Source organism: Grus americana, chromosome 6, assembly GCF_028858705.1.
Source record: "Grus americana isolate bGruAme1 chromosome 6, bGruAme1.mat, whole genome shotgun sequence".
NCBI lineage: Eukaryota > Metazoa > Chordata > Aves > Gruiformes > Gruidae > Grus > Grus americana.
This window is the reverse complement of record NC_072857.1, coordinates 39,435,638-39,723,995: the sequence shown is the minus strand read 5'-3', so window position 1 is coordinate 39,723,995 and position 288,358 is coordinate 39,435,638. Positions and strand designations below refer to the sequence as shown.

The 288,358-nt window shown below is 43.5% G+C and overlaps 4 protein-coding genes across 14 annotated transcripts; 3 read left to right on the top strand and 1 right to left on the bottom strand.

Moving 5' to 3' along the window:
• The first annotated feature begins 29,716 nt into the window (after positions 1-29,716).
• Positions 29,717-84,636, top strand: FN1 (fibronectin 1). 10 transcript variants are annotated; one of them, XM_054829237.1, is made up of 46 exons: positions 29,717-29,969; positions 30,343-30,471; positions 31,946-32,083; positions 33,896-34,027; positions 34,152-34,289; positions 36,786-36,944; positions 38,381-38,581; positions 39,067-39,246; positions 40,839-41,015; positions 41,920-42,072; positions 43,957-44,085; positions 45,719-45,862; positions 47,916-48,037; positions 49,234-49,411; positions 49,532-49,708; positions 51,323-51,451; positions 51,569-51,658; positions 52,209-52,403; positions 53,789-54,061; positions 57,333-57,599; positions 59,156-59,250; positions 59,623-59,791; positions 60,096-60,182; positions 60,477-60,668; positions 62,987-63,259; positions 64,309-64,491; positions 65,470-65,559; positions 66,111-66,380; positions 66,774-66,890; positions 67,326-67,490; positions 68,182-68,337; positions 69,236-69,349; positions 71,040-71,309; positions 73,203-73,390; positions 74,485-74,572; positions 74,748-74,924; positions 75,166-75,255; positions 75,387-75,566; positions 76,077-76,166; positions 77,013-77,479; positions 78,062-78,200; positions 79,672-79,836; positions 81,086-81,211; positions 81,777-81,883; positions 82,190-82,300; positions 83,635-84,636. In XM_054829237.1, exons 1-46 carry the CDS (start codon positions 29,810-29,812, stop codon positions 83,659-83,661), a joined length of 7,407 nt encoding a protein of 2,468 aa, XP_054685212.1. In that variant the 5' UTR covers positions 29,717-29,809; the 3' UTR covers positions 83,662-84,636. The 10 variants fall into 10 exon arrangements, with proteins under 10 accessions (XP_054685212.1, XP_054685213.1, XP_054685211.1 ...); XM_054829238.1 differs by lacking the exon at positions 83,635-84,636 and adding an exon at positions 82,743-83,593 and having other exon boundaries at positions 77,145-77,479; XM_054829236.1 differs by lacking the exon at positions 83,635-84,636 and adding an exon at positions 82,743-83,593.
• Positions 84,637-87,931: 3,295 nt separating this feature from the next.
• ATIC (5-aminoimidazole-4-carboxamide ribonucleotide formyltransferase/IMP cyclohydrolase) lies at positions 87,932-111,489 on the bottom strand. Its single transcript, XM_054830050.1, has 16 exons — positions 111,334-111,489; positions 110,571-110,697; positions 109,161-109,237; positions 108,034-108,100; positions 105,660-105,748; positions 104,160-104,311; positions 103,871-104,027; positions 100,930-101,055; positions 100,648-100,755; positions 99,529-99,614; positions 98,219-98,308; positions 96,407-96,535; positions 95,378-95,470; positions 89,847-90,029; positions 88,749-88,904; positions 87,932-88,277 (listed from the first exon to the last, which is right to left on the bottom strand). The coding sequence occupies exons 1-16, from the start codon at positions 111,353-111,355 to the stop codon at positions 88,158-88,160; spliced, it is 1,782 nt and encodes a 593-aa protein (XP_054686025.1). The 5' UTR covers positions 111,356-111,489; the 3' UTR covers positions 87,932-88,157.
• Positions 111,490-137,889: 26,400 nt separating this feature from the next.
• On the top strand, positions 137,890-224,393 carry ABCA12 (ATP binding cassette subfamily A member 12). Its single transcript, XM_054830124.1, has 54 exons — positions 137,890-137,958; positions 142,129-142,222; positions 157,136-157,283; positions 159,875-159,963; positions 161,395-161,504; positions 162,241-162,426; positions 163,233-163,411; positions 166,291-166,403; positions 167,459-167,555; positions 167,678-171,820; positions 172,434-172,549; positions 173,256-173,362; positions 174,843-175,096; positions 175,215-175,327; positions 175,790-175,914; positions 176,739-176,912; positions 177,843-178,007; positions 178,932-179,133; positions 179,721-179,860; positions 180,419-180,538; positions 181,703-181,793; positions 183,152-183,331; positions 184,768-185,083; positions 187,697-187,811; positions 189,155-189,484; positions 190,374-190,443; positions 190,541-190,675; positions 191,361-191,516; positions 192,291-192,468; positions 193,991-194,209; positions 194,868-195,064; positions 195,461-195,621; positions 197,221-197,445; positions 198,628-198,766; positions 200,112-200,364; positions 201,608-201,694; positions 202,893-202,986; positions 204,570-204,697; positions 205,589-205,676; positions 207,070-207,175; positions 210,686-210,740; positions 211,234-211,411; positions 213,245-213,360; positions 213,981-214,140; positions 215,511-215,779; positions 216,430-216,640; positions 218,241-218,350; positions 218,958-219,102; positions 219,248-219,382; positions 220,738-220,841; positions 221,075-221,167; positions 221,630-221,735; positions 222,421-222,558; positions 223,779-224,393. The coding sequence occupies exons 1-54, from the start codon at positions 137,890-137,892 to the stop codon at positions 223,896-223,898; spliced, it is 11,952 nt and encodes a 3,983-aa protein (XP_054686099.1). The 3' UTR covers positions 223,899-224,393.
• A 15,951-nt stretch (positions 224,394-240,344) lies between these two features.
• On the top strand, positions 240,345-286,122 carry BARD1 (BRCA1 associated RING domain 1). Of its 2 annotated transcripts, XM_054830096.1 has the most exons (11): positions 240,345-240,539; positions 240,692-240,748; positions 244,362-244,507; positions 251,224-252,224; positions 262,122-262,202; positions 262,904-263,076; positions 270,931-271,039; positions 272,544-272,679; positions 273,708-273,800; positions 283,855-283,952; positions 284,658-286,122. In XM_054830096.1, the coding sequence occupies exons 1-11, from the start codon at positions 240,388-240,390 to the stop codon at positions 284,985-284,987; spliced, it is 2,376 nt and encodes a 791-aa protein (XP_054686071.1). In that variant the 5' UTR covers positions 240,345-240,387; the 3' UTR covers positions 284,988-286,122. The 2 variants fall into 2 exon arrangements, with proteins under 2 accessions (XP_054686071.1, XP_054686072.1); XM_054830097.1 differs by lacking the exons at positions 240,345-240,539; positions 240,692-240,748 and adding an exon at positions 243,775-243,874.
• The last annotated feature ends 2,236 nt before the right edge of the window (positions 286,123-288,358 follow it).

The window sequence follows — 288,358 nt, the reverse complement described above, 5'->3', positions numbered from 1 at the left end:
CCCCACCTCAATGATTTTTAGATCAACAAATGAAGGAAAAGACTTAAGACTGTAAATGCATCACTTTGGAAGCTTCCAATCTCAGTTTCTACTAGCCATATTTCAGGGTGGTAGTTATCTGGGCAACACCTCCACTGAAGCCACCAATTTGCTCTCCCAGTGGTTTCAGCCAGGTGAGGAATACTCTCTCTATACATTCATGAATCATATTTCCACCCAGCCTGTTGAGAGGGATAGTTAGCATTTAATAAATGGATGACTTTCTGTAACTTAGGACTAGAACCAGCAAGAGGTTCACTCATAAGCGGTTCCCACTTAGTAACCACTGGCACTATGCACATGAATAAAACATCTCCTATAACCAATGCTCTTCTACATGGAACCAGGGAATCAGTGGTAAAGTGTATTTGCATGAGAACAGGCACAAAACCCACACCCTGGGACAAGTCCTTAAAAGAACTATGTTCAAAGTAGTTCTGGCAGATACCACTGTTCTACTGTCTTGTATTTATAGGGAATGAAATGCTTCCAAGAGGTAGATTTCAGACACATGCAAGTAAATTAATTGCACTGGTAACTTTCCATGGAGTGGAATTTGTTATGTTTGCTCAAAAGTAGCAATCCAGTGGAGAAAATGTAGCTTTTACTTGCATAATCAGCAAATGAGACAGAAAGAATGTCAAAGCAAAAAACAAAGGGCTGGCCAGGAAAAAAGAAATACACAGATTTAGTAACAGTAATGTTAAGATATGGATAACCAAAAATGTGGAAGGAAATACAGGCATATCAGGCCAGAGTCTCCAGCCTCTTCAGCCTGTGCTGCTGATGTGGTACAAGAATGATGGGTTTCAGCCATTTTTTGGCAAATGAGCTATCCACTGGATGTGTGGTAAAGCCAGAGGCAGCAGCAGGGAGAAGGGATAATATGGTGGATCACAATGGCCCAATCTCCCACTTTCCGGCTGCTAGGATGACTTTACAGTTTGCCATCACTGCAGAAATAGTGCAAGTTCTAATTCTGTCTGTTATTCTAGCCAACTACTGTCTGCACTCAAGATACTCTAAACCGACTCTCAGCACAGACTGGGCTCTCAACTAGTTAAAAAAGATAGTACTCAGTTATACCAAGCTTGTAACCTCCCCAAGCTGTGAGCTGAATGCTACTTTAGATAGCATAAAGCTGATAAGCCAGCACCACCATCCTAGCAGCAGGTCAAAGAATTCATTTTACTGCAGAGAACTGCAGGGTAAAGCCCCAAGGCACCAATGGTTGCATTTAAGTGCAAGAATTTGGATTTGTGCATACTGTAATAAAAGCATCAATTTGATATTTCAGTTTAAATAGATGAAACCCAACACAACAATGGTTCACACTTCACTTCGAGCCCTCAACAGCCAGCCTTGCCAGAGTTGTACAAGCCAGGAGCAAGGCAGGGGGGAGCCAGAAGTCTCCAGGAGGGATCCTACATCTGCACTGTAGACAGGAGGTATCCAAGTTGGTGTTTTAGATTGGACTATAGCACTTCCCCAAAACCTATTAATTCTGGGGTAAACTTCCCATTAGCTTATATGGCCACAGCCATACACAAATATAGCACCAGAAAACAGTCCTTAACTTGGGCAAGACTTTGCACTACAGCTCCTTGTTCACAGGTACTCCAGATGGAGATTATCTATCACCCCAGACTCAAGACATGCCTTTAGGCTGACAGTATACCTTAGAGGAGCAATGCTGCTCTTTCACTGGGAAAAGTGGGATGCACAAGGGGTGGGAGCACTAGATGCATGGGGAAAAGGATACATTGCCTTTGCACACATCTCACACTTAAAGGAGAATGGCTGTTTCTGACAACCAGGCAGCCACCATTTATGTCAAAGTTATCAGCAAAAGGCTAAAGAACAGGCTTGCCTCAAATCAACATCTGTTTCTAACAAGCTGAAAGAAGTCAGCTGACAGAAATCCAAGCACCCTCAACACCAAAGTAGTACCTGGCTTTTAGAAACTACCACACAGAAGAAAATACATTTTGTGAGGAAGACCAAAAGCACCAGAAAACCTTCCTATTTTCCCTGGTTGTAAAACTAGCCAAACAAGGAGAAGAACTTTTAAGAGCTTTGGGGAAGTTAGTAGCATCAGCATTATGCCCATTTTTAAGAGTATTCACAAGTATTGACTTCCCAGACCACTATCTGTTTAACATACAATGTTCCTAAAAAAAGACTGTTGCTAACAACAGGAATAAGAAAGTGTTTCATATTAATACCTCACTCTGCTTGTTCCCTAGGGACTAGGGGTGTAAGAAATGGGTGGGTCTGTGTGGGGAAGACAGCAGCTATGAAAGGATTCCTCTAACCCTTAACTGCTTGCAGCTGCTATCTGTGCCATACTCCATAAACAAGTCAGGCATTGTCTCAGCTGTGTTTCTGTGCATTGCTCAGCAAAGAAGGAAATATCACTGTCTAGACCTCCTTACAAAAGGACTTTCAACGTTTTCTGCAGAAATACCACCACTTCCCCAAATAAGAAAACAAGACTTACCATTTTCATGAGAGCAAAAAAGTGGTTTTAAAATGAAAAAACCCACTAGGATTGGGATAATTGACAAAATATAGTTAACTCTTATTTATACCCCCAAATTTTCTTCTTTAAAAAAATTTGTTTCCTTGTCATAAAGGCCACAAAACTGAAGCAAAAATTTACTTTTTGGGACAAAAAGTAGACTTTAGTTTTCCTTCTGTTTGCTAATAGGAAGCTTTCAAACACTATCTGAAGTATGCAGAGAAAACTACTCCATTACCTTGGCCAGGGAAAAGGCAAGTAAAAACCCAGTGTCTGTGATGCTATTTCTCAAGAACATCATGGGCAATGTCTCAGGTGAATCAGTATCTCCTCATCATGGTCAGACATTCACTGTCCATTTGCTCATTTCCCACATACCTGAAGAGATGCTGTCTTCAAGATTCTGTGCTATCGATGGCCTCAATTTCCCCATGCAACAATATGGACAGCTATTTCAGAATGCCTGTATTTCTACTGCTACATCTTCTTTTTCACTTATTTGCACATCAGCACTAAGAAAAGTTGTCTTACCTGTAAAACTCAGTGAGCCAAATTGAAAAAACCCACAAAGAATACCCACAACTTGGTAAATGAAAGGCATTACCTGGTATATGCATTGAGGCTGCTCTCTCCACTCAGTCGTAGCTGCAGCAGACTACTTGCTAGCATTAAAGGTAAGTTCATACACAGGAAAGCACAATGCTGAAAGAAAGCACACAAACCCCCCCACATTTTAAGTCCTCTGACTGTTCCTCATTTTAAACATCTTCCTGGGCAAAGCAGAGATGGAAGATAGCTCAATCATCCATCAATACTTTTAACTTTTAAGAATAATGGCACATAATTAGAGCAGAACAAAGTTATCAGCATCTAGAAATCCTCCCTTCCCACACAAACTCAGCACTCTTAACAGAAGATTTCATCTTCAGAAGACACTCCAATATAACAAATTTTCACCCTTTTAAGCTTGGATAAAGCTTCATGCAAAGTTGGGTCAAACAAAAAAAACCAAAACACAAGTATAAGGAACAACATAGCATAACCCAGGAATACCTCTTCCAAGCAGCAGAAAGAAGCCAATACCTACTACAAGCCTTACCCCTCCAGAGATACCTGCTAGATATTCTCCCTTATAAAGCACCACCCAAAGAGCTGCTGCTCCAGTTAAAGGGATACAAGCATCAATCACTCAGTACATACCATGAAACCCCCCTGCAATCCTCTCCCTCCCCTCCAGTTACTATCCCAGTAATAAGCTTGTTCTGCTAACGAGCATCAGCTTTCTGTTGCAGCTGGTCACAAATGCTGGGCTCCTGGCTGACGGGATGGTTCTGAGGTTACCTTGGTTTTCCCCTTCCTTCTCAAACAACTAAAAGGACCCTGTAAATTCCAAGCTTAATTTGATTCAAATTTTGCTCAGTACATGCTAAAATTATGTATTCCCGAGGAAAGGATTCTTGCACTCCTCTTGCACTGCCCTCCCTTTGGCTCTGCTCCTCAAGCCCCCTGCCATGCACTGAGGCCTGCCTCACTGCTGCATAAGGATTTGTCCATCTAAATTGTACAATGTGAGAAAAATTGGCATTTTCCATCAAAACTTTGCTTTGATCGGAAATTTCCAGCCAGTTTTCCTTTACCCTGAATATATTAGAGGTGAACAATCATAACAGGAAGGAGCTTTCCATTTCAAATCACGCTCCTCACCCAATTCAACAACTATGTTTACCAAACCACCCTATTTATTTTTAATCCAATTTAATGATTTGTTTCTAATCCAACCCTTTAGAAACATCAGTGTTTCTCTTATTTCTATTACGACCCATTTTTAATTGTTTTTAATTATTTCTCAGTTACAGGAAGGGTGTGGCCAAATTAAATTGTAATTTGTGAACTGACATTCCTCGTTTAGATAGCTTTTCACTATCCCTCCACTAAGAAAAGCTGGCAAAGAGAAACCCACCACGAAAATGTACAACAAACAGCTTTATTAGTTCTCCTGCATACTTCTAACCATCACTCTTTACGCAGCATGTCCTGCTCCCAGGGAGGTGAATGGCAAAACTCGCCCTGGCTCAGTGGAGCGGAGGGTGATTACATGGCCGGAAGGGAACTGCGGATGATATTTCCAGGTTACCGGTCCAGGAGCATCCCACATCATCTGCTACACAGATGTATCCAGATGGGGGGTGGTAGCCTCCTGTTTGAGGACAGTCACATCTTACACAAAGACAGCTCCCGGGCAGGGCAGGGTATGGCAGCAGACCCTAACTCCTGTGCTTGGGAACACCAAATGAGGACCACTCTCTCCTCCTTTAGCAGCTATATCATGATCTTTTTTTGCACAGCCTCAGAGGGAAGCATTAGCATTTTTACCAAAGCAGCTACCTTTGAGGAGCAATAGCTCAAGAGAACCCACACAATCCATGACTGTGGCCTCAGTGGCAGTGAAGGTATCGACACCTCGGCTCTTTCTTGTGTAACCCCCAAAGTATCCCATTGCCATAAGGAATGGGCCAGATGGTGAGGGAGAGAGGAGGTAAAGTCTAAGTATCTGTAGATTTTCCAGGGTCAATGGATCATGGAAGCTGTAGAGGGATTTTTTTGTTTGTTTGTTTTTAATCTACAGACAAAACCAATACTCTACCAGAATGTGCTATAAGAATGGCCAAATGAAGGTTGCACACAGCGCCCATCCCATGCCTGCACGTACGAAAGGGCTTTGAAAGAAGAAAGTATCCGCAGATCTGCAGTAATGATTTCTTCTAGAACTTAGGAAATCTTCACCAGAGGGAGGACTAAGGCCAGTGACTCATTTGGTGCAAGGCAAAATGGCTACTTCAGCATCAATTAAATTGTGCTGATTTACAGAAGCTGATGCTTTGTGTCTAATGAAGTTGCACAGACAAGTTTTCTCAAGTCAGCATTTTTCCTCACAGTCACCAAGAGCTTGGATGTGTCCTCTCCACCCTGTCTCCTTCCGTTTTGGTTTTAGTAACACCCCACCACCATCCCATGGAAAAGAGTTGAAGTTTATCTTGGAAATAGGCATTTACTCTCAGTTCTAATTAAAACATCAGAGGCCCTGGTCAGACAAAGAGACACTCTGGAGCTCCATTTGTCACTTTTCTCACAGACAGTGCTCGCCAGTAAAACAGAGAATCAAATGCCAGCAAAACAGAGAATCAAATGTATACAAAAAAACCCCATGTTACCATTTCTTGCCATTTTTAATGGGTCTTTCAATATTTGATTATTTTTCTTAACGCCCCAGCTTCCGCATAACCTTTCCATACTCACTCGCAATACTTGGAAAGTTCCTACCCCTGTTGGTAAAATACTGGTCCTGCTGTTAAATTCCTGTTCCTGTTGTTAAGATACACATTAAAACTTGAGTCTACTGTAACATCTTTAAAGACATCACCTAAAAACACCTGGGGGAAGAACAGGAGTTATTGTGTTCAAAAATCTCATGACAGCTAAGCCAGCTTCATGGTTTGATGGTGCCTGATTCATGAGTCAGTTGGCTGAGAAACAGAGCTCTTCAAAATCTCTGACTTCTTATAGGGCCTATCTTGTTTCTAATTTTCTAATTTTCTCTTTATGGGCCTTGTTTAAATTTTCAGGATAAAAAAGAGAGATTTGGGTAGGAACCACTTGCGGGAAGCTTCCAGGTCTCTTTTTTCCCTCTGAAACTTGAAAAGTTTGGTTTCATATCTACGTGGAACAAGGGAACAAATCATGGACAGAGAGGAAAAGGCCTGCTGTTACACAGACTCTTGCCTCCTGCAGAAGCCAAACCCTGTGCATCCCCATGCCCTCTTCAGCAGAAATAACAGACTCAGCTATTCATTTTTCAGGACTCTGGCATAAGGAAGTGGGTAGCAGGGCCACGATCTTTTTTTGGCACCTCCAGCAGGCTTCTGCCCTCAGAAAGTTTGCCTGCACCCAGATCTACATCTGGAAGAACTTGTTGGCCTCAATTTCCCTCAAGCTATCCAAGTCTTCTAGTTACAGGGCACCAGGTGCCTGCAAGTCAGATTGCATACGTCAGCTCAATTCTTGGGCCTTATTTCTGCCTGTCTTTCAACTGATTGACACAGAGCGGAAAAAAAGAGAATCCTCAATACTGGACTGCTTTGCCAGTAAGACTTGACTTTCCCTTTGATGACTGGATAGCTTGCAAACATCTTCACAGGGTGTTCCACAACGAGCCAGCAATGTCACAAGTCGTAGCATCAGACTCACGGGCCAATATGGGTTGGAAGGGACTTCTGGAGGTCATCTGGTGCAACCTGCCTCCTTTTTGGAAGAGGGACAGCCTAGATCAGGCTGTTCAAGGCCTTGTCTAGGCAAGTTTTTAGTATCTCTAAAGCCACTTGAGCTATTTCAGGAAGCACAAAGAGACCTCAGAGTTAATCCAGGGAGGCAGCTGAATAAGTCAGTTGATGGGAAGGTATAGGGAAATGAAGGGTATATACGGAAGCATATTTTTTTCTATCAGTCCTACCCAGCATAATGGCCATGAAATTGTTTCCTGAGAGTTCATAGATTCATGGAGCTCCTGTGGCACACCACCTCTGGGCCTCCATACTGTTATAATCCAAGATTCTCCAAAGACCTCTGCTGTGCCGTCAACACCTTTAATTTTACCATTAATCTCAATTTATTTGGCATTTTTCTTAACAGCTCAGCTTCTAAAGACATAGAGCTGTAGAACAATGTTGACTTTCATGGTAAAAAAAAAAAAACCCTGCTAGATTGTAGAGGAAAGCAGAACAGAGAACCTTACAAATTCAAAGGCCACAAGTCAAAAGCACCCCCGATTAATTTTACTAGTTCAACACGCAGTGAAAGCTGGTTTGCTACCGAGCCACATCGGATGTGTGGATTCTCAATCATTCCCCCATTAGTGGAGCTTTCATAACATCTCTCCTGGGCACATTCAGACCTACTCATGTCTGAACTCACACTTCAATTTTTCCTTTCAGTCACAAGATCTCTCTCTCTCTCCTACTCAACAATTTATTGCTGACACTTACAGAAACAAAATTATCTTTGACGTTTCTGCCCTTCTGATGAAGTCAGTTGACATTAGTCAGTGGGTTCAGAAGTTGAGAGGAGAGGAGTATGATCATTTAAGGAAACAAAGTGTAGGCAACACAGCTAAAACTATCTCACAATTCGTAAACCAACCTCATCTTTCTCAGGGATATGACTCCCTCTTTAAAAGCCTGTCAAAGCAAGGCTAAAGCAGAGAGCAGAATTTATTACAAGGAGGCTGAAACGTGAAATGTGTTATATTTCAGTATTACGGTATGAGTATATAGACAGATAATATCATGTTTTATGCTAAGAAGTAGGAGGCATGGAAAACAGCTGCTGAGAGCATGACCACTTATTTAATACAATAAGTACAGTACAGACATACTATAAAAGCAGATTGCCCCATGTATTATTGAATTAAAAAATAAATATTGCAATGATTTATTTACTGGTTTCCTGTTGCTGAAGAGACACTTGGAAATGCTCTCCAAGGAAGAAGCATTTCACAAGCAGCTATCTAATTCTAGCTGGTATGTCATGTTTTAAGACAATACTTTTTTCAGAGCACTGGGCATTAGTAGGGAAAGATTGGAAAGATTAGTAGGGAATTCTAGCTGGTGTGTCTTTCCTCCTTTGTTCTCCCTGCTACCAATATTGCCCTTTGTGTCTGAATGATGTTTCTCTACAAAGAATGATAAACCCAGTCTTTTCTCTGATCACCTTACTCTTTTTCTAATAAAACCCTACTTGCTTCTATTAATCACCAGCTACCTAATTAAGCACTCTATTTAATGTCCTCTGGTTGGAAAGCAAGATATTATTGCCTAGGGTTTTTTCCCCTTCCAGCAATTTTGCCCATCTTCACCTATGGAAAGTGTTTAGCATTCGTCCTTATCTTGACCCTACCTTTTGAAATTATTTCTGCCTTGTAAAAGACAAATTCCCAAATCCTTGCTCTCAGAAACTTGTAAGGATCCCAAGTCCATGAACAGAACAATCTCTTGCTGCAAGAAATAGCAGTAAATCTCCCCCATTTTCAGACACATTGACTGGTTTTATACTTCTAACCGTTCATCCAGCATTTAATCCAATTACAAGTCACTCCCTGGATTTTAAAGATCTCCAACATACTCATCTCATCCTACCGCTCTGATCTCATGTTAACTTGGTCCCCCAGAGACTCATCTTATTACTTTCATTTGTACTACTGCTTTGCCTAATTCACCCCAGCGGAGGATTGTTATTTCATTCGTGTGGGTCCATCTCTTCGGGACTCTTTCCCTGTTATTGAATCACTTCCTCTACAACAAACACTTTTAAAAAATTAGGCTATGTAAGAACCACAGGGGAAAAAATGTTGTATGATAGTATTTCTGCACGTAAGTTGCTTATGAGCTATTCAGCAAGGGCTCCATTTAGAAATCATGTTAATGAAACCACACAACTTCATAAAGCTGGTTTTTTGAGGAATTAAGTAGATCTTTGGTGGTCAAGACTAGCTGAATGGATTCCAGCCTTAGAATAGTGAGTAGGCTGTGTTAATGGCCTCTGAACTGCTAAATTACATGGCATTGTTTTTACTGAATGATTAAAACACTCCAACACCCACAACAAACTTCCAAATCAGCTGAGCAAATGCTTTCGGAGGGCGTCACACTTTTTCCTTTCCATATTTGAGACATGCTCTTTTCCATGAATACATTGTTGTAAATAAAAATGGTTGGACAGATGTTTGCAGAAAACAAAGAAAAGGGATCACAAAACCTGTCAAAGCAAAATCAGCGCTGTTTTGAGCTGGAGAAATGGCTCATGGCTTTTCTTAAAAAATAAACACAGATTCATCCATCTTTATCAGTGAGTTACAACCTGTGTTTGTTGTACACCGTCTTCTGAGCAGAGTGAAGACCGACATAATAACCATGCAACACTGAGCCATCACCCAGAGAAAGAAGAGTACAGAGAAAAGAATAACACTAGAATAGAAAGGCCAGAAATCAGAAATCCTTCTAAAAATAAAGAACATCATTCAAGGAGAAGAAATGTTCCATACATTGTCTAATATCTGAGACAGAATGTTTGCTTTTATCTTATGCTAGCACCATGAGGCCTAAAATGATGATCAAGAATGCTAACGCATGTTTTGTAAAACAAACTATAAGAGAGTCCTTGCCTTGAAGTATTTACTGCTTCAGTACAGAAGGCAAGAGGCAGAGAAAAGAAAATCAAGGCACCAAAGATTTGTAGCAGAGGGAACAGGAACAGCACACTCTTTAGCCTGACACCAGTTAAATGCTCAGTGCAACAGTTCCCTAGTCTATTATTTTCCTCGGGGAAGAATAGATCTCTGTCATTTATAACTGTTCCTAATTTAAAACTATTTTTACTACAAAGTCCGAAGTGCTATTTTGTAAACCCATCAGCCCAGTCTCTCACCAGTCATGTCTTCTTATCAATAAGGACAGTAAGAAAGGTATCAGGAAAGAAGTAAGGAGAGGCTGTCCCAGTGCACAGGAGTGGCCTGATACAGCTGCATTCCTGTGGTCACAGGGACTAAGGCATTCCAAAATGATTACGTCCAAGGATCAGGACAAGATTGTCAGCTGAGCTATCCTGAGATGAGGATCAGTGCCACGATGAAATGGCCCTGGTCATGCCACAACACAGTTGCAGTTCTCAGCTATCTTTCTTCACCATTTACAACCTGACATCAGGGCAGGGCTTTCCATACCTGCATGTTACTGGAAATATTTTGCATTCATGCAGCATTCAAAGCAGGATTACAGAGGAGAGTGAGGATATTTCAGAAAAAATAAATCAAGTTTTAAGTCACTCCTGGACACAGTATATGCCTCAACATAGGATACACAAACAGCCCTCTTCTGTATCCCAACCAGAGGATATAAATAATCAGCTGTCAGAGCACTGCATCATGTTGTTGTGCTACATGTTGGGCAATAAGACACCCATGTAAAAGGAGCCTTTCAAAGTTATGACAACAGCTTTCCCCAGGGTCAGTCTAGGGGGTGAGCAAAGATCACTTCAGAGAAGGCAGATCCCGGCTGAAAACAGGAAAAATGAATTCATACAGTTTCAGTCGTCTCCATCAATTCCAACTGGTGCTCACCAGAATAGCTCTGTGAAAGCAAACTTGCACCAGTTGAGTATCTTGACGCTAAATACCTGACTTCGAAGAAATAGAAGTGAATTTTGGTATTCATATACCAAGCATGAAAATAATCCCTCTTTGTACCTATATGCAGCAACAATGCCCCACTCTAACAACCAGGGCCAACACTGAGTTGTGTCAACATATGACTCAGAAGAGGAGGAGGAGAAGATGGAAAAACAGGGCAAAGAAAGGCAAGACTGCTGGAAGAAAAGCAAACAAAAAACAGCAGTCAAAGCAGCTGTGTTCAGGGTGGAGAGTGCGCAGCTCGGAAACATGTTAAATTAAGGGGAAATTCACCTTTCATACTTCCTAATACTTCTAACAAGCCCATCTCACATTCTCAGAGGGGGCAGGGGAATGAAAGACATACTTTGGGATAATTAAGCAAACACGGGATGATTAAGAAGGTAAAGTTGCTCTCCCTTCGATCCAAACCACCATTACCACCACCTCAGCTCAGAGCACATTCCATCCTTATTTTTCAAATCAGCCCACTCCTGAACTGCCAGCTGCTTCCCTAAGCGGGGAATATAGCAGGTTTTGCAAGCGAGTAGGACAGAAGTCCTACCATGCACAAAATATATCAGGAGCTGATAAACCCCATACAACTTTATTTATTTACAATAAAAAGTTTTGAGGGAAGCAGCCCTATCCCACACGTTACAACTCCTATTTAATAAAGCAGGGCATGAAATCCCAGAGGAGCTCATGTTTGTGCCGCTCCAAAGATCCTGAAAAAATAGAGGCAAGAGGCCTTTGCTTTGATCTGGTGGCCTCCCCAAGACTGTAATGCAGAAACAGCAATTAACAGACATCAGGGACATACCTGTGCAGAAAGGTGAACTTAGCCCTAACTCAGGGGAATTTCTTGCATATCAGTGAGGCTTAGGACAGACCTGAGCTTGAGCTAATAAACCAGCAATCTGACTTTCTGATCAGAGCAGACTTGCATCCAAGGCATTTCAAAAGTCCTGTAATTTCAGCATTTATTTTCCTTCCAAATTAAACAGGAATATTACTTTTCAAGATTCTGAGTAAAACAGAAGTAATCTGACCCATGTTTCGCTTTTATACCAGCTTTTAAAAGAAAATTTTCTTTAAAATTTTGGAATTAGCATAAATTTTTTAAAATAAAATTTTCTGCATTTTTGGGGGTATTTGATATTATCATAAATGCTGGATATGATTGTTTATCAACTTTGTGGACATTTTGCTTGTATTTCCAAAGTTTTGACTTTGAGGATACAGTACCTTCCAACAGAAAAATGTTCCATCAGGGCATTTGAGTCGCACAGATTCTCACCCAGGAGCACACTCAACACCTAAGTGCACTTGGATCATGAGAGAATTAAAAGTAATAGCTATTAAGTTAAAGAAAAACAAAAATACAGCTTCTTAAGAGACATACAAGACATTGCACAGCACTTTTAATGATAAGGACATAGGAGAAAGTCCACTGAAGAGGTAGAAAATGTCAGTGGAAGGGGATGCTCCTGCTTCTCACAGGAGGCATCATACTACATCATTGACTGTCTCTCATCATTAAACCCCCATTGCACTTGCCACAAGAGCGGGAGTGATAGCCCACAGCCTTGGCTCAGTTTCAAATGGGATTTTGCCTGCTTAGAATTTCACTTGTGGTGAAACCAGGAAAGTTGCTGTTTCATAATTTGTTGTGTTCTCATAAATGCTGTTGTACACAGATACACGGATGATGCATGGATATGCTGCTTCATTCCTCCTGCTCATGACTACTTTCTCCTGAGTAATTATTTCCCTTAAATAAGTATTTCCACTGAATAATGAATAATTCTAGTGAATAATTAAAAGCACTTCAGGATCTCGTAGGAGGTAGCTGTCTCTGATCAAAATACATTGCGGAGCACATCTCCCATCCCAACTGTGGAACAGCTGCAATCGCTGCACCCTTGGCCTCTCTCCTGAACCCTTCACTTCGAGCCTGTTTCAGAGCTGCCTACGGTAAAAATAAAGCTCCGTAACAGACATCTTATGAATAGCTTGGTCCTCGGCGCAAGCCTTTCTGAGGATTTCAACCCACACTGTGTCAAGGAGAGTGGCTCCTCTGGAATCAATTAAATTACACCAAACTGCACCAGCTCAAGATCTACTCGGGTTATTCTTGTTCCTCCATCTCACCCCAGCTCTGCAGCAAGAGGAGTTCATGCTTCCACAAACGCCCTTCATCACACTCTCTGCAAAGTACGTCTCTCTGACTGTTTTGCCCTGGTCTGTCTACATAACATGCTCGCTGTTGTAATATCGAGCTATTTGTATTACCAGGAAAAGTCTTGAGTGTGAAAGGAAATTTTAATTTCCTCTTTAGCTGAGCACTTTACAATATGTGTTTTAATAAAACAGAGAGAGTCAAATTATTTGCTTGTAAATGCCAATGCGCAAGAGAATTAATTAGGGCAACCGCAACCTGGATGTAGAGCCTCTCTTGAGGGTTTTTACATGCTCAGGACAGCTAAAGCACAGATTCCCTGAATAAATGTCTTCTAAAATTGCAAGTTTATACATTTAATCTCTATGCAAAAAATGCTGCTTTTGAAATCAGACTCATGATATACCAAGGGCCAAGTTTATCTCTGTTCCTACAGACCATCCATCAGCCCTGAAGTCAGTGAAGATCCTGATATCAGGGAGGTGTGACTGCCAATATGTCCAACGTATTCTGTAACCTGGAGGAGATTACACAATATTTTTTTAATAGCTCCCAGCAGGAATAAATCTTGAGGGGTATTAGGCAAAATGGCATAATAGTCCTGCTAATCTGCTCCTCCAGAGATTGGGTTTAGGCCAGTAAGTAATGGTTGAGTAAAAAAAATGTAGAGAACAATCAGCTGCTATAAGCTTAGACCCAATAAATACCCTGGGTGTTTAATTGTGCATCGTTTTACATGCTGTAATTCCTCCACCGACACCTCTGTGCAGCTCAAAATGCTGTCAGTCACCTTAAGCTTTCACAAATCCTTCAGCTGACTGTGGGAGTGAGACATACTTTCTTTGTCTCTCAGAGCTCAGTATAACCTCTGGCACATCCTCCAAAACTGAAAGTCAGGATACAAAATTAGGAGAGAGTGTGAGATGGTGTGATAGGCAGGATGAGCGTGGCTCAAGAGAAGGGAGTGGGAGCAAGCAGGATGTCACGCTCAAAGGTGGCTGCGGTGGGTCAGAGGACAGAGGATGTAACCCCAGAGGCAGCCTGGGTGCACAAGAGGAACCCATGGGGTTCCTTGAGGCTAAGCATCTCATCAGAAAAAGCACCACCACTACAAAATCTGCAATTTCCATCACACCAGGGTAGCAAACAACTGAGCAAATGAGGCAGTAGTTTCACCCCATGCACACCCTCTCTGAGTCAGCTTTTCTACCAAAGGCAGGCCCAAGTGCTTCTCTTGCATCAGTCTCCTACCCAGTGAGTGCAACAGTCTTGGCAATATCTTGATTTTTGCTGATATTAATTCCTTGCAAAGTCATTAGAAGAAATCGCACACTCAGTGTTATTGGTGGCTGCGGGTACTGGGGCAGTCCAGTTTCCATAATGAAGACCGGTACAAATTCTCACAAGTGAATGTAGTTACCCTGCTGAATACGTACGAAATAATCCCTCATTTTTCATGGGCTGCAATATAAAGAGTGCAGTTAAACCAGCAGCGCGGCTGGATCTATGTTTAAAAGCCTGTTGACGAAAGAACAACGTCAGTCTTCAGTATACTGTTAGGAATGCAGAAACGGACACAACTGGTTAGGAATATAAAGTGAAGGTAAAAAAAATCTCCTTCCGATTCACGCAAGTGAGAAAACAATTGCTGTCTCTACCTGCCTGCCAGCAACGGATTTTTCCGCGAGACTGCTATTCCAGGCTCTGCCAACAACACGAGTCTGTGAAGCTCTTCCAATATGATTCACCCCAGTTTGTTTTCAAAAGACACATATACACAAACACATGTACATGAGGCACGTAAACGGCAGTTTGCGTTAGGAGCAGAATTACTGTATTTATACAGCTTAGCCAGAAAGGAAGGAATTTTTGTTGAAAGATGTTCTGTCTGTTACTCTGTATGTAAACTTTACATATTTATTTGGATGCTACATCCACAGCAAGTAATCGGAATGCATGGAAAAAAGAAGCATTTGCCACATAATCCAGTTTCCATTTCTCTTTTGCTGTTGCACGTTATTAGCACATTGAACATAACTGCAGTGCTCACTTATATGGACTATGAGTAAATCACTTTTGATCTCTTTCAAAAATCAAAAGAAAGAAGAGATAAGGTAGGATAAAGATTGCATTAAATATGATTATGCTTAGAATTTCTTCAGTTCTGAATGCTCTTTTTCCAGGGACTGACTTTAAGCAAAAAATTCAAATTATTCCAATTAAAATATGGCTCCCCAGTACAGCTGTCAAGAATAAATAGAATGTAACTAGGACATTTGTGTGTGGCCAGAAATCACCAAAGCTTCCAAGAATTCCAAGGACAGTGTCAGAATACAAAATGACCTTGACGGCACCTCTGAAATCAATAACATGAAATCTGATAGAGACAAGTGGAGATTGCCCAGCGATGAGGGGAGCTTATGTGGTTCAGTAGCACAACTCTAGAAAAAACTATGGATAAGAAAAATTTCAGGTTATAAAAAAAATCAGTGAGATGCTGTTGCCAAAAATTACAATTCTCCTTTTGGGCTGTAGGAATGGTGAAAAGCAGTAGAATAGTGTAGGCAAGACTTGGAGGATGATTCCTGTGCTCCTTCTGATCAGCTGTGATTCCACTCCTGTTATTGTGTTACTTCAACCTTCCGACAAGTTGGCTAGGGACAAATTGAAAAGATTCTAGGAGGGAACAGTAGGAAAACTGGAACAGGTGATCAGACATGAACTATGAACTGGGTTCTACCTGGGGAAAAGAAGGAAGGGAGGAAGGGAGGAAAATCACCAAGCCAGTGCCCTAAAGCATGTACACAGACATATTTAAGAGGGCTGCTGGGGAACATCAACAAGGAGAAGAATTTAGTATAGTTTTCAGCTGTGGTGGTTTAAGAAAAACTTTCTGAACTGGGAAGGGGCAGCCCTGAGAAGGATTACTGAAGCAATCTCCTTCACAAGGTCAAGGTCAGGCCAACGCCTGCTGCAATAGCCTACACCTCTGGCATATTCAAGTCTAGGATTGGAGCATGCGATCTTTTAAGTCCTGTAACCTTACTTTCCAATGATTACAAGTGCCCGCAGTAAACAAGTCTATGTCCAAGTCCTCCCTGCAGTCCAAATGATTAATAGCTGTAGTCTTGAACTTCTTAGACCTGATGGAGTTCTGCCACAGTCTTGAAAGTAGCCCAGATTTCAAACTTTCAATGCTAACATCTTCACTGTGAAGTTGAAGGACAATAAGCAGTGAAATTCCTGGGCTTAAGTTTTCTCTGCTACAGCCTTGCAAAGTACTTAGGTCCATCACATTGCAGGTCAGTTGTACTTCTCAGATACAGTTTGCCAATATACACAGCTGGTATGAAATACACGCTGTGACTCTTGTTCACCTATACATGCCTGCGTTTCACCAGTGAAGCCCAGCATATGTTTAACTGGAGACAGAAATGACAGCTCTTGAAAAATAGCATTTTTTTTTTTTTGGAAATGCAGTGAGTTATTTTGAAGACTCAATTCATCTTTGTGTTTGTTCTCAGGGTAAACTTTTTATAAATCTAAATGCACAAGAGACACTGAATGTTCTTTATCTTCTGAACAGTAATACCTTTGAAACAAACTCGCATGCATTTGCATACACAGACACAGTAGCAATCTGAGTGGTTGACATTAGGATCCGCAGAGCAGAGATCTCCGTCTTTTCTTTCGTTTATTGTGCCTTATGTCATTTCCACTTATGACATCCAAACTAGATAGCTGGGTTTATGGCCCTTTAATATACCTTACAGGAAACAATCCTTGCATTAACATCTTTCCTTCCTGAATTCCCTCAGTATTGTTCTTCAAGTCAGTATCAGGATAACTAGAAATTTTCATAGACATAAAACTGGTTTATTTTTTAATTTATTATTAGAATTTGTCATGACATTTCAGTTGAAACATTTATCTGACTTTTTTCTTTACATATATGATACATTTAGTTTGTTCAAAATAAAGACTTTTTCCCCCTACAAAAATGAACTTGAAATCTGATTTTTCACCCTGTAAACTTTCAGTTTTTCAAAGGGGGGGGCTCCCAAAGTTTTCTGACTTGAAAAGAATTTGGGAATAAAAAAAGAGCATAATTCGCATCATGCTATTCCATGTAGCACCTGACCTCAGGAAACCCTAGGGAAAAGCAGTCAGTGATTATTCGAGATGCATTTGTTTTAGAAAGGGAAACAGGCTTTCAGAAGCATCTGGCCACATGTGAATTCCTTTTGAACACAGAGAGACGAGTTCTTGCAATCAGAATATTTCAGTTCTTTAAAAAAAAAGAAACATATTTCTTAGTATTGCGGTCAGGTTGGGGACAATCTGCGTGTACCAGAGATGTGGTGAAGGGAGGGTTCCTGGAAGAGGTATTTGTGCACAGGGATGACTGACAATACAAAATACACAAGAAGTCAAGGTATTTTACTGTAGTGGTCATGGAGATGATTTAAGACAGACATGTGCAAGCCAAGCTTGGTACATAAAGGCCATTGGTCTTTTAAACAAAATGAAAACAGGCTGTGATACCGGCATAAAGGATGGTTATTACTGTAGTCATAATAGACCCACTATAAATCCACTTTTTGTCTAGCTTGGTCCTCTGCCATAATGTGTCGCAAACCATCACAACGATGCCTTATAGCCTTCCTTGACATAGCATCCAAAAATGTCTTCCTTTGGAAGTATGCCTCCAAATCCTCATGCATATACTGCTATTTTAATTCTTCAGGTCATCTTGACATCCTATAGTATTTTTCAGATGTCATGTAGCTGCATATAGATAAGTATACACTGTGTTTGTATACACAAGCTTGTTCTTGGTTTCTCTAAACAGGGAATAGTTTTTCCAAGATCTAGCTGACTACAAATACTAGATACAAGCCATGTTAGAAACTGTCCACCAGAGAACCACAGAGCAATAATACCGCTGTTAGCAGATAAGAATAAACACCGTCTGCCTGTGTTTCACTGTCATAAAATCTACTGCTTCCTGCTCTGAGTCCACTGCAGTGAAAGGCAACATTTGCTAAAAATGTCACAACCTTAATTTTAAAAGAAGTTTTGCAATCCAATATAGCAGCAATTTTATTTTCAGGAGCATCTGGATTTTATTAGATGCAAACACAGTTGGTAGAAGTCTGGAAGAGGAGAGAGATAAAAAATGTTCTCTCTGGAATATTTTAAACCAGAAGCATTCATCATGGTCAGCATATCCTTATAATATAACATGGGGGTTTAAGACGACTGTGCAGTTCACTGCAAAGCTATTGCTACCGCAGTGAGTTATTGTATTTATACTTTCACTGCCTCCGGCAACTTGCAAATGGTGACAGGTGAAAACTTTCCTTTCTTCTTTGCAGGATTCAGCAGTTGCTTGCAGCCTCACTCAGATTTCCTCACAGCAGGAAAGACTGAAGACTGATTTCTAGTCATTTCCAGGCAGTTGTGGGCATTCGCTGGGCCTTTTCCCTACAAAAAAACTTTACTTTTGGGAAGTCATCGCCCGCATGTAATGCTCGAGATGCTGTCCCTGTTGTTGGCTCTTCCAGCGCCAGTTTAGCAAGCTCATGTCTTCTAGTTCCCACCCAATGAACATAATATAATTTGTTCATTTTTACAGAATTTATACAACATGAATATCTAGTAGACATATGAATATAAATTTGAATATGAATCTAAATTTAAAAGGCCCAGGTCAAAACACCCTGAAGCTATGCTTGGGTTTAAAATCAACATCAAGACTTCAGTTTTATAAATGTAGCAGCTTCTTTTAATGAGGCAAAACAAATCAGTGACTGATATCTAGTGTGGCATTTGAACATCAGTAAGTGTTACCTTCCCTGGAGATGAATATCCTCTTTAAACACATAACTCACGTGAATTATATGTGCGAACAAGAACATGCTTGTCTAAGAACTACATAATCACAGCCCATAGTCACATACACCATGACATGATTTGCACTGGCAATGACATCAGCCGCATAGCAGGAGGGTTAGACGCTGATCAGCTGGTACGGCTGGCTGTGTTCACATGCAGGTGCTAAAAAGGATCCTCAGAGATCTAGTGGATAATTTTTATGGGGCAGGAGGTGCACAGAGCGGCTTTCTCAGCCCTACTCTATCTGCCTGGGGTTTCTAGTATAGCCTGTCAGATCGAATGGGCAAGAAAGCAACATGAGGAAAGTTACGTCCATTACAGCAGCCTGCAGCAGGTCTAAATCTCTCCTTCTTATACCTGGAAACTTTTCTCATCAGGGAGGTGTGTGCATTGAGAGTTTACAAAGCTCCTTCTTGCCATAAACCCTATAGTAGAAGAAAGGATGAAAGGACACTAATCAGTTATGAGTATCATGGCAACTAGCTGTCTGAGATGTACCGGTCTCTTTTCCACTTTGTAAACCTCTCCTGGGGAGCAATGCAAACTTCAGTAATGTGTGTTGCAGCACCCATGAGGGAAACCCTGAGCACCCCCTCCGATCCTGGAGGACCTTATTCTGCCAGCCAGCTTTCTACCCTGGGGCTCCCACTCGCCCAACACATCCGCACCACTTCCAAGTCTGAACATAACGTTCTGACCCCATCCTGTCCCCAGGATAATTCATCTGGGGAAGAAGAAGAGTTCACCATTTTATTTACGTTCTGTCTACCATTTAGGAGAGAATTTGACCTAACAGGACTTAAGGATGTAAGCAGTCACCCCTAGCTGAGGCATGTTTGCAGTGTCCCTCTGCATTCCTAAAAAGAAATGGTGTGCATAGCACTGGACACACTATGGGACGTGTTTTTGAAATTAATTTTAACTGCATATGATTTCTGATTTAAAGTGCTATGATTTGGGAACTTTTTCAAGCGTGTGCCCCACTAGTGAGGCAGTGAAGTGTGCCCTGAATGTGCTGGCATATTCTTCCATCCCTAAAAAAATGCAGTAATGTACGTAGCAGTAATAAATAAAGAGATTTCTGGAAAAACTCAGTAGTAGTGAAACCTGCTGTGTGGCATTCAAGGACAACCGCAAATTAATCATTTTAAGATTGTCTTCAGGATGGATTAAGCTCAGACCATTTCCTATTCCCTCCAGCAGCTTGGATATAAGCAGCAGTGTTGGAAGGCACATTTTGTGTATCTGAGGACCGGATCTAAAAAGCCATTTAGTACCACTCATAAAAGCCAGCTAAGAGCATAAGCACACAAATATTAACTCATGAGATCTCACTGATTCATGGTATAAGCCTACGCAGACAACAGCAGCTCTCCAGGGAGGGGACTCTGGCCAATAAGCTTAAATCATGGGAGTGATTTTTACAGATGCCAAAAAGGATTAGGACGCTCCATTTTCATTATTAATCAGGCATCATGCAAGGACCCACAATGTCTTTGAAAACTGCTGTCCACATGTCCGTTTCCATATGAAATCATCCGATGGGCTGCATCCTCCAGTGGGTGCGTATCTGTTTCTTTCTTTTAAAAAACTTCACTGCCTCCAGGAATAAACTCTTACTAATGGGGTAGGACTTAATCAGTATATTCATATCATAACCAATACAGCATTATGGTTTTTTACTTCCTGTTTTGTGTTGCTTTTTAATTACCGTTGACATTTATATATAAAATAGCTGGTTTTCAAAAAAGCCAACTGGAAACCCTCTTGTGGATTACCTCATCTGAGCAGAGATTTTTTTGTGTGCATATTTGTAATTGTTTGAAGTTTTTCCAAACATGTCTTAAAGTCACACTACAGTTTTCAAACACATTTATAAGAATGTTATAAAGTTATGAAACTTCAAAGAAAACAAAAGAGTTTTACACAGTAATGGTAATGGTTTAGACTTTGTGATAGACGCTAGACGTGAAAAGAATATTTAGGCCTGTATCCCATGAAGGCTGACACACAAATTTAAGGATATAGCTGCAGTCGGTGGATTTAGAGATAGGCATGCACAGTATATATGCTTTTGTGGGATTGCTCCAGCCTGCTTAAAAATCAGTTGCACTTTATGGTTTTGATTTTGGCTTCTCTATAAAGGCAGCAGAATTTCTAATGGTCTTAAAGCATCAAACCTTCCCTGAGAGGTTAGACAAAAAGAGAAACATTAAACAGAAATTAGGAGACCAAATCTGCTCCCAAAGAAACCAAGGTCAGAAATGGTCTCATTTCAATGGGACTGAGTCTAGTAGTAAAATTTCTGCCTTCCTCTTAAATATTAGTCTTCCTTTACTTTTCTGCTCATGTGTCTGCCATAGCTCTCATCTCTCCAGCAGCTATGATCTGCTGCCAAGATTTGTTCTATTCTCCACGTAATTTATGACCCTGTCATGCAGCTTATTCTTACACACTTTCCCAGTGGCGAGGCTGAGGATACTGATGTATTTAAATGCTGCTCACAGGCGTGCAGGGGTTGGGCTCTGGAAAGACAAAGCACATGCCTAGCTTTATTCAGGTGACAGTCAAGGTAAATCAAATAGTGGAATTACTGCAACAGGTAAAGCTAGACACTTTAACTACTCTTTGCAGGGTCAGGATCTGAGCCTTTCAGGTACAAAAAGTCCCTGGCAGATCTCTAAGCTGTGAGCCAACAACAACGACAACAAATTCGGTGCACTGGGTTGCCTCCAGCCTAACGCTGCTTCCCTCAGCTGACCAACCTTCCCCTTGGCAAGGTTTCTACCAGGCGCTATGTGCCTATGGGACCCAGGGGCCTAAATAACATGTCTATAGACTCAGATACTAAGAAACCTAAATCATGCTGTCTTTCAATGCGACTTAGGCTCACAAGTCTCTTGGACCTGGCCTGTCAAACAATCTTAGGTCTCAAACACATGGGAGGTAGATATCCATATGTCAACCTGAGCCTCAGGCACTTCAGAGGTGCTTAAACACCAGTGCTCCAGAGCTCAAAGCTCTACCCCATAGTCATCTTACAACGACATTGGTAAAATACTACTGATTTTCCAGTGATCCTTAGAATTTTGTTGCCTTAAGTATTTCTTTCCCATGAACAGATGCTCCATCTTCTATAAAAAATTCCTATTACAGGTACGTTTCTCTCTGCCCCTTTTTGTTTTCTCCTTCAAGACTTTCCGTATAAGAAATGTTTCAGGCTGTTTTATTTGCCAGAGGAAAAAAAGAGTGATTTTTAGAAGGTATGTTTCAGAAGAGATTGCACAAAATACTCTCTAACGACAGGAGACTTATACAGGACCTTTACAGCCTCCCATTTCCATGTCCCTGCAAACCTCTGAAACAGAGCCTGAAAACAGGGTGAAGGAAGTGTCAGTCAGGAGATAAATGCCATGTATAACACTTATTTTCAATATTACACATGACATTTCTGATTATAAATTAATTGAAGAGACATACTGTCAAAAACTTTCCCTTCATTTAACGTGCACATAATCTGCATTTTATACTAATGCACTCTATGGAAAATATGAATGCTGTTCCTGGAAAGTAAAGCTATGACCTCTTTCCACATTGTGTATAAATCTGGAGAGTATAATCAAATGCAGAAGCAATGTATATCTCCAGACTCTGAAGCTTCTACCTGCCCCTGTAAATCTTTCAGCTGTGGAATGGACAGCAAGTGGGTTTACACTAATCTAGCCAGATTAATATCCCAATTTGATGATATGTATTTAAGTAATGTTTGCCTTAGTTTCTGCATGACCCTGCCAAGCAAAAATGTGCCTTCAATAAATATGGCTGGCTTGGGACATATTCAATGAGTACAAACACCAGATGCATCATCAAGAGCCTTGGGATATTTGTTTTTAGCATATGACCACAAGATATGATGCATCTTTGCAAAACTTCCTACTTCACTTAAGAATTATGCTCAGATTTTGGTGTTGCCAGAAGCTATCCTGGACAACATAATGAGAAGCTTTCCTCTCCAGATTGTGTCAAACTATTTAGGGCTTTCTTTCCTCTGAAACCCCTTTTTTTCTCTGTTTGCATATCTATGAAAGGGAAATGCTGAAAGCTACACAGTTTGGAAGGTCCGTAGATCAACCTGCTACCAGGCCCAAATCCTGCTCCTTTTATGAAAAACATGAATTTCATTGCCCAGTTCAACAATCGCCTCATTGTAATCAGGTAAGGGATTTAGTTTTCCATCCATTACACGCCTAAGTGCCTGCCTGGCAACTACTCCTGTGCCTTTACAGGAGAGTAAAGTGCAGGTTAAATTACAATGCCATCCCTTCCCCATACACCAGTCAAAATCACTGGCTTTCCTGCAAAACACTTTGAAGCTTTAAATCGGTGTGTAAACGCTTGAAAGTAATTAAATGGATTCCTGGAACATGGACACAGCTCCTTGTTCTGGGCAAACTGACTTGTTTTCGTTTGTGACGTCCCAGCGGAAAACCTCTTGTAGTGTATCATACATACGTCAGTGGCTAAATACAATCAGTGATAAAACTTTTTATTGCATATAGAAACACCTTTGGTGTAACTATCAATAGCCTGCTTTACTAAAATTTCTTGCTAGAAGCTCATATTCCGCAAAGGGTTTGAATAAGTCAGAAACAGCCCTTATGCCTTATTCTGGGCCTCTCTCTGGGCTGGATTCCCACCCACAGAAGCGAAATAGTTGTGAAAGTCCCACAGGAGAAGTGACACTATTGCTGGGCCACAGAAACAGCCAAGTTAAAATAAATATATCAGAAACCAAGGAACATCTTGCTGGCCAGGAGACCTGGGCTACCGGAAAGAGAGGGTAGAAGAGTAGGGAAAAGAAAGTGAGAATGAAGACAGGGAGAAGACCCAAGTTCTTCCCCAGAAGCTGGAAAGTATAAAAGGCGGCCAATGAGAACTTCTGGGCAGGGCTGAAAAACAAGTGAAAGTGAGAGCTTCTCTCATCTCTGAGAGTGCAGCCAAAAAATCAGGTTACCAACAGTAAAAGAAGGGGGGGGAAAGCAAACCCTTCAAAACTGGCAGCACAGAACTATCCACACTCCTTGGCTCCATGTAAGGCTGGGTGGAAGGGGTAAGAAGGAAACAGGGGACTAACTGCATCTCGGAGCCAAAATATTTTCCTTCTGGATGCTCCTGGCTCAGTTCAGCCCTTTGTGACTCTCAATTTCAACCCGTTACGCACTCCCCCATAATCATCATAATAAATAGCTGTTTGCTTGCTCAGTGTATGCAACTTCCTCGCAGCAGGCCAAGCTCAACCCAGCACTAGCCTTTATTTCTGGATTTTGACCAGGCCCATCTAAAACCAAACAAGACTCGGTGTGATTTGCCACATTCACTGGGAGAGAATAAAAGCAATTGCACTCAAACACCAGGGTTTGTGGCCAAGTTCACCTCATGCTGCTGGTGGTGATATCACTGCTATTTAACTTTGCTTTAGTTCTTTTAAGACTGCTGTGGAAAAGGGAGGGTTTCAATTCTGTTTCTGGGCTTTGACAGAGATGCAAGTTATGCTAACAATATAGGCATAACTAACTGTTGTCCTTCCATTAAAAGAAAAAGCCCTCTATTACTCAGAAGTCAAATTATTGTTAGAAACTCGTAATGACTAAATAAAAACAGCCACTGGAATTAGGAGACTTCCCCCATCACCACCACTGGGTGGGATTTTGGCCAAAACACAAACATTAGAAAGAAAATAACAGTCATAAGAAACTGCACTATTCCAGCTGTCATAACTTTTTTCCTTCCTTTGTCCATGCTTAATGCATACAGGTTTGCACACAATTGCAGGAATTGCTAATTCTTCCCTGTTAATTGTGGAGGGGGGCGTTCTGGCTCCTGATGAGTGATCTGTCACCCCCCGTGCTCAGGGATGTGAACCCCCATGGTGCCCAGGCCCCTCGCAGAAGGCCTCTCTCTAGCACATTTTGTCCCTGTAGCCCTGTTTCAGAGCCTTTTGGAGGTCTATCATCTTTGCTTTGGGGAGAAGCTGTAGGATCCCTTCTACTTCCATGCAAGGAGTACTGGGCTGTGAGCTGGAGGAGGAGAAGGCTCACCTGTTCCCTGCAGAGGTCCTTGGGGGCTGTTTAATCTCTGACAGGAGGAAAATAAGTGGCACAAGCAGCCAGTTAGAGGAGGATTTCCTTTAAGCAGGGCAGGCATCAACTGGGGAAATGGATCATCCCTCATTAAGACAAAATAGTTCCAACTCTGCTTAAAACAACATCTCTTTCAAGAGCTGGCAACACCGTGCTTGGTGTCCCAAGCCAGGTCCTACAGCCCTGTTCAACAGTGCTCATGAGACATCCCAAAATGCTAATTCAGATTTCCAGAGCTGCCCTGACAAGTTCCCAGAAGTGTTGCAGAACAGCCCTGAACTGGATTTGGGCGTCTGTGAAAATCTCCGCCAAACATCCCAAAATGTGAAGAACATGTTTTCAGCTCTTTCAAGCTGGTATTGCCCTTCCAAAAGCTTTTCCTGTGAACAAGGGTCCGTCACATGCTACTTGCCTGCCAATTCATATTATCATGGGTCTCATGAGAGTTCTCATTTTTCTTGAAGTTCTGGCATCAGGAAGTATGTCAGAATCTCAGTTTCCATTCTTAAATCGGTTCGTAGGTAATGTAAGCACCTCCGTGAAGAATCAGGAAAACAAACAAACAAACTGAAACCCCCAAAAGAACCCTTCTACCTGGAAAAGAAGGAAAGTCTCTTCCCCCTGCCCTCCAAAGCTATTCCCCTGATTTTGCAGGGTCTGACTCATGAGTGTTAAACGCCTGGGGCTGACAGTACTGCAGACCCAACTGCAAAACAAGAGTCGTGGCTATGAACTTCTCATCACTGGCAAACTACAACAGTTTGGGTAGACCAAACTAAATAACATAATCCATGGACAGCTAGAGAAAGGACACACGTTTTTCTGCATTGATGACACTGAACATTTTGTTAGGAAAGACTAGGGAGGAGGGAGAAGAGAAGGGAATTTCCATTGAGAGTGCCAAAGATCTAATTAATGCCCTGCTAGGGACCATTTATACACAATGAAATTCATTCCTACCCTGAGAGCCGGCATAAAGTTACGTACCGCTGAAGTTGCAGTTAACCGGCAGAAGGAATGAATTTCATTTAAAGAGCGATGTTCCAGATTCCTGGATGAGACACTCAAGAGTGAATGAAGCACTGTGCAGTAGAGCCTCAGCAGCCTTGAAATGAATTTTGCTGTGACCTAACAAAAACCACAGACTTGAAATTGTGATGATTCAGAAATTTTCAGCTCACAACAGGAGTTCTTGCAAAATATTTGGGAACTGCAGGAAGCATTTAATGGTCTGCCTATGTCAAGGAGAGGAATCCTGACCTCTTGTCTTTATGGCTCTTGTTCCTATGACTGACAATTTTAGAAGGAGATGATTAAGCCCAAGTGGCCTTTATTCTAAGGTTGCTAAAAGAATAACAAGTGACCTGGCTTGGTCCTTTTCGTACTGATCCATCTTCCCTGTTTACTATTGGAATTTGCAGAAGAATAGTTACAGGGACAGACCGTGCTCCCAGCCATATGCATAGCCCCCCACAAGTGTGTGCAGCAAAGAAAATCAAGGCAACCCAGTGGACAGGTTTATCTGCAGAGCAACACAATGGAGCAACGAAGGTCACGAAAACCTTCTAAGGGCATGTGCCTTTTCTGAGAGTAGAAAAGTTAGGATCTCCGTAGAAAAAAATTTTTAAAAGATCAAGAACGTGAATCAGAATACCCATGGCTAAAGCAGAGGTTTAGGACATTCTTAGTCCTTATTCAGATGCAAAAACCATGGAAGGGTGGTTGTAAATTCAAACTGATCTCATCCTAAGAAAAACTTCAGGTGAATCTTCTTTTAATTTCCTGTTAGCTCAAGGGATGAACTGGCAGCAGGACAGACAAAGGAGTTACATCCTTTTCCTGAAATAAGTAAGAGACATCTCAGAAAGTCTAACAGCATGCAATATAATAATTACTACATTTGTGTCATAATTACTGTCAGAGATTCCTTTAGAAGTGAAATCAGTCTGTTCCAATAGTGTTGAAATACGACTCATAAGATTACTTCTGGCTGCTAATAAATGACAGCTATGCAAGAAACTAATTTGAGCATTGTTGAGAATTATAATTTTGTTTTGTGTGCTTCCAGTAATGTTTTCTTAAACAAGAATCTTACATTTGTCCTTGTATTTGTGTAACTAATGCTGTGGAAAACACTAGACAGTCACACACTCCCTAACGTTGTATTTCTCATTCAATTTTCAGACTGAATTCTATTTTCAGTTTTGTGTAAATACTCATACTATTCTTGAAGTCCTAAGCACAATGCAAAATAACACAAACTGGATTTAAAGCAGACATAAATGAGGTCAATGTTGATCATTTAGCCTTCATGGGGAGTATATCCAGTATATGAACCTTTTAAATCAGTCGCTAAAAGCAGCATGCTGGAAATGGGGGTCACTAAGAGCAGCCTCCTAGAAGTGGATCTAAAAGTCTTATTTTTTGGGAGTGGGGACTCTCCTCCTCTAATGCCTGCAGTGTGCTGGTAGGTACTATGTACGCAGACCTACGCTCTTCAGCTATGTTTGCACAGCATCTAGCACCCACAGGCTCTTGCTCCACAGTGAAGACTGCTGGTTGCTTCCTCATGTTTGCTTATGCCACCATAGCCTGTTCTTATAGATTACCTGTACTTAGCTCTTACACTTTAAGCAGGTTTCGCCTAGCGATTTTTATTTATCATAATCCTCCTGTACTTGAAGACTCCTCATTACCCTTTCCTTTTCCATGTCAATTGAGCTTAATGAGCAGCTCGTAGCAGCAGCAGGACTTGTTCACACACTCACTGGAAGGGTATGCAGAAGCAAGCACCGTGCAGAAGCAGCGCTACACTGCATACTGTGCAAAAGAAATTGAAAATTTGACAGAGACATTGGTCAAAAATGACCTAAAATTGCCTCCTCATTGCACAGATGTGCTTCCTAGAAGGGAAACTCTTCTTTTCTATGGATTTCCACTCAGTAATGCCTCCTTTTGAGCAGGCTAGGTAAAGTACATCTCAGTTATAAATGGTCATATAGTATCATTTTTTGACAATGTGCTTTTCACCCTGCTTTTATCAAAGAATTCCAGATATGTTGTAAGCTGGAATTTGAGGATGACATTTCATATCTTAGGTCTCAGAAAAGCAGGAACACTTTCTGAAAGCAGGTTCTCATTTTAAGAAACTGAATATTTGCTAGTTTATGATGATGTGTCCCGCTTCAAAAGCTAATGCTGTCTCTTGCTATGGCCACCTTACTTCTGTGATTATTTTGAGGGATAATGTGTGTCCGGTAACTCAAAAAAAATGCACCACAGTAGATCTAAAAATAAAAATTAGGAAACATGGGAATTAGCTTACCACAGCTCACCTCAATTGCCAGGTTAGGTTTCAATTTCCAGTAAGTTTTCAGCAGGGGAGCTTGTGTTAATGTATCTGTGGGCATTCCTCTTACAGAGGAATAGAAATTTCTTTGAAAATAGATACCTGACAACACAACTACGTGCTTTCCTGGAACAAAGAATGTGCTGGATCTGTACACTGCCTACTGAAAGAGTCTTCATTCCAAGTGAGCTATTACTGCTTGCATTTCAATAAAGATAATACAATTGGTTTGCAGTAAGTGGAACTAGAGCTTGGTGCCCAACTTGCTGAAGAACTCTTATGGAGACCTTTGGATGTTCAGCTTCAGATGTCTGGAAACACTGTAGACTACTTCACACTCATGTTTGAAGAGTTGCTTTAATAGATCAGCAACCACAGCAGACTTTTAGATTAATAATCTCTTTGCCAAGACAAAGTATGCACAAGAGGCATGAAAATGGTTAGCAACACAACCTTCCTATACTGATCTGAACTTGAGTGCTGGTCCAGGCGCTGTACCAGAATGGGGCACACTGTGCTTTGCTCACTAGCAGCTTCCCGCTTGAGAGCCACAATTACAGTGCATGCTCTCTGCTCTGCAGTATTCCTTCAAACTAGGGAAAAGAGACACACACACACACCCCCAAAGCAGCAGAGATGGCTACAGGAAGAAGACAGGAGAAAGAGGATGACAAAATTTGTATACAGCCTGGTTACATTAGATCATCACACTGAAGATCCCATATACTTAAAAGGAGTTCAAAGCCTAGCATTTTTTTTTTCACTTTTCTTTTGTTCTCAGAATTGATTTTGAACAGCAAGAAACAAAGTCAGAGAAAGAGGCTATTAAATTTATTTTTAAGAGAATGTAACAACATCGTTTTTTCCAACTGAGGTGTGAAAGATTTTAACCTTGAGTCACCAGCAGTAGCTAAAACATCTTAGGGTTTCCTATTCCCAAGCTGTACACGTATGTTCTGCCTCACCTTCTCCCCTGTGCAGAACATTATTTCTCCTGACTGGAGCGGTATCAGCTTACAGGCAGCGTTGCTCAAAGGAAAGAGAAAAGTTTGCCTTTCCCCCCAAAAAGCCATTTTGTTAAGCCAAATGTTCCACAAAATGGCACGACCGCCTTCCAGCCCGCTCTCCTTGCGGGGACGGGCCTCTCACTCCGGCTGGGCTTCCCGCGCTGCCCACCGCCGGCAGCCCCCACCCCGCCCGGCTCCGTCCTTTGTGGCGGCCGGGCCGGGCCGGTTACACTCGGCGGGGCGGTGGCGGCCCCCGCCCGGCCCCCGACGGCGCCGAGACCAATGGGCGCCGGGGCGGCGGCGGCCGCCCCTTCCCCGCGCCGCCCGCGCTATATAGCGCTCGGGCGGCGCCGCTGTCCCGTCCGTCGGGCTGCCTGCGAGCGGCGCCGCTATCAGTGCCGTGCCGTGCCGTGCCGTGCCGTGCCGTGCCGTGCCGTGCCGTGCCGTGCCGTGCCGTGATGCCGGGCCGCACCGTGTGGCGGCTGGCGCTTCTCGCCCTCTGCCTGGGGGCTGCAGCGGCGGGGGGTGGCGGCGGACAGCGCCGCGGAGGCGGTGGCAAAAGCCGGCGGCAGGCGCAGACCACCTCGGTACCTCAGGGCACCCCTGCGCAGGGCAAGCGTGAGTACCGCGCCGGGATGGGGTCCCGCGGGCAGGGCATGGCGGGGGCTCGGCCCGGCCCCTCCGCAGCGCGGACGGGACGCGAGGTTGCCCCGAGCCCCCCGGATCGCGGCGGGAACCGGAGCCCCGGCACCGCTGGGTGATCCCCGGGTGGCTTTTTCTGTCCCTCGGGCTCCGCAGCTCGGCCCTTTGCTGCCCCTCGGGCCCGGCGGGACCCGCCGCACACGTGCGAGGCTGCGGGGCAGCAGCCGATGCCCGCTGCGGGCGCGGTTTGTCTGTGCCGTGCCCCTTCCCTCTCTGCTGCTGCCGTCGGTAACTCCAAACTTTTCTTCCTCTTCCCCCTCTGCTTCCCTCCTCCTCTCCCCCTCCCCAGAGACCTGTTTTGACAATGGAAAATACTATCACATAAACCAGCAGTGGGAGCGCATTTACCTGGGAAACACACTGGTCTGTACCTGCTATGGTGGAAGCAGAGGGTTTAACTGCGAAAGCAAACCTGAACGTAAGTTGGTGGTCTTTTTTGTCTGCATTGGGACCCCAGAATAGCTTTTGATGCTGAGTAGGCTGAGCCTTATACCGAGTTATAACTGGCAGACTGAGTTTTCAGCTGAAGTTTGGTACTTAGGGTCAGTAACGGATCTACACTCAATTACATCGAAGATCTGGCTTGGGATTTTAAAAAATGCTTTTCATTAGGGATGGGCCTGCCACCAGAATCCTGAGCCAAACATCACTCATGTCTCTGGAGGATTGGATCTAAACATTAACTTTGGAGCCAACCTCTTCTTTATAATGAACTGAACTGACTCCTGGACTCGCACGGGGAAGTTCAAATCTGGAGTCACTTTGCAGCTCTGGCTCTGTGCTGTTTGATTGCTTCACCCCAACTTTTCATAGCTGTGCAGTGTCGTCAGCTTGTTTAAAAATATTTCAACTTACAACTTTCCACAGCCTCCCTCCCCCCAGCTTGCTGTGAGCTTTCTATAATTGAGTGTAAAATGAGATTGTTTAGTCTTCTGCAGAAAAAGTTTAGGTAACAGAAGGAACTTTAAATGCAAGGTCTGCTGGAAGATGCATCTCTCTGGGACACAGTGCAGTTTAGATAATCAGATGCGATCTATCTGTATTTATTGGTCTGAAGCCGCTGGTTTGCCATAACTCCTTTATGTGGAGATATAAGAGAGAAAAACTCGTTCCTGGCTGATAGTGTTCATGTAAGACAGATGGGAGCGTCCCAGCAATCTGTTCTGCAAGGCTTGTGTGCTGCCTGCCTCACAGCTAGAGTATTTTAAGGAGTACTCCGTCCCCTTACTCCTCCATAAAAGGGGGTTTAATCTAGCTTTCCTTCCCCTGCGGGGATTCCCAAGTTTTACAGTTTCGAAGTCCAATAGCACGTTTCCCTTATGGCACAGTTAACTTGATCTGTCCAGTAGTGAGATGAAGAAGGTTGTTCTGTTGCTGATCTCAAGTCTGGTGGTAGCACTGACCTAACCATTCTGTAATCACTTACTCATGTGCAAGTGTGAACGATTCACAAGTAGTGCCGTTGACTTCAGTGAGACTGCTGTAGGATTTGGGATTCATATACTCAGTATTTTGCCAGGTCAGAATAAGGAGAATTAGCATGAGAAAGCACACATCTCCTAGGGGATGTTTGATCCCTCCTGTCTTCTGTCCTGGTGCACTTCAGACAGCTGGGGTTGATCCTTTCAGGGCATGCCTGCCTACGTGCCATGCCCAACTTCTGGCTCACTGGGGGAAGGAAACTGAGGTTATTCAGCATCATGGGGACCTTGAGGGGGGCAAATTTCACCCAACTTCCTCTCTGCCGTTCCATTCTAGGAAGGAAGAGGAGATTGATATGCATTTTTCCCCAGAAAAAAAGCATTTGTGTGAGGAGGCGAGGAATGTGTGTTTCTGTCGACTGTACATGTTACTGGCATGGTTACATGAAGTTGATTTTTCTCCCCTCACAGCTGAAGAGACTTGCTTTGACAAATACACTGGATCCACTTACCGAGTAGGGGAGACATACGAGCGCCCCAAGGATTCCATGATCTGGGACTGTACTTGCATTGGAGCTGGACGTGGGAGAATCAGCTGCACCATTGCCAGTATGTAACTAAGAGCCTATTACTACAGCTATTGTTCCTTCATGTCATATTTTCCAGAGCAACTTACACAATATTCCCAATGCCTGTTAGCTACAGTTGGGGGGGGGGGGGTGTTAATCCAAAGCCCATTAAAATCTTGGAATTGAAAGTCCTTGCCCCATGTACATACATTTGCACAAACAAATTCCCCTTTTATTTAAGAGGTAAAGTGTTGTGTGCAAAGACGTAGGCCAAGAATTACTGTTAGTGTCCAGCCATACAGGTTAGTACGTTTACTATATACAAGAGTTCGTTACATCTTCACAGGCGCATTTACGAAAGTAGTTTTTTGACTGGAAAAAAGTGAGGGTCTGCTCTGCAGCTAGTGAGTCAGAGTAACACGATCAGCCTTAATGGGACTACTCTGAATAAATAATAAATAAATACAACCTGAGAGCCAGTCCCCCTGTCCTCCAAAAATGTCATGCCGACACTTGTCGCTGAGGGAGGTGTGATTTGGTATCCAGACACCAGCTCAATGTCTTTCTGCAACTCTTTTTCTCACCAGCCTGACCCACACTTTCCTCTTGTTCCTCCCTCTCTTCCTTTGGTCCTTTCTCCCAAGCTCTCCCTTTCACGTCTCTGTCTGGAAATCCTTTCCTTATTGAGTCACTGAATTGTTCACAATTTCCCTTCAGTTCATAATTAGACTTTCTGTGAGCACAGATGAAGATCATTGTGTGTCAGGACTTTTAGACTGTGATTTCAAAGTCCCTGAGGCACCTTTTGAGAAAAGACTTATTCTTAAAAGTATCCAGTTTCTTCTTTAAGACCCACATGCTGATGCTAGTAGCATTGCCACAGAGGACTCAGAAGCCAGCCATCGTTACAGCATGGAAAAAAAATAATGTATTGAATCTAACAAGTAGAGCTGAAGCCCTTCTGAATTTAATGGCATTTTATTAGGCAGGGATGATAAGCGTTGTAAGAAAAGAAAGAGTTGGTAAGGAAATTGCAAACATAAGAGCAGTCTCATTTCCTCATCATCAGCCTGGTTTAGAGCTCACTGGAGAGTCTCAGTGACTGCAACTGGCTTTGAATCAATCTTCATAAGTCTTAGATTCCCTGCTTTCATGAAAGAGCCAACTAAACATTTAGTGGCTCCTTATAAATGACCAAATGTGTGTTTCTCCTTTTTTTTTTTTTTTTCCTTGATGAAGACTCTGTGTTTGCAAACTGCCCTTCACCATGTTTCCCTCCCTGAGCCTGGGCCAGGTGGTGGGTCTGGACTGCCTCAGGCTTGTGGAGCACTGGCAGGCTGGGAATCTGCCTTTCCAGGGCAGGGTTTCCAAACCCAAGAGGACTGATGTCCCACCGGGGTGTCACACCAAGCACCTCCTTATTCTCCACATGCTGGCCTGGCCACCATGTCCCTCATGCTCTACAGGGACAGCCACAGAGAGGCCCAAGTGGCACCACCTCAGAACAAGATGGAGACAAACCCTCTCTCACCAGCCCTCAGGCTGTTAGCAGGACCTGAGGGAGAAACACCATATCTTCAGGCCCTGGCATTCCCCTTTCACCAGCTGTGGTTTGAAACCTGGAGGGGGTTAGCTGAGGAGAAAGGACTGGGTCTGGGAGGTTCAGAAAATGGCGGGTGTCAGCAGAAAATGGCAGGCGCCATTTTGCAGGCTGGAGGATGAGATGGTGCTCCTCCTCACTGCCCCCCACCTCCGCCCCAGCTGATCTCCTTCGCCCCTGGCCCTTACCTTGTCTCTGCGATGCTCTCCCTGGTGTGGTCCCTCACCTCAGCTCCCCTCTCTCCCGCTGCAGATCGCTGCCATGAGGGTGGCCAGTCCTACAAGATCGGCGATACCTGGCGCCGGCCCCATGAGACTGGCGGCTACATGCTGGAGTGTGTGTGCCTGGGCAACGGGAAGGGCGAGTGGACCTGCAAGCCCGTGGGTAGGTGGCAGCTCCCTCCTCCCTCAGCTCAGTCAGGGTGTACGGCCTCTTCCTCCTCATCTTCCCTGAGGCGTCCCTGTGTGGGATAGCCCTGGGCAGACTCTTTTTCCCTTCCTTCTCACAGCTGAGCGATGCTATGACAACACTGCTGGGACGTCCTATGTGGTCGGTGAGACCTGGGAGAAGCCCTACCAGGGCTGGATGATGGTGGACTGCACCTGCCTGGGCGAGGGCAGCGGCCGCATCACCTGTACTTCCAGAAGTAAGTGCTGACCTGGCACCCGCCGGCTGCTCCGTTTTATTTATCTTACTTATTTTTCAAGTCTGTCCTGTGTCAAAAAGAAAAGGTATTCCTTTTTCTGCCCTGTTGCAAGTGACAGTAGTTCTTCTCAGGCCATCGCCTGAGAAGGGGTGGGAGACAGACCCCTCTGAGGTGAGAGGGAAGCATTTGCGTGTCCCAGTTGCCGTTTGCGATCTGGGAACACGCAGGAGAGCTGGTGATCTGTGCTGGTGACAGAATGGCTGGATTATTTGGGGTTTTAACCTGCTTTAGAGAGAAAGGTTTAAGAAATCTGCAGGCCAGCTGACTCAGTCACGCATCCCCCAGGAAGTCGGGAGAATTGCTTGGTCTACAAAATGGCGGCGAGTTTGGCTGAACATCTCCGTTTCTGTTTTTTAAAGTAGCCTCCTGAGGGAGAATTAGGTGCTTTTAAGGAGAAATAGTTACCTGCTCCAAAAGCAGGATTTGCCATATTAAAATGTCATCTTATTTTTTCTCTTTATTACTGTTTAATACATATGTTCGCTAAAACAGGGTTTGTTTGCTCTCCCATCTTGCTTGTTAGATTTTCCCGCCATTTTGTCTGCAGTGTAAACATGCCTCACCAGCGCAGGTTTAGTTTTTACATCATTGAAGGGCATTACCCTAAATATTCCATTTCATTTGTATTTGCAAAGCAAACAGGGCTTTTAAAATCCAAAAATCTCGCTTGTTTATTTACCTTCTGTTCCAGTTTTGTTAGGAGCAAGCTCCGTTGTGGAGCTATCATGGTTTATACCAGTTACCTCAAGAAAATTTAACTTTGTACCTTACACCCTTGTTATGCAAGGTTTGAGAAACTCTTCTGTAGCTATTAAATTGCCTCATATTCAGTTGTCTGGGGGCACAGAGATAATGGCTTTCTACTGATATAAACAACAGACCTGTAAAGGTCTAAGCAGAGTTGAGATTAAAACTGAAGATCTGGAGAGACTTGGTCAAGAAATAAGCTATAAAAATTAAAACAGCCTTGACAATATTAAGTCTGTTAAAAACACATGGGGAAAAATCATTAACTGTCAAATAGGAATGAATAAAACAGAACGTGTGGTTTGTGAATTTTGGAGGAGTTATTATTACTAATAAAAATGACTTGGCAGTATCTTTTCTCCCATAACTCAGGTCTGCATTGTTGTGTCATAAGGGAAATTGCAATAAAATTACCTGTTTGTTTTTCATTTTGTTTTTGAAATGTAATCAAATGGAGAAATTCAAATTTATATATGTAAAACGATAGCTGTAGCCCACAAAGTGGCATTACACTTCAGTGTGTACTGCTGTTACGTATCTTTTATGGCCAGCATTTTCCAGAATCATGGCTGATTTTTTGGGAGATGTTTCAGCTTTTCATTTTCTAATTTGAGAGTCTGAGTGTGCGTAAGACAGGGATTTTTCTTCACATTTGCCAAATTACATTATTAATACTTCACCAGTTTACCACTCTTCTGCAAATACTCAGGTTTTGGTCATTTTAACTACAGTGAATTAGTAATGTGTTTTCCATATTCGTATTCTATCCTGTATGCTCTTTCAGTGGCAATGTGGCATGGTGCATATGTCCTTCCACAGTTCTTCATAAATCCATGTTCATTGATCCATGATTATATTTGAGCCACTGTATCAAGTTGCCCTTGAATAAGAAGGTAAAATGTTGTAATGGAAGAAGAACTAGTTAATCTATGTGGATCTGGCATCCAGACAAAAGTAGTTTGTTATGTTGTCCTTTGAACCCATTTACTCAATTCATCAGGGGCTGTGGGTTATTAAAGACAACAGGGAGATTTAGAAAGTCTAATACTCCTGGTATGACATGAGCAGCTTATATTAACTTTACTGGAGCTTCACACACACTTCTTTTAAAAGAAATGGGATTTAACATATTGCCCTCAAACAGGTTTTAGTTTCTTCCAGGTGAAGTAGAACCCCAAACTTGAACTGTGCCTTATGTATAGTATGAAATGACCTAGCTACAAAGACTTCCGCTATAAAACAAAAAAAAGAAAAGGACATTAAAACAAGTTTGAGCTTTAAAGGTGTATGCTAGACAGAATGGGCTTCAAAATAGCTTTAAAAGTAACTAGCAGGAATGTTTTCAATCCAGAATGTGCTTTTTCACATTGATTTTGAACATATCTTAGCATGTTCGTGCTGGGAATGGTATGATGCTAACTTTGACAATGGCTACAAAGTGAAATCACAGTTCCGGAAATAAAGGAGAATTTTCCTTTAGACTAAAGCATCAGGGTTTTCAGATACTCTCAGCCTGTGCAGTTTCAGGCAGGCTTTAGTGCAGATAGGACTTGTAATAGTGGGCTGCAAAAAATGAGGTGGGCTCTAAATAAAGGCTTTGAACTTGATAGTGTTGGTGGTTCGGTACTATAAATTGCACAGTGAAGCCATCCAATGCATAAATAGCTAAAAGTCATATTCCTTATACAGATAGGTGCAATGACCACGACACCAAGACTTCCTACAGAATTGGAGACACCTGGAGCAAGAAGGATAACCGTGGAAACTTGCTTCAGTGCATCTGTACTGGTAACGGCAGAGGTGAATGGAAATGCGAAAGACACACGTCCCTGCATACGACTTCCACTGGTAAGTGGGGCATCACAGTGTGTAAAGTAGAGGAAGGGACAAAGAATGGCACATTGCAAATGGCTAGGACTGGGAATTGAAATGTGCCATCCTAATTTAGCTATTTATGAGTCTAGTCAGGGAAAGATCAGCAACAAAGAGGGTCAGAGTTCAGGAGATGCTCCTTGTTTGTGCATGTGTAGATAAGATTAATTTATACCTTGTTTCCGTGCACAAATGGGGCTTGCACATGCAGGTGTGATTGCCTGCACAGTCACGGTGCAGTAAATCACATCTAGGGCTATGCATCCACAGTAACTATCTACTAACTTTGTCTTGGAAGCATGGCACTTCAAGTTAGTATTTGAACTTTATATATTCGCCTCAGGGTAACTTTGTTGAAGTGTCCCTAATTTAAACTCCACTGAGACCATCTGGTCTCTTTGACAAGATAAATACACCCACTAATGCTTGAGCTTTAAAAACCAGAAATGTCAAGGAATGTATACAATGCTATTTAATACATATACATTAGGTAGTTTGTAATTCCGGTATGAAATATTGCCTAGTTTATAGGTAGCGTATATTTTTTTTGCCCAAGGTTTGTTAAAATCTTCAGCTTCTAAATTCTTTTTTGCCATTTTAAGGATCTAGGTTTCCTTCTGGTGAGTGCAATGTAAAACTTGTCTGTTTTCCTGCAATACCTACACTAAATCTTTCTTGGTAAATGACCTTTAACTGTTTGATACCAGCAGGTTAACTTCAAACTCTCAGAAGGTCTAAGCTTCAAACTGCACAAAGCTTCAAGGATGCCAGTGTTTTGTTTCCATTATTATTTCCACTATCTCAGCAGAGCTGAATTTGTGGAGATTCCTGGGGGAATCATTAGCAAAAATTTCCACTAAGTAGACAACAAGCCTCTCTGTCTCTCGGTATTATTCCAAATGATAATGGGCCAAAACCTTTGAATTTTAAACTATGAACTTTGAAGTTTAAAAATTCCAGAGTAAATGAATATGTTTGTATTTTATTTTTATTTTTCAATGAAAAATTCAGAATGAATCCTTTTTGCCTTATCTCCCTACTTCCTTGGCAATTTTTTATTGTCTTGTCACTTATCTTGATTTTTCTATTCTAGATTTCCTTCAACTAATTAATTTTTTCCCAAAAAATGGTATTTAAACAGTTCCTGTGAAAAGTAGTTGATGCTCTTAATCCTTTCTAAAGCCACTCTACAGTGGTAGAAACCAGAGGCTATCATTAGCAGAAGTGGGAGTTGTTCTTTTAATTTTGAGGTTTGCTTAGTGGAATAATTAAAACATGTCTAGGGAAGCTAAGAGAGTTGTGCCTTCAATCTGAATGGAGTGCCTAGGGTTTTATTATCCCAGCATTTAATTGAAGCATTCTGTTCTTTAGCTTTGCATGTAACGTCTCACTTCTCCCATGTTCTGCTGCAGGATCTGGCTCTCCTAGCTTCACAAATGTGCAGACTGCATTGTACCAGCCCCAGCCTCAACAGCCCCAGCCTCAGCCGTATGGCCAGTGCATCACCGATAACGGAGTTGTGTACTCTGTGGGTATGCAGTGGCTGAAGACACAGGGCAGCCAGCAAATGCTTTGTACCTGCCTGGGCAATGGAGTCAGCTGCCAGGAAATAGGTATGAGATTGTGTTTAGTGCCTGTTCAGTCCAGCGAGATCTTTGGGAATGCCCTGGTTTAATTTCAAAGTAGAATCCTTTTGTGTGTGTATCAGAAATGTCTTCTGAAGAAGACATACTGGAGAAAGGTGCAAGGGGTGAAAAAATGGTTGTTTTGGTTATTTGATGCCTGGTTCTGTAGGGCAGAAACATTTCCCAGTGTGTTATATATAACTGGCTGAGGGAAAACAGCCCCTGGGGAGCAGCATTAGTAACTTTATTTAAACTGAGCTGCAATAATATATGTTTGGAAAAGAATGTAAAAGAATGACACAGCTGTGGGGCTAAGTCATCTGTTGGTGTGTATTGGCCCAGCTCCATGGCAGTCAGTGTGGGTTTGCAGCAGCCAGTGACTTGGTCCAGAGGTGCTATTGCTGTTGTAAAGCCCTAAGATTTGGGGATTGCTTTAAGCCAGAGTCTAATGCTGTGATTTGTTTGTGTTACAGCCGTGACCCAAACATATGGTGGCAATTCTGATGGAGAAGCCTGTGTTCTGCCTTTCACCTACGACGGGAGAACTTTCTATTCCTGCACCACCGAAGGCCGCACAGATGGGCACCTCTGGTGCAGCACCACTTCCAACTTTGAGCAGGACAGGAGATATTCCTTCTGTACCGAGCAGAACGGTAAGTTCTTCTCAAAGGATCTGCATATGCACGTGACCCTCGTGCACAGATGGAGGAAGGACCAGAGAATATAGAGACAGGTTGCCTGAACAATTCTGGTAGTCTGAAGGGACTCTAGCCATTCCTCAGCAGCAAGGCAGTCCTGTGAAAGGAGGGCTGCCTGGAGTTGGGGCAAAAAGTGCCCTTGGCATCTTTGGAGACTGCTGAGGATGATGCGTAGACATGGCGCTTAGGAGCGTGGGCTAGTGGTGGACTTGGCATTGCTAGGTTAATGGTTGGACTTGATGATCTTAAAGGTCTTTTCCAACCTAAACGATTCTATGATACAGGTGTAGCATTTGAGTCCTGTTCTCTCTCCTCTGAGCTGACCATAGAACAGGAGTACCTCATCACGATAGAGCTTTGGCCCAAAGGATACTTAAACTTTGGCTTTGCTTGGCTGAATTGCTAGAGCAATGCCCATATTAGGCTGCAAAGAAGAGGATATTCATGGAGTACAGTTTGTGCAGTCCTCTGTCATTCCCTCCATCCTGACTATCTAGCCAGGTTGCCATATATAGCAGTAATCTTAATGTGATTTGTGATCACTGATCAAGAGCTGGTGCATGACTAATGCGGCAACATTCTTTCTTGTCTGTGGATGGTCAGTATTTCCTTCGCAGCACAGATCTACCTGTGTGGTTGCGCTTCCTGGAAAGCCCGTCAGACATCCAGGCAGCTTCTCTGGGATCTGACGTTGGAGAAAATTTTTCACATTCCCGCATGAAAATACTGCTTCTTACACTGCATAGATTTATCTTTTTTTGCTCTGTTCTACTTCAGTTGTTTTTCTGTGATAAAAGTTAAGCCTTTCTCTGTAGCATGTACAATATTCTCGCTTTAAAAAAAAACCCCAAACCCCAAAAAGCCCCCACTGTCCCTGTCCACACACACATTCTTGTTTTAGTGAGGCTTCTAGTGATATACTGTGGGGAATGAGAAATATGAATATAGAAAAACCTCAACGAATGCCTCCTTGTTCTCCATTATTTGTAAAGCAGAGTTGCTCAAGAGGTGAGTAGTTCAGGTAAATTACAGCCCTATTTCCACTGCTGCTTGCAAAACATGAAGCTTCCAGCCTGCAGGGAGGTTTTTACTTGTCATGTTACACACAACTGAAATGTAACCCTTTCGTGAGGGCTAAGGGTTTACTTTAAGCCAAAGGGCACAGTTGGGTAATAGCCTCAGTGAGATAATACAGATTTTCAGGTATGCTGAGAACTGTGAGCTTATTTGATTCCCTAGGCCTTGGCACGAAGGGTCTGCAAAGCTACTTCTCAAACACAGCAAGCTTTGGTTTTCCCTGTTCCCCAGGAATTCCCATGGCGGGCTCTGCAACTCCTTCCAAAGCAACATTTGAATTGAATTGACCTTATGCAAGGCTTATGTTTCCTGATCTGAATTAATTAAAGCCAAGAAAAGAGGCCCATGGATAATATACAGGGTATACGTGGGAAAAATAGTGCTGGTGGTTTGTTTTCCAAGCTCTTCCATGTGTGCTAAGGGAGAGTGCAAGCTTCATTTGCATCTGTTTTCTTTTCACTTTTGTACAGTTTTGGTCCAAACACGTGGTGGCAATTCCAATGGTGCTCTGTGCCACTTCCCCTTCCTGTACAACAACCGCAACTACACTGACTGTACTTCTGAGGGACGGAGAGACAACATGAAGTGGTGTGGAACCACGGAGAACTATGACGCTGACCAGAAATTTGGTTTCTGCCCTATGGCTGGTAAGGCTGAGAACCATAAGGGAATTATGCAGTACCTATAAGTGGTTATTTGAGCTGGAAAGTGAAGACCTGTCTGTTGCTGGTCACTTATTGATGACTTCCAATGAGCTGCATCCCAGCCCAAAACCCTTTAAGGCATTTCTGTAGTTCTGTTTTGTCCTTTTTTTCCCACTGATCACCTCTAGCAGAGACTTAGGCAATGCCAGGAGAAGGCAATTTTCATTACTTCTTTGCTACAAGCCAGTGGTAGGCATACTTCTCAGCTGGTGCAAACTGGTGTAGCTCCATTAAAGAGCATTGGACTGTAGCGTTTTGTAGCAGGTTAGGTTTATATCGTGCATCTACTGAAGCTTCTCCCTCATGGCTCGTCACTTCCTCTTGCCTGATGTGTTACCCTGAAAATGGCAATGATGTCAAAATCAATATTGTGGTCCATTCCTACGTTCCATGCTCATCTCCATGATGTATGGAGGGGACATGTGGGAGGGAATGTGCCTACCAGTTCTTAATGAAAGACCTGTGGTAACTAGTGGCAGTGTAGCATCTGCATCCTCCTGTTTCATCTGTGGAACACACAGGTCTTCAAATGTCTACGTTCATATAAAGACATGTATGTAACAAGAACTGATTCTTTCACGTAACACCCCTTGGACATTGCACAGAAGCTGTTTCTAGTAGCTTTCAAATGAAAATTAAAATGAATGAACCCCTACAAGGGATCTGCACTTAGAGAATGTCATCACCCAGCAAAAATGCTATTCAAAATTGAGTGGGTGCCTAAAGCTTCCTTGTTATGATGCAGAAACCACTACACAGTATGAAGGGACATTGTAAATGGTCTAAGCCCTCAAGATCTTGTTAATTCTGGCCACATAAAGTATCCTCTTGCTTTCTCCTCAACCAGCCCATGAAGAAATCTGCACAACCAATGATGGTGTCATGTACCGTGTTGGGGACCAGTGGGATAAACAACACGACATGGGCCATATGATGAGATGTACTTGTGTAGGAAATGGCCGTGGAGAATGGACTTGCATTGCCTATTCGCAGCTCAGAGGTACTGATTGTCATGTTGATATCACCACTTTAGTCGAAGTGTTTGGGGGATGGGAGAAATTGGTTTTCTTTTCCATCATTGTGAGTTCGAGCCCAGGCTCAAGTACTACATATTAGCAAGCTTTTCTTTGGAGTGGAAAGGGGATCAGAGGAGCTAAGTGAAGTTCCTGTCCTGTTTACCTGCTAGAAAAGTATTGTTTCAGCCTTTACAGGCTTGCAAGCAGAGGCAAACCTTGATTAGCTTGATCAGCAGGAATCTCTACCTCCTTTTGTCTACATTTAGGAATCAGCACCACTGTGACTTTATGGAGAGCTCAGTAGAGGCACTTCCCCCCCCTCAAGAACAGACAAAACTCCAGACTTGTCTGAAATTTGAATGCAGACCCATTCTGTTTTATTTTTCTACAGTGAAATTTTCAATTCCTCTGTGCTGGATTAGCCCTTTGCTGGCTAATCTATATGAAAAGTTGGCAGGACAGCACTGAGATTACTTGTATTTATTTACTTACTTATATGAGTGGTCCAAGTGGAGAAATGCTTAAGCAATACCAAAAAAAGAAGACTTAAAAGCACAGACATTTGATCATCCTACAGCTAGCTCACACCATTGGCTTCATGTCTGGAAAAGGCAGGGGGCTTGCTGTCAAGCAGCCAAGAAAGGACTCTTAACACCACTGCTGAAATGGGATATAATTTATAGGGAAAGGCTCACTCAAGGGCTCTGGGAGGGTTTTTTTAATGCGTTTCCTTCAGAACAGTGAGAAATGCACTGCTAAAAGTTCTGGTCTGTGAAACTCCTTTTTCCACGGACACAGCTAGTTCTCTGCAGTTTCATTTTGGAGTTAAAGTGGTCTTTCTTGACGAGGAGGGTAGAGATACTTTGCCTTTTCAAAAGGCAAAGGTTATCTAAGTAAAGCTGTTTAAACATAGCAGACAGAGAAGGTCCTTGGCGCCCATAGGAGGGTCTGAGTGCTGCTTGGTTTATCCTGACGCCAGGCCCGTGGTGTGGGAAAGTATGATGGGGAATGAAAGCCTGGAATTAACTGAGTCACTTCCCCAAGGACTGATGGTCTGCGATTGACTCCGGAACTGAACGTGGGTCTCTTGGGTCCCAGTGAACAAAACAATGTGCTTCTGGGGTGGTTTTCATGTTTGTTTTGTCTTTCTGCTCCTCGCTGTGATTAGACTGGTGGTAGGAATTCTGGGCCAGATCAGATTGACACATCACCATTGAACCTAATAGACTGATACCATGGTACTTAAGCGTGGGGTCTGGTTACTGTGTTTTAAAGGAATAGTAGATTAGTAGGCACCACTAGTGTCTTGAACGTGCAATACATCCGGTATTGTCTTCAGATTACTGCGAAGTGTAGCAGAGATACCCAGCAGAATAACATCATGAGGATGTTTGTACCTCTTTGTGGTATCTTTATGAATTTGGAGCAGCCCTTTTCTCCTTTTGTAGTTCTAATGATTTCAGACAGTACTCACTGAGGTATTTCAGTCTAGACCTTCCTCAGAGGAGGTAGTGAGAGAGTTAGTGTGCTGGTTTTAGATTTTCTTTCACACGTGGAATCTGTCAAAAGGAACAACCAGGCAATTCTGTAGTTTGAGTAACGTGTAGTACTTCAGCCTGAATCCTACAGACCTCTTTTCTGCAAGTGTTGCTTAATTGTACACTGCTGATAAATAAACTTGGGAGCAGTGGTGTGTACACAGCACTAATCTGTGATGATCACAGATATCAGGAGGGCTCCCTTTTGCATGAATGGAGTCAGTCTCTGTAAGCAGATCAAGAGGAGGGAACAGTGTGCCAAACAGAAGGATTTTGTCTTAATGCTTAGAGCTATTGCTGACAAAAGTGTCTCTGCTCTTTCTCAAACAGACCAGTGCATTGTGGACGGTATCACCTATGATGTGAACCAAACCTTCCACAAGCGTCACGATGAGGGGCACATGCTGAACTGCACGTGCTTTGGCCAGGGCCGGGGGAGATGGAAGTGCGATCCTGTTGGTAAGTAACCAGCTGTTCCCGCTTGCCAAACACAGACTGTGGCGGTATAGGAACTGCTTATGGTATGGTGAAACTGGTGTGTGTATTTGGACCTAGTCTTTGCCCGCTTTCTGCCTTGTATTGCACAACTGCAAAAGCAGAAGTAACACTGGATTTGCTGGAGGGTAAGTGAAAGGGGATTCCTAGTTTTAAGGAGATAAGCTTGGGTTATCAGACATGCCACAAAAGTCAATGATGATGCAGTAGTAATTGATTGTGGCAGCAATCTATTAAAATGTAGCAGGGTGTGGTAACAGGGCATGTTAGCCGCAGGCTGGGGTGATTTGGCTGAATTCTGGTACCTGAGCTGTTGGCCTAGTAGGCAGGGCTCTCAGACTGAACGCTGATAAAACAGTGTGCAGCTAGGCACTGATGCTAGGATCAGTTTTCTTTCCTATGTCTATCCTAAAATCTTTAGGTCTCCTCATTGAACTGAGAAAGGAGCACCAGCATATATTAACTTACCTTGGACTAAATTGATTTTTTTGGCTGCCCTTTGTTCTGGCAAAGACAGAAAGCTCAGGATAAGAACACGTGTTAATAGCACTCTGGAGGTTAGCTAAAACCATCGTGGTTCTCTGTAGGAATGAGGAGATTTCATCTCTTCTGCCTTCCCCCCACTTCCCTAGTGAACCTAGATTGGAAGATAAGACCTGACTGTTTGGTTTGCAATTACTAAATCCAAGAGAACTTCGAACTATTGCCAAGAAAATCTATTAGAAAGTACTAGTGGTTAAGTTCTGCTTTATTTACAGTAATATCTGTACAGGCTTACTGGAGGAACTTGGATTGTAAAGCTCCTGCGAATTACTACTTTGAAAGAAGGGGAGGGGGGTGATTTCAGCTATCTGTAAAGGTACAATCGGTTTAATTTTGTTGGCTGTCTCTAAACAAGGCTCCTGTTTATCCAAGCAAGCACAATGCTAGTTCTCACTGAAAATTTCCCTTGTGCTGAAAACACGGGCATAGTTCAGACTAGAAAGTACACTGAAGCGCTGGTACTGTGTTGTATTTACCCTAGCTAAGCTGATTTCAGGATTTGATATGTCCTCCTTTGGTTTATACAGTGGTAAATCTGAAAAAAGTGCTGAAAATTAATGGGTCACTTTGGACTTGTAAAGTATGACTGAATTCTGCTGAAGCCAGTAGGAATTTTGCCATTGATTTCCTTGAGTTTAGCTTTGGATGAGAGATGAACCTAGCTGACTGGAGCAGAATTGGGCTCCACAATAGACAGTTCAGAATAAATCCTTTCTTGAAGGAACAGCCCATTGACTTCACTGGGAAGATTGCCAGGTGGATGGCCTGTACTTAACAGCATCTTAAGAAATGCATCACAGCTGAATTAACCCCCTAGTATCTAACTTAACACGTGGTATACCAAGAACCTTGATTTGAGATTCAATTTCTGATGCCACTTTCTCTTTATGTAACTATATTTGTAAGTAAACATAACTATATTTGTAAGTAAACATTATTGTTACATTTATTTGTCTAAAAATCTGTTGTGACTTACTCTTCTGTGTTCGGGATAGATTTTTCACTATAGTTTCAGTAACACACAGTGGTTAACTGTCTCTTTTTGTGCCTTTAGATCAGTGCCAGGATTCAGAAACCCGTACCTTTTACCAAATCGGAGATTCTTGGGAGAAGTACGTCCATGGTGTCAGATACCAGTGCTATTGCTATGGTCGTGGTATTGGAGAATGGCATTGCCAGCCTCTGCAGACCTATCCTGGTAAGAAACCAACAGATAACTAACTCATCTGCTAAATAAGACATGAGGAAAGCAAACTTTCCACTCCTTACCTGTTCAGGTTTCTGTACATTATTCCTTTTGGTTTCCTTTTTAGACAGAACCATTTTCCCCACTCCCTTGGCAGATACAAACAGGTGTCATGATTATAAAGAGGGGGCCAGGCTGTTAGCAGCTATTCCTGAGGCCAGGGTTAGTTTAGAGGATGACTATCAGTTAATGCAACAACTTGGGTTTACATTGCCTCTTGGTATTTAGCGATATCACACCTGGAACCTTCAGTTTCTATTGCTTAAAACTCTTACGTATGTAGTCTTCCTTTTCCACTCACTACAGAAGCAAAATCCAACACAGAATGAAGCATTTTTCCTGATCAGTGCCCTGAAGAAATTAAATATTTGAACTTTTGTTTGCCCAGTCAGTTCCAGGAAATCTTTATAGGGATAGGCAATGTCTGTTTGTTGGCTTGTCCTGTTTCAGTTCCCTGAACAGAACATGATAAGGGAACCTCTCTATTTTCCTGTTTAAAGTTGCAACTGCTGCTTTCTTAATCTGAATAAGATGAAATATTAAGGCTGTGTTTTGGCTTCCCTGTTGGGAGGAGAAGACTATGCTCATGTCATTGGTTCCCCAACCCATCTCTGATCATAAATGTGGAGGAACTGCGTGAGGATTGGATGTGGCAGTTTCAATGCTGAGTTGATTCTCTGCTTTTATATCAAGATAGGTTAAGAAGAGTCTGTCCACTCAGTAGCTGCAATGTATTTATCCTCTAAGTGCCCTGCAAAGTAAGAAAGGGAGTATGAGGCTCATTAGAAAGAGACTTTTAATATAGGTGACTCTGCTGTAGTAGGAGACTAGCCCCTGAAGTCTGTTCCAGCTAAATGCTTCACATAAATAAGGTGAGTACCTCTTCTCTGTGACTTTCTTCACACACATCGTATAGAAGGTCTTTGCGACAGCACCCTGTTGGACATAACCTATACCCAGCAGTGTCATCAATGAACTGACTGCTTTCCAGCCATGGCTGTACAGCTGGTGAGCCAGAGACTAGGCAATAGGAGACTTGGCAGACAGAATTAGGGACTGCCTTTCTTTGGGGCAGTGAAGTAAGGAGGGCAAGAAAAGGAAGCAGGCCTTCTTTGGACTTTTTTTTTTTTCCTAAGTTTCTTACTGGGGCTTGCTAAGCTTCATTGACTCCTGTCAGACTGCTTAAACAAACATCTCTCTGAAATATGTGAAATATGCATGCCTCCAGACTGGAGACCAGGGCTTTGGGCTTCTTTAGACACAAGAGTGACTGAAAATGTGTAAATGAACCAAATCTAATGTTTCTGAATGTAGGTTTGGGGTTAGGTGAGCTTTGAAATTTTCTGCGTGTGGGCACAAGTTTGGTTGCTTGGAAGTCACGTTAAATATGGAGCAGGTATATATGTTACACGGTTGTCCAAATAAATTTTAATTACAAATGCTGGGAGTGGAAGGAGGGCGAAGGTATTTAATGACTAAACCAAGACACTTTCCTGCAGATTCCAGGCTGCTCTTTGCTGGGATTTTCTGAGAACTAACACGAACATAGTGCTGCTGAGCATTCAGTGAAACCTCCTCAGCAGGGCTGGGAGGGACTGAAAGGAGAACCATGGGATCATAAAACCTTTCCTTCTCTACTAGAGAGTTTTGTGGAGAAAATATGCCTAATTGATGAATGTAGTTGCTGAGAAGCTCCCTCTCACTGAGCAATATGACTTTGCCTTGCAGACTTTTTCTATAGTAGGCCTCTCTGGTTTTCTAATTCATTGATAACTCACAGGAAATTAACCAAAACAGCACATGTTAATTCCCCCACAGAATGTATTCTAATTCACCAGTTTTCTAAGTAGCAAGAAGCATTAAGGATAGAAAGACAATATAACTTATTTCCCATCTTTAGAAATAGTATGTGAGCCACATAACTTTCTTGCTTTGTGATGACTCCACAACGAAGGCAGAAGAAAAGAATCCCCAGTATGTTAAAAATGGCAATTCTTTTTTTCAGGGTCAACTGGGCCTGTTCAAGTGATCATCACAGAGAGTACAAATCAGCCAAACTCACACCCCATCCAGTGGAACGCTCCTGAACGATCTCACATCACCAAGTACATCTTGCGCTGGAGACCGGTGAGTGCCACATTCATCATCATTCATCAAAAATACTTTATTTGGCTTTTTCTGGTGTCTGAAAGAAGTGGCTGACAGGATTTCAGCAAACTTTAGTTGCTAATTCAGTGTTCTCATCCTGCCGAGGTCAACAGCTACTCTGAGGATCAAAGACAACCAGCGCTTTATAAATACTTGATGTTTTCCTGCCCAGACTTTACTGGGCACTGTGTTCATGAAGTATCTTATTAACCAAAGCAGACAAGTTTATATCCTTTCTCACTTTAAGTAATGTAAATCCTTATGGAAACTTCTTCATCCTAAGAAATATTGTTTTAGTACTATGTGTATATCCAGAGACAACTAGGATAGATTTTCTCCTATTAATGAGGAGGTAAAAATAAGTAGGATATGAGTATATAAACAGCTAGCATAGGATTAAATAAACAGTCATCTCCCATCTTCTGTAAAGTCTAAACCAAAGCTGGTTAACCACTGCTTGTTGGCTCACTCATATTTGAGGAATGATTCATTTTTACCAATGTAGATGAGTTGTGTTACAGTTCCCCTGAGTACAGCTTCACAAAAGACCACTTAATGATTAAGAACATTAGTACCTCGATGCTGCCTGTTATTAAGAGAACAATAAAGGCCCTGATCCAAAGCCATTAAAGCCACTCAAATCTTTTTACTGGCTTCAGTGTATCTTGGATCAAGGCCTGAATGAAATGGACTTTAAAGCACTGGAGTACAAACTTCAGAGGATGGAGCATTATTTTAGAGCTTCCCATAGAGTTCAAACGCGGGGTAGAAGGAAAGAACTTTTCTGTATATTGTTTTCAGATGATGGCTTAGAGTGTTACTGTGAACAGCCTTCAAATATGCATTTTCCTGCCATTCCTTCATGCCTTAATGCATTTTTGATAAAGGAATGAGTTTAGTGTATATGCTACAAATAATGCTCCTTTTAAAGGAAAAAGATGAAAGCTAAATTGTTTTTCAATTTAGCCCCGTAAAAATCACCCAAAATGTCATTAGCCCTGCTTCCTGGCATACCTTTCTCATCTCCTTTGACTTGACTCTCTGCATTAGCATTTGAGTCACACCTCTGTTTGAATATCACAGTGCTTGGGAACCATGTAGCAGGTCAGGTCACTCGATACCCCTGCTTGCAGGCTAGAGAGTCTCTCATTGTTTGGGTGTCCCGGTTCTTGCAGAAAAACTCTGGAAGGCAGTGGAAGGAAGCCACCGTCCCCGGCTACCAGAACTCCTACACCATCTCTGGCCTGAAGCCTGGTGTGATATATGAAGGACAGCTCATCAGTGTTCAGCAGTATGGCCACAAAGAAGTCACCCGCTTTGATTTTACCACAACCAGCACCACAGCAGTGACAAGTAAGTTGAACAGCAGGGCATCCAGAAAAACCTAACGTCCTTCACTTAAGTCTTTGTTCTGTGCATCCCAGTTGACACAAAAGTAGTGATGTTTAATTAAACCTTTTTTCTCTCATGTAGGCAACACTGTTTCAGGAGAGACAACTCTTCTTCCTCCCATGGTTGCTACTTCTGAGTCAGTCACTGAAATCACAGCCAACAGCTTTGTTGTGTCCTGGGTTTCTGCTTCTGACACCGTTTCTGGATTCCGTGTTGAGTATGAGCTGAGTGAGGAGGGTGATGAGCCACAGTATCTTGGTGAGACAGTGTTTGAGTCTACTAGACCAAAGCATTGCTAACAGTGCATCACTGTTTTCTGTGACAATCAGTATAGCTAGTATAAATAGTGAGGATCTCACTATCTTTCAGTATGATTCAGTCAGGATATGAGAGTGGCAGGACTAGCTCAGACTAAAAGCTCACCTAGTTCATTGTCCTTTCTCCATCAATGGCTGTAAGTTCATGTCCAAGGAAGAGCATGAGAACAAGGCAAGTATATAGCAATACCCCCTCAGAATACTGTCCCAGGATCCTGCAGAGGAAAAATCCCTGGGTCAGAGGTGGTGGATTTGTAAGAACCGTGGGTAGATATATTTATTCTTTTCAGCTCCATGAATTTGTCCAGTGTCTTTTTCCTTTTGAAATCATGTAAATTTACTAGCTTCCACAGCATTCTGAAGTGAGCAGCAGTGCAGGTGAGAAAAGGACCAAATCTATTTTTTGAACCTGCTGCCTGGCTAATTTACTTTGCTATACCTTTGTCCTTCCATCAGAATGGACAGAGAGAAATCCTTCCCAAATGCCTTCTTTTGGTTACTTGTCATCTCATGGATGTCTGTTCCAGTCAGCTCTGTCAGTTGGTTTGTTTGGATTGGATCTTATTCATCTTTGATAATGTGACAACTTAGCTAAGCCAGGAAGCTGATTAAAGGCACTGGACTCAGACCTAGGAATTGAATCCACTTTTCCCACATCTACTGTAGAGCCTGTGTCACCACATGTAATTTCATCTTAACTTCTTTTTCCTAACTTCCTGTCTTAACAATGGTAATAACCTAAAATCCTTGTGAGATACTGCTATAATAGCTATTAGGACACGAGTGTGATAGAGCAGCAACATGAGAAAAAGAACAGTAATCCCCTGACCTAATAATTCTCCCTGGACTGTTGTTCACCTCAACTCACAGGCTTGGACTCATGAGCAGAAGTGGCTCATGAGTGGCAGATTGGGACTGCCAGCACTGTCGCCACCTTTCTTGCCTGCACACTGGCTGCCCAGACAGCTGAGCTGCATTGTGAAGCAGCTCCTGAGCTCATCTGTCTACAGACAGAGGTTTACAGGCAAATTGAAAGTCAATTCCCAGTTTCCCCTTAAGATTCTTAAGTCTGGCCAGTATGGGGAATTTCCTACATCTGGCGTGTAGGTGGACATCTGGGGGAAGGGAGGGGAGAGAAGTCCATCAGCCCTCATAATATCATTCTTCTCTGCTTATGAGTCAGTCTTTCCACATAACCTATTCATGTGAAAACTTTTCCATATATTTTGGTTTTGCAAATACAACAGTCAGGGTATGAAATGAGTACTCGGTTAGCTGAGATGGCTAAATGCCAGCAGTGAGCAGGGGGCTGCAGCTCAAGTTGCCCTGCCATAACACACATCAAGCCTTGCCTAGGTGTTGTCTGCACCTGTCCCAGCTCTCCACACGACTTTTCTGATGTGGACTAAAGACACAGTGCAGAACAATTGCTGTGTTATTGCAGGAAGACTGTGATTCAGCCCAGATTAGAACAGAGGTCTCAATTATTTCATTTGGAGAGAAAGCAAGAAGGTAGAATTGCTAAGGCAATTTTTTTCTTTCCTGCCTTCCTTAGATCTTCCAAGCACAGCCACTTCCGTCAACATCCCTGACTTGCTTCCTGGCCGCAAGTATATTGTTAATGTCTATCAGATCTCTGAAGAAGGAGAGCAGAATCTGATCCTGTCTACTTCACAGACTACAGGTATGTGTGGGTGGGTGTTGCTGCATTTTGAAAGCTGTTTTTATTGTTTGCTCAATACATTTTTGTTACCTCTTATCCTCATGCTTGCTGTCTTCCTCTGTTTATTCCCTTAAACAGCTCCTGATGCACCGCCCGATCACACCGTGGAAAGTGTAGATGACACATCAATTGTCATTAGCTGGAGCAGACCACAGGCTCCGATCACAGGTTTGTCTAATTGGAGTGCGCCTGTTCAGCACTATTGGTAGAACCTGAAATCTAGGTAAAAAAAGAAAATGAAGTATAACTGGGACAGAGGGCTAGTGCATAATTCTGCCCAGTCAGAGAGACCAGCTGGAAAGCACATGGGCAGTTTAGCATTTGTTTGGTTTCACTGTCTGAACCAAGCAATTCAGGAGGCTGGATGCAAAACAATTCCTTCTGGATTTGTGTTAAATAAAAGTAAGCCCCATGACCTTCTCTTTATATCTGTCATCCAGACCATCCCATAACAAGCATGAGAACTGTATAGACCCTAAATCCACCTGTCAGAACTCAGAAATATTCTAATCCAGGTCAGATTATGCTTTGTAAGGCATTATGAGTATGTGATCTGTAGATGGGATGTGAGCACAGGCAAGCCACAGGTCCCACTAAGGTTCAAGACTATTTTTATGAAACCTCTGTGGGGAGATCAGTTTAGTTCTCATTTCTAGCATTCCTTGTGCTGGCTTACCGATTGTGGCTAAGGACTATATGTATCTCTGTCTTGCTTTAGGCTACAGAATTATCTACGCACCCTCTGTGGAAGGCAGCAGCACAGAGCTCAACCTGCCTGACACTGCTACCTCTGTAACACTCAGTGACTTGATGCCGGGTGTTCAGTACAACATCAGCATCTATGCAGTGGAAGAAAATCAGGAGAGTACTCCTATCTTCATCCAGCAGGAAACCACAGGTGTCCCGCGCACAGGTAATGGTCAGCATGTTCTGTATTACCAGTCGGTGAGTTTTCTGTTAGTACGTAGAGCCAAATGACAATGCAGGCTTACATTGCTCTAGCTCAATTCTGGGTTTTGTCATCGTGGTTGTGGTTTTGAATTATAAATGTCACTGGTACTGAAGTTGTATAGCAGAGTCATACTCGCTTATGAACTGACACAGTCAAGCCACCACTCTGCATTAATAGGGTTGTAATTCCTAGGGATCAGACTGCAGGCAGGTCAAAAGGTTGGTCTTGCATTGTGTCTACAGAAAAGATCAGAGTTTCCTAAGTTGTCTTAAGGGGATTCTGCTAAGAGATCTTCTTAAGAGCCTGGTAAATCATTTTGCCTCAGTACTTGGCCTGCAGATGTTTAAGGTTTTGTACTCAGACACCACAACACAAATCCAAATCATTCACCTGACTTCTCCTAAGTCTCCTCTTCTTCCCTTCCAGTCCTAACCATTATTTTCCATTGCAGTCGGTGGGGATGGGAGATTGCTCAGCATTGACTAATGTGCCAAAATAACACCATACGATCTAAACTTGAGCCACCCGCAGTTTAAAAAAACTACTGGTTTCAGGGTTCTTCAAGTATCCAATTGGGCTGAATAGCCAAACCAAAAGAAAGGATAGTGAAAGAATTGGGATCTTGATGTGGTAGCAGTGGAATTTGATGGTCCTGCATGTTGCAAGCACGTGTTTGCAAATGGGAATTTACCAGGAATGAACTGAGCTCAAAGATTTTATGGTTTGGCATCTGTATCTTCCAAAAATGTGCATTGGTTAACCTTAGGGCAGTATCAGTCCTAATCTGAAGAAACTTAATTTGAATGTTGGAATTCAGGGGTGCAGTACTGTGGACCAACACAGAGGGAACTGGATTTTGTCTTTGACTACAGTAAGGCCAAATCAGCCCCTGTACTTGTTTAATTATAAAAGATGGATTTTAAGTTAATTATAGACATTCAGAACATGCCATGGGTTTTGAAAACCCTCTCTTTTAATTTTAAAAGGAGGTTCCTGTTTTCAACCCCTGGAATATTTCCCCCCACTCCAAGCTTTTGGTCGTGCATATACTTGAAGTTCTGTAGCATATTACATCTGGTCTTGCTTGTGACAGCAAGATACCTTCTATGACTGAAGGCATAAAATACTTAAAACTGTGTAGTGACATTTTGAATCGTAGTCTGCTTAAATACTGTCTGGGAATATGTGTGTAAGGTAAGGTTACCATGACATTTTTAATTTGGTAAATATTCTTGAGCTATCTGCTGTTCAATCAAAATTCACCTTTTTCTTCCACGTAAACCTATAGCTTCTCCTGCTGATTGCTAAGGACTCCCTTTAACACTGTTCTGTCACTCTGCTTTCAGATGAAGTTCCTTCACCCAAAGATCTGCAGTTTGTGGAGGTTTCTGATATCAAGATCACCATCATGTGGACCCCGCCACAGAGCCAAGTGTCTGGCTATCGAGTGGAAGTGATCCCTGTCAACCGCCCTGGCCAACACGGCCAGAGACTGCCTATCACCAGGAGTTCTTTCGCTGAAGTTGTTGACCTGCTCCCAGGAACAACTTATCTCTTTAAGATCTTTGCTGTGAGCCATGGCAGGGAGAGCAAACCTTTGACTGGGGAGCAAACCACAAGTAAGTGTCTTTTCTTCATGCTTTTTTCAACCTTTTGAAGTGCATATTTCTCTGTCGCTTAGAGAAATATATAAACAGAGCACTTAAAGTGCAACAGTTATAGCCCAGGAGGTATCCCATAACTAGGATGACAGGGCTGGGAATTCATTCACTCGAACAATGATCTCTTCAGCAGATTTATCCTCCTCCAGGGCTTTCCAATGGGAGTTTAATTCTCATGGCACTTTAAAACAATTTCGTATGGCTGGAATTCAACTTTTTTATTACTGACTGAGAATTGATGGGCCCTGCAGTTCTTTTACAGCACAGATCGCAGCCTGAGATATTTTTTCTTTGAGGATACCTTAGGGCAGATTTCTGCATGACTTAGGAGCCTTGCTGAGATTGCTCTGAAAATCCCTATCTCCTTTCTGACAGCTACATACCTATTTGGCTCCACTGTCAGCAGTAGGAGTTCTACATGCACATGTAAGGACAGGCCTTGTCATTAGAGGACTGCATTTCAGCTTTGCCAGGTCAGGCCTGGCTTTCCACAGGCCACCACCCCAGAAATTTTCTCACCACCCCAGAAATTTCACTCTCATTCCAGTGAAACCAGGGGAACGTGTTTGCAGCAACGTCAGTGGACTCTTGACGAGGGCGATGGGGAGCATATATTTTTCAGGAAGGGTTCTACAGGATCTCTCAGAACCTACTTGCTAATGATCTAGTGGCAGTGCAGCACGTCCCAGTGTGAGGCAAGGTGACAAGCAAAGTACACAGTCTGTCAGGCATTGCTTTTCGTTTTGCAGAAGTGCAGAGAAGAGAGGAGCAGTGGCTGGGCAAGATGTAGGCTTTCAGGTGGAAGAGGAGTTTAGCAGGGCTTCAGGTAGTTATCTCCTTTTTTTGATCCAAGAGAAGCAGATCAGACAGAACCTGGGATGTGGTTCATTTGAACAGATCCTGTTTATTTGGGAATAGAAGGGTGACTTGGTGTTTGTGATGTTCTTTGACTGGGTCACATTATTCAAAGGACCAAAATTCAGCTGTGCACATCTGCTGCTCTTCTGATACTTTTTTATAAATGAGAGCAACTTTTGAGAATCCAGCCCAACTCTTATCAAGATGAGAGGGAAGGAAAGGAAATGGGGTAATCTGTGGATGTACCCATGCTGTTTGAGAAAATAGTATTTATTTACATCCATAAAGTTAGGAGCCATGAATAGCGCCTCTCCCTTTTCCCATCTCCCTTGACTGTGCAGGGAGAATGGGATCCTTATGTTTGTCCTTTGACATAGGTATCTGATTTGAGTGTAACACAGATGGTATGAACACCCTCCCTCCACTTTCAAATGAGGCTTTCAAAAGCAAGGATGAGACTTAGAAATCTGAACTCCCTTGGAAGCATTTAGAACAAGAAGAGCTCAGTTCCCGGTTAGATCTGTAATTTTTTGTGGTTGTTTTCAGAAGCCTTGGCTAGGTGTAGAGCCCCTCGGAGAGTCCACACACAGAGGTGCACATCGGAGCATAGACATTTGATTCAGACAGCACAGGGCTAGTTACAAATGTCTGGAATCATTTTCCATAGGCTGTGATCATCCGCTTAACTGCTTTGCCTAAACCACATTTCAGAAAGTATTCACATAAATTGCATCCTGTAGTCGAAAGTCCTGGGAAACAGAAATCATTCAGAGTTCCCAAGGAAAACCCTGCAGCAAAAGTCTCCTCCCACGGTGTAAATGTGATTCTCTCTTTGGCCTTCTGTTAAAAAAGCAGTCTACAAATAAACCCTGAGTGCGTGTGTGGCTTTTTAATCTTCCCCTTTTTCCTTTACTATGGGGAAAGGAAGTGATAAGAGCCTAATAGAGCTGGCAAATTAAATTGTGCAGGAAAGAACTGACTGTAGGCTACAAATCGGAGGAAGATACAATCCTTGTCAGATGGGACTTAGGACAGATCTAAGTACCAAGAAGAGATAAAGCTGACTCTCAGCTGGTGGATTGGACATGGGCCTAAGGAGGGTCACACTCATCCTTTGTCTTTTAGATCTCCCCCATCTTTGGAAGTGATCGAAGAAGGAAGTCTTTGCTTCCTTTTCCCTACCTCCTCAAAAAGGGAGAAAACAATTGGGGAGAAAACAAAAAGGCAAAAACTGCTTCCCACTGAATCACTGGGGGAGTGATGAAATCATTAACCTTATCACAAAAATGTTATTTACTCAGGGGAGAAAAAAGCATTTGCCATCAAAAAAGAGCATTGATGGAACCTCTCCTCACTGCACTTAATTTCAATGTATAATTGAGGCCTAGAAAAGCTGGGGAAAGTTGCCATGTAGACGCTGTAAACTATTCACTGCAGCCAGTGCTACCCTGCTTGCTGAGGGGGCCAAATTGCTTAAGTGTCTTTCCCCCCCGAGCCTCATCTCTTCTCAGCCAAAGGTAGTGACATCTCCACCATTCACTGGACTCCAGTGCAGTGCTGAAGAAGCTGTGCTGCTTCACTCTCTTATTTGTGTAATTTTCTGGGTTATCAGTTTCAGCAGCTTCCCAGAGGCAGTGATAAAAAGGGGAGGAAGCCTGATGAGCTGTCGTATGAGTCCCATGGGAGAGATGAGCATGCTTAGAATTGTTGTGTAGTCAGTTCCACGGTGTGATTATTTTTAAGTAGATCTAGGAACTGGTTTTCTGCAGAAAGTCGCTGACTGTTATTTGTTTTTACATTAAAATGACAAAGTGGGGGTGTTTTGTTTTGGGAAGGGATTTTGAAAGGGCAAAGGGACTGGGCAAAAGGACTGGGCAAAGATTTAAAAGAATAAATCTTTTTTAATGAAAAAGGGCTAAAATTAGGTTTCCGTGCTTAGGCTGACAAGTCTAAACTGAGCTGATTTTTAAAAAATGCTCAGCATTCATGAGAAACTATTGAAATTCCTGAGTGCGGTTGGGTTCATTCATCTGTCTTGCCTCAGCCGTTAGCCTGGCTTCCCCATGGAATGGGCACGTATGGCAGCAACCCAAATCAGTGCAGCCCAGAGTGCGCAGGTCTGCCTGGCCCCGCATATTACCAGATGGCACTGAGGCACGGATATAGTTATTTCGCTTTCATTTCCAGCTTTCTCACAGTCCCCCCTTCTTTCTTCCCTACTGTTTTGCTCATACTCTAAGTCAGAAATGCAGGTTCAACACTGTCATTGTACACCCGTCTTTTTTGCATGGTAATGGACATGCTTTGGAAGCAGGGGTGAAGTAGAGATTCAGCTGGAAAATCAATGCATGTTATGTTTTTTCTTCCTCAGAGCTCGATGCCCCCACCAACCTGAGATTTCTCAATACCACGGAGCATTCAGTGTTAGTGTTGTGGACGCGGCCCCGTGCCGTGATCACAGGATACCGGCTGACTGCAGGTCCCACAAGAGGAGGTCAACCAAGGACCTACAATGTGGGACCTTCTGCCACCAAGTACCTTCTCAGGAACTTGCAACCTGGCACTGAGTACACTGTGTACCTTGTGGCAGTTAAAGATGACTTGCAAAGCACCAGAGAGACTGGAGTCTTCACAACTTGTAAGTATAATAGGCACATATTCCTCTTCCCTAATGCCCTGGCCTTTCTTCAAAACTTGTGCTGAAAGTGGCTATTGTGAATTGGATTACAGAAGCAGCCTTTTGAAGTAGCATTCCAGCAGAATTGCTTGGGAAATATTCCTTGTTCTTCTTCCTGAACTACTTGGCAGGAAAAAAGAGAGTTATTTGCATCAAAAAGTTTTTAGTAAAATATATTTCAGCTTTTTGATGATTAAAAACTTAGTACTGGTACCTCAGGTTTTGTTTAACTGAATGAAAAAGAAATTTAATTTTACTTGATCTTTCCAGTTGTTTGGTTTTGGCATGACAAATCAAGGAAAGCAAACAGCTCCCTTAAAATGGGCAACAAATAATTAGTCTGTCATTTGTATAAAGCTGAAGGCAGTCATTTCTCAAGCCCAACCATACCATCTAAGGCAGCTCAGCTGCAGTTACAGAAACTGACACAAACATTGCATTCTATCTTTTTTTTTTTTTTTTATTTTAATTTCAGTCATCTGTACTTGTGCTGCTGGCTTGGAAGAAATAGTAAGCAAATTTGGGGAGGAAAGGGAATTCTGTCAGAACCCACACATACTTCTAGAAAGAACAGATAGATTCACTGTTTAAATAATGATGAAGCAGTCGTATAAAGTAACAAAACTCAAAGCCATCCAAGCCCAGAACCACATCCTCTTTTCAAAAGAGAATGTGGTTTCTTTTAGAACAATGTGAAATTAAAATAAGGGTTCAAACTTTTAATCAGAGTAACACTGTTGACCTTGGCAAGGTGCTTTTTTGCTGACAGACAGCCTTATTTATAAATAGTTCTGAATTAGGATATGACGGGATATATTAGATGAACATTGCCTTCAAATTCTGGCTTATCTGAATGATACCAGTCCAGTTTAAGACTATAGATTAATAAACCAAGTCTCTTCATTAGTAACGAGGTCAATTCAGATTAAACTCAGTGGACTGATTCTGGGGTACACAAAAGCTTTAGCTTCTGTGTGATGCTCCTGATGGATATCAATGAGACCACAGATTCCTCAGACTGACTGTGAGCTCTTTCTAACACTGCTGACTTCAAAGGAGTTGAAGATGTTGGTGAGGGATGAGATGGTCCTAACTGGGACAGCTGGATGACAGATGAGGGTGTAGTGTTCTACTGATTGAATGGCATATGGTGGGTGAAGGAAAAAAAAGCTGCTTTTTGAGGAACACTTTAGGTATCATGCCAAAAACAATATTCCCCAAATTCTTGGGGTTGGATGCATGGAGGACTTACCAGGCCCAGTTCAATATTTTCATTTTCTTCGGGAACAACAAAAACACTGGCTATGGTTAGACCACTTTTGCATACTGTGTCTATCAAGCCCAGCAGCAGACAGAGGTTGTCTGTCAGATCCTTCCAAATCACTGAATTTTGAAAAGTAGCATAGTTCAGCGCTTATTACATACCTTTTGCTATTTGAACTGCTATAGGTCAGGTTTTCTAACTGTTCAGTGCCATCACAGCAGCTAGACTTCAACTCTGTCAATTCACTTCACAGATCAGCCTGTTGGCTCCGTTCCTCCTTTTAACACAGAAGTGACTGAGACTTCTATTGTCATCACCTGGACACCTGCCCCAAGGATTGGTTTCAAGGTAGGAGATACTGAAGTCCCGTGTTTCTTTTTCACCTTGCTTCATTGTGATAGGGAGGACAAATTAAAGCTGGTCCATTACTATGGACCGCAGTGAAGATAGTAGCACAAAAAGGAAAGAGGTGCAAAAGGCGCAAAAGGCATGCTGCTTACAGGGGGCAGGTCTAGGTCACAGGGGTCAGTGCAAGCACATCCTCTGGGCTTCAGGTCAAGTTCATCAGTGGGACATCTACAACACAGGTTACAGGATTAACAGTTGGTGTGGAGCATACAGGCCCATGAAACTCATGTTGGATGATAAGTCAGGATGCTGATAGTTAGCTGGGATAGGAGTATTTGAGACTGAAAAGCAAATTTTGCTGCCTCTTTGCAGCTGGGTGTGCGTCCAAGCCAAGGTGGAGAAGCTCCTCGGGAGGTCATCTCTGATTCTGGCAGCATCGTGATATCTGGCCTGACCCCTGGAGTGGAATACACCTACAGCCTCACAGTCCTGATGGACGGCCAGGAGAGAGAGACTCCGATCGTCAGGAGAGTGACTACACGTATGACACATTCGCTTTTCCACAATTATTCCTTTTTTCGCTTGCTTCTCCTGTGCTCCCCAGATGAATGGCTGTCTTCTGGGAGTCAATCCTAGTCTTTTCCTCCTGTCATGGTCTGGAAGGTGTCTTTCTTCTTGAAATAGCTGACAGTAGCACTAGTTCATGCAATGCAGGTCACAACTTCAGGAGAATATTTTTTTAGCTAATTCTGAAGGGTGAGGGTACAATCTGGGGAGGAGGGGTGCTGAGGGAGCTAGCATGATTCTTGGTTCCATAAATGACCCATTTGTCTGAACGCTTGCAGCATTGTCTCCACCAACCAACCTGCGCCTGGAGCCCAATCCTGATACTGGGATCCTGGTAGTCTCTTGGGATAGAAGCACAACTCCAGGTAACTACGTGACCTCACACTATGCTCAAACCAATGTATCTTTTCTTGACGTGTCATGAGATTTTCAGTTTGGTAAGGTCTCAAAGGGAACTGAAACTGTGCTGTGAGAGGGGCATGGCGACCTCCTGGAAATTTTGTTTTGTAGTGCTTGACAAAGCAGCCTTTTGCCTGCTGGGCTCAGGGGGGCAAAATCACTTGTAAAATGTAATGTGTTTGCTTTGGTTGTTTATGCTGGGGCCTGATGTAAGTCAATACAGCATGAGATTACTGTATACTGGTTTATCTGTATTTCAGGCATCAGTGGATACCGAGTGACCACCGCTCCTACCAATGGGCAGCAGGGCTCTACCTTGGAGGAAGTAGTAGGTGCAGATCAGACCACCTGCACCTTTGAAAACCTAAACCCTGGTGTGGAGTACAACGTCAGCGTTTATTCAGTCAAGGATGACCAGGAGAGTATCCCCATCTCTGAAACCATCACACAAGGTAACAGAAGGATGAGCAGCAGTTTTAGCTACTTAAGAGTCAAATTGCTGAGCCTGAGAGCTCCGCACTGCAGAACTCCTATTAGTCTGATGGCAGAGGGCTTAGGCTTAGAAGCAGAATAGCCATGTGCCAGCATGTGACAGAGCAGTTTTTATACCCATGTACTTCTCTGCACGGGCAGCCTACATTGTCTGTCAACAGGGTGGTGGTAAAGAGAGTACACTGAGCAGAAGAGCAACAGAGATCTAACTTGGCCCTGCAGTGCCCCAGCATCTGGAGCACAGCTGGTGGGGATGGGAAGTAGGTGAAGAGAGTGAGAAGCGAGCACAGGAGAAATTTTGGCAGCAATAGTGGCAGAAGATCCCTTCAGCACAATGGAGAGGAAGGCCAAGATGGAAAGGTCCATCACTGTAGCACTTCAGGGACACAAAGTGGTGTGTGCCACCTCACATTACATGCTGCAATGACTGCAGAAACTACCTTCGTAGCCACAGTAGCAAAATAATTATGCATCTCCCCAAATGGTTTCATTTCATTTTCCTTTGTGAGGGCTTTGTTTGTTTGGTTTTGTTTCTGCTCAGCCCTGAAATGATGCCAGCTACTGTGTTTGCTTGCTCTTATAACACTGCTTTAATTTTTCCATGCTTCACTGAAGTGCTGTATGCTCCCTGGGAGTGAACTAATACTGTGACACTGCATAATTAAAGCAGTAATAGCTTTAGCCCTTTACCATCTTCTGGTGGGGGAAAGCTAAGAATGTATGTCTCTGGCTTTTAGCACTCTTTAAAGGTGATATGGTACATGCATTCCATGTGGATAAACGATGATTTTACAGAAAACTGGCATTTTTTTGCATCTATTCTGTAAAATAAGTCTTTTCCTAGGAGGACATTAAAGTAGAATATAACCACTATTATTAAAACCGGTCTTTTGCAATACTACTGTCCCATAATTCCTTTTCAAGCTAACTTGTAATGATCCAACAGAATGGATACCAGGTCCTGCATCTTTGACTCACCCACTGGTGTCTGATCCTGAGTGAGGAAGAGCCATTCATTAGCTCCCACTGATTTCAGGATCACCCTGCTAAAGTTACGCAGCCAAATCTTGTGGCTTAAATCAATACCAATCTATTGACTTGAGCAGCTGAGGGTTTGGCCATGTCAATTAAAGATGCATCTAACATGCCCCACCCCTTTCCCAATTCTGTTGGTCCTAACATACAGGAAAAGAATACCTTTGCTAAAGGAATAATATCCATAGGGAAAACAGTTACAGCAGTTCTTGTTTGCCATACAGAAGCTTAAGCAATAGCTACAAGATGATCTTTATTCAGTGGTTCAGTTCTGAGATTTTTGGCCAATTTAGCCAACAAATCAAGTCAGCCTCTTGGCCACATCATGTGCTGGGCATAACCTCTGAATATGGGGATGTTGTCGCTCTTACAGAATACTTATCCTCTAAAGGTCATTTGTAACCATTTGCCATCTTTCCAAGGAAGTGTTTTATTGCTCACTGTTTCGTATCATCTGTTTTTAGCACGTATATTGCAGCAGTTAGTGGTAAGTAGAACTTGAGGAATTCTGGGCCAGATCCTCAAGCTGTTACAGGGATTTGAGACCTTTTTTCCAAGTCCATTGCAAATAGTTCGGATAGTGGATGATCCAACCTGAAGCTTTGTGGTAGTTCTCACCAGCTGAGGGTGTAGGCTTATTTAGCCCCTTAAATGAGTTGATATTTTGATGATCCCAATGATAAAAGATAGACTTACCATTTGAACAAGACAAAACGTCTAGAAGGTCAATCAACTATTATTTCAGATTACTTGTTTCAGTTATACATTACTAGACTTTGATCTCTTGTTTTCTACCCACAAAAAAAAAATCAGGTATGTTTTTTCTGTTTCTATTTTCATCAGAAAACGATGGGTCTTTATGGCCTATCATTGCTCAAAGTAAATTTGTTGCAATTTAAGTGCCTCTTGTAGGCCTTCTTGAAGATTGTATGTCTAAAGTGGAAGTGCATTGTCTCAGGGGTCGGGGTTTCAGCTTCTGTCTGGCTGGGGAGGCAGCTGGAGACTGCATTGAAGGGTACGATATAAAAAGAAAAAGGAGGAAAAAACCAACCAACCAAAAAAAAACCCCAAACCTCCAAAAAACCTCCTTTTCCCCCAAACCCCAAGAGAAATTCTGCATATCACCGCAATTGCTTCTAAAATTCTGTCAATGTTAATAGTGATGAACACTGCTTTTTTCTCCCTTGTCTTTCTTTTGCCTCTGTATGTCTTTGCCTTTCCCGTTTGCTCTTTAACTCATTAGAGGTGCCCCAACTCACTGACCTAAGCTTTGTTGACATAACCGATTCAAGCATCGGCCTGAGGTGGACCCCGTTAAATGCCTCCACCATTATTGGTTACCGCATCACAGTAGTTGCGGCAGGAGAAAGTGTCCCTATTTTTGAAGATTTTGTGGACTCCTCAGTAGGATACTACACAGTCACAGGCTTGGAGCCGGGCATTGATTACGACATCAGTGTAATCACACTCATTAATGGCGGAGAGAGCGCCCCTACCACTCTGACACAGCAAACGGGTGAATTTTGAAAACTTCTGTGTTTTGTGACATGGACGGTGTTTCATGCTGTCACTGGCTGTCGGGATGACGGGGCTTTGTCCAAAGAGGAATCGAGCCACTCGTTGGAGGGAAGCCAGACAGACCCAGCTCGCTCCTTTTTCTAAGTGGCAGCTGGGGATGGATATGCGCTGCTCAGTTTTCTAATTTGAGGCATTTTAATGCTATGAATGGCTGCAGATTTGCCAGGCTCATTCACCTTCTGCTATTGAGCTTTCCAGGATCCAGTTTGAATCAAGACCCTGAAACATGAGCTGTATATTCACCAGACTTTTAAACTGTGATTCCCCAAAGTAAGAGTGCCAAAGGGCGGAGCAGTTCAGCAGGCACCCTCCAGTCTTGATAGCTATTTGAGCTTCCAGCAGTCCATGTCAGTGGTGGCCCCACTCTTTCCACAATGCCCCAAAGGATGCCGATGAAACACCACTCCCTGAGTACATGCCATTGACAGCCATGCCACACCGTCAAGGGTCTCTATAGTGCATGAGCAGAAGGCGAGCTGAAAACTGGTTCTTGCATGAAATCTTACTGTGTTTGAAAATCCTGAGGCTGTAAATCCTTCGACACGAGTAGAAGTAGAGTTATAGGAAATTAGTGATATACCCTCTCCTCTCCTGTGTGTGCATGTATGAATTCTAGATGAGATTACTTTTCCATCTGTAAGCTGCTGTATGGCAACTTTAAACATCTCTTGGCTCTGCATCTGTAATACAAAATCCAGCTGCAAGAAGCACGTTACTAAAACTTGCTACGTTGTTTTCAAATTAGCCCCACAGGGTATATTTAAGGTATCAGGAATTGCCAAGAGGTTAAAGGAGCCTGACAGTAGTACAGACATATTTTTCTCTTAACTGTAGTAGAACTGAATGTAGTTTAGAAGTCTGTTTGCATGGGTCTGACATAGTAGTCTGTTATGCATGAGATACTTTCTCTGGTGGTTCCCTGAACATACCTCTTGATCAACTTTTATGAATCAGAGAACTAAGATATGTTTGTTCTTTGCTATGTAGCTGTGCCTCCTCCCACTGATCTCCGCTTCACTAATGTGGGGCCTGATACTATGAGAGTGACTTGGACCGCACCAACTTCCATCGTGCTGAGCAGTTTCTTGGTGCGCTACTCACCTGTGAAGAAGGAGGAAGACGTTGCAGAGCTGACAATTTCACCCTCAGACAACGTGGTGATCTTAACAAGTAAGTGGGTTACCTACAAAAGTCAAACAAATATAAGAGGCCCCTTATATGTGACATAAGATGAGGCAAAAGAGAAATTGCTTACTCTTAAGTGTTACCGGCCAAATTCTCAGCTGATCTAATCTGATGTCGAAGTAGCCTCACACAAGCTCGCACTAAATGGGATTTGGCCACTTGCTTTATCCAAGTTAAAGCCAAACCACAGGAAAGTTTTTCCCATCAATCCAAGGACAGCGATGAATCAGACTATGGGGCAATTGCTTTGATTTGCAGCCTGGTTAGGTATTAAGAGTAAATACGTATTACTCACTTGGTTTGCCAAAAATGTCAAGGACTTGCAGTGCAGAGGTTCAGCGAGAGGATCAGAATATGCAAAAGGTCATTGCTCCTTTGGCTTTGTATGCTCAGCACCAGAAAATAAATACTGTTCGGAACCTTACAGGACATGGCAACAAAACGTGGGCATTTTCAAAAAGCTGACGTTAATTTTTGCTGGTGCAAAAGCTGTGTTATATTTGAAGTTTTTTACCCGTCCTAGAATCAGGTTGGTTGAATGAGAGACAATACCCACTTTCAGAACAAGGAACCAGACCCGGAGCTCATCTGAGTTAGAATAGCTGTGTTGGAAATTCTTGGCCCTATTCCAGTTTATATCAGCTAAAGCTGTGACATGGCGCATAACTAAACTACTAGATAACTAGAAGGGACCTTGTAGAAAACTAATTGCTTCTAGCCAGTCTCCACAAACTAATTAAGCAATGATACAGAATACCATGCTCCTTCAGGCTAAAACATTGCAATCAACCGTAATGCCACAAAAAGAACTGATTTACATTTTTGACTGTCTGGGAGGCTCAGATCTTCCATCAAGCAGAACCTGATTAACTCCCTTAAGAAACACAGTTAAAATTGTGTAGGTTGAGTGACTTGTAGCTATTAGTAAAGAAATATGTCTAAATCTGTATTTAAACTCCACAGATCTGCTCCCTGGTACTGAATATCTGGTGAGAGTCTACAGTGTTTCTGAGCAACATGAGAGTGCACCTTTGTCTGGAATCCAAAAAACAGGTACTTAGATGCAGCCTAAGACACTGTGTGTGATTAATGCCATCCATTAAGATTCATTAATGGGACTTTGTTGCTCTTTCTTGTGTATTGTCACCTCGTTGATGAGTCATCAGATAGATACCAAATTGCAGTGCAGATGCACATCTTGGGAAACACTAGGGAATCTCACATCTCATTATGTCTGAGAGCCAGAACTTCTGTTGGTTTTAGAGCACTGTAGACCCTGGTGTGAATATACCAACAGTGTCTGAGAACAAGCCTAGGCAGAGCCTATCATACCCATCACTGAGTCTTGTTTTGTAACTGTGTAACGGAGTTTGCTGCTTGTGTGTGTTGTTTTATGCTGTGTTGTCTCCATGAGCCATAGACTCTTTTCCTGCAGTCATGTTCCAGTGCTTGTTGATCTTGCTTTGATCTTAAACACATATGTGTTTAGTTTCACAGCTGAATATCATTTGGCTTAGGATTTGGCACTGTTGTGGTACTGAGCTTAATGAACCATGACCAGTAGTTCAGTTGAGCTCAGTCTCTTGTCTCTTTGAAATACCCAGGTCTTGATTCCCCCACTGGCCTTGACTTCTCGGACATAACTGCTAATTCTTTCACCGTCCACTGGATTGCTCCTCGTGCCACCATTACGGGCTACAAAATCCGGCATCACCCAGAGCATGGTGGTGGCAGGCCCAAGGAGGACCGCGTGCCCCCCTCACGAAACTCCATCACCCTTACCAACCTGCTTCCAGGGACTGAATACGTGGTCAGCATCATCGCCATCAATGGCAGGGAGGAGAGCGTGCCCTTGGTTGGCCAACAAACAACGGGTAAACCTTGAGAAAACGCTGGCTAAAAGTTACTGCGAGGATTTTGGGTGTCCTCTAGCAAAGTAGTTGCTGTTAAACCAGATCTTCCCTACCAGCTGGTGAAACTCTGCTCATGAGGAGGTGCCTGTGATGCTGAGGTAGGGCCTGATTTAGAAAAAGGTGGGAGGACCCATGCTACTTTCAGATCAGATTGGATGTCTTTAGGGTCAGCAGAACTTTTTTTTTTAAATCTAGTCCAATGCCGAATGGTTTTTAACCAGATACATCACTTGTAGAGGTGTGTGCACTGGGCTAAAACTAAGGCAGATGAGTAGGAGAGGAGCGTGGTGTGATAGGTGGAATATGTAGCTGATGTTTAACTGTGTTTAAACTCTCTCAATTCTGTTTTTCTAGTGTCTGATGTTCCAAGGGACCTGGAAGTCACCCCCACCAGCCCAACCAGCCTTGTGATTTCCTGGGATGCTCCTGCAGTGACAGTCAGATACTACCGGATCACTTATGGTGAAACAGGTGAGGGCAGGCTGCTATGGCCAGTCACAGACGAGAAACTCTATTCTGAGGCCATTAGAAAGCCACAGCAAATAGCAAAGGCAACTTTGACTGTAACAGACAAAAAACTCCTATATCTCTGAGATTCTTATAGCATATGTAGAGAAGATTAAAAATAAGAGAGATCTGTATTTGACAAAGGAGAGCAAGTCAGTTTTTGTGTACCAAAAAGAAAGTTCATCAGGAGCACTCCAGTTATTTTAGAGGTGATTCTGTGTATGTATTTCATCCTTTTCCTTGGGTTGGTCTGAAAAAGACTTTTACCCAAGAATCATCAAAATCAACAGGGTCCTGTCTTCAACTTGATGCATATAGGATTGTCCGGGGTTTTGTAATGATTTTAAATGTACAATTTCGAGATCCATTACATTTCTTTTTCCACCCTACCCTCTTTAGGTGGAAGCAGCCCTGTGCAGGAGTTTACAGTTCCCGGCACCATGTCTACTGCTACCATCACTGGCCTTAAACCTGGTGTAGACTACACCATCACCGTGTATGCTGTAACTGGCCGTGGAGACAGCCCTGCCAGTAGCAAGCCAGTCACTGTCACCTACAAAACAGGTGAGACCTGTTTAAACAAAACAAAAAAAAAACCTCACAAAAACCCAGATGGCTTATCCCCATAAATTTGTATCACTGATCCTTGGTTCATGACTTCTTTTAGAAGTCATGGGCTACGTTGTAAGCCCATCATTTTCAGTGGAGCTGCGTATCGTGGTGGCCAAGCATGATAATGACATTACACAGAAGGGGATTGTGGACTTGGACTTTTGGAGGAGGGAGACCGTGTGGAGTCCAGATGGGGATACAAGCAATATTTGACTGCTTATTGCAGAGTTTAAATCCTGTTGGGCTCATATCATGGGGTCACTGTTGGCTTAACTCTGGTGCAGTCATATTATGTGATCCTGATGAGACCTGACTTTTTAACTCCAGGACTGTTGTCTCACTCCTGATCTGAATATAGCCTGATTCTACTCCTACTGTAGCTGCAGATAAGGCATTTAGTAGCCTTTAAAACAACAAAAATCCTCAACTAACATTGATATGAGGTCAGTCTCCCACACATCATGGTTAAGGCTTTTTTGCTGTGGGCTAGCATGAGGGACAAATAAATAGCAACATGTGTTTTCTGTTCTAAGAAGCACAGCCTAGAAAAGGAAGAGGAGAATAAAATTCAGCAAAGGAGGTAACAGTGGAGGGAGGGTTTCCTGTAGCAACATGCTCAGAAAAACCTGGTTTTGTTGCACAGAAATAGACACACCATCCCAGATGCAAGTTACCGATGTCCAGGACAACAGTATCAGCATCAGATGGCTCCCTTCAACATCTCCAGTCACAGGGTATCGAGTGACAGCTGTCCCCAAGAAAGGACATGGGCCCACAAAAACTAAAAATGTCCCTGCAGGTAAGAATACATGACATCCTTCACCAGATTCATAAGGAATGCAAGATGTGACCACTAAAATCAACACTATCGGGCACTAGGCATATGCTTGAAGCCAAACTTTCTACTGCTTGTACCTTTTCTTTTTTTTTTTTTTTCTTTTTTCTCTTTTTTCTTTTTTTTCTCTTTTTTCTTTTTTTTTCTTTTTTTCTTTTTTTTTCTTTTTTTTTTCTTTTTTTTTTATTTTTTTTTTTTTAATACTGCTGACTTCAGTTGGGACTCACCCAGAAGCAGCTAGGGAAAATTTTTGCCCAGAAAGCTTCACTTTTCTTTGACACCACTGTGCTGCAAAGGTTTGTTCTTGGCAACCTCAGTGTCTCTGAGAAGCACCTGGATTTCAAAGGAATGCAATTGGATTTTCTAGCATCCAGCAAAACTTCCTCTGGAATCCTTCTGAAGGTCACATAATGTGACCGTTGGCCATAGCGTGGACTCAGTCACAAATGCTACAGGCTCGACCTTGTTACCATAGAGGTTGCCAAGTCAGCTCTCAGGAACACTGTGGGTTTTGTGGGATCTGCAGAGATTAGCACTCAGGGATGCTTGTGATGCAGCTGGGTTAATGGTCAGTCCAACCCAGAAAATGGTGAAAGCTGGTTTGCTCTTGCTTTTATTTTTTTTTTTATACCGTGCTAACCTGCCCTTTTAGCTGTGGGGCCTTCGAGCAGGTACAAATTGCAGATGCCTTGTCCTGCACTGCCAGACAGGCATAGGACAAGCAAAAGGTAAACTTGAAGTGTCAATCCTGTCTCATTTTAATGATGTATGGCTAACACAGGTCCTTCATTCAAGGCTGCTTAGAAGCCGATGCTCTGCAGCTTTGCGCCGCAGATGGACTAATGTTGTTCTTTCCTGCCAGATCAAACACAAGTCACTATTGAAGGTCTGCAGCCCACAGTTGAGTATATGGTCAGTGTCTACGCTCAGAATCAGAACGGAGAGAGCCTCCCCTTGGTTGAGACAGCTGTCACCAGTACGTATTTCACTTCATGGTAACAAAACAAATGTTATCTATTGATATCTGAATCTACCATGCAGTATCACATCCCCAGTGAAAGCAAGTGGCCGGTGCCTAGTCTCCAGGAGAATGCAAGGTGGTCTGCCCTGTGATAAGTACTGTGCACCTAAATTGCATATGCTGGCAAAAATGCAGTCCCTCTCCCTCAGACACTGGCAAAATGCAATTCCTCACCCCATCAAAATGCTGCGCTTCTGATTTTCTTTCACTAAAGCTGCAAAATCTTTTTGGGTTTTGTTTGCCAATCAGTGGAAAAAATGTTCAAAGATCTCCTTTCTGGAGCTAGGTGGCAAAGGTGATTACTGTTAAGGGACTGGACTGGGCTTGGGACCACTTGGCCTGTGCAAGGGAGTAAAGGAAACTGCATGAGTTACATCAAGAACTTGGGATGAAGCACTGCCAAAGAAAGGACAGCTCAGCCCTCAAATTGCTGTATCTGCCTGTACAAAACAGCAATGCTGCTCTGGAAACAAAGAGGAGGCAAGAGAGAACACGTAACTCAGAGGGATATCTCTGATGTAAAGTGCCTTTTTCAGGGACACCTCTGGGGTAGGGATTTGCATGCACGTTATTCCTTTGCTCAGGCATGTATTCAAAAGCACAGCTCAGCCCCAAATAGTTACAAAATTGTCCTAAAGACAACAGGAGTTTCTCTGAAGCTTTGTTGAGATGGGAAAAGAGTCCATTTCAATTTCAGGCCAACAAATTCCTGGACAAAAGTCACCTTTGCCAACTAGAAAATGTAGAAAATTCAGGACTAATAACATGGCAAATAAAAATTTGAAATCTTACAGAAAAGTGTAATTTGGATCCAATATAAAAATGATATACCAGATCCGCCCATTGTGTGTAAAAATGGATATAGCTCTGTGGTAGCCACGCTAGACTTCTGTGGAGCAAGGCTCACTTACCTTGCTGCCTAGCGCTGAGCTCCTGTCTTGCTAGGAAAATCTGATTAATTGGTCTAATTAGGAAGTGTATGTATCACCCAGTTGCACCTGTGGACATTCACTGTGCACTCAATACAAAGCTGAAAAGTTTGCTTCTAGCTGATTTAAAAAGACAATATACTGAGTAATTTGCTTTCTTGATAAGTGTGTTAATTGGATATTAATTTATGAAAGAAAATAGTGGGACTGATTCTCCTTGGACTGGCGCTATGCACAGCAGCTTACAACGGTGAAAAGCAAATGCAGCTGAATCCAAACTTAGAGTCAAGTGGGTTGTCTGGCTGCCTTTAGTACTAGGAACCAGTTACTGGCTCTGATGGTAGAAACGGGTCTTAAAATTCCCATTTCTTTTTATCTCTTGAGCACTTTAAGGTAGCTTAATGCAGCTAGAGTGGGGTAAAAGAGATTTCAGTGCCAAGGTAAGGATTGGTGTCCTGGCTGCTTTGAAGGTGGTAACACAAGTCCTTTTGGTTTCAACAAGATTTGCCTTCCTGCTGTCTGACACCCAGAAACTTTCAGCCTTACTCTGCATGGGTGTAAGCATGGGTGCAAGGTGCAGCACAAAGGAGAATCAAGTACCCCTTCTCCCGCGCAAAACCGAAAACTGCTTTGCATGTAATAGAAATGCTTTTTATTTTCCTCACCCACAACCTGCTTTTAATCACATAACCTCTTACCGTTAATTTGCCTAACAGACATTGACCGCCCTAAAGGACTAACATTCACTGAGGTGGATGTTGATTCCATCAAAATTGCTTGGGAAAGCCCGCAGGGGCAAGTCACCAGATACAGGGTGACCTACTCAAGCCCTGAGGATGGAATCCATGAGCTATTGCCGGCCCCAGGTGGCGAAGAAGACACTGCTGAGCTGCATGGCCTCAGGCCAGGTTCTGAGTATACTATCAATATCGTTGCCATATACGATGACATGGAGAGCCTGCCCCTCACTGGGACCCAGTCCACAGGTACACCTTTAACTACACCACCCAGCAGGCCATGGCAGCAGTGGCTTCTGCCCTGTTGGGTAAAGCGTGCTTCCATGTGCAACTAGTGCTCTGTGCCGGGAAAGCCCCGGGGGCAGCCAAGGGGACGTGATTGCTCTTGAGAGATGGCTTAATTGGTGCTGGAGAGCTGGCTGCCAGCGGAGTCAGCTTACGTACACATTAGGGAAGGCAGAGAATGCAGGAAAGATCAGCAGGGTTGAAGGAGCAGATTCTGGAGAAAGGAGGGATGTTACCTTACAGCCTTCTCTCAGTCCTCAAGTGGATCAGTAATGTCCAGTCCCTAGTCACGGAGCCTCATTCATGGTGAGCCACTTTCTCACAACGCTCTTGTCTCATCTTTAGGATATGGGGCACCTGCAAGCAGAGGCAGTTACCAAAACCAGAGAGATGAGGGCAGCTTTCATCCCCCAGGGTCCTTGCTGTTGGATGGAGCAAAAGATCAGCATGAAGGGCTAGGAGATTGCTTAACCCTCAGGTCTCATGGAGCCTCTAGCTCCTTCACTGCCACTGCCTGAAGGACTACAGCCCACGCGCATGCCCACACCCTGCGCTCGCATCACCTCCACAAGAAGGGAACATGCTCCATTCAGGAGAGTCCCTTATATGCCAATCTGATCCAACTCCATGTAGAATACATTTAAAATTCCTTTGTGAAAAAGGAAAAGAAAGCTAATTGCTTGAGATAAAATCACTTCCAGCAATATGGAATCCATTGCGAAGCTTCCAGCATTACTAGCCATGTCTTAATTACAAAGGTAACACCTTTGTAACAAAGGTCTCCTGTTCATTTGTGGATGAAAAGTTGGCACTGTAATTCCAGGGGTGTAATGAAGACAGTGGTTCCCAGTGTACAGATTGCTGTACTGAAGTGAAGCAAAGTGCTGTAATGATTAAAACAGCTGGCTGACTAACTGCCAGAAATGCAAATAGAGAAATTTTTAAAACCCACTGTCTCTGGTTTACCCTTTGTGGGCTGTTTGAAAGTGTATTTGAAGTCATTCAAGACTTTCCATTGATTCTTGTGGGCTTTAGATAGAGCTCTGAGCAAAGCAACAAGGGAGAATTGATTTTGTATTTCCACTCTATAAAATGAGAAAACTTCACAGCAACGTGCTAAAAGCAGGCACTATGGTAAGGTATATTTTTCCCCTGTTTACAGCCCAAGGATTACCAACAGTAAGGCAAGAAAATGTTTCAATGGATGCTCCTTTTTTAATGCAAACATTTGTTTTTAAAGAGATCAGATGCATTAGCTCATGAACAGACTCTTGTGTGATGAGCCTTATGGCCACCACAGCTCTGCTTTTCCATTGCCTTGCTCTCTGTGTAGTAATTTACACTTGTGTAAGTGGCTGTAAAATGCTTCCCCTCTGCATTTGCAGTATTTTTATATCCTCTTTGCAATTCCTGAGCCTGCTTCCTACTTAATTTTGTAAATCATCCATCGTATTTTAGAAATGAACAGAGATAGGCAAGTGAAGCAGGACTAAACTATTAGCTGTGTGATGAAAAGCAGAGACAGGCAGGAGAATTAAAACAGATTGGCCTTCTACAGATTTAAGCACCTCCCAAAGCCTTCACTTTATATCACAGCAAGTGTTGTTACTCACCTAACTTCAGGGTTGAAGCATCGAGATCTTATTTGTGCTGAAAAGTCTTACTGTAGATTTGAGAATCTCCTCCCTGAATACCTTGTCCCCTTCCATGGTGCTTTATACCTGTGTTTGCAGAAGAAACACCACTTTCCTGCCCATGTATTTCAAGCCTAAACCTGTTTCATATTCAGGAGAGAATATTGTTTTATCCAAGACTGCCTTCATTAAACTAACCATGTGCCAATCCGGATTTTTGCAGCAATTCCACCTCCAACAAACCTGAAGTTTACTCAGGTAACTCCTACCAGTCTTACTGTCAACTGGAATGCACCAAATGTTCGTCTCACTGGCTACAGAGTCAGAGTGAACCCCAAAGAAAAGACTGGTCCTATGAAAGAAATCAATCTTTCTCCAGACAGTACATCTGCAGTCGTGTCTGGATTAATGGTAACTCTTTTCTTTGTGTAATGCAGACTGTGTTGTGGGAAGGAGATGTTAGGAGAACTTGAAGCAATTTCAAATTCCTGGGTCAGGAACCTCAGCTGGAGTAGATCATTAGAGCTCCTAAGGGTCTGACTCTGAAGTCTGACTAGCCATCAGCTGTAACTACTCGTTACCATAGTTTTTAAAAGGCAAGGAATTGGCCTGTTGAATCTGCATTCTTTCCCATTCCTCATTTAGCACAGAGAGACTGGATGCCTTAATCAAATGCAAATTATCAGGTTCACAATCAACAGTAACCCAGTAAAATGCTTTTACTCATCTTTCACAAAAGTGACCTAATGCAGAGGTTTTCATGCTGTGATATGGGAGCTCTAGCAGGCTATTGCCTATTTTTAAGACATCTGCAAAATGTAAGTAAAAAATGCAAGTCTTTTGTGAGTAGGCTTAAATTTGCTATATAGCCATCTTCTCCACTGGAAACATTTCAGGAGCTCCTGAACTGGAAAAGGCTGAAAATCACTGCTTTTATGGTTCCTGCTATCTTAAAAAGCTACTGATCTGTTTTTAAGGAGTTTTATGAATCATTTTCAAAAATGAGCCTTAAAAAACATTCTAATCTAAGCAGGCTCCTGGTCTGATGCAGTCAAGGATGAAAGACCATGTTGTAACTTCCACCATTCTCTTTTCTTCACAGCAAGAGCATCTTATCATAGCAAATGGCATCCATTAACCCCAAGAAAAACAGGATGTAAATTAGGGTTTTCTGAAAAATCAGCTTTGAAGCACAGACTCCAAAAGGAGGGATGACAAATAAGCTTCTTCCAGGATTTCCTCTGTTCCTGGGTGTGCACATGTGCACTACTAGTATTATCAACAGCACTGTTTGTCAGGGTCCATGTCTACTCTTTTATTACAGCTAGAAATAATTAGAATTATCCCATCAACCCTTCACTGAATTGAGTTACTTTAAGGTTTCACACTTCAGTAACTGGTGACCAAGAAATGTGGCTCCACCAAACACTGAACAAGGAAGGACAGGAGTATTTCCCACTGTGCCACGTCCTTCACGTAACATGGTTTAACTTTGTCCATTCTAGGTAGCAACCAAGTACGAAGTGAGCGTGTATGCCCTGAAGGACTCTCTGACCAGCCGACCAGCCCAGGGGGTGGTCACCACTCTTGAAAGTAAGTAGCGATCCTCCACAAATGACCAGTTAGTACTGTGCTGGGTGCAGAGATCCTACTCTGTGTCAAAAGCAGGGCTCTGTACAAAGCTCCAGCAAAGGCCTGTACAAACACTTAGCTGGTAAGATTCACAATCCCTGCTGTACTGACAGGAGACCTTTTCCTTCTGGTGCAGATGTTAGTCCCCCTCGCAGGGCCCGTGTGACAGATGCCACCGAGACAACCATCACCATCACCTGGAGAACCAAGACTGAGACCATCACTGGCTTCCAAGTCGATGCCATCCCAGCGAGTGGCCAGAACCCCATTCAGAGGACCATCAGCCCTGATGTTAGGACTTACACTATTACTGGTAAGTGAGGGGCTTCTGCCAGGTGCAGGAGCTCCCAGGGTCATATTGGAAGGTGCACTGGGTTCTTGTTTATTAGCTGAATTTCCTTGATGAGAAATAATATAGGAACAAAGGAAAAGGTAAGAAAAAAAAGTCTGTCATAAAGACTAGCCTCCAAGAAGAAGTTGTTGAAAGACATTCTGATGTCCCTTTTAGATTGCTTCCTCAGATTAGCTAACATTTATGTTTTACTTCATTTTAGGCTTGCAACCTGGCACTGACTACAAGATCTACCTTTACACTCTGAACGAGAATGCACGCAGCTCCCCAGTAGTGATTGATGCCTCCACTGGTAATGATCTTGTCTGACTTTTCTGCTCATGCTAACACATAGTAATCACATATGGTCAGGCAGAAGTTGTCTGTATCTGATCACGTGTAATATTTACTGTGACTTACTTGTTTCCTTTTGTTTTCACCTAGCTATCGATGCTCCTTCTAACCTGCGCTTCCTTACAACCACAAGCAACTCCCTCCTGGCTACCTGGCAGCCTCCACGAGCCAAGATCACAGGCTACATCATCAGATACGAGAAACCTGGCTCACCAGCCAAGGAGGTTCTGCCTCGCCCTCGGCCCGGCACCACCGAGGCCACTATTACTGGTACCTGTCTCTGTTTTGTTCGGGAGCTCTTCACTTGAAACACTGAAATTTGAAGAGGGAGGGGGAAAGCCTAATTATAAAATGTGTTGATGGTCAGCTAAGACAAAACCAAAGTTTCGTCCCTTTGTTGTGGTTTCTAATGACAGATGGCGGTTTTATAAGCATGCCTGTCCTACAAACACAATACACTTCTCTGATCAGATCTGCCATCAGATTTGAACGATCCACAGATGTTTGTTTCCACTGCCACCACAACTGTCATCCATTGAAGGGAAAAAGCCCATGACTCTGGCACCTTGTCAGTCACACATTCTGAAGACTCATTATGTTTTGTGTCTGCAGCATCCGTGATCCCAGCTGACGTGGTCAGATTCCAAACTCGCTCTGAGGAGTGAGAGGCCGGACTCTTTATAGCCATACCCACCTCATTCTGCCGTAGATCCCGCACAAAATCATAAAAGAAAAGCAACTCAAGTTTAAGATTGCTTTATGTCCTTCCTCCCTCCCTAGGTTTGGAACCAGGAACTGAATACATCATCTACATCATTGCTGTGAAGAACAATCAAAAGAGTGAACCACTGGTTGGCAGAAAAAGGACAGGTAAAACAAAGCTCTGGATTGTTGTGTGCTAGCAGGAGTTGATGTCTTCTACTCGGGGAATACAATCTTAGGACTGACATAATAATGTTATTTTAAACATCCTCATCACACTATTCAGCCATACCTTTTTTTATGAGTCAAACAGGCTTTGTAAGGAGCTTTTCCTTTCTAGGATGCAGGAGGTAGGATTCTGAAGTTGCATTTATCACATTTAGCTGCATTTGAACACTAAGAACAGAACAACATGCTTGGTGCTTGATTCTTGGCTGGGTACCTAATTGATAATTAATTTAGGGTTAACACTTATGTTTCCATCTGGCATGTGGTGGCATCAAAGGCAGAATCCATTCATTTGTTGCCCATTGTGTTTCTCTTACTTCCTCCCCTCCGCAGTACAAGATTGAGATACCTGTAGCAAGCAAAATACCAGCTGATAATCTGAACATGATCAAGGAGCTAGTTTCTTACTGCACACCAGTGATTTTTCTTGAACTGATAACCTGTGAATATCTCTTGTAATCATTTTTTCTTCTCAGTTTGAGCAGTGGTGGCTTCTTTGGGTTGCAGTGTCCAAAACTATTACTTGGCTGTATGAAAATTTCATACCAACACACTTCTTATGCTTATGTATAAAAGATATACATATATTTATATAGTATATAAATATATACAGAGATAGAATTTACCTTCACAATCACAATGAGGTCATAAAAAGTGTGTTGCATCTTGGGATGATTGCTAATCTTTGATGCTTGGAGCAGTGTACAGCATCCACTCTAGCTGTTTAATTGACCACTGTTAATTTGCTGCGCTTTGCTTTATGGCTTCTAACCTTTCTTTCGCTAGATGAGCTTCCCACGTTGATTACCAGACCGCACCCCAACCAACCCGACATTCTCGATGTACCTTCCATTGACGAGGGGACCCCTTACCTCACAAACAATAGGTATGACAATGGAAACGGTATCCAACTTCCAGGCACCTCTGGGCACCCGCAGACAATAGGACACCAGGGTCAACAAGTTTTCTTCGAGGAGCACGGCTATAGGCGGCCTGTACCCACTACAGCAACTCCCCTTAGGCCGGGGTCAAGACGGCAACCGCCAAACGTCGATGAAGCAATTGAAATCCCTGGGTACCAAGTGCCTATCGTAGTTGAACCTTCATACCCTCACTCCCGCGGGCCCAGGCGCAATGACACCACAGGTCAAGAAGCTCTTTCTCAAACAACCATCTCTTGGAGGCCGTTGCTGGAGAGCTCTGAATACATCATCTCATGCCAGCCAGTCAGCCAGGATGAAGATACTCTGCAGGTAACTGAACTGTTTTAGGACAGCAACGGTGTTAGCTCATCAGTGGCAGCAGATGTCTCTTGGGAGTCCGGTCCCTTCACTGTGTTAAGGGGGTGGCAGTCAGAGTTGTCTTAAAGGGTCTTTTTAACATGGAGCTGAGAGCAGGATAAGTGCCTTCCTCTTCTCCTTTGTGGAGAAGGCTACAGGATAAAACTGCTAAACCAGAGAGCCCTTGAAATGCTGTCAGTATCAACATTTCCCCAGGGAAGGGGGCAGTCAGGGAGATGACTGGGAGTTTTGAAGACAGAGGTGCTGTTTCTCCAAGCCAAAGACTCCCTTAGCCCTTCTCCTTTGTCTCCCTTGGTTTCTGTTTCCCTGAAATAGCAGTAATAACATATCCCCCATGAACCATAGTCCAGGGTAGTCAAGTTTAACTCAGTATTGTCTGAAGTTCTCAGAATGTCTAAGGGGAATAGACTGGCTCCATCATGGTATGGAGCATAGAAGTCTACCTAGACACCCTGTCGTTCCTGTGAGTGGGGTCACACCTAAGGAGCAATCGCTTTTCCCTTTCCGGTGACTTGGCATTGCCTCTTGTTGCAGTTCAGGGTTCCTGGAACTTCCTCCAGTGCAACGCTCACTGGTCTTACAAGAGGGGCCACCTACAACATCATAGTGGAAGCCCTGAAAGATCACCGGAGACAAAAGGTGCTGGAGGAGGTGGTCACAGTTGGCAATACTGGTAAGTAAAAACTTTGTGGAGTGCAGGTGAAACTTTGCTGTCCTTGCCTCATTCCTCTTACTCAAGACAACCTACCTGGTTTCCAGGCTTGAGAACAGTTCAGAAAGGAAACGTCTCCTGACAAGGGGAGTTCATCACAGGGGACAAGTGATTTGTGAAACCCACTGATCTTGAGTAACTAACTGCCACACTGATGGCGTGAGCAGAGCTGTTCTGATCTGTCGTCTGATCATGCAGAACGTGCTTTGAGGCTCCATAGACTCCTCAGGGTCAGTGCTTGGGAGAGACCAAGAGCTCTGGTATTTACTGCTCTCAAAGCAGTCAGGGATCGTGCTGGTGCTGCACATTCCTGCCCAGCAGCGAAGATCTGCTGTCACAACACTTATGATTACGGGAAGGAGCCAGTGGCTGGCTTAACTGCTCTGTCAGTCATTTGCCATGGCTTCTGTGTTGGTTATCCAGCAGCACCGCTAGACCATCCCGAAGGTCCAGCAGCACGCAGGCTGCCTGCAGAGATGCTGATTAAGCACAAACATGCAGCACTTAGAGGCCACGTGACCAACCGCAAGTACCTGTGGTCAGAGACAGCGCTTGCCACAGCTGGAAAGCCCAGAGCCCATTCGCACCCTGTGGGACCTGGGCTTTGCTTTCACCAGCACAGGGGTCTGGTCAACAACTCTTTTTTTTTCTTTTTTTTTTTTTTTTTTCTTCTCTCCCTCCATCTCCTCCTGTGTGTATTTTGAGGCCAAAAAGAAGAGGGCAGGATGGGAGAAGCAGTAGTCAAGAGTTAAGGATTTGAATTGTCCACCTAGTAGGTCTGTCCATGCAGGCCCCTATTGCCCTCAGCTCCCTGGGAAAATAAGGCTGTTTCTCCCCTTCTGGCACCTGTCACAAACTGATCAGAGAGCATTTAACTCTTGATCCTGATCATCACACGCTGAAATGGTGCTCGTAAAACACCCTCTTTTCAATCGAGGCACACACTCAAGGTGGAAATCCGTATACAACAGCATGGCTATGAGGTCTGGTCTCCTTCCATCCCCTTGCCTTCAGCTGGAGTCTGAAGCGCCCAAAAAAAAGTGCACATGAAGCTACCAACCTCCTGCTGTTCCCTAGCATCACACAGCACATTTCTCTTAAAAACAGGCTCAGTCAGGTTGTTGCTCCAGCAGCAAATGCAAAAACTCACACTTGCTTGAAACTTGCCAAATCAAAATGAAAATAGCCTTCATGTCAGGGTTTTTTTTTTTATCATTCAACTGCTCTGACACATGCAAATGGAAAATAAATCACAGGGAGTCTGGGCTGCTGACAGAGCCATCAAGTATATGCCCGTGGGGTAGCTCCATTACTGCCAGGATATTGTAAGGAGGAAAAAAAAAAAAAAGCACATATTCAATGAAGAATCATTCTGTCTTTCACTAGTTCCACTTGCCGTGTGTGATGCCTGTTTCTTTTCTTTTCGTTCCAGTGTCTGAAGGACTAAACCAGCCAGCTGACGATACCTGCTTCGATACTTACACTGGCTCCTTCTATTCCATTGGCGAGGAATGGGAGCGGTTATCTGAAACTGGCTTTAAACTCTGGTGCCAGTGTTTAGGCTTTGGCAGTGGTCATTTCAGATGCGATTCTTCTAGTGAGTAGCTTGCTTTTGACCATCCCTGTCTCTAAACTCCGTGAGCACTAATAGCATGTTTGACAGAGCCAACCTGATCCAAACATGATGCAAATGAATGCAGGCTCTTAAGTTTGTTGGTTTTTTTTTTTTAAACCAAATTAGTGTTTTTCATCATGAGAAGTGATGGAAAACTTTGGTTACTTCTGAGCTGTGCAGCTTATCTAGTATTGCCATTCACTGCAGCAGCAACAATCAATATTGCCTTGATACGTAATGACTTTTTCACCTAAGTTAAATGGTTTTTTTGTATTCTCTACCCTTGCCAGGTGTAAAAGTGAGATAGGCAAGATGCTTAAGTGACGGTATCTGAGTATCCATTTAAGAACACAGCTTTGAGTATTGAATTATGGTTGAATTGTCATCTCCTAATTGTGTATGTTGTTGCATTGGGTCATGCAGAACTTGGGTGGATTTCCGGGGGTATTACAGCACGTACAGTCCACATTTTTGTGTTGCAGACAGCCTTCGCAAAGCATCTTGCGGAATGAGTTTTCTAATTTTGTCAGCTGCTTTTTGAAGCTCTGTCAAGCAGGCAACACCTCTGCTGGGGCACCAAGTTTTATTCTTTGCAGGACCGTAGTTTACGTGGAAGAGTATCAAACTTCATGCAAGGGAATGGAACAAGAGTCTGTGATGGAGTGGTTTAACACAATACATATTCAACTAATTTAAATTGTGCTTTTAAATTGTGGGGTAAGGTGAGCAAAGAGGGTATTTATGCAATTTGCATAGACTCAGAGGAATGACTGCAGGGAAGACACTTGTTTTACAGGATTGATACTTATATTTCACCATTTGATACATATGGCTTACCTATTGTGTTTTGCAGTCTCTGTGATACATCTTTACTGGGTATTTCCTCAAAAAAAGAGCATTTAAAATATTTTTCTCTCCCTTCCTGCCCCATGTCTATTAAATTCCTTTTCATTTCCCCTCTCCTCCTCCCTCTCCCCCCTCCAATCTTTGCCACATCCTACTTACTCTTTTCCTCAGAGCCTCTAGCCCCTTCCCATAGCTGTAACAGTCTTCACCCATTAAAAGCTGCAGGAGCTGAACTCATTTGCTCCTTGGACTTAGACGAGCTGAAAAGATTCTTTCTCCTGCTCCTCTGTTGGTTCCTGAGGCGCCACCAAGCTGCTTTCCTCCTGCTGCGTCACTGCAGCACATGGGATAACGCCTGCTTCTTTTGTTCCTCTGCCTTCTCCAGAGTGGTGCCACGATAATGGTGTAAACTACAAGATTGGGGAGAAGTGGGATCGGCAGGGGGAAAATGGCCAGATGATGAGCTGCACCTGCCTTGGAAATGGAAAAGGAGAATTCAAGTGTGAACCTCGTAAGTCTCCTCCTGATGTTAATTTTATTGAGCTCCCATTCAGGAAGTTTCAGCATCTCGGGGCTGTTCCCATTAAGGTCGTGCCACGGGGGCAGGCAGAGTAGCAGTACGTCTGGCTCAGTGACAGATTGAATCCATTCTCATAAGAGCTGAAGGCATAAAACCCCCATTCCCAAGCTTAAAAAGAAGAAAACCCTCGTCTGTTAGCTGAGGTCACAGCACATTTGGCATCTCTCTGCCTTTGGCCCTGGAGCCACACAAGAGGGACGTGTCACTGCGCTAAGTGGTGTGGATTACCCTCATCAGTAACACAGGACTCTTCTGCAGGGCCTGTCCCCTGAAGATCTTCTAGACTTCACACTGTGAATTAAACTGCATTGCTCTTGTCAGGCAAATACCCTCACATTCTAGTTTAAAGTGTCTGGGGAGCTATAAGAAAAAAAAAAAAGACTGATGTTCCCCCTGCCAGTCAGTGAGCCTCTGGTCAAACAGGGAGGCTCCTGCTCTGAGAATCCTTAAAGCCAAGTACAGGCCCTGCCACTGAGCTCTGCCTGTCCCTCCACAGACGAGACCACGTGCTACGATGACGGGAAGATGTACCAAGTCGGCGAGCAGTGGCAGAAGGAGTACTTTGGGGCCATCTGCTCCTGCACTTGTTACGGAGGACAGCAGGTAAGCAGGAGGGATGTGGCATGCTGAACACAGGGAATGAAGAGAGGCGGCTGTGCCAGAGTGCAGGCCTAAGGCTGCTGGGTTTCAGGTCAGATGGTGTCTAACACCTGGCCAAAACAGGCCCTTGTAACAAGAGAAGTGATTAGTAGGAGAGCTTACGTGCTTGCATGGGGGCCTGAGTGGTATAAAATGGGAGGAACCTCACTAGCATTGGTGGACCTGTACCCCCACGCGTGAACAGTGGCAGTTCCCTTGCCATCCGCATCAGCATGGTCTGACTGATACACACACCTTCTGTTTCTCTAGGGCTGGCGCTGTGACAATTGCCGCAGACCCAGTGTGGAGGTGGCCCCTGAAGGCTCTGCTGGCCATACCTACACCCAGTTTACACAGAGATACCACCAGGCCACAAACACCGTGAGTACACTTTCCTTCTCTGCCTTCCCTTCCTGTGGTCTATGGCACAGAGACGCGGGGGTCTGTACAGGGCTCGAGGGATAAGGGCAGCGTGCAGCTTTCTGCTTGATCAGAAGTGCATAGTGCATGGTAGCCACTGATCCAGCAACCCATTGCTCCATGCAGCACAGAACATGTGCTTGAGCTCACACTTCCACACACAGTGTTCAGTGCCACACTCACGTCAGCAGGATGTCTCTGGTACTAGTGCTGGGATGCGCCTGCATGCTCTGAGGCCGTAGTGCATGGAGTAGTTTCCTAGTCTTCACTCGCTGCTGTGTGTTTTGTGCTGAGAAAGCTAAATGGCTCCATGGGCTGGCAACAATTTTCAGCCCAAACCACACCGCAGAAGTGTCCCTCCTTACAGGACAGAGCGCTAACTGATTTCCTTCCCTCCTGACAGAACGTCAACTGCCCCATTGAGTGTTTCATGCCCCTAGATGTACAGGCAGACACACAACATCCACGGGGAAAGTAACATCCAGCAAGACTTCTTGCGGCCATGGCAACAAACCAAAGTATAAATACCTATCTGCCACGATTACCATCCAAACTGGAGTGATGCTAGCAAAAGTGCATCTTTTGAGAATGGCTCCTCTGCTCTGGAGCCATTTTCCCAGCTTAAGCTCAACTCACAGCTTCTCCAAGCGCCACTCTTGGAGTGTTTCAGACTTTTCTCATGATTGATAGCAATTGTCTTGGTTTTGCTCAAAGTGTTGACTACCAGACAGTATTTTCAAATTTAAAGAAAAAAAAAAGGGGGGGGGGGGGAAGATGCTAAATCACAAATTGGTGGGGGATCAAAATATTGAGGGGGTGGGAGGGTATAGAAATTCAAGGTTCCCGTGCTATGCAAAGAACATTTGACTACAACATTACTGAAGTTTAGTGATAGGAAAGTCCACCAAACACTTCTGCTTTCACGTAAGCGTGCAGCCAGCAATAAGATAGGAACAGCAAATCCAATCACTGTGATATTTAAAATATGCACAGTCCTAATTCTTTCTCAATGATCCTAGTATTTTTCTAGCTGTATCTTTATATCTCATACTGTTATTTATCAGTTTTGTTCCCCTGACCTTCAAGTGTTTTTATATGGGAATAAAATGTATTGAAGACACTTAGTATGCAGTTGACAAAGAGGAATTTGGTGTAATTATGATCAGTGATTATTTTTATACTGTAAGTGCCAAAGCTTTACTACTGTGGAAAAGAAAAAAACAACTCTTTTAATAAAAAGATTTACAAACCAGACATGTAGTTTAAGCGATTCTCTTTGCTACCATGGAATCTAGGATGAAGATTATTCTGAGCTGGAGTAATGTTGCCTTGAAACAAGATGGAACAAACATCTCAGTGAAGCATGAAGTAAACCTCAAGACAATCTTTGTAGAGCAGGTTGTTAATTAAAGACTTCCAGCTGCACCCCCTGCCCCAGTAGAACGCAGAGACACTGAGTATGTATGCCATGCTTTAGGAGGCAGAGGCTTGCTTAGTGGGAATAGGTGGAGGAGAGAAAAGGGGGAGGGAAAGGAGAATATTCCCTGCTTTGGGCATTAAGTGAGGTAAAGAGATGGTTCTCAGTCCAGCCAGACACTTGAATGCTTAGAACCAGATGCGCTGTCAGCATTCAAGTTGCCAAATTTAATGAGGCCATCCACACCTATGAAGTTGGATGTGTTCAAAGCTTAACTGTCACTGGAGCCAGCACCTCCCCACAGGGCCAAACAGATGCTGGGTCTTGAGGCCCTGCTCCATGCCTTGTCCCATGGTAAGACTGCAGCGCACCCCTCTCTGCCACGGAGAGTAACTTACTTGTGACCATTTAAGGGGTTTCTAGAGGGGCTATTGCACCCTTCTTTCAACTCTCAGCTATTCCCACTCCATCTGCGACATGGTAAATTCAAATAAAATCCAGAACTGAGGTTTAGGCATTAGTGAGCATGCTCTCTGGCACTGCTGCAACAACGTCATAGAAATCCTTCCCTTCCCTCTGCAGAAAGCCTCACAGAACAGGAGGGGACAGACAGGCAAAGACCGCTTTCAAGTCTACTGTCCTTCTGCTTCGTGGGGTGGGGAGGGAGACATATGAAATTCTCCTCAAAACCTTTCTAAAAACAAGTCCCTTCAGCTTGCACTGCCAACGCTGCAGAAACCTGTACAGCATTTGCAAATCCAGAGCAGGAAAGGGTCTGTTGTGATTCCTCAGGCCGCATTCCTCTCTGGGTACAAAAGCACTGTGTTACTGAAATCAATGGATTTATCTGGATTGAATAAAGCATAGCATGAAAATAGAATTTGGCTTCTTGACATGAGAAACACATATGACAGTTGTTTTCACAGATTGCTATCTATAGAGCAACCAAAACATTTGCAAATAGTAAAATGATTGCAGCGGAAATCAGTTCTATGCCACCAATGTTCAGGAGCCAATCTAAAATAAGTGAGAACTAAAAACAGCCTAGGCAGACACACAGAAAAATACTTTCCATTTAAACTAGATTTCTATTAATTAGTCCTTCCCAAGTGAGGTTTAGAGATTCTGGACCAGAGGCCAATTACAAAGATCCCTCCTTACTCATTTTGCCACCAAGTCAGTCACTTCACTACAGCCAGGAATTGCCCAGCAGAACAGAGTTGTAGCATGCCCAACCTCCTCACTCTACATCGCTCCTAACCACCATCCCTCCCCCTCCCTGCAGTCAGCATTACAGGATAAAATGATTTAAACCATGCGTTTGCCTAAGGTCTCTGTTGAGGTTTGCCTGTGCCTTAAAGCGCGAGAGTTTACATCACTGACAATTTCTGTTTAACATTTGCTAGTGTATGCTGGGAATTTTGTCATTCAGGTAAATCTTGTAGTTTCAGTCATGTTTGAAAACCACTAGCAGAGCACAGCACAGAGGCACTAGAGACTTGGGAGATCCAAAGTATCAACCACCAGTCCTTCCTTTTAGAAGGAATCAGCAACAAACAGAACCAAGGTTTTTGAAGGTTCCCGTGCTGCACCAAGGCTGCAGCGCGTACCGCAGCAACAGAACAGTGGCTGGGCCTTAGGACACAGGATCGGTTTATATCCATGCTCCACTCAAGCACTAAGATCAAGTGATGTTGCCCAAGCCACATTACATTCACAGCAGGGGCAGCTGCCCAGGATCTGCCCCTGTTAGCAGGGAGTTTCAGGCTCCCAAAGCAGGTGCCAAGCCCAGCAGTATTTAAGCCCTTAGCTGCTCTTATCTAGACAAGGAGGCACATCTCCACATGGTTTGTCTTCTTGGCTAATGCAGAGCTTCTGTTAGAGCATGGGAACAACCAGACTCAGGACTCTGTTCCAGCAAGGAACAGAGTGGCTGAAGGGGGAAGGAGAGAAAAAAAAAAAAAACCCCACAAAAAACACACCCCACTGCTACTGACAGCAAAGACTGAGAACAATTCCTTGCTGCCCTCCGGTTACTTCCACACTTTGGGGAGCTGTTCTCATTCTGCTAGCACAGGACCTGCCAGGGCAAGCTGCTGTACGGTGACAGTGCAGAGCAGCCTGTCAGCAGCCCCCTCTTCAAAAAGTGTCAGCTGAGGGGAGCGGAGCTGTCCCCCCATGAGGGGAGATGTGCCCTTTTCTATGGGGAAACACACTAACAAGAGCTATGTGGTTCGCTTTTCATCATTGTAAATATCAAAGGGAAAAGTAATTCATTCAACTAGCAGGAGACCAGCGTACCCATGAGGAACTGTTATGGCCCAACACAGCCCTTCCTTACAGAGAACCCCCCATGGGGCCTGCTGCGCTGGGGAAGGCTCACATCTCTTCAGCCCAACTGTCAGCAGGGTGGGCTGGATCCTCCCTTTAGGGCATCTCCCAGGAGCTTAAAACCAGCTGCTCCTGACCTCTTGACACAAAAGCACAAGATACCGCCTTAGTCAGGCATTTACTAGCATCTCACCTGGAAGATGAGTACTTATTAACATCCATCAGCAGATGAAACGGTGCCCCAAGGACAGCAAACAAGGTGTAAGTGATAAGCAGGAATACATGAGAACTGGGGCTGCACCAGACACTTATTATCAGTCTCTGGTTTAGCTGACACTATAGAATATTAAAGAATTGGCTAACATTCTCCATGAACCTCACAGTATGGACCAGCTACAGTCAAAACAGCATGAGAGAAAAAAAACACGTAAGGAATAGAACAGTGTAAGAAAGAGTCCAACCCCTGACTTTCACAGTACGAGCTAATAAAACCAGGGAAGAGCCCAAACACTGACACCCATGGGAAGCAACAGCAGAGAAAGCAGTCTGAGGGGCCAGGGCTCACGTTAGCACAGCCAGCAGGCAAGCCTTCAAGCAATGCACCATTTTTATTTTGGACTACTGGACCCAAAAAGTGGAATCCTCTCTACCCTGTCCTGCCTAATCCAGCCACTTGGAAATAATCCACGGTAGAGATCAGAAAATTAAAAATAACCCACTGTAGAGGTGAGAAAAGAGAAGCAACTGCTCCCTTTCAGGCCAGAGCAAGGGCAGCGCTGGGCACACAGAATTCCTGGGCAGTGCTGAAGGCCTAAGACACAAGGAGGGCGAGGCGAGCAGATGGAATGACAGCGTTGGAGGAACACCAGCATGTGGATTACGATGTCTTAAACTAACTCACATCCCCCACAAAGGTATCTTTGCCTTGCTCAGTTCAAACATGTCTGGATCAAGCAGGCAGTCAGGTAAAATAAAATATACGTCCAGAGTCACGACAAGTCCACAGCAGAGCCGCAACACAACCTGAAGTTCCCCTCTTCCAGGTCCATCTCCTACCTGTGCGGCCCTGCTATTCCTTCAGCAAGGAAAACACATGCAGGTTTCTGCCCTGTACCGGCTGCCATCAGAGCTGCGACGACAGAAGAGTTTATTGCAAACCTGCGGACCCTTCCTTGCCAATACTGAACAGATTTTATAAAACGGAACCAAAAAAAAAAATTCCCTTTGAAACGGTCAGAGTGATTGCCAGCAATAACGTGTCTGGGCTGTTACTTTAGTCATCTTGCTGTGCTCCAGACTTTCATTTTGTTTTTCTAATCAGAGTTCAAATCTGCTTAATGCAACTTGTGCACAATGGAGAAGTGGCTTCAGGCAAGATGCTTCCCAGATGCCTGCCCATGAACTCGAAATTGAACTCCCTGGTGTGAGAACAAGCATGTCAAACTCACGGGAATGTGTCTTTTACCTCCAAGAAAGCGATCTGACACTGCCACTCAGCCCAAAGTGTGCATCTAGGGCGGGATTCGGAGCACCCAGCCCAAAATTGCCTTGCACAAAGGACCTGCTCCCCTTTCCTCATGGGGGAAGGGGATAGTGGGTTAGAAGTGCCTGGAAAAAACCCGACCTGCTGACTCAAAAAAAGAAAAAAAAAAAACACAGCTCAGTTCAGTTCACAACACAGATTTTTATCAGTTCATTAAGAAGCTGGACATAAGCCAGGCTTTCATACCATTCCATAGGCCTTCTCATGAATTAGTGAAGTCTGGACCATAAAACTTACCTCAAAAATAAACCTTTTTCCTGAGGACACAGTATTTGGATGACACAAGACTACAGACTCCACATAGCTAAGAACTATGTTTATTTGCAAAAGAGACTTATTTTCTACACTGGAAGCCAATTTCTTGCGCCTTCATTCTCTGTTAACACAGGGAAAGATCTCATTTACAGCTCTTACAAGCACTTGCTAAGCACAGACTGCAGGTGCCTCCCAATTAAGCTGGTGATATTCCAGTCACTGCTGCTGGTGAGACTGTGACCAAAGAGGGACCACAACAGCCCACGGCAAACTCAGTGATGAAACAGCCGAAGATTGGTGTGAATGAGAGTTATCCCCAGCTCATTGCAAGCTTCGATCACAACCTCGTCGGCAGCCGAGCCAGATGGGGCAGCAATGAACTGTACTCCGCTCTGAACAAAGACAGAGAGAAGTGGGAGGATTAGAGGACAGAAAACCAAAATTCCCCAAAAAGGAGCTGGCAGAGCCCCACTCCTTCATCCACATCCCATGAACAAACAAAGGCTTCCATTGCCCAACACCATTCACAGGGGAGTTCCTCATGTGAGCAGTCAGTTCTCTCCACAGCTCAGTAAAACAGTTCCTCTGGAAGCAATAGGCCTTGTCTTGATACTCTTAAACAGTTTAATAAACTCTACTCCTCTGTTCATCCCAAATCAACAAGCTCAGCAATGGCTGGGTAATTGCTATCCATGTGAGACCAGTAACCATGAGAAACATCTTTCCCAGGATGCGCTCTTCTAGGCGGCAGTGTGGAGCCAGGACATTCCTCAGTTGCCCACACAAAATTCAAGCAAAAAGCCCAGGTTGCACAGACGTTTCGTTGGAGCCACCCCACCATCCTGGCCCTGCCATGCCCTTACCCGTTTAGCTCTGTCAACGTTATCCCTAAAAGGGAAGAACGCATCGGAGCTGAGGGAGACAGCAGTCAGCTTGGCAATCCACTGCTTCTTCTCTACTTCCATTAACTGTGCAGGCACCTCTTCAAACATCGCCTGCCACTTCACCAGGTCTTCATCCTGTAAGAACCAGAAGACCCATTTCAGCCCCAAAGGACGGGCTCCCAGCAATCCCCTGCCAGGAGCACATACAGATGAGCGGTGATGGCATCCTGCTGACACCCGGCTCAGCTGTGCTTTCTGCTCCCGCAGCTCTGCTGCTGCCGGGAACATCAGACCAGGGATTTTAAAATTCCAGGTGGTGGTGGGAACACATTACCGCCATCAGCTCTTTTTGCATCCTTTTAACTCCTTTCCTTTCCCTCCTCACCCCAGGGCTTGAGGGATTCCTTCTCCTCTGCCCTTAATTCCAAGATGCTCTGCTTGGCCTGCCTGCAGCATGCTGCTCTGTGTAAGTGCCAGCACATGCAAACAAGATCTGGTAGATGACTTAACACATGACAAACAGCAGCTTGGTTTATGATTCACCTTCTGAAATGGCAACTACTCCAGTCCTTAGCCCCTTAAACAAGCAACCGCTCACAGAGATGATTCACAAGGTCCCCAATCCAGCTCTTGGCTTTTGATACTTAAAAAGGACATACTATTTTCTTGTCTCACTATTGCTTGTAACAGGGAGGGCAGAGGGATTCTGAGAATCCAAAATGCCACACAAGCAAGTGGGAGAAGGGAAGGACAGCTGACCTGAGAGGGCAGCAAGAGCTGAAACACCAACTGTAGCTTTAACCCTTCCTTACTGCTGGGGGAAACTACCAGATGAAACCAACTGCACAGGGCAGTGGGTGCAGTATCAGAGGCGAAAATCGGGACACGTGTCCACTGGGTCATGAAACAACCTCAGGGAAGTCACCACCCTGGGCCCTGGCCACTTGATCCCCCAGCTCTTTGGGATTGTCTATTACTGACGCCCACACACAAAACTCAAGCCAGGCTTAAGCACTGCATAAAGGCTTTGTTTCACAGAAGCTGCCTCTCCAGGGAAACCTCTCAGCCAGCCCTTACCTCACCAATGGTCCCAGTGACATACTGATCAATGGCATTGGAGATCTCTGCTCTCTTCACACCCGCTTTGAATTTCATGGAGAGCACGCGTGGGTGGTGCCGGAGCCACCAGTTGTTTGCCTTGTCACCAGCCAGACGCGTGCAGTGGATCCGAGACTGCTGGCCGGCTCCGATACCTATGACCTGAAGCATAGAGATACAAAGCACAATCACGCCTTGCTGCACAGAGGTCACAGTTAGAGCTGCATTCCAGCCAAGCCATTAGAAAAGACCTCCCACAAATTAGCTGCTCCTCACTGAAGCAGAGAAAGAGCGTAGGTAATTAGCGAGGAAAACTTTGAAAATGCCGGCATCCCCAATCCTGTAAATTGGTTACAAGGACAGGTCTCTGCACTGCTAACTTCCAGTCGCCCTGAGGACACTACATTCCTTCATCCTTCTAAGTAACACAGCCCCAGCCATCACGGTCAAACCCTTAACCTCAGGAGAGTGATACAATTATGCATTTTGTTTAAGGCAAAACAAAATCCTGTTGGTTGTAGAAATGAACGTGGCTACTAAGGGGTGGTAGGCTGCCTACCTGTTGGTGGACAGGGCACTTCGGGTAGAGGATTAAAATCTGAGCCTGGGTCACCCAAACACCATCATCTTTCCTGGTGGGCCAGGCATACACAGCCTAAAGGGATCACCTGGGATACGTAGTGGATTACTGGGCAGTTTGTCCGTCCAGGCTGATGAGAAAGTAAATCCACTGCTCGACCAGGAAGGCTGGCCAGTAGGACCATTACACTGCATGAACTGTCAGGGCCCTGGAGCTACCAGCACATTTCCTACTCTGCCATCTGCCAGTCTCTCCAAGATTTTTAAAATACCTGCTGCTAACCTTATTTAATAGCACTTGGGCTTGACAGACCTGGTGCTTCTGGAAGCAAAATCCAAAAGGTGATTTTTTTTCCTCAAGGAAGCTGCTATGAAAATACACTATTTGCTCAATTTCCACTTGCTTTTATCAGACCACTTTCTTTGGAGTTCCCAGACACATTCAACCTGTCAGTTTTTCCAGGTACACTATAGATTAAAATATGTAGAGACTCTCTGGAGTCTGGTGCTCAGGTAACGCTGCAAGCCGTTCGTCACAGCTCAATGCAAACAAGCTCTTGCATCCCATCCGGGCTGCTGCAAACTCACACTGGAGACAAAGGCCACTCTTCGGTGCTGACACCACTGAAAACTGAATGTGACTGGAGATGGCTTGGTTACTGGACGCTGGCAGAACAACCCCTGCTTCATCATCCCCTGCAGATAAGGTCTGTCTGCAGTCACAACGGGCAAGCGCAAGGGACCGAGCTGAGGTCTCTTGGGCTCCAGGCTGTCTGCTGTCCCTCAGCTTTGCCTTGGACAGCATGCCAGGCACACAAAGGCCAGACCCAGCCACCACAGCTGTCAAACTCAGGCTGGTAAACTTTTCTCCATGGCTTGCTGTGGGTCCTGCTTTCCACAGCGAGCTCCTGCCATTTCAAACCAGAGATCTGACAGAAAACAAGTCTCTCCCGTAATTTCCTCCTATGAAGCCACAGCTGAACTGTTCACCAGACTGTTTGCAAGGGGGACTGCTCCAGGGACACTGTGTTGAGGCTAGCGGTTCTGGCCAATGCCTCAGAGTTTCCAGCTCAGGCTGAAACAGATGGTAAAGCTATAAGTCAAAGGCTGCCCTCAAAGGAATGAATCATTTGCCTTCTCATTCATCAAGACACAGTGACTTCACCTCTTACCAGAACCATAAAACATGCTGCTGGATACTGTTCCCCCAAGGAGCAAATGAAAGACTTGAGCTGCTATCTAATATCATCTGCTCAGCTATAACTGAAGTCATCAGTGCTTAATAAACCCACAAGGACATTGGTATTATCATAAATACTAAATAGATGCAAAGTTTCTCATGGCTTAGTGACACCTTCACCCCCACAAACACTCCTGATGTCCAACCTCTGCTCTCCCGGCCACCCTGTTTAACCTTCAAACTTGCAGGGGACCCTGCATCTCAAGGGAGCTCAACGCCAGCTGCGCGTAGGCCTGTGGTCCCTTCCACAGAGGTTTATCCTCTTTCCCCAGACAAAGCAGAGGGCTTAAAATAGTCATACACTGCACGCCATTAACTGTCACCCAGCCCTGAAGAGCGAGCCTAGCTAAGCCAGGCAAGGCTAAGGCAGAAGTTCTTAGCTGGCAGGAACTTTGTTCTTCGGTTAAAGTGACGTATCCTGTAAATTCTTCACAGGCATCCCCAAATCTACAGAGATATTATCTGCAACACATGGAACTGGTTTTAGAATGGCTTAACAGGCAAGAGAATATAAAAAACCACTTCTCTGTGTGTTCTTCTGATGAGCCTGCATTGTTCTAGAAGTAAGTTTAGAGTTACAGCCTGGGAAGAATATGCTTCTAAGATGCACTTCACTGGAAAATCCTGATCCGGGGAAAGCTAAATCCCTTTTTTTGGTAGAAAAATGTCTTTTGATGCAACACTGTTTAGCTACTTAATGCAAACTGTAGACTTGTACCTGAATCTCTCTTCGCACTGGCCTGTCTGAACGTACCTATTCTCTGCCTTTTTCACTTCGTGTGAAGTGAAAAATCCTTCTACCTGCACCTCATCTCTCCCTTCCACAGATGTTGGCTTTCTCCCATACGAAAACACAGCTGAAACCTCAAAATCCTCCACAAAAGAATCCCTCCCCCTCTATTTTCTGCCTATTTTCTACATAAAAATTAATTATGTTTCTTTCAGAGTTTAATCTCCTGGGAATCAAAAAGTGCTTAAGCAGAGCCTATTAAGTGAGGAGTGAAAGGAGACAGTAATACAGGGTGAGCAGAAAAATCACTTAATAAAAAAAGAGCTTGGGTGAAAATTGAGAACCACTTGACCAAAACACTTTGGCTCGCAGGACAGCCAAACATGCCCCATAGCTGGAATACTGTGCAAAAGCACGGAGCGGACAAGATGGATAATGCCCAAAGGATCCTTGCAAAACAATCCAGATGGGCCCGGATTTACTCAGATTTACCCTAAATAACGAGTGAAAACAGAAACCCTAAATACATTGGGAATAAAGGACTTCAGAGGGAAGACAAACAATGAAGTAACTGACAAATGTCTGCACCGTTGGTGGAAAACGGTAAGGTAAATTAACAGGTTTGTATTATCCCGCCGAGCGGAAAATAAAGAGAATAGTTTTAAATTGCTAATTTAAAACATGATGGTATCATTAAAGTGTAAATCAACATGTTACAGACTGGCTTCACCGTGCTGAAAGTCAGACAACACAAGTGAAAGTGTTTATTGCAATTAGTGGCAGGCTGGCTTCCTGCAAATTAAGTGACACTCAAGTCCATAAACGCTTCCTGCCACTCCATGCTTTCCTAGAGCTTATTAACACAAGCACCAGCCCTTGCCAGAACGGCCAATCCACTCACGAACCTAACGAAGCCAGGCGCTGTCAAAAACATTCTGGATATCTGATATGCAGGAATTTTGCTATGGGGATGCTGTGGGGCTGAAATAACCCCTGGAAAACCAAAAGCAATGGAACTGAAAGCACGCTGAACTTCCCAGGCTTGGCTCACGTAACCCAAATGCTTTTCCAGGATCTGACTTAAGCGTAACAATCTGGAAGTTACTTTCCAGCTCTGGTTCTTGATTTGTGCTATTTTCTGGTTTGCACCCAAGTATCGCTGTACGCATCTGATGTTGTGTCTTGGTAGGTGATATCACCAGAGTTAGTTCTGCACAGCATCACCAAGAAGAATCTGAGCTAATCACTACCTTAATAAAACCGGTTTTCTGTGGACCTTATTTCCTTCCCCATCTGTATCTTAAGAACAATAGCCTCAAAACTTAACAGTCTCAGGAAGCTTTTAGAGATTTTAAAGCCAGAAGGAAGCTGCTATCTGAGCTCCTCCATCACCACCTATCGCACGCCACACTGCTGTTTCTGCATTTGGACTGTAACGAGTCTCTTTAGGAAGACATTAAGCTTTGATTTGAAGAAACTAACACAGATTCACCACGTCCTTAAGTGATTGCAATGGCTGCTGACCTTTACTGTTAAAAAAGACACTTGTTTCCCAGTGCAGCATACAGATCTCTGATCTTGGCCTTTCCTATCACATATACAACAAACCAAGACAACATACATTTATATATGATTAAGATATATGCCTGCAGATACATAAACCATCACTGAAGCTAGGCTAGTTAAATCTCTGCCTGCCCATACTGCTTTTCACTCCTCCCTCCTGCCTTCTCCCTTCCATATGGTACACACATTACCACACACATTTCAGAAACACCTGCAGCACTACGTTAAGTCCAGACTTGCAAAAGCACTGGGGAAATTGCTGCTGTAATAAGGGAAAAGGAGCAAAGATAGCGACACCTTTGTTCTGGGGCTACGAGAACAAACACTCCTCAGTACAGAGAACCATTTAAAAGCAAGAAAAAAAACCACCCAAAATTGAATAAAAGAAAAATGCCAGATCTCCAGAGACATGTTTCCAAGAACGATACAGCCCATGACCCCAGAAGGGCACTGTGAGAAGGCGCTGCAAGGTTTTCAGGCTGTAGCAACAATCTGACAAATGCAGATGAGTACCAATGCAAAGAGAATAGGATTGCAGTTCATTCATCGTCTGTACCTGTAGGGTACACTGTTTGATCCATTTGGCTGATTTATGATGAACCAAAGCTCAAGATCAAAAATATTCTTTGCCTTTTTCTTCTGGATTTTTTTTTTTTTTTAAATAATCCAGGACTATGGAAAGGCTACCGTGGAGAGCACAGAACCAGCTAAACAGCATTACAAGAATGAGCCGTTGGGCAAACCCACAATTTTTAATACAGTTACACCAACTTTTTGATAACCGATTTAAGCTGAATACCTAGTGATAATGTGGAAAGGATTTTATTTTAAATTTTAAAATATCTCAACTACACATTTGATAATGCCCCTGTAAATCCCAACATCCATCACAAACTTTCAAATAAATCGGGGAGAATGCCTCAAAGGGGAACAAAGCAAGCACATCGCATCTTTCTTACATAAAAAATGAAAATAAAACTAAGAACCATTTGGACAGTCAGAATCCAGCTGTGAAAACTCCTGTCATTTCCTAAGGCTCTATACAGACAACATATGCACATGCCTTCCAAAAATGGTATAAAAGGACAGAGTAGTTAGAAAGAAATGACTCGAGGCCAAACTTGTAGAAGCACATAAGAACTTTTCCAACCCTATTATTGAAAGGGCCAGCTCTGTCATTGCCATGAAAAAAAAATACATCGAGGTTTTGAAGCAGCCTTTCGAGAAACATGGGGTTTGCTACTGTTCTGCACAGCACTGTCTAGGGCAGTTCATCTGTACCTGTTCAGTAGCTTCCTGTATGCTAAATGATTTTAAAACTCAAGCCTGACGAAAGCACTCTCTGAGCAGCCTGGCTGCGAAAGCACGCTCTGCAGAGCTGTCTGATTTGGTTACCTGCCCATCCTTGGCGTAGCAAACCGAATTGGACTGGGTGTATTTGACAGCGATGCTGGCGACAATCAGGTCTCGGACAGCAGACTCAGGCAGCTGAAACAAAACGCCATTGTCAACAGCAAACCCCCAAAGCCACCACAAGTACTGCATCATATAGAGGAAAAACAAGATAACTAAAAATAGCCTGTTTTGTTTAATTACCAGCAAGTTTTGTTTAGAGTAAAAACCTCTAAACGAGTGGTTTGGCAGCTAACCTCATAGCTTGCAGGGATTAGACTCAATCTTACCAAGTCAATAGGGCTCTATCACTGGCCCTAAGCCTGCAAAGTCTTCTGTATTTGCTCATCAGATGTGCTCATAGGCAAAAAGCTAAGTAAGCGTGCACAGGACCACAATACTAATTATAGCTCCTAATATCTGCATTAAGTATTATTTTAAGACCATCCCATTACTAATTTATTAAAATGATTTTTATTACCTCAGTGTCTGAACTTGCTTCTGAGCCCATGACTAATCACTTGCTCATTAACATCTGGTTTTTAAAAATTTTTTTTTAATGAGAACAAGATCAGAGACAAAGAAACAAACGATAACTTTGTGATGATGTGAATTCTAAACAATGAGCAGTATCAGCAGGGCCAGAGTTTATATAGTACATTGTAAACAAAAGGGAGAAGTAAATAGTGAGTCAGAATGAGTTCACAATGGATCCTTAGCACATGGCTGTCTCACCATAAGAAAATACACAAGGTAGCTTCTTATTTTTAAGAAATACAAATATTTTGTTAGTCAGAGATAAAGGGCAAGGTCCAGCTCTTCTTATTTATGCAAGGAATCAAAACAAAGGCAAACTACCCTGATTTAACCATATTTCATCCAGAAAGTTTGCTGCATTGTTTTTTTGAAAGTCAGTTAAATCTCATTAAAATATTTTAAGAGTTCTAAAAACAGAACAGTGATGGCTTCCTTGATAAAAGCACACCAGTTCATCCCACCAACCTTTAAGCTCATTTATCTTTTGACACTTACGGTTTTATTCTTTGTAACAATGTTCTTGAACAATGACCGGTCGATGACTGCATTGTTCCTCTTCTGCATGAGATGCAATCCGTAGAGGGTTCGAATCTCATTGTCATCTGGCTCATAATGGGGATCCATCTAAAAGCCAAAGGATAGGCCAATAAAACATTCTTAGGGCTCTACAAAGGCAACGTCCAGTAACACCTTAGGTTAAAACATGTTATCTGAAGAATCCTAAGGTAGTGAACTGATTATAGAAAGCAACGTCAAATCATCAGAAGCAATTAGAATTAACTGGAGCAGCAAGGTCTCAACAGCATGAGGTGACGTTTAGCAGGTGAAGGGAGGTAGGTATAGCTGCTTGTATACAAATCTATAGATGCTTATATACAAATGTCTGTGTTGCGAGCCACAAAAAAATCTACAGTCTTCCAGTCTTTCACAGAAAGCGGAAAACATCCACAGAAAGAGTCTTCCAGTCTTCCATGGGAAGGTAGAAATAATTTAGTTGCTTCATACATGCCTCAAGGTACAACTCCCGACCCTCTTGGACATTAAAGAAAACAGCGACTGGGATTATTTCCAGAGATGCACTCTCTTGGGGCACACCTCCAAACAAGCATGCAGCACAGTTAATTTACACCAGTGTATGGGGCAAAGTTAAATGACACTGTTAAACTGCATTCAGGTCTACCCATGAATGTGCTTATTTAGAATTTTGGTAGCTCCAGTTCAGGTTATTGAGACATAAAGCAAACCAGATTAAGGCTACCAGCTCTAAATAGGAGCGTGCACATGCTTTATGTGGTTTCCCTAATCCATTTAAATTTGTTCAGATCAACTTCCCTTAGCATCCCTCTGCAGACAAGCCCTGAAGATACATCCTTAACCAATATGACCTCATCCTTGCAAAGCTAATTGAATTCAGGAGGTAATCAGCTGCCAAGATTGTCTGCAATTTCATTCCTTCTTGCCTGAAGCTCCTGAGCCATCTTCTACAGCTCCCCTGGTAGTAACACTACAATTGCAACTTTAGCTAAGCCTTGGATTTTCTTTTTGTAATGTTATAGTAAAGTTCTCTGCTCATTTGTCTCAGAGTCAGGCAGAAATAGGACCTGTTGGGCTGCTCTGACAGCATTATGTAATCCGTTAGCCACGTTCACCAAAACTGGATGATTTTGGAGTCTCAACAATCACTGCAGGAACTAGAAAGGCAACGTGACACTTACTTGACCACATTATATTAATATTCCTTAACAAGAATCCTGGCTGCAGCACATAAAGGTGCATCATCCCAGGTCCAAACTCTGCCTGTGCTGCTATCACTGACTGTACTGAAGACTGCCCCCACAAACACCATGTGCCCAGACATGGCTTCCCCCGGTGATATACCACACATGCTGTCTCACTGCCAAGACTCACAACATCGAGGCATTATATCTTAGATATAAAGAATTCAGGGAGGAAAAAAATTCAGCAAAAGTGAGAGAAAAGCTGGCAAAGAGTGGAAAGAGAGCACAGAAATCCTGTTTCTTTGAAGTACTCTTACTGGTTATAGATTTAATTACTTTAAATCCCATCACTTTGAAAGCCAAGGAAGGCATTATGAAAATACTCCGCTGTAGGACTACAGACTAAACATGACCACAACACTGCTGGTAGAATTCCAGCTCGTATCAGAATCCCCAGAGACACAGAGGAAACACTTCCATGCACTGCAGGGGGGCTTGGATCAGCCCCTCAACTACTTGTACACTAACACCTGTGAAAAGCAGGTATGAGGAGAGCAGCAGAGGGTTAGAGTGGAGCAGGAGTACAAACCTGGAGGACACAGTAACCACCATTCTTCTTTTTGGCAAGGATTTTGAGAGCTTCTTCCTCATAGCCAGGAGCTACCACACCATCAGATACCTGCAACACACACAGATTACAGCCTCCATGTGAAAAAAAAAAAGGGGGGGGGGGCTAATACCAAGAGTTCCACCTGCCATTTCCAGAAAGGCATTGAAGGCACACCTCCTGGGGTCTGGCTGTACCGTACAATACCAAAGGCACTATAAAACATTGGTTTCAGTCCTGGAAACAGCAGAGCACTATAAGCTCTTGGCAGGAGTAGTAAAAAATATCCCGCCATCGCTTTAAACAGAATGGAACTCATAACTAATACAACCCTCCAGAGGGAAACAGCTCATGCATGACACTCTCACTTCTCAACCCTAACAGTAAACATGGCTAAAAAAAAAAATAAATCCTTATTTCAGCAGTGACACTCCTGATGAGACAAAAAAATTGCCAAAAGAGCTGTTAACAGCATTTAAACTGAGAAGAGTTTACATTCATCAGTGCCATGAAGTGATATACATCTTTCCCATTCTTATCGTGCAATGTGGGTGGTTTGTTGGGTTTTTTAAGTAACAGTATACCAAATGTTACCCTCACAGCCAAACATGCTCTTTCATCTGTTTGAAAATAAGCCTCCAATGAACAAGACAGCCCTTTGCATTGTGCCTTCCTCCTCAAAAAAAAAAAATCATAAGCAACATGTGACAGGATGAATGTGTTTGGTAAAGCATTAAATCCCAGTTGTTTAACTCTGTATTTAAACTAGTGACTTGTGCAATCCTGTCAGCTATGGAGTTAACGTTGAATCCAGCAATGTTAAAAGTGCAGCCTGGAAAGTGGTTGAGCCTACACATAACTTATAGCAACTGGCAGGTAGCAATCTATATCCACACTCCTGCCTCAGGCAAGAGGGTGGCCATCAGCTCTCCGGTCCTCTATTGCTCCAATTACGGCCATTCAACCAGATACTTGTGACAGCGTAATCAGGGTTTATTTCCAGAGGCCTACTCGGAGGCAGAGGTTTGCAATCACCTCTTGGAAAGCAGCATTTCAAGGACTGCTATTTCACAGGCTCTCCCACACAGCCAGGTTTTAACTGGTAGGAAGAAAAATGCATCATAAGATAGGTGTAAATTCTGCACTCCGGATATCGAATTACACAAATGGACCAGTAAATAGTCTTCAGTAAAATGGGTCAAATTCAAGCAGAATGGCTGTTACAAACCAATTACTCCATCTACTGCGATTCTCCTTTTTACACTTGAATGATTTGCTGCTGTTTAACTAACCTCTCTGGAAATAATCTTGGCAGTAGCCACATCGCAGATATCAGACAGGGCAATGAAGTCACCAAAAGAAGACATCCGATCAGCACCTGCAAAATCTTATTTTTAGCAATTCCTATCAAACTATAGCATAACACAAAGAAAAGCCTTTGCTCCAGAAATCCAGTCAATTTCCATGAGAACTAATAATTTAATCCCACAGCAAAAAAAAAAAAGGCCATAAGAGCAGCAAGGATGAAAAATCCTACCTCGAACCTTTAAATATTCCCATAGTCTAGATACTTTTCCTTCTTCACTGCATTTGTCAAAGCTCTAACTCTGTAATGACTACCTCCATTACAGGAAGCAGCTCTGCTGTAGCCACAGTGGCAAGAGGACAAGGAGAAGCAAGGATCACACAAAAAGATTTTAGATGGGAGACAGCTGGAAAAAGAGGAAAGCTTTTAGATGCCTATGCTCCCATCTGGCTTTTCCTACAAGAAACCAGACCCAAAATGTAGTCAAGAGCAATTTTCTTTAAAATAAATATTCTCTATATTTAATGGTATAGCTAAGGTGAGCAATTAATGGCACTCAGCTCCTGTTACAGACACTCTGCTACTTAACAAGATCAATTCTGTCCCTGCCATTCTAAAGGTTTATTTTTTCTACCAATCATGCAATGGTTTTCGGAGGGCTACGTTCAAAGGTGGTGAAAAATGAACCCAAGCCAACGTGCCCCTTATCAAGTAAATTTGCTTTGGTTTCTATAATCTGTACACATTTTCTAGGAATGCAATGGAAAATGAGAGAGCTATTTCAACTAAGCAAACTATTTTTATATATATACACACACACGCTTAATCTAAACTAAAGAAAAAAATCTTTATAGGTCTTCTATATACATCAAGGAACAGAATCCAAAATGGCTTTCAGCCTCATTGAAATAACATACCAGGTCTGCTCACTGGGAGAGCAATTTTTGATAGGCAGTCAGCTCATTTAGTCAGATCCTTATGGAAAAAAACCCCTAGAGGAGTACACTGCAAAGGGAAGAGCCTGCAAAGCACTAAGCATGCTGCTCAGGCGCTGAGAATTCCGCTCAGCTGTTTGGACATGCTAGTTTATTCCCGGGCTTCTCACCTCTGCTTCGTGCGTAGGCAGACGCTAAGGGCGTTAAGGTCTTGTGGAAGTCATGCACCATGCAGACTTGCGCCTCCTCTTCACTGAGAGGTATTCCAACAGCAGCACCTAGTGGGAAATACAAGCCAGGGCACTCAAACCAGAACCTCTTGCTGGTCCCTGCCCCTGGGACCTCTCCAAAACGCCAGAGTAAGGAAGGGACACAGATACACCACTGGTAGGGCCTGCCAAAAGTCATAGTCTGTTCGAAGAGAAAAGCATTAGCAACAAGGAGCCACCCACCTGCAGGACTGACGTGTTTGAAGGAGGCTGCAGCAGGAATGCCTAACGCCTGCTTGAGTTCCTTCACCAGCTGCCAGGCATTGAGAGCATCACACAGGTTGATGAACCCTGGAGAGCCATTCACCACTGCAAACAGCATGCAAACAGACACATTAGAGCAGGCAAACCCCTCTCCCCAGAGTCTGGAGAGCAAGCAGAAGAGACCCCTACCACCAAGAACTGAAATCACTACAAATTGTTTTTGTTAAATGACCCTGGCTCCTCAAGCAAGGTTAAGTGCCCTGAAAATCTTCAGTGACTTGAGGAATGCACAGGCTTGAGACTTGGGAGATGCTAATGTAATTCCCTTCCTTACCAGAAGCTGCTAATATGACCTCGGAGCAAGACACACACTGACCCTGTGCACCTCCCCTCTTGTAAAGGGGAACTGTGGTGGGTTGACCCTGACTGGGGGCCAGGTGCCCACCAGAGCCACTCTCTCACTCCCCTCCTTCACCAGACAGGGGAGAAAAGGTATAACAAAAAACTTATGGGTCGAGATAAGGACAGGGAGAGATCACTCACTAATTACCATCACAAGCAAAACAGACTGAACTGAGAGAGGAAATTCATCTAATTTATTGCTAAGCAAAACAGAGTAAAGGAATGAGAAATAAAAATCAACTCTTAAAACACCTCCCCCCACCCCTCCCACCTTCCCAGGCTCAACTTCACTCCCGGCTTCAACCTTCCCCCCCCTCAGCGGCACAGGGGGACGGGGAATGGGGGTTACGGTCAGTTCATCACACATTGTTTCTGCTGCTTCTTCATCCTCAAGGGGAGGACTCCTCTCATTGTTCCCCTGCTCCAGCATGGGGTCTCTCCCACTGGCTACAATCCTTCATGAACTGCTCCAGCATGGAGTCCCTCCCACGGGGTGCAGACCTTCAGGAGCAAACTGCTCCAGCGTGGGATCCCCCATGGGGTCACAAGTCCTGCCAGCAAACCTGCCCTGGCGTGGGCTCCTCTCTCCACGGGTCCACAGGTCCTGCCAGGAGCTTGCTCCAGTGTGGGCTTCCCACGGGCCACAGCCTCCTTCAGGTGCCTCCACCTGCTCCAGTGTGGGGTCCTCCACGGGCTGCAGGTGGAATCTCTACACCCCCTCATCCTTCCTCCATGGGCTGCAGGGGGACAGCCTGCTTCACCATGGTCTTCACCACGGGCTGCAGGGGGATCTCTGCTCCGGCGCCTGGAGCACCTCCTCCCCCTCCTTCTGCACTGACCTTGGTGTCTGCAGAGTTTCTTACACCTTCTCACTCCTCCCTCCAGCTGCAAAAGCTCTAACTTTTTTTTTTTTTTCCCTTCTTAAATATGTTATCACAGAGGCACTGATTGGCTTGGCCTTGGTCAGCAGCGGGTCCATCTTGTAGCCAGCTGGCATTGGCTCTGTCAGACACAGGGGGAGCTTCTAGCAGCTTCACACAGAAGCCACCCCTGTAGATCCCTCCTGCTACCAAAACCTTGCCATGCAAACCCAACACAGGAACAAAAGAACATTCCTCCTTGTGTCCTTTGAGTTCTTCAACTGGCAGCCATTTGGAACAAGAGCCACCTCTTTCTGAGGGAGCCTACCAGAGCTTGATTTTGACCAAGGTGCATAGGCAGTGCTGTCAAGGAAGAACACAAAAAGCATATCCCCTGCTCCCTAGCAGGTAGATTTCTTCACAAATCTAGAAAATAAATTTCGTATAGTGACTATGGCTCTGATTCAACAACGTACTCCAACGCTAGCCAACCTTTAAGCACATGTTGTGTCTAACTGATGTCAACAGCACCACTCACAGCCATGAAATTTAGGGCAAGCTTTTATCAAAATGCTTCATCTGGTCCTTTCATCAGAAATCCACGCCAAGAGTAAAGGTCTTTCAAAAGTCTGCTCTCAAAACCTTTTGCTCCGGCCCTGCAAGAACAACTGCTCGTACTGACATGGCAGGACTGGGAGCGTTTCAGGAGGCAGGAGGAAAAGATCATTTTAGCAATAGTCCATGGCCAGAACAAGTGAACATAGTGTTGTTCTGCAGCTGTACAGGGAGGCAAACTTGCAAATTGCCAGTGCAGGCATGGAAAAGCTTCCTGTTAGATCCCAGAATTGAAATAAGGGAGTTCTGCAACACAAAGCTACACTGTCTGTTCAACACGACGATGCCGGCACACAAGGCAGAGCTGTTTTTCACCAACATTGAAAGCAATCTCAGGAACAGGAGTAGCCAGGCTTCCTTTCTCTCCAAAACAGGGGTTTCCCTCACTGCAGCAATGCTGTGATGAGTGGCACGCCATGTAAACTGGCAGAGAGAGAGACACCAGACTCATCCCAAACTCTTGTGAACGAGACTAGTATCCCTTCCCTCTATCACCATCAGCAAAGCAGCATTCTAGAAAACTAAGGTAATAAACCTATGCTCAAAACCTTCAAAGAAACAAAAAAGAATAAAACCCATTCAAACCTAGAGAACAGCTTGGTTTCTAGATAGAGTAAATGGTGACCAAAAGATTGGGAAGATACTAAATAAGGAAAACGGGAAGTAGCAAAGCATCTTAGAAGGATGACGAGGTTTTCCTTTGCAAAATCTAGAGCTGTTGTCAAGCAGAAGGTGCTCCACATAAATCTGCCCAAAGCATTTTCAGTGCAGACACACAATCTTACACCAACGGAGACTGTGGAGCTACAATAAGTCTTGTGGGGGTCAGCAGACAAGCTTTTCTGTCTCACACAGCTCAACCTTTTCATTGCAAAGCTAGTGCCACTCAGTAATAACATAGCTGTTAAGACACTGCTGGCCAGCCCTTGGACTAAGGTGCAAGGTGGTATTTCAGTTTTAAAGACAACTGGCAGACATGCCCAACCAGCTCCTTTCCTAGCTATCCCAGAGCTCCCTTTCAGCCAGCACGGCCTAGGCCTCACCTGTCAGAGGAAGTTTGGATCTCATCGTGTAGAGCTGCGCAGGACTCTGATGAGGATTCATGCCGTACCTCAGGGGCAGCTGTGACACCCCCTTGCTGTACTCTTTCCTAAAATAGTCAGAGATGGCCGCATCGTACTGAGCGGTGTGGGTGAAAGCCTGGGGACAGAACAGGGGACATCTGTCAGCTTACAAACATCGACTTACAAAGGATTTGGTGTTTAAAGAAGTGAAGGAATGAAAGGCAAACGAGTCTGGCCTAGCCCTTCACTGCAAGCAAACACGACCGACCTTCAGTGCAAGGTGACGCCTGGTTTCCATGGAAGTGTCTTTATCCCTTGACGTTGCCATCTCTTTAGCTACCGCAGAGTAGTCTGCAGGGTCACAGACAACCGTCACGCGAGCATGGTTCTTGGCAGCTGCCCGCAGCAAGGCAACTCCTCCTGCAAGAGAAGCATGAAGGCATGAAGCACTTCCCTTCTTGGCTTCAGATGCAGCTCTGCTATGCTGTGTCCAGAAGGGACGTGCACCAATCGATCGTCTGTGCCAGATGAACGTGCCCCCCTCTCTCCAGCAAGAAGGGACTGTAAAAGTGCTCTTCAAAATGCACAAAGCTGGTGATTTTGACTCAACCCACTGGTGAAGGTGCACATCCATTGGCCTTTGCAGACACAGGCACAGCTGCAGGGGCAAGAAAACAGGTCACACATGGGCTGCGATGAGCAACTCGGGGGAGGATGCCTTCAAGCAACACGGCCACATCCTGAAGAGGGTGGCTGTTTCTACATATCGCTTAAGCGCCATCCTCTGCAACACTGGGCTGGGAAGGGGTCTACAGGAAGATTTACTCCTATGCTGCCAAGCAACAGAGGTTCCCAAATCTCTCTGCAAATATTAATGGATCCTGCCCAGGTCCTCTGTGTAAGATAAAATGCCACGCTTCCCCCTTAAATCTGACTCTGCATGGCTATTACAACACTTTAAATCATATAAGATACTAGGCTGTTGCAAAGGAAAAGTAGAGGCTGGCACTGCTACATGCAGAGAGAGTATTACTCCATAAAACATTTAATAGAGAGCTCTGCTGGGCATCATTTGGACTAAACTACTGCAAGAAAATTCAATCCCAATCCAACCTCATGGTACAAAACTGTGCCTGTACTGTTCACAAGCCGCCAAGCAGAGATGCTGCAGTGAAGGAAAGGCAAGCCTTTTGGGGTTAATAACCAGCAGGAAAAGCAAAACTGCTGATGATACAGGCATCCGCGCTTCCGAACTCAAGTCCTAAGTACTCTCCCACCTATGCAGACCAACTCCTTTCCTTGTAGGAGCTTCCTACAGTGAAATTTTCAGCAATCCCCAGAGCACTTTCAGCGGTTCAGCTTTTTCTCTCCAAAGCTCAGTTTTTTTATTTTTTTACGCTGCCACAGGCTGCAAAAGAGGTTTAGCCTGCTCTCCGTTTTTCAGAAGGAAGCATGCTCCACCTGGCCTTTCCCAGCACAGCCTTCTACAGTACATCAGGCTTCTTCCTCGAGGCAGTGCGTGACTGGCCGACCTATGCAGCATGGCTTGCTAGCCTGTTACAACAGCCGCTTCAGATTTTAATTGTGGTTCTTCCTAAAAGCAATGAGGTTTACCCAACTATGCTTTCAGTCTGCTCCTTGCAACTCCTGAGCTCTTCAGCAGACTTCCTTTACAGGTGTAAAACAAAAAGAAAAGAACTGAGACCACTTAAGAGACCAGAACCATCAAGTCTGCTTGGAGAATAGATTTGCTCTCCCTTTAACTTACCAATATCAATCTTTTCCACTGCCTCTTGTACAGTTACATCCGGAGAAGATACGGTCTTCACAAAGGGGTAGAGGTTACACACTACAACTCTGAGAATTGAGGGGAAAAGCAGGGTTATTCAGTAAGAAATAAAAATGCCAAACTGGGCTTGGTAAGCACAAGATACCACCGGTGTTTTTACGGTCTTGTCTCTCAGATCAGGGACCAACATAAAATCCTGTAGCCAAGGCTTCTTTCTCCAAAAGACTTAAGAGACAGTGGCGTTCAGCCAGAGGCCAAGCGATGGTACAACACATTATGAAATTTAACTGCACTCTGCGCATTAAACAATGTTACAGCAGATAGAACTGCAATTTACAGAAGTCAGTTTAAAGGAAGAGTTTGTTTACATAGCTGGGCCTGTATTTAAATGTTTAATGATTTTGGTGCACAACTTGAGCCATTTCAAAGGACTTCAAAGTCGGTTCTCAGCAGTACTGAAAATAGGCATCCACCAACTTTCATAAGAGAGTAAGCACCCATGGCAAGGTCCATTGCAAACAAAGTACAATCAATCTAATTTTCCACAACTTTTCCAAGAGCAGAAAATAACCTACTTATCACCTTCTGGACTTTTAAAATACCAACAGCATATGAAATCTGAGTGCACAGCCTGGATCCTATAAAGCCTCTGTGGCACATGAAAACAGGCAGGGAGAACTGGCTTTCCCTTCTCAAAGAAAGACTGGACCTTACTGGAATTAGTTTTTTTGACCTGATCTGGAAGAAGTCAGAGTCTGTATTCCAGAAAGCAGGAAGTAATAACTTGCCCTGTCCCATCCTACCAGTGTCACATGAACTGTAGTGAAAGAAAGTTCTGTTTTGACCTTCACCAGTTTTTAATCCAAGGGAATTAATGTACTCTCTTGATCTGAATATATGAAGGTATCAAACTCAAATGCATGCCCAGTATTGGCAGTGAATTGCTGTGATGCATACACTTGCATCCAACATTTAATATTCCTTTGCTTCCACACTGATGAATTCAAGCAGAAGGGATGATCAGCTTCCAATATGGTTTTCAGAACTCCCTACGTCTCTATAAACTTCCTACGATGTCTTTTATTGTCTGCTCTAATATCCCTTCCCTCCCCAATCCATTCATGCTCCTGACCTGTTGCAAACCATCAGGAATCTGTGGATTTCAACACTACTAATGCTCTTATCTGTGGAAAACAAGATAACCAATATCAAGGTTTCCTACCTTGACTTGGGTATGTAAGTTTTATGCAACTATGCAAATACACTTCTGCTGAGGATCAGCTCCTTCTGCTTTATCTGAGACAACCCAAATCATTACTCTGGATGCAAGCGCACTGTAAGTCACTGATGTAAAGGCATGTTACTCCACCTGCAATTCAGCAGAGCCTGCTTTGATATGCAGCGTACTCTGAAGAGCCATCAATTCAAATTTCAAATTCAGCTTGGAAATCCACCCATTCTAGGCACATCAGTTTTTGAAAGCAATTTTAAAAGCTCGGATGCATTCTGGCCCAATCACCACAGTCCCACTACACCTCCCATCCTGGCTATAACTCCAATTTACTTTGTTCAGTTCAGCCATTTGTTTCTAAACCAGGAGCTACCCACTGACATAGAACTGGCTACTCACAATCACTAGTTAGATGTTAAAACCAATTATTTAAACATAGTCCCAAACTGCCCTGTGTGAGTGTACTGAGCAAATACATTCTAACAAAATGAGAACAAAATCTTTGGTACACTAGTATGCAAACTGTTACTTCAATTTCTGGCTGCAGCTCACTTGCTCTCATGGCTCTCAAAGTAAGCTTTCTGTCTGTTATCTGTGTGTTTTTTCCGTCTGTACAAACGATGTGTGTTCCTGACCCGCTTTTCACATCTACTCTTTATTTATGTGTTGAAACTCAGTAAACATTATGCAAATATCAAAGGGTATATTTACTAAGCAAGCATTTCAAAATCAGGAATTGTCATCTGATCAGACACCCAGAGCCAAGTTGAGGGGCGATACACCAGCTTCTAAAGCACTGAATTCAACTTCGCAAGAAGTGTAACATGGCCCAACTTTGACTAAACAAAGTGTCAAAATTCCCAGACAACAAGAAGAAATTAAAACCTCTGTTCCTTGTGGAAACCACAATTTAACTTTTTGGTTTAGTTTTCTCTTATTACAAGTGGTGAAGACACATCTGTAGAAACTGTATTTTTAAAAACACAGTATTTCCTGACAGGGAAAAGGAAGGAGATTGCAGATGTTACAGTCCCTACTGCTCCCATTCACTGGTGTTGAACATTGGAGACCAATGTTCATTTCTGATTGCTGATGAATTGCATCATGCCCCCCAACATTTACCTTACAAGGCTGAAATCCTGTTTGTTCATATCAGCATTATCTTCTGGAATATTGCGAGCCAAGATGCCTAGTTACAAAAAACCCAGTACATCTTTATTAAAAAAAGAATTAAATCACCAATATTTTTTTAATTCAACATCTTCCTTTAGACTGTGCTTTTCATCAAAGACTTTCTATCATAAACTTTCTGATTCTAGTTCAGACAACGGTCTTCAGCCTCTACTCTTCTACCTCTACTCAGTCATTCTCCTGACTCTTCAGCCATTCAAATTCTATACTAACAGGTTTTTTTTTCCCCTCCAATGCTAAATCCTAGAGCACTCCAAGTTCTGAAGAGAGCAACCTCAAAAATGTATTTTATAAGCATTCAGTTGCTACTCTTAAAACACTAAAAGTGTCATTAAGGAGTTTGTGGAGAGGAAGAGGGCACCTGCTGCTCATCAGCTAACTACACACAAAACAACGGAAGCAAGAGAGGCTGTGCCTCTAGCTGATCAGCATAGGTCGCTGCCTTGGCTCCAGGAACTTGGAGAAACATGCAGGTGGACTGGCTGGCACAGTCTCAGAAACAGCACAGTCCTGGGTTCCAGGTTGTCAGAGGAGATTGTCTCCAGCCCTCAGGTATGATGGGCAGCAGGCCCCATTAATGGGTTAATGCACAGATTGACTAATTATCAGACATCTCCCTTGCTGAAGGGGAGCCAGGGAAGATGAGATATGCAGACATCACCCACTAAACACTGTCATGTTCCTTATGCTGCACGCCAGATTCATCCACAGGTTAAATTCAGCAGAGCTCTCTGCCTGAACAGCTCTAAAATTGACTCTGCAAAGAATGTGCAAAGGCATTTACAGAGAAGCCCTGTTACTGGCCCTAGGGAGGAAAAGCTCTGCTAACCGCATAGATGCCAGCATAGCAACAGAGGAAGTAATTCAGCCACCGTGCACTTCTCCATCCCATGCTTTTCACCTCTCCTGCTGCTGCTAGAGCAAATCTATTTTCATTACCCTGTTCTTCCACACCACCCTTAAAAAAAAAAAAAAAAGACATCTGTCAACCCCTTCTTGCCACCCTCACTGCCCATGGATTTCTCTTTTAGACTGAAAATATATTAGCGGAAACATACCGGCATGGACTGCAGGATGAAGGGTTTTCACACGTCCGCCTAACATCTCAGGGAACCCTGTCAGGTCTGAAACATCTCTGCTCAACGAGAAAACACAGCATGATAATAGATGTGCCATACTGACTTAATCTATAGGTTGAATGTTTATTATCCCCATCAGGGTAGTAATTTAGCTCTGCTGGCAATGTTGGTTTTACTGGAAGGAGATTTAAAACCTATGAATTTTGAAGGCAGCAAGGAGGGGAAATAAACTTAGCTTTCTTTTGGCCCATCTGTTAAAAAAAACAAACCACCCCCTACGCCAAAGAGGCAACAACTGCTTTTCCCATGAAAGGAAACAAAATTACACACAACTAAGCAGTACGGTTGTTTCTCAAATACATTGAAATAACCAAGAAAAGCAAAACCCAAGTCAACAGAGTTTATAGAGAGAATGGAAAACATCCTCAAAAGAAGCAATACCTCAGTACACTTCTTCCAACCTTAGCCAAAGCATTAAAGTTTCACCATTCCCTGTAACTGGTAAAGGAACAATAAATCAGAGAGGGAAGGGGAAATGTGACCATCCTTTGCTTCAGGCTTCACTGACAGCATATCCAAAGAAAGAAATTGGAGAGACACGACCAAAAGTGCTGTATAACAGTGGCTAACAGGACAGGGAGCTCTGGAAGTGGTGTGTATTCATGCTGATGTGTCCCAGGGCCTACCACTGCATTCACTGAAAGCAAAAAAGGAGTCACAGTCACTCGTCCTGCCAAATAACTGACAGATTTTTTCATCACCGTACTGGAAACAATTTTTATTTGGCCAGAACTTGATTTTAAATCACAGTATAGAAGACACTAAAACAAACTTCCACAGAATCATGGGCCAAAGTAGCCGGTGACTGTACATGCCCCTTCTCAAACAGTGGATGCACAATACTTAAAGGCTCTGTCTGAAAAAGCTGACCACCATGCTGGGAAAATTATTTGTGACAAAAGAACTCCAGTGAGCTTCAACATATTCCTGACATGTCACCCTTCCTGTCCCAGGTCTGAGCGCAGGTCAGCTTTCACCTGGCTGTGAAGAGCAGCACTAGGGTCAGATTAGGAATTTCAAGATAACCGATTATCCCGCAGGGAAAAAAGCTGCCTCAAGGCAGACAAGGCATCACCAACACAACGCTCCGGACATCTCTGTGTGCTGACCTCCACAGTAACGCTCTTTGGCCTCAGTCAACCAATTTTGGGCCATGAAGGTTCTGAAGTTTGCTTCTGGGGTGGTCTGTTGAGGGTTTTTTTGGAAGGGAAGACTTCTTTTCAGACCAGTTTCCAATCTTTTTTGCTCACAGATGGAAAAAAACAATTTAAGCAATCTCAGGACCCAAATGAGCATTTTTGGTGGAGATGTATAGGAAACCGTCTGTACCTGACAAGCAAGCCAGCATCTCTCAGGGATTTGGCTGTTCCTCCAGAGGCAATTAAACCCAGGCCAAGAGCATTCAGATTCTTTGCAAATTCCACCAGGCTGGTCTTGTCAGAGACGCTGAGTAAAGCTAACAGGTGGGAAGAGCACAAATATTTTGCTTTTAAAGCGGAACAGAGAAAGAAAACAACAGGATTAACAGATTGATGCCTTTTTAAGTTCTATAACTTAGGAATCTTCTCAGATGTGAGGGGACTGGGCCGGGAGGGAGGCGCTGACCACCAGTCCCTCACGCTTCCCCACATCCACAACGGAAAGCCCACCCCTCCGCCCCGGGGGACACCGACGGGCAGAGGCAGCGCTCCCGCCTCAGGGCCCTAAACGCGGGACACCCCCTCACCGTCGTTCCCGCTTCTCTTCCCCCCCCCACCCCACCGCGGGAGTTTGAACCCCTCTTTCACACAGCGGCGGCTGCCGATCAGCTCGGATCGACACCCAGGTATAACCGGCCCGGAGGGAAGGAAGCGCCATTACACACTCCCCCTCAAGGCACGGGAACTACCGGCTTGGAATCGGCGGCCCCGCTCCGAGACAGCGGCACCCGGCCGCCTCTCGCCTTCCGGGGCGGCCCTGTTTAGCTGAACCCGGCAGCCGGGAAATACGCCTCGGCCCGGCCCGGCAGCTTCGGCCCACCCGCCCGACGGCCATTTCGTTGAAACGGTTGCCCTCCACACCTCCCCCCGGGGCCTCGCCGCCCCCGCGTTACCGAGCTGCTGCCGGGCGGCCATGGCGCCGTCGGTGGGTGCGCGTTGGCAGCGGCGGGGAGGAAAAGAACGAGCGGTAGCGGCCCGGCGGGATTTGGGCGCCACTGCACGGGGCGGGGGGGTGGAGGCGGGAGCCTGAGGGGCCGGCCCGGACGGGGCGGGGAATGGAGCGGAGGCGGCAGGGTGCTAACTTGGGCGTGCAACGCACGTGTTGTGTGTGTGAGCGCGTGTGCAAGCGGCGTGCGGTGCCCGGAGAAGGTGCGGGTGCCGCAGTACGGGAAGCGTTCTGTGTGCAACACGCGCGGAACGCACGCGGGTGTTCGGTGTGCTACGCGTGTGCAATGGAAGCACTGCTGCGCGTGCGCAGCGCGCACGTGGGCGCTGAGAGAGAGTGTGTGTGTGTGTGGGCGCGCGTGCGTGCGTACGCACAATACCCTTGTGGGCGCACGCGGTGCTCTGGCACGAGGGAGAGGCGCGCAAACAAGGCAGCAGCAGTGCTGGGGTGAGGAGGGGTAACCCCATGGCGGGGTACGGGGGGGGGGAAGCCCTCCCCTCCCCTCCCCTCGCTGACCAGGTCCCTGTGGGGACAGGGAGGGCGGCCACCAGCGTGGCTGGTGCAGGCCAAGTGTCTTCATGCCACGTCTCAAGGTGTTTCTGGGGCCTCTTCAGTGACAGGAAACCCAGCTTAGTAGGCAGGTGAAAAATGAGGTGCGGGTGAGGTAGTACCTCATTGCGGTGAAAGATGGTGTAATAAGGACAATTTTTCGCAGAAATACTCACTGGAATTTCATCTGTGGAAAATCCTCTCGCAGAGCTTACAATCTATGGACGAGCAGGGGCAAAGACAAAACACTTGTTTACCGAGTCTGAGGTAAAAAATTAAGCTTGAAGTAGTAAAATGATGTTTTTCTTCCCTTATTTATTTATTTTTCTCTGTAAGGGAAATTAACAGGGAGCTTTTGTACCCTACAGGCCTCCAAATTTCTTGGAACTCCTTGCAAAAGAGGGGGGTTTTTTTGTTTGTTTCAAGCTTGGGGTTGACAGGTAGCACTGACAGAATGCGCTGGTTTTAACATCGCTGGTTAAAATTCCTGCTGTGCCCCTGTACACCCCGGCGGGGTTAAAGCGCAGCAGTGGGACAGCGAGCAGCAACCCATGCTGCTTTACAGGTAGAAAGCTCTGCAGTTAATTCGCAGCACAACCCCTGGCCGTCACCCTGCTGGTGTTGGCAGGAGACCTCTCCGTGGCTGTCCCGTGCGGCCATCCCAAAGCGGGTAGCATTGCTCAGCAAAATGGCAGGTATTTTGCAGGTATCAAGTCCAGCAAGCTGGGACCTGGTTGCCTTCATGTAACACGCACATCCCTAATATGTGTTACCTCTGGGGTGATAGGGGGCTTGCATCAAGTCCTTAAGCAATAAAGGCAGCATGGGCAGGCCCCTGAGATGTCCCCGTGTACTTCTCTCATGTTTTCATCGTCCACGTAGGTGTTCACTGTACGGTTCCAGCTCCCGGAGCAGGCAGACTGCATTAGGCTCTCCTTTCCATTCAAAAAAGAACAAATATATGAAAGTTTCTAGATCTTGCAGACAAAAAGCTGAGAAGTGCAAAACAAGTGTAACTGTAAGGCCCAGAAACTTGGCTGTTTTGATTTGTGAATCTCTGGGCTTGGGCAGTATTGTCTGAGTAAGAAAGAGTCAAGCAAGAAATACTAAACACACTAAATAAACCCAGTCTATGTATTACTCTTAGTAGCAGCTAGTGACAAGCAGTAATAAATTACTGTTCAGAAGTGTGGCTGGGGCCAAATGAAAATATACTGTTAAGTGGTACATGAGCACTATCATTATGAAAATACACACCTTTGAGAGAGTAAAAGTTGTACAAAGAGTACAGATCTGTACAGCTGAGGTAGGCTTTGGGGATGATTAATGTATGTGAAAATGAAAAATTCGACAGAGCTCTGCATATTTATCCAATGTTGGAGAGCAATTGCGTATTCCGGTGCAGCGCCTGAGAAGCTAAGCAACAGCACGCATGCTGCTTGTGAAGCAGGGTGTTTTGTGATACTGCAGAAGCTGTGTGCGAGCGGGTGGCCGTGTCAGCCTATGCACAAGAGGACAGGGCCGCTACCGCTTTCAGACAAACAGTCGGAAGGATGTTATCAGCATAAATAGTGGCATTTGCTTTTTTAGCTTCTCCAGCAGTTTGTTGTCCCTTGACGCAGGAGACGAGGTTTCTGTTTGCACAGAGGTTTGCGTGGCAGGAGAGCAGTTTGGGTTTACGCCGTGTCTTCTCTTGGATTGACATCTAAGAACGGGCGTTCTGGCTGTGTGCTAGAGGGGTGCATGGATTTGGATGTGACAGATATGTTCTGGTTTTGGGATGGCCATGCAGGGAGAATAGACAGTCTGCCTCCCCAAAGGTTTAGTTTTGCTTTATAGAGCTTAACTAATTAACTGGTTTTGGTGGTATTCAGAGGATATTCAAATATCTTGGGCTCTGCTCATGTCCCATCATTTATTTAATAAGATCGAGGTCTCACTGGAGTTTTTTCCTGGTGTTTTAAGCCATTGCAGAAGCTCTTCTTGAGCCAAGAATGCAGTAACATCATATTGGAAATGATGGGAAGATGTAAATACTAGAATTACAAATACCAGATCAAGGTTGTTTCTAAATCATACCAGGGCCTACATCCAAGAAAGAAAAATCAGCCTTAATTAGCAATGTACTCTGCTGCACTAATAAAGAGAAGTAAAAAGAGGATGAAGCTGAATAGAGACATACAAAAGAGATAGTGTTCCTGGTTTTGCTGTTCTCAGGACAATACCTTAGATTCCCTTCTCTTGAGGCTGTAGGGAGTAATAGCAATGCTTTTCAACTTGGCTCTGAGTCCCTATTGTAAGTCTGTTCTCTATTGGGTTTTTTTTTCCCCATGCAGCACACTGAGAGGAGTGTAGAGAAAAGAGGTTAATTTGGCCATGTATTAATTTGTTAGGGTAGGAAGCCAACAAGCTATGTCTCTCCTGCTAATACTGCAGCTGCCTGGGGGCTAGCAGAGGGGTGGGCTGGGCCTGGCAGCACAATAAAGAAGATCCAGCCAAAATGTAGGAAACCAAAGTGGAAGGCCCTGGTTGGTCTGGTTTGAGGCAACCCTGGCTTCAGAAATGAAGTGGTGAGTGTCAGAGCAGTGGTCTGATCTGGATCTGCCCTACCCCAGTAAATGCGTCTCATTGCCATGAGGCTGCTTTGGAAAAGCATGATATTGTGGGCGTCTCTGCCTGTGTAAAAACAATATTCAGCTTTGAAATTCTTCATCATATCAAGTTTATTTTCCTTAACCAGGCCTTGCTTTCATTCATATACCCCCACATACAAACAACCCCTTGCCTCTTCTGTGCTCTTTCTGAGTTGCCTTCAAGCAGAGGTTGTGCTCTCTCAGGATGGTGGTATTTCACACAATGAAAGACAAATGCATACATCTCTGTCCTACCCAAACTCCTGTTTTCTTTACTGACAGTTATTTAAATGGGAAGCAAGGAAGTGTGAGTGAGAAAGACATTACATTCACAGGGGGCACTGCTGTCATCTGCATTGTTCTGGTATCTGGTATCTTCCTTCAGGATGCTGTTTGCCAGACACTGGGTCTCAATTTCTCCAGTCTTACGGAGACCACAATCTTGCAAGCACTTGTATATACCCCTACGCTCAGTATTACGGGATTACTTACCGCAGAGTTGGGTACTCGTGAAGGTGCATGCTCAAGCAGGCTTCAAATGCCCTTTCTCAAACGTTACACAACAGTAGAGATGGGAGTGGAATTTAATACCAGCTATTTCTCAATCGATAGTGCTATATCCAGTCTTTTGGTTTATCTGCCTTTTGCTTTAAGTGTTCATGGGAACTGCAGCGTGAAGTCTTTTTGGTGTATTCCCAGAGAAAAAGAGCTGCTCAGTGTTGCTGTGTTGAACCTTGTTCGAAAGCTGCGTCACATTGCCCATGCCACTTGCCACCAGTTACCAAACCTCTGGGGTGCCTCCAGCAGCTAAGCTGATGAACAGACTAGCTGGGAGCACTCCACAATAACTGTGAGACTCAAGCTCTGATGCATCTGGAGTTTCTTTTTCAACCCTTATCAGCATGGAGCAGCTTTTGTTTTACTGCATTCCTTGGAGGTCCCATTTAAATCACATACGTGGGGCTGGCATACTGTCCGTCAGCTGTCCGTGTAAATCCGTGGATCAGGGTCCCACATAGCTGCAGAGATGATGACTCGCCTATTAGCTAAGGTTCAGAGACACCAAAGAGCTTTGCATGTACAATTTGACCTGGGGTTTGAAGGTTATATCCCCTGTTCAAGCACCAGCATAAGTGGTTGGTTATCCCAAACCTTTGATATCACTGTCTAATGCTTTTCCTGCGAAAGAAACAATTTCCTTGTAATAGAATAAATATTGCAGATTTCAACCTGAGTTATTCTGGTAATGCTCTGGATTATGAATGAGACCCAAAGGTGCATAAACAACAATTTATTTTCTGAATGTTCCCATTCCTTTCCTCACAGAGGCTTGTTTCTATCCAAGCATAGAAAGAATAATAATAATAAAAAGGTAAGAAATAGTTTCTCCTGTTGGTGAATTGGTGCCTACTCTATTGTCTGAAACCCCCATGCAGTGAGTCAATGAATCCGAGAGCATGAAACTTGGTATCAGTGGGTGAGGAAACAGCCCGTGATCTGTAAGCAAAGGGGCAAAGCGAAGTTTTATAGAAAGGTCGTATGCCCTCAGAGCAGCCTCAGCTGAACAGGATGGTGGTACCTTACTGATGTACAGGCTGCAGGTACGGGAAGAAGATGGTGCTTGAAGGGTGTGACTGTCTAACTACAAATATGGGGTTTGCAGTAAAAAAAATCTCATCCACTTTGAGTTTATTTACGTGCTTCCTTGAGCTATTCACGTGAAAGGAAGAATTCCCATTAAAAAGAAAGGGGGGTGGGGAATGTTTCAAGGGTTTTTTTGGTTGGGTTTTTTTTTTTCTGTAGTTGCAAAGAAGCAACATTATCCTCAAATAATACCAGGCTGGTTAACCTTTTCTCTAATTTGAGGCTGAAATCACTGGCCCTTTCCCAGTGGAGCTGGGTTTATAGTCACCTCCCTTTGCCCTCAGCTCTTTGTACACCTGCATTAGGTAACTTTGTGTCCTTGGGTGAGAGGGCTGCTGCTGGGAGAGCAGCCCTTGCAGGGATGCTGTGCAGGGAACGGGCTCCCACTAGAGTGCGCTAGGACAGCTAAAATGGGGATGGTTTTCTTCTGGCATCAGAATGGAACCATCAAAATGCCTATGTAAGACATGGCATCTTTGTTTTAGCCAGGGAATCTGGCTAGTTTCCCCATCTTTTGGCTAGTTTCCCCGGATGAAACTGAAGTGGGCTGCAAAGCCAGCTGTAGCTGCCTGAGTGCACTGAGGTTTGGGCCGAGCCGTGTGTGCTGTGAAAGACCTTGTGGAAGACTCCAGCCTGTACACAGAGGGCAGGGAGAAGCTTGTTCTCAAGCCTTTTATTTAACTTGTCTCATCTCATAGTCCCCTTGTTTTAGCTTAGTGCTCTGTATGACAGGGGAAGTGGCAATCTGTGGAGCCCTGTATTGTACTTTGACAAGGACAGGAGTCCATCTCAAGGTCCTGTTAATGGCCTTCTACTATCCTTTGTGCATTTCAAAACCACCCCTAACAAACCTGCCCATCATCACACAAGAATTTTCTGCCTCAGCCAGTACTTGAACCCAGGCTCCCAGACCCTAGCCCTTGTCTGCTACCCTCATTTGCTTCCTGTTTACTTAATTAGCCAGCTGGAGCATAATTCCTTTCATGATCTACAGTCTAATACATAAAGATGACAGTGACGTGAATCTTGGTTTAGGATTCAATTTGCATGTTAATTCCATGTGGTTCCCCAGATATTTGGAATTTGCTCCAACAGGATCTGGGAGATGATGAAATGCTCCCTGGGTGGGGTGCTCTCATGTCTCCCAGGTAGAGCCTGGAGGGATAGGTGACATAGTTTTATTGTCCACCAGGCATCCTCTGTTGTAGAGCACAGGGGATCTGCAGCAAAAAGCAAAGCAAAAGCAAAAAGCAAAGTAAAAATCATCATTGAGGAGTTCTTACTACACAATGCAAATACAGTCAAGGCTGTTTGTAGAGTCGAGAAGCATCTGGAAATCAGTGAAGCCTGGTGAGAGAGCCTGCAACAGATGAAGGAGGAACGCAGGCATTTTATATAGCAATCCAGCCTCAGTCATCGTTGGTCCACAAAGTCCCTGTGACATTTCTCTAGGGAAGAGAGAGACTCAAGACAGGAAGAAATAATTTCCCTGAGTGGAAGACTAGCCCATGTTGGCTTTTTAGGCACAGACCCCATCACCAAGTTCCATCAAACTTTCTGCTCACCTTTCTCTCTAATATCCAGGAGCTGGCTTACAGGAAAGGGCAAATGCTGTGAGCCTGTATTCATTTCCAGCTCACTGGGGGACCCAGGAAACCCTGTCAGATCGCTAACAGCCTCATAGGAGACCTGACAGCAAGTGCAGACCGAGCTGCCATTTTGCAGCATGCCTGAAAAAACAGCAGCTTGCCAAAGATAGCACAAGGAGCCTCTCCTGGAAAGACAGTCATAGGTGGTTATTTATGTGCGTTATATTAGAGCTAACTGTGATCCGGACCCCAGAGAGCTAGGATATAGGATAGAAACGGGTCTTGCTGCAAGACCTTGTGATCTGAATAGAAATCATGGCTAAATACGAGGATGGGAAGAGACACAGAGTTGTATGAAGAGACAGGTCCAGCATCACGCAGCAGTCTGTGCCACAGCCAGCGAAGGCTGGGAGCCGTATCTAACTGGCAGATGTTTTTATTCTAATACAAGACATTCTTAGTTGCAGCAAATCACTCATTTTCATATTTTGCTGATTTTACACGTGGTCTAATTTTAGCAACAACAAAAAAAAATACAGAAGGGAAAAAGAGTGAAACGGGTTTTTTTCATAAATCACTCCCTTTCATTTTTCCTCCCAAGAAACTGGACCAGGTCACTATATTTTGGCCTTAGAAACATGGATAACATTTTAATGAAGAATTGTGGAGGAAAAAAAGTGAAATGTTGTTTCTTTTCTGTGTTCAAAACTCAATGGCTTTGGATTCCCCAGGAGTTTCTTGTGCTTTCTGAAAGGCTGTTATCCTGTATGCCCTGCATTTATAATCAGTTGTGGCTCCTTTCTGTTCTGACATTCCTTGCTCAGACTCTCCAGTCGTAACAGGACAAATTCTGGCTTTTCAAAATCAGCTCACTGAACTTTTATGGTTAGCAATGACTAGAAAAGGAAGGAGTTTATTCCTCAGAAAACATCATTAAACCAAACCTTTTTATTTTTCACTTCAATCAAAGCCAATTTTTTCAGCTTTTCATTAGTAAACAGGTATTTGAAATCAACCAGGAGGCCTTAAATTGAACACTTCCAGGTTCTAGAATCAACAATGTCATTTTCCAGATAGTATTTTTTAGAAAAATAGGACTTAGTCATGTAGCTACTACTCCATTAACCAGAGTCCCCAGGAAAACTATTGAGCAGGCTTTGCCCCGCTCCGGACTTGGGAAATAACCAGTTGTGCTTCCTGCATGATAATCCTGTGCAAATTAAGCGAGGGGTGTTTGTGTTTCCCTGCGTGCAAACAGGGGGCAACACCGTGTCCGCACTTGCAGCGCAGTTGAAATCTATTGATGAAAAGCCCGGGGCAGGACTGAGTTACGTTCCTCTTAGGCACAGGCTGCCTGCGTTCATGTGGCAAATCCACTCGTAAGAGGCAGGGAGCCTTCAGGATGGGGACGACAAATACCACCCCTCATTAGGCAGAGCTGAGGCAGTTACTGATTACCTGGGAGCTGCAGAGTCTCGATGCTCGTGGTTCCTGCCAGCGTGCAAACTGTGTCCTGACTTGCTTGATTCCTGCAGATCAGCAGCAAAGAAGGTGGCTGGGTCTGACCCCTCTGGGGTGAGAGCAGCATTAGCATCGGCGTTGCAGTAGTGCACCTTTCCTCCACGCTAGCTTTTAGTTGTCGCTGTACACTTCAGGTACTGAAACTGTGACTCTGTGGCCATCTCTGCTCAGTGGTCCTTGTTCTGGAGTCACTGGAGGTATCAGTCATGCTTTAATTGTGTGGAGGCTTGGCAGGAGGGGAAAACATTATAATGTTCTTTTAAAGAATAGTTGTTACTGTGTGTTTTTGAAGTGATTTGGTCTTTGCTTTTCTAGCACCTGATTTCTGTTGGGATTTTAACCCTCCGTGTATCCACAGGCTGTTGTAGATCAAATTTTGTGGGCACAGGCACTCAAAATTCCAGTGGCAATTTCTTGTTTCTCACAGGAGGGGGACAGTTTTGGCCTTGTATGAGTTCAGTAGTAAAAACTGAGCCTGGGACTCAGGCCAAGGCAGCAGGGCCAGAGGGAACTTCATGGGACTTCCTGCGAAACACAACTACAGGCTTCAACCATGTTCTTCAATTTGCCTAACTAATGTTTTCTCTAGCCCTGATCTTTAATTAATGATAATATTAATCACATAATTATGGTCTCATCCCATTATCTTATAAGACTTGGGTGACTAAGAAGGACAGGGTAACACTTCAGTTTATTTTGCTGTGTTTTACTGACTGATTTAATGTAGTTGAAAAGAAGCAAACATGTCAGGGACAGAATTCCCAAAACATAAAATTTTGCTGACAATATGCAACATTTAGCTATTTCTGGAGAGGAGGGTGGGGTTTTTTTTTTAATTTACACTGTTTTTCACATAAATACACACCTCGTCAGAACCTGGAAAAAGGCTTGCTTGGATCTGGTCACGTCCATTTAACTCATTTTGGCTCAACAAGCATACACCAGCATTATAACACACGGGGGAAGAACAATTTCTCCAGGCAAGAGGCAGTTTAATCATGATAGGTCAGATAAAAATCCTTTAAATAGAACATGGGGAGTTCTTCATTTATAGATTAACTCCTGCAAGGGGCTGAAATCCCATTGTTAGGCAGCATTACATCCCACTGGTGCCTTCAATCATAGCAAGGAGCACACTGAGACTAGGAGTTAAGAATACACGTGATTGAATCATGTGAAATGTTTTTTACTCCTGGCTTAATGTTAGAGACTCAGGTCTAATGTTACAGTTTGAGGAAAGGACGGTTAGTTCTTCACATCCTGTCTTTTGTTCAGTTTTGACATTTCTCTGCCAAAGTCCTCCTTTGCTGATCCACTGTTCCTCATTTTACTGGATCATCAGTATCATCCCATCTGGAAAGAGGGCAGCTCTTTCCTTCAGAGACATTTTCGGCTAAAGAGATCCTCTTCTAAGCCTCTTGGCTGTAGGGAAGACCCTGAATGCTGAATTTCATGGGGTTCTTTGTATTCCCAAAGAAGCAGGGATAAACGACAAGGCTGCGGGAAGTCCAACATTTGAAGTCCGCTCCCCAGCTCTGTTGCAGACCTCCAGTGTGACAATTGGAGTGGATTCTACCTTTGCACAACAGAAATAGGATGGGGCTATGGCAGGGAGTAGATTTAGCCTTCCCAGTTTAATCCATAAAGAAGTTTCCATGTTATTAACAAAAGCATACGCCTTGGTTCCTGCAGCCACAGCTGACATTGCCGACTATGTCACACTCCTTTGTGTGCATGTGCCCAGCTCTTGCTGGATTCACCCCATCCATAGTAGCTATATATGCATTTCCCTCTGAAATCAGCCCATCCTGATAGACGCTCAGCAAAATATGCTTTATGGGTTTGCTTCCCTGCAGGCCAATCTACCATTCTGAGTTGCTGTGACTGGGCAGAAAGGACCTTGCCTCAAAGCTGCTGATCTGTGCTCATTTGAACCAGCCACCAGGAGATTAATTCCTCCCAGTCCTTTCCCATCTTCCGATTTCACCTTTTCACTGCCATCAGTATTTACATCCTCCTCTGTCCAAAGACTCATTGTTATTTGGTTCGCAGCAGGCTTTTGCTGATCGCATTATTTCCCTGCAGATCTTGCAATAATTAGTGGTTTGGATTTTTTTTCTGGGGATGATGAGACTCTCGGTGGTTTCTTTTTTTTTTGTTTGGGTTTTTGTTTCAGAAAATGAAGCTCTAGTTCAGTTACTGCAGAAAAGTTGCATGAAGGCTGAAAACTAGAAGGCAAACATTCAGAATATGTGGAGTATTTTTATCAACTCGTCAATCTGCAAGCCAGTTTCACTGTATCCAAGCCTAACTTGAAAGTTTTGAGTGTTTGGGGTAGGCAATACTACACAAACAATATCCATTTCAAACACATGTGCATCCCCAAGCCTCTCCTTGTTGGCACTGTGAAAACATTGCTATTTCTCCTACAAATAACACCATGTAGTATTATTCATAGTAGTTTGATGTCCCAGTTTGAGCTGTGTCATGCAATGCACCAGTTTTGTTCTTGTCTTGCTACTCATTTCTTTTACTTCCACCTGGTAGCACCCCTCCCAGCTTGCTTTCCTGTTTTTCCCTGATTTTCAGTTGTGCCCAGATTAGCACTTACTCATCTTTGCAATCCTCGCCTTTCCCCCTTGTTCTCTTCTCTACGATATGATCAAAATTTGTTTGCACAGGATTTTTATGAACTTCTCCACTCACTAACGATCGGCCAACTTGTCTTTGGAAATTTCCCCCATCAGTTTTCCAGTTTGACGCCTCCTGCAACCTGCCATTCCTTAGCATTAATTTCTATCACTTCCCCCGATTTTCCTGGAAGAAATTCTGCTTAAGCGATAAATGCTGGGCCATCCATCATTTTATGCCGGTCACAGGTTACGTGGTGCTTCTCAGCCTATAAGGCACAGATCGTTCTTAATCAACTGAAGTGAGCCACAGGTAAAAGCTAAAGACCTGATTTCCATTGCTATCCCCTCGCGATCCTGTCTAACGCCAGGGAAGTAAGGCAGAGTCATCGTTAAGTGCCATGTCACAGCGCAGTATGGCTGATTAGAAACCTGCAAAGCTCAGATGGTTTCACAAAAGTCCTGTCAGTCAGCTTTCCTTTGATTTCAGGTCTTATTTTCATTTATTTACAGTATCGCCCATAATGTGTAGAGTGTTTGCTAAACACGGAAGAATAATGGTCCTGTCCCACGTTGCTGACAGCAGAAGGGCTGACAAAGGGAAGGAAGGCAGTAAAAGTGGTAATTTATGTATGAGTCATGCTTCCCAGCCAGCTGTGCTGATAAAAAATGGCCAGTTTTATGGGAAGGCTGGAAAACAACAACAACAAAATTACCTTTGTGAAAAAAAAACAACCAACTAACAACAAAATATTTGGACCAGCACTTTGATTAAAGATGACTTGTTGCCAACAGCATAGGGAAGGGAGTCCTGGAGAGGCATGTAGATTTATCAGGTGCAGGCCTGTGTAGGGGAAGATGTTTCTGGCATAGACACCTGCACCTAAGACAATATGGAGTCAGCAACAGAAGATCTCGCCTACAGCATAGAAAAAGCTGATAAGAAAGCAGGGAAACAGAAGATACTAAGTGTGAGAGATGAGGATTGATAAGGCAGGGGTGGAGTTAGGGGCTGAGGGCAGTTGGTGAGGCAGGGGGGGAAGTGATTGGAGGTAGTTCTTCAGAAAATTGCCAAGTAGTCCCATATCTACCTAATGCAAAGAATTCTGTAGGAAGGTTTGTCTTTTCATCCACCGGCGTGACTTGGGGTCTGACTTTGCTCCGCTTAGAGGCAATGACAGACTCCTATTGATTCACGGGAGCCTTAGAAATCAAGGAAAACTTGCTGTGGCAACTGGCAATTCAATAGAGGCATTGATTTCTCCAGCTGGACAATTAAAGAGCATGAATGCAGTGTAGCTGATTGCTGTCTCTGAATTAATGTAACAAATGATCATTGATTCAAGTGAGAGGAAACTGTACCCCAAAGGAAAGGACCTTCCATATGAAAAAACCCCCCAGCCTATGTGAGTTGGTCTTTAATGTGCCACAGATCGAGGTAGTTACCATTCATTGGGAGCACTTTGCCTTCATTTCCCTACCTGACCTGTCACTCGGTTGTACAGCACACTTGGGTTCTGCGTCAACAGCCAAGGAACAGTCGGGGGTTTGTCTGAAACACTGACTGTATCAGCCAGCGTTCCTATGGAGGGTTTGAGAGTCACTCTTTTGGACTGAGACTCTTAAGTAACCACAGAGCAAAAGACAGCTTAGAGCCATGCTTGTCTATACTTGGCACAGCCGAGCTGTCTGTGCCTGATGTTTATTGTATAACAAAACCAGTCTTCATGTTCATACTTTTTTTCCTTTAATTCTCCAGCAACTGAAAAAGGGTTTCCCTCGGCCACAGCACAGCAGCGCCAGTCTGTATGTTGTTTCACCCACTTCAGAAAATGGGAGAAGGAAAATCTCTGCATCTTCTCTGTCTTTTCTTCTTACACAGTTCCTGGTTTTTCATGGACATAAAAACAAATACCGTATCTGCAGCCCTGCTGCAGCTAATGGGAGCAGGCACCTGGAGATATTTGTGCCAGGGCAAGCCTGAAGGTGACTCATCTCTGCTGTTTGCACTATGTGTCTGTGATGGTTAGCAGGACTTAGGAGTCCTCTTCCAGGGACACGGAAGACCCCAGAAAGGGGATGCAGGAGCCCATGGGGTTCAAAGCAGGTAGTGGGAGCACCTCATAGCGTCATTTCAGATGAACGGCACTAGTTTTCCCCTGGGTTCGAGACAGCTGTCTCTTCCCCCACAGTGGGGAAGATGCTTTGAGCCCCACATCAAAGCCATAAAAAAAGAACTTCTCAAAGCACTCACGGTAACTGGGAATGGGCCCTGTTACTTTCAGGGCTGCTGCATAGTTGCAAACTTAGGTTATAGCTTCATGTTTTGCTGCGCTGACTCCTGAGTCACTTCTTGCACAGGCAACTGGTTTGCCACTGTCCATTTGTAAACCCCTCTTGCCTGTTGAGATCAGCTTTAATGGTCTTGAGGCACATGGCTAAAACTTCAACTAACTGCACCTAAGTGCACCACAGAAGGCCTGGCAGATCAGACTGCAGGGGTCCCAGCTGTGGGCAAGACCAGCCACCAAGGGTGATGGTAACTTGGAGGGGCAGGACGGGCAGTGACATTTTAACAGCTACTGTTGTTTGCATCAAGTGTACGGGAGTCAGGGCACTGACCTGGGGATTGTCTCGTGTTCACATTGATCCATGGGCTTTGACGTAGAGCAGACTTGCCTTGATAACGGATGGGACATCCCAACACGCGCTGACCTGCCAAAGATAACCATCTATCATCACCTTGCAACAGTAGGCCACTGCTGCTGTGCTTGATGATGCCTTTTTTTTTGCTTGCTTTCTTTTCTAGTAGCCCACACCTGCAATAGAGATGTTCCGAGAGGCTCCAGAAGCCACAATGCTCCTGCTCTTCATCCCAGGAACAGGACTTAAGAGGTGTGATAAGAGTTGTGGAGCATTAATGGAGCAGGATGCTCAATGCTAGAGGGGAGGAAGGATATTTTGATCAGCCACCAGGATAAAAGCTAAGCTGCTTTACAACATAGCCTGACAGAACGTTGCTGTTAGAAAAATGTGTCTATTAAAAGGTCAGGTGTGGCCTTGCGTTCTGGACTGACACTTGCACAGGCTGGTAAATGATACATAATGAATACCTTATTAGGTTAATTTTGTCTATTTGGGGTTGTCATGAACAGCCCATTAGAAAATAACAGTTTTCTCAGAGGATGCCAAATTGCTGGTTGTTATTATTTCTGCAAATAATCCTGAATCTGTAACTTGTTTGAGAGCAGCTTATTGCAATATTCGGTGGTCAAATGTGGAACGTTAACTGGATAGATAGCTACTTAGTGTGCTTCTCTTCACTGATCATGAGAGCATAACTCTTAGAATCAAATTTTTCATGTGCAACGGGGCAGGGGGACAACCCCAAGTTCAGTTTCACTACGCTGAAGCATTCAAAAATTGTGATGTCTTTGCATGAAGTGGTCTTTCTGATGTCCATGTCTTTTTAGAGTATGTTTTTCAGCATTTCTTGCAGTAGTGAGGGCTGAAAATGGATCTTTTGCTGTAAGTAAAGACAATACTCTCACTTATACCCCAGATCTTGGAACAAGGAACTTTAGGGGAAAATTAAATACCTGAGAGCACCAAACTGCAAATATTCTTTCGGAGTAAAACACAGGATTTGCTCCCAGTAAACAGTCGGTGCTCCTGCTGGAAGTATAGAGTGCATGCTGTGAAAAGCTCCAAACAGACTTGTTTAAAAATTCAGGTACACATTTACAGAATTAGAACTTTTTCCCCAGTAGTAACATAGCTCCGCTCTTGTAACTGCTGGTAGCTGTCACAGCAGCTTTTTGTTTCCCAGCAAAAAGTACTAGAGGCAACAGTGGTATGTTCAAGAGAGCTTTGATGCAGAATGTTCAAAAGCATGATTTCTATTCCCTCTCCGAAGCCTGGCCCTTGGAAACCTTCCTTGACCTCTTCCAGGTATAAATCAGCCCCGCGTGGGCTTTGGTGCTCTTCTTCATAAGATTCTTCCATGTCCTCCCCACATGCATCTTGCCAAACAGACAGCTGAAATGTTACCAGCGACGCTTTGTTCTGTGGATGGATTTTGATTATTAATAAGACGGTCAAGAAGAATGGGACTATTTCATGTCTTGTCAAAGCAGCACAAGTAGGATGCTGCTTTTATGAGACTTGCCACTGCTCCTCCCTCCTCTAGATCATCTCTTTCATGTGCCTGAGCAGGACTGAGGTGATAGTCTGCTTCATAAAGAGCTGTAACAGCATGGGAGACAGCTTGGGAAGTAGTTTACGAACAGCAAAGAGAAAACTCAGAGACAGAATGGAAAAGAGCAAAAAATAAAAGATCTGATTGCAGTTTTAAGTTGAATTTCCACTACCTTCCAAGGGGGCATTCCAGTATGAGTACATTAAATTCACATATTACTCAACAGCCAGGGCTATTTAGCAATAAAGACCTCTGGCACTGAAAGAGACTCAAAACAAATCTTTCCAGCCAGCAATAAAACGTAAGGAGTGTCATGCTGAAGATCCCTGGGTCGCATAGCTTGTTAAGGCAAGAGGCTGGAGGCTGATTTGTGCAATCGCTGCAAGTGATGTTGTCCTGTGACACACTCACTGTCATAGATAACTGCCTTGGAGATTAAAAAAAGAACAAATTAAATGTAGTCCTACAAACGCAGTTCTGTAGCCACAGCAAATTAAATTGTGCACACACATGCACACACAGACAGATAACATGAGGGCTTTTTGAAACTTGATCCAGGCTTCACTTGGAATTGGTTCTATAACTGTTGATTGTTGTCTGCGGAAAAAAATAACTGCAAGCGACGCCGCTTGTGCGTCCCAAAAATGAGGAAAAAAAAAGAAAGCTCAAAGCCAATCCGTGCAGCAGAGTCTTGTCTGGAAGTCCCCAACTTCCAGTCCAGGGCAAAGGAAGAAGGCAGTGCGGGGGTTTCACATTTTCTCATGTAAAAAGGAGAAGATTCTTGACTCCACATCTTTCCCGAGATTTGAATAATGAAATAGTTCTAAATAATGTTTATGTTAAGGCTTGACTTCAGGGGTGCTTTGCATTGCATCCACAGCATGCAAAGTGCCTTCCTGCCATCAAGTAGAGGCCTCTGGGTCCCTCAGTCTGGAGCCCCCGTCCTGCAAGGGTGCTGTCACAGGCTTTTCTTCCCATATGTGGGTAGCTGTTCCACATTACAGTTGTCTGTGGAGTTAAGCATGTGTATAAATGGTTGTAGAAGTGGGGCTTTGGGATATTTAAGGGCTATAAACTTTAAGATGGTTTCTTGTGGGGATTTTGCAGGCAGGGAAGACCTCAGCTGTGGAAGTGTGTCTGTAGTTAGCTGATACACCATGCCTCGCACCGTGGCTGCATTTACGTTGTTCCTGCTCAGCTCAGAGCTGAAGGAGAGGTGACATCTGTGTTACTGATCATGGCTGAACTACCCACACCGTGGCGGGAGTCCCAGCTTGGGTCTCTCTTCAGCAGCAGGGGAGAGGGCGATCAGAGAGTGACTCATTGCACCTAAGTTGGCTGCATGCATGGAAATGTTCTATGAAGCCCTCTGCCACAAGAAAGCACTGCTGAAACTGCCTATGCTCTCACCCCAGAGTGTGTGTGTGGGGGGGAAGTACTCTATCTTCTCACACGCATGAGAGATTTTTATCAAAATCTATCTCCCTTCTGAAAAAAAGGTTCTTTAACCAATGTTTGATAAGGATTTTTTCTTTAAGATTTTCATCAACTTTTCCATAAAATTTAAGATACTTCACTGTCAAAACCCATCCATTTGGACCACTTGTAAGAAATTGCATCAACGTGGCATTAATATATGGGACTGAGCAAGTCTCTGTAAATACCAGTGGTGTAGGAACGCAGTGCTTTACGTTAATGGAGCCCCAAGGCTCTTGCCTGTCTCAAAATGATGCGTTCTTGGGCAACCCTTGTGCCCAAAGCAATGTGAAAATAGTCATGCACCTCAGAACTGCTTGCAATATTTTATTCCATTGCTAGCCTAGCCTTTTTCCAAATTAATCCGTGCTTAACTCACTTCATGTAAATGCAGGAGACAAAATGTTGGTTCTACAATAGCTGGAGTAGTCATGCAAGCTGGGGTCTAGGTATCACAGACTCCTCAATATTGCTGTTTTTTTGCTGAGAGGAGAAATTTTTCCTATGGGAGACAGTTGATCTGTTGGTTGATGATTTCTGCTATTACATGTAATGTTATTTGTGCACTCCAGGTTTCTTCATACAAGTTCAACAGCCTGCACTGGTGAGAAGGTTAATGCCTTGCTATGACATCTGACTGACACTGGATTTTATCTCCACACTTATCCTCTGGTTTAACTTCTAGGAAGAAGTTATATCCCAGATAAATATCACAATCCCATTTCCCCTCAGAAGTCCTTACCGCTGTCTTTGAATTATCAGAATGGCACACACCGAGGCTTGTTCACCCATTTCTAGTAAAATACATGTATGTATATTATAGTCTGTCTTGAAACTAGTTTTGGAGAAGAAGGCATCAGCTAGTTCCTTTCAAGGGGTTACGTAGATTAGTGTCTACGGAGAGTGCACTCTTTCATGGTATTTTTTCCTCAAGCAGACATCTGGTGCTACTTCTGTTTTCTTGGAGGCAATGAATGTTGCTTCCAGTGCATCATCAAATGTCTCGTTATGAAGTAATTAGAGAATGGTTTTTATAAGCATTTTGACTGTAAAGAGCCCCGGTTACGGTTATTACTACTACCTTCAGGCAACGGAGAGGAAGACACTGATGAATCCTCCTTTGATGTCTGTTGAAACAAGCTGAAGAAAAAGGGCAGACCTTTGGACTCTAAATAATGATACTATCCATAAATAATAAAGCTCTTCAGGGCCCTTTGTGGACAGACTGTAACTTCCTGCTGAAAGGTATTCATCTTCACGCACCGGCGCAGTGTCTGTCCTGTGCTCCTCTCTTACCACTGGTCCAGCTGCATTTCATGGCTATAAATTTCTTACTGAGCATATTTCTTATTGTGGTAGCTGTAATGGCATCCAAAAGGGCACATATCTAGGGTGAATTGTTTTCTTTTTTTGATATTTTAAAAGTTTTTCCAGACAGAGTTTTGTTTGGGCAAGAAAAAAACCAACCAACCAACCAACCAAAACCCCAAGAAGCAACAAACAAGGTTATTTGTTTGAGATTTCCAGACATCCAGAGTGGAGGTGACTAGATTTCTGGCCAGTTCTGCAACTTGGTAGCTGCAAACCCAGCCAGTCATTTGGGGTGTCTTGGACTTTGGACCAAGGAGCCCAGAATATAGTCACCAAACCACCTTGCTAACAGTCAGGGGGATCTGCCAGAGGTCCTGGACTAATGGCTCTAGACAACTTGCTTTTCAGCTTTGCAGTGCACGTATAGTAAGACCAGTACAACCAGGACCTGTCTGACCTGCTGAGGAGGTCCTGCGTGGTGGATCGCTGTACGCCCATCAAGTGTGGCTTGTTTTGGGTGTGATTGACTATCTGTGGCTACCCAGAAAGTGCTGGACTTGCTGTGCCCTTAGTGCAAGTCCGTCCAACAGTACTTGAGTTTAACTTCTGCTCTCTCTGTGTTCCACACCCAGGAAAGCTTCCATGTGATGGCAAAGTCACAATATCAACTCTAGACTTTGTCTTGCTGTCATTTCTGCTTGAAAAATAGAACTGCAGCATGCTGTTAGATAAGTTCAGCAGTGACAGCTCTCTGAGGTATAAATCTTGAGTGGGGTCCTGCCCGTTTGGTCATCCAGGGATGGGCATAGCATAGCTAAAGAGCTCTGTGTGTATCAAGGGCAACTCCCAAGATAAAGGCACATCGTGGAAGCACTAGTGAGGGCATACTGGTGGCAGGCAGCTGGGTTATTGCAAACTCTAGGTCTGCAGTTGAGGCCCGGGTGCACGGCAGCGCATCATACAGCAGCTCCCAGGGAGCCACTGTCTTGCCCAGCACGTGTACCACACCTGCTCCCCAGCTCTCCAAGGTACACGCTGTGTGCCTTGTGCTCAGGCACATACACATTTTGAAATACGGGCCATAAACTCAGAGCACGCCTTATAATAAGCCCTTCTCATGTGCACTGCACTGCCTTCAGCTCGGTGAATCAGATCAGAAGCCTTCATGAAGGGCCAGGCTGTTTTCTCCCAGGAAGGATGCAGGGTGCTAGTCATTAGGGAAAGGAGGGGTGACCACTCTCTCCCTGGCTGATTACTGAACCTCAGGTTGAGCCACCCTCCCTCGCCGATTCAATGAAGATTGCCTATCATCTCCACTGTATGAGTCAGAGAATCAAACCCTCTTTTGGGACATCTGTCTTTTATCAGTGACCTGAAGAGGCAAAAAGATTCTTTAACCTTTCCTTTGCTACAAATTAAGGAGCTTTCAAAAACAATCTGTAGGTGAGCAAGCCCTTCTCCTCTTCTGTCTGTGTTCCTCCATCACCGTAATGCTTGTATGAGATTATTACAACACATATTTTTCTTCTACAGCAAGTTCCCAGCTATAGGAGGCTAACAGGCCTTGTGTAACTTGTCATTACTCACCAGCACTCCCTATTCTCGTTTAGATCTCAGGGTGTGGTTTTAATTAGCTGATTTTGTAATAAAACCCAGGTGACTTGGTGATGGATAGACACCCTAGAAACCTATTAAATAGGAGAGTAGTGACTCCCTGTCCTTAGAGTACTCTCAGGTTGTTGTTTGCTTCTAGAAATTGAGTTTGTGGGGTTGTTTGTCCATCCTTCCCTATAGCTTCCAAACCTGTTGGTTGAATTTAACCAGGTTATGCTGGTGGATAAATCCCACAGAAACAATCAGACCTGCAGCTATTTCATAGAAATGTGCAACTAGGTAGAAGAGAAAGAATATGTTAAGTGCCTGGACCGAGAATCATCTGTCTGTTGAGGTGACAGAAAATCCATGTGGGAAGGAACATGTATGAATGCCCCAGCTATGGGGGAAAAAACATTGCTTGCAACTCAGTTACTAAGTCTGAGCAAAGTGGACTTTAAGTAAGTGTCTTATCATCCTATAATAACCTTAGTTCATGGTTTTTTCCTGTTGCTACTTTTAAGTTCTTTTATCTCAGCAGCTTAGTGATGTCTTCCATTTTGCTAGGCTTCTGTGGTCTTCAGCATGTGTCAACCAAGTCTCATGGGCTTTGGCTGAAGCTGCTTGGGGTTGTGAAATGGTATGCTATCAAGGTATGTGCTTGGCCAAGGACTTTTTAGTATTTGAGATCAGATACAGCCAGCCTTGTATATCCAAAGACTCTATATTGTTTGGAGCTAAACAAAGCTTTGCTTTGGTTGTCTTTATAATGCTGAGCAGGTTTTTGGTCTAGTTGGTTGCCTTTTGAATAGCTCAGTAACAGTTTTGGTGGGGTTTCATCAGACTTATTTTTCGGTGGTGTCCTTAGATCTGAAATACCAAGTTCTTTTTCAACCTCATGCAATTAAGACCATTAAATACCTTCCTAAGAATGTCTTGCCCCATGTTCTGCAAATTACAGCTGTTTGGTCATCTGTTCTCATCTATGCTCAACCCAGGCATGTATTTGGGTCTTTCAGCCCACTATTTCAGGCTCAGTGGATGACTATAGTTAATTTTAAACCTAATACAATTTTAATCTTTCAGGAAATGTTTCCATTGCATAGAGATCAGCACACTCACGATACAGCTGTTATCACAAGCGCATCTTGCCTCTGCTGTTTCCTTATCCTTGCAGTCTGTCTTTAGGCCTTTTAATTTGGAAGCTGGTTTGTTTGAGATTTTTTGGCAGCTTTGCTGACGCTTTCATTTGGAAAGCACAGTTGTCCACAGCATTGGAAATACCCGTTGTTCTTTGCAAAGTCAAATCCATTTTTCACAGCGACCTTGCTTTGACCTCGTTATCAGTCTTAACCATAAATAGTGTGATCTCTAATTAGTCCATCTGTCAGCTGTCCAGGTTCACGTGACAGGACATGAGCATTGCCCCGCAGATTGGAAACTAGCTGATTGCACAAAGAATGATAAATGAGAAATGTCAGAGGATTTGGATGCTGGTAGCTGTCTAACGTCTTGTTGCAAGCCTTGGCATTAGATCTTGTCTTAACGTTGTTAATAATCTGGAGGAAGGGTTAAAGGACATACTAATGAAACTTGCAGTGATATCATCTGCGTGCTCTCACAAAGCAAGGCTCTTGAGCAAAGCTTGCATTAAAACAGGCATGCTAGTTGTTGCGTCAGGTAATGCCCACTTACAAGCCTTGGGATTCAGTGGGTTTGCGTAGAATTGAAAGTTAGACCCCAGCCCCGAGAATAAGAAAGGGATTTAAATAAAGAGGCACCACATACAACTGAGCACAATGGACCCCAAGTTAGTGAGCTTGAATGCGTAGTCTGAAGAGCTATACGTTGCTGGGCTTATTTGATGAGCAAGAGGATGGACTAGAAGGGGTGCGTGGCTCTGGTGAACTTTTACTCTACCAGGCAGAGACTAAACCGGGGTTATTGGTGACTGCCAGGATCTGTCAGGAGTAGCTGCCTTTCACTGTCCATTACTCATGCCCACAACTCTTTTCTGACTGACTTTTAATCCTGATTCAGCATTGTGTGTGAATGGTATCATGGGAGTTTGTAACTGATGGAAAAGGGGCAGCGTGAAGCCTGTGAGCAGCCTGTAGCAAGGTGGATGTGCGTGTGGGAGCCTCACAAATAAAGCCCTCGGCTGCTGGGTGTGGTGGGAAATGATTCATGGACCTGTAGGTTTGCTAGGACCACATGTAGATGAAGGTGACCTTGGGAGCAAATGAATAGGGTAAAGGGCTGGCTGGTAACTTTGCACTTCTGAACAGAGGCACCATGGCTTTAAAGCCAAAAGTTGCTTTTTCCTACCCTTCCCTAAATCTGCTCCTGCAGAAAGTTGTTGACATAAGAGGAAAAACCCAATTATAAGCTCTTCTGAGAAACCTGTCCCAAACATTTTCAGCCTGTGGTGCCTCTAATTCACTTGCAGGAAGCTCAGACATTTTGATTTTGGTGTTTAACTGCTTTGATATCAGAGTATCCCAATACTTGCACTTGGCTTCAGAGCTTGTTCTTGGAAACAAGGCTGCTCTGTAGAAGTAAGCAGTTAATATCCAAGGGCTTTGAGCCAAAAATCTGCAGCACAGTTCTCCTTGAACTCTTTGGAATGGGGCCTGCGGGACAACATCCTTGTATTTCTAAGCTAATTGATGACTGTGGGCCACTGGAGGGAAAACTGCCTCTAGGAGGGGCTGGTTTTGCAACTACATTTTAATGAGGGGAGGGAAAAAATTCACCAGTAAATTGTGGAAAAGTCTTTGCTGGTGGCACAGTGGTACTGTGGTGATGCCACATCACATGCAGTTTCCATAGTGGCTAAAAATATTCTTGCCCACTTTAGTTTTTCTGAGGGCTCTGATTTTTTTCTTTTTTTTTTTTTTTTAAAAATGCCGAGTGAGCATCTCTCTCGAGACTGTGCCTTATTCAGGTGCCTGAAGTTAGGCACCCAGGAAATGTGGAGGAATTTACATTTCTAGGCTCCTGCCATGCCTTTGGAAGGAATTTGGAGTAACCCAGAGAGTATGTGCAATCTCCCACTAGGGAATGTCATGGGCTGCTCAACAAAAGCCTGTTTTATTATTTAGCAAATGGTGTTCCAGTTAGCAGAAGTGTCTTACCGCTGTTTCAGCATCATCCAACGCCGTGCACTGGGCTGCCTAGTGCTGTCGAGTCCTCGGGCAACTGCTTCTCTTCCTGTGAGGAAGGCAGTGTTTTCAGTTGGCCTTAAACTTTTATCCTTTAAATTTTACCTTCCTCGCTGCTGCAAGGGCATGTGGCGTTCTTTGATTCCTACTCATTCTGGTTTCACAGCATCTTAAAATTTGGACTTGGTTTGAAGGCCTGCCCTTTGATAGAGGGCTGCTCCATGAAGGTGAGTAGCCAAGGGCTTTGAGCTGAAAATTAATTGTACCCATTGCATGAAGGCTTTTCTTGCCTGTCTCTCTGTTCTGGTAGAAATGGTGACACTTGTATTTTGTAGTGCCTTGCTAATTCATGTGGCCTTAGCAAAGCGTTGTCTAAAAGGACATGTAAGCGTGCGCTTACCTTTAAGCAGATGGGTCTGCTCAGCACTGGTCTGCGAGCGCCCTGCAGCTTGCAGATAGGAGCGTGGGGCTGACGGCTGCTCACTCAGCAAAGCCCTTGGCCTGCCTGGATGAGAGATCATGGCTCAAGCCTATGCGTAGCGTCTCTGAGAGCTCTGAGTGTGTCAAACATTTGGTCAATATTAGCTTACACAAGCCGCAAGGAAAGCCCATCTGTTGCACAGTCTGGGCTTGTTCCTGAGCTAAGTTCAGTAACTGAAGACACTGCAAACTCTGTAAGAGGAAAGTACCGCATTCAGAGTGCTGCCTCTTCATGAGTCACGGCATTACCCCATTGCTCCCCTTGCCGATCTCCTTCGGTGCGTTCTGCTTTGCCTGTATTTCTCTGGCGTGGTAGTTAATCTGGTTATGCTTCTTCACTCGCTGCTGGTGTGATCTCTCCTGCTCCAGGCCTAACCTAGTTTAGGGCACCTGACCGCTGCTAGCCGGCGTGCCTCTGGAAGTCTCTGCTGCGGATTAGCTGTAACATGCACAGTCACTGTAAGATTAAGTGTTTTGTTTTGGGGATTTTCCTGGTAGCCAGCAGAATAGGTTTTTTTCTTTCTTGTCTGGCACTGACTTCAAGGGGGTAAATATTCTGCCCTGTCAGATTTGCTCCGGCTGCCCACGTTTAAAAAGCAAGCCAAGAGTGTTAGTGAGTAGACAGCTATTTGTGTTTGGTGCTGTTAGCCTTCTGGTGTGTGGACCTGTTGTTTTGACCAAGCAACTAGTGAAACATTAACTATAAGGCTGGCCATTTCTTCTCATCCTCCCAGTGTGTTAGATCTGGAGAGAGCCCCCCGCACCCCTGGTGCGGCCCTGTGCAGCAGCTCTTCCAGAGGACGGTTTTCTCTAGTTGTGGATCCCTCCCTTGCATTGCACGGTGCTGCTCTCTGTGGCACACACAGCTGCTGGCCCTGATACGGCAGGACCCATAAGGGCATGTCCTCCTACAAGCATGTTTCCAGCACTCTTGCAGGTGGTTCGCTCATGGACTTTATCCTTTTCCCAATTCTGTCTTGCATCACTTCCCTAAGCTTTCATTTCTCACAGGGGTAACTCAGCACGCCTGGGAAGCACGAGTGCATTCATTTTCACTGCAGTAAAAACTCTACCTGAAAGAACATCCCAAGGGAAGGTCTCAGAGTTTATGAGTTCCTGGTCCATGGGGAGAATCTTTTTGCCCTGGAGGCTACAGCCCCTGCATGGCCTTGTGAGCCGCAGCCATGTGACAAGTCACGTCTCTAAAGACCTGCATTGGATGAAATCACACTTGGAGCTCCCCTGAGGGTTTCCTCACTCAGCTTCACGGGCATAGAAGCAGATTCTGCTTCTCTTCCCTGTGATCTGAACCAACGATTTGCCCCTCAGCCCAGAAGAGCCCTAATTCTTCAACCAGAGGAATGAACCAGCTGAGGTTTTCTTGGGAGAAGGAAGATTTTGGCCTTTCCCCCCTCTCCCCCTTTGCCTGTAAGCACATTTGCATTGTCACTGGGACATCTGTCTGCTCTGGTCGCTTTGGCCAGGAGTGGCCATGTAGTTGTACAGGCTCCTGTGCCATCTGCAGGAATTGTTAAGTAAACGAATTGAAAAGCTAAAAGGTATCATGGCTCACTAAACTTCTCAAACTGGAACAGTATGGCGTTTGGGGAGTTCAGTGCAGGTGCTCTGAGAGCCAAGTGACATTGAGTTATTCTGGTTTTACAGTGGTGAACTCGAACAAATTACCCTTTGGGTACTTCCCAAGGGGATTGTTTGTTGACTCAGTTCACAAAGGAAGTAAGGATGTGCATTTGCTTGGGAAAATTATTATCCAAATCACAGTGTTCTTTTGAAACAGTTGTTTGACTGAGTACCAAAAAGAAGCAATCAGACGCTTGCCTTAAAAGACCTTTGGCAAAGCAGTGAATGATGAAATTATAAATTTCTTCTCTTACCCCCTCAGAGCAGAATTATCTATATTTGGATTTCTTTTTTCAGCCCCAGAGAGGAAGTAAATCAAGTTTGCAAATGGTGTTTGGACCAAATGCAATGAATTCGGCTGTGCATTTTACATGTAGCTGAACTAGAACAGTGTCCTGAGGAGCAGTGCTTGTTCTCGACTCACAGACCCAAACGAGATCCCTCTTTCTCCTAAAGACATTTGGGAGAAAAAAATGTGAATGTAGACCTGGGAGGTTAGACATTTGGGTTTCTTCCCATCACTATTAAAACTATACCAGGGAAGCCTTTTAGGCTCATTTTAGCTCCAGCTCCACTCCCACCATTGGAATGTTCAATCTATTTATACTGAAGGTATGTGGGGCAGCGACTGCTCCATCTCTGTTGCTATTCCCACCTTTGAAGTATTTCCTAACCAGTCCAGAGAAGTTATTTCTCTCCACTGAGTACCACAACTCTCTCTTCCCCTTTCTCTTACTCTCACTCAGCGCTTTTTGCAACCCTTAGATCCAAACATCGTGATCATTCCAGATGGCAGGGCTGCCGTCTCCACTTTTGTCGATGGGTGAAGTCTGGCAAGGACTTGTCCAAGATGGTTTTTCATTTTTGAGGCACAAAGTTAGTTTGTGGCTAGAAGAAATGCCATGTAGGAGAATTCTTTTTCATCTATCATGAAATATGCTGAGAGCAGTGAAGTTCTCTGTCGCTTGCCTAGGTACTTTGAGGATGACCTCAGTGTTAGCACATGGGATACTTGAGGGTACATGCTCCTCTCCCAAGGGGGGACCAGAGCTCATCAAACAAGTCTGTATCTGGTTTCAAAACTTAGATTTGTTATAGTCCTTGGTGCAATGAGCAGTCCCCCCTGCTGTCATTGCTTCCCTCTGTACCTGCTGTTTACTCTTTCCTTTCATCTCTAGCTGGTCTTTTAAATATCTTACCACTAGCTTGAAAAATTCAATGATCAGTTGAATAGTAAGTGTTGAAGCCACACTAGTGCTCTGAAATCTTTGTGAGGTCTGGTCCTGCAGTCCCATTCCCAATGGATTTGATGTGATATATTGAATCAGTGAGAACCCTGGGAGTGATCTCCTGGAGGAAAGGGAAGATGGAGGAAGCTGAGTGATGAGATCAGTCCCTGGCATTTTCATGTGCGTATATATATATTCTTTCATATAATTTCCCTGGATGGGTAGGCTTGAGACATTCAAAAATATTTAAAAAAAAAAAAAAGGAATTTCAAATCAGCAATGCCAAGATGTTGCACGCTGTGGATGCTTTCTTCTTCCCAGCCATTCCCTGTGAACTTGGGGAAGTCGGACTGGCCTGGCAAGCAGCCTAACTCCTTGCTGTTGATGACACCTCTCCAGCAGAAGCGGTGTGTGGGCAGATAGGTAGTTTCATCATGGGGAGGAGGAGGAGGAGGCATGCATCACCTTTTGTTTAAGCAGAAGCATCTTTTTGGAATGCTATCCATTTTATCGGTTAGGGCTTGAACAACGAGCAGCCAGGAGAGGCTGGATATTGTAATTAACACAAGTGGAGGCAGGCTGCTGTGTCTGCCTGCCTGCCTGGAGAAGAATAACCTGTTGAATTTGCTAGGAGCTATTGCTGTGAGGACAAGAGCTACAGTTACCAGGAGTACAGCAGCCACAAGTGGATGAAGTAGCTGCTTCAGAGCTATGCTGTGGGGAAGAGGCAGGGACTTGGATATTGGACACTGGATGCCCGTTTGGGTTAGAGCCTCCGCTTTTGCCTCCTAAGCCTGGGGAGGAAGAATACACAGCCCGTTCACTTTTGGTTGGGTCAGCCAAGGATGGCTGCACTCTCTCAGCACTTGAGGATCCTGCTGTGGAAGAACTGGCTGAGTGTCAAGAGGCAGCCGGTGAGTGTGAGAATGAAGTAGTAGAGGAGAGGGACCTGGAAATCCCAGGAGCTGAGGAGCAAGGGATGCACTGCAGGAGAGGAAGGTGACAGTATTAAAATAGAAAAATTTTGGAAGGCTGGTGATAGAGGCAGAGGGAAGGAAGGGAATGACATGGAAGTGAAGGTGAGTCTTGCATTGGAGCTCATGCATGAGGGCTCAGCAGTCTAGAGTGAGTACCACGGGTGCCACTGTTGTTTCCTCGGGCCATTGGTCTGTGCAGACAATCATGCATCAACTCATGGGCAGACCTGAATTAAGACTGCAGTTCTGTACCTGCTCCCATGTGAGCAAACCACACAGTCTGTGTGCAGTCTCCAAGGAGCCCCTGGGATTTGGGGGTGGTGGTGTGGTGCTCTTATATAGAGCCATTTGTAAAGGATGGACAAAGAAAAAAGTAGCTCTGAGAGATGTAGGTAGGACAGATCTCCAGTGCAGTACAGTGTGTTGCAAATCAGACACCCCAAAACAGCCTGTCTTTCCAAAAGATAAACCATTGCCAGCAGTGCCCAGAGAGCAATCTGAACTGCAGCAGCATCCAGGAGTCAAATGTTCCTTCGGGTGGCATTGCGTGTCCAGGCAAGGTCTGCTCAGTAGTTTTGTCCCAGGCTGGCTTCAATGCAGCTGTAATTCAGCAGAAGCATGCTGCAGTTCATGGGCTTGTGTTGTAACCTATCCTCTTGCTAGTAATCCAAATGTGACGGTTTTTCAGCTTTTTTGGTTGAATGGAAGCCTTGGCAGGTGCAGAAAATGCTGACAGAAGAGCAAGGCCTGTGGAGGGAGTGATATGAGGATGGGGCAAAAAGCCTTGTATCACCGCACGCTTTTGCAAGGTCTGTTCTTGCCTGCCCTGTCCTGCTTCTCGGTTTTGGAGCCTGATTCAGGGAGGTGCTGAGCTTATTTGACTCCTTGTGATCCTCCATAGGAGCTGCGGGCATGCTGTGCACCTTAGAGTAATGTATCCTTCGCTGGTGCTGAGGATACAGGAGACTTTTTGAGATGCAGAGGAATCCCAGTAAATTACCTCTGATTTCTCAAGAGAAATAGTAACAGCCTTGTTAAAAGCAGAAGGCTTGGGGATCTCTTTCAGCTCTTGTGTACCCAGAGTAAATGCTAACCTAAGCCCTACCTGTACTTCTGACCATACAGTCTCACTTGCTTTAATGCTGGTTTCTTGTGGAGTCGAAATAACAGTTCTGTAGAATTGAAATGTCAATTAATATAAAAATCTGGCCACTACTGATTATTATATGGCAGGCATTCCCTCCAATCCTCCCTCTTTTCCTGAGTTTGCTTCAAATTAGGGAGCTTGCTCAGACTGGAAAGGGTGTGAGGAGGTAAACCCAGATCTCTGCTCCCAAACACATTCTGATTTCTCTCTCTCCCTGCTTGTGTTTTTTAACCTGTGTAACCTGACTTCACTTACAGAGCAGGCTTTTAGAAAGCTTTTTTTTTTAGCGTGCTTATTTGGCAAGGAAAGCATTCTGTTGTGCTTCTCAGTTTCTGATAACCCGTGAAAGCGGTTCCTGCCGCTGCAGTGGCGTGGGCTGACCAGTATGTCGGGGAATGGTCTGACACCAGGCAGCCCCCATCCTCCCTCCACAGACTCGAGTGCTTTCCTGCTCTGCTTATCAGCCAGTTATAACGCTTTATTTCCTCTGTGAGCTCTGTGCGGAGCCCCTGGAGAGATTGCTTCTACCCGTGTGGCATGGGGAGAGCTGCAGCTTGCTTGAGTGTCAGCTTGCTGAAATCAGCTGAAGTTCTGTACCCGTGGCCAGGGAGTGCCTCGATGCAGGTTGCTCCTGCTGAGAAAGGAATGGTCATAGGTTTAGGTGGCAGCCTTCTCAGAAGCCAGGTTTGGCCTGCAGACCAAGGGGAACTGGAAAAATTGCCTCTTGCACTTCTGTTGCTTTTCATCTATCACTTCTAGGCAGCTTGGCTGTTTAAACAGAGGCAGGAGGGAGAGAAAATGTGCCTGCATCCAGAGATACTGAGTAAGGTCTGAGCAATTAAATCTACTTCTAGCAGTGAAATAATCCGGCAACCAAAGGATTATGCAACCTGCATCACAGTGCTTAATGTCCCAAGAGCCAAATTGAGGTTGGTTTTGGCTCCATTCAAGTCAACATGTTCCACCTGCAATCAGTTTGGCCAGGGTGGTTGTCTTGTTTTTGTTAACTAGAAATGCCTGGGACAGTGGGAATGCTGTTGTGTTGCAACTGATGTACCCAGCTACTATTAAATCCAATTAAGTCAAAGGACGGAGATACTCAGGGAATTGCTGTGTGGCAAGTGGGGAGTAGAAGCACCATTTTAGAGCTAAACAGAGAGCTACAAAAATTTCCCTGAGTAGAGACAATGAGTATTCATTTCTTCCCTCAAGAATTTGAGATCTCTTGCCCTTCCTTTAGGCAGCCTCTGACTAATATCAGTTTCTGTGCTGTTACCCCATGATTTTACTTTAGCCTACGTGGTACTAAACAAGGAGGATATGTTAATAATACTGTTTGCATGTGAATTAATGAGAGTTAAACAGCATGTTTGGGGACTGATTATAGGGAAAGCAAGTGATATAAAAAAAAAATTACAAAAAGGTGTTCGTTTCAGTGATGAATCTTGTTATAAGTTGGCAGTGTATATATACAAGGCAGGAAGAGTACTGTCTGTAAAAGCTAAAATGCTGAAATTACAGGAGTACCCTCTCCGAAGGGACGTGTGGGCAGGTGCCTTGTGGTTTGTCTGTCAGTTGCCTATTTTGGGGCATGAATCTTGGTCCGACTTCCATGGCTGTGTCATCTCATCAGGGATGATAGGGATGGTGTTGCTGTAAAACAACCATCCTTAAGCTGAATTGCTCCCCAGGATTTGTTTGTTTGTCTGTTTGTTTGGTTTTATGTTCCAGTAAGCGTTACAGGAAATGAAAACACTGTTATGGGCTTGGAATTACTTTGGAAAAACAGTTTTGGGTAATATGTGCTGATCTGAAAAAAATAGCAACACGATGATGAAGAATGGGATGATTTTGAAGAAAGACATCTTTGCAGTTTTGAAAATTGGCACAGCAATTTTGCAGCACAGAGTAGTTTGAGCGTAACTACTGATGGATGGAAAGCTCTAATCTAGTAAGCACAGTAGCAAGCTAGCCAGCTAGTGCAAAAGCAGTTGATTATTAGAATAATTGCATTTTCCTAGCTTACAAAACTCCAAGGCTTGTAGTTTTAAGACTGACTTTGGGCTTCCTACCTGGATTGGTTTACTACACTCGATGATTAACAGACTGTATTTTCTTCATTCTCGTCCATTGAAACGGTCAACCCTCATGTCAGAGACAAGCTGTTTATAAATATTCATGTTTCTTCCACTGTACTAGTCCAATTTTACATCATCTCTCTTCCATCTCAGCTCATCTATATGGACTGCAGTCTGGAAATGGAAAGGTGCCAGGGCGTTAGGTCGCTGTGGTCAGAAGCTCGTGTGAAGGATCCTGGTGCTCAGATCTGACTTCTCCAGCTGACTGGTTTCACAACTCCATAAACCCCTTCCTTCACCATGCTTGAGCTCCATGTCTTGTAAATGAATACTACAAAAATCCTTTCATTCAGCTCTGTTGTGAGGCTGAACTACTCTTTGTGAAGCACAGTGAAACTTTTTTGGGAAAAAGAAATGCTGTAGACTTGTTCAATTCACTTGTCAAACACTTTAATTTTGGGGTATGACTAAATCAAAGTCATCTTTACCCATCATTTGAGCAGTGCCATTCACTGAAAGTGAAACCAACCTTTCACACTTTTATCTTGCTATCAGTGTGTCCAAAAGTCTTGTACTTCTCAGCGTGCTTTTACATAGCAGTGTCTCAAAGCTGTGTAAACACTATCCCCTGTAATTATCAGCCAAACTGAAACACAGGAAGGCTTGTGTTATTTTCCGGCTTGTTACTTGCTCCTAAAATCTTATGTAGTTTTTCTTCCTGCATAGATAATACTTGGGTTTTAATAGCATGCATACCAAGACAGACGTGATTTACAATGCATCTTATAACTCATTTAGGGTAGTACTTGTACATTCCAGACAAGCTCTGGGACACATCAATACGACAAACGTAACCAATATATTTTCATTGCTGTTTTATAGGTATGGTCGTTCATTTTAATTTCCTGGCCTGTGGTTGTTTTCATAATCTTGGCCATTATCCGTCTCAAATTCCCTCCAGAACCGCAGCCAAACTGTAAGTAACTGGTTTGTTTTATGTCTTTGGGGTTTAGTTCTCATTTCAGTGACTGATGTGTTAATTTGATGTGTTTTGTTACTTTTACAAATTTGGTTCTTTGTAGTTTCCAGTGGAGATTTCCTGGGTTGCAGTGTGCTGTAAATAAAATGTCTGTGTTCCTCTGAGGTTGTTTCTGCTTATGTTTTTTTCTTTTCCAAATTAGTTTTATAACTAGAAAACAACTTTAAAGAACTGTCTTATCAAGATGCATTCAGATACTGCTGTTGTAGGCAGCAGTATAAATTTCCATGATAAACTGAGGGACAAGAGGGCAGCTGCGGGAGATCTTATTCAGTAAAATGAGTAAGGGCATGGTTTTCAAGTGGGATTGTGAAGGTGAGGTAACAAACATGAGACTGGTCGACATGAAAGATTTTACCTTGTGTGCGCTCCAGGAAAAAAGCACCTATTCAGGCAACTACTACTGAGGCTCAGCTAAAGTGTGATAACTTGTTTGGCTCCTGTGACCTCATGGTGTATGTGAGCCCCTTCTAGCAAGTCAAAGAGCAGCTCTGTGGGTGGGTGAATATTTGGTGGTGGTTAAATGGGTGAAGAGTTTACACAAGCTGGCTTTCACTTGCAAGCCTTGCTTCCTGGGTCAGGAGAATGTGTCTGCGTCTCAGCATGGGGGCACTTAACCTGCTCTAAAAAACTTAGCGCTGATTTAGTGAGTCCTTATCACCATCAGAAGAAGAGTGCCCTCAACCCTGGCCACGTTTGTGCATGAAGTTATATGGTAAAAAAGAGCAAGGAGTTTATCCAGTTGGAAGCCTTTTTCCCTTGCACAGGGTTAATTTTGAGTTGTAGAAAAGCCCCAATTCTGTTCTGTGGCCTCACAAGTGCAGTGCCAAGGGAGGTGAAAGGACTGGGCCCCTCTTTTCAATATAGCATACTTTTGCATTGGGAGGAATCACCCATGGAGCTACACTCTTTATCTGCTTGTTTAGAGGTGTTCCTCGGCCTTATTGTATGGACTCTGATAGCATATGCAAGATTCTTGCCTCATGTTGCACACCTAGTCTGCCGAATTACACCCATGTGCTGCAGCACAAAGCTGTGCCGAGAGCTATTACTGAGAGCCGTAGATTCCCAGCACAGGGTAGGAACAGGGCCTCAACAATTACCTTACTAAAAGATTTGCAACATCTGATTCATAGGAAAGACACCACCATGGATGACCTGCATCAGGCTGTCATCGACTTGACAAGAACAAAGCCCTGGCACGGGCAATGTTGGATTTTTGTATTTGGGGCAGGGAGACTGATGCAGGGGGAGAGGAAATGAGACCAACTCTGGCAGCAGTGAGGACAAGCAGTTGGCTTCCAGTGTTTGTAGCTATCAGATGTGTAAAATGTGGTCATGAGGGATCTGTACTTGATGATGTGCATGTGTACCAGAAATGTTCAACCCACTTAGTGGCACGTGTGATTCCCTGATTAAAAAAAAAAATAAAATCTTTGTTTCTGTATGAAGTGTGAGAAAGGACTACATTGTGACAAATACTAGATTATATATATTGTATATAAATATGATTAGAAAAGCCCTTGTCCCAGAAAACTTGCAGCCTAATCTGACTAAAGGTTTGTGTACCTCATTTTGTAGACAGGGATGGAAACCCAGAGTAAGTGACTTTCTGAAAGTATCATAAGAAATCTTTAATGCAGAAGGATGTTCTTGGTGTGTAAGGGTGGTCTTTTAACCCCAAGCCCCTCTGCTGTCAGCAAAAGGCCTCTTGAGGCATGTTACATATTTTACATTCTGCCTGAATTCCCTTGAACCAGTTGGAGCAGACAAGACAGGACATGTACTTTGTGAAAACCCCAAATTTTGCCAAGTGTGGAAATGGCATTCCTCCCACGCTGCTCCATTGGTTGTACTTCCTGTCCCTGATAAATCAGGTAAGATGAATGTCAAGAGAGCCAGCTGGATGGTGAAATATTTATTCTTTTACTCTACATGGCTGTTAGTATGAATGTATACTTATTTGGAGCATGTTTGCTCTGGATGGTTGCATCTCTGAATTAATGGATTGGAAGGAATGTTCTTAGGAAGAGCAAGTAGCTCCATCAGCTGTGCTTTGCAGGGAAGGAGAAAATTGGGCAGTATCCTTGGACTGGTTCCCTTTTCTTCCATAGATGAATTCTATTTTGGGACAAGTCTCAGTAAGTATGCAAGTAGGTGTCTATCTCTTAGAAGTGGATGATAGGAACTCTCTATTGCAAGAGAGGTTTTATGCTGGAAAATAATGATTGTGGTGTATTCTTGTGATCCACGTGTTCAGAGACCACCTAAGAATCCCAAGGGGATGGAGAAGAATGTTAACCAGAGCATCAAATAGCTAGCTTCTGCTGCTTTTCTAGTTAAATAAGAATAGCCACTTGATAAATAACCTTTTTTTTTTTTTTGACAACTGGAAAAATGTATCAACTTTTTGCTTGAAAAGCAAAAGAGAAATAATTTTTCTGGTAGAAAAACAAGGGCAGATGGACACATCTAGGAAAACTATTACAGGAAAGGTTTTTGTTCATTTTGAACAGGAATAAAGTCCGCTTTATGTTGAATTCCACGATCGTTAAGTAGTGACAAGAAGCTGTCTCCAGTTCTGCTGTCAAGAGATTATTACAGGTAGACAAAAGTCAGGAAGCACACAATCAATGGCACAGGGATAGAATAAGCTATTCAGATGCTGAGTTTTGAAGCCTTAGAGATAACCCCACAGAGGATCTCAGTCTGTAAGCTTATCTTGTATTCAGGACCACAGAAATATCATGATATCCATTATTTGCTCAATTAAAGCAGCCCAAATTCAAGACAGTAAGTTCTTCTGAAGTACATGTAATACACACTCAATAGATTGAGGGTTATATAGAGAAATTACCTAGCAAATATCAGTTAAGAATGAACAAGTGGCAAGAGCTTCCTGCAAGAGCAAGTTGCTTCCTTTGAGTTGTGTTGTGTAGCACCTGATGCAATGAGAGCTTGTGCCAGACTGAACTCTGAAGGGAAATGACATGCCAAATAAATGTCACCAGTCAAGAGGATACTCATAGGAAAACTAAGAACTGAGGCAAACAAGGAGCTGAAATTCATCTGAGATACAATTTTCACAACTAAAGCATCTAGTATCTAAGAGGGGGGAAAAAAAACCCCAAAACACCACTCTTCTTTCTTCCAGGCATCTGTTTGACGATGTATTTCCAGGTCAGCAGAGGCTATTGTCAGCAGAAGTGGAAAAGAGATTTCTCTTTCTCTGCATTCCCAGTTCCTGTGATGATCTGAGAGTCTAACCACACAAAATCCCCATTCAACTTACTGTGCACATCACAGCTGTGGCTTCTGGCCTTTTTATTGCAGCTCTTGTATTTGCTAGAAGGTATTGGGATGTGTTTTGTGGTATACATGTGGAATAGGAAGCTCTGGATTGCAAGCGTACAGTGTGAATGCCAGTGAACTGGGTTTGATGGTATCTTTCATTTTTTTGTGCCTGTATCACCTGTTTTCTAGAGTGAGTAGGGACAAAAGTCCTCTTCCATCACTGCAGGTTTTTGCAAGGTATGGGAATTGCATATGAGATACAATCTGTCCCTCAGGGCTCAACCCACTCAGTCTAGAGAAGCCCAGTTACACTCCTTGCTTGAACTAGCACTGTCACACCCTGTCACACCCTCCCCACCCGCTTTCTTCCTTTTCTGTTCTTCCCTCCTGTCAGTTTGACCTCATCATTATTCTCCGTAGAAGCTCCCTTGGGTGTGGTTAGTCTTCCACTCATTCAGAAACCCTGCTCTTCAGTGCTATGGAGAAGATGTGGTAGAAACCTTGCTCTCCTGTTAGACCCAGGGTTCTGCTCCCCCATGGCTTTCCAAGGGACAGCCAGTGGGCTGCGGAAAGCCATGCCTCATTCATGGATATTTCTCCTTCATGGGAAGAAGCTGTGCTCTTGGGTCTGGTCTTAAAATCCACCAGATTCTTTCTGCTGGGGAATTCATTGCCTGAACTCTTCTCAGTGAAGCACATCTTACCCTTCACCTCTGCCCAGAATTTCCACCCGGATTTCATCACCCCCGTGGAGGTGCCTGCAGGGTGTATTGCATTCACTCAGGTTCGTGATAGGCTCAGTAGCAGAGTGCTCTCAGCAAGGCTGCTCTTTGCAGCCAATATTCTGGGGGAATGTCATAATAGTTGAGCACTAGACTGTTTGCCAGTACCAGCATAGCTGGTTAGGTCTAGTTTAGACCCAGAGCTGCGTGGCACAACACTGCACAGGAGCAGATACTCACACTCTGCTCTCATTCTTGACTCCCGTGCTCCTGGGAGAGGGCTCAGGATAGGAGGGTCTCTGACCTGTGCTCCGTTCAGTCTTACTGTGATCGGTAGCTAGGATTTGGGCAGGATTGGTTGGAAAAAGTCAGTATGAATCACGGAGCACAGATCTGAGGTGCTTTATGAGAGAGGCTCTGGCTTGTACCTGCAGATGAAGCTTTCCTGTGACTTCTGTGCTGAGCACTATTAGAGGTAACTGAGGCATGAGTTACCCTGGTCAGGGCAGTGTCAGAAAAACAGGCAGGATGCTCTATATAGCTTAGAAAAGGATAAATGGAGCTGGTAGTGATGAGTGCGAGGTGTGAAGCGCATGGCAGGCAGTGCCTATCGCCCTCCATCCTTATCACCCTCTGGCTGCTGCAGCAGCGTGCTGGTAGCTGAGTTCAGGGGGTTCCTGCCCTGTGGGTCTGTGTAACTAAGGACCTCAAACCACTTTTAGCTCTGAGAGTTCCGTGCCTCAATCCCAGCATGTTGCTCTGATGCAGAAACCCTTAAACTAACTTTGTCCCACAGTTAACAGAAAAACCTTGAGCCAGGTTAATTCTCGATGTGAGTGATGGCTGTGGCTGCCAGGACATGTGTCAGGGCAGGTGGCATGGAGCAAGGTGGGCCACAGCACTGTCCTTCCTCTGAGATACCATCCTGGAGATGAGAGAGCTCTGAAAAGATGCTTGCACTTTAAAGGAATTTGCTTCATAGTTGGAGGCACCTGAACTCATCTCTTTTCCCAGTAGTGTGGAAAAAATAATAGGTTCCCATGCTAATTACAGGGAGTTGAGATGGTGGCTCAGCTACACAGGCCACTCCATTCATTTGGATAAGTCATGGGTATTTATGCAACGCATAATCCACCCCAAGGGTTCAACCTACTCTGTATAGAGACAAGCACACATCAGACTTCCAGCTCTCTTCCACCATTTGCCTGTGGTAGAGCAGCCCCACTCCTTGTTCTCCTTTACATTGCCTCGTTTTCCTTCCCTTTTCAGTCAGTTTTCTCCACTTTCTAGACAACCCAGTACCAGATTTTTGTGTGCTCAACTGCAGTGTGATTAGCAAAATAACCTCATCACAGCCTCCTTGCTTTGGTGTGAACTTCATTTTGTTTCATGTTGTTGTGCCACTGCTGTGCCAGGGAGCAGACTGCAATATAATGCTCTGTTTCATTGAAACAGTGCTGAAGGGGGGTACGGATTATATTAATTATCCCCACATTTGCTGGAGTAGACATATACATTGATCTCCTTACGTACGTACGTAAGCAGTGCCCAGCCATGCAGTTCCCTGTGAGTTGCCCAAGCTTAGCTGGGAGAACCGCAGCCTCAACACAGTGCTGTAATGGCTCCCTTGTTCGTAAATCTCCACACCTCCATTTCTTTAGAGACTCTTCCACCTTGTGAGGTGTGACTGAAGGATGTTTAGAGCTGGAGACAGGAACTCCTGAGTTACCAGTGTGTTTTTCCTCTCCACTGAATTACAAAAGGGCCTTGGGGCAGGCACTTAATTCTAATGGACTTCCTGAAGCATCTGCATCTGGATGCTGGGACCTAGAAGTGCAGAAGTATTTTTCCAAAGGTGATGAGCAGTTTGGCTTGGACTGAAGTCAGCAGTTGTTGATTTCTGTATGTCTGGAAAGGAGGTCACTTTTGTTTAAAGAGTCAAAACCTGGACGCTAGAGACTACCTGGAGGCACTCAGCATTGAAAGACATTGATTTAGTAAACACAGCGTTTGTGAAGGGGTTGGTTGCCCCCCCCAAAGTCTAGATATGGGTTTAGGCTTTTAGGTTCCAGCTTCTAGCTGGGAAATGTTCTGACTCTCTTTTTAGGTCCTGTTTGTGCAGTGCCCTGCTGCTCATACAGACAAGAGTAAGTTGGCTTTATTACAAGACCAAGTTAGCCTTGTCTGCATTAAATATTGCTTTAAAAAGCTCTGTAGGAAAAGGGCTAGTGTAGAGTTCCCACTCTGTCTTGGTGCGTTAGTGCTTCAGGCAGTGGAGCATCCCTCCACGACGCACTCAACCTCCAGTGCGATCCCTCCCCGTCGGCTCTGCCCCTCAGTGCAGACATCAGCTCTGTCATTTCCCCATCTTGACCGGAATTTGCAATGCCTCTTAGATGTCTGTGTCCCCCTTTGTTCTCTGTGTTTGTCTTGGGGGTTCTTTCTCCTCCCTTTACACCAGCTTTTTCTCCCGTTCTATTGCAATTTTTATGCTCTTTGGTCTTTACGATCTATCTCCCTGATCAGTACACGAACCCAATGCATTCAAATCCAAGTGCTGATTTTTGATTTATTAAATAAGGGGGTGGAAGCTGAAGGTCTGTGGGCGAGCAAAACTAGCTTGCCTAGTCTTAATAAGCATGGAAGTAGATGTTGTCTGCTCAGGGCTGGCCGTCTTTATTTGCAGAGCCAGAAATGCTCAAGGGAAGAATTAGGCAATGAAATGCTTCCTCCATTGAGGCCACCAACACAGGGAGGAGTCTCGTAGTGAGTTGTCTGCTGCTTCAATCTCACTGTCGTAGGCAGACAACTGAGGACGTGGTGTTATTGGGACACTCGAGAAAACAAGGATGCTATTGCTGTAAAGATGAAAAATGCAAGCTCTGAAATCTCACCCAGCCACACTGGGCATCTGGGGGGTTGAATGGAGTTATCTGGGGTCCTGCTGTGCTTTCATTTTGAAAAATAGTGAGTTAAATAATGGGTGTATGGCTTTTAAATCAGGGTAGGCTATGTGGTACACAGGTGAACTGATGTATGTGTAATAGCTGCTCACAACATCTTTTTGTTACCTAATGATTTGTATGGGGGAAATTAAAATCAAATCAGAGTTGAGGGAAAGAGGGCCAAGGATGACACTGCATAAAGCAGAATAGGAAGGCATTGGGGGAACGTGTGTGCTCCAGGGACAGCGAGACTTGGACTAACACCAGATCGACATAATGAAGGTGTGTGGTGCAGGGCCCAGCTGGCAGGTTTCCCCGTGCTGCGTGCCATCCAGACTTGTGCTGGTACGCACCGTGTGTATCTGAGCTTACCACCTTGCAGCATGAACCCGACCTAACGTAGAGCAGTGATGGAGGCTTGCAGAGGAACAAAAATTGCTCTGATAAAATAGATACTGAGGCTTTTAAATGTCTGGCAACTTGGGGGTAAGTTCAGGGAATCTCTTTTTTTTTTTTTTTTTTTTTTTTAGTGCGGTCTGGTTAACAGGTGAAATTGCGGAGGTAAGTGGCAGTTCTGCCGGCTGGCCAAAAATAGGGTGAAAGAAATCGCCTGCTAGCTCCTGAGTAGTTTTAAAAATCGACTTTGTGATATGAAAGGCAACAGCAGAGGGACAGTGCAATAGGGAGTGCAATACCCAACCATTAGCTCTCATCCAGCACAGCTCTTAGTATGTGTTTAACCTGGAGTCTGAGTAATCCCATTGAAATCAGTAGGGCTAATCACTGCTGTGCTGTGAGCTTTGGTCACACTGAACAAGATTTTTGGCTGTACTGCCAGAACTGTAATGCTTACTGTCCTTGCCCTTTTTTCTTTTTTTTCTTTCTTTTTTTTTTTTTGCAACAAATTTGGGACTGGAGTGTGGCCATTGATCTTGCAGGTGTGAAAAAGTTAAAGGAAAGTCTCAGCTGACATTTGCCTCTTGGTCCTACTCGCACCAAAGACCTCGTTCCCAGGTAACTAGGAACATGGAGGTCCAAGGTTAGATGTGAGTTTCAGAGTGCATGAATGTCACAGTGATACAAATGCCATGGCAATGAAATATTCTTTTTTTTCATAGATGAGGGATAGACTAGCTGGCTATTTGGACCATTCTCCATGTGTGTAAAAAATACCCTGCTACAGGATTAATCTTATCCCGTAGATTTGATGATCTGGTTTAGTTTTTGGAGAGAGGCCAAAAGTTCTAGCATTATTATAAAGCTTCCTACAAAAAAATAGGCAGTGTAAGTTGTTATTCACAAGTAGATATGAGCAAAGCTGGAAATGAGCAGTTGCATGTGGTTGAAGAGAAACAATATTGTCATCATGTCATGAAATAGGCATATTTGTCTTTTTGACCCTGTTAAAGCAAAGGAATAAAGTTTAAAGCAATGCTGTGTGACTAGAGGAAAGACTGGAAAGGAAACGAGAAGGTTGTGTGTACACAATATAGTTAAACATTGTGCTTAGAAAGTTGGGAGGAGAACACCGTAGCAGTAAATATTTTCATTGTATGTTTTGTGACTTCTTAGATAAATATAAATCATAGCTGATAAACAGAATTGCTGCTCTGGGCTAGATCCCTGCTGCTGCTCAGGGATGATCAGAGAGCGTGGAGGAACACGAAGCACAGACTGTTCCCTCTACTACAAAAATCTTCAAAGGTTTTAGGTTTCTTTGGCCAGAGGCTGAAGGGGTTGAACCCAAGTGATCGTATTTAATAGCCACTGACAAATCTGTTTTTGTGAATTTGTCTAATTCTTTTTTAAATGAATGTCTACTTTTTAGCATACACCACCCTGTGGCAGTGAGTTCCACAACGTTTTGGTGTTTGTTAGAAGAGGTGCTTTCTGTCCCTTTTGCCTGCCACCTCATGATGTCATTGTGTTTCTTTGTCCCTGTGTTGCGAGGGATGATCCTTTACTCACCCTTTTCATCGCTGATCGTGATTTTATTTATTTCCCTATAAAACCACTTTTTGGCCATCTTTTTCTTTGAAGAGTCCCAGTTATTAAGTCTCTTTGTATGACTTAGCAATGATTGAACGCATTTTCAATTAAACACAATACTTCCTAATGAAGTCATTTGCTCATTAATGCCTTTAATTCACCAGTGGGGGAGTTGAGATTTGTATGGATTTTTTTATGAACTATGGAAGGACTTAATGCATAAGGTATATGCAGTATCAGAGAGTGAAATTTGAAGCCAAGAGAATATTTTCATGCCCAAGGAGTGGTAGTAGGTGGATAGAAAACAGGAAAACTCAGCATACCTTTTTAAATTAATGGTAAAGGAGGAAGAAAATACAGTTAATGTACCTAAATTTATTGAAGTAGTCATTCATCATGGAAATCCCATATCTTTGATATGAATAAAATGGAATATAGATTTTTGTCTGGTTTTGCAGGATGGATGCAGAGTTAGGTAGGAAGCCCTGAAACCAGAAATACGGTGTGGGCAGAAGAGAGAGAAGGAACGGACGGGTGATATTCTGAAAGCAAAAGATATGGTCTGCATAACTGCATTATATTTAAGGGGATTTGCATGTTCAAGTGATGGGGCTGCAATATAGTTAGTGGCTCTTGGAGTAGCAGAGTCAAGGCTGGGGAATTGAGGGGAAGGAAGGTATAAACAGCACAGAGAGTAAACTGATTGCAAATTTACATGAGACTGCCGGCTGACGTAAACCAGAGTGTAACCTGTACCAAGTGTGGACACGATCCTATCTTTATACCCCAGTTTCATGCACAGCAGTGACAATAAATACCAGAAGTGATAACCTGAAAATACTATATCTACTTTCCTTTGCTCTGGTGTGGATGGCAAAGGTGCTATCCTCCCAGCGCTTGCTGCCGTTGGGGCAGCAGCCTCATTGACTCAGGCTGAAGGGGGTGACATCGGGGGCTGCGTTCACGGTGCTGGGCTTGCAGTCTGCTGAAACGCCCCGATCCTTGAAATGAACGGTTGGACTTGGCTCATGCAAATGCCTGAAACCTCAGCGCAATGAAAGCAGCAAAATCAATGTGGCAACGTATAACATGATCCATTTAGATTTAAACATTTCAGTCAATTAATCTTACAGATCACAGTGAAATAGCAATTTTCATCTTTCTTGTTTGACGTTTATTATTACCCAGACATTTTTCATCGTTATTATACCAAGCACCTTTACCTAAAGAGAACAATGTTTTGCTTGTGTTGAAGAGAAGCATGTTGGAATTTACAACGTGCAGGAAAGAGAAATTAATTTTCTTAATTTCATTCCAAATGAAAGCCAACGTGGAAATGCCAGAATTTCCAGTGGCATGCATGTATTTATCATATGTATCTGGTGTTTATTATTACTGCTGTGCATGCCTTATTTCTTTTCAGCTCTTGGAGATGTGGCTGGTCTAGCTAGATGCTTCTGAGCGGGGAGAACCAGCCAGCCCATGCAGCGCTGAGCCCTTGGCCTCTTCTGCCCTTTGGGATGCCTGTCTCGTTTTCTTCAGATTCACTGCCCTTCTTTTAATGGTGACAGAAAATCAAAGCTGTCAGAGAAAGGGGACAGCAAAAGCCTCTGCGCTTGGGATTCTACTGCTGGCAAGCCCAGAAGTCAGTCTTTAACACAATACTGATCTGGGCTTAGATTTTGGTTGCAGACAAGTCAATTAGACAAGAAATGTGCTAGTGACTTCTCAGCTCAGACACAGGGCAGCAGTGGGTGCCGTGATCTCTCCCTCTTGGTTCATAGGCAGTGTGGTGAGACCCTCCAAAGGTGTTTGTAATTTGAAGAAATTAAGAGATTTAAAGCTAAAGGCAGTGAGGAGAATGAAAAAATGCTGTCGTGTGTTGTGTGATGCTACGTCACACTGTATTATGTGACATAGCATCATAAAGCTGAGGACTACAGGGCTGGGGAAGTCCATATTCCTTGGATATGGCATTGCCATAGACTTCAGTGGGAAGAGGAGCTGCCTTCCGCAGCATGTGGAAGACTGAAAGGATTCCCAACAATAGAAATACTACAGAAGTCACTAATGGTGATAAGTGTTATGTTTCAGATTGCAAAACTATCCCCATCAAAAGAGCTGTCCTTTAAAATTTGCAGAGCACTTACAGATTTCCTTCAATAGCATTTCATAGCTAGTGCTTATGTTGTGTACTAATGTGACTGAAGCGCGGGATAAATCTTGGCCAAGGGAGGGACAGGTAGTTCTCCTGAAGCACGAAGGGACTTGGGATCCGGCTTCCTTCCTGTCCATCCCTGCAGTGGTGTACGGGGCTGACGCAGGTAATGAATTCATATGTGCGGGCAGAGCAGCCTGCGTGGCTCCGCGGGGTCACGTCTCCTTACCACGAGCAAGCGGATGGAGGGCGGGAGGATGGAGCAGGGAGCGCACTAATCTCTTGACTCATCAGTAAATTCCTTCCTTTGCAGGGTGAGAGGGAGTTGTAAGAAAGAACTCTGAGGCTGCACCGTTTGTCTAGGGCTTGGACTCCCAAATCAGCCACGCTACCTGCATGGTGCCTTATGCTCTGGCGCTGATCTCAGGCACACCGGCCAGAGGCAGCGCAGTCTGAAGCTGACCTTCTGTGACTGCACTGCTCAGCTTTTATTAAATTAAGTTGTTGGCCTCTGTGGCCTGTGAAGGACATGGTTTTCAAGGCAGCATGAACAGGGACGCAAGCGCTTGGTGGTTCCGATGGTGAGATTGACTGCTTGTTGGCTGGGAGTGACAGACCTGTCACACAAGCCTGGCCACCATGTTCTTGGCTCGGTGGGGCCCTTGCGTAGAGAAGGCAGTGTGTACTTCAGCACCGTCAGCTTGCTAAGTGAGAAAGCAAGGATGGGATTCATCTCTCAGCCCTAAGTGTCTGTAGAAGGGGTGCCTGCATCTGAACCATCTTTAAACTTTCTTTGGAGTTGGTGGAGATCTCATCAGTGCAGGCAGCAGAGCCAACGTAACAATTAATTTCATCCTGATGGATAAGCCTGTGCGTTATTTATGTGCTTGACACAGAACATGGTTGTGCTAGATACTCAGGATTAAGAACCAGCATAGGTCTAACTTACACCAAATAGGAATTTGGCCCAGACATTTCAGATTTTTCTGTGTTGTGGTCTTTCTTGAAAAACTTCCTTAATTCTCTAACTGCTGTTGGAGTCCAGGCCTCTTCCAGAAAAGTCCTCTCTGGCATCTCCACTGCTGTTGTGCCAAGAACATTGTGAGGTTACACCATTTCACACCTGCAGTGGCTCAGGGATGGATCAGGCCCCATGGTTGTAACCAGGTGCCAGCAAACCGCTCAACATGTGATGCAAGTTGGCAGAGCCTCACGGAGTACTTCAATCACATTGGGCCAGCAATGTCTTCGCAGGTGTCGTGCCACCAGCATTAGTGGCAGCACTTGCAAACTTCAGGTCATGAATTCCTGTCTCGATATTTTTCAAGCTGCTGTTTCAAAAGAAAAGAAGGAGCTGACGTCATCACCTTGTTCTTACACTGTACACCTCACTTGTGATACAGCAACTGATTGTTTAATTGCCCACTTAGTTCAAAGTGTACCACCTTTGAGTCCAATTGTAAAATGTGTTATTGCTTCTTATATCTCAAGGAAGTGTCTTCCCTGCTCTGGATTCAGCAGGATGTCTTGCACAGTTGTCTCTGCAAACATCTCACATCCAGAGAAGAACAGTGTTCCTCAAGCTCCCAGCCCCATCCTTGTGATCCCCACTGCTGTCCAGTTAGTAGTTACACACCTTTATGTGCTTCAGGTCTCCTAAGAAACATTAGCTTAGCTCCCGGCCCTGGTGGTTGTTGTAGATGTGGATGGCTGTGGAGGGTGTAGCCGTTTCCCTCCTAGCTCCTACCTGTCCCACTTCATTGTGGTTATGCTCTCCATCCTGAACCTCATGGCTTCCCGTGTCTTTGAAGCTGCATTTTGGTAGAGACGCTGATAAGCTGAGGTCTGTGGTGTGCATTTTGGGATTGGGCTGTGAGTCAGTCTCCTGCATGGGAATGAGGGTGCAGGAGATCAGAAGGAAGATGAGAGAAAAGTGCCAGGGTGTGCAAAACACCATTGAGCAGGGTTGTAATTGGTGATCTCAAAGGGCAAATGTCCCAGACACAGCAAGGATATTCACACAAGGATGCTTCCAGATTAAAGTGCCCTACTCTAGAGTTTCCCTCATGGGCAGCAGACTTAATTACACTTCAAAACCTTTAGAGTGATGTATGTTTGGTCCTTTGGCCCCAACACCAGAAGGACTGCCTGTAGGGACAAGAGACATCTTTTACTCTCCTTGGTGCTCTGTGATTACCAGAAGCTGGCTCAGCCTGCCACGTAACTCTCGGTGGCCTGGGGGATGCTGTGAGTGTTGGGGGAGCTTCCCAGAGCAGGTGGAGATGTAGCCTTCTGCTCTGGCAGGGTATCTCCTTTAATTTTTCGAGGGTATTTCTCTGCTGAGCTATACAGAAGAATCACAGCAAGACTCAGAATGGGTGCTTTTGACCCCGCAGCTCTCAGCAGTCCTCTGTGCCAGTTGCTATCCGGCCCGAAGCAGTGGGAACTCCCATGCTAAACCATGAGCTTTTGCATTTTGACCCACAACTGCAGTGCATGCTCATGGGCTGTGACTAACTGTGTTGAGGAAAGCTCAGGAAAGTCAAATATCCTTCAGGGAGACTGACAGCCATGTACTCCACCTAGCACTGCCATCCCCTTCGGGAACATCTGTTTTCTGACCGCTGCTATAATTAATAAATGTAGTACAAATGTAGTACGGTGTCCTTACTGGAGAGGTTAGAGATAAAGCTGTGCCTGGGCAAGAGTCACAGGTCGTCTTTGGAGACTGAAGAGCAATGTAATCAATTACCACAAGCCTGCCTGCGGGCCTTTTGTAAATCTGGCTCCTTTCCATAGTAGAAATAATAGCAATGTCCCTTGCCAGGTAATTTTCCAAATGATTATTTTAAATAATATGTTGCTGTGATCCAGCAAAAAGAGTTTCGAGATTTATTAGAGCATTTGTCACTGAGAGGAAAAGCAGCCGGTGAACTCTGCAGGCTGGCAGTAAGCAGCACAGGGCAAGTGGCACATAAAATACTGAAGTCTCTAATTGCTCAGGTCCACTTTGTGTTTGCAGAAATGGGAGGCAGGGACATACATCTCACCCCTCAGCGCTGGCTGCCAGCATCACAGGTCACCAAGCAGATGGTACGGGAGCTGCTCTGAGATGGCAGGAGACACGGAGGGGGTGGTGGTGATAGATTGCTCCTCTCCCTTCCTCAGGCAGGTCTGCACAAAAAGCAAGGGAGGTTGTCTGGTCCTGTGGATCCATTGCCCCTTCCTGTGGTAAAAGCTGAGACAGAGCCCTGCTTTAACAACCTGGCTTGAAACTGAAGATTGTGGCTTTGCATAGAAACTGATCCAGCCAAGCCTTGCAGAATATGCTCTTATGGGTGCTTCAGGTTACTCTGGCCATGCGCCTGCTCTTATTTTATTTTATTTTTCAACGGCAGAATGAAGAAATCATAAATCTAGGGTGCTTTTGCCTTTTTCTTGCGTTTTGGAGTGGAGGGGGGAAATCTGCAGGTGCTTTGGGACCAACAGGTATCTTATAAACAAATAGCTTGACTATCTTTCCCATTAAATAGCCTTTCATGGCTTTGTCAGTGTTGAGGAGGCACTTCTAGTGGGATTTGGCAGATAATGCTGCAAAGGTGGAGTACGAGAGCCTCAGTGAAACTGAGCATCAGTCCTATGGTTTGGGAAGAGAAAATAGCACATACTGATAGAAACACATGGCAAAAAAGTGCACGTCCGCATCATAATAATGGCATTTTCTTTCTCTTCCTTCCTCCAGGTTATCTCGCACCCCGAAACCTTCCTAGTGCGGGCTTCTTCCCATTCCTGCAAACCGTGCTGTGTGATTCAGATGCCAGATGTAAAGGCACACCGTACACACCAGAAGATCTGCTGCCAAGACTTACTAACATCTCATCTCTTAGACTGTAAGGGAATCTGAATATATCTGGGTGTTACAAGCTGTAAAGCAAAACTTGCTTTGGAGTGGAGGGAGCAGCCATGCATTTGTGTACCTGTGTCCACAACAGATATAAGTCAGATATCTGAACACCTAGAAATGAGAATATGGACTGCAACGTGGCACACTTTAAAAATGTTCATATTGGGGACAGCTATCAGTAAGGTGTCAATTGATCCAGCCTTGATAGTAGAAGAGAATTTTACTCCCTGAGAAAAATGCTTCCACTCCTCCAGAACAGAGCAAAGAAACTTTTTTGCATGATTATGGGTCAAGTCCTGCAGGGTGCCAGTAGATAAGACTTGCGCTAAGAACAGCCGATTGCCCGCTGTGGTGATCAGTTCGGGGCACTTTGGGTGGAAGTGACAAATGTTCCCCAACAGCTCTAGTTTGAGGGATGCTTGTTCTGGAGCAACTGCTCTTTCAGTAGATCCTCCAGGTGCCAGCCAGAATGGGTGCCCTCTCTGCAAGTCATCAAACATATCAGGAAACAGATGAAAATGAAGAAACAACTTTTGTCCACAAAAGCATGTAGATTTGCAGCGTGGAGCTGGCTGGGAATGTTTTGTCGGAATGTTGGTTTGTTGAAATTGAAATGTTCAGTGGAGGCATTTCAATTTCTTTGATGTTCCAGTTGAAGCCAAGTAGCATTTGCTTTGAAACGTGCCAGCTAAGGTTGTTTCTATGTCTTGGCTGCCCGGTTCTGGCACGCCCCTGGGGAACATGCCACTCTGAGGCCTGGCTGGTTCTTGGAGAGCTGAAAATCTGGGCATCTCACATAAAAGGTCCCTGGCTGTTCATCTTTTCAGGTGAGAGGCTACTCCATATATCAGAGCCTTAAAATCCCCCTTGGCCAGAGCTTGAGAGTCTGAAGAGCTAAGGTGGGCCATGCCTTCCACCAGAGAGCCTAGCAGGCAGGATGGGAGATCCTGGGGTTGGTGGCTCCTCAAGGGTCCTCCTTAGTCAGTGCAGAGGGACTGGCATTTCCCAGGCCAGGTCAGGATCTCTCCATTGGTTAGGAGGAGTCTGGATGACTAAATATGTGGATGACTGAAGTTACGCGAGGTGAATCCTAATCAAATTCAAGGTCACACAGCAGAAAAGGGTAGAGCCGTGCCAAGACTGAATGCCTGGATTCGCAGCTCTTCACTTGTTTCCTCAGTGTCATTTTTTTTTTCCCTGAGCATGTTAAACAATTGTTAATTTGAGGCATTGAAATGAAGAAATGGGAACTTCTGGTGCCAAAGCTGGAGGTCTTCAATGGGTTTCAATAGCTACAAATCCTCCTTGCTTTCTGTTTTTGGTTTCTATACAGCTGTTTAGGAAATAACTGGTTTTTACTGCCAACTGAAAATCAAAGGATTTGGCCAAACTATAGCTCAAGTCATGAGTCATTAATAAGCATCTTGACCACTATTGATGCTAGAAGTTGGCTGTGTGAAGTATCATACAACTATGTGGGTATATCTACCCTTGTGTGGTCAGTGTCAGCCTTAGAAATATTTTGTATTCTAAAAGAAAAAACACCAACTATTAAGTAGCCATAGCAAAACTAGCAGGATACAGCCGAGTATAAAACCTCAGCAGAAGGCTGCCTGGGCAGGGGAAAGCTCCAGAAGCCAACACGAATAGCTGCAGCTCTGCCTCAGGAGCAGTCTCACCATGGGTGAGTTTGTCATGAAGACACGGTATTTGAGCCGTGACCCTTCGCTGTCTGCATATATTATCGTGTAACATTCTGGAGTTTGTAATGTTCAGCTAATCCAGACAGTTTTTTCCCCTCCCATTGTGCAATTCACTGAAATTCTTATTAAACTGTTTTATAACTTGCCCTAAAACTGGGTCTTACCAGTGGCCAGTAGTGAAAATGGTCAAGGTTCTTGTCTTTGATTCTATTCCTTAGAAACATTTACAAAGGTGTGCAAGATGTGGTTGCTTGAGATTTCCCTTAATGAAAAGGAACTAAGTACAAACACTGAGTTCAACAACAACATCTTCCACCCTTTCTTTTCCTCCGTAGTGAAACGTTTGGGAAGGATGAAGTAAGGTCCTGATGTCTTGAAGGATTTCTTGGTAGGGACATGCAACGTGCTGTTATACCTTAGAGCTGTTCCAGCTTACATCAAGGCCTCTCTGTTCAGTCTGAGTGTCATTAACAGTGCCATCAAGTTCTGCACCGTTTCTCCTGCTGAGCATACGTTGGTGGAGGACAGAGTAGGATGTGACACAATGAGGCCTTCTTTCCAGAAGTGGGAATTTGTTTAAGATTGACCAAATACATCTGTCAAGCCTTGCCTGTTCTTGATGTCCTTGCAGAGCAGGCATGAACGCGGTCCCCTCCGTCTGTCCCAGCGTGCTGCAGGGTGCTTACCCAAAATACATGCCAGGCCTCTAGAAGGAACCAGGATTTTGCACAACCCAGATTTCAACACACCTGCCATGAAATCCAGCTATGGACCCATTCTGAGTCACGCAGTAGTTAAATGTAAGCTTAATCATAAGAAACTCTGTGAGTTATTACAGGTGTTGTCTTTTTTTTTTTTCCCTTCCTTCCCTCAGGAAGCGGAGGAGCTCATCCAGGGTGGCCAAGGACAACCATTCATCACCATGGAGTGCAGAGGTCCCTAAAAGCAGGAACGCTTCACTGGGTAGGTTATTCACTGCTCTGTAAAGTGCTGGTCTTTAAAGGCTGATCTTTTGCAGGTCTCTGGACAGAGATGCAATTCTTGGAGCACTGCTAAAATGATTTATATGTTTTATACAGGCACGTGACCATGGCCACGACATTAGTGTAAATTCTTGGGAATAATTACAAGTAACTGTCTGTAGAAAAGACTTTTGGAGTTTGGCTAAGAAACCAGGATTATATTGTTGCGCTTCACAGGAGCAGTGTGAGATCTCAGACTGTTTGGACATTAATTAAAGACCTGGCCATTTATGGAATATTGCCCTTTTACTGCCCACAAATTGTCCATAAACAGCTTATGATTTTTTTCAAACGTATTTCTTATTCACAGTTATTGAGCAAATAAGTCTTCTTCTGTGCCACAGTGGATATTTATTGTTGGTGATGTCCTCCTCTGATGTGATTCTCTTTCCTGAAAGAACTTTCGGACTTACATTTTCCATAAAATCATTACAATTATTTTTTATTGATGGTAACGGCTAGTACTATCCACAGGCTATCATGATGGATAGTCCTTTCTCCAGGGAGCTCCCGATCAAATGAATGATTACAGATTTGCATTCTGTGACTGTTCTGCTCCAGCCATTCGCTGTTCCAATTAGCATTCCTGCCAACGCGCTCACTCTTTGGTGTACGGGCAGAAAAAGGCAGAACATGAAAGGCACTGGACGCAGCAGTGTGGGGGGGAAAAACATAATCAATGAACAGTTTATGGGAATTATCAGCTCATGTTGATGGCCGTGGATGGTCAGGGAGGAGCTCTGTTCTACATCTTATTTAACAAATAAAATAGAAATCATAGGTCGTAGCTTCTGCTGGTGTGAACTGGCATAGCTCCTTTGGTTTCAGCGAACTGTGTTGTTTTGAGAGCGCAGTTCGGTGCAAGTGTTGGCTTTGGTGCGCGTCAGCTGGGGACCTGGCGGTGTGCCACTGTGTATAGCGGGCAGCAGTGCTCCAAATCTGTGTTGGAGCTGTTTCTGAATAACGAGAACCACCCGCTGGTGCCAAAGACACCTGTAGAGTTCTCCCTTACAGGGCTATCGGCTTGAACTGGTTTGGGCTTGCTTCCTTGTGAGGCCACCCGTCTCGCTTCCTGCATAGGGGAGCTGCAGGACTGGAGAAAAGAGGTGGAAATTAATGGTGAACTGCAAGCAGATAGTTAAATGCATTTAATTTTAAAAAGTTACAAAAGGAAATAGTGTAATCCAGGATTTAATTACATCAGAAAAAAAACCCTTAAGTAATTACAGAATGCCATTGGCTGTACCTTTGGAAACAGATTAATAATGATGGCATGCCCAAAGCTGTAGTCGGCTATCCTGTGTCATGATTTGATGTAGTAACGAGGTTAAAAGACATTAAGTAAAATACATGTTTCAAACTGTTATTGCAGCATTTGGGGATTTGGTATCTCATGGAGAGAAAACCCTTTGGAATATTTCATCACCATCCAACTTGACTTCCAGCATCAACAGGTTCAACAAAATCCTCAATTTTGGGAAGGTAAGTCTGTATTTGCAAATAGCCGAGTGTGAGCATTTATGTGTAGTCATATTTAAAGAGTTAGAAGCTCAAAGCACCAGCATACAGCTTTTATTGCTTTTGGATCGCCCCTATTATGTGAATGTGCTTTATTTTGGGAAGAGGAAGACAGTTATTTTGGGTGGACTTTTAAGCTCTGTGGTAAATTTATTATCTTCTAAGCAGAAAACAAATAAACCAGCCACCTTGGGACATAATACCATGAATTACCAAATACGGCCACATGCAATACCCTGAGATATTTTGCTCAAAACTTGTGTGAGTTAAGGTGTTTAGAGTGTGTTTTCTTTCACATGAAATTAAAGATACGATGTTACAGGCTTTGCCATTGAATTCATTATTTGCCCACAGTACTCCTGCAGTGGCATCAGAGGCACTGTGTATTTATGATGTAGGTATTGACTACATATAGGAGCAACTCCTTTGTAACAGAAACTTGGTACCATGTAATGGACACCAGTCAGCTTATGTTTTTGTATTATGGCCTACATACACACGGTTCTCTTTATATGAGGAGTTTGAGGGATTTCAGTGACACTATACTCCCCTGTTAGAATTCTGTATGTGTCTAAGTGCTTGTCATGACAATGCTTTTCAAATGTCACTACTACGCCTTAACGTCTCATCACTGCATTTAAAACCATCTCAAATAAAGTATTGCTTTAAACTTACCTGTAACGTTACGTCTCGCTTTTAGAGCCAGGCCCAATATTCAACTGCAGCAAATCTCAAAGTCATTCTGTGTGAGGTCTTGTTGCGATACATAGCGCGTCCCGGTCTCACTGAAGAGAAGATGGCAGCCAATATCCACCGGACATTCTGCTTTACCAACTCATCGCTTTTAGAGTCGTTTACCCGAGAGTTCAGAAGTCAGATCTCTCAGGTGGGTGCCTGGGACCTTTCCTAATATCTGCAGCTAGTAGCTGTGGTATGGTAGTTCACCCATGCTATTGCAGTGTTTTGGAGATAGAACGTGACCCCACCTGGCTAGAAGTTGCTCATATCTATACCAAAGTGCATATAGTGCATGATGAGGCTGAGCTAATTCTTGTGAGTGGGATTAACCCAAAGACCTTAGAGTTGAGTACACAGCTCAGAAAGGTAAGGACATCCAGCCGTCAGCTAGCAGCCACTAAGGGTTCTCACCATGCCTAGGTCTTGTTTCTCCTCTGTATTTGCCCTGCTGCAGCGACAAGTAGCTAGAACAGTGTGAGAATGTGGTGTAAATAAGAATATTTAATGCTAGGAGAGGCAATAAATTTAATCCTCTATTACCTCAGCTGTATAACTTCATGCAATAACTCCTGCATCTGATCCAACAATTTATGATTGAAGCAGTACTTGTCTTTGGGAAAGCTATATAATTAAAGCAAATGAATCCTTTAAAGGTAATGCCTTCTTTTTCGCCAGGGTGAGGAGTGATATTCATTTTTCTTGTATTCCTAGTCTTTGGACTGGTTGGGACACTGTGAATCGTAGGGCTTGTCTGAACAGAGAATTTATTGTACAATCTAGGGTGTGAAGGTAAAGCACAGTCACTCGCTCAGTTATTGCCTGTCACTAGAGTCTTTTGAATGTATTGTTTGTAGAGTTGTGTCCAAGTGCAGTGCAAGCTGAAAAACATAAAAAGACCCATCGGCAACAAGGGTTCTTGTTCTTAAATAACTTCTTGCATTGTTATTTGTTAAGGTGCAACACAACCCACAGTACCAGGCAGCATTCGTCAGTGAAATGGTCTCATTTCTGATGCTCATCTCCCAAGTGCAGAATGACACCTCCCTGTGGCACCTCCTTTTGCTTGCTCCAGATGTGTTTCAGGGCAGCATGCAACTGCAAGACATAATTGATTTCCTTCAGAATCCAAGCAGGTAAAAGTACAGAAAATGCCAGGACAGGCACTGAAAGTTGGTGGATTTGTGTATTGAACTCTAAGGACACGTCACCTCTCATCGTGAAGAAAGGGTGTTAGCTTAAAAGCGTGATTTCTTTGGGGGATGATATGGCTCTGTACTAATGCATTTCTGAAGGTCTCTATGGCCAGTGAGCAGTGTTTTGATTTTCAATGACTCTTGTGTCACTGTTTAAATTGGAGCTTGATAGGAACTCTTAGATTTCTTCCAGCATTTTTTTCCAGCACTGTCAATTTCCAGATAGAAAAGGTGGTGAGTAACAGCGACTGCCTTTGGTTGAAGAAAAGCCCTCCTGGGTGGATAGTAGTTCTGCCAAAGACAGCAGCTCACTGCTGCTTTCCAGAAGAACATAGAGCCAAATTCAAGTTGCTTTGGAACACCTCAAGCATTTGTAGGGGAGCCATAAATTCATTTAAAAAAAAAAAAAAAGTTACTTGATTTACTGCTGGTTTATCTTTCAAGATTGGTCCCAAGAAAGCAGAGAAGTGAGGGAGCCTGGTTCTTAGTATATCAGGCTTTGAATATGTGTGACTGCAAGAAGAAAGTATCAGTTATGTTCTTGCTCAGTGGTTGTACAAAAACCAGAGCTGGCTTAACTGCATTAACTGTGCTGAAATATTTGATGCTGTATGCAGCTAGGTCAATGAAAAGTCTTTTACAATGGGCTTAGCCTTGAAATCCCTTTCCTTGTCCGTAGTTTGGCTAAACTTTTGCTGATCTCTAGAAGACTTGAGTTACTCAAGTTATTCTGAATAGTCCACTTGCTTGCTGTCCTCCATGTGCCGTAACGAGTGTCTTTCCCCTCCCCCCCACCCCCCCTTGGATACATGAGCAGTTGGATAAAGATGCCAAAAGGACTTGTAGAAACTTTGCTGCTTTGATTACACCCAGGCTTAGAGGGACTCACTTTGTATCACTGGCATGTTGCCAAGGCACTTAAAAACCTGTGCACTTAATATCTAGGTAATTTGCCATACTGCATTGTGAGAACTATTTGTAAGTCGTAATGTCCTTATCCTTAAAGGAGTCAGTAGCAATGTGGCAAGAATTTTAATTTTATTTAGAGATGTTTTGTGCATGCTGCTGTTTCAACCACAGGATTATCGCATTTGTTTGCATTTACTGGCTTGCAGAATCAACCCTTAGAACCAGCACTGTTTGAGTACCCAGGAAGAATTAATATTTACTATGCTGCTCTACTTTGCTATACAGCTGCAGAGCTGGGCAAAGCTATCATAGGCACAACAAAGAGGCACAGAGTGTTTCATCACCAGAACTGTGCTGTGCTTTTATGCCTAGCATCTGGCAGTGTAAGTGCACGAGTAAAGAATTATTGCAAAGAGATTGCACAAATAGTATTTTTAACGATGCTTGCAAAAGCACATCTTAGCTAGGCTGGCCATGTCTTTTACTCAGGCAGTACTGACCTCCTAATGCAATGCTGTACGGGGAATTTTTTTGTAGCATAAATTTGAAGATACAGAAGAAAAGAAGTTTTGTTCATTGTGGCATCTGTATTAACCATGTGGTAAACACCACTACTGTGAAACACTAGCTTCAAAGTCATGACTTCTGTAGAAAGTTTAGGAGAACATTTATGCCCACACAAACCTGGTTTACAGACTGAATTCACAAATACTCCTTTATTGCTTTAAGATTCAAGATTTTCAGCTAAGCACGTAAGCTGAACTTTTTCTCTAAAGCAAATGTCTGCAAAAGCCCTGCAAGGAAGAAATAAAAGGGCGGCAACAACACTTGTTTCCATGTTTGCTACCTTCTGATCCGTACGATGTGTCCACATTTGGCAAGCCTCTGCCTCCTTCCTCCTTGGCTCTGCCATTGCTCAACTAAATATGTCATTTATAACTGCAGATTCTTCCTCCTCTTCCCCCTCTAAGACTCTTGCTAACAAGCACCTCTGCAGAATGGAAATGGTGAGCGCCAAGTCCAGGAAACCTGCATGGAGACATTATGTTAAATGAGGAGAAAAGATCCCTGGTGCTCTGTTCTCACTAGCAGTCTGTTCCCACAGATCAGTATGTATTTATTCATGCCACTGAAATCAGCTCAGCTAGGTTCTTTGTGTATCACCTGCAGAACTTCAGGCAGGTGAGAGATTGTGCATTTCACAGTGACCCTATACCTACAGCGAAGAGCTACTCTTTATACAGGAGAAGCAAAAGGGACTAATAATCACCGTGAAGTTTTCAGTAACCTGCACACATTGAACAGAGTGTCTTTTAAATGACTTCCTCTGTGATACAATATGCCTGATTATCAGCTTGTTCTTTCCTTAGACTGAAAAACATTCTTTGCTTCCCTGTCAGCCTGGTTATTACAGTATAAAAGAGGAAAGTAGGAGAATTGTAAATGGGAACAGTTATTTGTGATTGCTTCTTCCATCCACAGATGTTGTCCCCTAGGGATCCCTGCTCTCCCTGGAGCCTCATCTGCTTGCTTCTTGGATTCTTTCAGGAGATTCACCCGCAGCAGTGAATCACTGGGCTGGCATGTCACCTGAGTGTTTTCTAAGCCCTGTTGTGAGGATTTAAGTGGTCTATAGATTTTGCATAACCCTTTGAATAAGTACATCTAATGAGTGCAACACATGTTTGTGCGAATATACGGCCGTGGCTTTCCCATCAAAGCTCTTTGTATTTGTATTTTCTGCATGATCAAACAAATAATTAAAAGTAGGGGCAATGTCTTGTCTGTCAGACATTTTAAGAATGATAGGCTGTACTCCAGCTGTTTCCTATTTGAACACTTGTTTTATTTCCTCTCATAAACCTGTAACCACAATTTATTTTCCTTGTTGGTTTTTTTTCCCCCTTTAGTGTTGTGCTGGCAGCTCAGAATGTCTCTGCATCGCTTGTGACTGATGATAGATTCAAAACTGTTCAGAATGGGGTTACAGATCCTCCATATTCCCTGAACTGCTTGGAGCAAGGTAAGACTCCTCCGTACAGTCATATCTCTGCTGAAAACCTGTGGTGCTGAGGAGAAGCAAAATGCAAGCTAACAAGTAACCATACAGATTGCATACTGTTCAGGGCTCAGCATAATAAATTCTTTCAACTTTGTACAAATGCGAATAAAATACCTCATTTCAAATGGAAAAGTAGAAAAGCTTGGTTTTGACGGTAGACAATGAATTAACATGAGTTTGCAGTCTCAGTGGAAATGGGGAGTAGTAATTTTTTTTTTTTTTTTTTTTTTACTTTGGTCAAAATCTGCCTCTAGTTGTGGGCTCTGTCAAACTCACCTCGATGTATCAAGGCAGGGGCTGGGGCTGGGCTGCACAGCAAGCTGTATACGTCAAGATTAGCTGTTCTTATAAACCCCTGTCCTCTTACAGCAGAGGCAGAGCCCTTGACATCCACCTCTGAGGTTATGTGAACAGACAAGGGAAAGGTACAGCACGTAAATCCTGCAAGGGAGAGATTGGTTAATGCCGTCTATTCTCTACTTTGAAGGAAATTGCGGAAGTTGGGGTGGATAAGGAGGAAAGCAGACGAATGTAGTGCAAGTAGGGAAAACGTGGACGTGTGGCTAGTGAGAGGACTGGACACACAGGGATATCAGTACGGGTGTAAATGGCTATGGGAGACATAAGTGATGCTGTAGTCAAAGCCTATGTTTGAATTGTAAAAAAGCATTCCTAAATGAAGAGAAAGAAACAATAATAAATATTAGGCCAGCTTGTGCTGCATCACTGATGGCGAAGTGCTCTTAAAGCAGGAGGAGAGCTCTGTTAGCACCCAGATCACAGGGCCATTGAACTGTTCCTGAGATGAAAAATAATTTCTATGATGATAGGTAGCATCCTGACTTCTTTTGAAGAGTTACACCCCAAGAGAGGAGTCAAATTTCTAACCTTGTGTCTTGTTGTAGGAGCCTAACTTCATATATGCACATTATCCTCGACAGATTTGCAATACAGGTCTTCTCAGTTTCCAAACTAACGTGATCTTTACTAACGTAGTCTTTCCATGTTTGTTGTAGATAAAGAAAAAAGTTTGGTGACCAGATACGTTTGTAATCACTTTGTTAACTGGAAAGACAATCTGAGTTTAGTATCTGAATTGGAAGAAGTTCTGAGGTAAGACATTAGCTAAAGGGATATTACTAACAATATAATTCAAATCTTTGCTCTAAATCACTTTACACTTCCACTTGCATTGATTTCATATTCACTAAAATGCTTTTTTTTTCCCCCTCCAGAAAAATAAAGTCACCAGAGATTGGTGGAAAAGACTCCAAGAGGTCCATTAATTCAGATGATTTAGAAGCCATACAAAAGTCTCTACATCGTTTAAAAGGCTTTGAGAAAAAAATGAATAGAAGTGAATTAAAAAGCTTAAATCTATTCAGAAATTTGAAGAATGAAACATTACAGAAATTGTATGCAATTCTTGAGCTGGGAATGAATCCACATCATGATTATAAATTAAAGGAACCATATAATAAGGAAATAATTGATGAAATCTATAACTTCACATCACTGCAATTACAGAGTCACTTTAATAGGACTTCCATTTTCAATATAATGACCCAGTGGAAAGAAATTGAGAGTGCTTTAAAATTAGCCGCAATGATTAGGAATCCAGTTCTGTTAAATAATTCTAATTTTAGTGTGGTGCAAACTAAGGATGCTCTCAAAACGTTGCTCTCCACTAACATGCCATCATTTCTGGAAGACTTAAGAGACCGTTTAAGTGGAATGCAAGAAATACCATCTTTGTTTTCTGATTATCTGCTTAAGCCTGTGTCCTACAGAAACTTTCCAGACCAGCTCTTAGCTCTCCAGAAGATGTTTTTTATAATGACAAACACCAGCATAGGTTATCAGTACCTATTGATGCCGGTGTTTGAACTGATGCGGAAAGTAGAAAGCTCCATGGGTGAAACCTGGTGGGATGAGTTGAATATCTACTGGCGCATTGGGGAAAAACTGCGATCGATGAAGTGGAATAACACAGGCATCATAGCCTATGGGCAGTTTTTAGAGGTATTAAACAGCCATTTGCAAAAGCTGAATAATAATTCAAATAGCATCTTCAGTGAGCAATTGGATCAGCTGTCAGAATTTATAACGGCCGTGTTTAAAGAGTTTGGGGAAAACTCTGAAGTAGCCAATATCTCACTAGTCACTCAAGCCATACAAAAGACCTTGCATGTATTAAAAGGTTTACAGCTGAATTATAATGTCAGTGAATTAAAATCTATAGATCTTTTGTTTAATTTTTACAATAAAACCTTTGAGAGCTTGTCTGAACTTCTGAGGACAGGAATGAAAATACTTCATTATACAAGTGCCAGTGAAGAAATAATGAACCCTGTCTATAACTTAACACATCTTCTACTGCAGGAGTTCAGCCAGTCTTCCTTACGGCGCAATACTTCACTAGAGGCAAAAATTTGGGAGTTTTTGCATGTAGCCTTGAGTCCTTTCCTTGAGAACAGCAACAATGGTTATGGGACACCCCAGAACTGCTCCGCTCAGGCCGTGCTCCACATAACATTCAAGATGCTGTTTGAAAATATCACTCTGAGCGAGTCCTTAGAGGGGAGCCCCTGTAAACCCCTCTTTGATTCCATGGGTGCAGAGAGTGGAACGCTGTACAACAACACCTTTACAACAACGTTCCAGCTTGCCATCAGAAACCTGAAACTGTCTCCAGAGTTTGCTGCTGTCTACAAGAACAGCAGTGATCGCTTTTCCAAGGAGCTGTCATGCATCGTCCAGTCTCTGCAGCTTTCTCTGAGTTTCCTTTCCAAATTAAACCTTGTCTCTGAGCTGGAAAACTCTTGGGTGCAGGAGAAGGCGAGTGCTGTGACTGCTGTCATGGAGGGGCTGCTGCAGAGTAATGCCTCCTGCCCCATCCCAGTCCAAGATATGGGTGATGTGCTCCCGTCTCAGCTTTTGAACGTGCTCATTCCTTTCATGCTGAATGGAACAGTGCTGAACTCCCTAAATTTCTCCGACAGCTCAGCAGACTGGCATAGGCTGCCTGTGGTTTCCTGTCTGTTACCGACTGTTTCCATGAGGAACAGCAGTATATGTGAACTGCTACAGGTGGGCAGGAATCCTTCCAACCAGTCTGAGTGGGGGCATTTCTTGCGGCTGTGGCACGCCACTGGCAACGTGTTGACCGCCAAATGGAACCTAACGGAAGTGGGCGAATATGTGAAACTCCTGGAAATTATGAAGAAAGCTCTAATTCTGGTGGACTTTGGGGTAGCTCCTGGAAAAACATTAGTACATCAGATCTTTCATAATTCTAGTGGAGGAATTAAATCCTCAGATCTGAACAATTTGTATAATTCATTAAAACTCTTTTTCAATTCAACTTCTGCCACAAACAGCACGCTGGACTTGGAAAGAATATTTCAAGAAATACTCCCATTGTATGAGGTTGGTGATGAAGGATTGTTCTACTCTAATCCCTATGGAACAGAAAATCAAGATGTTCTAACTATGGCTGCAGTGATTTGGAATCACATAATTTTAAACAGGACTCATTTCAATACAGAGAAAGCATGGGAGGTTATCAAAATCATTGCACTTCACGCAGTCTCGCTTGAAGACATTGAAAATTATCTCAGCACAAATGAAAAAGTGTCATCATTATTTTCTGACTTTTTGTTGACCCGTGTAACTTCTGAAAATTTTGCAGAACAGCTCTTGTCCCTTGAACAGCTTCTTGCTGCCCTGGCAAAGGTGAATACCAGTGATCATTATCTGCTGATCTCTTCTTTGTCTAAGCTAGTGCAGAAACTCCAGAATTATTCTCATGGAAGGCAAGGAAATGAACTTCGTGCTTTCTGGCAGATTGCTGAAGTGCTCCAGTCCATGCACTGGAATAGTACAGACAGTGTCTCTTACCACTTACTTCTAGACATGCTGCAAAATCAGTTCAGTACCATGAAAAATGACTCCAGCCTTCCTTTCAGTAAGGAACTGAAGCAGCTGATAAACTTTGCATCCTCCATATTTGAGCTGTATAGTGGAGAAGACTCCAGAGAAACAAACATCTCCATATACTCACGAGTCATGCAAAAGAGTATTTTAATTTTAAAAAGTTTGCAGAAAAGTTATAATATCAGTGAGCTTGAAACTGTCAACCTATTACTTCATTCTTACAGTAACTATACCCAGAGACTGATTGAAATATGGACAACAGGAATGAAAGTCCTTCATGACACCAACTTAAACAAAACATTTGCAGAAAAAATGGACATTGTCTATAATTTCTCACATTTGCTGCTGCAGAAGGAGTTCAGCCAGTCTTCCTTACGGCGCAATACTTCACTAGAGGCAAAAATTTGGGAGTTTTTGCATGTAGCCTTGAGTCCTTTCCTTGAGAACAGCAACGATGGTTATGGGACACCCCAGAACTGCTCCGCTCAGGCCGTGCTCCACATAACATTCAAGATGCTGTTTGAAAATATCACTCTGAGCGAGTCCTTAGAGGGGAGCCCCTGTAAACCCCTCTTTGATTCCATGGGTGCAGAGAGTGGAACGCTGTACAACAACACCTTTACAACAACGTTCCAGCTTGCCATCAGAAACCTGAAACTGTCTCCAGAGTTTGCTGCTGTCTACAAGAACAGCAGTGATCGCTTTTCCAAGGAGCTGTCATGCATCGTCCAGTCTCTGCAGCTTTCTCTGAGTTTCCTTTCCAAATTAAACCTTGTCTCTGAGCTGGAAAACTCTTGGGTGCAGGAGAAGGCGAGTGCTGTGACTGCTGTCATGGAGGGGCTGCTGCAGAGTAATGCCTCCTGCCCCATCCCAGTCCAAGATATGGGTGATGTGCTCCCGTCTCAGCTTTTGAACGTGCTCATTCCTTTCATGCTGAATGGAACAGTGCTGAACTCCCTAAATTTCTCCGACAGCTCAGCAGACTGGAATAACCTGTCCATGCTCTTCAGTGTGGCACAGGATGAACTCCACTTGAACGACCTGCTGCAGAGACTCCAAGGCGCCTTCAGCCTCACCAAATGGAGTTATTACTTGAGCGTCTGGGATGTGGTTGACAGTTTCCTAAACTCCAGAAGAAATCTAACTGAAGCAGCTGCCTTTGCAAAGTTGTTGGAAGCAGTGGCAAACAACTCTGCTAACGATGTGTCAGTTCTAGAAATCATAGAAGCCAGTCACTACATTCTCAAGAGGCTGAACTCTGAGCTGCTAAATGAATTCAGTATAAGTTCTAGTTCAGCTTTTCTCTCCAACAAAACTAGTTTTGCCAGTGTGATTGATATTGTTGCTCATCACTTCATTGTCACAGCAGAAACTCTGTACAATAAGACTCTACCTTGGACTCAGAGTGACCAAACTCTGTCACCGACCAGTTTGATCACACGGTGAGTTTGATTTTTGGGTATTGTAATTGCATTTTTTGGGTAGTGACCACCGTTCTCATTCCAGCATAAGTAGTATGTAATTTTCTCCCAGTGGAGCAACCTAAGCCTGAAATCACCGTAATTTAGGACACTAGATCTAACGTGGGTTAAATTGAAGAAGAGGAAATTTCTCCTTGAACTGAACATACAGCTAAAAGTAAGACTTTAAACAATCTTCTATATTGGTGTGTATCAGTTCACAGTGGAAGCAGAATCCTGCAGGAGGCTTGCCACTGGTGGTAAACTCTTCATAAACCTCTTCTTTGTGGTATGACTCTCTAACTTTTGATTCTCAGTCTCCCCTAGGCATGCCGTTCTATCTCTGTCTTGCATCCACAGCGAACCTTTCAAGTGTGTTTTCTTATACATATGGTTTGAGAGTGAATGACAGCTTTGGGATATAACAGCAAAAAGAATTGATGAAATAAAATTGGGAGGGTACCCACTTAGGAGAGATATGGCTTCATCTGGAATTCTTATTTACATTGCCAAGGAACAGCATCCACACAGCTGACAGGTTGCTTACCTTGTTTCTGAAAGAGAAGCTGATTTAAAATCCTGTCTTATTTTTTAGATTTCTGTTTTTAGAATTTGAAAACACCATCTTACAGGTGACAGTGAATAACAGCTATAACCCTTACCTGATGTGTTTAATAACTGCCACTGAAGTTGAAGACAGCAAATTGACAGGTAATCATGATTTCATTAATGTTGTGGGACCTGAGCTGCAATATGTTGTGCCTGTCTTTTCAAAGTGTTTTCTCTGATGGTGGGAAGGAATGGTGCTACATGTTTTTATCTGCTGGCAATTGACTGGAGCTGTGAGACCTCGGGAAGCCAGACTCCTTTTTTTGTTTGAGTTATGTCACATTGCAGATATAGAAGTTTTCTAGCCAACTCTATCCAAAAGGCACGTCTACTCTTTGCTATGTGATGACAGGTTGCTGACACTCAGATAGAGAAATCTTACGAATAGAAACCTATATTCCCTTCACAGCTTTATGTACCCATAAGATGACAGCAGTTATTTTTGAGAGTTAACATGGTATTTCACATAGATATTCATTGTATGAGCTCATTGTAAAACCTGAGAGGTTTATCTGTTCACAGTATAGAGATATCGCATGTGGTCTGAAGGGCACTGTCAGAAGTCCTGTTACCGGTGTGGAATGGATTTCTTTAGAACCAGAGCACTTACTCAGGCTGGATCCATTATAATCCAGATTACAACCTAGGTCTTGGTCTGTGATTTCAGAGGTCCCGAGCCATGTGAATTTGGTAGAAAATGGCAATGCTCCGTTGGCCTTGGAATAAAAGTGCTGATGTTACCATCTGCGAAGTTTCTGCAAGTCTGGCATTTTTGTCTCGAGTAACTTTTGTTTTCTTTCTTGCACAGAAAACATCACACTGCTTTTGAAGCAAACTCATCTGAAAAAGAACTCTTTTATGCAAAATAATACCTCTGGGAAACATTCATCCATACCAGAGCTCCTGAAGCTAAAAGTGAGTCTGCTTAAAATGCTGACTTGAAGGACATCCCGCAGTGATACATGAATGTGCAATGGAGGTTTTGAAAAACAGCATGTGGAAAAAAAGTTTCTTAAAAAAACAGCTGATAAAAACTAGGACTGAAACTCTGTTTTCTGCCTGCTGCCTATATTTAAAGGTCGCCATTAAAGTGGGCTGAGGAAGTTGTTCTTATATGAATCCCTACCCAGTGCACACCCATTATTCTGAGAAGGTAGAGGTGTTCCTCTCCTCCCAATCTGTTGAATAGAATGGCTTCTGTTGTCCACCAGCTATCCCGAAAGGATGAGCATTGCATAGTTAGCCAGTGGCAGCATATTCCTCATAAAGCAGTGCACCAGTAGTTTTAAAGCTCAGTACGTTGAGACTTAGCAAAGCACTTTGCAGAGCTGAGATAATTCTGCGATGCCTCAGCTTCATTTGAGAAGCATGTAGGGAGGAGTTTTCGAAGGCACAAATAGCAGTTAGATACCCCTGCCCTGCTGAAAATCAGTGGAATTGTGCACACCCAATTGGCAGTTATAAGCCCAACTAACTTAGTTACCACTATGCCTAAGGAACTAATACCAACACCAGCGTGGCTGGAGTCTAAGTTCCCACACGCTCCCTTGGCCCTAGATGTCTCTCAACACCATCATGGATTAAGCACCTAAGCAATACTGATTCATGGATTTCCCTCACCAGCTTTGGATTTAGCAATGCCTCATTTGGATAAAATGCTTCTTACACAATACATACATGACTGCACTAATAGCACGCATGCACTTTATTCTGTTTCTCAGCATGAGAAATAGAATTAAAATGTCTTTTTAAAAAAAGATAACAGTATGCAGTGCTGTTGCTGCTTAATACATCCCTAACAATAATGTGATGAGCCTCAGTCTGACAGGTACTTATAGACGCAAAACAGAAAACAGTTCTTGCCGTAAGAGACTGATAATGTAAATAATGTCAGACAAAAGGGAAGCCCATAATAGCAGAGTAGGCAAAGGACTATAATTTTACAGAGGTTGGCAGATGTGGAAGTCCTGACTTCTAGCCAACTCTGTTTAATATGCTGTAGCAGAGATGACCAGGTGGTATCTGAAAGGCTAAACCTGTTGCACAAGGTAGATGTATTTGGTTTCTGGGAAGATTAATCGGTCAACAGGTATGTCCAAATGGAGCGTTGCTGTGTACGTGTGTTGGGCAGGGGAAATGGTATGTTAAGGCTTGCAAGGTGTATTAGATCCTGTGCAATGCTGTGTAGCCAGGTCTGCTACAAACTCATGAAGGAATGATTGTTATGAGCTGTTCTACTGGAGACCTTTTGAATAGAGTAAAAATACATATTAAAATTTTAATCCTAAAGAAGAATGGAAAGGGACAGCTAGACTCTTTAAAACTTATATTTTATAATTCTGTCATCTAACTGGTGTTTGTGCATTTGTCTTTGTTTTCAAAATTTCCTTTGAAGATATCTCGCCTCCGGGATCTGACAGCACTTCTTTGTGACTACGAGAGCTTTAAGTCAATACAGCATATTTGCGATCTCCCTAATGTTAGCTTTGGAGAAGTGTGTGAACAAAGTCAATCTCAGGAGCAGCTCCTCCGCACTATTGAACTGAGCAGTCAAGTTGTGACCAATATACTGAATCACAGAAGAATCTCCCAAGAGCTTCAAAATATACTGATTGGGGATGCCACAAACATCCAGACACAAATGAAGTGGTGAGGCTCTCCCTCTGAGTTAGACTGCATTAGTATTCTATTTATGAAATTATGAAATGTCTTCTTGCCGCCTTTTCATATTCCCAATTTTGTTGGTTGTTTTGTTTTTCCAATTTAGGTTTCAAGAAAACATACCAGAAATAGCTTTCTTCCAAGAGATTCCTCGGTATATGACTACTTTGAATTCCATATTGAACATCACTGAGAATTTAACAGATTCTAGCAAGCAAGGTAGTTTTCTGTATTTACTTTACAGTGTTGGTAAACATCATCACTGGTATCATAATTTCTGCTGGAAATCCCAAGACTTGTTTAGCTGCCAGGAAGAAGTGGATTAGTGAAATAATTTACACTATATCCCATGTCCTTGGGAATCCCTTATTTAGGGTAATTCTAGAGTCTGTTCTAGACCACCCTTTGTTTTCTGTACTGTCCAAAAAAATACCGTGTGCTGAAAGTCCTAAGTCTTTGTATTTAGGCGTCTTTTGCTCTCACTAGACCTGTCAACTGTAGCCCACAAACTGGACTGTAAAACCTAGGAAATATGACTGTATTTTGTAAGTTGGGGTTTTTTTGGTCAGCAGCGATGTACTGCACTTCCATACTTCACCTAAAGTCCTCTCTATGTGCTTGAGAGAGCTTTCTCCAGACATACAGCAGTTATATCAATTGTTCTTTGATTGCTCTTTACAGAAAAGTTGAGAGACATGTTTAAAAACGTGGACCAGCTCAAAGAGGATCTCAAAACCACAACAGGAATGTCCGCAGCTAGTATTGATGCCCTTCTGGAATCATCTCTCCCAGAAAACAGCAGTCAGGTAACTTTGCTGTCACCCTGGTGGGAGATCCTCTTGATTTCCACCTTTCGGACCATTAAACCCAGAATTTGTTAGTGAATGCAACTAAGCAGATCACTGCATGCGTGACAGCACAGAGAGAGGTAGACTGTCCCACAGGTCTAGACAGCATAGCGTGTTACAGAGCAAAATAGCCATCCAAAATGCAGCAAGAGCAGCCATTGATGTCAGTTCAGCCATTGGAGACCAAGAGCCATATGTCTCTTTGGCTGTCACTAGTAGCTGGTAAGCAGCCACGCGTTGCCTGGTGAGTGATTGCTCCGATCCGTAGCCAGGGCACAGTTTACTGTAACAGGCTAATGAGGACAAAGTGGGGTCCTTGGTAGGGTCCTCAGTGCTGAGGAGGTGCTGCAGTCCAGATGGAAAAGCACACTTCTAACCAAGATTTGTGAGCGCTCGGGGTCCAAAAATAGCCTCCCATAAGGAGAGATGAGCTTGCCTTCCTCAGCCTCCTGCGCAAGCAGAGCTCCAGATGCTTTCCACCTTCCCAACCATCTTGTCTGGACTAAGCCCCGAAGAGCGTGCTCTTTTCCAAACTTTACGTGCATCAGTCAATGGGAAATTGAAGCCACAAAAGCTTTTACTAGTGTGCAAGCTGGGCAGTAAAACCCAATCCTTAGGATTTGTCCCTTGCAACGGGAGTAATGGGTAGGCATTTTCTGGTTCTTGGGCCTGAAATATGACATTGTGGGGGGAAAAAAACCAGCAAAGCAAGATTAATCCATGCATACTGGAGTGAGCAGTCTACCCCCTAACAAATCTTTTCTTCCTTTGTGCATACACAGCTCATTTCTCAGATCCTCCAGCTGGAGTCTTGTAGCATCCATCCTGCTGACCCGCAGCTGCAAACAGTAGCGGAGGAGTTCTGCAATCTCTCTCTTTCAGAGAGGACTCGTGAGACGTACATCCTGGGGGTCACTCTGTTACAACACTTAGACATTTACAATTTCTTATACAAGGTTAGTGCTGGATTTGTAGAGTGCTTTCTATAGTCTTTGCTGCGTGTAGTGGCTGAAAGGTCATAAAATATCATTGCAGTGGCCAGAAGCTATGCTGATTTACACAAGCCAAAGATCAGGCTTTGCTCATGCAGTAATTTTTATTGCATATCCATGCTGTGACAGTGTGGATACAAATGAGGATCCCAGCTGGTGTAAACCAGCAAACCTCATTTAAAGGCACTGGACCTAGTCTAAATGCCTCCCTTTCTGCTAGTATCATTTATGTGCCATCACAACCTCTTGAACATTCCCAGCTGAGTTCAGATTTCCCAAAAATAAGGCACTGACTGAGCTAAATTTTTTTTATTGCTTGAAAAGGGAAGCCCTAGAAAAAGTACTATAAAATATATTTTCTCAATCTAGTCGGCACCACCAAGTTATTGAATGATTCAGATATCCCACGCACACAACTATATAAACAGCATGTAAAAAATACCATTCATGGAGCAGTGTATACTAAATACATATTCACAAATGCTACAGAAGTGATGCTGGGGGGGTAAATGTTATTAAATAAGAACGTCAATGAATTTGGCTCAGGTCAAAAGTCACTCATAGTGTTTGACATCGGTGTTGTGTGAAATGCTACCTCTTAGAGACTCGGACTATATCCCAGCCGGTATCTGATACGCGTTTCCCAACTGTAGGTGTTTGGAAGCATGCACTGTTCAGACTATGTAATGTTCAGGGGAGTGGTTTGCAAAAGCGCTTGGGGATTTCGGAATACAAATACCATTCATTTCCGATGGGACATCTGCTCCCTAAGCCTCCTAACAGTGTTGAAAATCCCACAATCTTTGTCTTGGAATTAACACCGTGTGGGCGTGTACACGCATGTGTGCACAGATTCCTGCTAATCATAACTGATTTCCTTCCTGCCTCTTGTAGATGTTTTTCCCTAAGGAACTTCAGAAACCCGTGGACAAGATGTTAGGTCTTCTGACAAAAATGAAATATTTCAGACACCAGGTCGAATCTGGCGTTGATCCATTGCTACAAGCTATTCATTCACTGAAAAAGCTCCGGCAGTCTAGAAAAGTGCCACTGACTAAGGTACGTGTAGTCTGCATGTGCTTTGGAGGCAAAACACCACTGGAACAGTTTCCACAGGAATTTCTTACCCTAGCAGCCAAAGGTGCATTAAATCATATATTACTGATTCTCTTTTAAAGCATTGGTGTCCTCAGAACAAACTGATATGTTGCTTTCCTGGGAGAGCTTTGATTTGGAGCAGTGGGACTGTCGTGCTCATGACAGGGAGGACACTAGGAACAAAAATGCAGGGGATGAAAAACTGTCTTGGAGGAGGGTAGACTTTTAAAAAAAATACGCTGGTGTACTGGAAAGGGTCAGCTTGTAAAAACAACTGGAGAACTGCCCGCTAATGGCTATCCAAAACCACGTTAAGTCAACAGCAAAAATTTCTTCTAGCTTTAATGTGCATTAGAACGCACCCAAAGCCTCAAGACTACCCCGAACACTCAGTACAAACCCAGTCCTGCTCTGACAGCTGCACTAACTTCATCCACCACTGGATCCAGTCGCTCTCTGACAGCATAGATCACAGGAATCGTTTCTAGTAATCACTTTACCTGCACTGCAGAACCACATGCAGCCATGGACTAGATGGGGTTAGAGAATGCGCACGTCTGTGTGACAAATTCTGTCTTGTAACCCAGGGTGTGTATGTGTTACCAGGCACAGATTATAGGCAATTCCCATACACACATTATAGGCAATTTCCACACTGGATCTCATACCTGGAAATGAATTTCCCACCTCTGTCATAGCAACAGAGGTTAGCCATAAAAGCATGATTTCCATGGAAAGTCCCTTTTTTTTGTAGAGACAAACTTCTGATAAGGAAGCAGGGTAAAAATGTTCAATCCTTGCCTTCTAATTCTGTTATTTCTTTTTCCTCTCGGAATGGGATACTTTTAGTCCACAGGATTTATTTACATTTTGTCTTTTCTGCAGGCATTATTTAAACCAAACAACTTTAGGATAACACATGGCAAATTTAAGTCCATGTCAAAAGTTCTCTGCAACCAGGAGATCACACCTCTGTTTTTTGAGTCCTTGCTTCCAGATTTTGGAGACCCTGTAAGCAACAGCTCTTCCGTGGAGGATGTCTATGTCCAAAAGATGATGAGGAAATATGGGATTCCTCATGACTCCAGTAAGTCTGGCTTTTCCTTAAGGCAAAAGCATTTCAGAGCCAAACTATACTGTTTCCAGAGAGATCCAGTGCTGAGCTGTTTCCCTGTATATCTCTGGAGGGCTGTAAGTGCTCATGATTTATGCTACCTGAAGATCTGCACTGCCCTAATTATTGGTGGTTTATTTCCATAAACGTTAAAAGGAAAACAGCCTCTGTAGCAGAGCAGTGCTTGACACTGCACTGTTGCCCATTTGTTGATGATCTGGTCTTAAGGCTTGACAGGTCACTGCTTTTTCTTGATGTGTAGTTTTTCCGACTGTACTGACATTATTAACTCCTCTGAGTTCACAAAACTCCGTTTAACCTTCAAGCAGAAAATCTTGGTTCAAACGCTGAGGCTCTTGTTGCCTTGAGTTCAGCAACAGCAGATCTTGGGGGTGGATTGCTTTTGTCAAGACGCATTTTATTAGTCTGTGAAGAGGGCCCTGAAGTCATTCACTGGACACAGCAACAAACTGGGCAGATGGGAAAAAATACACTGGTAGCTTTCTCATATCTGGTTTATTTGTGCTCTGTGCAATTTGTCTGCTTTTCTCCCCTTGCAGCACCATTTTGCTTATCCTTTTACCTGGACCTGGTCAAGACCCCAACTGGAGCTTTAATTTGGTCTTTTTTAAAACCAATGGTGCTTGGAAAGATCCTTTATACACCAGATACCATAGAAACTCGAGCAATCATGGAAAAGGTATGTCTCTGTTTACAGAACCTCAGGATATACCCACTCAAAAGGATTGTAATTTATCTAGCACGAGCTTGTGTCTTTCAGAAGCAGAAGTCTATTTTCTGACTGTTTGGAGTATTAATGAAATTATCTTTTCCTAGTTGCATTGCTGGTCATATGAGTCAGCTTTTGCCTTTGAATATTACCTCCAAAAAATTGCTATTGGTCTAAGATTTATAATATGATTTTTTAAGGCTTTCTGTTTATGAAGTTTCACCCCCATATTTTCAGCCAGTAATAGAGAGATGTCTCCCAGGACAGATGCTGTAACCAGTACTTGTTCACAAGCAGACCAGTGGTAGAAGGAAAGCTGATACCAAGACATGCTCCAAATGTCACGTTTGAGGCCATATTTTTAAGGATTTGCATCCAAACTAAATGCATTAAAGGACGTTTTGCCAAACAGTGATAGGGTGCTAAGAAAAATCCTAAGGAAACTAAATTTGGTCTTAGCTGTTTTATTGACTTATGTATTTTTTAAAAGCTTTAAGGTAATGAATAAATGAATCCTTTTTTTTATAGTCTAATGCAACCCTGAAGCAGATGGCTGATCTAGCCCTGAAGTCCCAGGAGTGGTTGGACAAGTCTCCTGTCATCATGAATTCACTGACTAAGTTAAACCAGACAGTTCCGATGATCAAGGTACGAGATCCTACCTCCCCTCTCTCTTGCGCGCGAAGGAATTGGGAGGATGGATTTCTTTGCTGAAATAAACTGAGGCTCCAGGGGCCTCAGGGACATCTGAGGTCAGCTGGGGAAACCCTTCTCAGGCTTTTGTCCTAGACTTCACAGTTTCTGTGCCTGCCTGTTCCCGTAACGGATATCCTCCTGACGCACCTTTCCATGCAAATCCTCTTTCTGAAATGATCTGTTTGTAATATGCTCCCTGACACTGGCCGTGCTGAGGCCTGCTGGAGGGCTAAGATGAGCAGGGAACGCTCTTCAGTTTGTAAATTAACTTTCTGCTTGATGGAGTGATCCAGCCAGCCAAGACCAGGCAAGAAATGACTTTTTCAGAAAATGAAACAGTATCTATAATAAGCATGTAGCTGTGGGTATACACATAAGAGCTGGAAGATGTCTTTGTACCTCAGTGAATGTAAATAAAATATCTTTTTCCCCTCTGAAGGAGCCTAGCCTTGCTTGGATACAGAAAGCAGCAGGCTCTAATGTTTCACATACTTGCTTCCTGCTCTCTGCGTACAAATTGTCTCTCTCACAAAACTATGAAAATGAGATCTCTGGAACCCTAAAGCATTAGAAGTTAATTTCGGTGGCTGGAGTTCATTGTAATTTCCATGGCACTGAGAGAAAATCCAGAGTGGAACATGCAAAAGTGAAATGAAATATTCTCTGTTGACTGCCCTCATTGGTGGAATAATGAACTATTCAGCCAAACAAGAATCTGTCTGCTGGTCTCCAAGCTAAATTTTGGTTGCCTACCCATTGTGCTTCGGCTGTGTTCACAGGATTTAAAACAGACAAATGAAATTTACTGCACTTTTGGAATAAAAAGATTATCCGTGATTTTTCCATGGATTCTAGTGCCTGGCAGAGACTCAGGAGGCATCCTCTCTTGACTCCGAGAAATACTAGCTCGGACTCAGGGCTCTGTATGATGTTTTCATTGCTAACGTTTCCCCATCCTGATACACAGAGTGAAATATGGAAGGTCAGGAAAGGAGTAGGAGGGGGTTGTACAAATGCTCAGTGAAGGCAGCTGGTCTGTTCTCTTTTAGAAATACACTGAATAAGCTCAAGGGGCTTATGGTCAAACTGATGCTTTTTCTTTTTGCTTGTTGATAGAACACCCTGCAGAATCCCTTCGTGCAGGTTTTTATCAAGCTGATGGTGGATTTGGATGCAGCTGAACTGCTGAGTCAAATAAACGAACTGGGTAAGTTGTTCCACCACGTGAGCTGCCCTCGTATTTCTACTTCAGGTCTGGAAGCTCCAGAGTCACCAAACTGTAGCCATCCTCTGGTACTGCTCTTCTGCTTTAGTGCAAGGCAATATCTCAGCTGTGATTCAAAAATCTTGTGGTCTATGGGAAAAGACTCTTAGAAAGCAAAAGGCTTGTATGAAGAGATGTTTCTCATGAGTGTTCAAGGGATAGTAGGATGGGAATCTCTGCAGCTGAGTGTGGCCACTTGAGGACACTGTTTAGCCATAATTATCACTTCAAATGAGCTTCCTGGGACTCTGCTTGGAAATGCTCTCTGTTGTGGAGAGCTCATTTAGAGCACATCAGGGTTCAACTTTAAAGTTTTCCAGAGCAGAAAAGCAAGGGATCAGATAAAGGTACCCAGGCTGATGAGGCCAGAGGCATCATTACTGGAGATGCTCTGCTGGAATTTGCTGTTCTCTGGTGGCCTTGCATGGTCCTTCAAGGTGAGAGCTGCTGATCTGCACTGTGGGAATCATAGGCTAACAGCGGTGGTGGATACATCGCCTGTTAGTGCACAGCACGGTGATCACAGTCCCTCCCTAGCTGGTCCTATTGTCCTTACCTGCTTTTTCAATGAGTGACTATACATGTCAACATGAATCTGGGTTATGCCAGCAAAACCCAGCATAAACCAAGAGTGGTTGTAGTCCGTTGCAGTCAGAAGGATATTTACATACTGTTCGTGATGACCCCTCTGTTATTTCATGAGTAGCATCTCCTGTCTTAACTCCCCATAAAATCATCGTGCCTGCAGCAGCTGTTCCATATTAGTTACACTGCATTGTGCAGTCACCTTTTAAAACAGCCAGGAAACAGCAGCGTCTTTATTAAACCGCATTATCAGGTTTAGTACACACATCAGCACAACAGACATAACTTTTCCTTGATGAGCTTGGATAAGGCACACTCTCCCCTGAGACAGAGCAGCTCAACAGACGAGTTGATTACATCAAAAACCATAAGATGTGGAAGGAATGACGAGCATCATATGCGAGTCTAAAACCTCAGCAGGTTAGTAGCAACTTCTGATTTGGGATGGCTGTCACATCCCGTTGCTGGCATCCTCCCAAAGGCAAACTCACGAGCATGTTACAAATGATTAACATAAAAATTGGGTCAACAACATGCCTTCATTGCACTGCTAAGTGCAGAAATGTATTTTACACTTAATGTTTAGTATGATGGGGTTTTTTTCTTCCTTTGTGGTGTCATTGTTAGTGTTAAAGAGCAGAATGATGTGATGAATTCTTTGCTATGTGTAGTGATGCTACTGGTTTTGTTTGTGGTTTTTTTTTTTTCCTTTCCAGATGATATTCGGCTGGAATTACAGAACAACGCTGACATTGTCGATCAGCTGAATACATTAGCTACCCTTGCTGTAAATGTGTCCTCCTGTGTCTCATTTAATCGCATTCAGGCAGTCAGAAACTTAGAGGAGATGGAAATGGTGGCTAAAGACCTCTTTCTGAAGAATGAGCTTTTTGCAAGTACGTGACAGTGTCTCAAGTCCCCCTGTAAATTAAATTTAGCCTGGTACAGAGTGGGAGTCCAACGTAAGAAGTTTGGCTTTCCACCAGCAACTGTTGCGGTCCCAGCTCCCACTACACAGCAGTCGATTTTCACCTGGTGTGTGTGGGACCTGCACACTCAGACCTGCTTATGGCAGTGTCTTACACTCTCCTTTGTATACCCCCTCTTCTCTTACACCTCCGCTATCTGTATAGAAAGCCTTTGGTCAACTGGTGTTTTCTCTTGGTTAATTCTCAGTTTGAACAAAATTTCACTGCACTTAGATCTTCATCACAGCTACCTTCTTTCAGGCTCCCCTGGGAAAAAAATGCTTTAATCAAGAAAGATATGAGACAGTTCAATTTATTAGAAGGTCACAAAGCTCTTGAGATGGTCCAGCCAAACACTGCAATATTATATTGGGTCTTCACAGTCACACTTTTCACATTTGTGGGATCAGATCACAGAGAGGGGCAGTGGAGAGTAGGGAATAGGACCTTCTATTAATTTGAATGATACAAATGTGTCTTAATTTTTAAAAAATGCCCAATATCTCCTCAATGGCGATTTACTTGTAAGTCCTGTGTCCTGTTTGATTTTATATCTCGTAACTGAGGGGGAGGTAGAAACTTTTTCTTGGAACTTCAGACCCTCATAATATTTGTCTGTTCCCTTAAAAGCGGTGTTCTTCCATGTTTGTCCTCCACTCCATCATAAACTTTATATATGGAATAATGAGGAAAAATATTCTGGAGAGAAAAACTTCTGTGGTATTGCCTCTACTCAGACACTTTAAAGGAAAAAAAAGTCCTGTCTGTCAAACTGTATCTACAGCGTGCCATTTCTTAACAGGAACTTGCGAAGCTTTTATGTTCTTAGACATCTCAGCTTTGCAGGAATTTATGTGGGCACAAAAATATGTGTAGAGGTCACGGGCAATTTTCAACACCACATTCCTGAGGTTTTTCTGTTACAGCATCACTATGTGAGCTCTGTTGACAGAGTACCTTTGGGCACGTTCACGAGAGGTACGGGTGCTGAGGGACATACCTAACAGATATGTGACAGTCCATGTTAACAGCAAGATTTTTCCAAGTACAGCTGATTATTTTGAGAGCCTTTGATTTTTTTGAATGCTCAGTGGGAAAAGATTTAAAGGTTCTGGGGGCGTATTTCGCACCCAGAATCATTGGTCACATTTGAAAGTACAAGTAGCTGCAATGATGTATAGTTTCCACTTCCAGACCCTCGATAAGCAGCCTACCCATCTGAGCATTATTTGTGCAGCAAAGAAATGAAACAATGGATTGCAATGTAGAAAAGGCCTATAAAAATGAGGAGTTCCTACATATCCATGTGTACTGCTCCCATGCTGTCTACTTTGAAGGAAAGCCTTTTCCCTTTCTTTTCCAAGGTATCATTTTCAAGCTGCCTTCAAGCCATAGCAGCCCTGGACGCTCAGTTCACGGGGACTTGGCCCTCCCTCCTGTCCTCAATTACACCATCCGCATGAGCAGCAGGATCACACAAACCACCAACAGAATAAGGGAGCGCATCTGGACGGTGGGCCCGCACAATTCCACCTCGCAGAGCCAGATTTACAGCCGGGCGTTTATTTATATCCAGGACAGCATTGAGCGAGCCATCATTGAGCTACAGACTGGCAAGAATCCAAAGGAAATAGCTGTTCAAGTCCAGGCCATGCCTTACCCCTGCTACAATAAGGATATGTAAGTTTGTGTGGCTTTTGTCTTCATGCTTTGTGTAAGCTCATCTTGTCCGACTGGTGGAGTTCGCCAGCTGTGCTGGTCTCCTTAATACCACGTTCACGTGGCATAGAAATAATTTCATTTTGTGTCAGGTTTTTTTTCCATGGATATGAACAAAAGAGGGAATTTTGGATGCTAGCATATATGGTCTATGTTTAGTTTGTCTAATATTTTGTTTTCAGTGCTGTGTGTGTATCTGAATTGTCATGGTAACTATAGGTGTTACAGCAGGTAAAATTCATTGTCCCTGTTTTACTACACATGGTAGAACTGAGACCGGGGTTGGCAGGACTTGGGTTAAGTACGAATGTTGGCTTGTTCTGCAGGTGTTTACATGCAGACAATGGAGCAGAACTTAGAAAATGTATTTACTGGGCAAAAAAGAGTCCCTAGGTTTATGTGCTTTGTTCCTAGAGATTGCTATCCAGCTGTGGTATTTGTTATTCATTCCAGTGATTCTAGCTAATGTTCAGCGTATAGTGAATAGTTCTCAATACAGGTGCCTCTCAGATGCTTTAAGAAGGATAAGAGGTAAGATTAAATTGTACAATTCATCTCCCCAATAATGAGGGAGGGCAGAGAAGCTTTTGATGCGCTGAGTTGCCGAGGTTAACAGCCTGTTACACAGAGCAGTGCGGTGTGAACTGCGTGTGGACCAGAATAAGTTTTGAATGGTGAAGCAGATCAAAAAAAGTTTTGGATCATCTTCCTTTCCGCTCGTGTTGAGCCAGATCTGCAGCTAGTATAAACTGCATCTCTGCCAAATGCAATAGAGAGAAGTGAATCTCTCACAGCTGAGGACCTGCCCCTCTGGCAAGGCAATTTTGGTCTGCATTGGAAAGCTGGCAACATGGTGCTTCCTCAGAGTTATTACCCTGACCGCAGCTGATGGCCAAACTGAGTGGAAAACACACAGGGAAGGGATTTCAGTGTCCATCAGAAAGCACTGAAGGATGTTCAGCAAATAGTACTGGTAGGCTGGATGGTCACTCCACCCTGACATGAGGGTCTCCCTTGGACCAGAAGTACAGACTAGACCTAGGAGCTCTTTCTGTTGAAAAGCCTGTGTATCCGCTGCATGAGCTAAAAGATTATCTGGGAGCTATAGCTATAGGAGCTATAGGAGCTATAGCAGACCCATTAATCTCCTGTGTCAGCCTGTCACTTCAGAGAGCTGGGGACCTATAATCTCCTCTCAAGGTAACAGCGTGCAAAGTGCCTGCAAGTACGCAGGCAGTGAGCATACAAACCAAATGTCAATTTCTTGCAGCAAATACGTGGATTATTGCTGTGAGATGGTTTTGTACAATGATTAACTGGCTGCTGGAGGCATTTACTACAGTGTTATCTGCTCCTTTTCTTGTTCTTGGGCTGCTGAGAAAACCACCTGCCTTCAGGTTTCCCTCCCCACCCCAGGTTCAGAGGGACGTGAGTTTGCTCAATTATTAAAATACCTAAAGGCTTTGGATTTGCATGCAGTAGAAGTCGTCATAAAATGGCTGTTTATTGATTGTTATCACATAGTTACCATCCTGTAGAGAAATGGAGGGAATATATATATACAACTACACAGAAGGTGTTGGGAAATGCTGAATTTTTAATAGTCTAGAGATCATGCACAAGGTGGTAGCCAAAAAAACCCAAAACAAATAACAAAGAACTAGTGGAGCTACTGAAGTGACTTTTCATTGTTCTTTATAAATATGGCTTCATTTGTGTGGAAGTGTTTCCTGAAAGTGCTGGTGTATGGGAAATTTTCAGCTTTACAGGTAAAAAAAAATTAGAAACAAATGTAATCCTTTTAATTTCTTACTGTTATGCTACATTAAACTTTTCCTGGGAATAACACTGATTTTTTTTTTTTTTAAGCCAAGTTTAGAAATGAGGGAAGAAAGCATAAGCCATGTAGATACAATGAAGTGAATCTCCTGCTATAAAAACTTTATATCACTAAAGGAGAATTTTACTGTTGGCCATTGTTGTCTTTTCTCTGCACACATTTGGCACAGGAAGAAGGTTTTAACTAAAGTGAGGAGCCAAGAATTGCGAAGCCCACATTGTAGACCTGGATCTGCAATACCTGTCCTGTGGTGTAATAGGACAGACGCTCTGAGGGGAAGCACCTATATCCAAACTCTGGCACCTGGAAATATTACCTGATAACAAAATTGGGCCATTATATCTATTAACAGAACTGGGGATTATGGCTGGCTGCTGTGATGTTTCAAAATGGGATGCACCCCATCAGAGAACCAGGAGATGCCACTGCCCATGGCGGTTCCTGCTCCTGCCAGTGGTGCTGCTGAGCAAAACTTCCAGAATGCATCTGGAAATCCCTCTGTGATTTAAAAAGAGAAAAAAAGATTTTTGAACTGTCACAAGTTTCATGAATAGAAAATCCGATGCAATGGCAAAATAGCCTTTTTTTTGTAATTATTAATTATACTCTACATCTTGAAATATAAGCCTGCCTTTTCCTGTGCCAAAGTATTATTCTGAGAAATATATTCTGTATAAAGCCTTAATCCCCAGAACATTTTGTATTCAGCTAAAGCCTGCATTTGCCTTTTACAGGTTCTTAACCAGTGTGACCTACTCTCTTCCATTTGCTCTGATGGCTGCCTGGGTGCTGTTTATAGCTGATTTTGTTAAAACACTTGTTCAAGAGAAAGATCTGAGGCTTTATGAGGTACAGTGAAACTTTCTGGGGCGTGCAAAATTATAAACAGATTTTCCTTATTAGTGGGTAGTATGTCTCGTGTGTAATATTAAATGGAGCAAAACAAGCATTTAGGAAAATAATATTCCAAATGCCTATTGTTTGACCTGCAGCGTTTGAATTCTGACATTGTAAGCAAGCTCAAAACCATAGAAATGCAGGGCATTTGCCCTTCAAGTGGGACAATATTGCTTTGCAGTTCTGAACACTGGAAACATGGGGACCTTACAAAATTACAAGTTTTCTGAAGATTTAAAGGTCTCTAAAAATTGACTTTGAGTCATACCTATTGGGGACAAAGACATGAAAAGTGACTTATTTCCTATCCTTGAAGTTATTGTACTTAATATTTCAGAAGGTGCTACATATTACATCAGCTCCTCTGAAATGAAGTTCTTCAGGTTGCCTTATTGGAAAAGAAATGACATTGAGACATAGGGAATTTATTAAATTAACTCAGGTTTTCGGTGTGAACACAATCAACAGAGATGAGCAGCAAAGAACTTTTGTAAAACTAAGCTTCAGCAAGCAACAAAAGCTCGAGCGGATTTGGTTTTTATCCGATACCATGGAAACACATACTGATTCACCAAAAACATTTTCAAGAAGGGGCACTCTATGAACTGTGATGAGATTGAAAATGAGTGCACCCCAGTGGCTAGCTGACAGCCCCTTACTCTAGTTTAGGGAACCCAGTTACACTGTCTCTAAGAACCAGGATGTCAGTAATCTTTTTAGGCATGTAGTAATCTGCAACAAGACGCCAGCACCTCTAGTTTCCTTTGGATTTAGCAATACAAACTTACAGTTCTATACAAGTCTTGTAGACTTGATCATCAGCTAATATAAATTAATATTGCTTCCTTATAACCATGGTAACTTAGCTATTATTTGTTGTCTTGGGAGAGTGTTAGAAATGGTTTGGTTTCAGAGATAGTTAAGAGCTTTTATGCTCAAGCCACTGGATCAATTAGCATTATTGTAAAAAATAACCCAAAACGCTTTAGAAAAGTTACAAATCTAAGGCTAGAAGTTGCTTTGGAGCTTGTGGGCTGCGACGCTTCATACTTGCAAGTCCTTTCTGTGCTGTTCTTTTGCAATAGACTGTTTTGCAAAGCTAGGGCATTCCGGAAGTGTGAGTGCATCGTTACTCCCTGGTTATCAACATGCAGTATGCCAGAGTATTGAAGGACCATGTTTTGGTTGCATACCCTGTCCAGAAACTGAAAAAAGAAACGGTTCGGTATCAGCAGAACGATCTCTTAACAAACAGTTGTCATTTGTGATTCTTTTTTTCACCTTTTTCTCTGTAGTACATGAAAATGATGGGTGTCAACGCCAGCAGCCATTTCATTGCCTGGTTCATAGAGTGCGCCATCTTCCTTCTAATTACTGTCACCTTCCTCATTATTGTTCTAAAAGTGGGTGACATCCTTCCCAAAACAAACACAGCGCTCCTATTCCTGTACCTTATGGACTACAGCCTGTCCATCATCGCCATGAGCTACTTCATCAGTGTTTTCTTCAATAACACCAACATAGCAGCCTTGGTGGGCAGTCTCGTGTACATTCTCACCTTCTTCCCCTTCATCGTGTTGCTCGTCATTGAGAATCATTTGAGCTTCTCTGTGAAAAGCGTGCTGGTAAGTTCTGCTTTTCATCAACAGGGACCACGTGTGTGTGGAAGCAGACGCTCACCTTCAATAAATCTCAGCTCTTATTATGGCTTGTGTCACAAATATACATGAGTTGGGTGCCTTTCTAAATTCCATCAGTGGCTGTTGACAGGCACAACAACATGTGACCAGAGAGTTAGCTGTGGCCTGTTTGAGGGAGCCTTGGAATTAGTTGTGTCCAAAGCAAAATACTTTGGACATTTTAGTGAGTTCCCACCTGCCAGCTGAACCAGAGTAGTTTGAGCTATGACCTTTGCCCTTTCCAATTGCAAAGCAAAGTGGGTTACTTTCAACCACCGTGGAGAAACAAGGCTGTCTCGGTAAGGAGTTTAGGTAGCAGGGCTGCGAAGGAGGGCTGGCTCTGCTCATCCTTTAGTTTCATGTACCTCAAATTCCTAGCTATGGAAATAGATGTAAAGCCTTGTTTCTTACCAAGGGTAGAAATAGGTAGGTATTAGGTTCCAGAAGACAGATTTGTTTTCTTTGAGTCACCAAATTCAGGGAAGGACATCTCTTAATGCAAGAGGTAAAATTATTAACCAGATGGCAGCTAATTCTCAAGCACTGCTGTATTTCAAAAGCCTAAAATAAAGCCCTGTATGAGGGAAGAAGTTGGGTCCTGGGCATGGAAGCAAAAGACAAGCAGGCTCTAAGGCAACATTACAGCCAGAAGCACTGCCCATCATAAGCCTGGTGCAGTGCTCTTTGACTGTTGGAAAAAAACCAACAACCCCCTGCTCATGTTTCTGGCTACTGGACCAAGCCAATGAGGAACCTGTTTTGTTGACTGGCTTGATTTTTCTTTGAGATTAATTAATTCATAAGTTCTTTGCTTTCAATTTTGTTTATCCCACAGAGTCTATTGTCTCCAACTGCGTTCAGTTATGCAAGTCAATACATTGCTCGATACGAGGCGCAGGGCATAGGTATGTTTATTGTACACAAAACTAGGCATTGAGCTCCCATGGTTGTGACATTTAACTAATATGGATTCTGTTTGTATTTCTAAATTCTTTTCTGCAGGTCTGCAGTGGGACAACATGTATAAGTCCCCAATGATTGGAGACAACACTTCCTTTGGCTGGATGTGCTGGCTCATTCTGATAGACTCTTTCATTTACTTCATCTTGGGATGGTATATAAGGAATGTTTTCCCAGGTAAGGATACGAAGCATCAAGGCTGGTGCTGTACCATCTCTTTTGGAAAACAATGAATACAACACTGGCTGATTCCATGGTTCGGGCAGTAAGACAGTCTGCACACCCTTCTAGATCGAAGGGATCGTGGCTTTGTGGATGTCAGAGAGTTAATGAAACTGAGACAGAGCAGAGCAAGGGAGAACTAGGGCTCCTCTGCTTATCACATGGGTAGGTGGGTCTCCTGAAGAAGCTGAAGCCAAGGACACAGGAGGGTGTATTTGCAGTCTGGTGGGTGAAAATGAGAACAGAGCATGTTAGCCTGCATTTGTCAGTTGAGTGATTTTGTGTTGTGTTACTTATATCATTTGATTTCAAAAAGTAATTCCTGCCTTGGGCAAGAGCCAGTACATTTGTCTTTTGCTTTTCTTCCCCACCTAATGAAGCGGTCTGCTGGTATACGGAAATCTACCCAGAGGAAAATGTAAAGAACTCCTGCCCTCCAGCTACGAAGTTACTCAGAATAACAAATTAGTGAATGCTTCCTATTGTGTCAGTCAGGCAGATTCTCTAACGAGTATCAGTACCTGAGCACATCAAGAGGGGAGAGATCTCTGTGGAGTTTCTTTTTGCCATTTTGAGTGCACCCCAATAGTGATACTTCCTCAGAAAGAGGTACCTGATGAGATTCCTCTTCTCCTTGTAGGTAGATACGGCATGGCTGCTCCCTGGTATTTCCCGTTGCTTCCATCTTACTGGGTTGAATACAACAGTTACCTCCCCTTCTGGAATGAGAAACGAAGAGGTCTTCTCTTCACCAAGCTGTTCTTAAAGAAGGAAGCCACCCTCAACAACAAGATATGTATGTGAATGCTAGATGGGGTAGAGATACTAACTTATGTTTTAGGTAAACGAAGCCAAATTTGTAAAGGGGCACCATACTCAGAAAGCACATTTCTCTATCAATCCTTATTTTGTAGCACAGGAAGAATTGGAAGCTGTTACGTGAATGGAGATCTGACTTTTAAATTGTACTTGTTTCTTCCTATTTGGTGTGGAAATCCAGTACTGACTTTCACATGCATTTGTGTATGTTGTAGTTGGGTAGTTACCTGAGATGCATATATCTCGGTCTGCAATCCTCTGTGCAGAAATACACTTTTGTGCAAGCAAATACAGGTTTCCACTTGGCAAAAGGGATGTGTGCATCTTTGTTCATCTCTTTAAATATTTAAATAAATGTTCATCTCTGTAAAATATTGTGAGATCACACATAAAAGCTTCCTGATTCTGCCTAACTAAAATAACTCAGTAGTTTTGCTGTATGTCCTCTAATTTTCTGTGCTTGCTTAGTATAAATTAAGTTAGATGCTCCGAAACATCTAAATATGAGACCTTTTCAAAAGTGATTAATGCTTAATGTCAGGAGTTATTAGAAGCTGCAGAAGTAAAAAGAAGAAATCCCAGACAGCTCAAAATGATACAGATCCTGTGAAATGTTCTCTACTTTCCTAGCTGAAAGGCACCTACTTTTGCTGTATTTTTCTTTTTAAAAATCTTTTCTTCTTATCTCTGAGGTGAAATAAAGTAGCACAGACCTGCCGCAGTGCAGTAACTGTCCTCTGACCCTTCAAAGGTGCCCCCCCTCCTCACCTGGAACCAGAGCCCACAGACCTCACCTTGGGAGTCTCCCTCCGTGGCATAACAAAGGTTTATGGATCCAAAGCTGCAGTGGACAACCTCAGCCTCAACTTCTACGAAGGGAATATCACTTCCCTGCTGGGACACAATGGAGCCGGGAAAACTACGACCATGTGCGTATCCTTTAAAGCTGGTTTGGTTTTTTTTTTTTATACTGTGGGGCACGATTGGGTGAATGAGAGAGCAAGTGGGGCTCTGCAGTGTTGGGAGGCTGAATAAGATGCTTTTTTAGGCCAAATCTCTCTTGTAGTTCTATCTTGCTCATGGATGACCTCAGCAGCCCCTTCATCTATTAGAATTAAAAGTTCTTTTCTGCTTAGAAGCATGCTTTTTAATCTGGTAGGATACCTGTAATACACAGCACAGCAGCTGTTCTAGCATTTTGTTCCATGACACTTTGGTGCCTGGGGTGAGGTTGTTCTGAGAGCTGTGGGTAGCTTATGCACTCACCAAAGCTGAAGTCATATTAGCAAGAAAGCTTAATAAAGGTGTATTTCAGCTGTACAAACTCATGTCTTGGCTGGCTGGAACAGCAGTGGGTTAATACATCGGCCTTTCAGCCCTTCTTGCCATTTATAAATTATTATTTGAGTTGTTAGATAACGGCACTAAAACAGATCTGTAGAACTTGATTTCTCCACTGATATATATGTGCATCACTCTGAAAGCAACATTAAGCTGATAAATAGAAGCCTCAGAAGAGCCAAAAACAATAAGACAGATGTGCGCTTCATCTCAGCTTATTATCAATTCATCTCATCCTCTTTGCAAAGTGTAGGCAAAGGTGATATACAAAAAAGTATAATGGCTTCTTGAAACTTAGTGCAGACTTCAAATCCTGAGTAAGGTCACAAGTTACTTCTTTCTTTTTTTAATGGTGGTTAAAAGTCCCAGGAGAGGGAGAAGCTCTGGGAAGATGAAGGGCAGTCTGGGACACATCTTCTCCCTTTAGTCCCTGCAGGACAGCACCAAAAATGACCTATAATATGCAAGTAGTTATTCTGAGCAGAGGTTGTTTTACTCGGGTCTGTCGGGTATTGCTAGGTAGGTAATTATTTGATTGAACTAGATGGAAGTGCTGCCCACTGTGAGGTGTCTTGTCTGGAAGTCCTCCCCCATTTCTTGTTAATAATGGCAGTGAAGTTGGGTTTCCATGCTCTGATGTGGTTTTCAGTCTCTGTTGTGGTGAGCAATACAAGGCTGTCTGGATACTGCAGACAAACCTCAGAGAATGAGGAGTAATTGTGTTATATGAATTCCCAGCGGTTAAATTGGAAGCCAAGGGCATTCATGAGTATTGATGTATGGGATGTGCAATAGTCTGGCTTAGGGAGTGGAAGGCTGCAGAAGGTAAAAGTACGTGTGAAAAGTAGCCAGAGTTCGGTGTGTGAGCTTGGTACTTGCGCTCGCGTTCCTGCAGAGGGGTAGGAGGATGTCCTTCCATGTTATTTGGCCACCGCTCTGCCAAAGCATGGACAGACAGCAGAAGCAGAAGTGGTCGGTGGTCCCTGGCTGGAAGAAGTGTGGTAGTGATGTAAGGAAACTTTGAAAGCAATGATATGTACAGGACCGTGTGAAAAAAAATTACATACGGCTTTCTTCCTTTTCTAACTTCTATTTATTTTTCCCTTTCAGATCTATTTTGACTGGGTTGTTCCCTACATCATCAGGTACTATCTTTGTGTATGACAAAGACATCAGGACTGACCAGGAAGTTATCAGGAAGAACATGGGGGTGTGTATGCAACACAACGTGCTCTTTAACTACCTCACCACAAAGGAACACCTGCTACTCTACGGGTACATCAAAGTCCCTCACTGGAGTGAACAGGAGCTCTACCAAGAAGTGAAGAGGTATAAAAATAGTAAGGGTTGGAGAAGGGAGAGCGGGCCGTTAAAATTATTGTGTGGTAGTGCCATTTCCACTGCAAAGCTCAAACGAATGGCTTTGAGGTCTGTTGCAGACCCTGCATAGTGTTCAAATAACGCCTTGGTCTGACTAGAGGAATATATTGAGTGTTGATATCTGTGGCTGTAAGAAAACAACGTATCTTCTCCAGGGGGTTTCCAAGCTTCTGTGGCAATTCTTTGGAGATTAATTTATAGGCCTAAGGGTCTAGTCCTTGCTGCTTTACAGTTTTCCCCAGAAAGAGATTTAATCAACCAGTCAGAAAGATGATGTCGGTTTTATTGGTTCTGCGGAGAAGTGAAGCAGGCAGAACATCCCAGGGAGTTTGGATCTTGGTGTTCTCAGTTGATGAGGTTGAGCCTTTAACCTTGACTTGTCAGATGGAAACTTTGAAAACATCCTAAAAAATGTTTTAAATTAAAATCCCAGTGACTGAGCTACAGGGTGAATCATCTCCCTGCACTGTGACCATTCAGTAGAGCAGTCCATACTTGAGCAGTTTTTCATTTGCAGTTACGGTTTTTTGGGTATTTTCATATTCCCTACTTTTAAAAGATGCCTGAAGGACAACCTTTGGGGGTTGTTTTTTTCTTTGTTTTCAAGGACTTTGAAGGAGACTGGACTGTACAGCCATCGTCACAAGCTAGCTGGCTCCCTGTCTGGGGGGATGAAGAGGAAGTTATCTATAGCTATTGCTCTCCTGGGTGGATCAAGGGTGGTGATACTAGATGAACCAACCACAGGGGTGGATCCATGCTCTCGGAGAAGTATTTGGGAAATTATCTCCAAGAATAAAAAAGGTACCATGATGAGACAAGATGCTGCCCAGTGGCAAAGGTGATGCGTGTCACTTTTGAAAATATGATGTCAGTGGCTTTCAGCTGTGGGTTTTGGAGACCACAGAGAACGAATTGCGGGAGACTGGGATTTTTCAGGCCCTCTGGGTGCAACCTGGTTGTTTTTTGTAAATTCACAGTGTCATTTGAAAAATAACTTTACCATAATACACAATTTACAATACTGTAACTTTCAGCTTGTCCCTAAGGCTGCCTTTCATCCAATTTCACTAATAATTCCAAAACAGCGCAGTCGATTTTCACCTGATACTGTCCCCTCATTCAGCATAGCTTTCACCTGTCTCATGTAATCACGTGTGTTTATTCTGTGGCGGCTGACATCAGCTTTGTGTTTTCCAGGCAGAACCATCATTCTCTCAACACATCACTTGGATGAAGCAGAAGTTCTGAGTGACCGAATCGCCTTCCTAGAGCACGGAGGACTCAAATGTTGTGGTTCACCATTCTACCTCAAGGAAACGTTTGGCGATGGATACCATCTGACACTCACAAAAAAGAAGGTTTGTGTCTCAGTAGGTCCTAAATTTTCAGCATCTTGGGTGGGAAACTGAGTCAGTCGTATGACAGGAAGGAAGGAGGCAAGACATAGTGTCCCGCAGAAATGAAGCATACTGCAGAAGTCTTAGATGTCTGCAGTGTAATGATTGTACCAGTATAATTTCACTTTCATGAAGTAACTTCTTTATGCGACCACTATATGCCTGGGTGAAAGTGGGATGTGTTTTGGGTTGAAACCCTTGGGTTTGGCCACACAGGTTCAAGAATATGCTGGACTGTTCCCTTCGGCCGCCAGTAAGATAATTTTTTCATGTGCCTCAACTACTTTGATACCTGGGTTACAGTGCGCTCTGCTCTCTAGCTCACTCTAGTTGTCCCATGCTGGAATTCACATGCTTTTTTTATAAATAAGTTTCTCTTAGAAAGATAGCCTATATGGAGGGTTCCCCAAAACGCAGGAGTCAGCTTCAGCCCCTCTACACAAAGCCTTGCAGCTCTAATAGACAAGGCGGAGGTCTGAGCTTGAGCCTCCTGTATCCCAGGTGCACGATGCAGTCCTTCCCCGCTGGGCCTTAGCTCCCTGTCGTGTCTCATGAGCACGGTCACCGCAGCAGGCGCTGCCGGGGGCAGAGGCAGAGATTCACCTGGTAGCAAGCTGAGCTAGAGCTCTAGCAGCTTTGTCTCTGAGGGGGGCCATCAAGACTTCTTCAGGGATGCAGGTGCTTACAGCTGTATCGGCAGGGGCTGAGGGACAGATCCAAGGATGGTGGACGTATAAAAGAACTGCTGAGGTGCATATTGTTGAAAGTTGCTAAGAGAGCGTGTGGCCCCCCACTTCCCTCGAAGAGGGAGGCTCTCCAGTGGGGCCACCGGACCAGCCTCCATGGCCCTCAGAAACCAGGAATGTCAGTGCTCTGCTTTGTTGAAAAAGAACGGGGTCTCCTTGAGGGTTAAAGGCAAGGCCGGGTGCAGAGTGTGGATTCTGAAGTTCAGAGAAATAAAGCAGATGGGGAGAGTCCATCGATAGTATCTGACCTGAGGCAAAATGTTCTGCTTGCAAGGAGGGGGGAACTCTGCTTTTGATAGCATTTATTACAGTGCTGTTAGTAGCCCCAGCACACAGAATAACGTGCAGATACCATAAGAGATCATACCCCCTTCCAAACTGCTGGTAGTGTAGATAGAGAAAATGAAAAAAGACCCATGTGCAAGCCCTGTTTTTCAGGGGAAGAAGAGTGTATTGTTGCTGGCAGCCAAGTTGAGGAGTCAGCTCTCTTGTGGGTAGACTTTTTCTCTGTTGTACTACAAACACTCTAGCTAGTGCAAAGTGGCTGATTCTGCCCAATTCCGGTATCCCTGTAGACAGAGGGAGCCCAGCGAGGTCTTGGATGGACCAAGATGGGCACCGTGCCACAACTCCCTCTTCAAGGGCCAGAAACCCACTTTCATCTCCTTTTGATACTGAACTTCAAATGTTGCATACCTGGACTGAGATGACCTACCCATTGCACTCGGGGATAATATTTGGGCTAAATCCTGTGGGAGGAAGTTTGACCTCGCAGCTCTCTCAGTGACCACAGAGTGTTTTTCTCCTTTTTCAGAACATGATAGAGGAGTGTGACACCACGGCAGTGACCTCCTTGATCCAGTCCCATCTCCCAGAGGCTTATCTCAAGGAGGATATCGGTGGAGAGCTGGTGTACGTGCTTCCCCCCTTCAAATCCACAGTCTCAGGGGCCTACCAGGCACTTCTCAGAGCCCTCGATACCAGCTTGAGCGATCTCCACCTTGGCTGCTACGGGATTTCAAACACAACCGTGGAAGAGGTATGAGCTCAGGATCCGCTCGATTTGATGAAATGTTATGGAGATTAACTTCGCAGCGCTGTGTAGCTCTGCTTTCTGCGCTAAGACGGTGGCATGTTTTGGATGTGAGAGTTGCAGGCCAGGGGAAGAAGTGGTTTGGTTGTTCACTGTGCTACACTTATGATATTTATGAATATATCTACACACGAGTGCATAGATATATTCATAAATCTATACATATACTAATGCACAAAGTGTACCACTGTCTCACCTTGCTAACAGCTTTTTGGCATTTTACCCTTAAAATGAGGTGCTGGAGTTAGACTAAGGAGAGAGGGCAATGACGTGTTTCTCTTTGAACTATTCTCCTGGTCTCCACAAATCTGGGTTTGTGTACAGCTGCAGTCAGCAGGGAGGGAGTTAGCAGGGAGATAAACGTCAGCGTGGGTGCTCTACAAGTGAGTTACCTGGTGTATCTCAGAGTGACACAGGCACCTTTCTGCCCATCGGAAATCTCTGGTCAAATAAACACAAACATTTAGTTGCATCAGAAAAAAAAAAAGTAACTTTAAACGATAAGCAGTGATGACCTTTGTCTTGCAGAAAGGAGGGAGGGAGACTATTACCTTTCTGCTCTGAAATTCTTGCTTTTAAGGTGTTTTCCTAAGGCAGAAGAATGAGTTATACAGCAAGTACCACATGCAACTCAGTGCCGTGATCGTGCACGATCCCAGCATGGAAGCAGCTGGGTTTGTAGAGGGAAAAATATCCCAGGAAAGCAGCCCTCCTTGTTTCTTCACTGGTGTCATGCAGGGAGAGCTGCCTGTGCGCTGCTCACTGTGTGAGTGCAGAGGGAGTAGAGTTATTAGGGCTGAGCTGAAATGCTGCTTAGTTTACACCTACTCATTGGTTGTGTAACAGGTGGTATTAGGACAAGGTAAGTCCATGGGGCAGCTGCAAAGGCTTAAGTTTCCACTGCTGCAGCAGCAGAGAGACAGGAGGTGACAAGGAGCTGGACAACAACAATTTTATAATGACATAAAGTTAATTTCTCTCACAGAGCATAAAGGGAACAGAAAAAGGATTGTAATTCACAATTGCTGCACCAACTACAGCTACAAAGTAGGAGAGTGGATTCTGATTATTGTTTTGGTAAATTGAGTCGTTTGGACCAATCTTCCTTCATATTTTCTTGCTCCATAGGTGTTTCTCAACCTGACGAAAGAGCTAGGGAAGGACCAGCAAGAAGATGCTGAACTGCCCCAGCAGCTGCCTGGAGCTAGTGGTCAAATTGGCAGTGATGAAATGTCTGTGAGCACGGATACCTTCACAGAAAGAGATGGTACTAAATTACATCCAGGTTTTGTTCCAGATGTGTCGCAGGTGCAAATGGTGACAGATGGACAGATTTGAGCTCCCCGTCTTCTTTCTTTGTTGAAAACCAAATTTCACCCAACCAGGAATCATAAAACCAATAAATCACTAGAAGTACAGCACTCAACAGTTGTTTAGATCCCCTGGTTTGGAATAGTCTGAATCACAGAATTACACAGGGGTTTCGTTTGCATCTGCCTGTCTTAAAATTGATCCAGATTTTAATCAAATCACATACAGTGTGTGGGTGAAAGAGCAAATGTATACCTCCGAAAGTAATTGCTGTAATTGATGTAGAGGATTATTTCTACATAACTAGTAGAATTGGAGAGAAACTTTGTGGAAACCCCTTAGCCTGTTGCAAAAGCAGCACAGCTCTGATCCTCCTTGCTGCTTTTTGTTGTGTCCCAGCCCGTGCAGTATGGTAAAACAGCTCAAAGGGCCACACAGTGGGAGAAATTCAACACTCAGAAGAGAATTAAGCTACACGAGTATCTCTGAGGGTTTAAGAGCTGCAAAAGGTGGCATGGCCAAAAAATGAGCAAATACCTGGTTGAAATGCTGTCTCAGAGTAGAAACATTTTTTCTACTTATAAACATACCATTTATAGTTAGGGAGACATCCCAGGGACAAGGGAGAGGTATTTTCATACTTGCTTCTCAAAGCTGACCTGCACTGTAAATGTTACTGTAAACAGTAGCTCATATGCATAGAGAAGTGTTTTGTGTCACCCCTAATGAGAGCACTGAAAAGGATTTGCTCCATGTTGTATTATATAGGTTAATATTTCATAAAGAGGAGTAGGTTGCACAGGATTTGGCTCTGCTTGTAGTACACCACAACCCTATCCATGCAAAAGATCAAGTGGTTTATGTGCCTTGTGTTCTTATTTAAGGGTTAATTCTCTTATTGATTTGTCTGAGGACCTGGTTTCTAAATTATGAAAACTTTGCAAATATAAAAGGATAATACATTTCCCCTCAAAGCTGCAGCTGGGTAGGTAGCGTGTAGATAACTTGTTGCATCTGGAAATCTGTGTTCCTCTTGCAGGATCTCAAAATGAATTCACTACATGTACGCATTTGAAATTAAACAAAAAACCTGGTGTTACATGAGCTTATGGCTCAAGAGCCAAAATCTGAGTCCTATCCCAAGCCTGGCCCTTGCTGTATCTTCCAACTTAGTACTTTTGATTTGCCATCTGTAAAGGAGCGCAGGAAGCTAAACATACTCCCAGGGTACTATAACCATCAGTTCCCTGCATTTCACAAACACTGATCCATGACAAAATGTGTTCTTCTGTTGCACCCAGATCAGCTCCTGATTAGATCAAAAAGTCTGCAGGGTTTGCCATTGCTACTTAAGAAGACATCAGCTTTGTTCATTAAGAGATTCCACCATACCCGGCGGGATGTCAGAGGCTTCATTGCTCAGGTCATCCTCCCAGTCCTCTTTGTGATGGCTGCAATGGGTCTTGGGACGCTGAGAACTAAGGAGACGGAATATCCCGAACTGATTCTTTCCCCTTCTCTGTACGGCTCATCCGACCAGGCAGACTTCTTTGGGTGAGTGGGGTTCTTTGTCATCCTTAAACCCATTTCCTTATAAAGAGCCAATTTTACCATCAGGATTGTTTCTAAACAGACCCAGTGGAAAAGCGTTACGCAGATAACTTGTAGCTGTGCTATCTGTGTAGCTGTTACACAGATAACACGTAGAAATCCTGTTCCTAAGGGGTCTCTGGGGGAGATGACTTGGCTCAGACCAGCAATCAGAACAGCAGCCTCTCCGTTGGAATTAACTGTGAAACGTGAGGAATATTCTTTGTGTTTGTCATTGGAGTCCTCCGGCCCTGTGACAGCCGTACTGCCCCAAGGAGATTTTCTTAATATATATACTCTTCCCCCAATGTGAAATGGAGGCCCCCGCATCAGTTGTCTCCAAAATTACAGCTCTGGGATCCAATTCTATCCATCTTGTGAACTGTCTGCGTTGCCCTCCTCTCTGTCAGTACAGGACATGCTCTCCTGCCCAGGCCCCGCTAGTTTGAGGCACGCAGTCATTTGTAGGGCATGCATGTTTTCAGTGTGATTAAGATGTCACTACTGAATTGTGTAATTGTGCTTAAAAATCCTATTACCAAAATGATTATAATTTGTATCATTCTGATTTTGTGATGTGAACTGCTGTCTTTCTCCAGTGGTTCTCAGCTTTAAGTCAGAAATATAAAATTCAGCTCTAAAGCAAGCACGTCTGCTCATAAGTGTTCTTTCCCAGGACTGCTCATGCCTTTCCACTTCAGTACTGCTAGATGAGGGAATGAGCCAGAACTGCATGTCTGAGTCCCCTGTTCCTAATGTTCTCTGCTTCTCCTGACGGATCCTTGCTAGAAAGCTGGGTCAGAAGCAAGAAACATCTTCATGAATGACCAAAACCAAACGGACTTCACAAATGAAAGACCTGATTGAGACAAGACTGGGAGTAGTGCCTGAAAATTGCAGTAGATGCGTTTTCCCTGGAAACAGAATCTTGGTTGTCCAAAAGTTCATCAGTACCTTGCTTAGGTGTAGAGGCAGCAAATTACTGGAGTAGTTGTGCAGCTCTAAGCAATGAGCAGTCCTTTTAAACCTGTGTGACTGCCCTCATGTCCTTACGTGGTTGCAGGGCTAGCCCCACAAATAACAATTTATTTAGCATCTTTAAATAAATCCTGTTTCACTCAGACACAGTTTTCCTCTGCTCAGTGGTAGTGGAAGTATGTTGAACATTTTTCTTTTTTCCTTTTTTTTTTAATTTGTTAAATCTTAGGAATTTTAATGAAACCACAGATGCTTTAGTCGCTTCGATGCTTGCTTTCCCTGGAACGGATAACACATGCATGAATGAAAGCAATTCGTAAGTAGTTCTTGGTTTTCTTCCATTTAAATTCCAAATCTGCAAGAGAATTGACATAACACTATTAGCCATTAGACCTTAATAACCATCTCTGATCATCTGCAGAATTTTCATACATTGGTGCCACGTGCAGAGGCAAAAAAACCCCCATCTCCTGCCTCTCTTCTGATTGACTTGCAGGCTCTTTCAGCTCATTAGGAGATGCCTAACTGGCCTTTTGCAGGCAGGCGCAAGCTCGCGCTGCTCACAGATTTGAGCTGGCAGGATGCGAGTCATTTCTGAACGGGGAGCCGTGTAGTCATGATTGGTGTGAAGCAGACCTCAGCCCTGCCGAGAGCCTACGTGGCTCCCATGCCGCTTGGAGCAAACACTTGCCTCCGCCAGCATGGAACCGTAGATATTCTTGAAGACAGGAAACTATACTGTGCTTTAAGGCTGAGACTGGGACTTCCACACAGTCCCAGAACCTCAACACTGGTGTTCTTTGCTTGCTTCAAGAAGTATTCACCACAAGTGGACTCTGTTATTACTATCAGTAGTAAGAGAGCAGCTTTGTTGGTGGCAGGACGCCAGGACGAGAGCAAGCCTTTCTCGTATCTGGGAAGTAGTCCTTGCCTCCCCAGTAATCCCAATTATAACACTGAGCCCACCCAGAAAGTTCTCAACATAGCTGTTATCTGTATCTAAAAGCTGTGCCGTGAGGGCTGGTTTGTTTCGGGCTCTGCAGACAAATTTTCAAGGAATTGGTAGTAAAACCCTGGGCAGATTTGCACGCTCATGCGTGCCACATATCTGCAGGCAAATATTTATACTGAGTATTTACAGTGACTGTGTAGTCTATACAGTCCATCGCAGGACTCCCCGGTCACTGCAAGGACAACGCCCCTTATTTCAGCACTGTGAGATGAGTTTGGCCTTCGTGTGCTAATTCCTTACGCTGCCTGCTGTGGGAACGAAGTGGTGTCTGGAGTCCTTCTAATCAGCTGAATGACTCCGGGCGCTGAGAGGGCAGTGCCGAGAGGCACCAAAGGCAGCGGGAGGACGGGTATTCCCTGAAGCACCCAGAGCTGACAAGAAGGTCTGCTTTTCTGCTGAAGCTGCTTGCTGCCATCCTTGCTGTCATTAAACATGACAGCAATTAGCTTCGTTTGCACACCTGAGTATAGAGAACCTCAGAGGAAAATGTGTTCATTTTCAGGCAGTGTTTAAAGGAGGACATGCTTGGCCAGTGGATTATCAGTGGAAACCAGAGAACTAAGTATTCTGCCTGCAACTGCACAGATGGCATCCAGGTAATTGGAATAAATCCAAAAGAGAGGGGATTCGGGGGGATATTTGGGAGGGCCTTGTAGGTTGGGAGTGGTTTTGTGGGCAGGCATGATGCTAAGGGGATCTCAGTGTTCGGATTCCTCCTGTCCCTTTTTGGCCTTGTTGATTTTTCTACACTGGATAGCCACTGTCTGTACCAGTTTTGGGTCAGGAAAGGAAGCAGCATCCTCAGAAGATTCACATGCTAATATATCTGCCTTCTTCCCCATGGTGGGAAAAGGTTTAACGGTGTTTTTGAATGTTGTATGATTGTCCCATTTAGCAGAGGTGAACATGTATTCAAGAGGAAAATTGCATTGTATTCAAGAGGAAAATTGCGTTTTATACAAGCACTGTCATTATATGAAAGCACAGCTATTATTGCTCTTTGCTCTTCAGAATTTAACTTTATGCAAAGTATAGATCCATCTGCTTTTACTCTGCTCCATATTATAAATAGCGATGATTAATAATATTAGTTATTTGCATTATGGTGGTACATACAGAACCAGATATGGGCGCTGCTGGGCCTAGTGTTTTTACGTGCACATGGGGAAAAGGCAGATTCTGTCCCAAGGATGTTACAATTTTACAGTCCAGTTTGAAGTTAACCTCTCTTCCCTCTAGTGCTGTTCACCTGTCTTCAGCCTTTTTCCGATAGGAAATCAGACTGAAGACGCAGCGTGATGCCATTTGTAAGATAAAGCATGTACTTAGTTGAATGTTCCTAGTCATTCCTTAAAATTCAGCTATTCTGCATGCAGAATAAATAAATGCAGTTTTCTGGACATACACTTAATTTCACATCATTAAAAGTATTGGCATCATTTCTCCGGTAAGTCAAGATGATGTTCAAAGCTGATTCTCACCTCTCGCAGGCACAGGCAGGTGTTCCTCAGCATGAAGGAAGCTATTTTGTGTATTCTGATGCAAAGTTGTGAACAGATACCCAATGGGGGAGGCCAGAGTTTTTGTTATGGATGAGCTGAAAGCAGCAGCCAGTATCCTGTCTAGCAGGACATTTCAACCTTACAAAACAGTCGATGTGACTTTGACCCTCAGCATGTTAAATTATATATTCAGGACTAATCCAAGATTTCTCTGAAGCTCTGGAAGATATTCTCAATGACTGACAGTAAAGCAAAAACCTAGACTGTAGCTGCTGTGAAATGCAAGATGAGAGTTTGAGGCCACCACGGAGTTTTCTGCTCCATGAGTTGTTTTGCCCTCTGCTGTTGTCTGTGCAGTCACTCTGATGCTCTGCTAAGTAGGATCAGCCTTAATTCAGGAAAAATATCCCTGCGTAGCATGAAGCACGTTTCAAGGTCACTGATGTCACTAGAACTGAAGCGTAGATTTAAGCAACGGTTGTTTTGAAGCACCTCGCTAAATACGTTCAGGGCGGCATGCAGGGATGTATGCTGTGTGTCTTTGTGAATCACCAGCTTCTGGAGGAATTGGTGCGAGGACTAGAATGTTGCATTGCCTGCTCTCAATCTTGTCCCGAGACGCTAGTTTTTGGTTAAAACACAGACACTAACACTTTTGTTCATTTGTCTCCACTCAGACGTGTCCGCAGACGAACTACACCCCTCCTCACAGAAGGACCTTCTCTACGCGGACACTTTACAACCTTACAGGGCATGACGTGGAGACCTACATTCTGGCAACTACCAAAGACTTCCTGCAAAAACGGTACAGCATAAATCTCCAGTCCTTCTCCTCTGACTTGTACTGGGAGCAGCCTCTGGTACATATTATATCCACTGTGCCCGAAGAGGTGACAGTGCAGTAGGGATTTAGAAGGGCCTCGCTGCTCCTGATCTCTGTGGATCTGGTGAAAGGAGGTAGAACATCCCGCAATCACAGGGTTAAAGGTTGTGCAAGTGCTCTGCTTGATCGTAGCAGAGATAGCCTGGGGATAACTGTCAATCACCTGATAGGTTGATGGCTGGATCCACAGATGAGCCTTTGTCTGGCTCAGAAATGCTTAAAAAGAGGAAAATCTGACACAGCCTGTCACGAAGTAAACCCTGGGGAGAGACTTTCCTCCAAGTTTGAATCTCTGAAGAGTCTCAGTGTGTGCTTCACCTAAACAAGTGCATCCATTCCAGTGAAATCAGAGGCTGAACATTTTCTTGCACCATGGGGCTGTTGGAACTATTAGTGTGTCTGGACTCTGCAACACAGCCGCGCAGCATGTCTTGGGGCAAAAATAGCCTGCCATTAGGGTTGTCAAGGAATATGTTCATCTGCCATTGATTTAAACTGAGCTCTTCATCTGGTTAAGAAGCTGTCATCTTATTCCAAGGTGGTAGGCATGTGGGTTAGGAGTCCATACAGCTCCAAAACGTTTCTCAGATGGAGGTTTTCAGTGCAGTTTTGTGACAGTGCTGCCAAGTTTGTTTCCCTTTTTTCCCCCTCAGTAAGGGCTCCTGCAGCAGCGTTGGCTTGGCAGCACACTACATGCTGGGATAAGTTCTTATAAGTCAAGCTAGAATTAACTGGGGTGACAGTGGCATGCTAACGTGATATTAAAGCTTTTAATTAAGGGTAGCAATGCATCTCCCTCTGGTTTTCGCTCAGGTATGGTGGCTGGAGCTTCGGGCTGCCTTTGACAACAGATCTCCAGTTCGATATCAGGCCAGTGCCCCCCAACAGAACGTTGACTAAGGTAACTAACCTCCAGCTGCTTGTCCTAGCATGGGAAGCTTGGGAACCAGGAGAAGTGACATTGAGTTCAAGGCTATTTCAGAAAATAAAGCTAAACCCTCTGGAATCTGCAGCTTGGCATGGGAGAGGTGACTTGCAGTTCACTTCCTTTTCTCTCCCCATTCTTCTTTATTGGTCTGACATCTCTTGCTCGCAGGAGACAATTTTTATGCTGTCATAATTTTATTATACAGAGATGAAAAGATCAATTAGTAGCACCTTTATCTCATGAGAGACTGTACGTATCTTAACTAGGGCTGGCTGGTGCATTCCAATATACCCATTTCTCTGTTTCTGCTCAGTGAAAATGTTGTAACGCATCAGCATGAAAAGCACCAAGGCTGAAATCTGAGGTAGCAGGGAAATGCAAGAGAGTTGACAAGATCCTGTGATCTCATTGTAAAACCTAGCTACCAGGAGAGTGTTCCTGCAAGAGCAGTGTTATTTTCAGAGGTGGCTCCAATACAAGGGAATCACAGGGTTTATTGTTGCACTAACACTCAGGGTTCATGTAATGAATTTGCAGATGTTTTCACCCATCCAATCTTAGATCTGAAAGCATTACTATTTGCTTATCACGGGTCAGATTTAATACCTGGAAACCTTGACAGTGTTGGAAGCAGGGCAGACTCTAGTATTGCTCTGCTAGGGCAAGGAGAATGAAATCACTGAGCAGGCAGGACTTGGGGCGTATGCGAAGGTGGATGCTGTGGGCTGTGTTTAAGCCTCTAACCTTAATAGCTTAAGCTCTTTGTCCTTTGGTAGGTAACTTACGCCTCTAAGCTGGCTCCTGTGGGTTGTGCCTGAAGTAGGTGGTGGTAAAACCCCCCAAAGTCCATGTCCTGTGATCTGATTTTTGTCCTCAGGGTTTATTGTGGTATAGGTAAGAAAAGTTATCATGGGGAGGGAAGGGCTGTTGCTGAATGAGAAGGTGACGACTGGCTATTTTCTGCCCTAAAGCAACCTTTTTTCCCCTGGCTTTCAAGCGCTGTTAGACATTGGACTGCTTAGTCTTCTTTGGGAAGTCTCCCCACTGATGTTCATCAGATCTGAGTAACTTATTACAGAGAAGACGACAAGTGTCTGTATGCTTTATGTCATATATCCAGCTAGTGCTTTTTTCTTCTCTCCTAGAAGGCAAATGAAGTTGATGGGACTGCTTGTGCTGAAAGTGAAATGTGCTTTTATACTCATTTGGTACTTGATGTGGTTTAATCATTGGACTTTTTAACTTGTAGAGCTTATGACTTTAGATAACAACCATGGAATGATTCATTTGTGCAAGCAGAACAAACCAGAATGTTATCAGTAACAATTTCTCTCCCAAATTGTTTCAATTTCTCAATTGTGTGCAGGTGTGGTATAATCCCGAAGGTTATCACAGCCTTCCAGCCTATCTCAACAGCTTGAACAACTTCATTCTTCGAGCCAACTTGCCAAAAAATGACACTTCCAGATATGGTAAGTGTCCCTTTACGTGAGCAGATAATTTCTCCCCTTTGGGAAGAATATCCTGTTTCTGTTGAAATCTATGACAACACTTACCTTCACTTCAGTGAGATAATTTCTTTATTCCCAATTACGCAATTCCTTTAAAAAAGGAATTGAAAAACATGAGTAAATCACATATTTATCTAATCAAAGATTCAGGAGAGCTAGACAGGGAAGACCCCAGCTCGTACATAAAACACTTCATCCAAAAAATGCCAGTGGTTGTTATTTGATGTATTGCCTCTCATCATGGTACTGAAATAGCTGTCTCTTGATAGGTGCCCATTAGTTATGCATAGAAAAGCTACTTTAGGTCATCTCCGGGGGTGGTTTTAGTTAGTAAATTTTAATATGTCACCCTTCTGCTGAGAGCAGCTCAGGATGTGTGAGTATGTGCATGTTTCTGTTTGAATGAGAGTGAGAGTGAGATTAAGTGAGAAACATAATTTTCAGCTATATTTTTCCTCTGACACATGACACACACAGATTCCAAGGAGTGTTAGTAGCCCATTTGGGGTTATTGGTTCTCATAGCTTCTCCTTGGTGATACAACACAAACCCAAAATCCTGCTGATAAACCAGGGCATCCTATCTTACCATTTGTGTTTTCACCTACATTAAGGGGGCAGGACGGGCACAAATATGTGTGTGTATGTATGCCCGTCTCTAGAGATGGAGCGGGTGCAGGCAGAAGAGAGATTTATATTGATGCCATTTTGAGAAATTGTATACAGAGATTTATGGGAACTGACAAGAGTAGCAGTTGTGTGCAGAAGTGCCCTACCGATTGATTTTTCTTTGACGAATGGTGCCCTTCCAGCCATGTCCTGGTCATGCCTAGCCCCCCTCAACTCAGAGGCCTGCCGTTCCAGGCGACGGTGAAATAGGTGACAGCGTCTCTTTGTTCATAAGACTGTTCCTCACTGATGTGTCTGAATTGAACTATAATGGAAAAGGCTTCTTGGCTGAAGCTTTGAGTGTCATGCCATGAATTAAAGAAAGAGCAGAAGGCTGATTACAAGTCAAAACAGCATATGTCTCTTCCCACCTCCACATACCGAAGCGCTGAAACTCCCCTCCCAACAAGCCAAACCAGTGCCTCGTCCCTGACGCCATCCTAAAATACCCACTGGCTGGTGCCTTTGACATTTGCAGCGTGCCTTCCAGGTCAGAAAGTTCAAGCTCTTTGGTGTGCACTGCAAGAGCGTATCACAAAGCTGCAGCCCCTGCCCGGGTGCGGAGAGAGGAGACCTGAGCCAGGCGCTTCCAGCGGCAGGAACATCCCAGAGCAGCTGAATTATTAAGCAGTGAAGCTTTCTGCCCTGTCTCTGTATTCCCAACACATGCTGTAGTGAGAGCAAAGGCAGGAAGCTCGTGTGAACAGTCAGAAAGTTTTCTCAGGGAAAGTTTTATACCAGCAAAATGACAATTTTCAGTGGGAAAGAATAGCCGCAGTTTTTATTGCATCTGTCCCGCTGCTTATGCGTTTTTGGAAAGAAATACTTAGTAGTAAATGACCAGACAGATAATTCTCCGCTTCTCACTAATGATCCAAGCCATAGAATGGGGGAAATAAAATGAATGGACGAGGATAGCTCCCCTGGGGTAGTGTAAATCCTGTTTGAAATACAATTGAACAGACGTTCTTCGTGGTATGTTCCTGACAGCTAAATCTATTTGTTGTTGTGCCAAATAAATGACAGTTTAAGAACCATTGAAATGGCCAGATAAAAGTGTGTTGTCATTTCAGCAGTTTGAAAGAGGTGCCAGTCCTGCTTTAGAGGTTTGACTTAGACTGCGTATATTTTAAAAAAATACATAAAAAGCTTTTTACCCTGTCACTAAGCAAGTCATAATAGCTTTTGACTTATGTATATTGTGCTTTCTCTTCTCTCAATCCCAACCAACAAAAAAGAGAAAGCATTGAAATGGAAATTTTGACTTCTAGCCTAAGCTTCAGTAAAGGAAAATGGCTTTATAGTGAAGTATTAACAGATTAGACAGACGGTATCTTTCTTTCTCTCTCTCTCTTTTTTAGAGATGGGAAACATTGCCTGGCTGTTTGTGTGGCTTTATCAGCAGCCCAAGATTTTAATTCCATTTCTCTCACTGATGGCAAGACTGAGGGTTTCCCCCCGCCCTCCAAAATGAATTTCCTATGAAATATTCCCTTTCACATTTATTTGCTCAGTATGGCATTTGGTCAGCTAAATTCACAATCTGCTCCTTTCTGGTCCCCATGTCAGAGTGCTCATTCTTAGGGAAGAGAGCCCAGAATAGTTCTTCCTCGTATAACTGCTGAAAGTCGGGCACCTGGCTCTAAGGAGCTTAAATTTCAGAGGTGGCATGTTTCTAGCAAATCTCTCTGGATTTAATAGCAGCTGGAGGTCCCCCAGCACTCCCTGAGAACTGAGGCGTTTACTTAGGTGCCTAAATACGGATTGAGAACCTCAGGTTTTAGGCACATAAAAATCTTAGCCTAAACCCTTTCTCAGGTGCTTTAGAGACTGGACTGTTGTCTTGGTGGGACCAAGGCAGAGACCATCACCAGCGGTTGGAACTGGCCCACCAGAGCCCCCCAGGTTCCTCCTTTTGTTAGAAAACTCTGGGTTTATAGGTACAAATTGCCTCCAAACAGCAAACGTGCTGTGATGAACAATAGTAGTATATTTTGGGCTAGGTGTTCTCCTTGGTAAAGAAGTACTTAAACCAAATCTTCTGAACGTAATGCACATGAGCAGAAAATTTCTCTCTCGCAGCTTGTGCCTGATACAAACCCATTTTTAAGGGATCTTTTTTGGAAAACATCACACAGGGCTTACCAACGCAGTAGCTAGATTTTTGCTAGTTCCTTTGGACAAAATACTCTTTTTTTCTTCTAGCCATATAAGACAGAATAGTTCAGAATTAACCCATTGCCAAACTGGGAACAAAAGTCTGTGCAGCTTACTTGGGTTTATGCTAGCTTCTCAACATATGCCTGTATTGAGAAAGACATATATTGTAAGAAGATAATAGTTGTAGAGAAAGCCAAGAGGGAATGATTTGTTTCTGGTGATAAAAGAACAAATGAAATGCAGTGAGATCATCAAGCAGCAACTTTTAAAATAAAACATATTCACCGGTTTTGAATGTGTCCGTGTTGAGGAATCCAACCTAAAATACATGGACCCACAGGCGTGTGCCTAATTTTGAGGTGTGGGAGTGCTCTCACTGAAGTGAATGATACTGTCAGCCAGACAGATGAAGAAACAAGGCTTAGGGTTTGTATTTCAGATCTGCTGTGCATCAAAGTGAAGTCACAGGAAAAAAAAAGAGGATGCTCAAAATTCTGCCCAAGATCACTCCGAGATGACAGAGCAAAAACCAGCTTTTGATCTGCTTTTCTTCTCTGCTCGGTTTTTACAGTCAGTCTCAGGAACTGGTGAAGAAAGCTTTAAGTTACCATATTTTCAATGTCTTTTCTTTTTGTTTTTGTAGGTATTTTCTTATCAGCTCACCCATATCCCGGAGGACAGAGTCAAGAACAAGTAATGTAAGAAGATTCATTTGGCTGATGCCTGAACTGTTTAGATTTAAAAGGAGCAAACCAGCTTCTTGGAAACCATAAAGCAGCCTAAATTACTGAGTATCTTCCGCTAACTGATGAAACCGCTCTCTTCCTTGTCTTCATTCCCTCTACATGTGAATAGCATCCTGCTTGCCACAGAGCTGCAGATTCCTGTTGGGGTTTCTTCGCGGAATCCCACATAGATTTGGAGGCCATAGTTACAGCATCACACATTTTTGCGCTTTGGCACAATAATAGTAATTACATAATTTCCCTTTTGGCCTTTCCAATCAATGCTATGGTACAGTGTTACGACTCAGTGCCGTGAGTCCTTTTTCCTTGGCGTAATTACCATCAGCAAAAGCTTCTGGCACAGAATCAGGACCTCTTTGCTTCCGAGCTCTGAACAATGTCTCTGCAATGAGGGAAATCTGCCGCTTTGACTCACCATTTACGTCTTTCTCCACTTTCTCCCCAGGCTCAACAGCTTACTTGACATCATAGTTTCCATGTCTGTTTTGGTTGGCTACTCTATCACAACGGCAAGCTTTGTGCTCTACGTGGTAAAAGAACATCAAACCAAAGCCAAACAACTGCAGCATATTTCAGGCATGGGGATGACGAGCTATTGGGTGACTAACTTCGTTTATGATCTGGTAAATAATTCACGTTCTTAAATGCACCGAGAGCAGCATTACACAGCAGGGGGAAGAAAAAAGTTCTTTATTTAAAGTTGGTTGCCAAGACTTCTTAATATTATTACTACCAAGAATGTTATGCAGTAATTGTTCTCCAAGGCATGGAAGACTATTAAATGTGAACCGCAACACTGGATTTTGCTAAGCGAAGGCATTCCTTCTCTCTCGAGTGTATGCAAAACACTCAGCGCATTTATACGAGAGCAACGCAGAACAGGCCGGAGCTTGATTTCCATTTTAACATGCAAGCAGCAAGCTGCTTTTCTGTTAGCTTGCAGGGCTAGATTAGTTGTCACGCGGGCTGTACGCATCTGGGGTGAGGCTTTGGGGCTTGAGGCTACAGCCGTTTTGGAGTACAGGCTGTGACATTAGCAGACATCTCACAGCCGACAGTCCCCTGTTGGGCAAAAATCCATTGCTGGGATGAATGCTCTCTTTAAGTTTATATATTATAGAGGTTTTTAAGCCACGGAAAGCTGCTAATGCAGCTGCGTGCCTATGAGCAAGTTCCTTTGCACAGTGCTGCACTGCGCTGCATAGATTTACCACCTTGTTCCTATAGATAGTTGAGCTCCCCAGCACTGCGCTGCATTACGTGGCGTAGGCATGCCCTTGTTCTCCCTGAAGTTAAGTTTCCTCATGGTAAAGAGGGTTAATAGCACTGCTGGAAAGCATCGCTGGGCTACGAGGATAAATATGCACAGTGTCTGTAGACTAAAGTGCTTTGTGTCTTATGAATTACCTTCAGTGCACGGTGTCACACCCTCACATAGTTAGAGATCTGCAAGTGCAGGCTATCTCTGCTTGCGAGCTTTGGCATTGCCAGCTATGCTGTAATGGTGATGAGCTCTACGTAGCCGACAAATTTCTATTGATGCAGTTCTGCCAGTGCCCAAAATCCCAGTGAGATCATCAGTTCCTGAAAATACGAAATCTTCAAGGGCATTTGGGCGGCCGGCCCCCTTTGATGCAGTGAGGGCCAAGGGCTGAAATCCCTTGGGGCATGTGAGCCTTGACTCTTTCTGCGGAGCACCTCAGCTTCTAGGTGTTTTGCTAACACTGACGCACGCTTACCCGGCGGTCCTAATAACTAAATAGCCTAAACTGCCTGCTGATAGGGGCCAGCGTGATCCCCTGCCTTGCACAAGGGCCTTGAAGGGGGTCTGAAGGCAACGCGGTGCAGTCTGGCTCAGCAGAGCAGCCCTGAGCTGCAGCGCAGGGGCGAGGATGGGGCAGGTCTGTGCTTCCCCTCGCTCCAGCACTGCGTATTTGTAAATCAGCCTGTGGAAAAATCCCCAGAGTCCTTGCCACAACCAGTATTCAGCGGGCTGAAACTAATCCAGCGCTCTCGGCAACTTGATATTTCTCAGTGAATTCCTGCCCATAAATTCTGTTAAATCCCGGAGCTGCGGAAGAGGGGAACCGCTCGAGGCAGACATTTGGTAGGGCCCTGGCTTGACTCGACATTATAAAGACTAGATTTACAGGGCACAGTGAAGTGGTCTGACTGCAAGGCTAACAGAAAACCCAAAGGGGTATTCTTCATTCACAACCTTTTTTTTTTAAGGCGCTTTCTGCCCGCAGTCCTGAATGTTGAGGCTTAGCCTATTCAAAGCGGCTTTGTGGGAATTCATTTGCAGGACTCCCAAAAGTCCTGACGGAGACCCCACCTGTATTTGGTTTCCCTTAGTGCGACCAAGTTCAGACCTGGCGTTGTTGCTTCTGCGTAATTTTAGGAAAATGTTTTAAGAATTATCATCCTAATAACATCTTTTTAATATTGTTTTTCAGGTACTTTTTATGGTCCCTATTGGACTCTCAATAGGAGTTATTTCATCCTTCCAGATACCAGCTTTCTGCAACAACAATAACTTACTGGCAGTATTTCTTCTGCTGCTACTGTTTGGGTAAGTAAGTGTGGAGCTTTGTTATTTAAATACCATTGCATGGAGTGAGGAACTGGATATTGCAGGATGCTGCAATTTAGGATCCAAGGGAGGAATACATGGGCTTTTTTTTTTCAACGTGCACTTTACAAATGGTGACTAGTTGCTCCTTCCAGGAGCAGTGAGCTAAACTACTGTTGTCATGCTTGCTTTATTCAAAGCAAACTCTATGTGAGGGTATGAAATATTCAAGGTCACAGTGACAGCCCAAGCTGTAAGCAGATGCTTACTGAACTATTGCAAAGTTCAAGATATAGAAGCGTTTCAAAATCAGAGAGGGGAAAAAAACCCACAATAGCAAAATTAAGGAAAATTTAGCAAAACTGCCTCCCTGGCTTTGAATCTTCCAGGCCCAGTCTGTCTGCTTTCAGATGGGGCTCTGTGTTCAAAGTATGTATGACAAACTTTTTCTCCAAATTCTAACAGATACAAAGCTGTTTTTTCTTCTTTAAGCTCCTGTAATATGGAAATCTAGTCACACACCAAACCAGAACTCTTATGTTGTCTGAGGTCTTTAGCTGTTTGTTTTCAGACACACTTTGAGTCACTGTAGTATTCTCTGCACTGCTGGCAATTTATAGATATGCAACGTTTTCATGGATGTACCTGCTGGCTGGGTTTTTCAAAGAAACAGGAATGGCCTTCATCGTTTATGTCTGCGTCAACTTGTTTTTCGGCATCAATACCATCATTACTCACTCGGTTGTATTTCTGCTCTCCCAGGAGAAGGCCACAGATCAGGTAGGAATCCTACTAATCCTAAACCCTTGTTGAAACAACGGGAGGCTTCTTGTTGAGTTTGGTGGGTTTGATCAGGTCCTTAGCAGCTGGCTGGCTTCAAGGTATTTGAGGTAGACAAGCAGAGGATGCTAGTCACAGGACTAAATGAGGTTCCCTGTAGACAGGACATGAGTTAAATACAAATCTTGCTTCTCTGTAAATCTGCACCCCCAGCAAAGACAGAAATGGTGGTGGCAGAGGGGAGAACACAAAAAGAGAGGTAGAAAACTGCCCATGCAGGGAAGGGCAGGAGATGGGTGAAGGTGTTGGATAAAAAGTCAATGGGGACTTTGAACCATTGCAAAGTTCTTGCAACACAAACTGTGGAGAGTGACAACTAGATGTCATTGCCCTGAGTCTGACATGTGCTGCATTAAGCCCAGCACCGGCTGTCTGTCATCTAGATCCAGTAATGCAGTCATCTTCTCCCTGCAAGGATGAAAAATGACTTGGAAACAGTGATGATTCCCTAAAGTAAAGCCTTCTCTTTAACTGAGATATTCCTGGGAATCACTGGGATAAAATGTACACCTTACCTGTAGTTTCCTTTTTTTATGAAGGACAGTTGCTTTGTAAAACAATAGCTGGGTTGGATTTTTCTCTCTAGCCAGACAGTGGTTGTTTAGCAACCCCCTGGATTTTAGGGATGTGCCATTATGATCATCTTTTATCCCCCTGTGCCCCCCGTGGCAGGGAGTCAGTCTCTTTCCATGCTAATTTACTGCCTCTCCACTTTGCTGTGTGCACTAATCCTGCCTTCTGCTAGAAAAGTACCAAATCTCTACGTACAAGAGTTCATAAGTGTGAGACCGCACATGGGGCTGTTTTGCCATGAATTACCTGGAAAAGCCTTTCTATGTCTATTAAAGTCACATCTTGTGTTTTACGGAGATATTTGTCCAAGGGAAACAGATTGGACCGTGCTCCAGGGCAGTGGGCTGTGCTCCGCAGCAGGCTGGTATGGCAGCTCTGTAGTTTTGGGAGCACAGTGCAGCTCGGCAGCAGGATTTGGCTCTGGCTCACGAGTGGGTTTTGGGCTGCTGCGTGCACAGGGTGAGGCGGGTGGAGCAGCGACTGGGGACTGCACCAGGAGCTGGCTGCTGTTTACTATGGGTGATCACAACCTCCGAGCTGCCTGTTGACTTTTCTGACCTTGTGCATGTGAAATGAGCTGTCTCCAGAGTTCTTTGCTCTCAATTTATCTCTGCTCTGAGACACAAGCAAATCCCAAAGTAATTGTTACACTTTAGTCCCACAGTAAAACCTACGAATTTATTCCATGAATAAAAACAGTGACTGACTGCTGCTTTTTGGTGGGGTTTTTTTTTCAGGGCTTGCGTGATCTCGCTGAAAACTTAAGGCATGCGTTCCTTCTGTTCCCACAATTTTGCTTTGGCTACGGTTTGATTGAACTGTCGCAGGATCAGGCGCTGCTGGGCTTCTTAAAGGCCTATGGAGTGGACTACCCTGACAAAACCTTTGAGCTGGACAAGACCACATCCAAGCTCTTTGCCATGTTTATCCAGGGCACTGTGTTTTTTGCCATTCGTCTTACAGTTCACGACAGGATGATTCAGAGAGTCTGGAACAACATACTAGAGTAAGTAACATCTGGAGCCTCGCTAGGAAAACAGACCAAGCCAGTGCTCAGTGGTTTAATTCTGGGCTCTCATACCATCATTGTCAATTATGAAGCCCATAAATTTCCAAGACACTTTGCAAACATGGAGTAAGCTTTTTCTGGCAGCAGTCCCAGTACCTACCAGTAATTAGAGTATTAACTAATAGAGGTATAGGTTACCAGAGTCCCTGGGAAGTCCTTGCTGGCTGAGACTATGGCCCTTGTTTCAGGGCTCTGGGTTTGGTAGGCTGATGTTCAGCTGGTTGGTAAGGGGAGTCAGCGCATTGGCAGCCTCCTCTGAATCTCCCCATCTCCTCTGGCTTGGGTGTGCGCAGGGAGGAGCGAGAACAGTCCTGTCATCTGCGTTACGGGTGCGTCTATGAGGCAGGACCTCCTCCAGCTCAGAATATTTGCTGAAAAAGAGGAAAAAAATTAGGCAGAAAGAGAATGTTGAGGTTTTAAATTCCCTAAATGGTGCAAATATCAGGAGATAATAGAAACTATCTGTATGTCTGTGTGTGTTTGTATACCCTGGGATCTTGTGGGAAGGCTTCTTAGTGTCCCAAGCACACAGGCCCACTGCTGTCTGCTTGCCAGCGGGTAAGGTCCCCTCTCTGCCCTTCCCGTAGGTTCCTGTTTGACAGAGTGCACGGCAAAACATCACTTCTGCCACCTGCGGCTGAAGAGGACGGGGATGTCCAGGCAGAGAGGAACCGGGTGGAGTCTGGCAAAGCTGACTTCGACGTGGTGCAGCTCCAGAATCTCACGAAGATCTACCACCTTCCTCACAAACGCATCGTGGCTGTGAAAAACATCAGCCTGGGGATTCCTGCTGGAGAGGTAAGCGAGGGGAAAAGGCTGCAGGGACCTTTCACCCTGGGCAGGGAAACTGGAACAGGTCCACAGTCCCACTGTCATCTTCTCTCCCAGTTCTTGCTGCTGTCCCAGCACAACTTGTTTGGCTCTGACCTCCTCCTTCCTTCCTTTGCCTTATGTATTGATTGGCGGTATGGTAGGGACTAAAGGCTCCTGGTGGATTTGGGACACCAAGTGACAGTTTGAAGGCCCTGGAAGGAGTGATGGGGACAGTGATGGAGCTGAATTCAGAGCAGAATGTGTCTGCATGCTGTGTTTGTACAGCACCTAGCATGGTGCAGTCCTGGGGTGGTCACTGTGGATTACCATATGGTAAATAAAGACAGCAGAATTTGTCCAGTTGCAATTATTCACCTAAACTGCATGTGAGACAGTGAGTCAGGCTTATCTGCTTGTATTTTTCCATCAGGGAAAGACAAATCACTTCAGCTGAATACACATTTTCGTGAATCAGAGCTTAATCTAACTCTAAAGAAAAAAACCCCATGTTATTTTGGTCATGTCAGTGCAGAAACCTGCAAAAACACTGACTAGTGAGAAAAGACAGGAGCACACGGAGCACCTCTGAGACCCAGAGGAAAGTTCGTGGGGCCTCTGGAGACCAGATGCACCTGACTTGTGGGGGAGCTTGGAAGTAATCCTTGGTACCTGATTATTTTAATTGCCTGAGTCCCACTGAGATACTGGGCGTATGGAAGGATGGAGGGTGCTGGGCAGGAGGACAGCAGCCTCACGTCGAGGCTGAGGCACTGTTCTTTGTGCCAGAGGATCTTTTCCAAACCACAGCTGGCATCAAGGTTTCTAACTTCTGGCAAAAGTCAGCCCGACACTGGTGTTTGGCACCGCAGACTCTGCACAGATACTGTCCCTGCCTGGACCCTGAGGTGGGGAAGAGCTTTGGATCAATGCTGTGCATCTGCAGTGGGCCCAACGCGTGAGGATGTTCACATCAGCTGGTCTGTACTAACGATATCAAAATAATGGTAATTATCAGCGCAATGGTAATTGCTTATGCAGCATATCTCCAACCTTAGCAATAAAACATAGATTTTTAGCATGAGATACTGAACTGTGCTTCAGGGAGCCAGTGCTTAATCTTATTAATGTAGTGCATTAGTGAGATTATTTGACAAAAATCTTGTGTCGCATTAAGGTTTTACCAATGACAGCACAAACCTCACTCACCTCATTCCTGTGAATAGCTCTGTTCCTGTCAAGGGGAGGCTTTGCACAAATTAGATGATCAGGATTTGGCCTGTCAGACGAGCTCACTGCAAAAATGCACCTTGCAGTAAAAGGAATGACCCTATTAGAGACACATCCTCACTTCTTCACCGTATTAAACAAACGGTCCTAATATAAGCTGCAGTATATTGCACCATAAACAACCTCCATTATAACGTTCCCATGCTCCGAGTTCCTCTGCCTCTCTTCGCAGTTCATCTTGCTCAAGGGTCCAGAGAAAAGAAGAGACAAGATGCACTGAGCACTCATTTTGGAGCAATATTTCTGCATTCTAAATACAGCATGGTTTACATTTCTACTTTTCTTTCCCACAACCCAGTGCTTTGGCTTGCTTGGTGTGAACGGAGCTGGAAAGACGACCATCTTTAAGATGCTGACAGGTGATATCGGAGCATCCAGCGGAAGGTTGCGGATCCAGGATCGTTCTGGGTATGGAGGATGTGATTTCTGGGGAAGGCACGTGAGCAAATCAGCCTGGGAGCAGTTTTTAAGGCTGGATGGCTAACAAAAAGAAATTTAAGTCTGAAACAAAACAGTCAAAACAGAGCAAAAATAAATAAGGCAGGGAATTTCATCCTTGTACGATGGCACAGTTGTTTCCCTGGGGATCTGCATTTTGCTGTCATACCTCTGCTGTTCTCTGTGGTGTTTCTTCCACTTTGTTCCACTGCAAAAGGGATCGGACTCAGATCCTCAGCTGAGCGTGCTCTCACTTCTGAGCCAGTATCTGGAGCCTGGCAGGACTCATCTCAAAGCACTCTTTAACAGGAGCGGGCTTGGTGGCAGCTGCGCCCTCTGAGGTGCTGGGCAGCTACGTGCTAGACATCGTGGCTAACGGATGTTGCAAATACAATTCTTCCTTTGCAGAACTGAGGCCCTGAAAGCTGAAGGCCTGCAAATTCATAGCATTTTCCTTCAAGGGTTAGGGAAGGGGGTAGGAAGCAAGAGAAAGGCTGTTTTTTCTCTCTCCTGTCTGATTCCACAGTACATTGGCAATTCAGTGTGTTTAAAATGACTTGCTGACTTCCTTATGCAGGTCCTTGAATGACATCAGCGAGGCACACTGGTCACTCTTTGGCTACTGCCCTCAAGAAGATGCCTTGGATGACTTGCTGACGGTGGAAGAGCACATGTATTACTATGCCAGGCTCCATGGCATCCCAGAGAGAGAGATCAAAGGAGTGAGTAACACCGGGGCTTGACTTAAAGCATTTTCCAATTATTGAGAGCCTTTACATTGATGTAATTAGTCTTTCGATAAATCGATATCCACATGGTAATTTATGCCCGGACTTTGTTGTGAAAGCAGTACTCTTGCTCCCATAGGTTGTACTCCAGCTTCTCCACAGGCTGAATCTGATGGCCTACAAAGACAGAGTCACCTCTATGTGCAGTTACGGCACCAACAGAAAATTGTCGACTGCTCTGGCTCTCATTGGGAATCCGTCGATTCTGCTGCTGGTGAGAAATGGGGGCCTTGTGGGGGGGAAGAGGAGCAGATCTCTGGGCTGGCAGAGGTACTTTGACAGTCTAGCAAAACCTCCTCAGGCACAGCTTGTGGGACGCTGCCCAAATGCCCGTAGTTAGCCTGACAACGTGTGCATCAGAGGAAAGTTTAGATTCTAGCAAGCACCCAAATTTTCCTCGAGGCCATAAGAGAGTGGTGAGTCTGCCAGTTTCTCTGTTAGCATCTTTCAGAGGTCAAAAATAGGTCCTATATTTGCCAGTTAAACTCTCCTTCTTCCCAGCTCTTTGTTGTTGGTTTGTTTGGGGTTTTTTTGTATCAACTGCCCTGCACAGGAAGAAAAGCAGCATCCAAGGCTCCAAATCTGTAGGAGAGCAAAGGAGCAACTTCCCTCAGGATTAGAACATAAAACTATTTTTCTAAGTTTGGCTTCCCCTTTTGTCTTTCACCTTGAACTTTCCAGTGCTTCCATGAGATATGCTACCGTTAAAATACACCTTTTTGTGCCGTTTTTCCACTTGCTGTGTTTTTGAATATGTGCAGTGCTCTGTGAGCAGGTTTCTCAATATTAAATTTGATACCCACTGGACATAAATCTCCCTTGCCCCAACTTGTATCGAGCTCAGCACTGCTGCCTTTACTTCTTACCACATACACCAGCACTCTACCTGCTTTTGGGAGATAAAAAAATCTCCATAAAAAGAGAAGGTGGGGAAATTTCCTCCGTACTGACTGCCGCCTCAACCCAAGCTGTTTTATTTCTGCCTTATATAAGGCATTGTCCTCAACAATAACAGTTTGTCAATCGGAAACTGGCTAACGATTTCATCAGCAATGCATAATTTCATCTCTGGCTTGCTGTCTCACGAAATGAAGAAATGCAACACTTGCTTCGGCAGCGTATTGAGAGGGAGGCAAAACGCAGGTGCACGTGGGAACCAAGTGCCAGTTGATAGCTTCTTGTCCGATAGCTTCTTGTCTGAGGTTATGCTGTGGTGTTTATGGATATTTCAAACAGATGGTGCTACCACAGCCCGTCAGTTCCTCTGGAGTCCAACGGAGGTTGAGAGTTTCTACTAGTCACCAGGGGAGCTGTGCAGTTCCAAGGGGTGGCAAGGATGGAGGTCTTAGTCAAGCTGACTTGCTTCTGCTTGAAGGGAGCGTAGGATGTCTCCGTCAAATCCATAACACAAATGAAGATAATCCTTCTCCCTGGTCTGTACTAGCGTAACTCTCCTGCGGGTCCTGACTAGCAAACACGACACTAACGATGAGCCTAAAAAGAGCACAAGTGTTGGGGAGATCGGATTTTTGAGTGCAAATTTACACTCAGTTCTGCCTTTCCTGATAGGATGAACCGAGCTCTGGAATGGATCCAAATGCTAAACGCCACCTTTGGAAAATCATCAGTGAGGAAGTGCAGAACAAGTGCTCGGTGATACTCACATCCCACAGGTAGGGCTGGTTTGGCTCTGTTTCCAGTTTCAGGGGCTGCAGGGGTACGCAGAAGCCCATCCTTCACACTCCCCTTTCCTCCTCGCAGAATTTCAGGGCACCGAGCTGTGACAGGTTTGGGGGGTTTGTTGTGGCTGAATGTGGGTGTCAGTAATGTTCTCTGATCACTAAAATAACTATTTTTTTTTTTGTATCTGCTCAATGAGTCATGAGTTTCTTGGTTGGTTTTTCAGCATGGAAGAATGTGAAGCCCTTTGTACCAGGCTGGCTATTATGGTGAACGGGAGTTTTCAGTGCATTGGCTCGCTGCAGCATATCAAGAGCAGGTCAGTAAAATGTACCTATGTCGCTGTTACTGAACAGCATGTGGAGTTACTAACCTACAGCTTGGAGGGCTCAGAACACAAGACCTTTCTTAACAGGGCATCAAAATAACGTCATTCTCTGGTTTGTTTCTTGCTACACCATTGAAATTCTGTGTTAACTAATGCGCTTTCTACTCTCTCACAGCCTTTTTTCCCAGAGATGTGTTCCCTCTCCAAAGTAAGCTGTTCACTGCTGAAAATGTGAAAAGCATGTTAGGGCTGAGCTTTGATTTTATTAGTTGTCACAATAGCTCGGCTTCTTATTAAGATTCACTCCAGGTTAACAACCCTGACCCCATTCAAGCTGCGCTCTGCCTGGATTAGATTTCCCCAAAGAGGCTGTGCAGCACTCTCAAAGGATTTTCTTTATCTGTTTCTCTTTCCTGCTGCGTTAATTGTGATTTTTTTTCTTTTTCCCCATAGGTTTGGAAGAGGATTCACTGTGAAGATGCACTTAAATAGCAACACAGTTAGCACTGAGATGCTGACAGAGTTCATGAAGTCGCACTTTCCAAATACATGCCTGAAGGTAAGCAGGACAAATGCTTTCAGGAGAGGCCCTCTCGATCCCTTCAGATTAACCAAGAGGATCTTGCAAGGTAGACATCTCGTAACACACTGTGCACGCAGATCCGTGCTCTCAGTGTAAGGGATTCGTACACATGCGCTTGTCAGTGCTATCAGCAACGTTGTCCAAATGGTTGGAGCACCCAAATTCCTTGGTGGCGTAAATAACCTCAGTCAAACAGCTGCAGTGACCTTGTAAGGCAGCTCTTAGGTGACCCTCTGCCCCTGTGAAGGGTCCCACTGAAGGCTGGACCGCACGGACATGCGCTTTATATTCAGTGGGTAATGAGATGGTTGGGTGCTTCCAGTAACTCTAAAACTAGAGTAAGCGAGTCACGAATCCCATCTATTGTCTGTAATCCAATCTGTGCATTAATCAAAACGGCAGACTTAGAGCTGGAAAATGTTGTGGCTACCCTCAAGCTTCCAACTGTGGGGCTTAACTATCACCTCCCAGTCACAAAAACCACAAAGACTCCCACTGGACAATAATATTCCTCACCTTTGGGAGCCAAAAGGAGAGAACACGCCCTCTGCCCCTTCATTCTCCCATGGCTCGGCTCCTCTTTGCTTTCATCCTCAGCCAGACAGCCGTCAGATCCGTTGGCTCTTTGTAGGCAGCAACCTCTTAACTTTACCCCACGCAGGATCGGCATTTCAACATGGTGGAGTATCACGTTCCGGTCTCTGCAGGAGGGGTAGCAAACATATTTGATCTCCTGGAAGCCAGCAAAGCTGCCTTCAATATCAGACACTTCTCAGTGAGTCAAACAACGTTAGAGGAGGTAAGGAATTAAAGATGTGTGGCCATCCATTTAAAACTGTTAACAGGGGAGCAGACTGATGGTTACACATAATGGACTGCTGCACACAATAGACGACATTTTGAAAGGGATTTCCATCTATATTCCTCCTGGGGATACTTTATCAGTACTACTGCTTCCAGATACCGGTGCTGGCGCTAGGAAAACGCACACCGAAAGCTGCCTGTAGCATAAAGGATCTATTCTTCCCTCTGTGACTGCTGATTTCAGCAGCTTCGTGCATGTGGATGGAGGGCAGGAATATGAATCACCCCTGAGTCCAGTGCTAGGCTTTCCACCAGTCCTGGAAATTTGCTTAATTTTGCTCTTTCTCGTACTGTATTTGGGTTGTAAGTTCATTTAGCATTACTCCAAACTTAGCTTCATGGTTAAGTTCCATCCATTTCCCCTTGGAAGAACATTCCCACGGGCATTAAAATCTTGCAGGAAACACATCAGCAGAAGGCATGCTGCAAGAAGAAATCATCCTGTTGAGCATCAGCATCTGATATATTAGATCTGTCCCAGAGAGAGGAGCAAAAACTGCAGCCCTGTAATCCTAGGAATTGTTAAACAGAGATCTGGCAGAGGAGGTCCTCAATATTCCTTTAATAAGGGGCAGCGGTTGTGAGAGAAACAGGCAGACAAACAGCAGGAAGCCCCAAGTCATGTTTTGTGGGAGGACAGCTTGGATTTGTGTATATGCAAATGTGATTGCAGATAGTGTTCTAGTAAGAATATTTTATGTATTCATTAGATACTGTTCAAACAAAGACTGTTACGTGTGTTTATATATATACCTATCTATATAAGATGCAGTTGTGTGTGCATGGATGTCAATTATATATAGACAGATGGGTTTATAAAGTAATAATACAGCTGTATTACACTGTGATCAAAACAAGCTACCGCACGGGTATTACCTTGCTAGTACTTTTGAAACACGAGCTGCAGGACAATTGGGTTTTGTACAGGATTGTATCTTTGCATCCCGGGTGTCGAGGTCCAGGAGTGTGCATCCATTTATTTACATTAGCCCACAGAAGCTCAACATTTGCAATTCTCAAATCCAGCGTGAATCCATTCCTGAGCACTCTCCCCAGGCTCACAGTCAAGTGAACAGCCATTCCTTTTTTTATATTCATTCATATTATAAATTATTTATGCTGTCACGTACTGAATGTTTTCCTTTAAACTTCTAGGTTTTCATCAACTTTGCTAAAGATCAAGCAGATCCTGATGGCGTGGATGCAGGTCCTGATGTGACACTGGACAGCTCTGACACAAGCAGCCAAGACAGCACCATCAGCTCCATCTATTGAAGGGACCCAACCACAGGGGATCATAGAACCTGGGGAAAAGACCTGATGACCCCTCGGGGTTCTTCCAACCCTGTTTTCTATGATTGAGAGGTGGTGGGGATAAAAAGCCCCATTTTCTTAGAGTACTTTTTTTTTTTTTATATGCACTTACTTTGTCACTAGGAATATGGTAGGCATTTAAGACTGGCATTTGGTTACAAATCAGATTGATCTTTCCACAGGTTCTTTCCCCCCCCCCCCCAGTTCTTGTTTTATGATCACTTCAATGCCTATGAGGGCTTAGTTGACATCACATGCTGCTCATGGCCGTTTGCTTCCAGCAGAAAGGGCTGCGATGGAGCAGAGGAGCTATCATTGGCAGCGCGGGGTGTTTGACAAAAAAGCCACCTCATGGCTGCCCTCTCTGAAAGCCCACGCGCCACTCCTTGCTCAGCAACAGACTTTCTGGGTGACCCTGAGAAAGTTGCTGGGTTTTGCCAGGTTCCCCACTGGTGAGCTGGGGTTCACGGCCTTGCCCGACCTCACAGGGGCATTGTGAGGATGTAGGTGTTACGTACAGAGAGTCGCATATGCCGTTGGTGGGGGCCATGGCTGGTAATGACATAAAGCTTATCTGTATGTGTGGGTGATGTCAGTACAAATATAATGATTTTAAAAGTCAGCGCTCCCAGTGGTTTTGGTTTGTTCCCGTAGTTTATTCCACCTCCATGTAACTCCTCGAGTAAGTCCTCCAGTCCCAGGCAGCTCCTGGCTCTTGGTACCCAGTGGAAGATCATTCCACCAACCAGTCCCCTTGTCTGTTTGGCTGGTGTTCAGGGCTTCTCTGGGACAGCAGAATAACGGTTACGAGGCAGGTACGTTGGTTGAACCTTCTGACTCAAGCGACGTTTGCTTCATAGGGCGTTCCCCTGACCAGAGTAAGAGCAACGAGCATCTCCCTTGCTCAGAAAACCTCCATTTCCCAGGCGGCTCTGTCTCTCTGCTTCTTTTTGGATCTTCCTCCTCCTCAACGCCTGAGCGGTGGCTTCCCCTGGAACTCAACAGCTGTGTTTTCCCACGGAATAAGGCATAATTAGCTGCTCCTTCAAAGACTCTGCCTGCGGGCTTTAAATGAGAGGACTGCCTACCTTTGAGCAGCAGCCCCCCAGTACCCCAGTTCAGCACAGCAGCACACACATCCTGCTTTTCCCCCCAGAATCATCAATAGGTAGAATAGTTTAATATTACTCTTTATTGTATGTATCGGCATAAGGCCTCAAAGTCTCAGTTTGGGGTCAGGGCATTGATGTACGTGGTGCTATTCATCACATCATTAACTTCAGGTCTTGGAGCTCAAGAAACTTAAGGTTGCTGGTAAAAGAGATTGCTGATAAAGCTGGGTCATACTTGAGCAGCCCCATACAGTATGGGGTTTGGGTTCGCACACACAATTCCAGCCAAAGGGGGTTTGCGTGGGGTTTTTTCCTTGTTTTTTCCCTCCTCCCCAAAGCAAATTTGAGCCAAGGGAGACTTTTGATGAAAGTTGCAGTGACACATCTTTCTCACCCTGGTCATCAGAGGAGTTTTACTAGTTCAGCTCCCATTTGATGCTAAGGCTTGCTGAGACACTCACGCAAGGAACAGGTACTTTAAATATCAAGGGTGTTCGGGATTTTACGCTGGGACGCTGAAGTTCAGGGTTTAGCTATTGCAAGGAGGTTGTGTTTTCTCCTTCATCGTGGTGTAAACTTCTTGCTGATAGCAGGAGGAGTTTTGTTATGGATTGAAGGTTTTATCAAGCCCTGAATTATGCCTCAACCTGCTGACTGTAATTAAAACTGGAATTCAGCTTCTTTCCAGAATGCATTTGACACCTGCGGTTTATAAGTAACTGAAAAAGCTGCCCAGACATTCATTGTAGCTTCTATTATTATGTCTCCAGCTCTGCAAAAGCTCTTTTTTTCTCATTTTCATTGCATATCTTATACAGATCACAGTATAAAATTAAGCTTTTCTCTAATGGAGGGCTTGCGCTCCCTGCAAAGGACTCGGAGCATGAATGCCAATGATTTAAATGCAGCCTTGTAATACCAATCAGAGTATTATTTTATTATGTCGATGGCTTTGCAACTGCCAGTGAAAGATGGATCTTCAGGCTCTGTCCAGATGTACTTTACATTTAATTGAGGGAGACTGATACAAAGCTATTCTTTTGTCCCTTTAGAGCCTACTAATCAAAAAAAAAAAAAAAAGGAAGTGATTCATTGGAATACTTCAGCAAGTTGCAGTTTAGTTGGGTAAAATAGAGTGTTCAAAAAAAAAAAAAAAGGCAAAAAGCATCCTTTGAATTTCCACCCAATTCTGGCATTAATAGAAACATCTGCTTCATGCACAGTGTGTCACGGCGATGATATACGCTCCCCATTTTCACTTGCAGGTAAAAATAAAACATCTGCTACTGCAATCAAGTCTGTAGGTATCGGTCCAAACAAGCCAAAGTTTACGTACTTAGGGGAATTTAATTGAAACCTGTGGAGAAGCAGTTACAACTGTTTAGGGGGTTGAAGCATCTGGCAAGGAGGTTGTATATAACCTCACCAGGGGCTGAGTTAGCTTTTGTGCCATGTCACGAGTATCCCTGCAGAGCCTCACCGATTCAACCTGTCCCTTTCGGAGGTAGGACGCACCCTAGGCTCGATTCCGGGGCGATCAATGTGGAAGCTAATACTCTCCGTGCCTGTGTACCAGCAGGTGCCCCCCTGGTGTCAGCCCTCTCTGAATCCCCTCAGAAATTTTTGCTTTACAGGACTCTGCTTTCAATAAAAAAAAAAAAAACCCAACAGCCAGGCAGCCAACAAGCTTGGTCCTTTCTTTGGTCCGAGCAGGGAGGTAAGATCACTGAAAACATTGACCCTGGTGTCCCTGGAAAGGACGGAGGAGCGCTCTGCGTACCTCCACACGTCACCTCTGTAGGAGCGGGAGATGAATGCTGCAGTCCGGGGGGAAAACAAGCTTTTCATCTCACTGCTTTAATGCAATCTCACTTCAGCCACCCTAATAACCCTTGTTTGAGGCAACAGGGAGCAACAGTGCCCTGCTGGAGCGATCACGCAGCCCGTATGTGTTAATTAGAACTGCACGGGCCTCAACTGAGCTTAATTTAAAAATGCTCTAAAATATTACAGGCACAAGGTATGCGCAGTACAATCACTATACAAGTCCGGGGCCGGAGAGACGAGGAGGAATTTCATAATTGGTTACGTGGATTGTGCGACTGATTCAAATCAGGTTTGTAATTGGAGCTGTGGACTTGGAGACAACGATTCAAATCTCCGTCCTGGCTCTCCTTCATTTATCGCTTTGCTCTGCTGATGAGAGCGCAGCGCTTCTCCGGCCTGATCCTTGCTTAGCTTCGGTCTCCACGCAAATGGCACCGAGGGCTGAACTTGCAGGGTCAGAAAAGGTCTGGCAGAAGCCGGGCTGTCCAGAAGGGCCAACATTAAGCGATGGTTTTCTCAGCCCTCACTACTGTAAATATAAATTCAGGGTCTAATTGGATTTCTTTTTTTTTTGTCCTTTCACGAGAACCGCAGGAGTGGTTTTGTTCCTGGGTCAGATCAGAAAACATGTTTATAGGTCAAATGAATGCATCTAGGTAAACGTAACTCGGTGACCAGTAAAGCGCAGGAGCAGGTGATGCTCGCAGACCTGCTGCCTGCCCGGAGTCGCTCCTGGGACCCAGGATTTGCAGTATCCGACCTCAGAACAAGCTCAGGACGGAGCCCCAGCCTGTCGTGGGGGCTTCGGCTTCCTTACATTGCTGCAGCTTCACTGAAGCTGCTCTGAGATTTTTTGGCTCTTTACAAGCCAAGAAAAATGCTCCTGCATTTAACAGAGGAAGGGTTTTTTTGTGAGCTGGTGGAGGAAGAAAAATTGTTGGATGGCAACAGCACATAGCGTGATTTTACTCTTTTTTTTTTTTTTTTTTTGCAGACAACAGCTGTGATCTTGCATAGCTATAACAAAATATCAACAGTGTATTAAAAAAGAGCACAACAGAGAAAAGCAGCAGTGGGGAACGACAAAAAAATGAATTCACCAGAATTATTATTCCACAACAGTATTTAAATAAAAAAAAAAAAACCCACACTAATTAATTTAGTTGTTCAGGGAGAGGGTGGAAATAAGGAAGATGGCACTGAAATAGTAAGAACAACATTAGTATGGGACACAGCCAGCGCTAACTTACTCTTGGCTCTACTCCTCACGCTACTCGCATACGCAGCGCTGGTAATGAGGGAGGAGGATGAGCCCCGCGGCGCTGGGGTGCAGCCCCTGCTCAGAGCAGCATAGGGAGCACGAGCCGGAGCAGGGCCCCCCAAAATAACTGCAGCGTGGAGGGGAGCTGCACAAGGCCACCCCAAGGGGTATCGGTGTTTTGGGATGGGGCCTGACCTGTGTCACGGTACAATCCCGCAACACCGGAAAGCTGGCGCGTGCCAAAACGGGGGGGAGTGCTGGCGGCTGCGTTCAGCCCAGGGTGAAGGAGAGACAGAGCTTGCGCTTGCAAGGAAGCAAAGCTGGAAACCAGGCACCTCTCAGCTCCTGGGGGGTGCAGCCCCCCACTTCATTGCTAACCGCTGCTAGAAGAGACTTTTGGAACTAGGCCATCGCCAGGGAGAGCAGTTCTGAGGGCCCCGTGCTGGGAGATAAGAGAAATAAATGGCCGTGCGCTCACAAGCTTTAAGGCTCAAAGCAACAATCTGCTCATCTGCCCCGGCCTCCAGTTTAATGGAGGCTCTTGAATTTTAAGCAGCGGGTCTTTCACTACAGACAAGGGTGTTGGGCAGAAATGAAGCATCTCTTAGAAAGACCTCAGGTCTTCATGGACTTCAAAGAAAGAAACAAAAGAATGCATCTTCAGGGCACGACAGAATTTATGGTAACACATACGAGATAAATTCCAAGGGAAGACAGGGTAATAATTGAGGTTTTTACCTCCGTTAGCAGGTCAAGGTGAACTTTCAGCCCTCTTCTCTCGATGTCCTAGTTACCAGCTAAAGAGGTTTTACACAGCCCTCCGCTTTAATGTGCGGTGGCTCTTTCACAGCCAGAGCCGAACAAATTGAAGCGCATCTGTGCGATGGGGGGGAGGAAGCAGGGCAAAATGCCTCTCCATAACCAGACCCAATTGGGTTATTCCTGTGCAAGACAGCAATGAATTTAAGTTAAAATGATACCAACCAGATTGAAACGCAATTAAAGGAGGTCCCTTAGGGTTGCACATCCAATTAGTAGAGTACCGTTAATTACACCAGTGCAGTTTCAAATAGACACGTGCTGAGAGGACCATCAGCGCAGAGCTGAAGTCTGCCTGGTGACCCACATCCGCGAGGGCTCCAGAGAAGTGACGCGTGGGTTTACATCACCAAGCGGTGGTCTGCTCCTCTACTGGGGTGGCTCAGCCTGGCCTAGGAGCAGGGTGACCGCTTGCACGGGGCACCCGGTGCTCCTCGGGGTGTCAGCCCCAGCTGTGAGCTCCTCTGCCCCGAGGGCTTTTTCCAAGGGCTGGCGGTGGGAAATCTTTGTGGAGAGATCTGCTTCAGGATGGATCACAAAGGATGGAGCTCGATAGAAAGAGCCCTGAATCACCTTCTCAAGGATCCCCCCCTCTCTCTCTGGGGTGGTTGCAGCAGGAGCCTGGAGAAGCTCCCAGGCTGAGCTGGGGCTCTTGCCTGAGCTGGGTAACCTAACCCCAAAGGGCTGCCTCTTATTTACCTTCAGCCAGCCCCAGGAGCAAGGCAGGGGAGAAACACAGAGACCGTCTTCAGCTTTTTAACAGCAATTTTCTCTAATAAATGATTGCTGGAAAGCAATTAAGATCCAGGTGCTTCTGAGAGGTAAGAGATATTTTTACACTTTTTGGTGCATAGGGCTTTCCCTCTTGCAGTGACTGAACATCTTCTGCTCCCAGGAGCTGTGAAAGCTAAAACATTTGGGTTGACTTTGATAAGAAAACTCATTAAAAAATTAACAATGCAAACATTACGAAATGCTAGTAACACCAGAGCGCTTCTAGGTGTTCCTCAGCCATCTCTGGGGAGTTACGTGAGGTTCAGGAACTCAAAATACTTTTCTACCTCTACTTTTGAGCATAACACTACCAGATGCAGCGGGTGCAAGTCAGGAGTGCAGTCCTTGGCTTGGAGCCTGAGGCGAAGTCCTTGTCGAAGCGTATAGTCGGGCTGTCCTGGAGTGCAGCAGGCTGGGGGACCACATCTTGCTCCTCCAAAATTCCTATTTAAAATCCTGTCAAAGAGAGAAAGCAAAGCTGAAGGAGACTCCTCTTTGCCCATTGTACCACCGAGCCCGAGGGCTGGTCTGTGTTGATAACCTAGGGATCCAATTTTAATGTAAAATCATGACACCTTGCACCAGATTGTGCCCTAAGATCACTACTGATAGGCGCACAGAAGCACGTGCTTCATACATCTTCATACGTTCCTCCTCAAGCGTTTCTTTCAGTACTTTCAATGTCAGTAAGACAAGCAAAACTTGGGACCATAGGCTTAATCAGATTAACAATTATAATCAGTCCCATCCATCACCGCAAAGCAGGCTGCGATGCTGCTGAATCCGTTCTGCTTCAGGAACCCGGGAAATCAGAACCGCAGCTGATCAGCCAGACAAGGGCAGCTCAAAGCTTGCCATGGAAGAGGAGCAGAGCGATTGCTCGGGCTGACTTCTTTATTCATTTTTTTTTAATTAGCCTTCAGAGCCTCCCTAGAAACTATTAAAGCTTCTCTGGGGAGTGCAGCGCTGCAAAGGGAGCGTTTACCCACGGGCTGGTGCTTCACGCTGCGATAACCCTCTGCATGAATGCACTGGAGCGGCTGTACAGGATTCCTCCCTCGCATGGGCAGCGAGGCCTCTGCTTTAACCTGCTTTCTACATCGTCAGCATTTGACCAAACTCATTATAGACTCAGCAAGCAGCTTTTCTTTTTTTTTTTTTTTTTTTTTACCCGTAAACAGCTTTTTGCCACGCATCGGTGGTTGGCAGCAGAGGCAAAGCTTGTACAGTTGTTATAAACCGCCCTGGTTGTCTGTCTGAGGTTCACTGGGTTAAACGGAGCTTCTCACTCCTCAGGGTTGGGTTATAAACTGGGATTTGCGAAACTGGGCAGGATTAGGGAGTACCATGGAGTTGCAGTAATGGGGACCTTCACTGGGAGGTTTGGGGCTGAAAAATGGGCAGTATATGCACACCTAAGGTACAAGCCTGTGTTCGGGGAGGCTGCTTGTGACCTGGTTTTCCATCAAGCTTTGTTTTTAAACTGGAAAATGGTGTTTTCAAAAGAAAAAGCCCACCAAACCCCATAAACAAACAAAAAAGCCCAAACCTTCAAAGGTCCCTAAAGTGGCCCCCAGATGCCTGCAGGGATGGAGATGTTGGAAATGGCTCAGCCACAGCCATCACAGGATGGGACAGTTTGCTCCACGCATAGTTGCTACGCATGGTAATCCCAGTGCTTGAAATCAGCTCCTGGATGACACATTAATATAAAGCCCCTTTGCACAATACACCACCGCTTCTCACGCTAAGTTAAACGGGAGAGATAGGCGTCATCCCAGGACTGCTAAGTTTCTGTATTACTCATCAGCCTCACTCTGCAGAGGAGCTCACAAACCATCTCGCTTGCCTCAAAAGGGAACCGAGAGGGGGGATTATAGAAAAATCAGAGCACAAAACCAGGGGTTGGTCCTTACGGGGAGGTACGTTCGAGTGATGCCCCCTGATAATTTGGAGGGGAGGGTGTGTGATGGTGCTGGCTGCTGCCACAGATTTGGCATTGTTCCCTGCAGAGTCTGGGGAAGCCGGCTGTGCCCCCCAGGCCGAAGGGAAACAGCCCCCACGGCTCTCAGGTCAGATCAGCGTTTCTTCTGGCAGTTTATAGCAATCCTATTTGTAGATTAAAATGCAGCCGTCAAGGCTGCTCATACAGGATTTACAATGTGGCCTCAAAATACAGAAGAAAAGGAAAGCTGAACTCTCCTTTGATGTTTGCAAGTGTAAACTGCAGACCTGAGCTGAACACACTGTAAATAAGGATCATTAATCATCAGCTAAGCGGCACGCGGTTGCTGTTATTTATTATAACAACATAAATCACCAGGAACTGCTATCATGTTAATTTGGATTTAGTATGGATTAGTATAGAAAAAAGAATATCCTTACCTATTTAAAAACAACTCGGCACCTAGGGATAAAGCAAGACCAGGAGGTCTCCGACCTGTTTCGGTGGGGCAGCGCTCCTCACCGCCCCCCAGCCCTTCCTCTGCGCAGGGCACGGGCTGGGGTTTCCCAGGTACTGCACAGCACCCATGTATCGGTATAGCAACCCCACGGTTTTCCTGGGGTTTTTTCATTTGCAGCTCAGCTCTGTTTTTTACATTTAAAAAGCGTGAGGCATGATTTTTGTGGGATGCTGGAGCCCTCTGCTCCTGCCTTTGGAAGGAAAGCGTAGCAGGGAAGAAGCATTTTACTTTAAATTAAGGGAGCATTACCCACGCATTTCGTATTCTCCAGAAATGCCAGCTATACTCCTTGCTGCTTTTTTTTTTTTTTCCCTCTGATTTGACTTTATTCAGCCTAGAAGGTGGGGCTGAGCCACTCATGCACCAGAGCAAGGCCAGCAGAGGCACCAGTATAACCGTACCCGGTGTTCTGGGTGTTGAGCTCGTGCCAGGGCGGGAGAGGTGGCCCCGTCCCTCCTCACAGAGCGTGTCTGAATTCCGTGGGGATGGAGCTTTGCCCCAAAGGGATCCCCATCTTGGTGCTTGGACACAACCGAGGGTCTACTCAACATGTCGCCCCCCTCCCCCCCCCCCCCAAATAACTCTAATTATTTAAAGTGTGGCAGGTTTGTTGATAACAAGTCATGCCAAATTTCTCCCCGAAACAAGCCCAGCGCCTGCAGTCCCGGTAATCTGTTATATGCTGATGAAACCGGCAGCGCTGAGCCCTTACTGATGGCATGGAGATCCCTGACCGACCTCGTGGAGCACATGGCAACCAAAAGGTAAATTTAAAAGCAAGAACTTCAAAGGGACACTGGGCTGTATGTCTTCAAAAGGACACATACAGGGAAAAAGGGAATTAAATCCTGACAAAGGCACCTTGATGGAAAGGAAATGTTCTTGCTTTCTCCATTTAAAGAAACCCAAACAACCCACAACACCCAAAAAAGCAGCATTTACAGTGGACCACACGCTGCCCTCAGCATTTTTGCTTGGGACCGGATGGATGTGGAGACCCCAAATGGGTTCAGAGTTGCATCGTGGCTCATGTCACAGCCTCATCACAGCTCTGCAGCTCTGGTCCGCTGCCCTCATCACCCCCTCGGCACAGTCAGGAAACCTCGCCGAAACCTTTAATGTCACCAGCGCTGCCTTAGCTGGGGGCTAGTCCCAGGTAAGAAATGGGCCTTGATATTTGGGAAACAAATCAGAAGAATTAGGGCTTGGATTTTTAAAATTTAATGAAAAGGGAAATAAAAACAATTCTATGTTTTGGACTGGCCCAAAGATTTCTTTCAGGCTTGGTGCTGCAACGATGCATTTAACATCAGGCTCATAATTCACAGGTAAAGAGAACGAAAGCGATGCTGCACCCGCACCTTGACTCTGCCGTGTCCGAACACACAAGCAATTGCCTTTAATTGCCTCCGACACTTTTAACCTGTGTTTTGTGCATGCCAGATGAACAGACATCGAACCAGGGAGAATTTCTCCAAGCATTGAGCCAGAGCTGAGGCTCGCATTAATTAAAACGGGGTTAATTATAACAACTCTAGTACAATAGGGATAATATAATAGGACTAAATAGAGTGGGGTTAATAATAAGAGGGTTTAAGCTATAGCAGCCACTGTACAAAACCTGCACCCGACGTCTTCAAAGGTGGACTTGTATCCCGCTCAACTCAAGGGCAATCCAACATCTCAAAGCCGCTGCAAAGCTTTGACTGTGTTTTCCCGAGCATCCAGGCTTGCATCGCACCGACCATATGTCTGCCTCTGCCTGCTAGCAGATTGCACCAAATATTTTCCTTTTTTATCGTGGCTGAGCAAACAAACACCATCTGCGGGGCTCGTCGAGGGAAATCCTGGCCCCCTCCGCTCCAAAGGGAAGGCAGCCGTGCGCATCCGTGGGGCCTGACGTTTCTGCCATCCATACCCTGATACGAGAGCTTTTCTCTGCTCCTCATCTCTGCCCGCTCGCTGAGTTGAGTTAGGACCTGGCATTGTGCAGACACATTAAAAATTCAGATTTTATTACAGAAATGCTGGGTCCCATCAAAGGAGACTGCATAGCGATGACCCAGGCTTGTGGGACTGCCTTGGGGTGGTGGGTGGAAGAAGGCAAGAAGGTTTTTTTTGGTTGGCTCTATCCACACAGGTATTTCTGGGATGTATCCACATTTCTGGGGCCTTTGGGCATCTTCCAGCCACGCTCAAATCCCTGACCCAGGTCTGATGGTGATTTTTGGTCCTGCTTGACCTGCACAGAGCCAGGGGTCCGGGTGGGCAGCTGAGTGAGGGTGCAAATAATTCCCTCTTCAAACCTTTATTCCTTTAAAACTCCCAGGGAGCACCGTTTGATATGGAGGGTCCGTGCCATCCATTCGTGCACCACCGCACTGGTGGGGAGCCCCGGGAGCAGGGGAGCATCAGCAGCTGCTGAAGCAAAGGTGTGCACATGATCCCCAGCTGCATGGCTAGGCCCAGAGCTTCCTCCCGCTTTGCTTTTCTCTGTTACTTGCCTTTCTGTCAGAAAACCCTCTTCTCCCACCGCAGAGAGGAATCTCAATTTTGTAAAATCCCCTGCAGTTTTGACCCAGCTGGGGATTCACAGAAAGCTCTCACCCTGAGAGTGACGGGCCCAGCGGATGCAGGTGTAAATTACCTGTCACCTCGGCTGCTTTTCCACTTGCGCTTCTGCAGCACGGGGTCCAGAGCACGTGCTCTGACCAAATCTTTTGTACAAGTGCCCTTTAGATTTAGCAATTCGCACGGCGAAAGCAGAACCGATGAACCGCAGGCTCCTCTGCTGCTGCCTTTAATTAAAAATGCCGTGTCTAACACCAGCAGATGTTCCTGCTATCGAGACTCGACTAATAATTTAATGCCGTGTAATGCAATGCTGACTGTGCTGCTTAGTCTGAAAGCGTAATAGACTTCTTTTATTATTATTATTATTATTATTATTATTTCCTTTTGGGGATCAAATCGCTCAATATTTGAAATCTTAAAACTCGCTAGTCCAATGGCCCTAACCAATTACTGCGCCGAATGATCTTAGCAGCACCGTGTCTTTCAAGTCGCTGCCGCAGCCCACGATGCCTCCGAGACCATGGTGAGCTCGCAGGGCTTTGGGCGCGCAACAGAATTTTCCCCAGAGGGGCGGCCTGAGGAGCAAACTAAGCCTGTTAAATGCTTTGATTCAGCCGTTTGGGGAAAGAGGGAATTCAAAGTGTGAGGCTGCTCTTCCTCTAATTTTTTTTCAGTCTTCTGCGGAAGCAGATCCATCCTGTCACTTGTTGTGGGCACTCAGCACGTCAAAGCTTAGCACCCTTTCCTGGCAGGGTGTGGTGGTTTTGGGACGTGCCTGGTATTCGAGTGGATGAGAGGAGAGGGACCCCCTCTTTGCAGACGCTTTGACACTTTTAACCCTCGGGAGAACAACTGACTTGTAAGACTTGAGGGAACTGCCTCCCTCTGCACACTCCTTCCCGTTACATGATGAATCAGGTAATATTTGTATATTTATTGAAAAACAGCTGGGGACCTTCGCTAATGAATAAAATATCAGGTACCGGTGTATTTACTTAAAAGGGTCTTTACCAGACGGGCAACGCTTTGAAATGAAGCAGGAGGTAGACGAGGATTTTTTACCTTCCTCATCAGCGGGGAAGCCAAGCACCATCCTTCAGTGCGGGTTTTGCTCCGAAGCCCCACATTGTTTGAAAATCCCATTATCAGTTTAGCACGGCGAAGATGATCGTTGCCTCGGCGGGGTACGGAGCGGCTGATTCATGCACGTACTGAACGCGACTGTCGCACTATATCACACCACTGCTGAAACCGTTTTACTGGCTTTCTGTCATGCAACAAATTTATTTTAAAGTGTGTGGGCCTTATACTGCCTGGAATGGCTTTACTTGTACTTTAAATACTGCATAAACCAAATTTAGAGATATATTTCTCGCTTCTCCCTGTTCTCTGCATCATTTTTTTTGCTTCTGACTGTCCAATTGGTTGTAGTAATTCAATGCAGAGGAAGACGTTTCTTAGATTTCGAAGAGTGCCAACTCCTTAACCTTTATAAAATTAGGGAGAATGAATCACTCGTGACTTTTACATCTTTCTCAAACACAAGTATTTGTTAGATGCTGGCTGCCCAGGGCAGTGCTTTGCTTCAGTTTAACTTAGTTGTAAATGTTTGTAAATTCGTACATAATGTCTCTGCACAATGGAGATTACGTGCGCACACGTGGATTTATTGAGAGGGACACTAAACGTATTTCAGCCGGAGGAAAGGAAGACGAGGTACTTATCTGTTTTATTGTCCTATACAGTATATATCGGCATCTCATATTTTGCGAACATAAATGCCAGGTTTACTCAAGAGATCTATGGATCAAGTGTTGTTTGCAACCTGCGGTGAATGCTTCAAATTGCGTTAAAGTTTCATCTCGGCAGCAAGGCCTTTTGCCATCTTCCCGTAACCCTGCTGCACCAGCACATGCCGGGCGCCGGTTTTCTGAAGCACAGGACAAGCGTACAATGGCCAAGTAAGAGAGGGTAGGACATTAAGTTTGCATCTGTCAACTGTTCATGTTTAAGGGACAAATGACTGTTTTATCTTCGTCATAGAATCACAGAATCACGGAATGGCCTGGGTTGGAAAGGACCTCAAAGCCTGTCTAGTTCCAACCCCCCTGCCATGGGCAGGGACACCCTCCACTAGACCACGTTGCCCAAAGCCCCATCCAACCTGGCCTTGAACACTGCCAGGGAGGGGGCATCCACAGCTTCTCTGGGCAATCTGTGCCAGGGCCTCACCACCCTCACAGGGAAGAATTTCTTCCTAATAGCTAATCTAAATCTCCCCTCTTTTAGTGTAAAGCCATTAACTCACATATTTTGTGAGTATATCCTGGTTTTGGCGGTGTGATGGAGCAGGTCCCTGTCCCAGCTCCATCCCCTGCAGCCCAGGGAAGGGAACAAGGATACCCTGTCCAGCTGTGCCCCTTGCTGTCACCCCTCTCCTGCATAAAGATGTTCTGGCACCTGCATGCAGGATGGGAAGAGACACCATGGGAGGGATGGAATGATCCCCAGCCTCTCTGGGCTTGGGGACAAGCTCCCCTTTGGGCAGGACAGGGCCCAGGGCACCTCTCCCTGCCCCTTTCCTCCCCCAAGATGAGGACGCCGAGCTGTGAAGCAGCTCACCGCAGTCAGCCGCTGCCAGAAACAGGCCCGGGCCTGCCCGCCGCCCAGGAGCATCCGACACCTACGTGCGTCTCTTAACACAGTGCGGTTTGTGTTTGGTTTTGTTTCACTTCCACGCTCACCTCCGATGCTGTTGTTTCTTTCCCCAGAGCTGCTTCCCCCCGCGGCAGAGGGCCTGCCGATCCCCACCGCTGGGGATGACAGGCCGTTAGCAAAGGGGATACCACTCAGCGTTATTAACACAGCGGGGGTGTTCCTGAGCACCAGCAAACAACAGGCTGTTACAGAGATCCAACCACACTTTTCACAGCTGGATCCAAGCGCACAGATGCAGTTACTGTGCTGTGGATGTGTGGTGGGTTGACCCTGGCTGGAGGCCAGGTGCCCACCAGAGCCGCTCTCTCACTCCCCTCATTCACCAAACAGGGGAGAAAAGGCATAACGAAATGCTTGTAGGTCGAGATAAGGACAGGGAGAGATCGCTCACTAATTATCGTCACGAGCAAAACAGACCAAACTTAGAGAGGGAATTCATCTGATTTATTACTAGGCAAAACAGAGTAGAGGAATGAGAAATAAAAGCAACTCTTAAAACACCTCCCCCCACCCCTCCCATCTTCCCGGGCTCAACTTCACTCCCGGCTTCAACCTTCCCCCCCCTCAGCGGCACAGGGGGACGGGGAATGGGGGTTACGGTCAGTTCATCTCACGGTGTTTCTGCTGCTTCTTCATCCTCAGGGGGAGGACTCCTCTCATCGTTCCCCTGCTCCAGCATGGAGTCCCTCTCATGGGGTGCAGACCTTCAGGAGCAAACTGCTCCAGCGTGGGGTCCCCCATGGGGTCACAAGTCCTGCCAGCAAACCTGCCCTGGCGTGGGCTCCCCTCTTCACGGGTCCACAGGTCCAGCCTGGAACTTGCTCCAGTGTGGGCTTCCCACGGGCCGCAGCCTCCTTCAGGTGCCTCCACCTGCTCCAGCATGGGGTCCTCCACGGGCTGCAGGTGGGATCTCTACACCCCTCATCCTTCCTCCATGGGCTGCAGGGGGACAGCCTGCTTCACCATGGCCTTCACCACAGGCTGCAGGGGGATCTCTGCTCCGGCGCCTGGAGCACCTCCTCCCCCTCCTTCTGCACTGACCTTGGTGTCTGCAGAGTTTCTTACATCTTCTCACTCCTCTCTCCGGCTGCAAAAGCTCTCTCCCTCTCTAAGTGTTTTTCTACTTCTTAAATATGTTATCACAGAGGCGCTGACTGGCTTGGCCTTGGCCAGCGCCGGGCCCGTCTTAGAGCCGGCTGGCATTGGCTCTGTCAGACACAGGGGAAGCTTCTAGCAGCTTCTCACAGAAGCCACCCCTGTAGCCCCCCCGCTACCAAAACCTTGCCACGCAAACCCAACACAGGATGACAACAGCCTTCCTCTCTGCACCGGTGAAACCGAGATGTGTGTGGACGGGGACACCGACATCCACCCCTCTCCCTCGGGGCTCAGTCCCTGATTCTGCAAGGACAGTCACCTGCAAAAGACAGGTTGAACCCGTCAGACCCTCCACAGTTTCCCTTCTCATAGATAAAGATCAAGAGTTATCACAAAGACAGAGAAAGCCGAGGTTTTTGCTGGGGTCAAGCCGGTTAAGAGATACGACGACGCTGATTTAATAAAGGCTGAATACGCCGCCAGTCAAATCAGCGTGACAGTATTTCACCCGGTGACACTTCAGCTTGCCCTTGTCTTCTTGGAAAACAAGGATAACTTATTAAGAAATGTTTTCAGCCCCAATTTAACACTCATGTGAGAAGTCCTTCTCTCTAGATGAGGTAAGACCTGTGGAAAATGCCCCCATTGCCACCACCAATTCGACCCTCCTGCCAGGCTGCCATCGCTTGGCTGAGCAGCAGTAGATTTTGCTGCTTTTATTTCACCTGATGAGCGGGGACGAGGGGAAACCATCTACCCGCAGGAAGCAAACGGGCTGAGAAACGCCGCCGAAATTTCAGACGGGCTGCTGGGACACCGCTCTGACAGCTGTTTTCTACGACTGTTGCCAACCAAATTTTGCGGCTTTACGCCGCCACGTCCTTTTATGATGAAGTTCCCTCAAAGAATAACTCGCACGCTTTAATCATGTTTGCTCTGAGATTTATGGCTTGATGCTTATTCACCGGCAGAACTTTTCGATGCAAAATGTCAGTAAGCCTGTTATAAATCGCTCCTGGCATTCCTGTTCTATCTTTTATTTGGCTAGGAGTATTTCTACCTGAAAGTGATAAATTCCTGCTGTAACGGCTTTATGTGCTTCAGTAATTACACTGTATGGGGAAGGTGGGGGCTGCGTCTATGGAGGTACCACCTCAGATTTACAGAAATCTGTAAAAAGTGGGAGATTGGGCTGAACCCTGAGGTGCCACTGGACGCACAGACAGAGGAAAAAACCACTCTTGAAATCCAAAGTAACGGTGACGGGTGAAGTATCTTTGTCAGACTGAAGCTGGTGAATGGGTAGAAGAGAGGGAAGAAAACTAAATTTGCAAAGTCAGGGCAGAAAGGCATCAGCACGGGGCGGGCGCCCTGCCCGGGCTATGCGCTGGGTGTGAGGGGAGGAGGCCCTCAGCACCGCAACGCTGCGCCCACCTGCCTCTTTCAGGCCTTGTTTGGGTGCATTAGACGTGTTCATTATAGACAGACAGATATCAGAAGATGTATATAGACGCATCAGGTTTGGGTATTTGATCCATTTGGATGGTACTGAGGTATTTCAAGCCTTAATTGCAGGCTGGCTGCCAGCCAGCCCGCCATTCTCCTCAGCCCGCCCCTCATGATGGCCCCGCCCCTTTCCGCGCGGCCCCTCCCCTCTGGCCCCGCCCCGCCCTCCAAGCGCGGGAAGCGCGGCTGCCCGGGGGCGGTGAGCGCGGTTCTTCCGGGTGCGCATGCGCGGTGGCGGGCAGGTGCCTGCGCAGTGGTGGCGGGCGGGCAATTTGGAGCGGTACCGGCGGCGAGCGATGCGGGAGGTGTTGCGCGGCCGTTCGGGCAACCGGCCGGTCTCGGGCGGCCAGCCCCTCACCGCCGCCACCGTGGCGCCGCCCGGCCCCCCCTGGGCCCGCACCCGCGCCGCGCTGGAGCGGCTGGAGAGGGCGCTGAGCTGCTCCCGCTGGTAACGGGTGTTCCCCCTGTCCCCACTTCCCCTCTCCACCCCAGCCGTTACGGCCGTTCGTCGGGGCGGTCGTTACGGCGAGCGGAGCCGCCGCTGTGCCCTTAAGGCCGCGTGTGTTAAAACTGCCGCGTTTCTCTTTCCTCTGCCCACAGCGCCGGCGTCCTGCGGCAGCCCGTGTCCCTGGGGCAGTGCGAGCACGTCTTCTGCCTGTAAGTAGCGCGGAGCGCCGGGCTCGGCCGTCCCGCCTCCCTCCCCGGGCCGCCGGCACCTCGAAGGGCGCCCCGAGGCCCCCGCCCTCCTCGCTGCCGTGCTTTGGAGAAAGGGCGGGCGCCGTAGGGAGGTGGGCGCCGGTGGTGCTTTCCGGCCAGGGAGAGGAAAGCGTGAGCTGCTGGACCCCAATGGGTCTGGCTCGCTAGAGGGAAGGCCCGGCTTTGTCGGTCCTGGTTTGGGGTGTAAAGGGGTCCCTCGGTCTGATGGGGGTGTGCCCACTCATGGTGGGGCAGGGGAAGAAAACAGCTTCCAGTCCTTACTGTTTTCTCCAACTCCTTCCTCTTCCTCCCTTCAAAACCAACAGAAGAGAGCAGCCTGGAAAGATGTTCCCTGTTTCCAAGGGGCCTTTGCTCAGCTGCTGCTTGTCATTGCCTCGGCCTTCTGCTATGCTAATGGCGTTGCTCCTTCAGATCTGCTATTGTAGCTGTTCCTGTATTCACGTCCATCTGAGTGCATTGGGATAGCATGGGTACTTCTGCTTATAGTTTGTCAAATAACTCAGTTTTTTTAAAAAGTTCAGATTAAGTTAGAAACATCCTGCTAATGAGGCAGGTCTGAGGAGGTGGTAGTTACTTGGCCTGTCTTAGGAGAACTCACTGCATCGTTGGTACAGGCATACTCTGAAATGTTCCTGCCCCAGAACCTCATTTGGGGAAGGTGGTGGAACCTTCTGGCTGTCCTGTATGTCACTGCTCTTCATGGCATACAAATGCAAACACTGGGAGTTAAAAGGTCAGTCATATATCTTAAATAGCTTCTCTGCACAGCGCAGATGTGAGTTGTCTACTAAAATCCTATGCTTGTTACAGTGGAGAGGGTAGACACTTTCTAACCTCTACTTGTAAGCCAGTCTAGATATTCAGCTTTGCCTACTGTTAATACTGTAGTCACTATGTCAATAAAAGTGGAGGAAAACTCTCTCTCTCCATAATGGCTGTGTATTTACTCCTTGTCTTCAGCGGCATCTTTCTAATGCGAGATTAAAGTGTTGAAGGCTTAAAGGGTAAAATACTAGCAAAAGGTTTCTTTGCTTTTTACGAAGTAACTGATTACGGGACAGATGCCCTCAGCATCTCTTCCATCCTAGTTCAGATGTATTAAAAGATGTACAAATAATTTATTTTTATCCAGACATGTAGTTTCTTTCCCAGTTTTGGCCATTAATTGCTGTAGAAGATTCTGCTGTCTGAAACAAATTTTTTGTTACTTGTTCCATTTGTACTACCTGTCCCCAGAGTACTTGGTAAAATAACCCCCAGAAGCTTGTGCAAGTTATTTATAAATATGTTCATATCTATCTTATAAAATGTTTTTTCTCAGATGTAGTGTGAATTGCTGAAGGGGAGTGTAAGGATGGCTTAATAAACATAATTGTTTAGTTGTCGGGCATCTAAAGCCTTGTGGTTTTATTTTGGATAACCTCAGCATATTCTCAGTGATAGATTTCAAACATCTACTGTTTCTTTGAAGTATTTTTATTTGTAAGAAAAATTTTCAAGAAATCAGAAGATGATGCAGTTTGCGTTGATGAGGCTGGAAAGAATAGCCAATAGGAGTCTTAAGCATTCATTAGCAGCTATTTCTTACTCCAGAAAAAGAGTTTATTTGCTATTATCCAAATTATTGTTATAGCTGATCTTTCCTTCTTTATGTACCTGAAATTTTAGTCATCAATTTAATGTGTCCTTTGACGACCGAACCTTGGATAGCGGCTATTTTTTTAAATAAAACTAAGGAATTTTATATTAACTTGTTTACAAGCAAATTTGGTAGGGCATGAATTGAATTTGCAGTATTCTGACATGAACTGATTCTGATTCTTTGCTAAAGACAGATATTTATTAATATACCTGGGAAGGAGTGGGGTGAACAGCCAGAGCTGGCTTCTGATATTTGAAGTGAAATATGTGAAACTAATGAACTGCAATAATCGGGTCACATAATGTAACTGGTTCTCCCTCAGCATAGGTTTTATTATGGCAGGGATATTTATTAAGGTCCGTTTCTGCAGTTTTGTCTGAGTAACTCTACTAAGTTAGTTATAGTTAATGGATAATGACTGTAAAAACCCAACAGCTAGAAGTAATTAGGAAATGTCGTGGCATAAAAGTCATTCTGCGTTTCCTTTGTGCTACCTTTTACAGACGTGAGAGACCTGAGGCCAGCCTTCCTAGAGAATGAGACCTGGTCGGCTCTTATCTTTTCTCCAAGTGATTTGTCAGTGTCATCTAGAATATGTCAGAGCCAAGAATTGTACTTCAGTCTCCCGATCATAGCAGTATCTCAACCACAAGGTCCTTTACCCACTCAGAGCAGGCTGCTTAAAGCACAAAATGCATCTAGCAGCAATTTTTACGTACCAAATTTCCCATCTTGGAATTAACTGAAGGCAGGATACTTGTGTGGTGTTTGAGGGAGAGATGCCTGTACAGAGGACAGATCTGAAAATAACTCTCCTCTTAAGGAAAGTGGTGGTAGTTACACTTCTGGTATTGTTAACTGATAATTCTACTAGTTTGGGGGTGTATGACTGTCAGCTTCCAAGATGACTGTATGTTTAGAGTCTAGGTATATAAACTTTGATCTTCTTCTCCAGGTAGCAGTGCCTTTTACTATTACTTGCATTCTGTTCCTCTGAATGTTTGACATGATCTGCTCACATTTAATTTTATACTTTTGGCTAGAATTGTGTGTGCTCTGTGGTGGTAAGGTAACAGAGACTCTTGAAATGAGTTCAATCTTGAGTATGTGAAATTCTAATGTATTTTTAATAGGATAGATTAGAATTGAGAAGTAACAACGGCCCTTGAATGTTGCAGTTCAGGTGACAAATCATAAGGACTTGTTGGACAATCAAACAAATAAAAGATTTCAGGCTCATATGGGGAAAGTAGAATTACTAAGAAGCTACGAGTGTTAAATGGCCTTTACTGAGTAAATCTCTTCCCCTGCCTACCCCACCTTGATCATCTCCTGACATAAATGCTCTGAAAGAGAAACGTGATGGAATACGCTGAATACCTGCAGCTCCTCATGGGAGTTCTGATAGAGAAGTGTTCAGACAGGTGAAACTTCACAATATCAAGAAAATTTTAAGTAGGAAAAAGTGGAAATGAGAGTTTAATGTAGGTTGGCTTTCTGTCGTGTTTAAAAATTAGAGCCACAGAAGAATAGGCCTATCTTTAGCTGCGGCGTAAAAGAAATTTTAACTGTTTGAACCTAATTGTTATCTGGAGACAAACAGCGATGGAGCTTTAGCATACCTTGACAACTTGGATCAGCTTGCAAGTCTGTGGGAGTCACAAGATGCCATGTCTTTCATGACAGTGTCCTGACAAGGCTCTGGGCTCACCTTGCTTAATTATGGCTTGTCACTTGCCATGATAAATATGTCCTCTTCTGTGTTTGTGGCTAACTTGCGTGGGCTTTACAATAGTGGCTTGTCAATACTAAAATAAGAGGTTCTTGCTGAGCGTTTGGCTGTGGAAAGCTTGATAGCGAGTACAGTAGATAACTTATGCTGGGTAATGGATTTTTACATTTGACTTTCAGATCTTGTGTGGGTGACTGTGTTGGCACAGAATGCCCAGTGTGCCACATGCCAGCCTGGGTGCAAGATGCGCAGATTAACCGGCAACTAGATAACATGATTCAGCTTTGCGGCAAACTGCGGCATCTACTGGGTGCGGACACCACAGGTAAGAGCAAACCTGGGTCTCTGACAGCCGTTGAATCCAGACTGCTCCATTTCATTTCACATGCTTTGTAGAGAATGAGCAGTGCAGCCCTGCTTAAGATTCTGAAAGGCTGTTCTGAATCATGTTTGGAAAATTTGATTTGAAGAGAACTGTCTGTATGGATTGCTCGTTCTTTGAATCTGTTTTACTAAGAAATCTGCATGAGCAGGGTAGTCCATAATTCATCAGAATCTATCTTCCAAAATTAGATGAAAGTGGAATAGATTCCCAAGTCACGTGGCAGTTAGTTGCACAAACCAGGGGCACGAGTTGTTGTATCTTGTGCTCTTATGGGAGCACAAATGTGTAATGTTCTGCAGTGTAGGCTTTAGAAGGGGCCCTGTTAAAGGATTAATGCATATATTCTCTTGCCTCTTGTGTATTTTTGTGCACAGAAACCTGCAGGCTGTCCCAATAATTTTCAGTTTAGGGTTTTTGCACATGGAAAAAAAACTATCAGTGTTCCTTGCCTAATAGGGGAAGGAGGCAAGTCTTAACTCATCTATTTTCTGGTCCCTAACAATCAGCTAGTCTGCTACAATGGAATTTTGTCATTGCTGACTGTGCTAGAAGATTGCAGAGATTGTACTCTGGGAATTCATCTTTCTATCAAATTTTAGGCTGATTGTCAAAGTAGGAAAAAAAATGAAGTGAAATGAGTGTAGGTGAATGTATGTCTCTTCTGCAAGCCCAGAGAGGAGCGTTTTATGTAATACCAAGTTTTAGAAAACATTCATTTAGCTGTCAGATACAGAAAAGGTAATTCTTCCTTCACTGTTGCTCCCTAATATGTTTGTCTAAATTAAAGATTCTTTTTTTAAGTCTAATCCCATCGGCACCTTTGTGTTCATTTATGGGATAGCTCTTTATTGACATGAAAATACACTGAAGTGAGGAGGCTGGAAGCTTATGTCCAATTGTAAAGGAATACATTTTATATAGATACAAAATGCTATGGTGATTAAATCTTCTGGAGCATAGAAAATGTAGATGATAGCTTAAATAGGATTTCAGGGAAATGTTTTAAGTCATGAAGGCTTTTAAAAACATAGTTGGAGGAGAATCTCTGACAGGAACTATATGTGATTCTATAAATAAAGCATTCAAAATACAATATGGTAGTATTGATACTGTTTAGATGTTTTAGAGAACTCTTACAGATGGATTAAGTCTTACAAATTGGTCTGTTTCACTGTACTAGAAGTTGCATAATACATTTACTCCTATAGCTCTTCTCAAGTAAGGTTTGCATGGTTAAACCACAGAACAAACTGAGGTTCTTTTTATTGTTCCTTGTTCTAGCTTAAAAGCAGACCCAAAATTGAAGTTTACGAGAGCGTTTTATTTGAGCTAAAGTTGTGAACTGATGTGGGAGCTTACTTTCCATCACTTGTAGCCTTTGCCCTGTACTAAAGATGTTTCATACTGAGGTTAAGCGAAAAAACCTCCGGAGTTGGTGACAGTTCGCTGTCAGGAATGGTTTGGATACATAAGTAAATGAGCACACCTCTGACAATAGCTAATTACGTGTTGTACTATGGCAAATCATGGGATGCTGTAGCTTTTGAGATTTTGAGAGCAAGTCCTTTAGGATGTTTTGTCACTCATCTCTGGCAAATCTGACACCTCCCATAGATGTATGTCTTGAATTTAATGTCCACAAAGTGAAATATGTTTGAGCTTGGAGAACCAGGGCCTCTCTTGTTAAGGAGTTGCTTTCATGTTCTTATAGCACTGTAATTCTGCCACGTACCTGTCAACAATATTTTCTTTTCTTTTTTGTTAGAAGGTCAGAAATTGTATTTTATGTTCCAGTAAAGGAAACAGACCAAAAAATCAATCTTTCTGTGGAGGAAAGGAAGAGAAGCAGTTGAAAAGGGAATCTTTCCATATATTTGGAGTTTATCCCTTTTGTGTATTTGTTTTATATGCCTTGTTTTGAGACAGTTGTGGCTTGTCTCAAGGCTTCTGTTTGAGATCCTTGTTCACACTGAAGTTTCTAATGCAAATGCATCATACTACCCATTTTTTAATCTACGAAAGACCTAGTGAACGCAGTGAGTTGTGTGCGTTGTCTTTAAAAAAAGCACAGAACTTCTGTGACTGAAAAGGATAAGGTTAAACTCACATTTTGAATATTTGAAGTGTAAAAAATCCGTGTACGCCAAGGTTCCACAGTAGATATGGGAGAATAGGTTTTTGCCGAACAGCATGTGTGTTCTAAGAAGCAGCAGCAGCAAATAATTCAGGGAAGACTGCACAAACCAGCTAATGCTTCCTTTTAAATTAAAGGGAAGCATGGCAAATGACACTACAGAATAGTACCAGGGCAACTGAAGGGGAATTGGCAAACAACGAACCTGAAACTGGCTAGAAAATGCAAACTGTAGGTAGTAAATGCTGAGTCTTACAATTAATTCACTTGTTAGAGATGTTATATCCTTAGTGTGTGGCAAGGTGAGGAGAGCTGTCTGACCTTTTCACTGCCTAGTGGTGTACTTTTTCGAGGGTAATGGGAAGCTATCTGGCTGGTAGCCTTCGTAGATGAGATATCTGGACATCAAAATCTTTAGCTCTAATGTTGCAGAGTCCAAGACATCTTGAGAATTGGAGTCGATGGGATGATAGGCTTTGCAGGCAGTTAGTAAAAACTTGTTGAATCATAGTGTGTATCGTATACTGGAGATGAAGAAAGTTGATTTACAGTGATGACTTTGAAAGTGAATTTCTAAATACTTCAGCAGACTTTTGTGTGATCATCTTTAAAAAGAAGAGATTGTCGTAAATTTTCACAACAATCATTTATAGATGATTTTACCTTATTCTTTGTAACATAATCTGCTTCACTCTAACACAGTCAAACAGCAAGCCTTCCTCCCCTCTTCTGATACAGAGCTAGACCCTGCAGGTGTTGATCAAAGCTTCCTGAGCTCATGTTGATGCTGGTGGACAGTAGGAGAGATTAACTTTTGATTAGCCTTTATAGTACCATAATTTAGTTTCACACTTACTGATGTGGAGGGAAAGATGTTGAACTCCTGTTGTAACAGATTACATTGCATTTCATGTATGCTATGACTTTTTCATAATAGCTAAAGATGAGTTTTTGAATAGCTGGAATTTCTCCCTTTTTCCCCCTGTGTTGAATACTTAACTTGCAAAATAATCATTCTTCAGTGAAGGCTCTAATGTTGCACAGATGGTACCAAAGCACTTCCCTTTGATTTTTAATAAGGGACTAGTTTGTCAAAGAGATTTCTCAACTTCTGTTCTGAAACCCATAATAGAGAATAATTTGAAAGGCACACAATGTGCATCATTATATTCCTTTGATGCAGATTAATGATAGCTAAACCACATTTTCTAATTGCTCTTTTTTTTTTCCTGCTCTAGCCTGTTATTGCACTACAGCAGAACTCGAAGATGTAGCTCTCTAGTTGCAAGGCGCTGTGTATCTCTTAATATTTTTTGTCTACTCTCCACCCTTTTCACACTTAAGAAATTCAACTCAATTAAATGTCAGCATTAAGAAACTTGTGCTTATGTGCAAATAAGTCTAATTTAGAAAGAATTCCCTTAATGTATTGTATATATCAATGTTATGTTTAATAGGCAATGGAGAGTAAATTTACTGAATTTATTATAGGCTGATTCTAATGCTGTTATTGTGGATAGTCGCTTAAAATCTAGAATTGGTAAGGTATGCTTTACTTATCTCAATGCATCTCTCAAAATTTTGAGAGGATACTTCCTATGTATTTAAAAGACAATTAAATCTTAATCATATATAATGATTTTTTGATTCCTGTTGAGCTGCAAGCTCTGGCTTCCAGCTTAGAAACAGCAAAGAATTCCTTTGGATTGATTTTTCTATGAGCAATTTTCTCTAAAGGTAGTTTAACTGAATGCACTTCGCTGCCAGATAATACCCTCTTTATATAAATTAACATTTACATAGTAAACCATAAGAACTTCCTTTCAGTTTCTTAGCACTGTGTCTCCTCTCTCTCCCTCTCTCAGCTCTGGGTGCATCAAAGGATGAGATTTTCTGGGAGGGAAGATTGGCCATTTGTCCTTATTACTTCTAGTCCCTACCTTGTGTGCTTTGGTAATGGAGGAAAGGGGCAGCAGAGTCTAAGAATAACATTTCTTTGCAGATGTTATGCAGAACTATTCAGGTAAAGTTGATGTTAGCTACAGAGCATCCTAAAAGAGGGAGTTACTGAAGAATGGCTGAGATGCGACACACACCCTGGCAGAAATTGCAGTATCCTCCCGAGTAAGCTTTGGAGAGATCCTCTGGGTGTGAATGGCTGGCCTCTCGATGTGATGGATCTCTTTCACAGTCCGCGTGGCCTTTTAATCATGTTCCGCTAGTGTCTCCCTGTTTTAAAACACGCACACACCTAGACTAGTTACATGTGAGGAAAAATGATCCTAGGAAAGTATTTATTTGGTGTATTTCAGCAGGTTTTTAATAACCTGACTAGTAAGTCCCTGCTGAGCAACCAGTAATGAACAGATCCGTTTAAGAACCCTTGTGGTTGACTTTCACAATCTTTTTTTGCTGCCAGAAGTGGTATATACGTAGCTTCCAGTGTAAATACTTAATTGTGTTATGCTGCTTTAGATCCTACTTCTGAAGGACAGTGCCTTTGATTGAATTTGTCACTTGGACTTTAAAGTCTTTCTGTGCTTTACACATCAAAAAGAATTCTGGCCATCACAAAACTGTTGCACAAATTACTTTTGCAAGCTGATTTTATTCTTGCTCTTTACTTGGAGATGACTGATAGTTCTAGCAAGGTAAATATTTTAGAAGGAAATCTGCTAGTTGTGTAAACAGTGAAGGCAAGACAAGTAAATAGTAACTGTGTTTTATATTTTGCATCTGTTTACAATCAAGCTCTTCCTTTTTTTTAGATGTTATTGTCAGAATGAAACTGGATATGATATCTTTTTGAAGGCCAGCTAGTTAAGAGATTTCAATCTCGCTTTCAGTCCTTTTTTTTTTTCTCTTGTTTGTACCAAGCCCAGCCCTGCAAGAAAACCAAATAGCTGCATCTCTGGACTTGATGATTATCTTTAGATACCTAAATGATTGATTAGCTAGCCTCAAGCTGTATTCTTAAAGACACTTTGGGTCTGATGTCTTACATATTATGCTAGCTAAATCGCCTAATATCTAGCATATTTTAATTCAAGTGGTAAATAGGGTAATTTAAATCAAGATTGAGGAGATGTTAACCTTGAAAAGAAAACTGCAAATGTCTGTTTTGGTGTTGTATTACTAGCTATGCAGTTTTGTTTTAAGTGAAATTTTAGATTACTTTTTTTGTGGCTAAGGGATCGGGGCTGTTTGTCTGCTGTGAGTTTATCACAGTTTGCTGTGGAAAACAGGCTATAGTTACTAATTCCAAAAATAGAAGAGAAGGTATGGAAAAGGCAAATTATCCATAGAAAGTTAACACACTGAAGTGAAAGCAATCTGTTATTGCAGTGAGTGCCTGTCTTTCACTGGTCAAGACTTTCTATAGTTTATTTCAAGAATGCTTTAAAAAACCCCACTAATCTTAGTTTTGTTTAATAATAATAATACTCTACTTGCTTCACTAGGCAAAATTAGTATTGGTTTTGTGATTGTTTGCTATAAGTCACCAAGACTTTTGCAAGTGGTAGTCCTTGAGGTTGGAGGCAACAGAAAGAATGAGTTGTGCGTTTACTTTTGAGGACTTGTCCAAAAAACCTAAGACAACTTAGGTTTCCAGAAGGAATCTGTAAAAAAATCTGTTACAATTCTTCTGTACTGAAAGAGTTGTTGTCAAATTAAATTAGTGTCTAACTTAGAGGTCACTTTATGCTCCTTAATTTATTTTTAAGCCATTGAGGACACCATTTATAGCCCTTGTTCTCAACTGTTATTTCATGCCCTAGGAGTACAGGATATTCCTCCGTCATCTTGGTTATTGATTTGTAATATGCTGTACAATGTGACTTATAAAATTGCCCCACTGCATATTTTTAAAGAAATGCTTGAGATCATTGAAATGTGTAGCTTCCTTGGAATTATTTACTACCAAGGGGTAAAGGATCAAATGACAGGACACAATTACTTACAGATTTTCTATATGTTCCTCCGATTCATGTGCTATATATGTGGAATTAGTCAAAATTGGTCAGGAATGTTCAACATTCTTACAAGGATGCTATTTTTGCTTGCTTGCAGTTATTCTTGCTCACCCTGAGATGAACCGTGACATCTTTTTAGAAAATTGTTTCTGTGCTCTTTTGTGTATGCACAGACTACTTTGTTAAACTTATTTCCAAGGAAAACTCGGTGAGAGAACCAGCTTCTCTCCTCTCTGTAATCTGCTTAGAAATCTTTTCTGTACATGCAGCGAACCCGGACTATTGAGGGAATTTCTCTACCAGCATGCCCGCTTACTTGCCTAGCGGGTAGCTTTAGCCGTGCTGGGATCCCTGAACTCCAGAGTGGCGTGTGACCTTGCCAGTTGTTTCAAAGCCATTACATGTGTCTCTTGAGAAGAAATGAAGGGATTCATAGGCTGTACTTAGTAATGCTTCATCAGTTATTACAGTTGTTGTTCTGATCTCTTTGCGATCTTCTACTGAAGACTACTCTATAAATTATTTTTCCTTTTCCCTGATGCACTTAGATTCAACAGGAGATGTGTCCACACCAACTGACTCAGACCTTGGAAAAAAGAGTAAGAAGGAACAGATAAAAATGTGGTTTAGCCCAAGAAGTAGGAAGATTCGATGCATCCTGAACAGGAGTCAGTCTAAGACTAAAAGCAATGACCTTTGTGAAGACACATCTTCAATATATGATTTCTTTCCTTCCCCTCCTCATAAAAAGCCCTGCAAGCCAACAAAGAAGCCAACACAGAGACAGGGTAAGAACATGAAGAAGAAACATCTAGCAGACATTAACAAAGTGTGGAGCTTAGAGAAGCCTGAGCAGAAAGGAGGAGTGGAGGAGAATACTCCCAACGAAAAGTGTGTGACCATCTGCAGTCAACCGGTAGTCCTGTGCACCCCAGAACCAAATAGCCCTGAAGAGACACTTCAGCAGGAGTCTATAAAGGAAGTGGACTCAAGCAAAAATGCAGAAAATGTGGAAACATCGCCACAGGTAAAATCCTCAGAGAAGGAAGATAACAGTGAGGTTGTGTGCCCTGCACAAGTCAGCAAGGAAAAAAATTGTGCTACAGAGACATTGCTGTCAATAGAAAATGAAACTACACCTTTAAAACGTGGAAAGGAGCAATCTAGGCTTCCGGTTACTTCTCAGTCTAAAAGACCAAGAAGAACTGAGAGGAGCGAAGTTGGGAAGTCAGGCAGGCAGGCAGCTTGCTTGGAGGAGTTACCTCAGGGCTGCCCTATCTCCCCAGAAACTGAACAGAAGACACCAGTTCAGACTTGTTCCTCTGTATCGAAACTCACTGACACTGTAATGAAGACAAGAAGCTCTGCAGTCTTTCAAGCAATAACTAGTCCTTCACATTCAAGATCTCCCTCTACCCCATCTACTTCTAAGACTTGTAATCAAGTAGGAATACCACACAGTCCTTCTGTATTGAAGTCCCCTGGTGGTAACACAATTGCCAGAAGAAATTACAAAGGAGAGACTTTGCTCCATGTTGCTTCCATCAAGGTAGGACCATCATCTTCTAGTTCAACTTACAACATTGTCTTTTTAAACCTCTGTTTAATTAAAAATATCCCAGAAACTAGTTACTTCGGTACCTCCTATTTGTGAGGGGGGAAATCCCATCTTGTGATCTCTTTCTTCTAGGTTTATTGGGGAGTTTCCAACCTGATTCTCTGATTTCATAAAAAAATGACTATTGGAATGATCAAAGATGGTTATACTTGAGAAACTCAATGTACTACAGTGTCAGTTCTACGTGTGAGTTCTAGGAAGTGATAAGCATTTGCTTTCTTATTGGCCTTATGTGCCAGAAAGCTGTCTCTGTGATTTGTAATAAGTATTTCAGGTTTCACTGAGTTATCTTGATCAGTTTAACTTGACCTGGTAACTCAGCCAGGACAAGATCTGAACTATCTACATGAAGATAACTCTATGCTGCCCTAATTAAGGTTAACTGTTTCATAATCTTTGAGATCCTCCATCTGATGCAAGTGTGTTGGCTCAAGAAGAATGAAGTGCTCCACCTTTTGATTTCCCATGCTGAGTCCTATGCTCTGAGCATGCTGTCATCACAGATGATGGAGAAGGGAGAATTAGGACAGAGTTGGGATGTTCTCAGTAGACTTCACTTCTATGTAGGATCTATGGCATTCTTGGAATGACAGCTGTCACTTATTTTGCTGTTATTATCTTAGGCAGTTCCTGCTGTGGTAGAACTTCATGGCTTTGCTCTTTGCAAGGGCTGTCTTTCCCTGTTGTTATGTAAAAGCTGCATGCAGGTGGGGTGGTTCGTTGAATGTTTCCAGTCAAAGTCATCAGAAACATTACTAATATGGCAGCTCTCTTCTGAGAGGTCATTTCAAAGAGTTTGTAGTTTGGCAGTTGTGGTGGGTTGACCCTGGCTGGGGGCCAGGTGCCCACCAGAGCTGCTCTATCATTCCCCTCCTTCACCAGACAGGGGAGAAAAGGTACAACGAAAAGCTTATGGGTCGAGATAAGGACAGGGAGAGATCACTCACTAATTATCATCACGAGCAAAACAGACTGAACTGAGAGAGGAAATTCATCTGATTTATTACTAGGCAAAACAGAGTAGAGGAATGAGAAATAAAAGCAAATCTTAAAACACCTCCCCCCACCCCTCCCATCTTCCCAGGCTCAACTTCACTCCCAGCTTCAACCTCCTCCCCCCTCAGCGGCACAGGGGGACAGGGAATGGGGGTTACGGTCAGTTCATCACACATTGTTTCTGCTGCTTCTTTGTCCTCAGGGGGAGGACTCCTCTCATCATTCCCCTGCTCCAGCATGGAGTCCCTCTCATGGGAGACAGTCCTTCATGAACTTCTCCAACCTGAGTCTCTCCCACGGGGTGCAGACCTTCAGGAGCAAACTGCTCCAGCGTGGGTCCCCCACAGGGTCACAAGTCCTGCCAGCAAACCTGCTCTGGCGTGGGCTCCTCTCTCCACGGGGCCACAGGTCCGGCCAGGAGCTTGCTCCAGTGTGGGCTTCCCACAGGGTCACAGCCTCCTTCAGGTGCCTCCACCTGCTCCAGTGTGGGGTCCTCCATGGGCTGCAGGTGGAATCTCTACACCCCCTCATCCTTCCTCCATGGGCTGCAGGGGGACAGCCTGCTTCACCATGGCCTTCACCACGGGCTGCAGGGGGATCTCCGCTCCGGCGCCTGGAGCACCTCCTCCCCCTCCATCTGCACTGACCTTGGTGTCTGCAGAGTTTCTTACACCTTCTCACTCCTCCCTCCAGCTGCAAAAGCTCTCTCTAACTTGTTTTTTTTTCCTTCTTAAATATGTTATCACAGAGGTGCTGATTGGCTTGGCCTTGGCCAGGGGCGGGCCCGTCTTAGAGCCAGCTGGCATTGGCTCTGTCAGACACAGGGGAAGCTTCTAGCAGCTTCACACAGAAGCCACCCCTGTAGACCGACCACCCCCTCCCCCTACAAAAACCTTGCCATGCAAACTCAACACAGCAATTTAAATCTACTTTGTGCTAAATCATAATATAGAAATACTGTGTGGATAATGAACTGCCTATAATGGTAGAATTGATTCACCTGTAAGCATCCTGACATTTATTCAGCACTTCTGTTTGTTGAGACAAAGGCTGTTCTTGATAAATAACTGTGTCCTCTTTCAAAGGCATTCTAATAAGGCACTCCTGCTGCATGAGACCTTTTTAAATGGAAGTGGCAGCTGAGTTGAGTTCAAGTATCTTACCTGATGCCATTAATATGGAATTAGGGAGGAGAAAATGAAACATTGTCCTCACAGGACTCCAGAGCTTTACAGGACAGATCTCTTGTTACCTCTTGTCACAAGTCCTGTATATTCCTCTTTATTAAAGCACTGTTTACAGATTATCCTTCCATGATTTTCTGGGAATTTGTAAAGAATACTATTATGACTGACTGGTTCTAAAAAAATTGATCTACCTTGACAAGTTTTCACACAGGTATTGTTTCCAGCAATATATCTGATACTTCTTTGGAACACAAGTATTTCATCTAAGAAAACAGAACATCTCTGCAGCTTATTGTGTGAGACTTGGAGTAAACAGTGATATGCCAATAAGATGGTTTTTCATTGCAAAGCATTTAGAAGATAAATGGGTAAAAATTAAAACAGTTCATGCTGTAGACAAAAAGAATAAACAACTTTTGATTATCCAAGTTTTGTGGCATAGCTGGCGCTGCTTGTTGGCATTGGGCTATTTCAGTGGGCTGAAAAGCTGACCTCCAGCTGTAGTGTAGGCAGTGGGGTGGGCAGACACATGAATGCTTTCTTCAGTCCTGTGTCTGAATTAATTTTGGTGTCTTTTAATGTTTATAATTAGTGAGCTAAAATGGGAAGTTGCTTCTGTTCCTCATTAGTTCTGCTGTGGTTATAATCTCTCAATTCCACTTGTGTTGAGGTGCTCATTAGCAAAGGCTTGTCTAACTAGGTAAGGCTTCAGGGTGATCCCAAAGTTATCACTCTTTTAAATATAATAAAAATAAGGCAAGGAGAGCGGTCTTTGGTTGTATTTTACTTGCATGTGTCTGTTTCCAGCAACTAAACTTGGAATGCAACTCTAAGAAAGTTGTCTTACTGTCTCTGAACCTCAGTTCCTCATCTATAGAAGGAGGTTACACAGATTATCTCCTTTAATTCGTGGTGGTCTTTGGTCATCTTGTATAGCTTAATCATGGGTATATTATGGCATTCCTAAAAAGTTCCTGCATCTCCTGGTAGCCAGTAAATGTAGGCACGGTTACTAGTCCACGTCAAAGTGGATTAAGAGTAAATTGCTCAAGCCAGCATGATGGGAGGGCTTGGTCTTTCTAAAGAACTATTGGTCATGGACTTTGGTAACATTTTACTTTGTGAAGCAGTGAACAAGAAATAGTAGTGATTAATTGCCATGAATCTGCTGGGGATGTGTGGCAATTGTAACAGAACATTTGTTTTGCATGCAAGTATCTTTTGTATCGTCTGCATGGTTCTAGATCACTGTTCTAAGTTGTGGGAACCCTGCTATGGAACTCATAAATGTGTTTTCTCAAAGGAGCTGGTCTTGAAAATTCTAGACTTTATACTGCATGTATATTCTCATTGTGTTTTGTGGGGGGTGTTTTTTCATTTTTTTTTTCCCAAAATAGTCCTATCTGTTGTTGTTGTTGTTGTTTCTGGAGGGTCTTTCTCTTCCAGTTTTATTTTATGGGTGATTTTTTTTTTCTTGCTCTTTCCACAGCCAGTAATGTTTTGCCATGTGTGTAATGGGACACAGACTTGTAGCTGTCACCCTCCCTCCCCAAGTGAAATAAAGTCTAATTCTCTGGGGCTTCATTAATTAGAAAAATAAATCTGTATTATTTTCATTAGTTGTTAGGGACTAATACCCTGAATTTAATTAAAGCTAATGGAGTTCTCCCTTTTTTCTTATTTAAAAGAGATAATAAACAACATTATCAGGCATTAAAATTAAGTGTATTGTGCTGTTTCCAATGATTCTGAGGGATTGTCCCTGTTTACTACTACTAGTTGTTAACTTACTGAAATCAAAATGGTTCTCAAGAAAGGTTCTAGTGTGGATGAACTTAATGCTGAGTTAAAGTAAAAAGTTAAAATGAATGCAGCTCTCTCCATAGCAAACAGCAGTCATGTTTATCTTCCTCCATAGTCATTAAAGGTAAAACTTCCAATTAGTTAAAATACAAAATGTGACCTATTGTACTACTAGTATTCTAAACTGGTGGGAAATTGCTCAATCAACAGCCCTTCCACAGAGGGGGTTTTTTTACAGTAAAATAACAAGTTGTTCACAGGACTAGCTCTTATGTGGTAATTAAAAATGCAGCACAGTACTACTTAAGTATTTAGTACAAAGTCTTAAATCTGCTATGGAGAGAAAAAAAGTCATAGCTCGTTGATAAGTATTTCAGGTCTTGGTTGTGCCTGTGTTTCTTCTGCATTGACAAGGGAGATGATGGAGTAGTTCGGTGTGGAGTCGCTGCCGCTATGGGTTCCAGGAAGAGGAACAGCGAACCGCACTGCGACAGGGTAACTGAGGACCATGGCAACAGCCGCACTATTACAAAGGAGTGGATGGGAGGTAGCTGGGAGATGGTTTTGATTTTATGCTTCAACTCAGAAGCAATTAGAGAGTTGTCCCTGTTCTGAGGAGAGGAGAAATTGCATCTGTGCAGCGCATCTACTTAGTCTGAAGAAAGAGAGAAGGAGTTTTGGGATTAGTTTTGGTTACCTCCTGTTCCAAGGACCCTTCAGTTTAGACAGTTGACCAGGAGGGCCTTCATAAAGGCTTCACCCATGACTAGCCTGCTGTGCTGGACTCTTCATATTCATTATACTTAACACTGTAATAACTACTAAATTACTCCTTCCGAGCCTGTGAGACTGTTCTTCCTTTTTATTGTTTTGTTACCAGCTACTGGCACATTAGAAAGGAGAGCGAAAGAAGATTTTGTGGTTTTGTGAGCATGTGATGGCCAATGTCAGAATACCTTTTAGATCTTTTTTCGGGTGTCTGACCTAGTCAGCTGTGCAGTTCCTCGCTTTTGGTACCGGATGGGTATGTATCACTGTTGAGTGTTGGGTCACACGTGTACGTGGGAGGAATGTCTCCCCTGCTGCCTTTCCTCTCGAGCCTTTAGCTACAAGAGGGGAGTTGTGCTGCTGCACAGTCAGACGCTCCCAGCCTCCTCTGAGCAAAAGGCAGTGGATGGACAGCATCGTTCCTGCCAGCTGCTTCACAGTGACTGAACGCATCCCTTGGTCCAAGGTCTTTTTGTCCCGGCCTTGTGATTTTGTGTGGCAGGTGACTTAGCTGCCTGTGTAATATCCATTTCATTGGAGAAATGAGGTCTGCTGGCAGAAACTAGCAGGATGACTCAGCTGCAGGTGTAGCACCTGAGACTGCTCTGAAGTCGTAGTTCAACATTGACTCTCTAATGTTAAAGCCAAGTGGTATAGGAATGGTAAGTAGCCTCCTGATTATGAGTAGTATCCAGCAGGTAGCTTAAGACAAATATGAAGCAGTGTAAAGGTTTCAAATGCAGAGCTTAAGAACATGAAAATTGGCCAGGAGTCAAAGCAATCCATCTTCCCAAGCACTGATTTGAAAGCTTAGAAACAAATTGCCATTTCTTTTTCGATAATGCGTGCTTGTTACTTCTCTTGTTTCTGAGGTGGGTTAAACTTAACTTCTTGAATGTTTTCTTTTTGTTAAAGGTTAAGCATAGCTATTTGTATGCTTGTTGGTTAATAAATGGTCTGCTGGGTAGGGCATTAATTTGGAGAAATTTGAGGTGAGAAACTCTCCGGTTCCTGGAAAGAGTTGGTTGGAGCATTCACAATTACTATAAGCAGTCTGTAATTCATATTTACCCTTTTTGACCAGCTATGAATTGTAAATAACCTAGTTTTGTGCCCCGCCACCCCCCACCCCCACCCCCAACAAGCAAATGTATTTGAGTCTGAAAGGGGTTTTTTGTTCATTTGTTTGACCTAAAGGTTGAAGTCACTTGATTACCTTTGCAAATAAAGGAAGATGTGTTTTGTTGAAGTGATACAGGTTTTTAGCTTCATCTTCATGTATTGCCCTAATTCTTTGGATCTCTCTCTTTTGAACAGGTAGAACATGTTTTCATTAATAATTTAAATGTCTTTTAGGTGGAAAATGTCTATGGTTAATGGAAATAGTAAAGGGTATCGTGGAAAAAAACCTTATAAAACAGGGCTGAAAGGACACTTGCAGTTCTTTTTAACCATCTGTCTGCGTTAAAATCATGACACAATTGACTTTTAAAAAAAAATTACACCAAAACCCACCAACCAACCAAAACCCCTTGTCTAAGCCAGGTGAGGATGGTTTACTGGGTTTGTGCCATCTGTGTCTGCGGGAACTAAATTCTCATTGGGAGGGAAGTGTTTGTAAAGCTGTGTAAATACCCTTCTCTGTGGAAGCTAATGCTGCCTTCTAGATCTGCCAACAGATGGCCCCAATGCCTTTCTTGCTTCTGTGGTTTTCAGAGCTCCCTTACGCTGTAGCAGAGGAAGAGCAAACCCATTGCGTTATTGTGTTGTCACTATACATAAGGTTTGTTGTGAGCTTAAAATGTCCTTTGCTTTGTTTTTTCCAAACGAATAATTCTACTTTCTGCCTCCTCAGAAGCTGGTTGTAATCCTTCATTGATAATGAGATTTTAAAATAAACACTTCGCAGTGCATTGTTAATGTTAGCATTTTTGTACTCGGTGTTTGTCCTGTTCTCTGTTTCTGTACAAGTAGTATGTCCAGTTACGTTTCCACTCTGCTGTTGCTACAAGCTGCTAAGACAAGCAGTGAGGGCCCCTCGGATCGTCTGGTCTGGTTATGACTCCGTATGTGGGACTGGTGATTTTATGCTGGCATTGCTAGAGCAAGTAAACTCAAGGGACTAAATGTACAAATTTCAGTATTAGTCAAAGCGCAATTCTATGAAGCATGTCTGAATTCGTAATTCCATACTAATAAGTGTAGTCTCTTCTTTCTTACTTGTGGGGGAAAGACACAGAGTATATAGATACTTGTGGCTGGGACTTGCCCCTACCAGGTCCTTACTCTTTCTTGTTTAGAGTTGAGCAAAACATTTATTCACTTTTAAATGTGAGTAATTCCATCAACTCTGATAGAATCATCTTTGATAGGACTGGTCTATGTGTTAACTGCACTGTTTTGGTTTTTTTTACTCTTGGCTCACAGTCAGATGATGGTGGTCCTGCAAGGAGGACTTGATGACAAGTCTGCTAAGGATCTGCTTCTTGAGATTGTCTTACGCTTTTTTTAACTAAATATTCACAATATGGTAGCTGACTGAAAGGTCTCTGAGGGGACAAAAGGCATGTTTTCCTAGCTCTGAACAATTTTAAGGTATCTCTTGTAATCCTGACTGACAGCACCCATCCAGTCATCGCGCAGTACAACTGGCATGACAGCTTCCCCTCCCTTTCTGTCACTCTCATTGCTAGGTGCTGGTTGTAGGCAGCACGTTCTACTTACAGCTGAGGTGATGACAATATTTTTCTTCTCTAAACAGCAAAACACCAATTTTCTAATTTTGTCTTAGACCTGGATTTCATTCTGTGGATGTTGTCAGTACTGGTGTCCACACCAGCAACGTTTTCCTTTGATAAAACCACAGCAACGTTTTACAAATCAACGTTCACATAACTGTTCTGAAAAGCTGCGATACTACCTAATGCCCACACAAATTGTTAGCTATGCTTACTGCTTTAAAAGGAGTACTCTTGAAATGTCAAACCCTTGCTGTACATGTTTGCAAACTTAACTTTAAATGATAAGCTCAGATCTCACTCATTATAGATAATTGTATCTTCTTTCTGTAGAAAAAGATCTAATGCTGAACACTGTCTTAGCTGCCTCTGAATAACTTCAGGTTTGATGCGCGTCTGTTACCTTGCAACCATAAAGTATTCTAACAGCAGTGTATTCTTTAATTGCTTTGAAAGGTAACATTTTGCTGGGACATCTAGGTTGTGAATATAATGCATAAATTTTATCTCTGATGTGTTAATTTGCTTGACTTGTAAAGCCAGCGATTCTCAACAATTTTTGGATGACTTTTGAGTTTCCAGTTGTTGCTTGCTGGATTTATTTCTGCTGAGCAGAGTCTGTCTTACTATTTTCTCTAACTAGAGTAAAGATTAAAGCTATTTGGTTTTTATGAAGTGTTCCTTGATAACAAGAAAATAGGATAAAATGGGATTACGTTTATTTTTGTTGTATTTAAAGCTTATTTTAATATTCACTCATTCTTTCTAAGGTATGCTGTCGAGTAACAGGAATTCCTTGACTTGCCACTACTTCAGGGCATGTGGGCTTTCTGTATATCATGGATTAAACTTATCTTCCCCCCCGCCCCGCCCTTTGAGGTCTTGGTATTTATATATTGCAAGTTTGGCCAAGGACAAGAGATAGATACAAGTTTGTATATGAGTGTCTTCATTGGGGATCACAATGGGCCCTGGTCTAGGGAAAGTCTTAGTGGTCGGCTTGAAATGCTTGGTTGGGGTGGATCCTAAAGGCTAGTTTAGCCTTTGAAAAACTTGCATTATTCAGGTAGTTTTGGTCATTAGATGACATTTGGCAAACTCCTCCTTCCCTGTTACCCCGTCAGCTGAGAACTGGTGTGCAACTGCTCCTCATCTGTAATAGCACAGGTAAATCTTTGCTCTGGCCTGAGAGGTGGTACCCGATGCTGAGAGGTGTGGGACAGCCTGGCCTCATTAGTTGTGTACCTGCAGCTGTGGAGCGTTCGCGGCATTGCAGCAAAAATTTTGGAACAGAATTCCTGGCGCCTCTTGCAGCAGGGCAACAAATGCCAGAAGCAGGAACTGGCTGACGTGGCACAAAGTGAGTTCTAAGTACCAACGTGCTGGGGTGCGGATGCTGCTGTGAAAGGAGAAGGGGGTCAGAGTCTGTTTCCAGTCGCTTTGGGTTACTTTTCCCACTTGCTTTTAAGACGACCTGCACTGCAGAGATTTCCTTGCCTCAGCTTCTGCAGGAGGCTTCTCCTTGCCTATTTATAGCTGCATCTGTATACGCTGTAATCTCATTACCAACTTTCCCTCTTATACTTGCCTTTATTCTTAGTGTCAAAAACCTCTGATTCACAAAATCTATCCAGTTGCTTCCTTCACCTTGACTCTACTCAGCCTTTTTGTTCTTCCTATAATTTCTGCATCAGTTTCTACCCTTTTCCACATACATTTCCTTGCTTATAGTAAAAACTGAATATAGTGTTCTTCCAAGAAGCAAATGAAAACTACTTTGGTAGAATAACTGTCAGAGAAAGTGTCAGTGAGATTCAACATGAGTAGTAATTGTAGTGTTAAATAAAACTCTTTCCCTTTTCCTTTTGACTTGTGGGAAAACAATTTATAGGTTCTTGTCAGACTTATTAATCTATTTCACCTATTCATGTTTCTGGCCAGTTATTTAGATTAGTTTGAAAAAAAAAAAAATCCAGTCTGAAGGACAAGGAGTTTCTGAATAAATGTTCCCGATTTTAATCCTTGCAGTTGACTCTGCTGATTTCCGTCTGTCCCCTAAAAACTTGTCCATTTATTCTGAGTTAAGTCTATTATGTGCATCATTTTTATGTAAAAATATGTATTTGTGTAAAATGGGTAGATGCTTCTAAATGAACAGTAATGATAAACTGTGGTCTCTGACACATTTGAGTTTTATCCTGACAATATCTAAATGGAAGACTTGTATCATTACATTTTTATTGCAGCTAAATTTGTAATTCTGCATCTCTTAAATTTTTGTTATCTTTGTGTATCGTCTTTGTTACTGTTTAGTAACTGGTTTTTTTCTGATATAGGGTGACTTGGCAGCTGTTGAACAGCTGCTGAAAAATGGGGCAGATCCCAATGTCAAAGACAATGCTGGCTGGACACCCCTGGTGAGTGTTGAAGACTTCTTTTGCCATCTGTCTTCTGATTAGATTTAATTTTATCTGTCCTTTTCTTTCTTATATTTTCATTCCCTTTCCATGCATTTAGGTGACAAAGAATTATGCAAAGTAATGATAAACAAGTTTAAAAGAATTTATTAGCAACTACTGATCTGCCCAAATCCAATTCCCCTTTGATGGGGTAGGGCATACCAAGAAATTGCCTGCAATTCTGCAAATGCAGAAAATATAACTATGATAACTAGAAAATGATCAGTTGCAGGCAATGTGTATATTGTGTGAGTTCTTAATGTCCTCGGTGTTTTTTACCGTTTTGGAAATATATCAAGTAGTTGAATGAAAAAATTGCTCACTTGAATTACAGAAAATAAACAAAAGGTTCTTTTCAACCATGACTTCTTCCTCTCCTGAAGAATACTCTTGACAGAGTCTGTAATCTGGGAGGCTTTGTTCTTTGTAGTCTAATTTGCACACAATTGGCATTTGTTCAGTTCTTCTCTGTGATTTTTTTTTAGTGCTGGGTTCCAAGGTTAATTCATGTCAGGAATATAATGCGGTATCCTTGCATTGTCTTCCCCGACCATCTATTGAGAGGTGTTTGAAAATGAATGTGTAACTGGTGTGACAGAAGTCCTTCCTCTAAATTCTGTTTCACTTGAGTTTCCTCTCTTATGGATTTACCCAACTAGCATGAGGCATGTAATCACGGGCACAAAGAAGTGGTGGAGCTGTTGCTGCAATACAAGGCGTTAGTGAATACTACAGGGTATCAGAACGACTCGCCGCTTCATGATGCTGCCAAGAATGGGCATGTGAGCATTGTTGAGCTGCTGCTTTTGCATGGTGCCTCCCGTGATGCAGTGTAAGTAGATGTGGAATGTTATTTCAACTGTGGCATTAGCTACAGCTACAACTTCCAGGGAGTATGTTAAGTAAATATGAAGCAAAGCTAGTAATGAATGTAATTGATTTGAAGTGAGGGGGTGGGTGTTAAACATATCCTCTGCTATACTTATATCCTCCTTTTCCAGGTAGGTGTTTCCTTTCCACTTTGCTTTGTCCTATGCTTTTTCTGAGGATGGTAAGAGTCATAGATAGCTGGAGTACTGGAGACTGTACTAGGAAAGTAACACAAATATGTTTACCCTATTCTTACACTTGCCTGTTGGCATCTTGTTATAGCTACTGTCAGATCTAAGATGCTGAGCAAGATGAGTTTTGAACTACTACAGCTGGTTTTTGTCTCTTTACTTTTACTACACTACTTGGTAGCAGAAGGTGTTTGGGTCCAGTCTCTTCTACCTTCACAAATGACATAAACACAGGTGAAGATTTGGGGAGTATTTTTTATTTTTTTTCCATTCTGGATCAAAGCACTAATCCTTGGTACACTTTTTAATTAAAAAAAAAAAAAACAAAACCAAAAAAAAAGCTTAGAAATATTTTCAGTTGAATCCTCTATACAGTTACGCCTCCTGAAGATTTTGGCATTTGTATATAGGAGGTGCTAAAGAATCTGTTAGTCTATTAATAACCCTGCAAGCTGTTAATATTTCGGACACTAAATGTGGTTTTAGATGCTGTAGCATTGCTGTTGTCAGGGCCTGTCTGTATAAAATTTGAGTCCAATGCATGTTGTCAATAGGTGTGTGTATGTAGTAATGCAATAGGATGAAGTCTTGCATGACATGAATTTCCTTGCCAGCCACATAAAGAAGCATAAACAAGTTTGGCTTAATCACTTCAGCTCTCAATATTCACTCTCGAAGCTTACAGAATTAAGGTACTGGAAAAAGCATAGGGTTTTCAAAAACAGTCCTAGTCTTGAATATACTGAAATTTAAAAAAAAAAAAAACAAGCAAACAACAAACTACACAAAACAAACCCACAAAACTTGAGCATGAAAAAAGTAAAACAAGGATCAATTGTTCATCTTCACTTCGTTCTTGAACAACAAAGACCAGCACGTTACACCTTGAAAAGCTGACACCTTCAGAAACCAATTTTCAAGCCACTTGAATATTGGGAACTGCTTGTTTGACGCTTATCTATCTGGTATTTGAAAGTGTAGCACAGCCAACAGCTTTGGTGCAAGGTTTTGTCAGGACTTAAGCACTGATAGATTTGTGCAGCAGAGGCTCCAAATGCCGACAGCGGACTCTTCAGGTCTCTTATTAGCCTTAGTCTCTACGGCATGTGTTCATGCAAACTGAGACAAAGTTTAACCTCTTTCAGCTCATTCTATATGAGCAAACGTGACTTTCTATTGAAACAGAAGCTTTTTAATCATGGAAGGAGAGATTTATGTAAACGGTACACTCAGCTTTTCACTGCATGCAGGTAACGTTCAGTTGTATGTTAAAACAATGTGATGTAGGATATGTCACAACTCTGCAACTAGCTACCTCTTGTAGTACCTCTAAGTATCAAAAATAGTTTCTAACACACTTCTAAGTATGCACTGTTCTTGACTTAATCTCCTGGGTACTTAGAATTTCTAGTGTGTGGTGTTAAGAAATATATGTTTTTTTCCTTTAACTTAAAATCTTTTGGGGGACAAATTTAGCTGTCTTTAATCTTTGTTTCATTTGTCTGGCAAAAGGAACCACAGGTGCTTTGGCAAAAATCCAATCCCATACGTCCCCCCCTGGAAAAACTGAGGCTTCCAAATCTTCTGTAGGCTCTCATCTCTGGCTGAAATGCTACTGTGCGTGTTATGCATTGATGATTGAAAGGGTTGGGGTTTTCCCCCTGTTTTTACAGAGAGCATTGGAGGCAATGGGGATGTACAAGCAAAGTGTTCAGACTTGAGTTAGACTTGAATGGTAAGACTTTACTGACCTCTTCCAAGCAGTACTGAGAAACAATAGAAACAAGAACAGCATGTCTGAGACTTCTGAGAATGTCTTGTGCCTCCCTTCTTTCCTGTGCCTTGCTAGCTTCCAGCAATGAATTGTGCCATGATCTTTCCCTGGACCGTGACTTTGCAGATCTTAGGGTTTTTCTCGCACTGCCTGTAGTAGTCTTAATTAAACAGTGATTGGATTTGTCTAGCTAAGTGAATTTGAACCTTCTTTAATGTAGGTTTGAATATTTTTTTCTAGTTGATGCAGGTACTGTTATGATGAAGTCACATCTGACAAGAAGCTTGTTTTTCTTCAGTGACTTTTCCTAGATCCCTGAGACCTGCAGACCACAGTTCTAAAAACAGGAGGCGAGAACAGGGTGATTGCACCACCTTAAGATGGTGCAATTACAGTTCTTTTCAGTATGACTACTTATTGTGCTTTAACGCAGGATCTGCTCACCTTCACATTATTTCTCTAGGATCTTTAAAGTAGAAGTTGAGCAGTGATGAGTAGAACTTGCAAGTTTTCTCAAAGGTTTATTTTCCTTAGGAATACACCTGAGGGGTGCCTTAACCTTAGAGGTATGTAGCATGTGAGCTAAGACTATACCAAAACAATTTTGCCAAACTGATAAATTTGTCTAATTTTAGTTTGCAATTTTTTTGGGGGGTGTAGGACACTCTAGTCCTTTTGTGGGCTCTTCAGGCTCTCAGTGAACTAACTTTCAGCCCAGGAGAGGGCCCTCTTTATCCTGGCCTATTAAAGTGATTCTTCGTTACCTCATGGGGGCAGGGAGGAAAGTTTTTGATCTGTTCACTGTGGTTTCTTAAAGTCTTTTCCTTTAGCTAAGCTGAGTAAATTGTGAACATGATAAATGTATTCAAATGTTACTTGGGACACTCTGAAATATATAGCATGAAATCCCACAAAAGTGACTGATGTCTCACTGCTGTTTTGACCGTAGAATTAACTGAGTTTTTGCGTCTTAATGTCCCTTGTGTTGGAGAGTTAATCTACTGGAATAAAAACAGAGCTCGTGTTGAATAGCCTGCTTAGAGCAGTGGGTTTGAAATTTACTATGATACTCAGTTGTGCAAGATGAAATATTTTTTTTTTAAAGATGTGCAATATTTACTGACTGCAGGCCCAAAGGCAGGTAAGATCCACTGGTCTGTAGAGTGATGTAAGATATATCTGGGAGTGAATACAGCCGCTTTCTAAGGGAGCTCAGTTCTTGAGGAGCACAGATATTAGCATAACCCTAGCCATCAGAGAGCTGAGACTTGGCAGTTTCAGATTTAGATCATCAGGTCCACAGACCCATCAAGTACATCTCATTCCAAGTGTCCTTAAGGCTTTTTTTTCCTCCTTGCATGTTAATGCATAGTGCATTAAGAAGTAACTGTATGTAATATGAAGCAGCTACATATCTTTTGGACCAGGCAAATACAGATGAGCGCTACCTCTCTTGTCAGAAAGCAATCCAGGGATTTCAGTATTCTTTGGCAAAATTTTTCTTTTTTTACATCTGTAAGATTTAATAGTTGTGGTACTTCATTTGCCATTTGAAGCTTTCACTGACTGGGAAAGATATGAACTACAAATGAAAAATATTATATGGACCAGTGGACCTATTAATTGTCCTGCTGGTCTAGTTAATTTTTTTAAGTTAATCTCCTACACATAGCTAATTTATATTTTTATAGCTTTTTTTCATGTGCTCACTTTCTTGAATTCTGTCTTTTTTTCCCTGCTTCACAGCAGGCCAAGTGACTTGAAAAATTAGATCTGTGCATTTGCAATTTCACAGTACTTCCTAAATGCTTTCACTCAAATGGACTATCTTGCCAGTTCTTCATGCACAATAAGTTTAGTGTTTGTAAAAATTGTTGTGTTGCCCTATGTTTTGGGGTTTTTTTTTTTAGGTGTTGGCTGTCTTTGAGTAGTTGTGAGTCTGATTTTGAGCAAGCCTGCGGGAATGCTTAGGGATAGACTGTGGTCCTCAATTATGAATGGCATAGGGGCAAAAACTATTACAACCTGCAGTTAATTCCAGGAGGCATTAGACCCATGACACTGGTATAATTTTGTCTGCTTTTTCTAAGTCAAGATAGTGCAGGACTTCACTGTCTAAGTGCAAGACAGTATGCTTAACTTCCTGCTGACAGCAGGTTAATTAAAACCCTGGCCCTGTGTAGATATCTAAGAAGGTCTTTCTCGCTATACAGATTAAATTTTCTTCTGTCAGGTTCAAAAAAGATTTCTGCTTACCGCACTCTCAAAATACGGGTGCTGACTGAAGAGCCCCAAACTGGTCAGATCTCCACATGGGAATTAGTGCACTGGGACCTGGTTGGGGAACTGCCGTTCAGTATTGAACCTTTCTGTGGGGCTGAGGTAAAACTTGGCTTATGCTCAGCTATGGAACAGCAAATAACTTTTGGTATCAAAATGGAGCAGTTTAAAACTCCTGATTACAAAGTATTATGCAGTCATTGCTTGCTTGTATTGGAAGCTGTGCAAGTTTGGGGCTTCTGAAGAACTGAGAGGGGTGTCTTCCCATTTATCTTCTCTCCTCTGGTCGCTTATTTCCTGAAAGTTTAATGGAACATTTAGAAGGTAGCTGTTAAGTTTCTTTTTCATTATAGCAGTAACCTCTGTTGTCTTCATACCTAAGACTTCAGCAGTGTTGCACCATAAACTGAATCCCATTTCTAAAGCTTTTCATAAGAAGTTCTTTGATCTGTCAGTCCTTAAGATATCATCTGTCATCTCACGTAAAGTCACACTCAGCAGATTACGTTGAGTTGCTCTTCATTGGGCTCATCTTTGTTCTCAGCACAGACATCCTATGCTTTGATTGGAATTTGTTCTAGCTGTAATAGCCCTCTACTGACTGTTCAGTACCTTGATGACTGACTAATAGGAGACTGCTTGCATCAAAGGATACATCTGACTCTAGAATGTTTAAAACAACTTGCAAAAAGCCCACTTGCATTCTGGCAGACAGTGTGTGCCTTGGAGACCTGGTAGTGTAGCTTAAGCACCGCAGACCCTTATTTCTGTCTTGCAGAAGCAGTTGTGTCTGTCTTCCCTCTGAACGTGGAACTTGTCCTGTTAATCACATGCACTAGTCCTGCTCTCAAGAAACCCAGACCTGTAGTAGGAGCACACGTACATCGTTATTGATATTTCCAAAAATGCTGTGTGTGTGTTGGGGTGGACCAAATGTGCATGTCCCACTTAATTTTGTTTTGCAAACTGGATCAAAATTCATGTTTTACTCCAAACAAGGTAGATTTCTCTTGTTCAGCTTGGCTGAATAAAGACAGATTTTGAGCACGCATTTCTGCCAAAAGCTTCTTTTTCCCATTCCTGTGCCTTAGTGGTGTTCTTGTGGCCACACAGATCTGGTCCTTGATAGGGTTAAAAATAATATACATTCCTAATATATTAAAAAAGGTTCCTCAAGTAACTGCACTGATAATTGTACCAGCCCAACAGAGACCTGGCCAAGGTCTCTGTGATCATGATTATTTACTTTTTGGATGGTTAGTGGGTGCCTAACTAAAAAGAACAAATCTGGTTTTCATCCTTTTTTTTTGTTTGTTTTGAAAAGGATGTGTAATTTAAAACAATACCATACTCAAAATTGGTTTTCTGGATGTGTTCCTGGTCTTAGTTTTTATTTGTAAACACTATTTTCTCCTGTTTCAGTTACTTTTTCTCACTTAAGCTCAACAAGCTGCTTTGCAAGTATTCCAAACTCTTAAGCCCATCCCTTGAGCTGGTGGTCGTTTATTCAGACCTCAGCTACCAAGTTTGTCACATTTTACTTTACCCTTGCCACCTTAACATCCTATGAATAGCCATTAGTTCTTCAGTGCTGCAAAATAATGGGATAGCATTTTGCAACACACTGGTAAGAAGTGACTGAAATTATCTTTAAAATGGAGGGGAAAAAAAATTAAGTGAATACAGAGGGGGTAGCTGGAGCTTTTATTAGTACAGTTTAATTGGCAAAAATGTTTTCTATTTAACTGTAGTGGCCGCTATATTTATCTATGGTAAACATTGATAAGGCTTTTTCCAACAGTCAAGCATCTTACTGTGACTTGGTGGGGGAGACACCCCCAAACCTTTGTCACTGACATGCAGTGATTTCCTCCCCCTGCTTAGCTCACGGTAAAAGGTCAGCCATCTAGTCTATAAAGGTGATTTTAGTGCATGTGCTAATTTCCCCCCCCACCACTCTCCAGATGCATTGTTCAAAGGAACTGTCCTGCAGCAGTTTGAGTCGAATGTGGCCCTTATTTAAAGAAAGGGCAAGAGCTACCCTGATGATGCATGACAAAGCAGGAACAGCATGACAATATTTAATGGGCTGCAACTCGCAGGACTGGGCTGAGATTTAACCAATTATCTTTTAGTCTGCAGAATTTGTATTATGCTAGCTCTTTGCTCATTAGCAACACAGAAGAGCTTGGGGTTGGTAATACTGTAAAACTAGCAATTGTAAAATACCATCCGAGAATCTTCTGTGGGATTTCTGTGAATTGCTGTTTTCCCAAGAGGCCGCGTTAGTGAGCAGTGCTTTGTCAGGGGCATAGAAAGGTGCTAAGGTCAGATGCATCTTTCAGCTTTGCACTGGCCAAAGCCCCCCAGTTAAGTCAGAGTGAAGACTTAATTATTTGAGCTTCTCTTTGGGCTGGATTGGGTTATGGCTTTATGTAGAATTCCCTATAAAGCTTCCTAGATTCTTACTCTAGAGCACAGGAACACGTGGCTAACTAAGAGACGGCGCTTTGAAGATGGGGTGGCTTTTTGACCTCTTTAAATGTTTCATTGTTTGATGACTAAGCTTGCCGGATTTCAGATACTGAGTCAGGGCTTTGTTCTCGGTGTCAAGCTTCCCCTTCATAACGAGCTCTTATTATACCTTTTGAGAGCCAGAGCTATGTGAGGTGGGGAGAAGAGGATCAGCTGGAATAGCCATTATTCTCGAAAAGGGCAAAGCAAGCAGAATATTCCCCAAGAGTGCTGGCAGAGGATCATCATGTTTGTTAAGGGCAATTATACCTGTTCTGCGGTTTCAAGCTTTCCTCTATTGACTAATGTCCTGCAGCTGCAAAGTTGTGTGAAGAGGAGCTAGAAGCCACGGCTGTGCTTGATGTTGTGTTTATAGCAAATCATATCTGTCTGGGTAATGCTGAAAGAATGAGGGAGGAAACGGGTCTCGAAGCATATCTAATAACTGTGGGGTGCCACAGTGGATGAATAGTGTTCAACAGAATTGGCAAACCGACCAAAATTTGAATGAATTGGCTATAATGTGTTCTGTGGAACAGCATACTGAGGGAAAATGAGATGCATACTCAAATTTTGGAAGTGTGAGGGAGTCACAGTTCCCAAGTAGGAAGCAGATAGCTTTTCCCATAAAAGCATAACCACATCAAGCTCCAATGTTTAACGCAGTGTGTAGAATCTTCTGACGTGTCTTTTATGGCAAATGGGTAAGCCAAAAATACATTTTCTTGGTTATGACTGCAATGAAAGATTAAAGCTGAAATTTCTGAGTCTTGTGAACGATATCAAAATGCTTCTTGAAACAGTTTAACAAGGACTGGGGCTTATTTAACTGAAGATACTGCTCTGAACATCCTTTACTCCTCAGCTGAATGCAGCAGATTGTAGTTCACTATCCATCTGTCTTGGATGCAATTCTTACTTGAAGCTTTGTGGTTTTTAGCTGAAATTACATATTAATAAGAAAGTGGGAGGGAAAGCTACCCAGCTAATGTGCCCAGTTAGTTAAGAATCAAGTCACATTTTATTTACTTAAACCCATCTGTGCTTGTTTTGCCAGTAATATATTTGGGCTGCGGCCTGTGGACTATGCGGAAAGCGAAGAGATGAAGTCTGTGCTAATGTTACCAGTGAAGGATGAATCATTTTCATTTAACCAACCCTCTGAGGTAAGTGTGCGTGGTTTTGTTTTGCTTTGCTTTTTTAGGAAACTCTAAGTTCATCCTGTAAGTATTGAAGGCTTGGACCTAAGTACAATACATCATTTGCCTTTACAGGGAGATTTAAAATAGGCTGGGAAACTAACTTGGACAGTATTTCTAGAATGTATGTGGGACACTTACACACTATGATATTCTATGTTATAGCTTTATCTGGGAGGAGGATGAATACTGTGTTAATCTTGAAGTATCGTTGATTGAACTTTGCTATTGTTGTTGTTTTTCTGCATATTTAAATTTGTTCTACTTGCCAAACTGGCTGAAAGCAGCAGCAGTCTTTGCTCCAGGTGCTTTTTGTGTGCCTTTAAAAGGCTGCTCCAGGATTGTCCTTTGTCCAACAATGAAGATGCCAGCTCAGCAGTCGAAAACAGCTTTTGGAAGATTGTTTTTGGGGTTTTTGTTTTTCCCCTCTTTTTGTCAGACTTCTCAGGACTTGTGACCAAAATCAAGTTATTCAGACTTAACAAATTACTGCATTATGAAATGCTTTGTGCTTCCTAATGAATGATGATGAAACTGACCTGGTTGATGCCAGCAGTCCTAGTCTACTCCAGGGTATACAGCCTGTTATGATCCCTCCTTGTTGAGGTAACAAGATACCCATTGACCAAAAGTAAACGGTTGCAGATAAATCAGCAAGGATGTGACTTCCTCCCACCTATAGCAAATGTAAGATGCAGCTCTTCCATCACAAACAAAATACTCGGTATTTGCAGTTGCTTTGGGGTGAGTGTGTGCCGATGGATGGTTACCAGCTTATACGGATGTATGACTGGATCCAAAGTCCGAGGCTTTAGGGGTAACAGGGTCTCTGAGGTATGTCTGTACTATGGAACCTGGGAGTACTTACAAAGACCCAAGAGTTGAAGTATCCCATTGTTGTCAGCATAAAACTTGAACAAGCAGCTCATCTTACTTTGCATTAGTAGTATCTGTGTAAGAAACTTAAGCATTCATGCCTTACAGGGCAGTGTATTAGAGACTTTTTAGTAAAAGGAAATGGAGGTGTTAATTATACACTACCAATATGTTGAGTAACCTGTATCTGTTGGTAATACTTCACTAAAAGTAGGAGGCTTTACTACTTCATTAGGAAATTTTTTTTTTCTCCTTCAACACTGTGGTCAGCAAGGCTGTTTACAGAATGTTCAACCAGCTAAATGTGTGCCCATCACTGTCTTTTTTTCTTCCTTGCTTTTTGCTTTTTTTAAACTGATGCACAAGCTGGTTTGGTACCTTGCATAAGCTAAATGAAGTACCTCTAATGTCAAGCTTTTTTCCTCTAGAGCTGGTTTGTCACACAGAGATTTATTTATGGACCCTGTCCACTAAGCTTGCCATGAATTGTTTTTCAAAATGCTTATACTTTATTTAATAAAGCTGTCAAACAAGCTAGTTGCTTTCTTTATGTTCCTAAGCATTCAGCTTATTGCAGGCCTTTCTGTTCATGCAGGCACTGAGCCCCAGCCAGCCAAGAGATGGACCTCTTGGTATACTGGGGAGCAATCTTAGTTCGGAGCAACAGAAATTGCTGAACAAACTAGCAACAGTCCTGAAGGCTCGAAGGTATACTGAATTTAACAACAGAGGTATGTAGTCTTGTTGAAATATCTCTGTCCGGATATAAGTAACAACAGTTCTGCAGTTTATCCTTTAAGATACTAGCTGCAATGTGGTTTTTTATTATTGTTAATAAGTACAGTTTCTGAAATCCCCGAATTCTAGCAGTAGTAGAATGATGGTGTCTTGTGTTGCATTTAAACACGTATAAAGCCTGCCTGGTTACTGAAGGCAGGAGACTTCTGGGGGAGCCATGCTATGACAGTATATTGTCTGTTATTTAAAATCTGTAAGTTCTCCTCAAAGACCTCGTCTCTTTACACTTCTTTTACCAACTTTAAGGTCTCTGCTCATATGAGACATCCTGTAAGGTTTTTATCTTCCAGAAGCGAGTCTTGGGCAGATGGTGGGTTTAGAAAGAGAACGTAACTGACTCAAAGTTGACAAATTTCTTCTCACATGCTACCTTCCTTCAAATTTTGTTCTTCATGAAGATGATGGAGCCAAATTGTGGGGCTTGGGAGTCTTCTTTGGCTCCCTTTTGATAGGGATGACATTGTCTTAATACCTCCTATTAGATTTTCTTTGGAGTGCTGCTTCTCCTGCTTGTGAAAGAAATGCTAAAGTAATTTTCCCCTACCATGATTCACACCCTGATTACTACTCCAGAAATGTGAGTCGAGTTCTGTTAGCTTTGTGCTAAAGCAGTGAGATCCCATAGTAAGATTCCTGTCAGAGTTAAATAGAACTTAAAAAGGATTGAAGAAAAAATACTATCCTGTAAACTGGAGCCTCATCTGAAGATATGTTAGCTTAGAACTATAAAAATGTGACTTCCCTGTTTCACAGCAAGTATGTGTTGAAACCCACAAAATTTCTAATAGCGCTTCTACTTACTTGTATCTTAGTCTCAAAAATCACATACTTGTGCTGGAAAGAGTGGTTGATAAATTATTATAGTCTGTTTATTCTTTAAATAGTGATTGATTGCTTTTCAGCTAGGCATGGTTCTGATTTTTATGTGCTTTTAGTTCTACTGATGTAATCTTTCTCCTAGTAACTCATCTTGTTATCCCTGATGTTCCAATGCCAAGTACTGTGAAATGTATGATGGCTGTTCTGACTGGATGTTGGGTCCTCAAGTTTGAATGTAAGTATTAAATATATGGGATTCTTTGGGCTTTTAAACTAGAAGTTGTAGATGAGATTCCAGAGAAAATTTTCTTTTTCAACAACTGCCCTAGTATCAATACTAGCTTAACATAAAGTGTGAGAGTTTTGGTTTTTTAATCTCCTGCATGCCAAGAGATTGAATTAAATACAACTACTCCTTCCTTGGCAAATGTGTGCATTTCATTATTAGATCTATTAGGCAGGTCATACCCTAAGTATTGGTGAGGAGTGAATTTGTTCATTGCTACATTACGAGTGATTTGGAAGACTATGGGAAATATTCTGGGAGGGGAGGAAGGAATGTGTTAAATTCCTAGGTTTCTTATAAGCAGCTTCTATTGTAACTGACAGGAAATTTTTGCTTGCTTGGGGTATGTGATTAAGGCCTGTAGGAAGGTAATGTGTTGCCTATTTATATATAAGCTGAGATCTGTTCAAAGTTAAAACTTGTAACCAAAATTATGCTGTCAGCTGATCATAACCCCTGTTTGCACTTTGTATTAAAAGTTCTGTATTTGTTGGGAAAGCTGCCAGGCTCTGTGCAATCGCAGGCTCAGGCAGATCACATATATATGTACCTTTTGATACCTATTTCTGTACACGTGAGCCCTGTGGACTGGAGTGCTCTTCAACTACAATAGTAACCTCCGAGGTGACTTGCATAGTGTCCCGTTAGCATGCAAGTACTTGTTTAGATGTCATCTTTCATGCAATCCTTAACTAGTTTTTATGCGGTGCGTGCTTTGCCAGATAGCCGTTCTGTGGACTTACACCCCCAATTCTGTTTTTTATTTATTCTTTGTAATATATTTCTTAGCATCTGCTTTCATAGTAGTTGTAAAAGCCATCTTCTTCTCCTTGACCTTTATATTTAAGTCCTTTTAGCTAACCAGTACACTACAAATGAGTTAATTATCCATGGAAAACTCACAGACAAATTTCATTCCAGTTTTCTACTGTGTGACTAAACATCAGAATATAGAGATTCTTTAATGGTATAAATTTTCCAGTCACTAATGTTTATGAAGGCATTGCTTAAAGCTTCAAAAGCTGCATACTAGTTTTTCAAATAAAGCACATCATCAGACTCTTTGAACATTGGACTGTTTTTTCGGAGTGCTCATTTGGCTTCCAGATAGGCAGTGGATTTCTTCCATGCCTCTTTTTTTCTTTTTTTTTTTTTTTTAAAGGCTCTGAATTTAGTGTCACCTCAAATGTTTCCTGCAACACCTACAGCGGCTTCTGTGTTTGCCCTTAGAAGCATTTGCAAAAGGAAAACATTTGTGTTGTCTTTGTACTGTGATTCTTACAAACAAGAGTAGCTTCTTGTTGAATATGTAATGTGGAGAAATACTGTTTATGCGGAAGGAAGCAGATGGATTTAATAACCTCCAGAAACTTTGCTGATAAGCAGAAGGGAGATGGCTTCGTGTTTGGGGGTAGGGATGCAGCAGGAAACTCAGAAGGTCTAGAAGCGATGTTTGGGTTGTGTGATGGGAAGGGGCGTTTTCAGGTGCTCTGGAACGATGGCCTGTTTAAGACTGAATAATCTATTTCTGTAGTGAATCACTGCGGGTTCTTGGCTTCACTCAGCTCAGGAGATCTGCATACCTTCTATCATACGTGCTAGGGTGGTTTTCCTTCATTTTATTTTATTTTCTTGCTAGTCAGATCCTTAGAAAACTTCAGCTGAGTGGTAGAGAAATTTAATTAGTGAGACCTAAGTTTAAATCTTTGCAGAAGAACTTTTATATTTAGTGATTAGAAAAGAAAAAATAGTGTAGTGGTTATTCAGGGAATATTTTCATATTTTTTGTTTGCAACTGAGTTTTATTTTATGTTGTTAGTACTGATTAGTACAATCCTGACTGCTAATGCTCCCAGCTTAGTAAGCAACATACTACTTAAAAGCGAGTGATTCTCCTCCCTAGTGGGAAATGTTAGTAATAACTCATGGGGTCTGATGCAGCTAAGTGCCTATAATTAACAGCCCTACTCCATCTGTTCCCACCAGTCTGTTATTAGTCTTCTTCAGAGTCATTACAAGTTAAAGATTGTTATAACAAATAATGGGACTCCTGCTGATGGAACATTTGTCTAGGAAAAAGAGGTCTTTGCTTTTCCATAATTTCTCTCTTTATTTATCGTGGCTTTTTGACTTCTATTTGGATAAGTTTCCTTAAACATGATGCAAATAAACTTCCAAAAGTGTGTGCATATTCTGGCTTCTGTCAAAGCCACTGCAAATAAATTGAAGGAGTTGCTTATGGTTCAGTGTTCTAAACTGTTCACTTAAAGTAAATCCATGTTCAAAAACTTCACTGAAATATATGAAAAAACAAAGCTCAATGTAGCATTTAATGAAATGCTGACTATGCATAAGTGAATATTTGAAAATATTTTTTTACTACAAGGTAAGCTGCATTTGACTGTTATTTCTAAAGTTATAGATTACAAATACTACTCTTTTAAAAAACATCTCATGATTACAAAGAGAAGTATTTAATTTAAGAGTGTATTTCTTACATTAACTCTTCCGTTATAGCAGGCTTTCAAGCTGTGTTTCTCTAATAAAAAGCGATTTCCTTCTCTTCTATGATTCTATGGTGCTTCTGTTTACATATGGCATCCATTAGTATCAGTAGAGGGGTAATGTGGAATTTTCCAGCAGAGTTTGACCTAAATGTAAGGCCCTCTAAGTATTAGAGAGCCAAGATTTAAATATATTCAGTTTTGGGGTTCCCTTTGTCTTCAGGTAGAAGATGAGGATGAAAGGATGTCATCACTATGCAATATGGGATCTTCACAGAAGAAAAAATTCACCTTACCAGTTGCGCTTCCATATCTTCCATATATAATACACTGTCAGCAATATATCCACTTTCAACGCAGCATAGAATTCAATTGAGACACTGTTGTCCCTGCGCTCCTTGCCCTTGGCCATATCTTTCACTGGTTTCATTATTTTACTGCCTTCATTATTTCTGGGATGGTAATAGGGCACAACGTAGCATATCATTATCCTTCTGCAAGTAGGCAGAGACAAAGATTCAAGTATCACTGTGTTTCCTCAGTGCTTTTTGTAGAACATAGAATAGTGTAATTAAAAGCAGCAGAAGTCTTTAATACCTTTTCAGCTTGTTTTTTCTTAAACTGATTGTCATCTGTTAAAAGGCAGGGAATGAAAAATGATCTCGGTAGCGATATGCATTGAAGCAAGCTTGTGTCAGTCTTTGCAGCGAAGTATCTGGCAGAATTCGAAGCATCTGATTGCTTATTCCCTCATCTTTTTTTTTGCTTACCTGGAGCAGCAGCAGTGATTCAGCTCTGATCATTTAAAGAATGCAAAAAAACCCAAACCTCTGCTTTTCCTGTAAGGACTTGGAACAACTGGGAGTTGACTGGAAGAGCTTAGGGGATTGCATGACTGACATCTCGAGGTGAAAACATCTTTCTGAATTTCTTGGAGCAATATGCCTGTCCTTGTTTAGGCTATTAGGCGAGAGAAGTGCAAAGCTGTTGGAGCTGACTGCTTCTCAGGCTGGACTGTCTCTCTGCCACGCATAAACATCTTGTAGGTAACAGGCTGATACTCGGCAAAGCCCTCCCTCCTTAAAACAGCTCAGAACTTTTGATCACTGGAGTTTCACGCTTGTTTTGCAGTTGGAGACTTCAACTGCCTCCTCCAACAAAAGGACTCGCAGCTCTGTGGGAGGTGGTAGAAATCTCTAAAGTGCGTATGCACGTTCTTGTATTGGATATATGGCAGAGGGGAATGTTACACATCGATAGGGTCTAAACCTCTGCACGCCCACGGTGTCTGCGCCTTCTGGAAAGGAGGACTGAAATAGTTTTGCTTCAAAGTCAGCACAAGTTTAGACTGAAGCTGCTGGGATTTGCAGAGGAAAAAAACTAGGGGCGGGATGTCTTCAATGCGGTGTTTGCAGAACTGGGAAGTGGGCTGGTTTTGCAATAAGGTCTAGAGGAAAAGGAAGCCATGTTTCTACTACTGCCTCTGTTCTCTGTCATCCAGATGGTCAGGGTTTCATAGTTAGAGTCCTTTTGTTCTAATTAACTTTTGGTTTGAAGAAAACATTACATTAAGGAAGCCCATTGTACGAAAAAAGATGGGGAATATTGCCTCATTAATTTAAAAGTGTGTGACAGGATCCAGAATGAGAGGATGAGTGCTTCCAGTGGAATTTAACCTGACCTCTGCACCTTAAGAATGACTGCCTTCAGTCGCTTTGATCAGTCCAGAAAACATCTGTGGCAAACAGTGGTTTCTTAAAGAAGATAGGATGCTTGAGGGTTTATGTGAAGTAATAATTCTCATATTACATGCTTCTAGCTTCTGGGAATTGATGTTTAAGGACTTCCTAAGCATCTGCTCCATCATGTTTAATAAATATCACCTGGATTAACTTGTTAACTCCCATTCTTAAGCAGATTGATTTTAGTCTCTGTAGCATCTTGTGGCATTTCCATGTGTTGAAAAAAAATGGAGAATGGACTGCTTTTGTTTCACCAAATGAGATCTCTGTGTCACTCCATGAAAATCTGTGATTCTAAAGTTACTTTATAAGCATATAAGACAATATAAAATTTCTGTGCTGTACCAGAGACCAGTAATGCTGTTGATGAAAGCAAATTGAAGCTAGCCATGCCAAATTCCCCTAAGGCTTTCTCTCCATCCAGATTTCTTCCTTTTCTAGGAAAATAATCTCAACAAGCTTTACTCAGTCTCCATATAAGTCTTAAAACCCAGTGCAGAGTGAGCTGAGGAAGTTTCTGTTGCAACCTCTACTAGGTCTTGGATGTGTAGTATTTTATCTTCTTTGTTGCTATCATGTATTTCTAAATTACTTTTAGCTGTTTGAAGAGATTTTTGGGACTAACCCCTGCTCTTTGCTTTATTAATGCAAATCCAACAAAACTCCACTCAGGTTAATTGAGTTACTGAGAGCTACCCCTGGGTATCTGGGAGTGATTAGAACTTGTTCTTGGCAACCAGTTCTTTTGTACTTCATCCCGTTTAAATTGTTTTTGCTGATGCCGTTTGTTTCATTATAAACCAATAAGACTTACATGAATAAGGATTATAGGGCTCTGATCTTAAAGTTTGCAAATAATGATTATTTCTAGTACTAGTAGCTGCAGTTGTATCAGATGCCAATTAACGATACCATTAGAGTGGGCACCCTTTTAAGCTGCTTCCTCCTTATATACTGGAAGGTAAGAAGGTAGGGGCTGCTGTTCAGTGAAGTAATAAGGATCAGTAGAAGCAGTGATGCTTTACTGATCTTGCTAATGAGGGGAAAAAAAATGAGCAGTATTCTCCTTGCCAAATGTGGTGGCATCAAGCTAAAATGCAGTTGTATTAAGCTAAAACCTTTTTCTGTAGTATTTTCTAGGGACCTTAATGCAGGCTTGATTTTTTTTTTTTGCTAGAATTTGGTGCAAATTATCTTGTTTATATCTACAAATTGCAAGTGTGAAATCAGCTATTTAAGGGGCTTTTAAACTTCCAATGTTCTGTATTTCTAGGGAAGAACCTTGCATGACCCCTCTGCACATCCGATCTTCCCCAGTACGGTTTTCTGTCGGGCAAGCTTTATTAATATGGGCTTGCACACTTGAACTGGACATAGCAAAACAGCTCTGGCCCATGTGAAATGGAAAAATGCCACTTGCCTTGGAACAAGTCTTACCCTTTTGTGGGTAACTGATCCAACTACTGTGATTAAACTAGAGGGCCGTTAAAGGGTAGTTGCAATAATCACCCTCTTCTCTTTAGGGAAGAGAACATGTTAAATGAATAAACTTGATCCACCTCAGATCTTAGAAGGTCCACAGCTCTTATTGGCAATAGTACCAAGGAAGAAATCAAGATTGGCTGAGATCCTGAGTAAGTTGAGTGGCTTTAGTTTGGAACAGAACAGACCAGATTTTTAGTCAGGCTTCCCTGTAAAGAATGCACAGATTGTGAATGTGGGAAGGAAAACAATGTCACACTGATCTCTACCCCCTCCTAAAATTGCAGGTGTTTACTTTCCCCTCCATTTTCAGAGAGCTTCTCTAAGGATGTCCTTGTCCTTCTGAGATTCAGTCCTGTTCTGAAATCTTTTTTGCCTAAGTACTTAAGGTGTCCATCTCAATTACAGAAGGGAGGTGGCATAGTATTGATGGTGTCCTGATCACTTTTTAATTAGGGTAATAGCATTTTTTTCTTTATTCCATTCATTTGACTGGTGTCTTGGCATCAAGTTCTCACTGGTGGCTTTTCAATACAGTGCCGAACAAATTAAGAGTATGTAATCTCAGGAGTTCTGGGAATCAATTTAACATGGCTCCTGTTTGAAGTCAAAGGGTACTCTCTACCTCTGACTTAAATAGGAGTGCTCTAAGATCAACAGAGCTTCTGGAAATGTTCCTGTGACAGTAGTGGAGTGATACATCTTTGAGTACCGTATGGAATTTTATTTCCTTTTATATGTCCTCTTAATCACAATGACACTAAGTCTGATGGAGAGACTGTTAAAACAGAACTGTCATGTTATCCAGCCACTTATACATGTTAGCAGCTTTAAAATGAATAATGCCTACTCAAGAAAAAGACTTGGGCTTTGCTGAGTGAACTCAGCTTAGCACTCGGTTGTCACAGAAAATAAAACCCCTAGCTGTTAAAAAAAAAAAAAAAAAAGTTGGGAGGGTGCCTACAGTATGGTCTAATCTTCTGTTTGTATCCCTTCTCTTAAGTGTGAGATAGAGGGGTTTTAGCATGAGGTCATCTCGTGGTGGTTGTACCATCTCTTAGACGAATGAGAGAGCCTGTACATGCCTGGTGCTTCCAAATGACACTGTAACGCAAGCAAAGCTGATGATGCTGTCTTCGAGAAACTCACTTAGACTATTGCATCTGGTTGGAGTCACTGCATCTGAAAATGGTAATGCAAAATTAACGATCCAGAATCAAGTGACTTGACACTAAGTTTTGTGTGGAGAGGGGGGAGAAGAACAGGCAAATAAGAACCTTTTTCAGATAAATGCATAATGTAACACAACTTGAGCCTTCTGTCTTTTATCTCAAGTGTGAGAACAGGGGGATACTTCCCTCTCTTGTTTTGCTGATTTCTTTTTTATTATGGTGTGTGAATCGTTTAATTCTTAGTACAACATCTCTCACTAGTATGCAGGAGTTGCTGAAGAAAAATGAGCAACTCAGGGAGAAATCAGCCTGAACAAAGTCTGCAGTTAAAGGACATACTGGTCTCTATCATTTAAATTATTTTAGCTTCCTCTGTCCAGTTAGGAAGCCTTCCCCCGTGGATAGATACTCCTTGACTGTTCACCTTAGGGTTGTAAACACTTCCTCAAACATTGGCTGGTAACTGCGTCAGTTTTCTGAATATATAGCTAGACCATGGGTCTGATGACACGTGACGTGCCATTTGCCTCATTTCCTTGTTCCTAAGGCTCTCCTTTGGCTGTTACCCTGTGTTGTCTTGTCTCTTTTCAAGTGGTACTCTTACTACAGACGAGTTGTGCTGTTGATGGTAAGATTGCTATGAAGTATGTTGAAGCCTGAAGGACCACCTCTTCTGAGCTTGAGGATTCCAATGACTTTCTTTCCTCTTTCGCTACCTGCACGTAGACAAAGTGTTAGACGAGACTGCTTGAAATGTCCCTGAGCACGAAGGTTCCAAAAAGAATTTGTTCTTATCTATCAAATATGACAAGACTCATGAGTCAGAGCAAGTTCTGCTTCTACATCTTGCATGAAAAACACATTCAGGAATTGAAAATGTACTGTTTTACCATCACCAAAACCCAGAGATTGTTGCTCCACAGAGGGGTGTGTGTGTAGGCCTAATGGTGTTGCCTCTTAACATATTTATGTTAAAGAGAAACACGCAGGCACTGAGAACTTACGTTCATGGCTTTTCATCCTATCTGGAATAATAGCTTTTGTGCCTCAAATCTGTTATGATTCTAGCTGGTTAAGAAAAGTTAAAATTAATGAGAATGCTGATCATGCAGACATGGCTAGACAAATGGTCTGTTTGCATATTTTTCAGTTTTTCAAGGAAACAGATGTTTATCTTATGTCCTGTTTTCATTTTATTTGGAAGAACCACGTGGCTGAGTTTCTCTTCTTGCTGTCTTGGAGGATTGTCATTACCTGTGACAGTCTTTGACATGTTACAAGGAACGTTGAGGCATACAGATTCCTTGGATGACTTGGCAGTGTAAAATGGACAGACATATGTATGCAGAACAGACATAACCTATTTTGCATTTTCTAACATAAAACATTCCACTAACATGAGTCACTTTAATGACTTTTTTCAGGCAAATAGCAGTACAAAAAGACATTGTAGTCTTTTGTATTCATTCAACCTTTTATTACTTTCCTATCACATTTGCTTCATTTACTGATGCTGGCACTGGATGCTCAATTTGTGATGTACTCATTGTATAAAAACCTCAGCTCTGTAGTGAAAGTCCTCGAAATCGAGCTTTTGATGGTAGATTGAAATAAGACATGCTCTTAGTGAATGGACAGTTCTGTCCTTAAGACTAGATGAGATGTTTTTTCCTTTATCGTAAGTGGCATCCATTAACATCTGTATTTTCTTGGGAGGAAAGAATAGCTGTGTAAGAGGCAAATTGACACAGAAGTCTTTTTTTTTTTTTTAAATCATCACAACTCTATAAAAAATACTGAAATAACTTTTTAGATTTATTTTTGAGTTATGAGTACTTAGCAAATAAGATATCAGTATTCAACAAGTATCAACCTGATACTTGTACATGGGGGGAGATGCATATTGTCATAGTATTCAGGCAGTTGTTTTCTCTATAGGCTTATCTTTTTTCTGTAAGTACATTGCGGAGGACTTCTAGTAAATAAAATATGAATTCCTGGTCCATTTTGCAAGTTTAAATGAAGTGGTAGTAAATTGCTAATAGTTAGCTTTCAAGATCTCTCCATATTAGATATTCCTATCTATTGGCTGCCACGGTATCCAAGTACCTTTGTCAATGATACTCCGCTTCATAGTCTTGGGCTTTCTTCCTTTTTAGGATCAAACCCCTACATTTTACTTCTGACTTTCTTTATTCTGTATTTTTTTTAACATCATGGGTTTCATATTTGTACAGTAGAAATAAATTACCTGAGTAAGAAGCACTCTGCAAGGAGTGAGGTACTACTTTAAAAGGTATAACCTTGACAATATTTTAAGTCCTCATGGAACAGTTTTCAAAATCAGCTTTGCAAACTTTCTTTCTTGGGTAATTTTTATTAATGAGTGCAATGTACGTGCAGGCAAAATGTTCCATCCTTGAATGCATTATCACAGCAATTTCTTTTTCCAAAGTGAGGTCAGGTAGTACGTTTAACTGATGTTAGTGATACATTAACATCAGCGCATTCTGTATTGGAAAAAATAACTAGCCTTAAAACAAGGTAAAAACACGTTGACTCTAAAAGACAATCTCATTATCCAGCAGTGGTAACAAAAATGAATGCCACTGTTAAACCCTAGCATAAATCTCCAGTTTGTGCTGATCTTGGAGACCTTGAAATCCCATCTGATTTGTTATTTGAGGCCATAAGCTGTTCAGAAACAGCTTTGTGCTTGCTTTGTAATGGCTCTTTATCAGGCAATTGCTTCCATTTCATAACTGCAGAGTTTGTTCTACATGCTGGCTTTAAGCTTCCAAATGATCAGCAATTTGACATTTGACATTAAGTGGTTGACCTTTAGTGGGTAAGAGGAGGAAAAGCTAATAATTCCTAGTGTTTACAGCACTGATTTTCAATGTGATATTACTTCTCCCCATCTAACTTGCATCTTCACCCACTGTTGTAAATTTTTTCAAGTTTAAAAGCAAATTGCTAAAGCACTCAAGCTTTCATGCTATGTGGACGCAACGTTTTGCTATGCAGGTGATCTTTCTTAGTGCGGCGTTTTAGTCCCTGAAACATGGAGTCTTTAATCTTTGCCATATTGCGGTTTTTGTAGGGGTACGAGCCTGTCTAGAAACCACAGTTCGAGAACAAGAAGAGAAGTATGAAATCCAAGGTGGCCCACAAAGAGGCCGGCTCAACAGAGAACAGCTGGTGGGTTTTATTGCTTGAGACAGATTATCTTAATGACCTCTGGTTCATGCAGTTTTGCCCTTTGCCACATATGCAGGTGCAGCAGATGTAAAATTTTAATGTGGTCTTGTACAGAAATTTGATTATGTGCAAGGTGTTCGAAAGAACTGCGAACACCCATAAAGCTGTCACTTCCTCTATTAGTGGATATGTTGCTATGACCTTGTCCGAGGGAACGCTTGTATTGCATTCGTGGAGGAAGCTGAATGGGACAGGAAGCGATGCTGCTTTGGCCTTCGCTGCTCAGCTTTAGAACCTAGTTGAAATTATCTGAAAGTTGAAAGAAAAATGGGTTTAGTACTACTTGTTTCCATATAGGGCCACTTTTATATTTAACTGCCTTAATTTCTGGTTACTTTCTGAATTACGCTGGAGAAGTTCATTAAATGTATTGTAACAGTAGCTGTAAATATTCCTAGCTCATAGTTAAACCCTGTTGTGCTGGGAAATATTTAAACATAAGCAAGAATTTACCATGTAAACAAGCTTTTCTTGGTTGCATACTTATACCGAGGACCTTACATGTTAAGCTACTGTTCTAGCTTCCAGTGTTGGTTATTTTAAATTGCAGGTTTTTTGTAGGCACTGATTGTTCCTTTCCACTTTTTTTCCTACGTGCTCAGTTGTGAAGTCCTGTATTTATACTTTCCATTTTTTTCTACTTAGCTGCCCAAGTTGTTTGATGGATGCTACTTCTATTTTTTGGGATCTTTCAAGCATCACCAGAAGAGTGATCTTGTGGAGTTGGTCAAAGCAGCAGGAGGACAAATTCTAGTTAGGCAGCCAAAACCAGACAGTGACGTGACGCAGACAATCAACACGGTGGCTTACCATGCCGAATCGACTTCTGACCAGAGATTTTGCACTCAGTATGTAATCTATGATGTGTCTTCTAAATTCAAGCCGGAGAAAATTCGTCAGGGCAAAGTCTGGATGGCCCCCTCCAGCTGGCTTATAGACTGTGTGATGTCATTTCAGCTCCTGCCTGTCAAATGAATATCAATGTCTTACGAATGAGGTTTTAAAATGTGGTTAATCTTAAGCAGTTGGAAGACTTTGGTAAACACTGGTCTGAAGCTGTGATTTACGTTTTGCACTTAGGAATACAGGAGAGCTTTGACCATTTAAATGAGTTACTAAGATTACTGATACGCTGGAATAAATGAACTTATAGTGGAGGAGAGAGATAAATATACTGCATTGAAAAATGTGCCTTGGGTTATTTAGTATGCTTTATTTTTGCATTTAACTTAAGTGTATAATCACTGACGTTTTGTAACTTAAGTTTTTGCAAAATCAAACCTTTTGCATTCTTGATTTAAACCAGCCCTTCCTAGGTGATAGAGCACGACCCCATTTCTTTTCAGTATCCATTGACAAGGATCTACTGTGTGTGTCAAGATATCCCAGCCAGGCCAGAATTTCTATTTTTTTAAAAAAAAGGACTCTGCATGTGAACATAGGCATTTACCTGTGTAGACATCTCTTCTGTCAGATGACATGTGCTGTTTCTTGTAACTTCCAACAACTGAATTTTGCAGGAAATTCTGGGCATGGGATAAGCCTTGTAGAAATTAGAGCAGAGCTAATGGCCTGAATTCATTTGAAAGTAGACAGTTTTGAAAACACTGACTTTAAAACTCTTGGTCTACAATTCCTTATTAGTAGCAAGAGTACTGCTTTATTCACTTCTCTTTCACGCCTGTAATGTGTAACTCCAATTCTGTTTTCTGAAGGTTTCTAAGCATCAGGATCCTTATTAAATTATTAAAATAAAAAAATATTTCTGTAAGTATGGATGATCGCTATCATGGTTACTTTAATGAAAAAAATCTAATGATCACAAAAATTATGCCTCACTTTGCACAATTGTTCTTAAACTTAGCTGGCTACACTGCAGAAATATTTGATTCGTATTTTTAAAATAAATTTTTAATTCGTTTCTCATAATTGATCATAAGTTACTGTCCGAATCTTACTTCCTTGCTCTGTGCTCTTATGCAATATCTTGCATCTTTTGTATTGCCTTAGTTTGTAAATTCATAATTTAAAAATGGTGTCTTGTAATAATATACAGCGTGAACAGTGGTTTTGGGATAAAAAGTTTCTTGTGTTTGCTTTTGTATTGCTTGTAAAAATAAAACTTCTGGTGCTAGTAAGTTTGGAGTATCTTACTGCATGATCTTAGCTGCAGAATAAGTACACAGTCCGTATGTATCTCAACAGGTAAATGGAAATGTAAGTACTTCCCTGTGCACTAGATACAGCTGTGAAGATAGCATATCCACCTGCAAGAGCAGCTCTTCAGCGTAAGACAGTTTTCTGCAACCATCGCCACTGGAGATCCTATGCCAGCTTTCAGTATGCTCTGTAGAACTCTTAGAATTCTACGCTTCATGTATAACAGGTATAGGTTTCAATAGCATCTACTAGATTTCAGTAGCTGGAGTATCTTGATCTGTCACTTAAGCTAGATTGAATCATTGCTCTTCACTAAATGCAGTTGTGAAGTACTCGCATGTCTGTGTGAGCGAGCAAAAATGTGAGGCTCACTAATAGATGGAACAACCCACGGGAGGAATGTGTTTTGGGGTTTTGTGCAGATAAACACCGGCAGCAGATAAGGTACTGAGTCAATACTGGGTGGATTTGGTCATTTATTTTAACAATTGTAGCGCATTTTAACTTGGCATTTCATAGCACATCAATATACCTAATGCTGTATTCTTTGCAAAAGTAGCAGTGAATCTCGGCAAAATTCTTAGGAGTGGAGCTTTTCTGCTGTGTACCACGCAGAAATTTGGCCCATCAGTAATCCTGTTCTTTGTCCTGAAGTAGAGACAGCAGATTTACAGATTTTTAAGAGCCATTGTTCCTTGGAAGCTGAACAGAAACTCTGTTAGAAAATTGTCATCAATATTTTTTTTTTTTAAGCTACACCCTGAACTTTTCCAAAGGTGGTGTTCCTTTGAATCAAGTCATGTCTTCAAGCAGAGTTACTATCAAATCACAGTAAGAATCCCCCCATGCCATACTGAGGAGTGATCCTTACCCCTCTTGGTGAAGCGTACTCAAGAATAACTGGCCCGTCTCCTCCAGGTCTCTCCAGAAATTCAGAGTTTGATCAACTTAGACTCAGGCACTTGCCAAGAGCCTCACGGAACTGCAGTAAGTAGACTTCCGTGCCAAAATTGCAGCTGGCGTCGAACACTACTGCAGCAGCAGGTAAGTACACAAAAGCTAGAGGTCAGTGCCACTGCCCCCGCTTAATTCACTCTTGCTAATCATTAAAAGCAGAGGGGTAGCGCTTGATAAAACACATCTCAGAAAAAGTCTTGTAATAAGGATAAATCAAAGCCCTTAAGCCATTGGATGGATTTTGGCTCATGAAAGCAAGGTTATAAAATCATGAGGCATGTGGTAGAGGGTGTGTGGGCATCATTTCTCACTCCCTTCAAGAGCAAGGGTGCCTGAAAGGAAGGCGGTAGGAGGCAGGCGCAAAAGCAGGGCTGAGGAGTGAGTAGACTTGTGGCAACTGGTTTGGGTGCCATGTGGTCTGGCATGGTCTGAAGCAGGGCGTGGATGAGTTCATCAAAGACAATCCGGTAAAGGTTAGTAAAGAACTTTAGCTCGAACACGAATTTACTTAGTATTCTCCTGCTAAAGTGCATAACCTTAGTGATTGGGGCATTTGAAGTGTTAGAAGTCCAAGCCTTGCCTTCCGGGTTATAGATGTTTTGATTAATCTTGTATTTATACCTCAAAAATGCTGTGAGTCTCAGAAAGGCTAAGGATTTTCAGGCAGCTTCCCTTGGAATGTATCTGTTTATCTCATGAGGAATTAGTCCATCAGGGACACCCGATAGCACCTTCAGCAGTGACGTCTGGAGTTCAGTGACATCACTTTTCCATCACTAATAGCTAACAGAAGGTAATGTTTTTAATAAATACTGTATAAGCAAGCTTTTTTGAGTGGCTGTGGCTTGTGCTGTAGAGGAGAATATATGAAGCCTGGCTGGTTGGTTTGCTTTTCTTTTGTGGGGATTCTTTGGGTTTGTTTTGTGTGTGTATTGAAGTGAAAGATACTCGAGAGTACAGAGGTTGGTTCTTTGCATCAGTGTCCTGGGTAGATCCTGGGGAAGAGAATTCTAGAATAGTTCATATTTTGGGCTGTTTCTGCCTCTATTTGATTGCTTCTATTTAAAGATCTCATAGGTTTTTCTTATTCCTAAAACCTCTCCCCCTTTCTCAAGTAATTAAAATTATATGTATTTTGGAGGGGGAGAGATTAATTTTCTTAAGAAAGGAATAAATGGTGGGAAGTCAGAGGAAGCCTAATTATAGTGGGGATGCCTGGGGAAAGAGTT

Bases quoted from the DNA above. Each gene is read 5' to 3' on its own strand.
- ATIC (XM_054830050.1), bottom strand. From the start codon at position 111,355: ATGGCCGCCCGGCAGCAGCTCG. The intron at 100,756-100,929 runs GTGGGTGGCTCC...ATTTCCCACTAG, and splicing joins CAAACACGTCAGTCCTGCAG to GTGCTGCTGTTGGAATACCT. The intron at 99,615-100,647 runs GTGAGAAGCCCG...AAGATTTTGCAG, and splicing joins TGCCTACGCACGAAGCAGAG to GTGCTGATCGGATGTCTTCT.
- FN1 (XM_054829236.1), top strand. From the start codon at position 29,810: ATGCCGGGCCGCACCGTGTGGCGGCTGGCGCTTCTCGCCCTCTGCCTG. The intron at 29,970-30,342 runs GTGAGTACCGCG...CCCCCTCCCCAG, and splicing joins CACCCCTGCGCAGGGCAAGC to AGACCTGTTTTGACAATGGA. The intron at 39,247-40,838 runs GTAAGTTCTTCT...ACTTTTGTACAG, and splicing joins CTTCTGTACCGAGCAGAACG to TTTTGGTCCAAACACGTGGT.
- ABCA12 (XM_054830124.1), top strand. From the start codon at position 137,890: ATGGCTGCACTCTCTCAGCACTTGAGGATCCTGCTGTGGAAGAACTGG. The intron at 204,698-205,588 runs GTACAGCATAAA...GTTTTCGCTCAG, and splicing joins AAAGACTTCCTGCAAAAACG to GTATGGTGGCTGGAGCTTCG. The intron at 211,412-213,244 runs GTAAATAATTCA...ATTGTTTTTCAG, and splicing joins CTAACTTCGTTTATGATCTG to GTACTTTTTATGGTCCCTAT.
- BARD1 (XM_054830096.1), top strand. From the start codon at position 240,388: ATGCGGGAGGTGTTGCGCGGCCGTTCGGGCAACCGGCCGGTCTCGGGC. The intron at 244,508-251,223 runs GTAAGAGCAAAC...TGATGCACTTAG, and splicing joins ACTGGGTGCGGACACCACAG to ATTCAACAGGAGATGTGTCC. The intron at 272,680-273,707 runs GTATGTAGTCTT...TCTTTCTCCTAG, and splicing joins TACTGAATTTAACAACAGAG to TAACTCATCTTGTTATCCCT.